General features: G+C 43.8%; 3 protein-coding genes across 4 annotated transcripts; 1 reads left to right on the top strand and 2 right to left on the bottom strand.

The window, feature by feature from the left end:
- The first annotated feature begins 11,342 nt into the window (after positions 1-11,342).
- Positions 11,343-62,501, top strand: LOC136766826 (ELAV-like protein 2). The gene is made up of 8 exons (XM_066720649.1): positions 11,343-11,826; positions 38,790-38,880; positions 41,086-41,329; positions 45,947-46,050; positions 52,507-52,660; positions 53,867-54,092; positions 55,219-55,257; positions 56,733-62,501. Exons 2-8 carry the CDS (start codon positions 38,809-38,811, stop codon positions 57,061-57,063), a joined length of 1,170 nt encoding a protein of 389 aa, XP_066576746.1. The 5' UTR covers positions 11,343-11,826; positions 38,790-38,808; the 3' UTR covers positions 57,064-62,501.
- A 32,361-nt stretch (positions 62,502-94,862) lies between these two features.
- Positions 94,863-238,397, bottom strand: LOC136766825 (glucosidase 2 subunit beta). 2 transcript variants are annotated; one of them, XM_066720647.1, is made up of 15 exons: positions 238,206-238,397; positions 236,977-237,093; positions 235,617-235,712; positions 234,782-234,839; positions 231,617-231,734; positions 228,439-228,571; positions 215,289-215,364; positions 205,368-205,446; positions 186,962-187,051; positions 176,325-176,394; positions 139,135-139,204; positions 135,571-135,660; positions 121,539-121,613; positions 98,819-98,918; positions 94,863-95,961 (listed from the first exon to the last, which is right to left on the bottom strand). In XM_066720647.1, exons 1-15 carry the CDS (start codon positions 238,288-238,290, stop codon positions 95,824-95,826), a joined length of 1,395 nt encoding a protein of 464 aa, XP_066576744.1. In that variant the 5' UTR covers positions 238,291-238,397; the 3' UTR covers positions 94,863-95,823. The 2 variants fall into 2 exon arrangements, with proteins under 2 accessions (XP_066576744.1, XP_066576745.1); XM_066720648.1 differs by having other exon boundaries at positions 139,135-139,198.
- A 5,431-nt stretch (positions 238,398-243,828) lies between these two features.
- Positions 243,829-246,321, bottom strand: LOC136766824 (doublesex- and mab-3-related transcription factor A1). Its single transcript, XM_066720646.1, has 2 exons — positions 245,662-246,321; positions 243,829-245,130 (listed from the first exon to the last, which is right to left on the bottom strand). The coding sequence occupies exons 1-2, from the start codon at positions 246,131-246,133 to the stop codon at positions 244,313-244,315; spliced, it is 1,290 nt and encodes a 429-aa protein (XP_066576743.1). The 5' UTR covers positions 246,134-246,321; the 3' UTR covers positions 243,829-244,312.
- Between the last annotated feature and the right edge of the window lie 42,037 nt (positions 246,322-288,358).

Below are 288,358 nucleotides of genomic sequence, written 5' to 3'. Positions count from 1 at the left end.
GCAGACAACACTGCGTGGCTGCTGTGTGTGTTAAAAGCAATTCATGTCTCAATCCCCTCAACAGAAACTACCAGTCTGTATGAGAAACACACATAATTGGGTCCTTTGATCTCCGTGTCACCTCTGCACAGTCAGAATCTGATCCACATTAGCACCTCAAACTATGAAACTGTCCGGACACCGTTCTCAGGTTATAATATCAATTTACCAGCAAAAAAGAAAGGAAGAAAGGAATTGAACACCTTTTTCTCCCTGCCATTGTCTGCATTCATCACCGGTAGCCAAGTAACAGGAGTATGAGTCGCCGAATGGTAAAAAAAAACTGTATTTTACAACAATTATCCTTATTATCTCTATCAGCCCTGGCCTTACAGAGAGAGTGTGCTTACATACTTCACGTTATTGCATCTGGGTAGCATTCTAATCACTTGTGTGCGATTCAGGGGCCGTTGACATGGAAGACTCTCGAGCACGGAGCATGCCAATGTCTCAAAATAGCCCCTGTTGACATCTGAACCCCTTCTGCACAAATGATGGCAAACAGCGTACTGCGAGGTCTGAATTCTCTTAGCTGTAGCCGTGACTAACAAGTATCAGAAGAGAGATTTTAACAAATGTTCACACGTCGAGTGTTTCTTTTTTAAAGCATATCTGAGGTGCAGTGTGAGGAATCTAAGTTACAAATAAATAATTGTGTTGCTTCTGTTGGGCAGGGATGGTAGACAGAGCTCGATTGTTCGCTTAATCACCAGAGACCTTTTCCTAAAAGGCACTTGATTTGTTCACACATAATTATATGTTACTGTATGCTTATATCATATTCAAATGGCTTTTTGTGGCTCGATACAGAAAACAAAACTGAAGACGGGATTCCTGCAGCTAAGACAGATATTCACAATCAACTGGAATCGGAGGTGATAAAATATTACTTTTTTTGTCACCATTGCTACAATCCTTACCATTTCAGATATATGCAAATATATTGTAAATGCTATTTTTGCCCCCAAGGGTACTTATGTGATTGTAATTGTTGCTCTCGAAAAGCCAAGCATTTTGTGCTTTCAGCTTTATGCATATTGTCTATATCTAAATAAGACTGGCTTTGATTAGAGCTTCTCTATACTTATAATTACCCGCCTTATAGGAGCAAGAAGGACGTTTGTAGTGAGATGCTTCCAGGTTGCAGAAGGCTTCATTCGCGATTGGAAGTGGGAGAAATCATAAAGCTTATTGTTTTGTTATTCCAGAAAATAAACCAAATATTTCTAAATGCATGAGTCTAAATCATGAACGTTAATTCTACAAATGCAGTACTTAAATGCTTAAAAGCATGGGTGCATAACTCTGGCCCTGGAGGGAAAGTTTTATAGGTGTTAATAACTGGGGAAAGTCGTTAAATTGGTTGAATTAAGGCAATAATGAATTGAATTGGGTATTTAAGCGTTCAGGTGGGATGGAAACTTAGACACTGCAGCTCCCCAGCTTCTTTCGCAGAGAGAGGCCAGTTATAAATCTCAGGCAGCCGTTACTTTAGGGAACTGAGCCAGACTTACTTACCAAACACTGATCGTAGCAATAATCTGACTTTGCAATATTGTTTAGAGCAGAGCTGTGAATCTGTGTAGAATCAGCAGCTGTGCTTCAAACCCACCTGTAGTGCAGCCTGCACCTCCAAGACTTTAATCTGATATGGTATTAGATCAGAGCCATCAAATGCAGCCGTTCATTGCCCATCCAGTTTCACATTGGGGTTTTAAATGTTTAAAGGAGTTTAACCTCTAAAATAGAATGAGTTTGTAACAGTGAGCAATATTTAGCTCATTTCCAGAGGGGAAAATCTAATTAAGATTGGAAATAGGGGATAGTGTGATCAATATAAATATGTAGGGCAATAACATAATTATAAAGACTTAGATTTATTATTAAATTCACTGATGTGTTCCTACCTGTAAATATGTTGGAAATAATGACTGTAATCCTGCAGTTTTTTGGGCTTCTGGCAATTTCAAACATGACTAGTAGGTGCAGCTCCTGTTGAGTTGAACATCTATGAAGCCCGGAGGCTGATCTGTTTCTCTGCCGGCTGTTTTTGCTGCCTGTTAATCTAGTGCTTCACTAGGATTTGAGCAAGGATAGGTTTCAAAGCATACCTGGATATTTTAGACAAAACAGGAATTGAACTGGATAAGTGTTTGACAAGTAGATTCTGACATTAGATTTTTTTCCTCCTCTGCTTCATAGGAAAATCAAAGATAGTTTTAGCACTAATTGTAGCAACATCGTACTGCTTTATTTCGTTGAAAACATGCCTGAAGACTGGGAAGTTGAAGAAGAAACTGCCTGCTTACCTATTGTACCACAGTACTTGTTCGTAAAGCCCCAGTGTTTTTAAATGCATGATTGATAAAAACAATTAAGGAAAAATGAATAAATCAGATGTTAATTTAAGAGTTCACAAGCATCGTGTTATGCAATCTAAGATAAATTATTATAGTTTTCTTTTACAGATGAAAATCTCTCTTCTAATTTTCCACTTCAGCCATTTTCACAGTTTAGTACTAATATTTATTTTTTCATTTAGCTGTCCAATCTGACTAAAGAAGAAAACTTACTTGGGATTGAAAATGTAACCTTAGTATTTAGTTATACATAGTTATATATCAGAATATTAACAACATTCATGCAAAAAACAAAACATCACATTTTTGTGATTTGTTTGTTTCTTTGTACTTTACTCTTGTAGTTTTGTGTGGTGAAATTTACAGAATGTACTGGCATTTTATCATAAGATTATCTTAATACTATTATAGAAGATCCTATTGGAATTAATGTGCAATACAGGTTGATTTATAGCAACCCGAGTGCTAGCAATGTCCTTCTGTGAGACGCCAGTAAACTTTCATCATATGAGTGGAAGTTCAGCACAACCCTTTACACACCAATGTGAAAAGAAACTACTAAACTGCTGCAAGTGTCTGACATTTACAAATACAAATGTGTTGCTGGATTTTACCAACTGATCTGTATTTGGAAGTGGACCATGTGAGATTACGCAACTGGGGAAGCAATCAAAAAGTCTAACAGAGTGTTAGGGTATATTGTCAAAAGTGTAGAATTGAGAACAAGGGCAGTGATGTTCAGACTGTACAATGCACTAGTCAGAGCTCATCTGGATACTGTGGACAGTTCTGGGCTCCACACTTCAAGAAAGATATCGCTGCTCTAGAGGCAGTTCAGAGGAGAGCAACCAGACTTATTCCAGGTCTGAAGGGAACGTCCTACTGAGAGACTGAGGAACTGAACCTTTTCACCCTGGAACAGAGGAGACTACGTGGGGACTTGATCCAAGTCTTCAAAATCATGAAAGGCATCGACCACATCAAACCAGAGGAGCTTTTCCAGATCAGCAGGGACACACGCACCCGGGGACACAAATGGAAATTGGGCTTCAAGGCATTCAAGACAGAAAACAGGAGACACTTCTTCACACAGAGAGTCACAATCTGTACAAACTCCCCAGCGATGTGGCTGAAGAGACAATTTGGGAACATTCAAAAACAGACTGGATAGGATCCTTGATCACTTAGTTATTAATGGACACCAAACGAGCACGATGGGGCAAATGGCCTCCTCTCGATTGGACACTTCCTTATGTTCTTATGTTCCCTATGAACAGAATATTCATGGCAGACTTGTTTCTATCATTTGACATTATTTGTGGCCTTCAGTTTTAGGCTTGGTAATGTATTAAGCATTTGTTACTATGTTGTCATATGGTCAGACCTGGGATGCTGCTGCTGCTGCTGATTTGTAGTAGTGCCAGCAACAGTACCAATAGCAGTAGTAGTAGGAGCAGCAGGAGTAGGAGTAATAGTAGTTCTAGTGAAGATCTTGTTGAAGTAAAACCATATTTGAGCTATTTCTGCTTTAGTTAATTTTCCCTTTAGGGTGTTGTGTGATCCTGAGCCATATATCTCTGTCTGGGGAAGGATAAATGCACATCAACAGCCGCCCTGGTGAAACACATTGCAGGTGACAGTGTGGCGATTCATCACCCTGCTTGTGGAAATGATGCCCCGTTGGGTCTTGGCAGTAATTACAGCAGATAGAGGTCACAGACAACATTAACACATCTTTTCCTCTGTGCACAATATCCACAATAACATTTCCATTTATTCATATTCACACTATTCACTTTCCAGGGGAAAAAAGGCTCAACTAATACTCTAATATTCATGCCAAAGGATATATGTGTGTATAAATGTCTATACTTTGATAGGGATGTCTGCTTGATCAGCACTCCACAACGCAGGGCGATTTCCAGTGACTCACGCAAGCTGCCTGAGCCTTTCTCTCTGTTTAATCAAACAGACGTACAGGTTTTTCATTTTATTACCAAGGATAGGAAGCCTGATATGGAGTTTACTCACTGCAGCCGGTGCCCAGGTGGGATCAGATAAAGGTCATAAAAGAGGACTTGCTTTCTATTACCAAGCAGGAGATTGGCATGCGAACGAGGACACACAGGGGCTGGAGTTTCCCATAATCCCCACATCCTGGAGACGTCAGGGGGCCCAGATGCATAGGAGCCACTGCGGTTCAGAGACGACAGGAAGAAAAGAGTGAAACCCCTCCATTGCAGCCCCAACATTACTGGACTCATTTGGAGAATGTGGTTTGAAAGACTCTGAGTCCGTCCAAGGATTAGATTCAAGATTTTCTTCTTTGCAAAAACGCAACAAAGCACAATGGAATTCTGACTCTCCATGCATTCCCACAGAAGCATGAAGTGCAAAACAACATATAGTGCAATTAAAACACCATATAGTGCATTAATAATAGTGCTGGTGTGTCTATATTCCCATTGGCTGAGGTGGGGACTGTGTGTGAGTCTTTGCAATTGAAAGAAATGTTTAATTAACACAATATCTACCCACTTAGTAATTTACAGATATGAATACGTGTGGTTGTGTGTGTGTGTGTGTGTGTGTGAGAGAGAGAGAGAGAGAGAGAGAGAGAGAGAGAGAGAATGTGTGTGTGTATGAGAAAAACATGCAGGCACAGTCAGTTATCCAAAAGAGGGATGATCCGGTCAGAAGAGTTTTCTCGGGAGACTTCTTCCCCCTCAGGCCCAGTCCCACCGACCTGACACAGAAATAACACTTTTAACAACGGCATTAAAAAAAAACTGAAATGACGATGCAGTATCTCAAATCCCTTTCAATATGTAGCTCTATATCCAGGAAAGACAATATATATGCACAGCCCACCCACATCTTCATTAAAGCAGGACCTGCTCTCTCAGAGTCTGCCTCCGATATCTTAGAAGATTTCCAGCTGTATTTGCGTTGTCTGCCTGGACCCGAGGCTCCTTGGCCGAACACTTACTTGTCAATCCCCATCACTGGGCTGAGTGTGACAGCTGCATGAACCAATATCACACAAAGAGCACCGTCTCCCAGTTTAGCGGGGGTGAGTCCGCTGTGAGTCAGCCTGCCGTGGCTGATTTAAGTTGTTAACTACATTACAGGTCTCATTCACTAAAAATACCTTCCCCTGGCGAACACTAAACTATTTATTCAACGGCCTTTTGTCTGAGATTCCCATTATCCACAAAACCCAGCATGTTGAAAGTATCCGAATTGGCAAATGAGTTGAATGTATTTGAATTTAAATATAAATGAGGTGAAGTATGAATCATATAATTCCCTGATTGTGTTGTTATGTGAAAAACTGGACAAACACGGGCAGCTACCGGGGAAGGGGTAATTGGTGACATTTCCCTTTAATGTGTCCTTAAGTGGTTCTAAAATATATCAACTGAGATAACTGGATTGTCAGATACTGGCAACGTTTTATTGCACAAATACTCACTACAGCATTTCATATCACCTTAGTTGTATAATAGAAACATTATGGTATGAATCATAGGGAAGTATTACATTTTATAGTTGATATATCATATTTGTGTGGAGATTTTCAAGGTTTGTTTGTTTGTTTTTGCGCTGAAATCTTGCCTCAGCCAGACTACTTCACACACTGAGGACATCGAGCACATCTACACAAGGCAAACCCTTTAAATATACATTATTTCTGAGACTCGACAAGCTCCCAACACATGAACACAAAGTGGAGCCGGTGATCCGATTCTGTCCGATGGCTGAACTGAATCAAAATGGAATTGTTCTTTAGATCTGATGTGTATCTAATCATCGATCTGAATCTATGATAAGAAGGGAAAGTCCTACTGAGAGACTGAGGACCTGAACCTTTTCACCCTGGAACAGAGGAGACTACGAGGGGACTTGATTCAAGTCTTCAAAATCATGAAAGGCATCGACCACATCAAACCAGAGGAGCTTTTCCAGATCAGCAGGGACACACGCACCCGGGGACACAAATGGAAATTGGGCTTCAAGGCATTCAAGACGGAAAACAGGAGACACTTCTTCACACAGAGAGGCGTCACAATCTGAACAAACTCCCCAGCGATGTGGCTGAAGAGACAATTTGGGAACATTCAAAAACAGACTGGATAGGATCCTTGATCACTTAGTTATTAATGGACACCAAACGAGCACGATGGGGAGAATGGCCTCCTCTCGATTGGACACTTTCTCATGTTCTTATGTTCTACATCTGTGCGTCCGATTGTTGATTTTCCACAGAAATCATTGTTTGCCCTCCTCGACGGTTCCCCGAATATGTTTGGGTGTTAAAGGTACATGGATAACAGTGATCCACTGGACATTAAACCAGTCTCCTAAAGGCATTTACACGTCGTCTAGACAGATTCCAGTTGCTTTAACATTGTGTAGGATGTTAATTGGGTTAACAGGCACCTAAAGATGTCTTGATTTCATTATGATGATCTTCCCAAGCTGTGGCTCTGCAGTGCATGCAGGTTTGTTTGCCATTGATTTTGCCTCCAATCTGATATGGATTCAATACGTAAGAGAAAACATTTGGGGCCACATTCAGTACTGTGGTCACATGAAATTGAGTCATCCCATTTACAAGTACCACGAGGCCGTTTGCATTTCTAATTATATTCAAGCATTTGGATTGTCTCTGAGCTGTAACACTTAAAGGTAAGATGTTTTACGCAAGAATTGCGTTACAGGACATTTTATAGGAATTCCAATCTGCTTCAATATTTAAAACACAGGCCATGATATTTAAAACCCAAGCCCGCACATATACTTCAGTACAATACATAGGATTCGCGCTGACAAATAATAAATGAGAGTCAATATGAGTAAAACAATCAATTACAATTGATCTAATTCATTCATATTACAATTCTTTATATTCATGTAATTTGCACCTTTGGTCCATTTCCTGCTTTCACTGTTTCTTGTGTGGCTTCGAAATTCTATTTGAATTACAAACTACAACAAAATTAACGGTTCCTTCTTTTTTTCAGGTCGTATCTCCCGTGAGACTTGGTTCCATTATAATGACAAATCCCTTTTCACAAGGGACACTAGTCAGGCTTACTGTAAAGAACACCAACATTACTACTACTGATAGTAATAATAATAATAATCTTAATAATAATTCACAGAGCACATGCTGTCCTACAGCAGCACTTGAAGCTGCAGGTAAACTGAGCAGCAAACTCTCCCCTGGCTGATTGACTCTGGTTTGAAGAACATTACTGCACTGTTTCAATAGACATCCATGTTGCAAAAGCCTGCTCAGTTTTGTTAACCGACATTGTAGATGCTGGGGAATTTAATGTGAGCTAGTTTGTTGATAATTTACAAATTACAGAGCTTATTGGGGAATCTATATATGTTCATACACACACACACACACACATATATATATATATATATATATATATATAAGCATATCAATAACGCATGCAAAGGTTAACCATTCCCTTTCAAGTAAGGCATACGTTGTGTAAATTGAATCCTATCCATTCTGATGGAATTATAACGATTTTCCCTCTTCATTGCAGCCTGAACCGGGCTCTGTGGTTGCCTGCGCCTCCTGAATTTCAATTTCTTAATTTACAGCCCAGATAGAGTAGGAGCTGGAGCTGGATGTGTGCTGCGCTCGCCAATGGGTTGCTTCTTATCAAGCGTGAAGTTTGATGCATTGCAAACATGTTCAAGTGATTATCTGTGGAGGACCTCTTGAGCCATCACCATCTCTGCAGCCTGCTGATAAGACAGCTGTTCCTCTGGCGGCCGAGTCCCGGCGGACCGCATCCCGCTGCCGAGACAACCCGGCCTGCGCTGCTCGCACTGCCACTGCCCAACGTTTCCAAAACGTTTGATCTCACACAAAAAAAGGTTGATGTGATTGATTGACTGCTCGGTGTTGGGAAAATAAATGTGCACATTTGTATCTGCGATGAAGTTCAGTGAAAGTAGAATGCATGTTTGAAATAAATCGCTCGCCTCACATGCCTGCTGTTACATTAATCCACCTGAATAAAGTTGTGTCCTTTAAAAACTGTCTGACGTCAGGGGTGCTGCAAATGCGGATGTGTGTGTGTGTGTGTGTGTGTGTTGTGAACGTCTATTATGAGAAAGAATATACATATAGTCGTTTTTTCTAATGTGCTAATTTTATAATATAGCAAAAAATAAAAATCATTAACACCTGGTAAAGAAAAGAGTGGAGCCCTTAATGATTTGGAAAATCCAGCAGATATTGTCAAATCAGTTCGAAAATCAATCAAGCTGTCAGTCCATCTCTCTGTCTGTCTATCTGTCTCTGTATTGATCAGTCTATTGAAGTATTTTAACAAGGTGCGGCACATACAGCCTGCGTCGCAAATCCCAAATCGCACCCTCGCTACAGGCTTGTGACGTAGTGCCGACGTCAGTCTGTCTAAAAGCGTTACATTGGGACACACTTTAGCGTCATGAAAGAATGTAGACTTTCATAATCTCCTAGTTTTATACTATTTCAGTAATTCATTGATTACTGTAGTTTCGAATTATATATCTAAATTATTATATATGAATCATATATTATCATTGCGACTACAACATAAATATTACAAATACTTTCTGTGATCAATAACTACAGCTGTCTATCTATCTATCTATATTTACATCACATGTATATGCACCGACGTTAACATATTTCCCCAATTTTCCCATATTGACTTGTCTCCGCCTTTAACGCAGGGACTTCAGCGTGGTGTTTGTACACTCCGTGGAAGGGGGACGAGGAGGCCACAGGAGCCCGATTACACTCCTCCACTCTTCCCTGCGGTATTGGGACAGCCCTTAGGATGGCGAGCACATACTCGGAGGGATGGGATGGGATGGGATGGGATGGGAAGGAGGGATGGAGGGATGGGATGCGATGGGAAGGAGGGATGGAGGGATGGAGGGATGGGATGGGAAGGAGGGATGGGATGCGATGGGAAGGAGGGATGGAGGGATGGGATGGGAAGGAGGGATGGAGGGAGCAGCACGTTGCTCTGAAACTCCACGTGTTGAGATGTCAGGAAGCGCCATGTCTGTCGCTGTCCTCGGTGCTGAATTGTGATATAAACTCATTCTGCACAGAACACATCGGCGACGAAACCAGGCTGTTACATGTAGTCAAATAAGGTTCAATACTTTAACTCTGGCTCATCAATAACCACATACATACATACACACCCACACATACACATATTTTAAAGTCCAGCACTCACAACCTGGGCACCCAAAACATATCCAGAAGTCTCCTTCAAATGTATTGTATGTCACATTTTGAATTTCACCATTTGAGGAGTAATTACAATAATTGCAATAATATCTCACTGGGAAAACTACATGATTGAGGCACTGGCCTTTTTAATTAAAATGTTTAGACTTAGCATGATGCTTCAAATTAACCTGGCTGCTAAAATGCAAACTAGCGAATTTATTGTCGAGTGTGTTGCTTTGGGATTGACGCCAGCAGACCTGGTGTGGCTTGCTGTGCATTGTGTTTTTTATAGCGTGTATTTCTCCATCCTGATTGTGTGATGTGGCTGATTATCATTCGCCATGAAATTGAAAATATATTCCAATCTGGTTTGGGGAATAGGTGGCATATTTAAATTAACGTCATAATAATACCCTGTATTCATAATCTCTGTCAATGGTGTGTTGTCCTTATTATTATAATAATAATGATTATTATTATATACTCTCTGTAATTGTAAAGATGGTATTTGTTCGGCTTCCGAGCTGTAGAAAACAGTTCTGTGTTAAATCTGCAGCCTTTGAATCATTTATAGACATCAGCTTTCAAGGACACTTTCAAGGTACAGCGCTTTGATTCCTGTATCTGTTTTTTAAACGTGTATCTTTAGGCGTCAGATCCGGCGAACACGTTTGGGTTGGACTGGATCAGCTGACCGTGAGAGCTTTGAACGTCAGAGCCAGCGGACACCCAATTAACCTGCGCCAATTAACCGCTTTGGCTATAAGCAAACGCACACATGTAAAGAAGTGAGCAAATAAATACATCGAAATACATACATACATAAAGAAGTGTGTTAGTTTCGTTCAGAAAAAAATGTGCTTAGAATTAATAAAGCTTTACACACACACATGCGACGTTTTCAGTAACCTTCAATTTGAGCACGTCGCAATGGTCTAACGTTACCAAAAAGCACCTTCAGATGTGCAATGCACAGTTATAATCTTGTACAATGTGCCACAAGTTCAGTCCCATTGCCCACACGTGTGCTAAGCGTGGCGTGCAGCCGAGCAGGACCTATCGCTGTCCGCACAGACACGGGGCGCAGCTCTGGCACCGGCGCAGGCTCGCCCCTCCTAGTGCAGACGGGTCCCGGCAGCATCCCCGCACATCGCCCTCACACAACCAAACCTGCCCTGCACACAATCCTGCTCTGCGTGCAGAAGAAAGAAAGAAAGAAAGAAAGAAAAGGACAAGTGCACCGACTCCCTGTCTGCTCCCCGGCTCACACACAGCCCTCAGCTCTGTCTGACACCCTCGCCTGGTGCGGGGATCTCCCGTGATTGAAGGGCACGTCTGGCCAATGGTGTGGCGCTGCTGCTGCCAGGGACCAGTCCAGGAGTCCACGCACGCCCAATGGCACCGGCCCCGCCACGCAGCCTGAGAGAGACCTGGCGGTGCGCTTCCGCCGGCGTGCGTGCGTGCGTGCGTGTCCGTGCGGGGCGGGATGGCACGGCGGGGATGCGGCGCTATATCGGTGCACCCAGCTAGTGCGGAGGGATACGGCGTCGCTTGTGCTGCGGCGCTACACTGGTGCCCTGCTATCGCGCAGGGATTCGGCGTCGCGGTGCTGCGGCTCTATATATGGACCGGCAGGGCCACCTTCCATTTAAAGTCAACCTCCTCATCACTTTGGCTCTCACTCAGTGATGCCGCTTATTTTTGGGGTGAACCTGTAAAGAGGGAGGCAGCAGCGGGCTCCTTTTTTTTAATCCTTTGATTCCTTCTTTTGTTTCTTCTGTTCTTTTCTTTCTTTTCCGTATATATATTTTTTTATTCTTCCTTTATTAGCGTGGCTCATCACCTTAATCTATTTGTGTTCTTGTTCTTGTTTTTTTTTTAATTTTGTCATTTGTTTTTTTGTTGTTGTTGTTGTTGTTGTTTTTTAAATAAATATATATATTTTCCCATTTCATCTTAATTATTGATTGCTTGATTGCCTGGTCGGTTTATTTATGTGTTTGTGGTGTCTATTCATTTTGTGTTGGCAAGGTTAATGACAGAGTTCAGGGGATTTATGTTGCAGAGCCTTGCTTAGCAGATCGCTGTAAAAGAGAGGGCAATATTGGGCTGTTTCCCTTCTGACACTAAGGACGTCTATAACTTTCGCTTATAGAGACGGTAAGACAATTTCAAGTTTATTTTCATTATATTTAGTGTGATGCTGACGGAGGAATAGCTGATTGTGCTTAATGTCTATTGAAATGTATGCATGCTTCAGTGAGAAATGCATATTGCGTTATTCTCCTTAGTATTATTGGTGATTATATTTCATATGAAGGTGCTAACATGGATTGCATGCATAAGAACCGACGCAAGAAATGCACTCCTGCGATGGTGAGGAAGTTAGTTACTCTGGAGCACTGGCTAGGGTTGGTAGTATCCCTATAGTACGCATATCTCACCCTCACTGTTCATTTTCCACAGGGTTTTGGAGGCTAGTTAGTAAGTGTTGGTGCACATTATACAGGCTATGGAAGATGGATCAAGCAGCTTCATTAAATCCGAGCTTAACATCCAGGCACAGTGTGGACGCTTTATAGGGATGGCTTTCAAACCCCTGACCCTACACCGTTATTACACCGGATTAGGCGATATAATACGACTCGCACTAATTGCATTAGCTAGGTAATATTCTTAGTGACTGGCTACTTTTCCGGCAGTAGATTGCATTGAATAATAACATGGACGTGTGCCGGCGGTGTGTGCAGGGGAAGGGAAGTCCTGTTGATCTGAGCAGGACAATGGGTAGCAGCGGTGTGTGGATCAGTGGTGCTCACGGATAACCGGCACCTGGAGGCACAGATTCATTTTTCTCACAACTAGTGAGGCTCCTCCACGTATGTATTTGTGTTGCATCATGTCGGCTCTAGTGCATTCAGTGGGCTGGTGTGTGTGTATAAGTATGTATATATTCACATGCATACACAGATGTGTGGCTGTACTGTGTGCTAGGTGTGTGTATGTATGTATGCATGCATTGCAACATACAGGCACACGTGTGTGTATGTAACCATGTATGCATACACAGACACACATATATCTATAAGTTGCCATTTGTGTCACCCTCTCCTGCACCGGGAGCCGGTCTCTGTGCTTGTCAGGCTCCTGCACTGTCGTAGATCGCAGACCACCTACCGCAGGATCATAAATCAGAGTTGCGCACATCTGCTTAAGGCGCCTCTTTTCTCTCTCTTTCTCTCTCTCTCTCTCTCTCTCTCTCTCTCTCTCTCTCTCTCTCTCTCTCTCTCCATGCATTTGAATGTGACATTTTCCATCCCTGGCTCATACGGTCAAACGATGCTTTTGCCATGGTGTGCTGCATAGATTTATAAGGGATGCTTCTCTTTACTTTTCACTTGCAGATGATTTTAATAGTAAAGGAATAATAATAATTTAGAAAAGCAATCGCTCGGCGTGTTTATCGGAGACTCCAGGGAAAGTGAGCAAAGTAAAGCACATCTGTCGTGACCCTGGGTTTTTAATGGTTTTTAAGTACTGCTGGCGATTACTTCCCAGGGGGTGGACAATTAATAATTTAAGCACATTGCATTTCCCGATGTTTAAAACCATACCGGCTTGTGTAATAATAGCTTTCGAAAATGTATTTTTATGTCGAGAGCCATAATGTGCCTGTATGTGTTTGTGTGTGCGTGTACATGTATACATATGTATGTGTGTGTGTATATACTATGTGTGTGTGTGTTTGTTATGAATGTACATATATATGATAGATAATTGTGTTTCTTGGAGGAGTCCTATGAATCGACAGTATTTCGTTTGATTGAATCAATATTCCAGCTCCTATAGATTGCAGTTTTCCGATCATAATTTAAAGCCTTCAAAATGTAACTCCGATGTAAAGCTCTATACTTTAAATAAATGCAAAAATGCAATAGTTCGAAGGTCTAACGAGATTCCAACTGAAACCTATTAAAATTATGATTATTATCGACACCTGGGACTAATTAATAAAAAGACTCGTCGACCCGGACTCCGCCCATAATCCCTTCCAGCCCTCCTATTGGTGCGTACCCCTCTGACTCCACCCACAATCCCGTCCGACGCGCTGATTGGAGCTGATTGGCCGCGCCAGATGTCAGTTTATAGGGGTGCATTTCCCGCCACCGCCCCCCCTTGCAAGCCTCCAGAGCGCAGCCGCTGCCGTCGCGCCGGTCGGAGACGCCGCTGAGGGCCGCTTTATGGACCGACACTTATTTACAGACTTCAGCCAGCGCTACTCAAAGGTACGGGCGCTGCTGGTGTAAAGCGTGGTGTAAAATGGGTGCAAACAGCGCAGTGCGCAGGCGCATTGTGGTCACCGGCCCACCGGCTCAGTGGTATGTTGGTGTTCGTGGTGAATGTGTGGGACCGGGGTGGACCGGGTGCATGTTGTCGCTCCCCTGCATTGCGGGTTTAATTGCCCCCTTCCCCCCACGATACACACGATATACACCCGGGCCGGTGCGCGGTGTCTGTGCTGTGCATTGCGATATACAACCGGGGAGCGGTGTATTGCGATATACAGTCAGGGCTCAGGAGCTCGTTTCCCACTCCTGGCTTTTTCCGCGTAGCAGCCGCCATTGTTAGTCAGTCCTGGCCGTTTTTTGCACGGAAAGCGACGGGTGCGTCGGGACTGATTGAGCTCCGGTGCGGCGTGTCTGTGCGAGTTGCGCCTGCGCACCTGAGACCGACTTCAGCGGCGGGAGGTAATTGCTTGATTGGATTTGGCACGTTTTGTGTAGCGTCACTTATTTAAACGGCTCTGAGTTGGTTTGAAGTTTGGATTGCAAAACGTTTTACGAAACATGAGCGTTTATGCAAAGGCAGGCGGAGGTGCGTGTTTGTAAAAGGCTTTCGTTTTGCAGACGCATGTTGCTAATATGTGAAACGGGCCGGAAGGAAACGGTAGACCACGCTTTTTAAACGCCATGTTGTGGCGGATTTAAACTCGTATGAATATTTACCCCTGGCCCATGTATTATCTGGAGTATATAATGTTCGCACTACTTGTGCATTTTATCTGCAGTGTAAGACCACTTTATTGCAGCAAATAAGTTGATATACTGGAGCAAACGTACCACGATCATAATATGAATTACCATTTAAAGTATGACATGTACAGCATTAAATTACCACGAATGAGTTTAGTGTATTTGTATTAAGTTACATCCCATTTCAAGTGAACTGCACCTATGCAAACCGGGGTAATACCAACAGTGAGTCGTACATGATTTCTAACCGCATTTCAGATTGAACTTTTTTTTTTTTTTTTAGATAAAAATACGTTAAATACTAATTTCATCACTTATGTATTCCTGTGTGTGTACATATGTATGCATGTATGTATATATGTGTGTGTGTATAATATATGTATATGTATGTGTATATGTATATATATATATGTATGTGTAAGTGTGTGTGTGTATGTGTATATATATATATATGTATTTATGTGTGTGTATATATATATATATATATATATATGTATGTGTAAGTGTGTGTGTGTATGTGTGTATATATATATATATATATATATATATATATATACACACATACACACACACACTTACACATACATATATATATATATATATATATATATATATATATATACACACACACACACACAATACAGTATTAGTATAATTTAGGAAGAATATATTTAAGACTTGTGAAGTATTTAATTTCCCCACATTTGTAGTCCATTCTGCTGTCTTCTGCAGCACAGGTGTCGCTCTGCCATCGTACAGATCCAATGCCTGTGCAGATGTCAGATTAAACTTGAATTCCTTCCACACAGTTGTAATTATGCACACTGTATAATAGCCATTTCTGACACCAGTGACCGTCTGCTGGTCCTGGAGTGGAAGTGTCACAGATCCAGCATCACTCCAGCACAGGGCTTTATTTACCTCTTGCTTTGTTTAAAAAAATATATATATACTGTATTCAAATATACGTAGAACTTGAGGAGCTTACAAAGATCTGCATACATTTAAATTAAACATCCCCTGCTCCTGGGATCTGTAAAACTGACAGCTCACCAAAGGAGAGGAAACACCCCCCCCCCCCCCCAAAGCAGTCCAATTGAATTGTTATTTTTCCTCTATTTGTGTCTATTCTTCATAGTTTGTGCCTTATTTATTTCTTTGTATGAAATGAAAGATGAGGAATAGTTTGGATTGTGTACCTTTGATTTAATTGAAGTGTATCATGTGACTTGGCTTTTGCACACGACATGAAGCGTGTCAGAGCTGTGGGCTTCAGACTGATCCCGTGCTTTATGGGGTTGTTCTGCGGAGGTTTAGTTTTGCTACGGGTTTGAGGCGGCTGCAGTCTCATTTGATTCCCTGTGCAGTTGTCTCCTGTTGTCTTGAGTGATGCTGGAAGCTCCATTTTGGACGGAGGAGTGTGTGTGTGAGAAGGGAGGGAGGCAGGTGGCTGATTTGTTTTTGGTCTCGCTAGAACAGTCAGCCACTGGCTCCCTTTTGATCCCCTGGCCACTAATGCTTCAGGACTCCCGAGCAGCGGTTTGTCGTGGAAAAGCACCGCACATGAGGGTGCAGATCCTGTTTATTCATGTCCTGTAGCGGGAGAATCGGTGCCTGAAATGGCATGATGTCCGTGATAGTGAAGATGGTTAAATGTTGCCCACTGGACTCTGCCGGGGTTGTTCCCCTCTTTCTGTAAATAGGGATGAATTGAAATGAGAAGCCGTCCTTTTATTCTTTTAGGAAGGTATTTTTTGGGAGTACTTTTCCCCAGGTTTTCAGCCTTGCCTGCAGCAGGACAGCGTGTGTGTGGCCTGTGACACGTGTGTGTGTGTGTGTGTCGTGGGAGGATTGTCTCATCAGTTTCTGGTGCAGGCTGGGTTTCTGGTGTGTGGTGTTAGGGTGAAGGTGCACACAGCAACTGATTTCCCATGTCTTCTGCACAAGCGGTAGTGACTAGGTCCCCTCTAGTGTGACGCGTTAAATTGTAGCATGTTCACTAACGTGTAAGGACGAGAGTGACTGGTGAATTGTGTGTTGGTTTTAAAGTTAAAACGAGAGATGCCTGGTATCTTTACAAATGTAAAAGCTGGGCCTGCATGCGTGTGTGGAGCTCGTGGGGATCGCACTCAGATGTTTTGCCTGAAAGCCGTGTGGCATTTGGCGCTTCTCCTATAGGCCTCTCTAGAGCTGGACGTTACGAGCCGCAGCTGCCTGTGAAAAACACTTTGATTCGGCCATTTAATCGGGTTGCAGTGAAAATGGCTTTTGAGATGCATGCAGCGCTTTCATGAATGAGGGGTTTTAAACCTCTTGTATTCGGCCTCCCTCTTGCATATCGTCAGGTTTGTTTTCTGGTTTTGATGTGGCTGAGGTGCGTCACTAATTGCTCCGCTGGGAGAAGGACTTCACAGCAGCTCTTGACTAGAGGAGCAGCTTTCTCATTGATTACTTTCTGCTTATTCTGTCTTATTGGGCTCCTGTATGTGAAGTGGTTAGATGATTCGTGTCCTGGATAGCATAGTGATGCTTCATGCCAGGGTGGAGTGTTGGAGCCACATCCTGCACGTGGAGGGCAGCGCAGTTTACCTCAAACAAGAGCAGGAAGTGGTAAATTACACTGGAGTGAGAAGTGAAGGTTGAAGTAACGATAGTGAATCATTTGGTGATGGGAACCAGTCAGGTGGTGTAGGGATTGACTCTACAGGGACTGTACGCGATGCAGCTGCATTAGGATCAGGTAATACACAATTTAAATTGAATTAAACCATCTTTAGAATTTGGTTTCTATTTTGCTTTCAGAACTTTAGTAGTTTTGATTTGCTTTTATAACTTGACACCCTAACTGCGTTCTGAAAACTATGGCATTGATTTCATTCTCGATATTCACATCCTGACGAGGCTTTAAGACTCACTTTCAAGGTGCTGTCTAAAGTTGGGCGAGTCCTGTTCCCTGGGTCCGTCTGTCCCACAGCGCCGCTGTGGATTGCACACTGCAGGTATTTCTCACAGGTGTGTAGAGAGGCGTCAAGTTTTGATTCAGGAATTGAGGAGTGTTTGATTTGACTAGATTTAGTTGATCCTGTTCACATCTGCAGTTCTAGGCCTAACCTTGGCCAGTAATGTTTTTTGTATGTATTATTCAGTCAGAATAATGTACTCTTGTGGCAACACTGCTTTAAAACTCACGCATTAGTGCACGTTCTCTGAATCGTGTTCTATAGGACAGTTTTAATGGCTTTAATTTGAGTAGTTTTACTCAAGCTGCTCACCCTTTTCTCCCCCAAAAATGGATGCATGTTGCCATTGTGAGCTGGGAGGGACGGAAGGAAAAGTCATTTTCCAAATTTCAGTCGGGAATGCGCCCTGACAGGGGATGAGAGTGGCTGTCGTTGTGCATTACCGTGCAGAGCGATGTGCCGTCTAAATAAAGCCCGCTGACACAATGTGTAAGAGCGAACTCTGAAGGCCACTTCGGTGCGCTGTGGACCGGCCTGTCGGAGGTCAGGGTCACGCCAGGGCGCTGTGACGGTGCCTCGCCAGTCCGTTCTGCATTTGTTCCCCTCATTTGCCCCCAGGTGTCAGTTTTCTGCAGTCCTGCGTCTGTGTTAGCTGGTTAAAGGGGGAAACTTGGGATGTTTATAATTGGAAAAGTGTATCCTATGCCACTCCACAATCTTTCAATAGGTCTTGTGAAAAAGGTCCGTCTATCCATCATAGTTCATGCCTTATTTATTTATTTGTATCAAATGAAAGATGAGGGATAGTTTGGATTGTGTACCTTCGATTGATGGAAGTGTATCATGTGATTTGGCTTTGGCACCAGACATTAAGTATGTCAGAGAGCTGATCTCTTTATTTTACTTAATTTTGCTGTGCGCTTTTAACATCGATCGCTGTCTGTGTGGAGTAACCCAGAGGCCGGTATGAGGTTTGGCACATAGTTGGGTTTTATTGAAGCTCTCGGCGTTGAAATTTGTTGCAATAACCCAATATGAAGCACTTTCTCAAGTTATGGTGCGAAGCATTAAATGGTCAGAGGGCTGAGCCAGCATTAAAGCGGGATAGCTCCTCATGGTGGTCTGTGTGGGACTGAACTGGGAGAGTGTCCTGCTGCGAGGGGAGGATTAGAAATGCCAGGCTGTGCCCCGGGGTTTGTACTGTGCCATTCAAGGTCCTGTCGGGACGCGGCCTTCACTCGCTGAATGGAGTGTGGTCTTCAGGACCCTCGGAGCCGAATGCATTAGAAAATTTAGTTTTTTTTTTTTTTTTAATAGGGTGATGTATGGGATGCCAGCGTGTATGTAATGCGTACATTCAGGAACACATTCGATAAGCGCTGGAGAATCAAATGGAAAGAAACAGTGGTTTTAAGTATTGACAGGCGTGCGCAGAAGTACATTACTCTGTCGGCTGAGTTTCCTCGCTGTCGGCTTCCTGTCGGAAAGCTGCTCTTTTTTCCTCATTCGTCTGTAGCAACAAATGAGTGGAAGTGGATCAAACACTAAGCAGTGGCAAACCAAAGATGATCCCTCAAGACCTTTTGATCTATTTTTTAATTGTTGGTTTCTTCAGCATGAAATGAATTTTGTTAAATGCTTCATAAAAGCTGTTGAACCTTCTAAATATCGGAGTTCCAGGATATTTTTCCATTTGAATCGTGGCAGCGAGCGGGTCAGTGTCGGGCTGCGGGGGGAGGTTTGGGGTTTTTCTGAGGGCAATGTCTGGTCTTGTATATTTAAAACTGTTGTCCCCCTGAAACAACTGTTTAGTTTGCTGTCATTTCTCTCCCTGTGCAATGGGGGGAGGATGATGGAAGATATTTAGGAAAAGGTTTGTCCGTAGTGTTGGCTCGTTCAAGTGGGCAGGGCTCTGAGAGTGGACTTCTCTGTGGATCTCCAGAGATTTAATGTGAGGTTCAGGAAAGGGTTAAATTGGCACCCTTTTGAGAACTGGTAAACTATGCAATGGAAATGCAGCTCTAGAAACGCCACTGTAGTCTAACGAGCTCTGCATTCTAATGGACGCTTTATCCCACACTTGTGCCGAGTGGAGGCTCCTGCTTTTAAGTGTTGTAGAGCAGGGAAATTATGCTCCAAGCGTGACTGTAGAGATCCATAATGAGGGTCTGTCTTCTCCAGTGAGTCACAGCTGCGAAATCGGTTGTCACAAGAACAAAACTTTGAATTATTTTGTTCAAGCAGTTGGGTTTAGTACAGTGTCTTTTTGCACACCTGGGTTTTCAGCTGCTCACTCATCTAGTGCTAAAGCTGTGGTTGCTAAGTTTAACCATTTCAAGCAAGAAATCTGGGTTCATGGCCAAGTCTCAGATTTCCACTTAAAAAAAAGCCTTCAGTCTCCTGCAAAGGCCGCCGGTCTGATGCCAAGCGCGGTCAGCAACTCTGGTGTGTGCTTCTGAGCACTAAGGACTTCCTCAAGCTGTCGGTCATAATGTAGTACTATACATGCTTACATTAGCATGAGATTGAGTGGAACAGGATCTGAATCAAGGGTGACCGAACGGCTTATTTCTGTACAGTATTGCACTGCGTTTTCATCTTTAACCCCCAACACTCATTCCAGAAACATTCTTGTGAAAGACCTGTGCCGTCTAGAGCGACCCGGTTTCCCATCTCTGGCACCCGGAACGCTGACCTCTGGTTTGACCACACGCTGACCCGTCTGCTGGTGCCGCGCAGCGCTGGGTTTTGCCCTTTCGGTGACGTCTGTGGTGCCGCGTGGCTTCAGTGCGAGCTGGCTTTGGTTCCCACAGTTCTGCCGTGTCTTTGGCATTGGCCGGTGCTTCCCCGCGGCTGGAGGCTGCATTGAAACCTGTATAGACATCTGCTCTGTGGGGGAATAAGACTAATCTCTCTGCTGGAGTGTGAAAAAGTTCAGTGAAAAGATCCGCTTTACGATGTGCGTGAGGGAGCAGATGAAAATCTGTTCGAATACCCTCTCCTCTCCTCTCCTCCCTCCCTCGCTCCCTCCCTCCCTCCGCTACGTTATAGAGGGAGCTCCTGGCTGAAACCGTATTCTAAAAAGGCCCAGTAGTGTTCAGTCCGATGCACATCCCGGCGTTTTGGGATACTCGGATACAATAGCCTCAGTGTCTTCAGTGTTTTAACAGCCGATTGTCTGACTTAATTGCCATTCTGCCTCGGCTCTTGAAATTATTTGTTTTCTCCAAATTGCTTACCTGATGATAAAAGATTCTTCTGTAATTAAATCGGCCCATCACTTAAAATTGATTTAATGGTGTCCCTAGGTTTAGTGTTGCTTTTAGCCAGTTGCCTTTCAAGTTTGCTTCCCCCTGCCGGTTTTCATCTGGAGAACCCAGTCTGTGAGAACAGTCAGAGCAGGTCAAAAATAAATGTAGACGGACAGAAGTCGCCAAGGAAGAATGGCCTGCAGTTTTATTTGAACTCCTTCACCTGAAATACAAAATGCCGTTATAGATTATGCTGTGAAAACACTAATGGGCAGTGTATGTAAAATAGGATTACATTTTGACCCACACTGGTGCAGTTTTAATAGATGAATGCAAGGCTTCGTAGGTTTAAATCTCTGTGCTGGGCTGTGCGCTTTCAGGAAGCTGTTTTGCATCTTTCTAATGTCAGACTGTTCTTGTCTGTTACAGAGCCAAATTGCTTTTATATTGAAGTGTAAACCACCGAGTGACCCGGTTCACCCGCCCTCATTGCTCGGCCATAGTTCGCTGCTGAGCCACAGTTCTCGTTGCCTGCCTAGAGACGCCAGGCGCTTGAGTGTTCCTCGCTTTACGGTTTTCATTAAAAGTTTAATTCCTGCACTCCCCCCTCTGGTTCACGGGATGGATAAATTGTCTTGGGGAGGTGACCTGTGAACCTAGTGTGTTAAGGCTGCGGCCGGGTGTTTGTCGAGGTTGATAGCGTAGGCGTGGAGCTGGATGTGTTTCCAGCCAAGTCGCGGGGCCGAGTCCGAGAACTGCAGGCTGCAGGTGAAGAGGAGAGGCGGGGAGGCAAATGACCTGCAGGACGCTGACAAACGCGGCGGGCTGCAGTGCAGGAAGACCTTTTATTTTCATACAGTACCTGTGAAATCTGCACTTGCTGTATTAGTATTCATGGTTTAATTTATCATTGAGCCTGCTTTTGTACTCAGTGGTAATAAAGCTTTATATTTCGGTTTTCAGTTTAAGTTGGGTCTGGATTTCTTTTAATGAATTGTGGGTCACGTTGAACCTTGCTTTGAATTTAATCTTAAGTCGGTATTGCATCCCAGTTTTCATCTGTGTTGAGCTTTACCTGCTGCCTCATGCGTGTGCGTTGTTCTCCAGTCTGCTGACAGCGGTTAAGTGGCACCACGTGACTCGTGTGCTGATGTGTGCAGGCCTGTCCTGCAGAATAGTTGTAAACATCACTGGAATCCATATGGTCACGGCTGTTACAAGCCAGTAACCCCACACAAGCTTCCATTTTTTTTTTTTTTTTTTTTTTTTTTTTTGTGTGGATGGGTGTGATTTTGAAATGCAACATTCATGTAATGTGATTAAAGATGGAAGGTTATGCAAGATGTTAACATCTCTCAAATATATTATCTGCAGCTGTTATACTGAAGCAGGGCTGACACCTTCAAATATTGATTCGGGGGGAATGAAGTCATGACTTTGAAAAAGGCATCTTGCATGTCCAGCGCTCTTTGCATACATTGTTAATGGATTTGCACTTGCCTTGCCTTCTGTTAGCTGCTACTAATCAGTTCCTTGATTTATTTCTATTACTTTGACTAAATGTCTGCATGTGCACGTTAATCGTATTTTGCTTATTTGCATTATGACTTTTTTAATTTAAGAATTGCAAACCATTTACTTTATGGGGAGAGTGGTGAGGGTGGTTAACAACTCCTTAATTAAATGCATAGGTGAATAAAGCAAGGGAGGACTGGGTTGCATGCTCTGTTCAGCCTTCCAGTACACCCAGCGAGCTTATACTGGTTTCATTTTACATCTGTTTATGCCGTGTTGTGACCTGCACGTTTTACTCCATTTGTTCATAATGTGTGTGTAGTCTGTGGCAGTCAGTCAGGAGGACTGAAGAAAACATCCTCAGTCATTGTCCTTATTAAAGGATTTAGGACACCCTACGATCGCAACCAATGTGCCTTTAACAATCAAATTGTAATCAATGTGGTGTTCCCCTATGGACTCAACCCCCACCTCTGAGCCAACTGGTGCTGAGCCATCCAGCCGAGCAGGCGCTGCAGCTGACGGGTAGAAGCAGGAAATGGAGTGCGTTGCCCTGCGGTGCCCATGCTTGGTGGCTGGCGTCTTCCTCCTCCTCCTTGGCACGAGGGCAGCCTGTGGCATGGCACGCCTCGGCGGCTCTGTTCCTGCTCTGCTGCAGCTTGGCTGTGGTGCGGCTCAACGTACGCCCCTTCACCGGTCTCTGGCAGGGCCGCCTCCGACACGCCGCCGAGATCAGCGCCGCCTGTGGGCTCACACTGGCGCTGAGCTGAGTCCCCACATCCTATTTAAGGTGCTTTTAAAAGTGTTGTTTCTGAAGATGTAATATTTCCAGGACTACCTTTAGCACAATCTAATATTGCCTCGCAGTAAAAGCCTTTCTGCTGAAATTAAGCAAAACACTCTGGGGTCTGTTTTTGAAGAGTCATGTTTGCTTCCTCTAGTAAAGCACGGTTTGCGTTAACGTCTCTAAGGCAGCTGCTGCTCTGATGGGCCGCCCTGCCCTCTGTGCCGAGGAAGAAGCTCAGTAATGCCAGTGAATTGTGGTTCTTGGTTTGGTGGGTTAGTGATTTATTTTGGTTTTGACGCCCCTCTCCACCAGAGTGGCCTTGGCAGAGCTGGCTTGTGTGAAAACCAGTGTCCAACACTGAAGCTGAAGACCTGTAGTGCCTTTATCTTCCTCTTTTGCTTCCATTTTTGATTTAATTTAATCTATTTGGCAAAGTTAATCAAATAACACTGCATGTTTTAGTGGCCCAGAGACCCTAGAGATGCTTTCTCTAGGAACAGGGTTGGTCACCACTTGATACACAGTGCCCACAAATAAACCTCCTAAAGGAAGTGTTAATAGCCAGTGTGTTGCACAGTGCCCTTATTGTTTCTTAACCAGCTGACGAGTCCCTCCCGGTTTGGGTCACTTGATGTCCTTTTGCACTTCCTTTTGCTCTTCTTAATGCTTCCCTTTGAATTTACGATGCTGCTGTGTTGACGAATCGGTCGCTTTTTGATTAAAATTAGTTGGATAATTCTCGGATTTCGCTCTTAATGAGTGCTCTGCTTTCTCGCACATCAATGGCTCCTCAGCCCACGCCGGGCCATTAACTTGATTACTGCGGCTCTCGATCCGAGAATAAATCCCCTCGGTCGGCCTTTATCGCAGGCGCCGGGAACCGGAGGCCGGTCGTGTTGTCCGCCCTGCTTCTCGGGTAGAGACGCATAAAGATCTGCTCCTTCTAAAGTGACTGACTGTGGAGAGCAATTGTTACCAGACAGCTTAATACTTTGCTTTACATATTAATTCAACACCCCCTTTACTTCCTTAAAGATTCCTGTGAAGAATCCAAGTTAATCTTTTTGAATTACGTTACCCAAATTCCTTTGAGTCTGGCTGAATGAATTCCAGGAGAGCATTTCTGCTAATTGCTGCTAGTCCCCATAATGTCTTGATCTGTGGCTTAGTCCTTTATTGTTGGACAGGAAGTAATTGTATAGCTTTTTTGTCCATAATATATCTGAAATCTTAATGTACAGCTTTCTGTTGGTTTTCTCCCCTTTCTAACTGTAGCTTTTCTATTGGTCCACTTTATAAAATAAAAACATACTTCAATATAAAAGCTTTTCACAGTTGATCTGCTTAAATCATTGTGACTTTCAAGACTCGAGTTCTCCCACTTTAATTTGCATCTCTGCCTCGAGCCGCGTTTTAAGTGAGCCAGTATATTGATGTGTATCGTGGTGTTCAGGGACCTTCAGGTTCCTCACGACTGCAACGTTCGCGGCTTTCAAAAGGTGTGGGATCTCGGCGTGCCGGTGACTTAACCAAACCCACAGCGTTGTAATGAATTCGAGGGAATCTGTGAAATCGGGTGAAACTGTGTAGGTTGGTGGTTTCAGCAGCTGATGGAAGCAGATGACCTTTAACCAGATTTTTTTAAGTGCGCTGCGGGGGAAACGAGCCGCAGAAATGCCAACAGAAGCCGGCTGCGGGCGGGGGATATCCAAATCATTTACCAAGCGAGAGATTCAGTGCGGCTTGCCAAGTTCCCTTTTCAAGTGTTTATCTGCTCTAATAAAATGCTTGTGCCTTGTAGCAGTGTTGGAAGCAGAGCACTACAATTGTTGTGAAGGGGGAGGGAACCAGCGCACCGGGCACGGTTAAAACAGGCGTGTGCAGCGCCCTGTGCGGTCCCGTGTCCGGGGGTTTGGTCTCGGTCTGCAGCGCGTGTTAATCTAGTGCTGAGGATTTTGCGGTGTGCGTTGCAAACTCAAGTTTTGTCCGACTCTGAAATGCGTTGATGCTTGAATTTAAATAGTCAATTTCTTTAAGGTCTGCAGTTTGTAGTTCCCACACTTCCAGTACAACCTGATAACAAATCTCAGATTACCTAGGACTTTATTGAGATCATAAAATAGACGTTTCAGTGGATATAATTGATGCATAATACGAACGGTAGAAAACAAAAACGGGCTTTACGATTGTGCCCTGGGTGTTCCCCCGCCAGCTTTGGCACGATCCTATAATGGTGTAAACATTGTGGAAGCGTTTAACAATGCATGGGAATTAGTACTGGCGCTTCATGGTGAGTTAGGGTTGTGGGGGTTGTGTGGTGCTGCGTGGGAATTTGGGGATTCCTGAAGCGCGTGTCAAATGCCAGGAATTAATTATGGAATAAACATGTTGATTAGTTCATCTCCATCAGATGTTACCAGAGTAGCGACGTGATGCATTGTGGGATGGCTGAGCCAGGACTCATGGATGTGTATTGAACTTAAAATTCAGTTATCTGTCATTAGGTCACAGTTGGGGGAACTCAACCAGCACGCTCTGATCCTCGGTGCTCAGCGGGACACATCAGAGGCGGAAACGTTGCTTAAAAATTGAAGGGCTGCCTTCCTAGCTAATATGAATGTTTCACAATCGCGCCTGTGAGTAGAAGTACCAGCACTGTAGTCTAAATTACACACGCGTGTTTTGTCCTGCACTGTGTTGGGCTGTCGCTGTTGGCACCAGTTGTACTCGTGTCCCTGTCGTTATGTAATGTAGGAGAGGGTTTGAAGCCTGTTTGGTAAGGGGAGGTATTGCGTACAGACTTGAGTCACCGCTTGCTGTGTTGCTGTAATTTCTCGGAAAATGCACTGGAAATTACTTTTGAACATAATGCACACGCCCGCTGTTTCAGTTTAAAATGAAACTTGTGCGTTTAGTATGAATTGCATGGAGCCGTTTGAGATCACGGTGTTTCTGCGATTTAATTTCTGAATGTCGGAAGTCTAAGTACGCTAAAATTATCACAGGCAGCCCGGAGACGTGGTTTCGAGGTGCTTTTTTAAGTCATGCCGTTTCTCACATACTTTATTCATGCAGAGAAGTTTTTAAACTGGAAAAGTCCAATGTGCTCGGCTGAAAACATCCTCCCCACTGGGAAATTCACGCAGGATGTAGTTAAGTCTTCTTTAACATGTTTAGACGGAGCTGAATTATGAATTGTCTTCTTTGAGGAGCAGTGTATTGAAGGATCTCACACTCAGTAGTGTGTGATCCGATTGCTTTCTGAAAGAGGAGACGATGGCCCGGGATATCGCAGCTCCTTACCTCGGTCTCCCAGAGTTAGACGTCCGTTAGCAAGCCGGGCCAGTGTAGATCTGTGCTGCTCCCTCCTGGACGTGGTCATGCTTTCAGATTGTGCTGGTTTGTCCTTATCTCTCCTGTGGGTTCATGAAGGGTAGCAGTTCAGGGACAGGTCCTTAATATCCCTGAAGGTCCATTTGTTTGAGGTCCACGTTGAAGCCATTGTGCAGAGCGGAGCAGATCAAGAGAAGTCTCGTTAGTTTCTCAGTCGTTGAATGTAAACTTCTGCACCCCTTGGGGGGGGGGTTGTGTGTGTGAAATTAGTCCCTCTGTGAATGCCCGCTCCTTTGAAATGCTTTGAAAATCAGTCCAGGTGTGATGTAAATATAAATCCACCTCGGGCCCCGCCTGCATCCTCCCAGTCGACTAACTTTCCCTGAAGTGATGCGATTCCTTAAGTTAATTATACAATTTTATACTTAAAAGCCCTATTTCAAATTAAAAGGCGTTTGTGTGACTCTCAGAAGAGGACGGGACATTCCCCCACAAGAGGGCAGAGTTCGACTCGTGGTCTGAGCAGTGGCTTTAACAGTCTGTGGGTTTTATTTAATTGGGGTTTATTCTGTGAATCGCTCATTTGTACTTGTCCCAAAAGTTTGTCCGTTTATTTAAAAGGGTCGGTTCAGTCTTGCAGGCCGAGGGCGTCTGTGTTCAGGTGCGAAGGCAGTCTTCCTGGTTCCCCTACGTGTTTCATGACGTCAGTCTTGTGAAAACCTCTGATGTTTTGGGGTATTTTTATCTGCTGCCACCAGCCACAGAAAAGGAAAAGTGATGCATTTACCCCCGAGAATGGATTTAGTTCATGGCTTTAATAATTCACAGTCTTATTTTAGATTTACAGCGATCGCATGAATAAATCGGCCACGTCTCGGCACATTGTTTGCGCTGCGCTCCGAGCGCTCCGGCTCTCGGGCTCGGCTGGGGAAGATCTCGGCAGGAGAATCTGATGCATTTAAACAGCAGTGTTATACGTTTTGGTGAATCGTGAGTTGCGTGATTTGTAAAGCCCCCTTTTCTATCCGTCCTCCTGTTTTATGAGATGAGAATCAATTTTCTCTCCTCAAACAGCAGCTTAATTGATACAGCAGTAGCATTTGTACCGAATATCTTTCCTGCTGGAGAGACTGTCTCCCCTGTGGCTCTGGGATCTGACTGCATAAGGGATGTTTTTAGCTTCGAGGGTATTTACTTCTGCTGCACCGCTGTGGCCTTCAAACACGCACACATGTAGACACTCGCCCCGGAATCTCTGCCCCTGGCACCTCGGTCTTCTGAGGAATAGGTGCTTTATCTACCTCGTTAATTGCTTGAACAAGTGTTCCTCTTTGAACAGCAATTAACATTTCTGCAGTCCAGCACGTTTCTGTGGGACTGAAGTCTGCATGTACCCTCACCAGGATAAGCGGTTTCGAAGATGAATGGATGGATGAAGACCTGAGACCTGCTTTTGTTTGGTTTTGGGGCAGCTTCGATTTCCCTCCACTTCTCCAAAAGTTGATTCACTTGCATTACATTTGTAATTTTTTTTTTTTTGCTTAGCCAGTTTTGTGTTCATATTACACGGGCCTAATTTTCCAATAACTTTACACTCAGCCCCATTTTCACCTGGTTGGAACTTCATAGATGCACAAGTGTTTAAAATGGACATAATAAGTACAGGTGTGTGACACCTCTGAAATGAAACTTAACAATTTGGTCTATAATATTCTGCGTAGTAGAACCGGATTAGACTCACTATATTACAGTACTACCAAGTTTTTCACAAACAAATGTTTTTACCTTTTCCTCCATTAAAGTCTGAGAAATCTTGATCTGAAAGTGGTTGAAATACCACTCAAATTTAAACTAGGAGAAGTTGTTGGCTGAAAATAGCATGAAATTAAGGGATAATGTGCACCTAGCCTATGTGGGGAAAAGTTGAGAATTTGTACCACAAAATGCCTGCAAAAGTGGCCATTTCACCACTATAAGGGCCACCAGCATGTGACACTTGGATGAAAGCATGAAAACTGCAGAATCAGTTTCTGCATTGTCGATCATGATTATACTTTCAACACTACTACCTAAAAATAGTACTAGTCAAACTACAACCTAAGACAAACTGGGTGGACATCTGATAAAAATTGAAGGAGTTATGATTTATTAAATAGCAATGCTCAGACCAGAGTGAATGTATTCCCTGCTTTGCACAGTTAATCTCAATATTGGATCTAGTCAAGCTTAGCCTCATTTGAAAGCCCTGATTGTCCAGCTCCTGGATATTATAATGCCTCTGGTGGGATTGTGTAAAGCGTTAATGGTGGCTATTGGCAAGACTTTGAGTTTGTCACAGTTTGAGATAAACCCCCTGCACACAGGCTCAGACTCCTGGAGAAGTCAAGCACATTTTATATTCTTCTGTTCTCCCTCCTTCAGCTTCTCCCTTCGCAGTTTTTAAAACCACGTTTGGTGCAGAAATGCCGTTCTGCTGCCCTGAAGTCTTCACACGCCTGAAGACCCTGCAAGCTGGGGGAAAGTCTGTACGACCTATAACCAATAACCTCCGCAGGAATGGACCCCAGTTAGTGTCAGAGCTATGAATGTACAAGTGTAAACTGTTGTACACAATTGTTTATGGGTATTTTCTAGTTTTCACTATTGTGCGCAGGATCGCAGTTTACAGCTCGCTTAGTTTCCTTCTTCCATTTTGGTGAATGAAAACCAAACCCAAGAGGATCTTTAAAGCGTGTTGACCCTGTACATGTTAGAAGCGTGTGCTAGGTGGTGGTTAGAGGTCTAAGCAAGGATATTGTGCAAGTGAAATGGAGTAAACATCAATGGGTTAATTTTAAGTACTATACCAGTTTTTGTAAGTAATAGAAATGTTAATCTTAGTGTCACAGCGAGAAATCTTTTAATGTACAGTATTGCATCTATAATTAGGTTGCCTTCTGAGAAATTGTGGAAAACTCAGTGTGTTCCAGCAAAGCACAAAGCCCGTTTCATTTCTGATTTGATCTACTTGGCTTTGAAACTGCGGTTGACATTGTGAAATTGTCTGGCTTTCTTTAATTAAAGTGCAGAGTCTCTCTGTAAGTGAAATGGGGGCCCAGGTATTTCAGGAGCCGTGTTGCTGTAACGAGATTGATTTATTGCTTCGCTCTTGGTGCGCAGAGGTTGCAGCGCATGGGCGACGGAGAGAGCTGCAGCTACCTGTATTAAATCAATAGAGAAGCAGTGCTTACAGTGAAATCGTGCTAATCTGTGAGCTCAATGTCCCGGCCTCGCGGTTTGCCGTGTAGAATCGGAGTCTTGCGCGGAGAATCGGACAGTGAATGGTCTTAGTTCCTCGAGTGCTTGCTTTCGAAGGGGGGGGGGGATACGGTTTAAAGGCTTATGGGAATGGTGTCTTGTATATGAGGAGGAGTGGTCTCCCTCCCTGGTGCTGAGAGACCCTATCCAGCAGGTTTTGGAGGTCACCCTTCGATCAACTTACAAAAACCTGAATATTTAATTTGCAACAAGCTGGTGATTTGATAAATTCAGTCATTAAGAAACCATTGGAGCATACCTGCAGCCCCTCGAGTCAAGAATGCCCTCTTTTGAGTTGCTTGGTTGACTTTTCCCAGTATTTAGAATTTGATTTAAGGTGACCTATAAGATGGCTTGGGGGTAGCTGGCTCTGTGACTTCCTTCAGTTAGACGTCCGGGTCAAATACTGCCATGAGAACCAAGCGTGCAAGATGGGTGTGCGGGCCTGGGCTTCTGCGATGCATGCTCTTGGTAAAGGACTTACTAAAAGGATGTATGACTGATGTAGTTAAAATAAATAGTGGAAGCTAAAATCGGATTTCCTAGCATATTGTTTGTGCATCAGTGCTGCTGCTAATGACCGTCGCCAAAGCGAGTGAAACCCCGGCCTGGTGTTTTCAACAGGGCGCCCTGCTGCGTGTTTCAGCTCACCGGTCCTCTCATTATCGGTTTGATTTCAGCGGCGAACTCCAGACCCCCTAGTCTCTGCAGCCTCATGCAGCCCCTGTGATGGTTACAAGCATTTTTTATTACCCAAGAGCTTTGAGCAAGAAAGCAGACATTGACCGGTCTCAATTGTGTAGTAAAATGATCAGAAAGAAGGTAAAAATCTATCCCCCGCCCCATTTTCTATTTTAGGTCTTCTCCGTGTGGGCAAACTGTCAATCTGATCTACTGTGATGTGAGTGGGCAGTTTGCCTGACGGCAGAGAAGCTTGTAATGTGTTGCATAAGGGAATTGTGCAGGATCGTTCAATATTAGCCAAGCAATCTTGTAGTAGTTTGTACAACTTCTATGGCTTTAAGCAATTAGTTTTTTGTGACCGTATGCTTAATTTCCTCCTGTGTGCAGGGGTTTGAGCTTTTCACTGTCATCTGGGTGGTTTGAATAGTTTTCAGGATGTTAGGAAGCAATCTTTATGAAGCAAATGTTTACCAAAACTGGTGGCCCTGGCGCTGGTATAAACGACTCATTAATAGTGTAGCTTTGATCTCCGATACATTTATTATCAGTGGAAAAAAAGTCGTGCATTTAGTAATTTGGATGCGTAGTATCTGAATGTATTAATCATGGAAAGACATGTTTAAAGATGAATGCGTTTAAATGCTTGTGCGGTGTTACTGCTGACTGCGACATGCGATCGGACATCCACGAGTCTGTTTTCAGGGTATCTGTAATGGAAGTCACCCCACAATCCTGTTGCCCCAAATCTGTTTCCCTCAAAACATTGGAGGCAAACTGTGGCGAGATAGTGAGAGCATCGCCTTCTGAGAGGGGGAGTGATCTGAGGCAAGGACTTAAACCTGTCGATCTTGCATGAATAGATTTGTACCTTTTCAAACGTGTTGCTCGGGCTTTAGCCAACAAGACAAAGATGGAGCGTCTTATTGGCAGCAGGGTCCCGGGTCCCAACTCCCGAGCCCCGTGCTCCGGCTCGGCCTCCCAGCCGCCTCCGGAAACGAGCTTTCAACGCAGCGCATCTCGTTAACGGTACATTTGCGTCCGGGTCTTTAATCAGCATCAATTACCTGCAATGAGGAGGCTGGAGATGTTTACACGTGGGAGCCGGCCGACCCCGCGGCAGGGTGAAGCTTTCTGAATGAACGCGGCCTTTAGTAAACACTCACAGGTAGCGCAGCGTTGATTAATTTTAAGAGCCCTGTGATTTACACGGGTAACCCCTACATTCAGCGGTCTACGTTACTTAGACTAATGAGTGTGAAGTACTCGAGTTTTAAATCAAGAGGCACAGCGGATGCACTTGTTTAAACCGCACGGATGATGGAGAAAGTGTTCTGCATATCGGCGCTGTTTTAAGGATCAAAGCCCGGTGTCTCGCAGGCACCTTCAGACTCCGGTCCTGTGGGGCTGCGCCGTCTCCTGGTATTCGTTCCAGCCCGGCTCCGGCTCCTTAATTGGTCCGATCGAGTGGCTGGCTGGATCGATGGGCCAGTTCTCTCCAGACTCCCAGATGTTTCGTGGGTTCAAAAATCTAGTTATCAGCGGTTAAAAATAAAATGTGCGAATCCTGTCGGCCCTCGGAGGATATTTTAAATTGTAACAGAACTAGTTTGAACTAGAACCAGAAGTGTGGTCCCCCCAGGACTGCAGTCTGACACCCCTGCTCTCGCTTGAATTTATATACAGCTTACCCTGAACTTGCTACCCATGTGTAGTTTTAATATATTGTTTTTATAATGGTGCCTTCAGGCGAAATCTGCACAAAATCAGTTGCTCAAAGCCACGTCTCTGTGGGGAAACGTTACGGCACTTAGTTTAAAATGAATGGAACGCAGATGGCCTACTTTGTGACGGGACCCTTGCAAATCAGCAGTTTTCCCCCTTCAGTGATTTTTGCACAGTTCTGCATTTCTCCGCAGCGGTCTTCTCCAGTGCTGTCCGACGCTCATTGCCATGTTTTAGGCTGTGGTACTGAATTTGAACCGGGGCCTAAACAGAGCTGACGAACGTGAATTGTGGTGCTTGATCAATAAATGCGACTGTAAGGATGTTATCACAATAGTTGCATTAGTTGTAGTTTTCTACACCAGCTGTGCTATGGCAGTAGGTAAGGATCAATAAAACAGAAGTGATGGTGTCAGCCAGTAGGGATGGGCGTTTGTTTGAGGAGGCGATGAAACGTTTTCGGTGCAAGAGCGGGCGGGGGACGGAAGGACCAGATTTTCAAATGTAAATGCGGAGACATATTTAAGAACAAATTGCATCACTTAAAAATATGGTATTTAAGTGTTAATTTTGAGATCTGCTGCAGTGTCCTCTAGTTCCCTTTCTTTCTTGAGCAGTGTGTTTACAAGCATTGTAATTACCTCGTCCTGTCACAGCTGTCAATGGACCAGGTTGTGGTGGCGATTTTATTCATTTTGAAAATATTCAAAAGTTGGAATATATGGGGAATAAAATGGGAATTTTGGAGATGTGCATAGGCTGTATTTACCATGTCCTATGCAGACAAACCTAAACCTTTTATCTTCTCATAGCAGACAATTGCAAAACCAAAAAATACAAAATCAACAGTTTAAATATGAACCCCTTCAAAAAAATCATACATTTTGTATTTTATAGTAGCCTAAAGCAAAGTGTATATAAAGCTGATTTTAACAATTGACATTTGAGACTGGCCAAGTTTTACCTGAAATGAAAACTGATAACTAGAAGTTGCATGTAACTATTAAGGCTTTCAAGCTACATCTCCAAACCTGGTCCTGGGCCCCGACACACTGTGATACAGGTTACCCTAAATCACTTTCACAATACTGTGAACTGCTATTTGCCAGTTAACTGAATCAAGGGGGATCTTAAAAAAAGGCACATTTAAAAAATTGAGACGAGACAATTGTCCGGGCAGCGGGACGTTTAATTAAATCCCGCGACTGTTCCACTTAAATCCGGGACGGCTGGTCACCCTTGTGCCTTTGGTGCCATGTGATAACTTTTTTTTTTTTTTTTTTTATATATTTAAAAGTTTTTAATACGCCTACACTCCACAGAATTCAGCTCCTCCGAAGTAATCTAAGACTGTCGTCCCTTCCGATATTTGAAGACTCGTGCCAATATTAGCTGCTCGGTGTCCCGACACGGATTCCTGGGCTTTAATAATTTGCATTAATGCATTTATTCACAGACTTCAAATAAAAAGGTGGAAAAGTTGCTACTTCTGACTACTGCCTTTCCAGGGATAAAGACTCGAGTAATGAACGCTCCTCTCGCTCTTGGGCCTGGGGAGCGGCACCTGTACTCCTGGTTCCTCCCCGTGGGTCGCTGCCGCAGTCCTCATCAGTTCTGGTTTCGACGCGCGCGGCCAGCTCCTGCTTGGGCACAGCGAGGCACTCAGACCGAGCTTAGCACCGTGGAGGGGTCGCCTGCTCTTTGTTGGTACCGTGTAAATGCGCGCTTTTCAACAGTCATCAAATGGTTGATCACATTGTGCTTTCTCATGCGGGAGAAACTGAGCCAGAGCAGGTGCCTTTGTTCTTTTTCCTGAGAGCCACAGAAGTGCCACAGAAGTGCCACCGGGGTTCCCCAGGACTTGGGTTTCTGCACTGCTTTAACAGTCGACCTGCACTTCATATTTGGACTAAAGTAGCTTTGCATGCTTTGGGTTTTTATTGTATTATACAGCTGTGTGCTTTTTAGGGGAAGTACATCACTACAAGGTCACTTAGTCAGACTCGGGAGGACTAAATGTTTTCTTTTGTGCGACTGTGTTCATCAGTATTAAAATGTTGCTTTCAGTGAAGAGCAGTAACAAGGCTCTTGGGGAAACCTGTGCAGCTTTTAAATTCAATTACAGGGTGATCCCAGAGGTCCACAGGTTCCCCACCTTCTGATCTGTGTCCTTAGCCTGGTTTGAGCCAGCAGGCATCCTCTTCCAGAACCTCCCCCAGCCCTTACAGATCTACATCTGGATTACAGGGATTTAGAGACGGTATAGAGATGCACTACCCATCGGAGGGTCTTTAGGGTCAAGTGTACGATGCGATCACAGGTCCTGCAGTTCTCCAGTATCAGTTTAAAAGCTGATGGATGCAGCCACGATGCCCTTCAGTGCGCTGCACCCTGTGATTTATTCCGGCAGGGAGGACTGGGTGGTATTGATTTCTGCTGCAGTTCAGTGTGCACTTGAGTCTGAAATGCTTTAATATGGGTATTTTGTCAGCTAGACTGTATACCTTCCACTTGTGACTTACCTAGAATTTTATATTAACTTGCAAAGGTTGAGCATAAATTAATCCACAACATTTTGTAGGTAGACCATTTCTTTGACTTCATATGAATGAAGGAACAAAATCCATTTCAAAGGCTGCATGTGCCTCAGATGCACAGAGGTCATACCTGGGCACAGCCATGCCTTCCTGTGTGGGGATGGTTTTATCACTGGCGATGCTCATTTTACAGCCTTTCGGGGCTCGTGAGCCTTGGTGGCCAAAATGTCAAACGCAGGGGGTGTTGACATGGGACAGTGCCAGACCGTCTGAGGACGTGCGCACTTTGGAATCAGTCTTTGTTCCAGTTCATTGGACATCTTTCTTGTTACGTCACACTGGCTGGATCGGCGGTTCTCCACATCAGTGCTGCTCTCGTGAGGAACACTTTCATGAGTAGAAGAAGCAGAGACTCATGAGGCTTGCGATTGCCAAGTACTTATTTATCCCCCCAACCCCCCCGAGAATGGCCGGCCGTGCATTTCCACGCTGGGTGCACAATAACTCCACGCCTGCATGCACCGCAATGCGCACACCAGCCCCTCTGCGCTTCCCGGTGGGTTTCCCGCGCCCGTGGCCAGCTCTTCCAATCGTGTGCATGAGTGCCCAGGCCTGCTGAGCCACTGAGTGTGACCACCCCCCGCAGCAGTCCGTCTGTTCGCAGCGCCACCGGAGTGCAAACGCACAACCCTCTCCCCGATGCTCACTTGAGTCCCGGCTCACCGAGCAAGGGCACGACTGCGCTGCCCGTCTCGTGGACAGGACAGTGAGGGGGATCGGTCACCGCTGAAGGTTTATACCCTGTCCCTGTTCTGTCCTTTGGGGACAATGAAATACACCAGCCCTCATTGACCAGCCTGTCATTCTCTATACACACACTTCTGTGATTTTCACTTGGGATTGTAAACATTGAGGGCCTTGTCTTGCGCTTCTCAGTGCTACCTGTGGCAGGACTGCTACCCATTGTGTCGCACTTTAAAATAAGCTCATGAATTAATGAGTACACGACATTAAAACGTCAATATCTCGTGCACATCTGAGTTCTAATGAGTATGTGAACGCTAACCCTGTCTCGCACGTGATTTAACATCGAGTAGTGCTCGACACGCGTGTCAATCCGGTCGGCAGCAGTGTGGAGGAGCGGTCGGGGGTCTGGATTCGTGGGTTCAGTCCCAGGTGGGCATCACTGCTGTGCGCTTGAGCAACATGCTTTACCCAGAATGCTCCAGTACAAATCCAGCTATAGATGGGTAATTGTGTGTAGAAATGTGATGCAAGACACCCTGGATAGGAGTCTAAGTATCATTCCTGAGGAATCCCACCACCTTATTTTAAAGTGATCAGTTTTGTTCATTTCACACAACCATTACCTAATTAAAAGGCAATTTTTGTGAGTTTTGCACCAGCTTCCTCTCATATCTGTTGTGTGGATTGAGCTCTCGAGTGCTTTTACAGCTATGGGCTCTTGACTGGGGTTGCAAAGTGCTCTCATTACAGATCCCTGCTGTTGCTCTTTTGAGCTTAACCGTATTTTTAATATCCAGTTTTAATTGGAACATTGACTGCAACCTTTTTTAAAAGCGGTGTAGGAACAGTTTAATGACTCTGTGCACTTTATATTTTTTGATTGGCTGTGTTTTATATTGTATAGAACTGTACATTTGTAATTAACTGGTTAATGGCGCGCTGTTGGGCAGGGATGGTCTGCGTCTGTGATTAGAAAGCTTAAAATGAGGGCTGGAAGTCTCGTCTCCAGACCTGCAGAAAGGTTTAAATTTGCCTTTTCACACATCAGACGTTTGTTTTATAGACAACACTTTTGATCGTGCAATCTGTACCACATTTGTTACATTGTGTACAGGGAAAATGGCCGACCGTTGCCGATGACCACATTCACATGCCCGTTGACCACTGTGGAAAGATCATAATGGCTATTATAGTTACTTCTCTAGCAGGCACTGCCGCTGTAGGACTTTAGCAGTTGTGATCAGGGTCACGTAAGATGTTAATTTCCTGCATAATATTACTCTGAGAAACGAACATGCATTTATGCAGGTGGTTGGTTTGATTTTAATTTCAATGCACAGCAGGTATCTTCTGCCACTGTGAGAAATGCATAGAAAGGTTATTCCTCTCACCAGAGCTGTACCTGTCATGAAACCATTCCCACTCATCTGTGACTTTCAATCACCTTTTTTGGGGGGGGGGGGGGTGTTTCTCCAGGTACTAATGTTTAAATCAGATGGATGGATCAGGTGGCAGCTTTTAAATAAAGCGTGAGGAGTCAGACAAGGTTTGTCCATTAAGAGTACTGGCTCTTGTTTGTTATATTTAGATGGACAGTACCCCTGTTTGGGGGGAGGGTCTGGGTATTATAGCCAAGAGCTGAAGCCACCGTTCACACTTGTACTACCAGACCGTTATCCTTTGTGGGTTGGGGGTTGTAATTGTACACACATGCTTTTAAAAGGTCATCTAAAAAGCAATAAAGGCGCATTGTGTATTGCTGTCAACATCCTTCCTGTGGAATCTTAATTGGTGTAATTGCACTAATTGATATATGGTAATTGATTTTCTAATTGATGGAAAGTAATTGACTAATTTCACAATTCTAATTGACCCAAGGTCATCATACTAGACTGACTGTTGCAGCTACAATTTTGCTATAGCACACCGTAACAATTTTAGTAATTTTTCTTTTTAATTAAGTAAAATGACTTTTTAATTGCATTTTTGTTTTCATTATTCATATTGGTCAAATGCTGGTAATTTATTTTGTTAAATATCTCTCTGCGAATACTCATCTTTGTAATGGCTCGAGCTGATTGATTATGCAATATGCGCTAAATGCAGCATTAATGAAATCGCATTCTTTAATCATGTCTGAATGGAAATCTGATTATGTGCATATATAATATATAATTTATTATATATATATATATATATATATACACACACACAAAACCTTTATGGTCATTTCGGTCGTTCTGACTTATTCAAGGAGGAGGACAATCCCAGTCTTGCGCCTAACAAGCATGACTATCCAGCAACAGTTCCCCAGCATGCATCGCTTTGCATCCCTCCACCCCCCCCCACACCATCCTTATAGCAGCTCCTCAACTCATTCCATCTAGTGGGGGTCCCTGTCCTCACCCCCACAGCCAGGTCATCGTTCCCTTAGTCAAGCGAGTGTAGGCCCAAAAACTATTTACTACATAAATCTAGTTTGAACTCCTGAAACAGTTCAGCAGGTTTAACATTCTAATATTATACATGACTAACTGAGTGTCCGTGTGTATCACTATCCAGACTAAACGCTGTGTTTAAATCAACATGTGAAATGTGCCTTTGGGTTATAGACGTTTAAGATCTGTTGTGCAATTGTCTATTTGGTTGTTTTGCTTGTTTAGTTGGTAGGCAGTGCTCATGCTTTATAGTTCTGGTCCTGTGGGCTTTTATTATAATGAATGGCGCTTCATAAATCAAACAAACCTTTAGATTATTTGCGATTTGAAACAATTTACTTACTGGCTTGTTCTCCTGTGCAATCAGTGATTAGAGCAAATGTACCACAGCAATTGTTCCAGTTGTCTATCCCTCGGCACACATCTAATATAAAAGTGACTGTGCATTATAGGGTAGGATTATTATCCACATGTTTATAAAGGCTGGCTCTTTGATGCATTTCCATACAAGCATTTTTATGAACTATTTTGACCTGTTCTCAAGGTATGAGAGATTGACAGCATGCAAGTTTCCCCCTCCCCCGATTTCTCCTCCCTTGTCTTGGGGTGTCTGATCCTGCACTGATTTGTTTATACGTGTGTGTGTGCTTTACAAACAAATGCGTCTGATTGCTGTCAGGAGTGGGATTGGCCTGGGTTCGCCTCGCTGCATGGACCTGCGATGAATGGAAGGAATGAAAACGTTTGCTGAATCTTGACTGTTGCTTCATTTATTTTTGTCCAATCTAACATACCGTACTTTTTGTGTCCACATTGCAGACGGCAACTCCAAACTAACATGGCAGTCAGACTGTGTGATGTGGCTTCTCTGCTCAGAAGTGGTTCGTGGGCAGCAGAGCCGTGGAATGGGGTCTGTGGGACTTTTCTTAAACTCTGTAGGCTGATTTCAATCACTCCATGCTCAGGCCATACCAAACACCAGCTTTGTAGCCTCACCCGGAAACAAGCAATTTGATGGAGCCCATTTTTTTTTTTTTTTTTTTAAGCATGTTTGCATGCATTAATAACTGCATTTCCTATGAAGTATATTCTAATTGATAAACATTCAAAATCTTAGGGTTTGTACACTAGTGTTAATTTGTTTTGGTATGGTCTAATAAACTGTAGAATATCACTAATCATAGCTCATGTTTTGTTACCCTCCTCTCAATGTAGCGTAGTTCTTGAACAGTAGACATTATCCTATGCAGAGACTGCACACTCAGAGTGGTGGGTGGGGGTTGTCTCCATCTCAGTGCAGCTGCTTCTAAGCTTTCTCTAGATAGAGGAGGAACGATCAGTGATGTGTTCAGTTAAAAAAGGATGCTTCCCTGCTATATACAGACAAATGTCACCGCAGCATCTCGGCTGTTTCGGTGTTGAGGCCCGACACAGCACCCCGTTCAGAGACCTCTCTTTCAGGAGAGAATTGTCTAGGCCTTGCCTCTTACATGCTTAGGCTGTATCTCCATCTCAACAATTTTTGTTCCTTCTGTGCTCTAACCTTTTGGAGGGGAGAGATCTTCTGCAGCTTTTGACTACTTTACAACTTTCACCCAACCCCCCATTCCCCCTTCGTAGTATTGTTACCAATGCGCTGATTAATTGAAGTCGTGCGTCTTGGCATTGAGACTCTTTCAGAGCAGATGGTTTCATGGATGGGAAGTGCTGTAATTTACCCACACACACACTCCTGCAGCTGTTCACTTCAGTGTTGGCTGAGGATATCACTTCTGCCACCTGGACATGAAAGTAAATGTGCAATTAAGTGTGATTGTTTGTTGTCTTTGCCTGATCTTGCTAATTCCCCCCCCCCACAAAAAGAGCAGTTTGTTAGTCAGTTTCTGCTGTCAGCTTAACTGTGGTAGCGAAGATGCCAGCTTTTGAAATCCGGTCCCACTCCGTCCCTGCACTGACAGAAATCGCTCCGCACATTTTGTATGTCTGCATCGCCGTCTTCGTAGCGATTTATTAATTGCCACTGTGGAATACGAACCCTCTGCTAGTGAGGATCTGGATTCACTCTTCAATATTAACAGCTTGCGGGACCCGGGGTGAATTTTACAGATAGGGATTGGGATTGGGATTTGGGTCTAAATTAACCAATTTCTTGCATTTTTAAGAGCAGCGTTCATTTGATTTGCCCCTATCATAAAGCAGTAGGTGTACAAATCAACACAATTGCATGAAAGCCCTACCGGTCTCCTGTCTAGATCTTTGTATGAAAGATCTCTGCGCCCCCGTCAGGTGAGGCAGGTTAATGAGTCTGCCATGACTAATTAGCGTCATGGTCGTTGGCGACCGCTGTCTGGTTTAATCGACTGTTGTAGACGACGAGTGGAAGGCAGGGAGTCGTGTCTGGGAGCTAGGGGGTCTGATCCACGGATTTGATACTGTAATGAACTGCGATTGGCCTTTCACCCAGTCACCTGTGGGTTTCCGTCAGTGTGCATTGCTGCTTAAACACGCTGCACCTGTGGTACTTGTGAAGATAGTCTATTGTAATACAACCGCCCCCTGCCCCTGCACTGCCGCTACAAAATCGTCCATCACTGGTGGTCAAGTTTCTTAATCCTGTCGGATGCGATCTTTCAGGTGGTAGATATCTTCGATTTGGGTTTATCAACGAGGAAGAGGGAGCAACAGACCTTGGTAGAATCTTTTTCGGTCCTATTCCAGCTTTCGGAAATGGGATTGGGGGGATATTTCGGGTTTGGCTGATGGAGAGCGTCTCCCTGTACTGGGAAACATGCTGATAATCTCAGGATTTGCTTCCTGAACATCTACAAAGGCGTTTCTGAATTTCAATTGAAATAATGCAAAGGCTCTTCTTTGGTCCCTTTTAAGTTGCTAAATCTAAATTGTTTTCCTGAAAGAATACCAAATTATAACCTTGTCAGTGTGATTTAAAAAGCTGGTTTAATTAGCATAACGGACACTTAAACCCCTCAAAGTGCTCGGCTTCTTCAGTGGCTTTCCAGCATCCTTATTTAACTGTCCAGCTTAGCGTCACTGCTGTGTGGAGCGGCGCCGGCCTCGGGTCCTGACTCTCCTCTTCTCTCGTCCGTCTCTTTAGCAGGTCATCGCCGCCATGGAGGCCCAGCTCTCGAACGGACCCGCCTGTAACAGCACCTCCAACGGCCCCACCACGATCTCGAACAACTGCTCCTCGCCGGTCGAGTCGGGGAGCATAGAGGACAGTAAAACTAACTTGATAGTCAACTACCTGCCTCAGAACATGACCCAGGAGGAGCTCAAGAGCCTGTTCGGCAGCATTGGCGAGATCGAATCCTGTAAATTAGTGCGAGACAAAATCACAGGTAATGTCTGCTTGACCTCGACACACTACACACTTTTCCCCACGCATCACTTTGCAATGATAACTTGTATAGGAAACAAACGCATTAGCCATATTTATAGTATGTCATACGTTTTGCAAGGTTGTTTACCTTAAATACTCGTAATCCACTTCCAAAATGGTACGAGACATCCAGCGACTAATCTTGGTGAGGGGGAGGGTGATCCCTCGATGTCGGCACATTCCCACCCTCTCCCACACCGCGCGGATCGGAAACCTTGACCGCGTTAAATGAATCTGTGCCTTCATTTCACAGTGGTAAATGAAATGGTGTGAAGTGCAACCTCCCCGTGTTTAAAAACCCTTAATGAGGCGCATGGTCAGTTGACAGAAGGAGCCATATTCCTCTGCTTTGGGGCAGGAGAAGAAAGTCAATCGGCCACAGTGGTCGAACGGTCAGGGGGCAGATGTGGCCAGAATCGGAGGAGACGCTTGGGAGGATATGCAGCCAGGAGATCAGATGCAGTGGTCCAGAGCAGTACGATAGCCAGATGTCCGTCTCCTCAGGTTTCGCCCGGTCCCTTGATTCTATGACTGAATCCCTCCGGCGTTGTGGCTTTTGAAGTTGAAATCTTTGTCGAGGCTCTGGGTTGCTGTGTCCCCGTGTCGTTCACTGCTCTCATTGTTGAGCTTCACGCTTTTTGAATGGCATTCTTGTTTATGTATTTGTATTTTAACCGGATGACACTGAGCATAACGCAAAGGCAAGCGCAGGCTGTCAGGCTTGGTGGGAAAAGCCTCGCCTGAGCATTTGTTGTATTTTATAGATTTTTCTTCCCGTGCGCCTGCATGTCTTTGATCTCTGGTGTCATGAATTATGGAACTTTTCTTTTTTACCCCCAATTAAAGCACAAGCCTTGCATTTTAAGATGATGGTTAGTGAGGCAAAAGCAGGCTTTATTGGAGCAAAATGCTCTAATTATCTGCCATTTCTAAGTGAGCCATTATAGAACATACCCAGAAGCGAGCCGGCTTTGACTTACTCCATTAAAGACTCATTTAATTGTTAAATATCACTGCTTTCATTTGTAGTTTTAAAACTGCTTGTTCGGTTTCTTTGCCGCGCCACGGGCGAAACCGCACTGTAAAGAAATTGCCACCTTGAGGCATCTGTTGGACAGCATATTGGAGAAAATGCAGGCCTCGTGGCTTATTGCGGTGTGTAATAAAGGTTTCCAATGGCACAGTGAGATGCAGGGCAGTTTGAAATTTAGGATTTTATAGAAATTACCTGGCAGTTGCATTGCTCTTGGTTCCGGTAGATGTTAGATGGGTTCCATCAGTTTTAATGCTTGACATTCATAGATAGAGCTGCATACAGTCACAAATGCTAACATTAATTTCAAAGTTTACTGTGGTAGGTTTAAACACCTATGTGGACATTTGAAGTATTTATTTCATGATTATAGAAAACCCTCAACCAGGTTTGTTAAAAATTAATGTTCCCCTCTGCGGTATGTTTAGTTATAAAGAGAATTGAGGAATCTGTAATTGTTTACCTGTCATTCATTGTGTGAGCAGATCGTATCAAATTTGTCAAATTTGAGTATATAGTAGTTTCTCTACGGTCTTAATGGTCTTTTTTCCAAAGATATTTAGGAGGAGAGAATGCAACCAGAAAAGATTTAGTCTTTTCCATATGTATTGTAAAAGATGACAAATGCCGGGACACCCTTTGGCAGTTTGTATATAAATGCCCTTAAGGTCCATATTGGGGTTTTACAGACCAGTCTCCCAGTGTGCATGCAGTGGGATCTGCCTCTTCATGAATATAACAACATAATGAATCTGTTTTTGCGTTGTGCACATCTGTTTTCAGTAGGCTTCTCTAGATTGGCACTGAATTATTCATCTAGGTTTTCTGTCATGGCTCTTTTTGCTCTGGCATCCCTGTCCTTTTTGTGCTAAGTAAACTTATTTCCCACTGTAGTCAACTGAGCACAAGTCTGTCCTAATACTGCACATTTGACTTAATGTCCCCCTTCAGACAGTGAAAGTGCACCAGGTATTTGCTCTCGGTTGGCGGAGGGCAGAAGGTGGGAAACCTACAAAGACCTGACCTCTAAAAACGCCCTTCTAGGTTAAAGGATGGGACAAAAACGTTAGTCTTGTGTGATTTTAGTATTTTTAGCTTTAACTGCTTTCTAGATTTCTTAAGCTATGTACTGACCAGTTTAATAAGGGAAAGACTTTGGTCTCCATCCAACTCGTGGTGAAGTCTAGTCCCGGGGTAGATTTTGTAATACAATATAGGCGAGGTCAGTGGTTTATGGCACAGCGAGAGTAATTCAATCGTAAGGAATACAATGACCCATACTTGCTCTGCTGTACATCGTTTTTTGCTGGATGTGCAGGTATCTGGACTTAGGATTGATGCCATCAGTCTCGCGGCTAAAAGCAGTGAAAGCACTGGAGAAATAGTCCTTTGATTGTTAATTGGTTAACGAGTATACTTTTCAAGGCCTCGTGCTAAACCAGGCTGGGATCCGGGTTTCAGTTCTGAGTCGTGCAATGTGGCCTGTAACCCATCCTCATTAATCCTTCTCATGAAACTACATCCCCCACAAAAAACAGGCTGCAGTTGTTTTTCGGAAACACGATATCGACACAGCCGTGTTGTGGTGGGTTTTGCACGTGGGCTTTGATCTGCGGAGTCTCTCCTGATGGGCGGCGGTAATGGATTAGCGGTTATCTTTAGAGACGCGCTTCCCTCCTGGTTCCACACGGCCGATATTGCTTACTGGCGCTTTTCGCTTCACGGTTTCCTGAGGCTGCTGTTCAGCCGCGCCGCACCGCGTCAGCGCTTTGCGGAGTCATCTGTTCTGTAAAACTGCGCCACCTGATCGCATTCGGCTCCTCGTGCTGGCGGACCAATTACTGCGCCACCAGATGCGCTGGGGAACGCGTTCCTCAAACGGCAGCGAAGAGGTGTCTGTGGGGAAAAACTTTAATTGCTGGTTTGCATGCCATTGAGCATGTGTTGCCTTCGACTGTTTAAGTACAAGTGACACTTTCACAAAGGGTTTTGTTTCCTCCTCGATCTAGGCATAGTGAGTGTGTTGATGCCCTTATTTTGTTGCTTGAGTAAAGCTGTGACCCTGTCTTTGCAGTCTTCCTTCTACCGGTCCTTGCGGAGGACGCCAGGATCTACATTAGCTAGTGGGGTCAAGCCTGAGCTCGTATACCTCCATATGTAGTCGATCCAGCAGTGTCTCTTCCACCCCCCGCTGTTCTCCTCAACGGAAGCATTGGGCGTTGATCTGTCACATTTAAGCATGGTCTTCCTCTGCCATGTGATCTCTTCTGTCATGGTTGTTGACCTTCCTTAAGCCTGTGTTGGGTAGTCCGGTAGTCTTCACGGTTTGAAGCTGCGTGTAGGTTAGAGACTCGTGCTGCGGTGAGCTGGGCTTGCAGTCTCAACGTCCCCAAATTGTACACAGACTGCATTCTAGGCGATGTGTCCCACGCATTCGGCTACTGACGCTTATTAACCATCTCCTATCAGTCTGATGCTTTAAGAGCACAGAGACCTGGAGCCACAGATGCTTTGGTTCTTGATACTGTGGAGAGATTGCCAACTCTAAACCACCGGATTGCACAAAGATTCGGTTACTTTCACGTGACCGCTAGATCTAGACTTTGAACCGAAAGGCACAATTCTGCTTTATCACTCCTAAAAAGAGCCTCACAATTAATCCCCATCCCGTTCACCTTCAAATGTCTTCTGCACCTTCGCTAGAACTGCATTATTTTTCCCTAGTCTTTGTGGGAACGTCTCTTCCGACTGGATCTCATTCCTTTTGTCCCCCGTCATTGAGAATTACAGTCCCTGATGCCGCTTGTCCTTGTTTGCCACTCTGGTGATATAATAAATTCTCCTTAGTGCGCCTCTCACAGACCCTGCGGATGTTAGAGCTGGTGCGTTAGGCCTCGGGTAGCGAATTAGATTCGCCATGCCTGACCCCCGCAGCCTCGTGTGTGACGGGGGTAGATCGCTAATGAAAGACGGTGCTGGTTTACCAGATCTTTCCCCAGTGGGTCTGTCTGTTTAGGATGCTGTTTCAGTGCTCCTCGGAACATAGGAGCTACTGCAAGACAATCTGTTCATCTAGTGGTGCCTTCTCAAGCTGCCCTGGCATCATATAGGTTGTTTATATTGTGCTGCCTGTATTGAATATGATTCTGAAATATTACTCGCACTTTGGGCTGTTAAATACAAGCGTCTCATTTCTTAGTTTTTGTTCCCGCTTGTCTTCAGAGTTCGTTGTCGCAGAAGCACCGTCAGATCACTCACATCTGTACGCTGCTGGTGCCCGTGAATGAGTTCGGCATTTTTTTATACAGATACCAAGTGCCGTAGGGCTGAAGATGAGGGGTATAGGGGTCCCACAGTGCACGTTCGCCCCCAGTCAGACGATTGGGAATTAAAATTTCTCTCCAGAAATCGCACCTCTGTTTTGTGCACATCTGCATTCTTCCTCCGTCAGTGAATGGGAGTGAGGAATCCAAAGAGTAACACTTTAATTCATTTGTGGTTCTAGGGTGGGGTAAAGTCTAAACCCGTCTGTTCTGTTTACAGGGCAGAGCCTAGGCTACGGCTTCGTGAACTACGTGGACCCTAAAGACGCCGAGAAAGCCATCAATACTTTAAACGGGCTGAGACTGCAGACCAAAACAATAAAGGTAAGCAGAGGACTTAGTCGCAACACACTCATGTAAGACACAGTCGCTCATAGATGTTGCTGACCAGGTGCGGGGATGAGATCGTGCCACAATCGGTGAGTCCCCCCCACTTCACGCCTGTGTGAGAGATGGATAGATGCTGCACAACTCCTTTAACCCTTTACACTTTGCCCTTTTTTTCCCCTGTTTGTGTAGCTCCTTGATAGTTTGTGCCAGATGCATGTATTGTATAGCAAGTGGAAGAAATGTGGCCTTTTGTATTATAAAGGGTTAATAGGCAGACCAGGTAAACCAAACGTGAACATTTGTAGTTTTGATAGTTTATTTTGTGGATTAATTGAAAATAAGGGGGCGCAGTGTCGAGGGTTATTGATGGGAATAACACAAACCGCAACACGACCTCTGAGCTATCACGTATCTGATCCCCCCCACCCCCAAGATTGAGTAACATCAGGACTTGCGAGGGGTTCTGTTTTTATTTCCTGTGAGTTTGCATCACTAGCAGTTGGATCCCTTCGCCGTCCTGTGGCGCCAAATGCTCGCCTCCATGTCTGGAAAGTGTGGCGTGCTGGCTTTCTAACCATTCCACTAAGAGCACAGTTTCAATAATTGATTCGGTTTTCCATTTCTGAGCTGAAGTTAATTAAAACTCTGCAAATACTCCCATTTCCAGATCTCCAGTCTCCCCCGCCCTCCGTCTGCCGAAAAGTGCTTGAATTGCTTTGTAAGGCAATCGTGAATTAATCTTCACAAATTAAATATTAGTTTCATTCATCGCTGTTAGCTTTTTTTTTTTTTTTTTTTTATAGGTTAAGAAATTATCCTTTACGAATGTTCTGTAGACACTTGTAAGGTTTTAAATCAGTTGCATTAAACTTATTTTGATTTTCCTAGTAGTTGAATTTATTCGGTCATTTTTGCATTTAATGGAGATTTCTCAGTTGTATCCTAGACTTTTGTGATTTTATTCTTTGGTTTGTTTCCAATAAACATGCAGCTATTTAATGCAAAATGTATGATTATAAAATCCAGAACGACAGGCCATTTTTAAGCAATTCAGCTCCCAGACGGCTCTCAATGCCACAGTCCAACCCCTGCAAGTTTATCGCCGGCACTTCACAAGTATTAGCATCAAATGAAGTGTGAAGGTTGAGGAGGATGAAAAACGAAAAAACGATTTCACCTTGGCTACCTTCCCTCCGGTCCAGGAGAGAGGGGGTGTCTATCGATCGGAGCGCGGCAAACGGGATCCTATTTGGAAGTTTAATTAAAGCAAGTGAATTTTATTGATACTATCAATCAGAGGAGATTGTTGAGAAGAGCATCGCGCAGAACCATTTAGCAGACTTGACACTGTAATTAAATCGCCCCGCGCTGCGTTCGCCAGATAAAATGAGACGCCGTCGCAGAGCCGAGGAGCGGGGGGACGAGAGGAGCTTTTCAAGCTACAGTCGTGTAATGAGCAGAAACCAGCTGCTGGAATAACCCCCCCACACTCCTCTGTCCCCCCTCTCTCCCTCTGTTTTAATTTAAGGGTGCTTTATTGGCATGACAAATAGTTCTGTAGTGTTGCCAAAGTGGTTAATATTGCATACATTGAGAAATAAGAAAATAAAAATAAGTCAGTGTTTTTCATAAAATGTGGTTAAAAAAAAAAAAAAAAAAAGGGGGAAGTAAGATACATGTATATTAAGATTTATAAATTATATATTTACTTTTATTTAGAACAAGTTTATAGCCTGTGCTCGTGTGTTTTCACGGTGAGCCTGTGGCAGGTGGCTACATATTGGGTGGTCAGGGGGGCTGTGTGTCCCTCCCCCAGAAAGATAGCTATTTTTTCATTTATCAATTCCGAAAAATTGTATAATTTATTAATGAATATTTCCCTAATTTGGCTATATTTACTGCAGTGGAGGAGGACATGCATCTGTCTCACTGTGACCACAGTGCCTGTCCTCTCTGTGTCCACCTCTCCTGTCTCGCAATGACCACAGTGCCGCTCCTCTCTGGGCAGCCAGCTCTGCCTGTCTCTCTGTGGCCAGGCTGTGGTCACTGAGCCTGTACTTGGTCTGGATCCGTCTCTGCCTCATATCTCTGACGGTGAAGAGACTCTGCCAGGGTGTATTCTGTGTTTAGGGCCCGATAGCAATCCAGTTTACTTTGGGATTTAGTTTCATTGTTCCAATGTTCCAGATAGGAGGTTTTAGTTTGTTCAGTAAGTTGTTTGGCTGGTGAGCAGTGCTGGTCTGAGGCTGGGTGGTGTTAGTGGGGTGTGGGGCAGTGAGCCTCAGGGCCAGCTGACTGAGGGGCTCTTTCTTGGGCTCTCAAGGCCTTGTGTTGCAGTGACTCTGGGGGACTTGTCTGGAGATGCATCCAGAATTTCAGTGCTCTCTTCTGGATGGGGATGAGCAGTGGGGGTAGTGGCCCAGTTCGGCCCTGCATGCAAGATTGGGGGCGTTTCTCTGCACCTGTAGGATGCAGTGTTTGTCGTGTTGGTCTCACTGAGCGTGCTCCCGCCCTGCAAGGGGACCCACACCTCACTGCCATACAGAGTAATGGGCTTGATTACAGACTCAAATATTTTTAGCCAGATTTGTACAGGTATTTTTATGCTAATGTCACTTTATGGCATAGAAGGCCCTGCGTGCTTTCTCTCGGCTTTTCATAGCCACGTTGAAGCTTCCTGTTGAGCTGAGTGGGAGGCCTAGCAAGGTGTAGTGGGTGCAGTGTTCGATGGTGCCGCTTCCTAAAGTGAAGTGGTGTCTACTTCCTTGAGCCCTGGCCTTTTTTCTGGAATATAATTTGTTGTCTTCATGTTTACTGCCAGGGCCCAGGTCTGACAGTGCTGCTCCAGCAGGGCCCGGTTCTGCTGCAGCCCCTGCTCTGTGGGTGACGGCAGCACCAGGTCCTCTGTAGAGCAGGAACTTGACTTCAGTGTCATGTAGGGTGAGGCTGGGGGCTCCAGATTGCTCCAGCATTGTGGCCAATTTGTTGATGTAAACACTAAGTAGCGTTGGGCTCAGACTGCAGCCCTGCCTCACTCCACACCCCTGACTGAAGAACTGTTATTGCCAGTTTTTACTGCACATTTGTGTACATTGATTTTATACTAGACTTTACCCCCAACACCGCTTTGAAGAATTCTGTAATAAAATCCCTTGTGCCAAATGGAATCGAATGCCTGTCTGAAATCAATGAAACACTTTTATAAATTGGGGAGATCAGCCCCTGGTTCCAGATGTCAGGGAAGTAGCCAGTACCGAGGACCATATTGAACCATTTCAGCACCGTGTCCTGCAGTTGTGCGATGCTGTGTTTAAGCAACTCGGTGCTGACACTGTCTGGGCAGCGGCTCTTCTGCGTTTAAGTGCCTGGAGTTTTTTGGTAATTCCTATAGGGTGTCTTTTTAATTGAGTAATTTCAGTTTTTCCCTAGTTTTAATTTGTTCATGTGTCAGATCATTTTGTTGGACATCTTTATAAAGGTTTTCAATTTTTTTCCAGATGGTTCCATTTTGGATTGTCAATTGTTTTTGCTGAATTTAATTTGTTCCGTATTTCCCAGAACTGGGTTTGGTCGACCAATTTTTTTTTTTTTTAGGGTGCGTTTGTAGTGTTTCATGGTCTCGGTACCGCTGGCGTAGATCTGTCTTGTGGTTGATGGTGTTTTTGATTGGATAGTTGTCTTACATTTGTTTGTATTGATTTACACGTCTGTGTTTTTGATTTCTGGTTTATCATTGTCTTTTTAAGATTTGCCATTGTGGCTGCGATTTTAAATATTTGATATCATTTACGCCCACTTAGTATCATTTAGTGTAGTAGACTTCACTAGTCCCAAGAGCTGATCGATGCATGAACTTCCCTAAAGAGTCCCCTCTGATCCTGCCATTAAGGATGTACAGGCCCAGGGCTTGGCAGGGATGCACTAACTCTGTCCCGTTCTTGTTCACCTCCCCGTCGGGGTTGTTCCTCGGGGCTGTGGTGGGGGTGAGGCACAGCGGGGCCTGGCCGAACACGTGGCTGTGTCCCTGTGTGTCGGTGCAGTCGGGCATTAATCCCCACAGAGCAGCACGTTCCCCTGCGCCTGGAAATGGCTGATATGTGCAGAGTGTAAAAAAAAAATACATTATGATAGGGGGATTCAGAGGGGGGGTGTGCGCTTCACACATGGTTCTCACACTGGGGTATTCCCTTAATTTGAAACTGTGTGTTGCACCCTGTTTGACTGGGCTGAGGTAGTTGGCCAGCTCCTTATCTGGATAGATAAGGAAGCTGCATGTTGTACAGGAAATGCGTCAAGCTAAATTCCCCGCACTGTCATGTGACATTTACTAAATGCAGAGATGAAGGTTGAAGAATATCCTTGTTGTGCGAGTCTATATTGCTTAATTTCTCTCCCAAAAACCATGATCGGTCGTTATGGTAGGTTTGTCAAACGGTTTAAGCCGATAGACGCAGATCAGGTCTCATTATGCAAAGGAAAAGATTTTAGTTCCTCATAGAAAGCAGAGGCAGTTTGCTGATACTGTTGGCAGCAGAAACCCTTGCGTGTATAAAACATTTAGATTTACTGCATTGTAATTAAATTTGGAGCTGCTTTAAAGTGCATTTATACGGAAGTCTGATTGCAGGTTCCTGAGACTAACAAGATCATTGTGGATGTTTTCCTGTGTGTGTGATAAATACACAAACTGACAAAAACTAACTGGTAATTGAACAGTTATGATGCATCAGAATTAATTGAATATTTTGCTAATGCACGGAAGTGTTGGCACAGTTTTTCCAGATGGGTTTTTGCCCGATCTCTCCTGCTGTGTGTGTAGTGAGGCTTAATCTGCACATTGTTACAAGCTTCACTGAAAGCACAAGAGCGTCTACCTGCAGAATGGGCCGTTTCCATTGTCGCTTCATCCGGGCAGGGAACCGAAGCGTTAAAGGCTGACCATGCGTGCCGATATGGCAGGAATGCAAAGTCAGGTCAACAGTAAATGGATATTAAGTGCAATTAATTTCAGACGGGGGAGAAGTGGCACTTTATTGAAGGGCTTGTGGGAGTCGGGAAGCAAAAACGGCCGAGTCGCTCTGTGGACGTGGAGTTGCCAGGGAACTTGGGGCCGACGGCGGCTTGTGCATGATTAATCTCCTGAAAGTGGATTAAACAAAAGGCACCGGATAGCATCTGCTCACCTGTAACCTCCCCGTTCATGATCCTCACCCTGGTGAGGTCCTACTGGTTGTGTTTCCCAAGAACTAAACTGCACTGTTTGTCCAGTGTTTATCCGCACTGTAACAAATTAATCTCTTAAAACATCTAAATTAAAAGACACAACCTGCAGCACAGCTTCTGCTTTTGAGCAAAGAATGTTAATAGTGAGGGTGGCCTGCTTTCCTTTCAGTCCTGCCGTCACTCCATGCTTTTAAAGTTGTAAAAATAACCTCCATAGTCAAACAAGCATTTTACTCTACGGTATAGCAGACCTATAGAGAATTAGGTTGATTTTTATACTGTGATGGTCCGTGATTGCTTACAGTATCATACTGTGAAAATTGTGTAGCGTCCTATCCCTACTGGCAGCTATAAGTATAAGCAACCGATCTGTGACCCATTTATATAGTTTCCCAGCAAATGTGGGATCTATGATCACCCTTTTAGGCACAAATATCCAGTTTAATTAAATGGAGGAGCAAAATGCTTGTTCAAACTATCACATTTAAGTTTTACTTTCCACTACACCTCTGTCCTTCCCAGCTGTAGGCAACAGTGCCACAGTTTAATGCATGAGAAGATGTTAGTCTTGTGTGTAACTCCGCTCAGTCCACTAAGGTATTAATTCAAGCTGCAGTGGTTGGTTTCATTTGAGGCATTCCCAATCTCCTGGAGCTGCCGGCCTCTCCCGTGTCGGTCAAAGCCAGCAGAGTTCGTGTCGCTCAGGGACGAGGCCTTCACACCATTACGGTATTGTGGGGGGCTTGGTGTGGAAGTCCACATTGCCCTGCATTTTGTGTGAACAGGTATTGGTTGAGCTACGCAAATGCCTCCCTGCTCCCCTGAATACTGCGGACCGAGCGTGTGATGAGTTTCAGGGCAAGGGGATTTCAATCCCATTAAATATTTTCCTCCTAGTAATTTTCATATTTAGTTGTGTGTGTATATAGGTGTGTGGGGTGGGATATGTGTATAATACTGTGTGCATCCAATTAGCCTGGCTTTTTCCTGTCTGCCAGTGTTAATCTTGTGCTCCTTTAGTCCTGGAGTCCTCCTGCCCTGCTGGTCTCAATTAATTTAATTAGTTCAATTAAGCACTAACTTGAACACTGGAAATGATTTTCTTTGTTAAATGTAATAGAACACTTTATTTCTCCGCTTCATGTGGATTTCCTCCATCAGATGCCATCGTGCCTTTCCAGGCTGCTGCACAGGAATAACCCCCCCCCGCTTTTGCTCTCGCTCCAGGTCTCCTACGCTCGGCCCAGCTCGGCCTCTATCCGAGACGCCAACCTGTATGTCAGCGGCCTGCCGAAGACCATGACGCAGAAGGAACTGGAGCAGCTCTTCTCACAGTACGGGCGCATCATCACTTCTCGCATCCTGGTGGACCAGGTGACGGGTGAGTCCTGTGCTCACTCCGATCGGAAACAAAGCCCTTCCTTGAGAGCACGCCGCGCTCTCTTCCGGAATGCATCAAAAGTGGTGATATGTGGTCCTGAAAATGCAATTTTCTGCTGGGGCTGTTCATAAATATGCATGGACAGAAATAGATTGCGCAGCGTAGAGAGCCAGACTTGGTAATTTCCCCCCCGAAGGTGCCGGTTTAATGCCTGTTTCACGGCTAGTAATAAAATAAATTTACAGCTGCTATAATCTCCATTTCCAAGCTGCTGTGTGGAAATAGTCCCGGCGCTCCTTATAAAATGCTAATAAACAATCTTTTTATAGGGAAAGAATGATTTTTTTTTTTTATTCCCCCCTTTTTTGTGGAAAATGTACAGTGCGTTCTCTCAGGCGAGGATTATGCACAGGGCCACGCTGGTAATTGCTGCTAAGGCAATTTTCAGGGTGTTTTATATGAGGCATGCCTGTAGGCTGCGTTACTCACAGCGAATTGTGTTGCTGGAGAAAAAGGACGGGGGAAAAGAAAACTGATTCCTATTTTATAACGATTCCTTGGGTTTGCGGAGTGTAAATGCGTTAAAGACGTCGGATTCACTGCTGTACGGTTGTATTCTTTAGGTTATATTGGTTAAAGATCTTTATTTTACAGTTAGTGGAGCACAGCCTGGTTAGAACCCCATTGTGACTCATCCCTGTTTAAATTAAAATTTTAGATGTACGGACAAGACTCGAGAATGTACCCTCTGCAGTGTCACTGCGTAAGTTTCACTGTAAGCACTTAAATGCACCCTTTCTTTTCCTCCTCAGATCTGTAAACTAAAACCTGCCTGTTTGAGCTGAAAGCAGTGGGTGCTGAACTGAGTCGGACATTATATAAGGCACCTCAATTAGCATTAAAACGGTTTCAAAGGCCGGTCACTCCATTAGCCGAATCGCTCGCCGAAACTCCCCGTCTGAGATGGAGAGGTGCTGGTGGCTGTGAAGTTGCCAGAAATAAAATAACGACTGGCGTTCTTCAGACGCTGTGCATTTAACCCTCCATCTGGCCGTGTTCATGTGTTTTTGCCCGTGTGGCAGGTTTTCGGGCTTTGCGACCTTGCTATAAAACCAGCTTGTTTAATCCGTGCAGGATAATTCTTCATGGGCCCTCGCGGTTCGCTGTCAGGGCGCTCTTAAACCCCGTCCCCTCGTTGCTCTCCAGGCGTCTCCAGGGGGGTCGGCTTCATCCGGTTCGACCGAAGAATCGAGGCCGAGGAAGCCATCAAGGGCCTGAATGGCCAGAAGCCGCCCGGTGCCACAGAACCCATCACGGTGAAGTTTGCAAACAACCCCAGCCAGAAGACCAGCCAGGCCCTGCTCTCCCAGCTGTACCAGTCCCCCAACAGGCGGTACCCGGGACCCCTCGCCCAGCAGGCGCAGCGTTTCAGGTAAACCGAGCCCCCCCCCCCCCCCATGCCTGGACTGATGTCTCCACTAGCGTCTGGTAACAGCGTGGTTTTACCGAAGCTGCTCATGGCTTTGTCCCATGTTGACGTCTGTTCGAAGATCTGTAGTGATATTTAGTCAAACTGTAGCCTGTTTGTGTAACAGTTGCCACCGCCTGGTGAGGTGTGTGCTGTATAAGTATCGAACCCCCAAAAGCCCTGTACGGCAGAGCCAGTTCTTCAAAACCCACCCGCCCGCCCTCTGACTGGGTCTCACAGGACGTCAGGTTTCAATCCTCCTGTCGGAGACCTTTCCACTCTGCGGGGGGGGAACCACGACACGTTTGAACAAGGCGTCGAGTTACTCGGTCACGGTGGGCGTTGCTGGTGGGAAGAGCTGGCTTTGCTTTTTATCTTTAACACACAGAATAAACTATATATAATAGTAACGGCTGCAAGAGTCCCTCCTGCAGGGCTGGCATTGCATTGGACGGTCAATGAGGTGAATATGCCAACAACTCTCCCCACATCGGTCTGGGTGATGCTGCACAGTGGCGCTGCACCTCGATGCCTAGTGCAAGTAGTTCTGAGGATTTTTGTTGACCATCGCTTATGTGAGGGTTTAGTGTTAGGGGAGTTACAGGAGTAGCTGTTTTGCATTCTCTCTGTAGAGCTTTTGTGTCCCTCTTTTGGGGTCTCAACCCAGTGACGAGATTAATATATTCAGCTTTAACCGCTGCTGAAATGTTTGTCTTGTGTGAGAGCTGCATCCCCCCACGCCCAATTAAAGCAATTACACATCCCATCAAAACGCTGCTCTCCACAAGTGTGTGAATGCGGTGTTTCTAAAATTGAGCACTTCCTTAAGACTGCACTTGTGATGGTTCATTGTCTTTCAGGAGAAACGGTCTTCTCTAGAATGGAGTCACAGGTCCTGAAGCGTCTGCTTGAGGCTGACCTGATCCAGGGATGGGTTTTGATATTGAAACATTAACTATGGCAGCGGTGAACTCTGTAGATGTTCACCTCCTTCGAGGATGGTCGTGTGTGAATCGGCCTCGATGCGTCGACACCCTCGTGTTAAACCTGCTGGTGGATTCTGCTGACCTCGGTTTTGTTTGATTTGCAGGTTGGACAATCTCCTCAACATGGCTTATGGAGTCAAGAGGTAACTATCACCATCGTCTCGCACCTTTTCACCTTGTGTGTGCTCATCCTGGGAGTACGTTCCTCTAGCTATAGTGCAGTCTTCAACCTCTGAGGGACACTGGGGGGATTTTTGTGTTGTTGGTCCCCTGCCATCTTTGTTTACGTACAGTAGTATCCAAATGTTTTCCCTTTTATTGCTCCGTTGGTATAGTTTAGACCTCAGAGTGCTACGTCAGGGCGAACGCCTCCACGGCACCTTCTTTAAATACGATATTTACAATTACTCCAGACTCGTTGCCTCAAAGTCCTCGCTCAAAATCTATACCTTCCATAAGAAACGTATGCCATGTGTGCTTCAGTCACTGCTGTATACATTTACATGTGACCCATATTGAAAGACTTGCATGTTACCCCAAAACCTACGAGTATCATTTCACACTTTGAAAAGATTCAGCTTGAAGAAAAAAAAAAAATGGAAAGACTGCCGTTTGTAAAACGCTTTTCCTGAACTGTTCATGCCAAGGAAAACCAGGAGTTGGAATATTAGTTGGTAAAACATCGGGTAGATTTCCCTTGTGCTTTAGGAGTCGGTGGTCACTTTGGGAAATGTTACACCTGCACCATTTGACAGAAGGCCCCGCCTTACTAGTGTTTTTCCATAAAGAAAAGTGAGCAGTGCCTACTAATAGTCATTCATTTGAATATCTAAAAGCAGATCTTGCGTCTGAGATCTTTAGCCCCCTTGAAGCGAGCAGTCAGACGTGATCATGCATATATTTTTCCCCTTAAATTAGATGTATATATTCATGGTAATGATCCATTTAACACCAGCAGCGCTGCATTCTCTTAATTAGACCCATACTTAATTACTTTTCCGAGGAATGGGAGCACCGCTTCCTCGTGCAGATCAGTCTTTGGATTTGGCCAGAGGCCGAGCGAAGGCAGTTTTGATCTCGATAGAAACCGTGGTTGAGGATATCGGGGTTTGGACTCCTGTAAAAAATGGTTCAGTGTCCTTTATTTGTATTTGTGGTGGAACGGGAGGCCGACTTTTCCCTGAGAAGATCTGCACCGCCTTGATGTCTCTACCGGGTTTCCCTCCGCCCTGGACAGTGTTGTCAGTGTGTAGATCCCTCCTCTCAGCGTGCGCAGAGCGGGCCACACCTTTTGTTGTTGGTCTTTGGGCTTCACCTTTTGGGATGCTAGAGTTTAGTGGCTTTCAGTGGTTTGTCCAGGAGCCATTTTGGATTTTACATACAGGTGTCTTAAGTAAACAAAACTCTTCATATGCACCTTTAAAGAAGTGGCTAAAGACTGTAGCACCTAAAAGGCCAAACAAATTTAAATAAAAGACTTCATGCAGCAGTTGGATACAGTGAGTCACTCCGATCATCTCCCCTCTGCATGCCCACTGTCCTTGGGTCCACTTCAGTGCCTCGTAACATCCGCAGCCTCAGTGACTGCAGCGGCGCCCCGCTCTCTCCCGTCTCCCAGCAGGTTCTCTCCGATGACCATCGACGGGGTGACCAGCCTGGCGGGCATCAACATCCCGGGCCACGCGGGGACCGGCTGGTGCATCTTCGTGTACAACCTGGCCCCGGACGCGGACGAGAGCATCCTGTGGCAGATGTTCGGGCCCTTCGGCGCCGTGACCAACGTCAAGGTCATCCGCGACTTCAACACCAACAAGTGCAAGGGCTTCGGGTTCGTGACCATGACAAACTATGACGAGGCGGCTATGGCCATCGCCAGCCTGAACGGATACAGACTTGGGGACAGAGTGCTGCAGGTGTCCTTCAAGACCAACAAGACGCACAAAGCCTAACGTCTCCTCAGTTCGTTCGTTTATTTATATATATATATATGTGTGTGTGTATATATATATATATATATATATATATTAAAAAAAAAAAGGAAAGTTAACGTAAACTTTATACATTAGTAAGAAGTCTTTGTAAGTCAGTGTTATGAAGGGAAACGAATTAATATTTAGCGTCCAACAAATGTGATTTTTTTTTTTTTTTTAATTATTATTATTGCTAGTCTTGGACTTGAATCTTCTTAAATATCTTTTATGTTTAACTATAGGAGAGACAGCAGGTTTTTTTTTGCCTGTCGTGTTGCATTCAAACGCCTTCTTTAACGGAGGAGGACCTTTTAAAATGTTTCCGCTACGGTATTTTTTTGTTTCATATCTGCTTTGAAAGAGTAAGTCTTGTGAGGCTCTGTGTAGTGACTTTTTTTTTTTTTTTTTCTCCGTAAGTCTTGATTATTTATTTTTAATTTTTTTGGGGCTTTGGTGCATTTCAGTGAGTTAATGGAAGCTTTTCCTTTTTGGCGTTTGAGCTCATTTTTGTTAACATGTGTTTCTTCCGTTAGTTCTTTTTGTGAAATGGTTTATTTTTGGTCGTTGTATTTGAGTTGGGTTATGGGTGGGCTGCGTATATTGCTTAATGTAAGATTACTGGAAAACACTTTTCTTAAAGCAGTACCTTGCCAAAGAGCTAAGAACCTCTTTGATGTGGGTTTAAAAAAAGCATCTATTTTTATAAAAAAGAAATTTGGAGAAACTTTTTACTGGACCTGGAACAAATATTTTGACTTGGATACTTTGAGAAATATCTTCATATGACACCTTGTGAGCTTTTGAACCTTACCAGGAAGTTTGCAATGATTGGGATTTCTGGAGAGATTTATGACGAAAAAAAGATTTACCTTTTGAGATCTTTGTATTACCGTGCGATTCTTGAGCCCGTGGCGACGTCGGTTTCATTTGTATAATCACCACCGGAATGTCTGATCACCCTGGGTACTCTGTGACGATCCGCTCACGATCCGATATGATTTTGAAATATTAAGAGCAAAAACACTCGGTTAACTCCGCGAAAAAAAGAGCATGCAAATGACACGTGACAAGTGAAGAGGTCAGGGGGGGGGGGGAATAAATCAGTTCTTCCTAAAGATTTCCCTTCGGATGGCGCTCATGGTGTTTAGTGATGTACTTGCTATCTTGTCAGTTAAAAGACCTGTTTTGTCTTTGTAATAAAGGAGTAAACGGGGTTTATACCTGCTTTGTACAAAAAATAAAACAATGGGGTGGGAGGGGGAGGGCGCGGGAATCTGCCGCAGCAAAAATGTAGGTTTAATGAATGAAGTGTTGGGAGGGTTACACCTGAGCTTAGAGCTTTGTAAATAAGGATTGTTAATTTGGGTTTACGAATATATGCTTATCTTTTTGTTTTGGACTTGCTTGCCAAGTGCTATTTTTCTTTTATACAAGTATATATGGCTTTCCTTTGGGTCTTTATTCCCGTCTGTTTACTTTTGATTTCCTGTAGTTTGCGTTTACATTGTCAGTTGAAGTATACTTGATTTTGTTTATTTTGTTGTTGTCCCATGGACCAGATATACAGTGCATCGGATTTGTTGGTTGTCTGGTCTGTAGATAGTCTTGCTTCAGCTATTAAAACAAAACTATAGTGACATTTGCTTTTTTTTTTTTGTTTTATATATAAATATATATATATATATATATATACTTATGTGGTAAAGAATGGAGATAAACCACCGTTTTGAACAAATTTGCTTACGTTTTTTCATACCAACTTAATACGTGTATGCTGTTAAAATAAACTTTAAAAAAAGTGTATACTGCGCTTAAACCACTTTGGGGGAATAATTAAGCAGTTTCTTGACCTATATTAAAAGTGGGTTTCAAGTAATCTGAGTAACATCTTGCTTATCTTATTATTGAACAAATGAAGGCCGTCCAGGCCTTCGATGCACTGATTCCTGTACCTACATCCTGCTTTGTATAAACGTAATACTCATGCTTCCCCTTATAACAAGCACTGTGTTATGCATTCTGTATCTATCTTTTGTTCGTTGGGTTTTGAGTGTGTAGAGATCGAACCTTCGGTGTCGTGTCCGCTGTCACACGCGCTGCTGGGTGCGTTCGTCCTGCCGAGACCACTCAATGCTGTTTAGGCCACAAGCTGCTGGGATGGGGGGTTTGGGTGTGGGGAGGGGGGTCTAATTTCTCTGCAGTCTTCAGATTGTCAATAACGTTACATGCCTTAGCTTGTCTGAGAGGTTCTGCTTGATTCTCTCCCCAGTTTTGTTGAGACCAGGTCCAGGAACGCACGGTCGGGTGCAATTTTAGGCGCTGGTTGGCAAAGTGTGGGTCCTGATGTCGATTTGGTGGCACAGTGGACCGTTGACTATACACCCCGTCAGTTTGTCGGTGACGCCCACTGATCACTATTTTATAGAAGTGTTCCTCTTTCTACTTCTAAACTATGCATTGGGCCATTTTCATTCATTCCTCTCTTTGTTATTGAAATCGCATGCAATGAAGCTACACCCCGAGCTCTCAGTGTTTGTGTTTTTATGAATCTTTCCTACGCATTGAACAGGCGGCACCAAAGAGCCAGTCAGGGCCAATTTAACTGTCAGGGATGGGCCACTCGGCTGCTAATGAGGGGTAGACCCAGCACTTTAATATCCCTGTGTGTGAGTACATCTCCGTAGGTTAAATTGCTGTGGGGAGGTGGCTATGACTTCTCTGAAGCCTCCTGTTGTCCCACTTTCTTAATTAGTGTAAAACACAACAGGCTGATTGGCTTTGAAAAAGTGTGGCGACTAAATCAGGAAGGAAAATGATAAACTGGTCTCTCCATGATGCAAGGGGAGAGCGGACTTGTCGCTTTCTGTGTGGTCTGTTGCAGGTATTTTGTCTGAGAACATCCCAAAATCCTCCCGAGGAAAGTGATCTCGGCATTGCAGAAGAGCCACCTGTTCTCCTGCTGGGAAAGATGGACACCTGAGGGCAGAATGAGTCAGTAAATGTTGGGTGATTTTGCCTTTAGCGTCTTGGTTTCTCTGAACAGAACAGTCCCATTTCAGATTGTCAAATACACTGATTCTCTGAATGCAATGCATCAATTTTGCATAAATAAAACTGGCTAGTCTGGCAGAAAGTGCCTGTTTTAAAACTATAGTGGCAACATTTTTGGCAGGAAATGCGAGTGGTGGGAAGGTTAATGCAGCAGAAGTTTCTTAATGCCACTGCTTTGGCAGGAATGGGATCGTATTTGAGGCACAGTTTCCATTATGTGAGGGTTTGTCTTCCAAAAATGTATGTTAAAAAAGTTTTCTTTTCAGAGAAACCACGTTGTCCGTCGCGACCGCTAGGGGACGGCAGGGTTTGCGATGAATTAAATCGCAGGAGTCGCCCCTCTGCCTACGAAGCGTGGGCTCGTTGGATTGTCTGCAGAATTGACTCGTCCTGTGAATGAACACAAGCCTCACGCTTTACACACATCAGGCCTCTATGTAGCTAATGACAGGTGTGACCCTTCCTGACTAGCCTTTGTCATTTTTAACACATCTAACGAGTTACACCGTGTATTTATAACCTACCGTCACTGTATATGAAGTCTGATATGGATTATTTTAACAATGGCTGCTTGGTAGGAAATAGTAATAGTAGTAAACCATGTTAATTGAGTTAACTTCTGCATCATATGTAAGTGGAACAGGTACGCATCGGCTCACACCCATCGATGCTAAATCAGGGCTCCATTACAGGTGAATAATGCATTTATAAAATCAACACAAACATTAAATGAAGGAGACTAAAACACAACATTCAGGAAAAGAGACTTTAAAAACTGTTAATTGTCTTGAGGAAAATCTGCCCTCCTTTTAGTGTCGCTCTGTAGTTGTTTGGGGATGCGATTGTCATCCAGTTAGGAGCGGATTCATATTAAGGTTTCTATCGGTCAAAACCGCACTTCCCTTGTTTAACCTACACCCCCACTCCACAGTCCCCGTCTACTCCACTGTTTGGGTTTAACTTTAGCTTTATTTTAAAATCAATATCTAAAGCAACTTGGTTATAATGTATATAAATGAGCCTTTTCAAAACACATCTATATACACCACATACAGTGGCTTAACCAGGGAGAGGCAAATGCCACCCCCACCCATAGAAAGCTTTGTCGCCCAACGGTCGGCACCATTTTATACAGCTCTCTAGTTTCAATTCACCCCTATAAAATCAGTCTACCGGCCCAGAACTGATCTCATCTGCTGGTGGAACAAACCATTCGACAATATGCAAACTAATTTTTAATAGAATTTGTGTGGGCAGTGTTTATCTTGTGAGGAATGCATGTATTGTGCGAACACTTTCCTGTGCGATGCACACCTGAAGCAAGACAATTGCAGTGAGGGGTCCAACTAGGGGACATGTGGACACTCTGCCACTGGGGGGCCCAAGTCAGCAGCTTACAAGTGAAACCTTCAGAGAAACTTACTGGTAATTCGCAGTAGCCATGTCCAGCATAAAAATGATAAATGGTAATATAACGAGGATTTGAATGTTAATGAATCGATTCTCCCCACTTGAAAAGTGCCCTGAACATCTTTCCACCCCCCACTTCAGTCTACTTCCCCAACTCCACACACATTTACACACTTGTCATATAACGGTCTTGAATAGCTTTGTGATATAGATATATATTGTGTAAAAATAGACTATTACGCTGTATAAAAGTCACTTCCTCACTGACCGCACAGTTTTGGCTTCAATAGACGCACTTTGGTATTTTATTGGTTTGTATTACAACAAATCTAACAGTTTGCCACGTGGGCTGGGTGACCCGTCGAGATACAGAGCTGGTAAGTGTAACGGCTTGACCTCCACAGTCTAAACCGAGCTGTTGCGTCCGCATGTGCTCTGTGCTGCTTATCCTTCGGGTGGGACGGGTGGTCTTTTGAGGGGGTGGTAGTAATGCCTCCGACATAGTGAATGTATTGATCTCTCAGATTAACCGTGACACTTCCTGGTTTATACAGTACCAGTCGCTGCTGGCTTGACATGTAATTTCTTGAATCTATATATATGTCAGACTGCACGTCTTCACGAACACTGTAGGGAAGATGGACGAACCACAAGGACGTAGGGGACGAAACAAACCATGAATGTAAGGCCTAAACGCAGCTCACGAAAGCATTGGTGGTCTGGCAAGACGGCGGCACAGGAAGCGGCTTCGCTGCGGCGCGTTTCCGAGGACGATTCAGATGTAAGCTTGGTATATTTATTTGAAGTTGTACATTTATGACTTGGTTCACATCTGTTGGTATCTAATCTATCTTCTGTTGAGTATTTAAAAGGATGTACCTGTTACTTTATTTGTGTTTGGATTTTTGTATTTTTTTTTCATGTTCAGTACATCAATAAACAAGTTGAAGGGAAAAGGAGGTTGTCATTTGATTCTCGATATCGGGGCTGTTTTACTCCACAAGGGAAGACGCAGAGACGCTCTATTGGTGACGAAGGGCATTGTTATTGATGACAAAAATAAAGGTTTAAAGCCTTTGCCTGATGGGATAATGGTTTATCAGAGGCATATCTGACATAAAAACACATTAAATATGTAGGAAACTCAACCAGTTTTACATTATAGTCCTTTTTCTGGTGGGGTATTTGTTAAATTTAGATCAGAGTTAATTTCTTCAGTGTGAACTTCAGAGTCCTGTATCAGTTTTGACTTGGAACACTAAAGGTTCTATATTTTACTGCAACAAAATACCTAATACATATACATCTGTGTTTATAGTTTGTAACTGCATTGTATGGATGTCTATATCGTACATATCGGTGGCGACTGGTTTTGTCTCCAGCCGGGTGTCCCTGCACTGTCCCCTGCGGTGCTGGCACGGGGACAGCTGGTCCTGCTGCAGGGACCAAAGCCGAGACGCATCCAAACGGGCAGCACAGTGACCCAAATAACCTCTTATGAAACACAGCCCTACAGCCAGAGTTCATCAGAAGATTTTGTTTGAGTTGCTAAATGTGGGCCGAGTGTTTGCACTATCTTGCTGAGCCCACGGCAGAAGGGACTCATCCACAGGCCCTTGACTGTGAACTGAATGTGTGTGTATGGCAAGCGAATGGTACAAAATTGTAATAGTGATGTATTTATTTGTTGACTAGTCGATTGATCTTCGCTTTTTTGCTACCATGCACATATTGTGTGTTTCCTTTTGAACGGCTTGATTCAGGAGTAGAGAAATCGTTGAGCCCTGTGTCTCCAAGTCTGATACTGGAAGTTTATTCCTGGATGCAAATCCACCAGAGAATTTTTCAATTGCACTAAATTGCCCAGTCAAAGCTTTGAAGGTCTTCGTCTCACACAAGGGACTCGTGCAGTTGACTCACCTGCTGGTCACACATTCACATTTTGTACGTCTAGTTCACCAATGACTGAGCAGCTGAGCACTTAAACACTACACGAGTGTTTTTAAACATGCTTTTCTTATCCGTGTCATTCCCAACATGGAGAGACCATGTTTAGGATTAAAAAAAAAAAAAAAAAAATTCGAGAGAGGTGTTAGGAATGATCCTGCCATTTGTGTCCGATATGACACACACGGGATCACAATACCAAGAACAATGACATCCACCAGAGATCCCTTCCTTTTATTTCCACATTGTGATTTTCTGTGGATTGAAATGTGTTTTCAATCTCCCCAGTCATTTAACTCCACTTCATCTCACCTGCTAGCTAGAAACTTTAGGAAACGGTGGCAAGATGATGTCCGTCGAGGAACAGGATAGGCCGGTTTTGTGGTACCGTCCCCAGCACTGTGGAGAAAAGTACGTCCCTGTGGAAAGTTAAGAAATCATTAATAATTAATAATCATAACTAATGCAGTGTGTGTGACAGATTTACGGGCTGCCGCACCAACCACAGTACCATTTTCAGCTTTGCTAGTATTCGAGATTGCGATGGGTCTCGACACACTACAGTATCCCAAAATACACACACACACACACACGGATACCAGAGGGAGTTCTTTGTTGCAGAAGCTCCTGCCGTGAATACAGGTTAAAATTGTGTTTTGCAGGAAACTAATAACGGTTACATAACTCCGGCAGCTCTAAGGGACTTGTTTCTGAGGGGTTTGTGCATCTGTCATATGATATGTGATGGAAAGCTGGGGGAAAAATGAAACTGAACACCACTGGGATTGTGCTTGTTGGAAGTGGACAAAAAGTTTAGATTACTTTTTATACTATACATTTATTTATATATATATATCCGTAAATGAACACAGTTGTGTAACAGCTGTTTACTTGTGCGCTGCAAACTGTTAAACTTGGCCGCTCAGTCTGAGAGTAATGGTTGTGGTGTGTGAGGCGCTATGCCTTTTAATCTTTATCCTCCTCAAAATAAAAGGCTGTAGTTTTTTAATTGTCTCCAGCAGCCTGAACTCTCGAGACGAGTTGTTTTGTTTACCGTTAACAGTCGGGGCATTCATTACTTTCCTGGAGAACAAAGCCGAACCTGCAGTAAGGAAAGTGTACCCTGTTATTGGAGGCAATTCGCCAGAGTGGGTACAGCTGGGTGATGCAGGCTCCTGCCGAGATTATAAAAGGTCTGTCGGCTTTGTTTAGGCAAGGGAACTTGTTTTAAAGGCCACTCGGGAGAACACATACCCACCCCCACATAAAAAAACAAACGGAAAGGGATGTTGGAGCCCAGCCTGTGTGTTCTTGTCAGCTGGTGAATCCTGTGGAAATAAACAGGTTGTTTTCCATCTCCGACAAGCCGTGCCGTCACCCGGGCCCCCTGTCTCTGCGTGTCATCTCCCGTGGACCCCAAGTTGCATGTCTAAACCAGGGGTTTCCCACCCTGCTCCCGAGGGACCCCCGATCACACCGACAATCAGCACTTTATGCTGACCATCAAAGTGAAGAAACTGAAAGTCGCAGATCATTTAGGACACATGCCCGAATACTCTTTGGCCCTCAAGGACCAGAGGTGATAGTGTCCAGAGAGACGTGGCTTAGGGCAACTGGAGAAGACCTCTCCAGGACCGGGGCTGCAGATGCCTGGTGTTCTCGGCCCTATGCCAAACAGTCCTGTGCCTGTGGGTGCTGGAGGCACTGTGAGGAGCCATGCAGCACCACAGAGTTCAGGTCCTTCCTGCCTGGTGTTTCTGATGGAGGCTGGCTCCTCCTGAGAAACACACCAGTCAGCTTGCTTTATACAACTTCAATCATCCGGGGGTGTTCGTTTGCTCCCAGGACCGCAGTTCTCTGAGGGCATGGGGTGCAATGGGCATTTTCTTCACCAGTCACTGCGTCCAGCTGTGCAGCAGTGTCTTGAGGTTTGAGTGAAGTGTCTGTGATGAGGGTTATGGAGTCCTCTCTCAGGGGTGCCACATCACTCCCCCCCACACATAAACTGAGCTCCTGAGTTGATTCACTTGAGGTCAGTGTATAGGAAATCCCATCCTATATAAGAACAAAGTGTCCAAATGAGAGGAGGCCATTAATAACTAAGTGATCAAGGATCCTATCCAGTCTGTTTTTGAATGTTCCCAAATTGTCTCTTCAGCCACATCGCTGGGGAGTTTGTTCAGATGGTGACGCCTCTCTGTGTGAAGGAGTGTCTCCTGTTTTCTGTCTTGAATGCCTTGAAGCCCAATTTCCATTTGTGTCCCCGGGTGCGTGTGTCCCTGCTGATCTGGAAAAGCTCCTCTGGATTGATGTGGTCCATGCCTTTCATGATTTTGAAGACTTGGATCAAGTCCCCACGCAGTCTCCTCTGTTCCAGGGTGAAAAGGTTCAGGTCCTCAGTCTCTCAGTAGGACGTTCCCTTCAGACCTGGAATAAGTCTGGTTGCTCTCCTCTGAACTGCCTCTAGAGCAGCGATATCTTTCTTGAAGTGTGGAGCCCAGAACTGTCCACAGTATCCAGATGAGCTCTAACTAGTGCATTGTACAGTCTGAACATCACTGCCCTTGTTTTAAATAACTTGTTATATAACTTATCATATTAATAAAACAGTTTGTACAGTCTTAATATTACTGCCCTTGTTCTATATTCTAAAATTTTGACAATATACGTTAACATAGTGTTTGCCTTTTTATTGCTTCCCTTGTTCCCCCTGAGGAAACCAAGTCTGTTGTGCTTTTTGCCCGTGTACAGATCGCACGTTGGTTGACAATGCTGTCCATGTGTGATGGGCCTGGATTGCTCAGTTCTCTTCTTGAAAGTTCGACTCGCACAAACCACAGTAATTTTTCCGTTAAGAAATCGCTTTAATGTAAAACATGCAGCTGGAGAGAATATTTGAGAACTGATTTAATTTGACTCGTCTCTCTAGTGTGAAATTTTGAGATTGAAAACGCTAAAATCGCTGAGGGTTTTCTCTGTCATGCTTAAAATCGAATCTGGGTATTGATTATGAGCAGATCATCATGTTTTTGAAAAAACAAGGGCTTACAAATGAACAAGATCTTCCTCACATTGTTGTCTCTTAAATCTCTTAAATTACTCTTCTGTCTTGTGCGCTTGACCAGTTTACCAAGAAGAGAAACACGAACGCAGGTTTCTAACAAAAGGAGTGCACTGAAAACGACTTACTTGTCATTAAGAGTGGCTTGCAATTTATATTTTACTGTCAGGCTTTATAAAGCAACACAATTTCATTCTTCTTCATTTCTGGTAACCTTCAGCGTAGACGCAGGAGGTTGTGCAGCTCCATGGGGAGTGTTCTGCGTATCTTCAGTCTGTCTGCAGTGTTTAGTTGTGTAGTTGTCGTACGAGAGCCGCCTCTCGGCTGCGCGGCTGCTTTAAAGCGCGGGACGATCCAGTCCTTCCGTCCCAATAACGCTCAACGGTGGGATCAATCCAATCAGGCCGTGCACACATGGGTGACAGGGAACAGGGCTGTTGAGATCAATCTCCAAGTCCTCTGATCATCTCACACAGTCGCCTCGTCTGACACGGCATCGGGGGAAATCCTCTGATTGTTAAGAGGGGAAAATCCTCAGTACATAGTTTGAAACCGCCTTCCATCAGAGCTGAGGACTTGGACTGAGTCCATAGGGATCCCCCCCCGTCCTGTTAGATCTCTGTGCTTGACCTTGATAAGAGAAGGAAGTACTGAGCCTACAGGACAGACCTAAATATGTTCGTTTCTTGTTTTGTACGTCGACTATGTTTGCCGTTGCCGATTAATGTCATCTCGGAGAGACGCGGAAGAACAGACGGGGTCTAATCTCTGTCAGATTGTTTCATCCCTACGTCTCGTAGTGTTGTGTGTTTCTGGGCTGTGACTTCTGGAAAAGGTTCAGATCCTCCCATCTTGGCACCTCCTGCAGAAACGCACGGTGCCAATAGTTATTGGAGCCACTGCCTATAAACAACACGCACCTCGTCTCGATGTCGGTAAACACCGCGGCCACTGTGTTGCGTAGCCTGTCCTTCGCTGAACTCCAGAAGTAATTGAACAGCTTGTGTAAGTACCCAAAAGTGGAATAAGATTATGTGGGTTTGTGTTTCCTCTGTGGGGAGAGAGCGCTGATTTAACCCAATTAGACACGGACTCGGCGCTCTTTCTGAATCGCGGTCTTGTTCGGATTATGCCGGCGCTGCGTGAGTCTGTTCTTCCCGATGTTTCACACCGGGTTCGCATGGGCCTGTTAATCAGCCGCGGAGCAGATGAAGGCTTGCGTCTGTGTTTTCCAAAGGGTTTGTGCCTGGATTGTGTATCTTTTGTTAACTTCCAAGGAATCCGTGCTGTGTATCTTTTTCGCAAATGTCTCATTTTTTCGTATTTCGTAACTTCCTGTGGCATCAATCTGTCATTAATGTGTCGTTTCATTGGTGGTGCGTACACAAAAACAACAACAAACAGACACTTCTACATAATTGACTTATTGTGTTGGCAGTTTTCAATAATTTGGTCCTGCTGTCTTTACAAGGATGCTGGAAGGAGGAGAAACACATTGTCGTGACCAGAGCTACACAATTCCCAGCCTGCTTTACATGTGCACAGCCCTTGTACATACACAGCTGTATCCCCAAAGGTGATGATATTTGATCTTGGCAGAATGGGGGGGGTACACGAAAGATAATGGACGGAAATGAGATCTCTAGATTCAGCACAGTTAGTATAAGCGTTATTTAGTTTCTAGCTGGTTGTTTAAATAGCCCTAGATTTTATTTATTTTTGTTTGGGTACTGCAGAGATCTTAATTGCTTAATTGGATCCTTAATTGAACTAACAATGCAATATAAGGCTTGATTATATAATTAAAAGCTTGGTTGGAATCAAAACCAGCAGGGAAGGGGGTCCTCCAGGGTGGGTTTGGATATCCCTGTCCTAAAGAGTTTTCTCTTGGTCGTGGTTGTCATCCTGTGTGATCAAACTATACACAACTATTGCAGATTTCATTTCCTTTATGTTCGTCGAGCATTGTGCCACCCCAGTGAGTGTGTGTGAGTTGTGTTATGTGATCGATGGGGACACTGTCACCCTGACCAGCAGAGGGTGGATCAGGTAAGGCGCTGCCCGCCCACGTTTCCCTGGTACACGTCACGGTGAACATCATACACATGTCAAAGCGTCATTTGACAGTGTGCGTTAATCTCATTGTGTTGGAGGGATGGGGGAAAAAGGGTCCGATTAATTGCTACTGCTTTTGTTAGCCAGTAACAGATTCACAGTTTCAGCAGCGACGCCGTTAGACGACGGGTTTCTGAATAGACGCGTGACAAACTGCAAACTGACGCTGACGCCCCATATTCGGCACGACCAAGAAGGTGGCCTCTGATGCCGGGGACAGGAAGAGGAGCCCGAACGCAGTGGCTGCTGTCCGGTGGTCTTCTGCGCGGAGGACTCCTCAGCAGCTGAGTCGGCCCATGACTCTGCAAGGCCGACGTTGCGACACCTAACTTGACATCTTCACTGACGGGACAGTTTCTCACCGGTACGGGATAATGACAGCACAGCATGCAAACCGGTCCCCGAGTTGTGGTGTGCCGTGCGGAGGAGAGCAGGAGTGTCGAGGCACTGTGTTTTGAGTGTCAGCGCCGTCTTCTCTCCAGGCCTGTCGCTGGGTTTCACAGCCCCTCCGCTCACCGACTTCAAAGCGCGCCACGATCTGAGACGAGGCTTCCGCACGGTGCCCTGTTCATCCTGAGCCCGTTCACAGACTGACAGCTGGGTAGAGCGTCAGATCGCAGGCGCCCCCAAAGCCACCAGGTCTTACACGCATATGCTTTTCTCCTTCTCTTTCCTGTCGCAAACCTGATGCTCTCGGGCAGCCGGTGTTTCCGTTAGATTGCCGGGACTTGTACTGTGACACGGCGCTGTCAACATGAACTAGAGTCGCAACGTGTGAACACCTGAGACACAAGCGGGTGATCTAAAGGATGTGTCGATGTCTGTGTATAAGCAATTGGCAGTCTTTATGTGTGTGTTCACAATGTTTACCTCCTCTCTGGTAGCAGAATTATGCATATTATTTATATGTAACTGACTTCAATGAGTACATCTTTATGAATTGCCTTCTGGGTGTTGATGCCTAAATATTTACCTAAATATAAAGTGAAGCAAGCATATTTTACACATTTTGTACAGCATATTTAATAAACAGGATTAAAGAGCATTTTCAGCTGCTGTCCAAGTGAACACAGGTCTCAAGATGTACAGCGGCCTTACATCATAAACAAGAGCGTGAATTCGATTTTAATCCCTTTTTGGCCCCAGGCAAGATTAGTTAAAGGTGAGGGGGATTGCTCTTGACAGTGTGTGTGTGTGTGTTACAGTCCCTTCCCCAGCCCACAACCCCGGGCTCGTGTTGCTGTGTCAATTAATAAAACGTGTGTGTACATCTTCACAAGATCTGCTGAGCTCCGCAAACGCTCATGGGCTCATTGGATGCGCTGGCTTACCACTGTTACTCACGGAGAAGCTGATTTTCCTCGACGCCACAGCCCCGTCTCTCCCTGTCGGAGGACGTCAGGGTGCCGCTCTGCACATGGGGGGAATAAAAGCACAATCTAACCAAGACAATTACTGCAGCCGAACGCACCAGCCTCGGCAACGGCACAATAAATAAGGCTGTGTGTGTTGGTGGCCTTGAAGCGGCCGTTGTCGTTAGATGGATTTCCAAAATGCTTTTTAAAAACCAATTTAAATGATTGATCTCACGCCTCGCTCACTGGGTTTGTAACCATTTCACTACACAACTAGTAACAGCGTGAGACGTTTGGCATTTTTCCTGTGTGGGACTGAAGTTTAGACGCCCGGTACTGTTATATTGAGGTTTGTCATCTGTCATTTCCACGCTTGCCATAGTCCACTCTGACCAGCAGGTGTCAACTGTTAACACATTAAAATGCGTCGTCGAGCCTTTTGCTGTTAATCGACCACAGAGCGTAAAGGCAGAGCGGGGAAGCTGGCCAGCAGGGGCTCGACATTTACCTGAACGTTTCTATTACTGGATTAACAAAACAGCCATAATTAAAACAGCTGAGAGTTACTTATCTATCGGTTCTCAACCGCTGGGCTTCTGTGGCTTTGGGGATTCTGGGCAAACAAATACATCTGACCTTGGATTAGCACCGCTCTATTGGATTACAATGAACTGAATGTATGTGAACACACACCCACAACCAACACGCTCACTCTCTCACACACACACACAAAGAACATGTCTGACCATCCCTGTTTGTGTGTAAAATCATTTAAATATGCATGTGTTAGTATACAACAAACAAACAAAAGAAAGCAATGCTAATTAGTGCTGCTTTGTAAAGGAAAGAAGTATAAAATGCTATTGACACTGTCTGTCCTGAAGTCCAAGTATTGCAAGGTTCTGCCGTCACACTGACTCAAACCGTGTTTAAACCAATCCTTCCACGGGTCTTTGTAGGACTTTTCGAGGTGTTTATCATATTGAATTCACTGGAGGTTTGTAGGAACAACCGTTTGTCATTGAGCTTGTCATTGAATCAAGACACTTTTATTGTCATATTGCATTTATCACACCTAAATATGCAAACATAAAATGCAAACATCCAGTGCTACACGTGTGTGGTTCCCCAGACCCAGTAGCACTAGTCGACTACAATGACGGGTCCAAGTGCTGATCTGGGTCTGTGGAACCAGCCCTTATTGGCCACTTGTTTGTGTATTTTCTTTATTTAATAGGAAACGTTTCTTAACTCAGCACTACGGTACATTACCTATCCTTTACACTTCATTTACACACATCTCGGCACCGGGGGGGCATCGGTGTTTAGAAACAAAGCCTGGCCACCTATGGAAATCAAAGGGTGTAGTGTTTTTATTTTAAAGCCCGATGTGAAGTATCATCGATCTTGTTTCGGGCGTCTTCCCTATTCCACTGTGGTGTGAGATTGTGATGTCAGCACCCCTTGATTATTTATGACTTACAGGTTAAATTAAACATTTAAGAGCACACTGTCAGCTGAGCTGTAGAAAAAGAGAGGAAAAGATAATGACTCGTCCCAGTGTAGCAGTGCTTGTTGTTTTTCGTACAGCAGTGTGGGGAAATGTCATGGAACGAACTGCTCTCAAACTTGTGAATCTTAAAATACGGCCTCAATGCATTATTTATTTTATTTACCGGTATATGGACTTGCACTGTTGTTGAAATTCAGCGTGAAGGACCCGAACACCAGTGTAGTCGTCCGATTGCTCGCCCTTCCCGAGATCAGTGCTGTTCGTTATTGTGATGTTTGAATAGGCCTGTAGCACAACCCCAATTAAGCGGGGATAAACAACCAGGATAAAAGGAATTGATCTTTATATTAAAATATATAAAAGACACATACAGTTAAAACCAGGTTATCACAAATCAAATTCTTCCAGACAAAATGAACTAATTATAACAATCTATTACCACAATTCAATACATTAATAAACACCCCACCCTCCCTTATTTCACATTTAACTAATATAGACTATATAACTATTTAGCAGCCTAAATATATAACCCCATATGCATAACTTAATTCACACAGTACAAAACTCCCATATGTAACTCCATAGGAGACGCACAACAGAAAGTGATAATTCGAAATATAACAGGAACATAAAATGTAAAATACAAATCAAACTAGACCGCTATATAGGTTATATACTCATCAGGGCACTGTCTTAATTGCTAGATAACAGCTTTGGAAAATCATTCACAGATCTCTTTAGAATAATAGTGTATAGTATAATATATAATAAAGGGGGAGGAGTTGATCTAAAGAATGGGGTTTATCGGAAGGAAGAAAGACTAAAACAATGTAACCCATACAACATCGAAACAGCAGGGATAAGAGGGAGGGCACTGCACAGACAGGAGGCGCTCTTACGGTTGTTATTCAATGCAGAATCTTTCAAGTCATTTTCTCCACATCAAAGCCCTCCGTTTTCTACAGTCCAGTCATCCGTTGACCTCGTTCTCGGTGCCCGTGTTTAACTCATCTCTCTCTCTCTCAGAGCTCCACATCTGTGCCGTCTCTCCCTCTTTATTCCCCACTTGCCTTCTGGCAAACCTCACCCCGATTACATACCAATTATCACCCATACATTTTCACAAAGACATATCAGTTAATTTGGACAGATTTAACATTTGACGCTTAACATTTGTCAAATCCTTTGCAAAACAAATATTAATATTACGTAATACAGGGAGATGCTTTATATACTGATATCTATGGACCCATGTCTACATAGAGGATCTGTAATGCGTCTTCAGGTGTGTGTCAAGGTTTTATATATTCGCTTGGCCGGGTGCAGCTCTACCTACCCTTGGAATACATGGGGGGGTATCCGTGGCAAAACCCATGCATCTATTAAATACAAAACTGACATCAAACCCTACACGTCCACTGTAACCAATGGTGACATCATAACAGGAGAGGAATCGAACCAGTGGTGCTTTACTGTTTGTTGCTTCAGGAGATTAGGAATCGGGGATTGACTTTGCAATGACAGAGACCGAATATGTGCCTGAATTCAACATCCCAACACTGGGGTAGTGCAGCCTCAAATCTGTGTACAATGACACTCACATCAATCACATAAAGACAGCGTATGTTTCACCACGTGTGATGTCTCATCCAAACTGGAATCTGTTGGGGTTGTTTTAAGACACACACTGCATCACTTCTGTGCAGGTTGTATAGTGTGGGACACACACTCGGACATACGTGGCACATCGTAGTATACACATCGGTATAGAGCGTGTTTCTGCCTTTTGCAATATTAGTATTTCTTTTGCAGAGGATTTGACCTCGATTTAACACACGTTCAAATGCAACGGAAGTGAGAAACGCCTTTATTCCTGGAAGAGAGGGCAATTAGACCTTTTACTTGAAGCACATTTGTGAATTGAAATGCATTCTGGTAGTTGTGGAAATGTAATGTCTCAAATACTGGTGGCATTATTTAGTAACTTTTATTTAAGCCCCTCCTAGGACTGATGAATAAATTAGATGCCACATTTGTACCAGCGATCCGTATGAAAGAAAAGCAAGCCTCTTTGATTGTCATTTTTCAATTATATTATTATGTTTATTCGGTGTGGTTTTCCGCTGAGACTCTTTTTCCAACATATGAAAGACTTTTTCAATTATAGTTTTAAATTTAACACAAAATCCCCCACATCTTATTTGCTAAGATTGTCTCTGTTGGCTCAGGTAGGGGTTACTGTCACTGTCTGCATAAAATAAGAGACAGCCCTTGAATTTAACACCTACAGAATGTACATTTCCCACCAACCTGCTAGAATTCATACATTTCAAATGTCATGTTATGATGACCCTTGTACCTTACTATAAAAGCACATCTAATATCTCTCCTGCTTCTTCTCTTTATGGTCTTTTCCTCTTTCTCAATCTGTGCTGATGCTGTTTCAAAGCTATCGGCTACAAACTCGAGATCTTAAGCATAGCCCTGGCTTTGTGGATCTGCGGTTTGAAATCACAACGTGTTGCACCCAGGAGACTTTCATTTCTGGTACCAACTTAAACACAGGCAAACAAACAAATTAAAATAACAGGAAAATCACCTTTTGATAAGACATTTCATTTTAATTTGCACCTCGGCTATATTTGCATACCCTGATGGATGCGTTTGGCACTTCCATTTCATCCCCACCTCCTCTCTCTCTCTCTCTCTGTACTGATTTAACTCACAGCATTACTTTTACTGTTGCCTTCGATAATTGGGAGAAGGTGTTGTGAATGTATTTTTCCCCCGCAACTTTTGTTAGGAACAGAAATGTGTGAGAATTAGACGTTTCTTGAGTGCGGAGGGTGAAATCATCCGTTGCTGTCAGCGTTATCTGGTAACGATGCGGTTTAATGATCCTTTATTTCTCGTAGATGTTTATCAGCCAGACCTGGTACAAACGGTTGGTCCTCTGCAAGACCCCCGTTAATTCGTACGCCGTCAAACAGACTCAACACCTTCCCTGGGGTGAACACTCAGGACCCCATTAAGCTTCTGCAATCTTGCCTTGACTTCCTCTTCCCATCCTGAGAAGGACGAACACAAACACTTTCTAATCCATCTAAAGGGACGTTTCTTCAGGCCAGCACGCACTTGGTCAAAGATGGATTGCTGTGGGATAATGTGCATTTGTCCAAATCTAAGGAGAAGAAAAAAGACACTCCACTGAATGTTAGTAAAGACATCTAGTATCTATCAAAATAGTAGTTACACAAATAAGAGCTATTTATAATAATAATTATGAGGTCACGGACACGATAACATACTTACAATACGATACATAATATCCTGAATTGGAGAGCGGGGAAACACAGCCCTGCGTGAATCACAAGTCCTCACCGACCCTGGAATGGTTCAGGCATTTCCCATAAAAGCATAATCTTCATTTGTTGTCCGAGTTCAATTCAATAAAAAGCCCGTTTTGAATTCCTGGGCAGTGTGCCAGAAGGCCGGAGGGATCGAGGGAATCACGGAGCCGGAGCCTCGTCTCACAAAAGCAGCGATATTTCTCACAGACGGCTGATGCCAATGCAATCCCGACACAACAACACGAAGCAGATGAATGGAGTCAAACACACACTGATATATTCCTAAATAATAAGGCTGAATTCATCCTGTCCAGATTTTCCCTAAGACTCCTTAAACCATCTCAGAAATACAGAATGATTTATTGTGAAATTGATTGTTGGAGATGTCTAGCCCTCTGTTGATGATAGTCGTAGTATTCTGACTTAATTATGATTTTGTCAATTAATTATCGGTGAGAAAACGCTTCTCCACAATCTCACGGTCGGATAGTAAACCGATCCTGTCTCATCAGAGGCCAGACGGACCCAAGCGATGTGTGCACAGCTTGTGCTTGGATGTTGTCTCTGTTTTATGCATTTCCATCTATATGTTTGCTTTTGAAATTTGGAGAAACAGTATTAATGTGTCTGTGATATTTGACAGCATGAAGATGTAGGTCAGTAAGTGCCGAGTGTGGTTTACACCTCCTTTAAATCCATCCTTTCAGTGACGTTTCGTATCAACACAATCCTGTCGCTTTAAGGCCAGATCTTCTGTTAAACATAGAGACTGTCCCTCTGTGGGTTTTATTCTCCACTGCAATGGGCATGTGGGTTTATTCAGGTGAAGAACAGGACGGCAGTGTGGGGTCATGGTCAGGCCTCTGGACTCTGCAGTGGAGGGTTGTGAGTTCAGTCCCAGGTGGGGGTGCTGCTGTTGTACCCTTGAGTGAGGTACTTTACCCAGAATGCTCCAGTAATTGCCCAACTGTATAAATGGGTACAAATGTTAAAATAATGTCATATGTTGTAACAATTGTATGTCACCCTGGATAAGGGTGTCCATCTAAAAAGTACATCAACCGGTGAGGGGATTAAATCACAGTCTGGTGAATAAACATGGCAGTACGTTCCAGACAAACACAATACCCTCCACTCTTCGACAACATGATTTCGTTCAATTCTCCTTAAATCTACTATTTTTGCTTCTGAAATTTGACATGTAATTATTGTTTTTAATATCCGCTTTCTACTGCCTTTTCCTGATTTAAATATATACTTGAAATTACTTTTAAAATAGCGTTATATCATAACTAAATTATATATATTTCTATTTTGAATCATTATACAATCAGCAGAGTTTCTTTACCATTTCACATGCGATTTTGCGCTTTCCGAGTCCCTGATATGTGGAATTTGTTCTCCTCACAGCCCACCTGAACGTGTCCAAATTGGCAGCCATGTTGTCAATGTTATGGTGAGTCTCACCGTGTTTAACTACAGTTCGCTGAACGCCGCCTGGTGAATTTAACTACAGTTATAGAGGTGAAAATAACCTGGCGCCCATATATATTTAAATAGGAAGGAAAGCCCAAGAAAACCTGCTGTCAGAGACTGTGAGGAAAAATCTCCTTTTCTAGTCGGCATCCACCGCTGTCACTTAGCATTATATTTCCAGACAGGTAATATATATATGTTTATCCATTTTTTTAAAAACCTCTTTCTCTGAGATGAATCTGCGTGTCACGGCACAATTAATACTCTGACGATTACAGTGATACAGAGAGCCGTGTTTGCCTGTGAATTGACAGAAACTCTCTCTCACCCATTATGTCTGCGCGGTAATGTCGTATTTGTTCAATATTGTATGAACGGTGTCAGGTAAATTAAATGATTTGCACTCCTTTTTCCCTTTCACTGCAGAGATCTCGGCAGAACACGTGATACCCATCACAGACGCAACACAATCCGCTGTTAAAAAAGCACGGACTAACCGCGGGTAAAACCGACACCTGCTGAGATTTTTTTCCCAATGCTTTGTCATTTTTAATGACATTTTCTGATTTATGTTTCACTAAACTTATTTTTTTAAGCTCACAGCAATAGTAACACCTACTCAGTCGTGTCTTAGTCTCCCAAATGGAGTTTAGACTCCTTTTTTTATTTTCTTCAACAATATAGTTTTTTATTCCTATTTTGCACACGGTGAAAAAATACAGTTATTGAAGAAAAGCGGTTTCTTTAATGGTGTCTGCAGAATGATAAAATAAGTGACATCTGCGCTGGTTAGCGTGTGTTTGTGAGAGTTGTGTGATGTTTAAATAACCGGGCATCAATTACAATTACTGTCACTGTGTTGTGTTGCTGTTCTTCATTGTTGTGTGTCAGACCTTTGGAAAATGCTTGAGGTTTGAGATGCTGGAGCTCATTAGAGAGAGTTCACTCCTGCTCGTGGGTCCCAAAGACACGCGTATAGAAGAACATCCCAGAACGACCAGCCCTCCCTCTGATGCTCAGTTACATTTCCTGTTTGGACAGTCAGGAATTGTAACACAAAGCAAAGTAATACCTACTCGACTCACCCGCCAAAGACCAATGACTGACACAGTGTCAAGACTTTGCTTTTGTTAACTTGCATCCTTAATCACTGGACGGCCCGTGAACCATTTCACATATATATATAAAACTGATACTATTATACAGCAACATTGTGTCAGGACCATTTCTTTCTGGTGACATGATCTTTTATTTATTCTCTTGGCACATCAGCAACGTCAAACCTGCAGAAAGGGTTTGATTGTAATGAAACGGGTCTGTGGATTGGTCATGAATTCGTCAGTAAATACAGTAAAGTGACAGAAGAGACAGAACATGGACATTGGACTTCGTCGAGCGCAGTAACCCTTCCACTGCAGCCTCGTCTTCCAGGGTATTAATTGGAGAGGGGATGTGTAGGAGGAGTGTGGAAGATGGGCTATTTATGCCACAAGATCCAACGCTCATTAAACAGCACCTTGATTTAAGCTGTACTACAGTCACCCTGTGGTGCTTGTTCTGAGTCTTTCTTTGTGTGGATAATTAGTGACAATGCAGTGTAAGCCGTGCGGGGGGATAATAAATCAATGGCGCTTCATGTCTAATGATCGGATTTTACCTTTCAGGTGCTTTAACTGCAGGTTTGCAATCCAGACCTCTTAGAAAGCCGTCCTGCCTGTTCACAAGCGTCTGCTCCAGATTGAGCAGCAGATTCTGGTGGTGGGATTGGTAATGTGCTCTGTGCAGTGTTTTTTAATGCTGTTTGTTTAAACACCCAATTGCAGTGAAATTGTCAAAAAGTCAGTCCAGCTGGCTTCGCTGTCTGCAGTCTCAGCCGCGTTACGCCAGAATATAATGTTCTCTGTACTGCTCTAGACTGTGATGAACTTTAGTGTGTTATTAGAAGCAGTAGTATATAATATAACTACCACTACTATCACTGATAATAATAATAACAACCCTGTAGCGTCGAGAGCTGCGTGTTTGTATCTTATTGTCCATAGCCAGACTCTGCAGTCAATGCAAAAACACATGCGGGGCTCCCCGTGAACATAACTGAACCCCAGGCCGAGTCTCACGTGTCCTAGCGCAGAAAGGCCGGTCGGTTTAGATCGCCTGAGCTGGGCGTTGCTCCCTCTCTGGGTATTGATACGCATCCCGGGGAGCATCGCAGGAGAGGCGCGATGGCAGAGACGCGTGGTGGGCGGCAGCTGCCGGGAGCTGGATGCTCTGGGTTCAGCTTTCATCTTTAATAAGGCTTGATTTAAGTGCAGGCGAAGAACACGAGGGCTTTTTATAACTCTGAGAACTGAGACGATCTCTCCTCCACTTTAAAAGCCTTTGTGTGGAACATTTTAGGGATATAGATATAGACTGATAGATAGAAACAAACACATTGTTATTGTGGCTGCTACTTCCACTACAGATATGAAAGTCAGCAGCTTTGACACGGAAATAACACGTATGAGACTCAAAGCTGTGCACTGATAGAGGAACACACACAGTCGCATGTGCGTGACTGTCAGCAACCCCCTCCGACGTAGGCTGTCTTTGTGCAGCTGATTAGTGAATCGGTGTGAGTTTGCAATTAATCAACATGGTTACTCCAAACATTCTTCATTAGAAAAAAACTAAATCAGCCTTCAGAGACAGGTTAATTGTGTCCCATCAGTTAGCCAGGATGAGATTCGGCAAAAGAAATTGAAATCAGATTGTGTTTAGTTTAGTTATATGAAGCGGCAACGTGAATTTGTTGATGACACACAACAGAAATTGACCTTTTTGTGGTGCTTTTCTGCGCCCGTCTCACTTCGGAGATGCAGCGCAAAATAATTAAAAACAACTCAATGTTTTCTGCTCCAAACCTCATCCGTTTCCCTGTTTATTTCAGCCGCGGCGTAGAAGCGTACAGCAGCCTTTTCCGCTGTTGCCAATTGTCTCTCTATTGAACAATCAGAAGTGATTAAACTCGGGTGGGCACCATCTCTCGTGGGAGCACAAAAAAATGTGATTTGTTTCCTAATTTTAATTAGTTTGCACTGGCTGGCAACACACTTTATTAAAATTTTAGATCTCACTTTAGTTTATTACAGCTAATCAAAGTTAAAACCAGACTTCCCTGAGGGGACAAGCTATATTTACCTAGTTGTAATGTCTCAGCCACCTACTTCCAATTAATTTGACATCCTGGAAGCACAACATAGTGTTCAGGGTTTTTTATTATTATTTTCCCTGATGGAAGAAATGCAGTAACACATTACTCCTATACATATTGACTAAGTACTAATTGCTGGAAAGTTGTAGTTTTTTTTACGACAGAAACAGTTACGGAGCAAGAAAATTTAACTTTTGAATGTTTGGTGCTTTGTGTTTCAAACGGAGACACAGAGAGATGGATGGACGGATGTGATTGTTTCTCTGTGAAGGAGATGTCTGGCAGGGATCAGGGATGATTCTGACACAAGTGGGGTTTTTTGTGGTAGTTTTATCAAACCTCCTGTTAGTCTCTCTTTTACAGCCGGCTGACGTACTTCACACTTCTGATTCTCAGCGTAGCCCGAGCCTGGGGTTGCTGTTATAATTAGCTCACTTCGGTGCACTGTCATCGAGTCGCCTCCGGATGGCTGCCCTCCGAGTCTCCCGGAGTGAACGCGTGCAGTAACTGCAGTGTGAGCTCAGTAAACTGCATTGCGTTGATAACTGCGCAGTGGAAATACGCGCCACATGGTGTTCGGCGCTCTCCTTTGACAGGAAGCACCCATTTGAAAGCCGCCCCCCATCAGACACATCCTCATCAGTGTGGCGGGAGCTTTTGGTTTAGTTTTTGTTACTAGAAATGTATTTGTTCGTCTCACATTTGCTCCCTCCAGTGAGATGTTTCAATGCAGATGTTTAAATCCATTTTATATACTTCTCAATGTCTCTCCTTGTCTGACCTCCACCAGAGGGAATATTTTATTCCAGTGGAAACTGTTGGGCCAACTTCCCTCGCTCCGTGCCGTCCCTTCCCAAGTTTGACTGGCCGTCCATCTCATGAACACAGAAAGCGAATGCAGGCGCAAATACGGCCAGACATTGATTTGAGACTTTGATCGAGACCACCAAGAGCTTTATGTGGCTTCATCGTTTTGTGTCTCCGTATTCAACATATATGACTGTTATTTGTTCCGACTTTTTGGATGTGTTCAATTAACCACATTTTCTCCCACTATTGGCTGAGATCTGTGCTCAGACTTATGCTGTATGTAAAGCTCTGAATCTACTGAACTCCATCAAACTAGAGAAGACTTGCCTGGAGACAAGGGGGTCCATATCTTGCTGGAGGAAAGGGATCGAGTCACGGCCAGGAGTCACGCTTCCTGCAGCGAAGGGAAGGAGGTATCCGTGCGGATGGCGTGTTTCATGTTTAAGAAGTACTTTTAGTCTGTGATCACGCTTGCTCTCGTGCCGTGCTATATTTATGAACAGTAATCCTATCTTTGGTACATAATTTAATAATTGTCTTGTTGGCAAAACATTACAGCCCCCTGTTCAGAGTAACTCACACTAATAGAGGAAGAGGAGGAGGAGGAAGACAGTGTTTTTTAGTATGTATTACCTACACAGTGTTACTGCTGAACATATCTGCCTTAGCAATAGGAAATATTTGGAAAATCGATTATAGAAACCTAGTGTGCTTTAATACGGCCTCCCCCCACATCCATTTCGACAAGGAAGGCATAGCTGGTGTAACTGAGATTGAAATCTCCTTTCAATTAATCCACTTAATGAAAATAATAACAATAATCATAATAATAATAATAATAATAACCCATTAGACAATGTGACTCACAGACAGATTAATAGGGGGGTTGGGATTCATGCGGAATAGAAAATACGCAGAGAGGAACGCGCTGTATAAACACATTCCCATCGCCGTGAAGAAGACATCCAGAATAGCATGTAATTACTGTATAAATTCGGCCGATACTGAAAACAGATAACGGTTTCCATTAAATTTAGTAACAAGTGTTTCTGGTACAGCGTTCAGCATTCATTCTATAATTACCATATTAATAATGTACGTAGGCAGCACTGTGGTCGTGAGGGAGAGATAAGACTCTCTTAAAGAGGGTCTGAATGCTATCAGTCCACGCCGAACGACTCTATAATTACAGAGTTACACACACATCGTGTCTTATAAAATAATGCAAACTTTCACTTCTGTTTCTCCCTCCAGAAAGCAAATAGGTGGGGGGGGATATTTTAAATGTGCGTGTCTTGAGCTTTTAATTGTCAAGAAATACTGTTTTGCTCAAGTAAGTGTCTGACGTTCGCCCCCATTTCAGTTGTCTGTGCAGAATCTGCCGGGTCAGGGGCTCGGCCAAATTCGGGCCCACAGCGTCCCACATCTGGACGGATGTGCAGGGCGCCAGACAACAGCACTTGGGTTCAGCTTGTGGATATCAATTTTAGTGGTTCTGGTGTTTGTTTTCTTATAAAACTTGGTGCGAAGAAGGAACGTGGATCGGTAGAACAGTTACAAAGAAGACTGCTGTGTATTTGTAGTTGCTAGTACAGTGTGTATGTATGAACCCCTCAGTGCGTTATTGTCCCCCTCACCCCTCATTGTGACTTCCACAATGGGCCAGAGAACCACAACTCCTTGTGTTACCAAGCGCCTGAAATTCTCGTCTCTGAAGGCACTTAATCTGTTTCTATTCTTGTCCTTCGGGCCATGGTTACCGTGTTCAGTCTGAAGCAGTTGGTTGGATTGGCTGGATTGGTTGGTTGGTTGGATATCCCTGAAGCCAAAGAGTCTCTTCTCTTAACCTGCCATTGTAAAACTGACAGCACCTTTCAGATGAAGGTCTATTCTGGTGGCTGTTTGAAGTAATTCCAAAGCAGCATTTCCATTTTTTAATATATTTATTGTCAAAGTGTGCTAACCCAAATTCGATACGGGACAATCTGGGCAGTATTCTCGGCAAGGTGGTTTGGCCGCGTAGACAACTGAAGACTACCTCTCTGTACACAAGACTGACTCTGTCATCCTGTCCTGATCAAACACAAACCTGCCCAACAATTCAGAGAGAAAGAAAAAGATTGAATATCACAAAAAACAACTCTCGTACTTCCACAGAAACTGTTTTTTGTGGTTTTCCTGTCTCTCGCTCTTCCGGCTGAGATATTATCTGTCTGGGCGGCATCTCCTCTCATCCATCACCCTAATGGGCAGTAGGAGAAAAACTCCTCGATTTACAGCCGAGAGACTCCTCTGGAAGGCCAAGAGAAGCGCTTGAACCGCAGAGCCGCCCGCGTCGGCAGCGTTATTTACACGGCAGCAGCGCAACAAGGCCACTCCCCTGTCAGCACACAAAGGCGAGGGAATTGATGTCGGCCTCTGACAGAATTGTTATTCGTTTCAGCCCTATGTGTGATCTTAACCACTCTGCTCAGCCCAGAAGACACTTTTTAATGTGTTTATCATCAATTAATACACACAAGAATTATCACTGTCAAAAAAATATGCAGGCTGTATCATCTGCAAACAAACTAGAATGATTAAAGTAACAATACAGGGAATCGCATTAAAACAGACCCAAAAGAAAGAAGAATTGTGAAACTGTATTGACCTTCTCGAAAAGGGATTGTTCTGTTCTTTCTCTTCCTCTCCTCGTTAGAAATCACTGCTGTTCTCACTGGAAGCGTTCTGTCACGCGATGTCAACGCCGTGTCACGGGCTATTTTGTCCCAGATAAATATCAGAGCATATTTACACCAATTGACTCCACTCACCCGTCACCCTCACTTAATAACGTGCCGTGCAGGGGAACCTTCACAACCCATCGCCGGGATGCTGATGCCGTCTGGTTGCGTGTTTCGGGTCTTTATCATGTTTAAAAATTAGTCCTTAACACCTTGTCTTTCCGGATTGCATGAGGCTGAGTGACGAGATGATGGCGTGTCTTTACTGTCTCCTGTTAGTAACTTAATAAAACAGCCCCAGCCCTTCACTGTGGGCAACTAAAACATATCGACTTTCTGCTCAAATATCACTTCCTCTCGGAGCAGAGAAGTTAAAACAGAAAACATTCTCCGGTGCTGTTTTTACCAGTGTTTATAGATTAGTTCCCCAGCTCAATATAGGTAAATATAGATGCATCACCAGACATTCACAGCAATCCAACCCAGCATCGCTGTCACCTACACAGACCCGAGGAAACATCACGAGTGGGAAATCACTAAATTTGAATAAACACAGATACTAAACATCTGAAATCTGAGTCAAATGATTTCTAGCTTCATGTCGTTTTTAATTTCACAACACATTACCGGGGAGAGGGTGAAATAATCGATAGATGGAGCCAAGTTTATGTAAACGACAATGTGAAACAATCTGTTTATATTAATGAACAGATGGCAGGAACAGAGCATGTTGGCTCTTTTCAGGTTTATAGCTGGGATATTGAGAAGCAGTCACTGGAAGCTACCAGGAAAAGAGGTCCACCCTCAAGAGGGTTTTCCCCTCCTTTCTGTCACAAGTTTTCATTGGCATAAGAACATAAGAACATAAGACAGTGTCCAATCGAGAGGAGCCCATTCGCCCCATCGTGCTCGTTTGGTGTCCATTAATAACTAAGTGATCCAAGGATCCTATCCAGTCTGTTTTTGAATGTTCCCAAATTGTCTCTTCAGCCACATCGCTGGGAAGTTTGTTCAGATTGTGACGCCTCTCTGTGTGAAGAAGTGTCTCCTGTTTTCTGTCTTGAATGCCTTGAAGCCCAATTTCCATTTGTGTCCCCGGGTGCATGTGTCCCTGCTGATCTGGAAAAGCTCCTCTGGTTTGATGTGGTCGATGTCTTTCATGATTTTAAAGACTTGGATCAAGTCCCCACGTAGTCTCCTCTGTTCCAGGGTGAAAAGGTTCAGGTCCTCAGTCTCTCAGTAGGACATTCCCTTCAGACCTGGAATAAGTCTGGTTGCTCTCCTCTGAACTGCCACTAGAGCAGCGATATCTTTCTTGAAGTGTGGAGCCCAGAACTGTCCACAGTATCCAGATGAGCTCTAACTAGTGCATTGTACAGTCTGAACATCACTGCCCTTGTTCTCAATTCTACACTTTTGACAATATACCCTAACATCCTGTTTGCCTTTTTTATTGCTTCCCCACATTGCTTGGATGGAGAAAGTGAGGAGTCCACGTAGACTCCTAGGTCTTTCTCATGCGTTACTTCATCCAGTTCTGTTCCTCCCATAGTGTAATTATAGTGGACATTTTTGTTGCCTGCATGTAATACCTTGCACTTGTCCACATTGAATTTCATCTGCCAGGTGTCGGCCCACAACTGAATATTATCTGAGTCCCTTTGAATAACCTGTGCTGCCGAGATTGTATCTGCTGAGCCACCTATTTTAGTATCATCTGCACATTTGACAAGTTTGCTAACTATCCCAGAGTCCAGATCATTAATATAGATTAGAAAAAGCACAGGCCCTAGTACTGATCCCTGTGGAACTCCACTAAAATCCTCACTCCAGTGAGAAGCAACTCCTCTAATCGACACCCTGTTTCCTATACATCAACCAGTTCATAATCCATCTACTTACATTACCCTGAATGCCTACAGCTTCCAATTTGAGGATCAGTCTTTGGTGTGGAACCTTATCAAAAGCTTTCTGAAAATCTAAGTATATCATATCATATGTTTTCACGTGATCTACAGCTGCAGTTGCATGTTCAGAAAACGAATAAATTACTAAGACATGATCTGCCTCGTCTAAACCCATGTTGACTATCTCCAAGAATATGGTTTTCATTGAGATGCTCCTCTATTTTCTGTCTAATCATTTTTTCCAGCATTTTACAGGTGATGCAGGTGAGACTGATTGGTCTGTAATTTCCTGGCTCAGTTTTGTCCCCTTTCTTGTGGATTGGTATGACATTTGCTGTCTTCCAGTCAGTTGGCACATCCCCTGTTCTAAGTGTCATTTGGAATAATCGAGTTAGTGGCCTATAAATAATTTCCCTCATTTCTTTAAGTACTGTTGGAAATATACCATCTGGCCCAGGTGATTTGTTTGTTTTTAATTCTGCTAGTCGCTTTAGTACCTCCTCCTCATTTATCCTGATCTCTCTTAGGATTTGACTGGACTGATTGTTAACCTGTGGCATGTCATGTCTTTTCTTTTGTGAAAACCTCTGTGAAATACTCATTTAGAACATTTGCCACATCTTGTTTGTTTTCCAGGACACTTCCATTTTTGCCCTTTATCTGTTTCACTTCCTCCTTTATTGACCGCTTGCTGTTGTAGTATTGAAAAAAGCTCTTTGCATTAGTTTTAGCTCCAAGAGCTATGTTTCTTTCTATTTCCCTCTTTGCTTTCCTGATCCCTTTCTTAACATCTCTTTGCAGTTCAACATATTCTTTGTATTTTGTTTTGTCTCCATCCCTTTTGTATGCACTATACAGCATTTTCTTTCTCTTGATATTTTTTGGCATACTTAGATTAAACCATTTTGGCCAACGTTTTTTGGTCCTCAATATATATTTGTATATTGAATATACAAATATATATTGAGGACCAAAAAGTATATTGTTTACTCAGTATATTCTTAAAATATACCCATCCGTGTTCAACTGACTCTGTATCCAGTGTGCTCCAGTCTACCTCTTCTAAGTGCTGCTTCATACCTTCAAGGTTTGCTTTTCTAAAATTGTAGACCATTGTTTTAGACTTGATCCTTGGTCTTTGGAAGAATGCCTCAAAACTGTGATCACAGTTTGCCATTGGTTCTCTAACTAGTGTCCCTCTGACTCTATCTTGGTCATTTGAAAAGATCAAGTCAATGCATGTACTGTCCCTGGTTGGTTCCCTGACAAATTGCCAGAGGCAAAAACAAAAGTTAAGGTTACCAAAAACTGAAAAATAATGTACATTTTAGAGGTATATACTGTGTTACTACACCCTCTTAAGCATTATTGTGCAGTGTTACACGCCACTTCTGTGCATAGAAGTTACACTGTATTCCTACAATATGCAAATCATTTGAAAGCTTATTCTCTGGGCTACCAGTGTGTTTCACTCTCACACACAACAGATTTACTGTGTCCGTGTCGCCCGCCGTCATACAGAGCCCAGTCACAGATCATTCAGTTTCAATTGGATTTCTTTGCAAATAGGCTTGTTTTGTTCAGAACAACCTAATGATTAATCCAGTCAATATTATTTGATGTTCTATCAAACACAGAGAAGTTCAGATCCAATTATTTAAAATGGTTGTGTATTAGTCACTGTAAACAAGGTTTTCACTCGACATTTTTAATGTGTTGCTTCTATCAAAACGTGGATGGTCTTGTTTTGATCAGTAGACTGTCTGGTTCCAGAGTATGTCATAATTGAGATTTTGTATTCCCCCACCCCCCCATTTCAGAATGCGGAGGGTGGGGGGAGGGGGTATAAAAAAACAAAATTCTCGCATCAGAGAGCGAAATTTCAATACAAACTGGAAAAATGAAGGTGTTCTAAAACTTTTGACCGGTTGTGCATATATCACAGAATACTGCAGTGTGTGTGTTTGTGTTGTTTTGTTCTGGCCTCCACCTCTACACAGAATTGACAAATTGTGTTCGCACATTTGATTGGAGTGTAGTGGTAGTTTTACAGATTGTTCCTGGCAGCAGATTTACGGTTTCGGGGTCAGAAGCTGTGACTCGCAGCTCACTGTGTTGCTTTGCAGTTTGCACAGAGAGTGCTGTTGCTGCTTATTATTTATTCTTTGTTGCTTTTCCTCCACAGAATGGTCTTTTATGACCTAGAAGCATCGAACAGGCATATGAGCCAAATCGGACCAAAATAAACCCCAAACAAAACCAACAACAAGACGCATACTTATGAGCTTAATTTGACTGTGTTTTCTGTCCTCTTGACACGATGAACACTGCGGGAATCACAGAATTAGGCCTGGTGTGTTTACAGTTAAAGGAAAATGCCTGCAGTTTCTTTATTGTTGAACAAATAAGTGACAGACAAGACAGAGAAATAATTCACTGTGTCTGTTCACCTTAATCAGCCCTGGGTCGGGGTCAGCGCATTGTGAGCTACAGAGATAACAGCCGAGGCAGTGGACTCTTAATTAATTTGGCCATTAAGCATTGCGGTTCCCACCCTGTACTCGCCAGCACTACCACATACGAGGCTGCTGTGTATTCTGTGTATAACTTCTCTACGGAAATGAGAGAGTGGGGGAGAGCATCGGGGCAGTTTGATTTATATATAGACATACAGGAAGGTGTAAGAAAGATTAACAACATCTTATTTCAAGAAATGATCAGAAGAAATAATGAGAACATCAACAATGCAAATCAACGCCTGCAAGTAGGAAAGAATTCAATCATTGCCCTGAAGAATGATGAAGGAACAACCATCAAGAACAGAGATGCGATTATCAGAAGAGTGGATGAACTCTACAATAGCATATATCAAGAGGAGGCACCAATGAACACAAGTGAGATACCAGATGTGATTCCAGAAGAAGTTAAAAAATGGAAAAGCCCCTGGAGACGATGGAGTCACAGTGCAGATCCTGAAACAAGCTGGAGAAGAAATGGAGATGATTCTGGCAAAACGTTTCACAAAGTGTCTCACAAATAAACAAATCCCAGATAAAGGGAACAACGCAACTGTCATTGTCCTTCACCAGAAGAAACAAAGAGGATCTGAAGAACTATGGGCCCATTAGTCTCCTTCCCATCATATACACAGTATTTACAGAGATATTAACACATCGCCTTCAAGTCACACTGGACTTCCCCCGACCAAGAGAACAGCAGGATTCAGAAGAGGATAAAATACCATGGACCATAGGCAAGCTGTACCAGAAGTACTGGAAAGATGAGGAGAGTATGAGCGTCCTCTATGGCGGCTTCCAAGCGTCACGATCGCAAGCTTCTGAACACTTTAGCGAGGCTCTGTACAAATAAATATATAAATCCATTAGTAATCCAACAATATTTACATATTGTTTATTTGTTTTCCCAAACATCCAGCCATGCAATTTGTCACAGGCCTCCCCAGAGAGGAAGGAAGTGACAGACGGTGCTTCTGTGGAGCCGCCGTGAGAGGAACGGAGCCAGAGCTTGTATAGACCTGCCTCGGTGTCCATATGAGGCGAGAAGGGAACAATTGTCAGGGTCACAGTCGCAAAATCCCACTAATGGCCTATGAGGCACACAGCCGGGGACCCCTTTGTCCTGCCATCAAAACAGCATGAAATACACACAGACGAGATGTATGGGGACACTAAAGAGGCGGCGAGGTGAGCAAAGATAACTCCTCCAGCATAGATTGTGAAATAGTGAAATAAATACAAATAAAACAAAAACATGTGCCGTCTAATTAAAAACAAGTAGTCTATCTACAGGTTGCAGAAGCCCACCAAGGAAAGAATGGATACATACATTGATCAGCCATAACATTATGACCACTGACAGGTGAAGTGAGTAACACTGATAATCTCGTTATCATGGCACCTGTCAGTGGGTGGGATATATTAGGCAGCAAGTGAACATTTTGTCCTCAAAGTTGATGTGTTAGAAGCAGGAAAAATGGGCAGTGTAAGGATCTGAGCGACTTTGACAAGGGCCAGATTGTGATGGCTAGACGACTGGGTCAGAGCATCTCCAAAACTGCAGCTCTTGTGGGGTGTTCCCGGTCTGCAGTGGTCAGTACCTATCAAAAGTGGTCCAAGGAAGGAAAAGGTGAACCGGCAACAGGGTCATGGGCGGCCAAGGCTCACTGATGCACGTGGGGAGCGAAGGCTGGCCCGTGTGGTCCGATCCAACAGACGAGCTACTGTAGCTCAAATTGCTGAAAAAGTGAATGCTGGTTCTGATAGAAAGGTGTCAGAACACACAGGGCATCGCAGTTTGTTGCGTATGGGGCTGCGTAGCCGCAGACCAGTCAGGGTGCCCATGCTGACCCCTGTCCACTGCCGAAAGCGCCTACAATGGGCACGTGAGCATCAGAACTGGACCACGGAGCAATGGAGGAAGGTGGCCTGGTCTGATGAATCACGAGTTCAAGGTGTTGACTTGGCCTCCAAATTCCCCAGATCTCAATCCAATCGAGCATCTGTGGGATGTGCTAGACAAACAAGTCCGATCCATGGAGGCCCCACCTCGCAACTTACAGGACTTAAAGGATCTGCTGCTAATGTCTTGGTGCCAGATACCACAGCACACCTTCAGAGGTCTAGTGGAGTCCATGCCTCGACGGGTCAGGGCTGTTTTGGGACCTACATAATATTAGGCAGGTGGTCATAATGTTATGGCTGATCGGTGTATAGGAACAGTGCATGTTGAAGCACCAGGGCTCCATCAGGGATGAAATGACACAAAAGAGGACAACTAAAAATCAGAAGCAACCACTTTGGGGTCGAGTTTTCTAGCAGCTGTGCTTTGAACATATTGGCAAAGCCTCCAAGGTTTTAGATGTACGATCCACTGCTTACGGAAAGGGTCTCCAGCATTTCCAAATGAACCCTTTAACTGCTTTTATAAAGACAGCAGGAGGGGAACTGAATACGTTTAAGGCTCACACTGGATTCCCTGATAAACACAGACGCCCATTCATGTTGGGCTTGTGTTTCCACTGGGAAATGTTAAACACGTTGGGTAACGAGTTGAGTTGTGTATTCGCTATGATTGGGTTATGAACCTCAAACTGCATTTTTAATGGATAGATTAGCGAGGGGGGGGGTATTCGGGACAGGTAGCGCTGATAACGTAGCTTTCCATTTCTGTCAGGATTGATAGATTTCTCCTAGCTAAACTAAGGGCTAGACCAAACCAAATCCTTGACCTTCCCATGAATCGCAAAGTGCAAATCTGTACTGTCTATGGTTAGTTTATTGTTAGAATCCACTACAAATCAAAACGAGAGTTGGGTACCATTTTGTAATTTGCAATCGGCGGGTGGGTCAGAGATGCGATTTGCTCCAGCCCTGAGACGGGATGAGTTTGGCGTCTGGGTGTAGCATTGCTTTTTTGCTAAGGTTGCAGTTATTGTTACAGTTATTGCTATTGTTAGGGGCAATAAACTACTAAGAGTCAGAAGCCCAACCCTCGCCGACAGCAAAACCTGAAACTCTGCTCAATTTGCCACTGTATTGAGGCAGTACATAAAATTACTGTTCCTGACAAAAGCTCTTCTTTCCCGCAGACCCTTAAGGCAGCTCTGGATTTCCTAAAATGACGACAATGTGCCTCAAACAGGCGAGCGATGAGGGTGACAGCAGGATTGTGCTCTCTTTACTCTGAGAATGGGTCCTATGAAGTATTTTAAACTCTGCTGAGTCTGGAATTTAATGGAAATCCTCGGGGCCCTGCCAGCGCTTCTGAATCAACGTAGAGACACAGTCGTGCCCACACACAGCTTTGTAACGCTGGCAGATACAACTCTTGAAGGCTTCCACAAATTAGAATCAATATGTACACCAAGCTGTCAGACGGCAGCACTTTTATACATGCAAATCCCTGAGGAATTAAAGTAGGGATTCCTGTGTGTGCTCAGCTCCGGGGGGGAGGAAGCTGTGAGTCAGTTTACTTTCTGCATTAAAGAGGCATTGATGAGGACTGGTGTTTTCTCTCTGTCTCTCTCTCCCTCTCTTTCTTTATATATACATATATACACACACACACACACATCTCTCCCTATCTATATATCCGTCTGTATCATCACAATCAGCCCATATGGATTCACTGCTGGATGAAGGCTCCCCAAGATGTCTCCACTCCACAGTCAATCCACAGCTTGTCTTTTCCACGTCACGCCTGCAAAGTCTATTATTTAATCTTCCCATCTTCCATGTGTTCATCTTCTAGGTCTCTTTTCATCTCTTGGGATTCATGTTGTCGCTTATTCTGTCCATCTGTTGTCTGTTCTTCTCGCACTGTGCCTGGTACATATGAGACAATCAGGTAAGAGATGCTCAGTATATAACGCCGTCCCCTGATCCCTGGAAGTGTATTTGTTTTTCCAGTCAACTTGATTCAATGATTGAGTTTGTCTGCCTTACTGTTTAATTCCCTATTATTATGGATGTATTTATTTATTTCAAAGTGGACACCCCTACCCTCGGAGACTTACAGTGGTCTAAAAAATATAACGCAACACCACCTATTACACTAACAGCGGTAAAGTGCTGTATGCAGCATCAGAATTATTGAACGGATGAGCTTCATGAAAATGTTAAAGCGGCGCTGAGGAGACGAGTCAGGGATTATTACAAAGGTTTATGGTAGATACCAAAATATCAATGTGTCCTTGTCCTGCGATGAACAGGCAGGAGACGCAGGAGACTGGGCAGCCCTGCAATCTCCCGTCTGTTTAGTGATGAGGCGCTCAGTGGGTTTCACAGCCCCGGGTTCAGCTCAGCTTCGACCGCACGCAGGTCTGTTGGTTTTGGGCCGACCTTGTCGCCTGCCTTCAGGTGTCCATCTCACTGCTATTCCAGCGATGGTTCAGTTTCTGTAAGAGGCATGAGGCCAGTCTGTCCTCAGCTCCTCCTGGTGTTCTTATGTTGGCTGTGCAAGTAGGTCCTGGTCTGATGGGCCCAAACATACTGTGGATTTTAAACAGGAGTCTAGTGCTGAAAGTTGGGTTTAGTTTCGGTGTTCAGTAAAAATGCACAAATAACTGGAAATCTGTCTGCGAAAAAGACTGGTATGATTTTGTGTTTTAAGGCTGCCTGTGAGAAATTAAACCATCAAACCCCGGCCGTGCTTCTTCCTCGTGTACGTTCACTGCCTCCAGCTTCATCTTACTCTTCCAAACCTCCCTGTCTGAACGCCTCTCAGGATGGCAGGGCCAGATGGCAGCGCGGCTCCCTCCTGCGTCTTCCCCCGCCACACGTTTATAGATGGAGTTTGAACGCGCTGTGCGAAGCTCGCTGGCGTGTAACATGTGACTCTGAAACGCACCATGCGAGTCGCTCAGCTGCTTCTCTGCGGGTCATCTATTTGTCTATAAAGTTTAATTTGATCAGAAGGTACCATTACCCTTCCTAAAAACCTACTATCATGTAGTTTCTTCAGTGCACAATTCCACACTGGACTCCTTGCACGGACGTCTGGTCTCCATTTCAGTACTGAAGTTAATATATGATCATATCTTTGTCCTCATATTCAAATACTGTCCATTTTCACGCCACACTTGTAACCCAGGCAGTCAGAGACTACACTGCAACATGTTCTGCAATCTCCATTTTAAATATTTCAGCAGGAGCCACTGAGAAGCTGCGTGAACACGATAATCAATGATAATCAATGAACTATAACTAACAAACAAGCTGTTCGGGGACACCCGCTGTATCACGTATGAACGGTTCAATTTGCCATGTATTGTCCCCCCCCTCCCCCCCAATCCAATTACAGTAGGTAAACCTGCAGTGGATTGATTTCTATACTTACTCTAGATACACTCTGGCTTTGGTCTCCGCTATTCAAAGGATTTAATTCTGTTTCCCGCTGCGAGGAAAACCTCAAAGAGGGAGACAGTGGGTCTTGCCAGTGAACGAGCCGACAGGACACAGAAACCCATGGCCGGACACATCCTCCACTTTCAGGGCTGCTTGCTGGTGAAGCAGGGACTTTATAACAACAAATCACTTGCCTGTTTAAAAACAATCTTACTACTCAGACCGATAACAACTCACCGTCGTCGCCTCACAGCTCAAAACGCACCATCTGTAACGCCTTGAATGTATTTTAAACATCGTTCACGCTCTCGCCAGAAAGTTTTTTTCTTTCTTTCTCTCTTTCTTTTCTTTCGGCAGATGTTTCTTGTAGAAAGTGTCCATCCAGGCAGTCGTGCCAGAACACCTTCCACATAATTGGGCAACTGTTGCACAATTATGAACAATCCTTCGCGAGCCGCGGCTGAAATCTGGGAGCTTGTTTTGCGCAGAGCGTCTCCTTTGTCTCGATGTTTCTGAAGTGACGGCGCTTCTGCAGAAATCCCCCCCGCAGCCACAAGAAACCGCCGGACCTGCGGCGCGTGATCCAGAGACGCTCGGGTCCGAGGAGCGCGGTCTGCGTTTGTTCATGACGAGGACATTAAACAGTCGCTCCTGAGAGACGCTTCAGTGACAACCAACCGTGCAGTGGCGTTACACAAGTTCACGACAGCCGGCCATTTTGAGGATTGCATTTCTCCTGGGCTTAGATCAGGGCTGTCAGACTCCAGTCCTGGGGGGCCGCAGTGTCGGCTGGTTTTGGTTTCCAACAGGGGATCCCAATTACTTAATTACTGTCAGTATTTATTCAGGTAGGCTATCTAAAACTTTCATATTTGAATTTTATATCCGATCCCTTACAATTTGTTGAGGACACAAAACACCGAAGCCACAGAGCATGTCAGTCTGTGGAGAAGGATTCAAATCATCCAGTTAATTGTTTAATTAGACCAGCGCTGGACCGGTCTCAGGAGATACTGCGCCCCCCCAGGACTGGAGCTGACACCCCTACCTTAGAGGTCCCCATGCTTATTCCTCCCCCGTGTCCAGATGCACACATGATACTGATACGAGGATGGCGCCTCATGCTTCATGCGAGAAGGTGTGTGTTGAGTTTATCGGCAACCATTCTTTTTTATTGTCTTATTAGTTTTATATATATAGTAGTATATTCCAGAATTGAACATAAGAAACTACAGGGTTATCACTGAGAAACTCAGACAAAGAACAAGTGTCCCTAAACGGGCGTGAACAAGAACAGTATTCCAGGCATGTACTCGAAACTAAATGGAGCCTGGAGAGCGAGCGCCACTGCCTGCAACACCACTGAGAAGTTGGAATCATACGAAGTAGAAAACAAATCAATAAATGTACGAACAGAAAACAGAACCCTGACGCACTGTTGGAGACGCGTCTCACTGGAGACGGGCTCTGAAATGAATCGAATCCCCCGCGGCTCGGCGAGGGCCGAACGTCCCTCGGTGGACTGTGTCCCCCCGGCTGAACCCCAGCACATGTGTGGACAAACACCCTGTCTGATTGGTGGACTAGGGAGTGAGCAGTTTACTCCACAAGTGTTCACTCACTGAATGGGTTTTCAGTCGTGTTTATCAGACCCAGGACTGCCTCTCCGAGCTTTTGCTCCAAACAAGCTTTTAATTGGACCCTAAATTAGACAGACCTGCATATCAAAATTAATTTAATGATTTTAAGCTCTTAAAAATTATTGATAATTTTATACGGGAAGCTTGGCATCTAGAAAGGTCTAACAGCTAAAAACAATACAATAGGTCCAACTGAGCAAGTTATTAATTAAATCAAGTCATTTGTAGTGCAGTGGGTACAAAATCCAATTGAGGTGTGTCCTGATTATGTGTCCAGATTTAGTCTGAAGAACTATTTGCAGACTCTATTTACACGATATCAGATCCCTGAGCAGAATTTACAAGACAGGAAATGCATGAAAAGGTCGATCACCCAAACTTTATTCATAATTCAGTCTATATCCACGACAATCACTCAGAATTATGGTTTGCAATTCACATTCGTTGAGTGGAATCTGTCGATGCTTTATCCAGTAGGATGAAATACTATCATACAGAGCTCAACACCTGAGGGAGATAAATCGAATTTGGTTTATTTAAAGTGTTTTATACTGCTGTGAAAAGTGTTCTGGCCCGAAGGCAGAGGATACTGGTTGGTAGGAACAGTCAGATGAGACAAAAGCAAATACGAGTGAAAGCAAAACTACAGGCCCTCGTCAACTTCAGCTCAGGTCCGGTCCAGGCGAGGCCCTGCAGATCACAGATGGCTGTTTGTCTTCAGTGGACGGTGACTGTGATGACAGTGTCTGGAGCCTCTCGGCAGTGGGAGGTGGGGGGTGGAAGTCAGGACGCGTCTCCGGTGACTCTGGTGATTCTCAGCCGGCAGTGTGACCAGATTGAGCCGCACCAGTCCTCCGTCGGGCGCTGTTTGCGCGGTGGATTTGCAGAAGGAAAAGCAGCCGATGGCACAGTCCTGCTTCAGAGAGACCCTGCGCTGTCTCCACCTCCTGGGCGCCGGTGCCAGGCTGCTAAAGGTCCGCTGACATGACTGACAACAGCTGTCATTCGGGTGAGATGAAAAATAATGTTCGATACCGACGTTTAACTAGAAAGAACAGGACCAGAGGAACGCGGTTGAGTTAAGGCACCTCCACAGCTCTATAAAGACAGATGCTCCAATGAACGTAGGTCTGACAAGAACAACAAAGACAGAATATATCCGAAGAAGTTCTAAACATCATGGCGGTTGAACGGCACGGCCGCTGAGACACAGGGATGTGAACGAAATGGTTGGATTATTGCTCGGCCGGGACTATGTGAATAAACAGTCAGAATCAAAGCTCTCCCCCCTGACAGCGGGCGGCGGACCCCTCTCTGGGGTCACAACTCGCTGTGCACGCTCCTCCTGGGCGTCAGCGGCTGGCAGGCGGCCGGGGTCTGCAGCTCCATCACGTACTGGCACTTACTCGGCTCCTTCACGGACCTCAGGACCGTCTCTGTGCCGCACGTCAGCGTGACCTAGAGATAGGAGGGAGATATCATATAATTCCCATTTTCTGGGCAAGAATGGCTGACTTTAGATCACCTCTTCCACACACATCTTTATAAGACTGGGATCTGTGTTTTGGACATAATAAAGTGGAAAGACAACTGGGTTAAAATGGATGACCGTTAATTGCTTCCCAATTTAAATACCGGACAACAACAAAAAATTGTGTTTATTATTATTTTTACTCAATATTTCCTTCAGGAATTAAAACACCAAGTTTAAATGAAGAAGAAAGAGTAATAACGCTGGGAAGATTTAATGAACACTTCACCAGCAAAAGAAAGCGCTAAAAGGGAATCAGATGACCCCATCACGGAAATATATTACAATAATACAGCAGCGTCTTCCTGCGCGGAGCTAATGTAATTCATTACCATCTGCAGGAGAACGGTGGACTGGTAACGAGGCAGTCATTAAAGGGATGTGTTACACTGAATACTTATGAAGCGGCTTCCACACAATCCACAGTCCGTCCACTCGCGTCCCCCTATGAAGGTCCGTGTATAAACACAGGCATCGGCGCTCAGGACAGGAAATCAAAACAAGAACAGTAATAGGAATGTGGTTGTTACTATTGTTCTCATTATTCCAGCAAATGCACTGTCTTCAAACTGGAGAAGATCTTTATTTTCTCCTTATTCTGTCTCTTAATGAATCCTGCAGGAAACCACGTGCGATTGAGGAATCTGTTCAGTGCAGCAACGTGTTCAGCTGCGTTGATGATCTATACATTGTACCTGCCTTTGGGTTGAAATACATCCGTTTAAATCCTGAGAAACTGTGACTTCTGTGAGCGCTAAGATCAGAAACGACCCTGTAAAAAATGATGCTGAAGCTATTTTCAGTTTAATTATGAACTCAAAATGATCAACACCAGCCCGTTCCAGCTTTTAAAATCAGCCAAATGCCTGGCGCCCTAATAACAACTCACTGACACGATTATTTATGTTAACTTGCTAAGAAGAGTTAACATCAAACCGTAAACACACCCAGACAATGTTTTCTGTGCTTTTTAAAACTTTTTAATTGTATGCAAAGAAGGAGACGACGCACGATCCTGATTTTGTAGCCGTTTCTCCATAAAGCAGCTGTTCGCTTCAAAATACCTTTTAAATTTAAATGCAAGCCGCTTTCTTCTGTTTCCTTTGTAAAGCGTTTTCACTCATGTGTTCCTCTATTACAACAACACCTGGGGCTGCTCTTCTCCAGACTGGAGTGTCGGCTCCTCCGCGTCTCCGTCGCTGTCATGAGTCTCATCTTCCAACACCCGGGCGGTACGGGCCGGCCGCGGTACCGAGGCTCAGGTGTAGTAGAAGTGGAAACGTTATCTCCGCCTTCAGTGCACGTGCGTTTCTCCTCAGCCCTGGGCATCGGGTTTCCGCCGGGTGGGAGACGCACAAACCCACAGGGCTCGGCCAGCTGTCATCTTTAAGGACCGCGTCTGCGAGCGTGCGTCTGTCTGCTTGTCAGGTCGTTGTACTGCATGTGTGTGAGACTGGCGCAGTGGAGGCACAGAGGCTCATAGGACGGTCCCCCTCTGAGCGGTATATGACCACCATTTGTACGTTTCTGCGATTATTGTTATTATTATGATCCGGTGCTGGTGAGCTTCGCAGGTGGTTTCCATGGAAACCCCTCTCCGCGGCCCCCCTCCGAGGGGCAGCGACTCCGAGCGCGACGGCCTGGATCTGGAGACGGGGGTTATTGTGCTCTTTTTTATGTAACTTAAAAAGGCCATTTCAGTCACATAGCCCGGTGTCGCCGCTGAAGTGAACAGGAGAATACTGAGTGAAACCAACACCGGACACGGCCTGGACTGGTTCTGTAGCCGATCCCGACAGCAGTGAAACAGCCCTAATTGACCACGTCTCGGTCCAGGGGACTGACCTCAGCCCCGGCTGGGGAACCGACCACAGCTCGGATCGGGGGACTGAACACAAACCTGGACAAGGTGACTGACCAATCCAGTACAGAACTGTCTCTCGGCCCAGTGGCCAGATACCAGAGGTACATAATGCTTTCAAGAAGTAGCCCGAGAGAAGAGGCAACAGCAAGGAAAAGAAAAGACAGAGGCCTGTTCCTGGAGAGAAAAAACAAACAAACAAAAAAAGCGGTAGTGTCTGATCAGCTGAATTTCCAAGCCCAAAGTTTATACACAATTATTGAAATGATGAGTCTCCCGTCAATCCAGGTACCGTTGACTCCTCGGCCATTCGGATCGCTCTGTCCATAGTCAACACCCAGAGCTGGGCCTCTGAATCGTTCGCTCAGAGCTTTATTTATGCCGTCTGTACTTTATTACAACAAAAAGAACAACATGAAAGGAATTCAATTGAGGCGTCTGACGGCCTGAAGATGGAATCCGGTGTCGCTATTAGATTTCAGATTACAGATACTTTAATCCACCTGAAAGTGCCATGGAAAAATGCGATTTGATTAAATGTGATGCATTATTTAATTGAAACTATTCAACACGGGAAAAAAAAAAAAAGAATTCTCCAGCTTTAAACAAAACCTGGCAGATAAAACAGAAAGAGTCCCCTGAGTTCATGAATAAAGCAGTGAAAGCATCACTATGACTTAATGCTGTATTGCAAAAATACGCTGGTGATACACCGACTGGTCGGCACTGCAGTCGAGGTACTGCGATGCCAAGCTTGGGGCCCCCAGTAGGGTGTCCCGGGACGCCCTACTGGGGGTCCCAAGCTCAGCATCTCGGGGCCCACGACTGCAGCACTGGTCAGCCTGCCATTGAAGAAAAACCCAGAGACACACATCTATAGGAGCACCTGGAACGACTGTGAGAATGAACAGAGGGACTCTTACCAGCGTCGACCGGGTCGGTCCTTGCCAGCAGGGCTCCCCCCTGTCAAATTTCATCTTGCTGTGCTCGTTCCCCGGGGGGCCGTCCCAGGACCGCCACTTCCTTTAGGGAACAGAGAAAAATACAGTTAAACATAAGAACATAAGAAAGTGTCCAATCGAGAGGAGGCCATTCGCCCCATCGTGCTCGTTTGGTGTCCATTAATAACTAAGTGATCAAGGATCCTATCCAGTCTGTTTTTGAATGTTCCCAAATTGTCTCTTCAGCCACATCGCTGGGGAGTTTGTTCAGATTGTGATGCCTCTCTGTGTGAAGAAGTGTCTCCTGTTTTCTGTCTTGAATGCCTTGAAGCCCAATTTCCATTTGTGTCCCGGGTGCGTGTGTCCCTGCTGATCTGGAAAAGCTCCTCTGGTTTGATGTGGTCGATGCCTTTCATGATTTTGAAGACTTGGATCAAGTCCCCACGTAGGCTCCTCTGTTCCAGGGTGAAAAGGTTCAGTTCCTCAGTCTCTCAGTAGGACTTTCCCTTCAGACCTGGAATAAGTCTGGTTGCTCTCCTCTGAACTGCCTCTAGAGCAGCGATATCTTTCTTGAAGTGTGGAGCCCAGAACTGTCCACAGTATCCAGATGAGCTCTAACTAGTGCATTGTACAGTCTGAACATCACTGCCCTTGTTTTAAATAACTTGTTATATAACTTATTATCATCATTATCACATTAATAAAACACAGCAGACAAACAACAGCAATTGTTCTCCTGGCAAACATGAGAAACTCTCCTTGTTAAACTGTGCCAAAGTTGTATAATTTTTCTTTCAAAGTCTATTTTGTTTCTTTAGAATCTAACAAGCCTCTAACAAACTCCTGCCACTTTAAGTAGGTCACTGTTGTGCGTCGAGCTTCAGAAACAGACACAATAGTTGCCCAAAAGATAATGTCGTATCTACTGTTGACGGCTGTCTCCAAACCTGTCCTGGAGGACCTCCTAACCCTGCTGGTTCCAATTGAGCTCTTAATTGCGTAATTGAATCCTTAATTGATCTAACAATGCAATATGGGATTCAATTAAGTAATTAAGTGCTTGGTTGGAATAAAAACCAGCAGGGTAGGGGGAGACCCCTGGACCGGTTTGGGGAATCCCTGGCCTGGTGTATCATTTGTATTTGGGCCAATGAGGAAGTTGTTTTGCAAGTTAGTTAAGCTTGATTATCAATTACTGCTCTCCCGGGAACGTGGAGGATTAGCAGTGAAAACAGTTGCAGAACGACAGAGGCGCTTTATTGACGAGCGCAGCCCTAAAGGAGCTCGGGTGATGCCAAAAGATCTAATTAAATTCATAAGCCCCATGGAGATGAGGCCCAGAGCAAAAGCTTTTATTTGAGCATTGAATTATGGATATTAATCAATAGATGCCAACAAGGTCTACAGAAGTTAAAAGGCACATATTTTAAAGGGAGACCTACAACGTGAACGGAGCACTGAGGAAACAGCTGGGTCTCAGGGGAGGTTTGAAAGAGGTTGTCAAAATCAGAAACGAAAAGAAAAGGAGAACAAAACAACGAGGTGGAGGATAAACAGTTGAACAAAGCAGTGAGCTGTTCCGGTTTAAGGCGGTATGTTCTAGAATATGCATGTGAACCTACATAGTCAATCCAAAACAATCAAGACAAACTCAACACAATCAGCACGTTCGTTGTCCAGGAAAGTACACAATACAAGGCATACAGACCAGGTGTTTCAATGTTTCAATGAAAAAGTGTTTCAATGTTCCTTTTGTTTATGAGTACATCAGAAAGGACAGCCCAGCTCTATATAAGCAAATAAACAACAAGGAATATAGACCAGGAAGTGTTTTGTCAGCAAAATCACGCTCACAAACCGTTGTTAATATTAACAACGCTCACGCTAAACACTTATAAATATTAAACACAGAATGAAAGCCTTGTGTGCATTTTCCCACAAATCATGAATTCATGTAACACATCAGTACAACACGATGCCATGTTCCTCGCAAACAAAGGAACTTATATTCTCGCCTGAAAAGATCACATGATGCAAAAATAGAACCGGTTTGTTCTGAACGGATCCCGGAGGATCAGGAACAAAGTTTATGTGGGTCTTTTCAAATATCACTGCTGCCATACAAACAAACAAACAAAACAAACAAACCAAAAATATAACCGATTCCTAAAAAGACAACAACCGAAAACATTGGCGGCGGCGGCGTACGCGTGCTGGAAAGTGAGTCACTTCCACCTCAGGGGCGTACAGTACAGTTTGAAACAGTTTTGGTTTGTGTTGGAGTACAACCTAAACAGAAATCAGCACAACAAAACAGAATAACTGTCATCTCACCCTTGAAATATTGCCTAAAATGCCTGCTATAGTGCTTCGCTGCGTTACACACTTATTTGTAATAACTACCCACCACAGAGTGGTAGAAAGGCCCCCCATGGAGCGGTTGCATGTCGGAGTGGAGGAACGAGTCGCACGTGAAGGGAAACCATCGCCCGGTGGTCACGCTTCCTTGCGAGGTCATTCGGAGGCAAGGGGTGTTTTTACGATTGCTCACGTTTTCTTTTTTTCTCTTTTACTATCATTGATTACCTTTTAACACTCCTTTAGGGCCCGGGCCCGTCTAGAGGGACTGCTGGCGAGATTTACCCGGGCGGAAGATGTGACAGACGTCTCTTTTATCGCTGATGAATCAAACTGTGAATCTGTGGCCCAATCTGCGCCGTGCAAATACCTGCTCAGTGAGGATGCAGTTATCGGCAAGATGTGGATATGTTTTGTGGGATTTTTTTCTCTCCAACAGACCAAAATGTTTCACAAGCATCAGCTGCTTTTTAACCAAACTACATCTCTATGGAGGTCATTATATTTGTTGGATAGCTGGGAGGAGCTTTACTTAAGTGAATCTAAAGAACATGGACACACACCTTGGATAAAATCAATTAAACATGATCGCCTTCATGAAAATACTGGTATGTGTAGCATCGTAAAAGTAAAACAGCAAAACAACAGCAGCAGGATAACAACCAATAAATCCAACTGTATTTTATACACACATTTGGTTTTCCAAACCTACAACGGAGGAGAAAAAACTATCCACTCAGAACACACCAACTCACACGTCTCCACAAATGATGACATCATGGATAGGCAATCATGGAGCCAAACCACCGCCTATTCATTTAATTGTCAAGAAACAATAACACATAATGATATAGAGATGCGGGCGAGTAGCAGGCCAGTGGTTTCACAATGGGCAAGAGTGTGAGACACAAAGACAAAACAAATCCAGTTACAGAATGAAGTTAAGAGGAGCAGGTGGCAGGAATGTTTCTCATCCCAGAAGAGAAGAACCCAATCAATTATTGACGAGGACAAGCGAACAGGTACCGTCACGACAGCAGCTGATTGACAGATACACAAATACGGGTGCTCTCCAACAGATGCCAGGAGGGCAGACCAGGTGGGCTCTGACTTGGAGAGCGAAAACTCACTCGCTTATGTATGGCACACATTTATACCTTATGTGTTTTTTACAATTAAAAGACTTAAATAAAATTTATGTTACTATTTTATCACTTAATTAGTCTTTAATTTCTATTTAATAATGAGATTCTGATTCAGTATATCCCTTTATAGGTTATAGAGAAAGGCACATACATTCAACTCTCTGTAATTAACACCAGTTTATCGCGCAGTTGTTTTTTATCATCCTGGGTTACGGAAGAACTCATATTTTGCAAACTGACTGCATAGCAACCAGTACACCCAATCACACGGAGCTGCTGAATATTAAAACGCTTTTTCATACAAGACACGTTTTGGCAGGAATTACCCTGTGAGCGCTAGGCAACTGCGCAAAACCCAATAAACTGATTTAGATAATCGGAGGAGAGACAGAGCAACGCTTATGGTATAGTTGAGTGGATTGTGTTTGGTTGGCATCAGAAGGATGAATAAAACAAAACGGTACGAACCACGAACCCGGCGCTGAGAATCCACCGCCACACTCACGCCTCAGCGGCCGGCTATAGATTTCCGAATGCACAGCGTGGCGTCACTTTTTTAATGCATGTTTAATGAGCGTGGAGGTGCGGAGGAATTAGCATGCCAGACACTTCTGAATTCAAACAACAGTCAGGATGGGCAGGCAGGGGAGCCCACCGAGGGCCGGGCGATGGAGATGGATGATATTTTATCAGCGGAGGAGTCAACCAACACGGGCTGCCGCCGTCCATGGACTCTGCGCCGCTGACAGGAAACAATCGGCCTGACGCACCGACTGGAGAGACCGATATTATTCAAAGGCAACTGTTTCTCACCACACCTCCATTCTCCGATTCAACAATCTCACCACACGATGCGACTGCGGCTGCGTGTGTAAACAGGGACCTGAGCGGAGCCCCCAGGGACCGGCGATCTTGGGACTTTCTGGGACCATCACAGACTCAGAGAGGAGAGAAACCCAGGGGCTGTCCTTTTTGGCAGGGCTGTTGAAGTCCCCAGTGCTGTCATATTCAAGAGCTGTGAAAGATCTAATATGTCATCAATGGTGATGTGCCTGTGTGAGCATCCAGAGAGAAGTATTTCATCATTTCATCCCCTCTCCAAAGCTCAATCTGATCTCCTCTGCAGTATCAATATAGACATAAATAAATATCACAATCCTGTCCTTGTGTTTCCTTATGTTTCATTCATCTCCAGCCATTCTGTATATTAATAATAATAATTATCGACCACATCAAACCAGAGGAGCTTTTCCAGATCAGCAGGGACACACGCACCCGGGGACACAAATGGAAATTGGGCTTCAAGGCATTCAAGACAGAAAACAGGAGACACTTCTTCACACAGAGAGGCGTCACAATCTGAACAAACTCCCCAGCGATGTGGCTGAAGAGACAATTTGGGAACATTCAAAAACAGACTGGATAGGATCCTTGATCACTCAGTTATTAATGGACACCAAACGAGCACGATGGGGCGAATGGGCTCCTCTCGACTGGACACTGTCTTATGTTCTTATTATAATGATGATAACTCTGCCAGCTCTACACAAGTGCATAACAAGAAGCTGCAGCACTTTTTAAAGCCTAAATATAGAAGGAAGATTCATTTTCAGAGAGCCAGTCGGACACACAACTCTTGACCACAGAAGTTGTGCTGATAACTGGTGCCTGCTGTGGCTGTGTGGGAAACCAGACTCCTGAAAATGGATCACTGTTGATCCACAAGTGTTGCGTCACTAATTATACAAACAATTTGTGGCTTAATTACAATCATTTGCAGCAGTGCGTGATACATTAGTACGGCTTTGTCTCCCCCAGTGTGATCTGGTGCCTCCTTAAAGACAGCCATGACTCCGATGTATCATTTAAATGGGGGTCGAACACCTGAAACTAAAACGGGACACAAAATGACAAAATAAAAACATTTCTGCCGCAACACAAAGAGTTTACCTCACCGATGCCAACCATATCAGTAAATCATATTAAAACACTGAAAATAAGGCAGAATCGCAATAAAAATAAGTTGTTTTTCTCTCTCTTTCAAAGAATTGACCTAACAGCTTATAAAACACAGCTGTAATCCTGTAATAAAGAGGCAGTAGCCACACGCTGTTCAGGAAGGTAATGATACAGTCAAAAAAACATAAAAACACCAGTGAGCCCCATTAAAGCCGGCGCAGTGGGGATTAATTTGTTCGTTAGCAGACAATGCCTCGCGATTCATCATTAAACACAATTCAGAGAAGCATGCCGACTCCAAATCGGGCTTCTGTTAGCCGCGTTAGCGCCGTACACTCACCGTCGCTTTCCATTATATATATATATATATATATATATATATATATATAGTGTGTGTGTGTGTACATCCAGTGGTGCACAAATTGCCTAATCATATTCTCTTATGAATACATAACTAATTGACGCCGCGCAGCTGTTTGATTCCTCTGCGATGCTTTGTCTGGCATTTAACCACAGTCATACCTCAGTTTACTGTATTGACATTCATTATGTGACTTTCAGCTGCGGAAAAAATAGACACGCTGATTGATAGGCAATTTAATATCATGACTTATTTAAAGACAGCCAGGTTGCTCATCTCGGTTTTAAATCCTCTTCATATCTTGCAAATTGATTAAACTCCGTTCGGCGGTGATTGAAGCCTAGCGGCAGGGAGGGAAAGGCCGATGGTGGGAGAAACGTCCACAGAAGGAAGGCCTACTTTTGTTCCCTCGCTCTCTTGTCAAGGTGACCTGATTAGCTTTGAAAATCAGAGAACAAGTTGTTTTTGTTGTCTTTTCTGTACATTTGTAATAAAGAAAGGCGTGTGTAGGTATAGGATGTGTTTTTGTGTCATAAAGCAGTTGTACGGCACTGAAAATAATTACTGCTTTTCATTCAGTTGACCTAAACAAATGTAAAACAAAGAAAAGTCAATTACGCACATTAATTACTTCTTAATTAGTTTTCTGCTCTGTACTATAAACACACACACACACACAAGTGATGCACTTAGACAATTCTTTTAACCAAAGCAACTAAAACAAAATGTTTAAAAGCCATTGTTTCAATGTGGAACTGATTTTTTATGTTTTAAAATTATGAAATGATTTATCAGAAAATGTTTTTAACAAAATGATATTTGCTCCTAGGCAAACACAATGATTTATCTAGGTTTATTATTTTTTTGGTAAAAGGAAATGAGAAAATTCTTTGAGGAATTCACCTTGTGGCACAGTTCATTATAGCGCACTATCATTTAATGCCTTTGATTAATTTTCCCTATATTTAATATATGTTGGTGCTCAAGAAATGCATGTAGCTGAGGGTCTGGGGCGCAAACATCAACTCTGGCTGAAAATAAATAATACTGTCAAGTTAAAAAGCTGAGAAAATAAACAAAAAACAATGCAACAAAACAAGAAACAACAAGTCACAGGAATTGAAAAAAGGAGATCAGACACACCTTACAATATTGCATCATTGTATTACACTATTATAACTTTTTATTACTCTCCTAAATTAGTCACTCATTCCTCTCCTCCTCTTCTTTCTTCACTGGAAATATTTGAATGCCTACATTAACCAAAGAAGAAAATACACACCGATGGAGAGGATGAGATTCTGTACTTTATATAGCGTTATCTGTCACCCCGGATGAAAGCCAGGCAGGAACCCAGCGCAGGGGGACATTTTTAAGGGAACACAGAGAACAGTGATTGCCAACGACCCCCACGGCCTGTTGGGCCACGATCGATGTGATTAAAAACACGCGTGTTTGTGCCTGATCTGGTCTGAGTAGCAGCATTTTATTTCACCTGACATGCCTTTTAACCCGATCACACCCGATCAGTGCCACAACGCCTCACTCCTGCACTGATGCTGAACGCGTACATTATTTACACCAGCCCGCTTCACCTCCTTTCACTTACAGACTTTGAGTCCCGGTGCCTTCAGGACAGAGCGATGAATCTTAGATGACTGTTTTCCTTGTACTGAAGTCTGCCAGGATGAGACCAGGAGGTTTGTGGGCCTCAGAAGATGAAACAATGACTTTAAAACATGGGTTTAATCAAAATATATACAGGTTCCTCACCCGACTCACTCTCGAACTAAGACTCGACTTCAGAAGGACTTCACTTATCTCCTCAAACTGGGAGTCTACTTTTTGTCAAGCATCACAGGTTTTTACTCTGGAGTTCAGTTTCTACACCTTACAACTTCAAGTGTGCGATTCACCTGTCACCTGTCTCCGGCACACGGAGGGGGTTTCTGACAGCTACACAATATGAAAGACTTCAGGTGAAATACACACAGCTGAGGAATGACAACACAATATACGAGCAAGACTATTAACCCTGCAAGAGAAGCCGTAAACCGCTGTATATATCTGAGTCTGCCAGCACACAAGTGTAGTTTCACATCACAGAATATACATCCCTTTATACGCAAAAAAAAGTGTTGTGTGTGTGTGAGGAGCCATCCTATGATATTGTTATTGAAACACAATAGTTTTAAGAAGACTGAATTAAATCCAGGAGGCTGAGGCGGTCCGGATAGTTTTGAACACACTGTGACGCAATAAAACTTATTTATAAAACAGGTTTGCCAGAAACTTTGTCGCAATCTTGGGCACTGAGTCTCACAGTCGGTTTAGGTTAATTAAAATTACTCTCTACTCTGAAGTTCACTGACAAACTAGGTGGCCGAACTCACCCTCCAAAAACACAGCCCTTCAATCACGAAAACCAACGGCCATGCTGCCATGTGGAATTTACGCAGGGTTATTAGAATTTACTTTATTAATATTGCCAAGAACCGCGCTCGGAATGCCCACATTGTTTAATTAATGTCTGAATTTAATCCTTATTAAGAATAATTAGCTTTCTAAAAAGCTGATTAGCATTAATGTTATTATGATAATGACTTGAGCTGATATAAGCACTTCTTATTTTTAAAATATGTAGTACCCAGTAATTCAGTTTAACTTCCTCGCGTTGTTAATCCGGCGTGCTTCTGGCGATAAACCTCGAAAATCCAAACTAATCCCGTATAGCATTGAAAATGAGTTCGCCCCAGATACTGCCACATATCGAGCTGTCAGAAGCAATTATCATTTAGACAACTCTACTCGGGATTTAAATACGGCGCCGTTCTAGTGCAGAATCGGGGGCTGCGGTGAAATCATGCGGATCCGTCTCTCCGCAGACCACCGTGAGAGACAACCTCCCGTACCATGTGTGGCTCCTAACTTTCTGTTTCGCTATTGCATGATGGAGGCATGAGAGGAGACGGCGGGATCCCTTAAACAGCAGATCTTCTTTTGTATTAAGAGGAAAATCTAGGGAAAGTTTGTGGCTGAGAAAGGGATGGATCTGAGTGTGTGTGTGGCTGTGTGTTTGTGTGGATCTGCATGTGTGCATGTCTGTGCGTGTCTGTGTCTCTGTGTGTGTGTGTGTATCTGCATGTGTGCATCTCTGTGCATGTCTGTGTGTGTCTGTGTGTGACTCTGTGTGTATCTGCATGTGTGCGTATCTCTGTGCATGTCTGTGTGTGTCTGTGTGTGACTCTGTGTGTATCTGCATGTGTGCGTATCTCTGTGCAGCAGGCGTTCAGTACAGCGAACACTGTAAAAGAGCAGCAATTCTCCTCGTGCAAAGTGTTTCCTGACGAGACAATTATCAACTCGGCAGCAACGCATCCAAAAGAGCAGTGAAGCACAGAAGCAGGTTTTATTAAAGATGATAATATTAATAGCGCTTCGATCACATCATTGTGACAGAGCCCAGGTGCTGTCAGACTGTCGGTATATACTGTCCCAATAATGTCCATCTCTGCATCCGATAAAATACACAATAATACCATAGTAACTGTGGATGGAGGCTGTACCCACGATGCATCACTGTGGAGCCCCTTTATCCTGGCACTCTTCAGGAGAACTGAATATTAGATGAATCATTCAAAGGCAGCACTGCCTCCCAGAGCATTCGAAGCACAGATTAAGTGTTTTTGTTTGTTCGTTTACTTGTTAGCCGGCGAATGGACGGTGGCGTGCCTTTAAATTTCCCTGCAAAGCCATGGCACAGGCAATAAAAGACTTGAACATGTTGAGAAGAAGAGTGTTTTGATGTAAATGCAACCCCATGCCACATAATTGGCTTGAAATTTCCCCACGCTGTATATGCGCCTCCTCAGTCTCTCACGGTCTCGCACTATTGGCGCCGTGTCCTCGTGTAAGAGGTCCACTCAAACGGTACTTCAGCAGAGACCCTTGGCTGGTTGAAAACGAGCCCATTAAGTAAAACACTTTGTGATATAATTATGCACTCGTTTCGGCACAGTGTCGCTCCTCGGCAGATTAAATCATTACCGCTCAATGAAGAATAAAGCCCGTTCAAATCTACATAAAAACAGGGACGTTTGATCGCCGTCGATGCGGACATGTGAAAGGAGAGACTGCATTCGGGAGAGACAGATTAAGACCAGGACTTTATCCGCTCTGAAGTAACCGTCTAGCCGGGTCTCCACAGATATCCGCCGCGACGCTGCCAGTTAAGTGAATGTCACCTCGAGTCAGCAGTCTGTCCCGGCACTGAGACGCATCCGAGGGAAAAAGTTGAAGACACGGCTGTGAGTGGGGACAGCGAGATGCGTCCCGTTCCTCTTTCATGAGGTCAGACTCATCCCCATTAGGACTTCGCAGGTGTCCACCCAAGAACAAAGGCAGTGGCAGCGATCGCGAAGCTCACACGGACGGCTAAAAAGACCATTAAACGTGTGGATGATATTTATTGCAGATCATTCCCAGTTCTGCTTCATTTGTCCACCAATAACATCCAAAGACAGAGGCCCTGTTGGAGGCTAATGGCCGCTGTGGGTGCACTTATGTTGACGTGGCCAAGGACTTCGGGGGTGGACACCTCGGTCAGCAGCTGACGACAATGGCTGCTTCTATGTAAGTTGACATTATGTTACATTGACTGAGCCTGGCAGTCGAGTTAATGTAGTAATCAGTTCAAAATGATAATGATGACCAAATACAGAGCAGCTGTCATACATAAGGGTCTGAAGTCCAACAGAGGGACGTCTTTAATCCCGACATGAAAATACTGAGAACAATCATCTTCAGCACAAAGATGGTAAAGCATCGAATCCTCTTTCTTCATAATGTTTCATAATTACAGGAGAAAAACAATTTAATCCCCACAAGGTGACCGTGAGAAAGTTCATGGGAACACATTTCTCATCCTTACAGAGGCAACTGCAGATTTTTAATTACAAATAAATACACAGCGAAACAATAACACTGAAACAGCAGCTTTAAAGCATTCGAGTGGCAGCAGTCAAGGTCTGGCCAAAGAGTGAGAGAACGCTGGGTTTTGGCTCAAATATTCCACGATCAGGTGTGATTGAATTGTCTTGGCTTTGAGGGGAAACCAGAATAAAAAATACAGGATTAAAAACATCAAAAGCGCCCGTCTAAATGATTGTATTGACCCTGCCTATGATTTTACACACAAAAGAGTTGTGGAATACTTTGAACAAAAGCTTTGAAGATTAAAAATCTGTCAACATTTTCTAATCGTATCCATAGGATGATTCACATAATGCAGGGTCATCTCTTTCTTTCCGATTTGCTTTTTAAATTATTTATTACAACTTAAAACCGGTAATTTCTGCAAGTTTGCACATTCGGATTTTATTTTCCCAATTAAATAAGTTACAAGTAAACCATTTGTACATTCTAGAACATGACTCATGTAGATAAGTGGCAGTTTCTACACCGTGCAAGACATCAGCTCTGACAAGAGGACTGACCATGTTTTCTAGGCCAAATCTACGCCAGGGAAACACATTTTGTGTAGGTCCACAAATTCTGTGAATCTTTAGAGTTTCTGTCATAGATTTTAACATAGAGCCATTTTGATGACTTTGTGTGGATCTTCATCACATACAATGAATCCATGACTCCGCAGAATGGGGTTGGAGGGAAACAGGAGTCAGGGAGCCATTTGAGATCACCCGACAACTGCACTGTGTTCAACGGTCAGATGAGTGCGTCTCTAAGTCCCCATGAACAGAGATGTCAATAAAGACATACATCTTCTCAAACTGCTTGTTATTAACTACACTCTGTGACCTCCGACGGCTGTATGAGTTTATTCACCTCCAGGCGGTTCTTTTTATCGTTCTATATTCAGAATGCCAAAATCAATTTCTATCAGGGCACCGCGGCTCAAGATCGGATAAATTATGATTAATAAGTTCTGATTGGCCTTATTGCGTAAGTAAGTCCTATCTTTTCACACAATGAAACCAGCTTCCAGAGCCCTGACAGAATAATAAGACATTAACATCGCTGGGCGGGGGGTTTGTGTCTTAGAAGTCTTAGACCAAAACTAATCCCTGCGTACATATAGAGATGTATATATATTTTCTTCTGTATAAAATATACAATCCACAATTTGGCTGGTTGTGTATTGTTCGTTTGCTCTTTTTAAATAATAATAACAATTCCCGGAACTATTATCTGCTTTTCAATCCAGACGTTCTTTACAACCATGGATGCGTTTCTCCGGGACAAAACAAGCAATATCTGGCACAATGAAAAACAGTTGCTTCTCATACAGTGTCTATACAATGCTTGTGCACCAATCCCTCATGGCTTTAGTAAATCATAAACGTGGAGCACACACATTTGCAGACTTGCATTTTCCTACATGGCAAGGGCGTGTTTTGAAAATGTAATGGAACTGTTCTTTCATGGTGGCATAATTAAAATTACAAATGGCCGTGCTAATGAATTTGAATGGTAATCAGCTATGGGATGAAGCCGACAGTTTTGAGCTGCCCGCTGCGGCCGAGTCACATGACGGAGAGAGGAGACCAATCACAGCCCGGCTGCTGTCTGCTCATCAGCAGGGCTTTTCCACAGCGTGCGAATATGCAAATGACCAGTAATTAATCTTAAAGTAGAATAAAAGAAAATAATCACCATCAGAAGTGTCCCTTATTAATTATTAAAACGTCACAGGGGCTTTACAGATCTCCAGTGGCCAATACTATTATTGATCAAATAACCACATTTCCATCCCAGCGTCGGCACTAACCGGGCATCAGCCCATTTCGCCGCGGGATCAGGAGAGTTCACTGACCCGAGGCGATTAATATTTCACTGCTCCTGCAGAGACGGTGCTTCTTTACGGTGGTAATTATCTCCGGAGATACAGAGGAGTTTGCTGAAACAGGTGAGAGTGAAACAGAGTCGGACCCAGAGCAGCGCCGCTGTGGCACAGAGCCCACGGGGGTACGAGTCACGAGCAGACGGACGGACCATCGGGGTGATGGCGGTGGCCTCTGATCCCGAGTGCCAATTGGACTGTGCCTCGACATGCGCTGCTAGGCTACATTATTGTACTCTGCCACTTTCGAAATCTATTATTCAACAAAATGGTGTGCGGCAAACCTGTGGGTCTGAATACTAAGTTCCGAAAGCTTGAGAATAAAATGAAAAATGCCAAATACGGACAAATTGCACATTTATTACATGCAGATAATAAAAATGTCCACTATAATTACACTATGGGACGAATGGAACTAGATGAAGTAACGCATGAGATAGACCTAGGAGTCTATGTGGACTCCTCACTTTCTCCAACCAAACAATGTGGGGAAGCAATAAAAAAAAAAAGGCAAAAACGATGCAGAGGAGGGAATGTCTTACTGAGAGACTGAGGACCTGAACCTTTTCACCCTGGAACAGAGGAGACTACGTGCGGACTTGATCCAAGTCTTCAAAATCATGAAGGGCATCGACCACATCAAACCAGAGGAGCTTTTCCAGATCAGCAGGGACACACGCACCCGGGGACACAAATGGAAATTGGGCTTCAAGGCATTCAAGACAGAAAACAGGAGACACTTCTTCACACAGAGAGGCGTCACAATCTGAACAAACTCCCCAGCGATGTGGCTGAAGAGACAATTTGGGAACTTTCAAAAACAGACTGGATAGGATCCTTGATCACTTAGTTATTAATGGACACCAAACGAGCACGATGGGGCGAATGGGCTCCTCTCGATTGGACACTTTCTTATGTTTTTAAATCAAATACTGGTTGAGAGTCAGTGTCGGTGCACTACTATGCAATGAAAGGTGGTGTAGGAACCTGGGGGGCTTGAACTCTGGCAGCAATGCTTCTGTCTGTGTTAGGACCCCCCCACACAAAAATACTTTTTAGGTCGATCTCTGAAGATCAATAAAAAGGTAATTGCTGTTGCAACTGACAAGATTCCACCACGGGATCCGTGCTGGCACTAATTCAATATTCAGACTGTTTAGTTTAACGATTGCCAGTATTATTTTCAACATCTTAGCAATATAATTTTTTTGGATGGCACACAGAAACGACCCAGTATGAATAATTAATCAGGCATGCTTTACCACGTTCACCGCTGTTTACTCGCGGTCCAGTGTAGTAAAGCACGGGAAAATAAACACGATGGTAAAACCCGTTACAATGTTTATTCCTGTACTTCATGAATACGGCCCTGCTCTTCGGCGTGAACCCAGCTGGGTCTCGGTGGGCCGCCCTCCTGAAGACCTCATGCTAATTCTACAGCAACATGAAAAGCAAACTCCCATTGTAACAAATCAGAAAAGGAAAGAGCAGAAAACGCCTGCAGGACTTTAAAATTAGCATTCCGCGAGATTCCTCCGACACCTTTCATCTTCAATGCATTATTTACATGCTTATGAAAAGAAACAAGGTGTAAACTTAATGTGGTGGTAAACGTTTCACGAATATGGCTTAAAGCTGGATTGTCAGGAATGGGAAGATGTCTCATTTGGATTTAGTCCATTCAGAACGGATACTGGCTGCATGCATACATATTGTGACCCTCTGTCCAGTTCCTAAAATAAGTTTGTTACCGTTGTTCTTTTCTCTCTCAACCTCGGTCTCTGCCTCTCTCTCTCTCTCTCTCTTTCTCTCTCTGTCCCTCCAGAAAGTCGGACACTTCCTGCTTTAGAGAGACAGGGCTCCATCTGTGGAGAAGCAGCACGTCAAGTGTTTCCCCTTGTTAATTCACCTCCCCAGGGGGTCCAGGGAGGTAGATGGCAATTCGGGGTGGTATCTTACCACGCCACCCGGCACAGCATCACAATATATATATTCTTTTAGCTCATTCATGTCATTAACATGCCTCTCTCACACTGGTCAAAATCTCCTTGTTAGGGGACTATACCTTTACTCCTGCAACATTACATTCACTCAGTAGCAGCCGGTCTCTGAAACCCCTTCCACACAGAGAAGAGAGCGAGGAGGTTTTTATCCTGCACCCAAGACTCAAACCTCGACCTTATGCCTCGGACGAAGCCCACATAATCTTTCGGTCAACCCAGAATTCACTCTGCGTAGACAGACTGTGCCGCCCACTTTTAGAGATGGCCAAAAAGATGACCATGCAAGAACCAATCTGCACCATGATGAGCAGTGCGATCGTAGGGGCTAATCCCTGGACCAATACCGAGAGCCTCTGAGGTCCATTTATCGGGACCTTCAACAACTGATGAGATTGGTAAGGTAAACTGATTTGGTAAGCAATACCTAGTGTTGCCCTTCGACCATTTCTGTGTCAACTGCCGCATCAGTGAGGAGTTTCAGTCTATTCCACTGTAGTAAAAAAAATCACACATCACTATGTATTTAATTAGATTACTGTTATTATTATCATTACTAGCAAACCCTCTTTAGCTCTTTATTTGAGGATAGAAAGGATATGGGAGAATTCACATTTCTGTTGACTCGAGTGATGTTGTTTTTTCTTCCCAGGCAAATACACAAGTACACAAAGTGACAGTTTAATAACATCAATTCGCAGTCTGAGTCTTAAAACCTTGAATATGCCGTCTGTGAGCCCACGACTCCCATACCAAAATAGATGCCTTTCTCTGCCTTCTTCTGCTGTCACAACCGTGAGACTAGGAACAGAGAGAGTCTCGGCGCTGATGGGAAACTCTCACGCGATGCCGCGGAGGCGAGGTAACAGGGCTCCATATTCATCACTCAGAGACGCGGCTCCCTTCCTTTCTCCTTTGCAGACGCACGTCAAGCTGAGACTCGGCTGCAGTCGTCAGTCAAACTCGACCGGTGCGGTAACAGCTCCCTGACAGCAATCCGTAAATAAATTCACAAATAAATAAATAAACAAAGGGGATTTAAAGGTTATATAAAACAATGCAGAGTGCTTTTCTGTAACACAATCCCACTCTCCCTGCCCCACGTTTCTATTTTTAAACCTGATGCCGTCTCGCCGGGCTGCGGAGCCACGGGGTGGCATCCGAGAGGCTGGAGCCGGAGGGGTTTCAAGGTCGGGTGACGGACGGGCAGGGGACGATGTGGGCCTCTCACCAGTCCAAACACGACGCCTGCAGTCAGACTCCCTGCTTGGGGCGCAGGCGGCCGCTGGAGAGGGCTTCGCTCAGAGCGAGGGATCATCTGAGCTCTCTCTCCCACGCGCCACCAGAAAGCCATCTCGGCGTTTCTGAAAGCCGCTGACGCCGGCATTGTGTGCACTTTGCTAATGGGTTCTTAGAAAACCACAGAGCCACAGTTTAATGATGTAGCAAAAGAAAGTAAGCATAATATTTATAGTAAGCTAAACTACACCCAGCAGGTAGAGAAAAAATGAGAAATTACTTCAGCCCAGTGTCTACCTGGTTCCCCCCAAGGGCTGGACTTCTAGGTGCTTCTGTGGCTGGTTGGCTTGGTTTGGTTTTCATATATCGGGTCACCCTGAATACAGCTGACACAACTTACAAGCAGACGGCCAACATGGGTGAACCAGACACGCTGCTCAGGACAGGACCACAGTGTGCCACAGCACTTGGGTGCTTCTGTCCAGAAAAATACCAACACCAACACGCATCCTCTAAACGAACACTGGCCAGGAGAAAGCTGAGGCCCCTGGCGGACAGGGGTGACAGGATGTGCAACTCAGCAATCCATCTTTCAGACATGGCGGCCAAATGCTGTTCTCATGGAGGATGGTATCGCGACAGTTCGGGTGACCGGGATCGGAGGAGGGCTACGGCAGGCACCAGCCGTCGAAGTGCAATTATATAACTGTGATCAAAAACATACAAACACCTCCACCACCACCGAAACACACCTCAGGTAAAACGAACGTCGCATTATCATCTTATTATGTTTCTCACTCGCAGGAATTTCATTTGCAGCCGTGAGAATCACCACGTGAGTAAAGGTGCTTGTTCATGCAATCATATTCACTTTTTTTCCCTCTTTTCTTTGGTCCTGATACAGGATTCCTCGGTGACTGCTTAGCTGGGGCTTTTGTGAACCACACTTTATCAACAAGACAGATCGTTTAGTTGGCTGCCAGGTCTGCTCTATTCTCTGGAGTTGGATGCAGCTGCAGGGACACAGTTCCTCTCCGATTTCTTTTTTTATTTCATTTCAAAGGAAGTGCATTTACTTTACGCCTGCCTTGTGCATAAACATCCCCATTGTGCTTTCGATTAAGATAGAATATGCAATGCAGGCAGTACCTTTTTCCCCGTCTTTCCTTTCTCTAACGGTTATTATTGTTTTAAGTGTTTGTACAATCCTTTATCAGATTTAATTACTCAAGACTGTACTCGGCGATGACAACAAAGAGGCCGCCGCTCAGAGCTGCGAAGCACACGGTGCGCCGGAAGAGGAGAAAGTCTCTCAAAATAGCAGGAGAGTAATTAGAGTTTTTCACACGCTGACTCGGTGCTCGACTGCCACTCGCACATTCCTGTCCACAGAAATTAGCACAAATAAACAAACGCTCATAAGCCCTGGAAGCAGATGTAATTGCAAGGTTCGCCCTGGGAACACAGAACAGCGCAGTATTGTTATTAAAAAAGCGCTCTCTGGAGAAGGTCGAAGAGGATCTTGTTACTCTCAGAAATCACCTTCGCTCTTATTCGTGTGGTCAGAATAAAACTTCTCACCCCGTTATGTAATTAAACGCGTTTTATTTTTGCTCCCCCTTCTGCATATGTATTTTTATTATTTCATCGTATTTTTAACTCGGCTTTCCTCCCACATATTAGTGATAAATGTTGCAATTTATTTCCAAGCAGTCTATTCTTAGCGTTCGCCACCAAACCTCCTCCTCGAGGGAGCAGGAACTTATCTTCCGCTCAGATTAATATTGGTGCCCGGCGATACTGTGTGCAGCTGAGTGAGTGATGGTCTGTCTCGATAAAAAATACACTTATTCCCCTGGCTGTGCGATGATTCATCTTTCTCCTCTGCACTTGTTAAATGTGTGGGCTCTGCCATAAATGTTACACTTCTTGTCTGCTCACAAATTATATTACTCCTATGAGTTATAGTCCATGGCATCCAAAGTGACCATTTAGTTTCCATTAAACCATCCAGGAGAAAATTAAATATTAAATAACCCTGTAGCAGTGAGGGGCTTGTGGAAAGACACGGATGAAATCCACATCGCCTCGCGGTTGTGAAGTATCGGGGAAGACGCAGAGGATATCAGCCCCCTTCAGATCCCTCTTCATTTGAACCGTCCCGGCCTGTGATCCAACACGGGCTCCCGGCGCCGCTGTGTTCACTTCATGCCTCTCAGTCCTGCAGCCCACGGCCGGCTGATCTCTGCGGCTCTTTCACACGTTTCTCCCTCGGTTGTTTTTCTATCCTCGAGGTGGAAACTGATACGGAACGTTTCTGACAACCTTCAAATCACCCTGCAGTAGCAACATCTGTGGAGGAAAGGAAACACACACGCACACGCACACGCACAAAATGCACACGACCGCAAAGTTATTAAATTTCATGTTTTAACTGCTGTGTGTGTGTCTGTGTGTGCACGTATGTGTGGGTGTGTGTTACTGTGTGTGATTGTGTGTCAGTGTGGCTGTTTGTCTGTATCCGTGTTTGTCTGTATCCGTGTGTGTCTGTGTGCGTGTGTGTGTCTGTGTGCGTGTATGCGTCTGTCCGTGTCTGTGTGTGTCCGTGTGTGTGTATGCGCCTGTCCATGTCTGTGTGTGTGTGTCTTTGTCCGTGTCTGTGTGTGTGTCTGTGCGTGTCCATGTTCGTGTATGCTTGTGTCCGTGTCCATGTGTGTGTCCATCCGTCCATTCGTGTGTGTGTGTGTGTGTGTGTGTGTCTGTCTGTAGCAGAGGTAGTGACAGTGAAAGGGCAGCACAGAGAGCCCCTGCTCTTATGCTTTGCAGTCTAATTAGGCCCGTTCTAAAGAAGTACTCGTTGTTCATAGTGGGAAAATGTATCCCTATGAAACCTTCCAAGGTAGGATGTGTGAAGTGATATGTAAACATACGTGATATGTGAGGCCGAAGAATGTTTAACTGTCTGCGTGAGAGTCAGAGATGTGGGATACTGCTCAGAGAAGGAAGCTTGATCTGTCAGCTGAGTGAGGAACAGGTCACCATTCGAAGGCATGTCCGTGTGTCCGTGTGTGGAGACTCGGGCTGGACGTGTGTGTTGTTTTAAATGCTCCTGACCTGAGCAACACAACTCCTGCCACAGATTCACACTCCCATCACTTCCATCCAGATGTGTTAAAAGATTTTTCCATAAAGAAAAAAAAACAACAACAAACAAACAAAAAAAAAACAGATCAACAATAACATACTGAGCACGGCGGAGTCTGACTCTGTATGATTGATGTTTCCCCGTCACTTCCTAACCTCTCTAAACGTCCGAGTGAATCCTGTTTGCAGGGCCCGCGTATCGCAGCTGCTCAATCTACTGACCTTTTAAGAGCACAGAGGTCTTGAACGGACAGGAAATGGGTTAAACAGTGCAGGTTAGAATCAAGTGAAATATGCAGGATTGCAACCATAAATAAACACATACATTCACAATATTTAAAACAGATTAATCTTTTTCTATAATTCTAGAATGTAATTAATCCAGAATAAATCTCATTTCAAATCACACTTCAGAGATGGAATGATTTGGGGCTCGACCGCAGTGTCAGAATTTCTAGTATTGATCAGCAACTGTATTGAACTTATCCAAATTAATTCCTTCCATCTCATACAGGGCCTGCGTGTCTCTGTCTGTCTCTCTGTGTCTGGGAAAATCTAATCTGGACACTTTCAGGGGATGAGGTAAACATGGCTGTATTGACAATGAACCATCCTGTTGTGTCTGAGAGTAGTCCACAAGGTCACAGAAGTGGAATTAATGTGGATAAGTTCAATATAGTTGCTGATCAATACTACAAATTCCTACAACAGCCAACCTTTGACCCACCCACGATTCACAAAGTACAAACACATCTTTTCACGTTTAAATTTACTGTCAGAAGCCATTTTTTACTACTAGGGTATGAGTTTTTAATTTACGTTGTAGATCACAGTTCTGATTTGGTCGGGCACTCAATAATATTAGTGCGATTCCTAATTAATCAGTTCGTTATTGATGGTGTCGAAACCAAACCAACTATAATAATCGTTTGGCTTCACAAAAAACATAGAGGCAATAGAAACTTCCTTAATTTCAGCTTGAAATCATTCCTCACACAAACACAGCCACAAACACAGTGTCTTTTACCCGTCGTGTTGGATACTCTTGGTTCACTTTCAATTAATTTTGCAGAGCAGGTTTACGCTACGCCTCTGTGTGCAATATATCATATCGCTGACGTGTCAGGAGTGACATGATCGATGGCGTCCGGGAAAACGGCAGCACAGCTTATGAAAACAATATTAAAAGTTTATTAAAGAAACGCAGAATGCCAATGAAATACTGTTAACATAATTACACGTTATAAACTGTCTGATAAATGACGGCAGCTGGAGCTGTGACAGGAAAGAGTGACGAGAGATTGACAACCTTTAATAAAGAAATAAAGCTCTAATGGCTTGCAAAGTATAACAATTTTTGTATGCAGTTACAATACACACACACACACATATATATATATATATATATATATATATATATGGAGGGCGGGAGAGAGAGAGTGAGAGAGTGAGAGAGAACAAGAGAGAGTTTTTATATCTTGCATATAAGGGATAGGGATAAAACACATTTGTGAGTCTAAGCTAAGCTGCACAACGGTGTGTTGTGTACACCAGAGCAGCCTCTGCACACGGCACGGCACAGCGGTCTGGTAATGGAGCAGCTCTGAATCGATACGAGACTCACACTGAGCAGGAGTTCAGAAAAGGCGTAGGAGCAGGTTTTTGCTGAGCAGATTGCAACAGTATTTACAATTTAAAGATAAGAAGTAAATAATATTCTTCAGTATGTGTTAGAAATATATTGTGTGTGTGTGTCTTTGCATGTGTATCTATTTGTGACTGTGTGTGTGTGTTTGGATTATAGAAAAAATATAAATCATTGGAATCTAAGCACCCTTAGATTCCAACACATTCTACTGTGATAGCATTCTAAACACTCTAATCCATGTTCCACGTGTTGGAAGTTTGAGTTGTAACAGTAATAATAATAAAGTTTGCTACCTTTATCTCCTCCGTAGTGTTATATATATATATATAAACAAGACAGCAACAGCAACAACAACAACCAAAAACTCAAGAGACAACCTTAACAACTCAGCTTCAATTTACTTCCTCATCAGCTCATGAAAGTGTAGCCGCACAAACTCCCTGTTCTGCACAACACAACACGGTAGCTCCTTCTGACGGCAATGGATTCAGGGATGGGAGGAAATCTAATCGAGACTGACTGGCATAAAAATAAACGCACAGGTATCAGAGCGCGAGTTCACCTGCGTCGCACCTCGAGGAACATCGTGACAGGATCAGAGGGCTTTGCTGCGGAGACAGCCAGGAGAGAAATAGCCGGCGAATTGCCCACGCTCACACATCTCAGCATCGGGAAAGAGAAGAGGCCCAGCACTGCTCTGAGGTCACACCGGGTTGGGCGTCCACACACAACCTTCACTGTTGTGTTTCACAGGTGTGTGAATTCCCAGTTTCAATGGATTTAATCAAGACTGCACACCAGCAGGCTACTGCTGATGCAAACCCATGGTGCCTCTCTTTTTGCCTGAGGCGAGCGGTGAAATGAAAACCCATCCTGAGTGTGAGGAGATACTCTGGGACTGGTGGGCCGGTCGGTGCATCTCTACACTAAGCCGGGCCGTTGTTTACTTTGGTGAACTCAATTCAGATCATTAACGCTCTCTCCACTGTGGTGACTGGGACACTGAGTAGTGCCTTCTTTCAGAGAACGATCTCTCCCTCACCGTAACCAATTCAACAATTCAGCAAAAGTGTAGAATTGGGAACAAGGGCAGTGATGTTCAGACTGTACAATGCACTAGTTAGAGCTCATCTGGATACTGTGGACAGTTCTGGGCTCCACACTTCAAGAAAGATATCGCTGCTCTAGAGGCAGTTCAGAGGAGAGCAACCAGACTTATTCCAGGTCTGAAGGGAAAGTCCTACTGAGAGACTGAGGACCTGAACCTTCTCACCCTGGAACAGAGGAGACTACGTGGGGACTTGATCTAAGTCTTCAAAATCATGAAAGGCATCGACCACATCAAACCAGAGGAGCTTTTCCAGATCAGCAGGGACTCATACTGTGTAAAAAGAATGTATGACATCCTTCCCTGTAGACCAGCTGCAGTTTCCATACTCCCCAGGTCAGCGCACTGGTGATTGACACAGCGGGTACAGGCTACAGAAACATACTGATATACCGAGTTCAGATAGGCTGGGGCAACACAGACATATTACACTGGCATTTGTTGTCCAGCTCCATGCCCTGAGCAGGAAGCACCAGTCCAGAACTTGTGTGACACCTGCTTGTGTGTTTTCCTATGCATTGTGCTCTCAATTGTGTATAAGGCACTAACAACATGAGACACTTCTTCACACAGAGAGGCGTCACAATCTGAACAAACTCCCCAGCGATGTGGCTGAAGAGACAATTTGGGAACATTCAAAAACAGACTGGATAGGATCCTTGATCATGTAGTTATTAATGGACACCAAACGAGCACGATGGGGCGAATGGCCTCCTCTCCATTGGACACTTTATGTTCTTATATCTGTATTCATTTAGACTTAGCCATGCTTTATTTGCAGATAGTACTCCCAGTTAAATGGTTCTGGATGCATCCAAGACCTGGTTGCATTGGGAAACCCTGTTCAAAAAACAAATTTTTGTCTCAAGCGATGTACTTACCCTAAAACAATCGTCTGCTCTCCCTGGGAGTTCCTCTGCGTGACTTGATTGAAGGGACACAACGTGTAAGTATATCTACAAAACGAAGCAAGCAAAACATTTATTTTTTTGTCATAACAGGAGTATTATAATGATAAACAACAGCTGATGTAATGAATACACTGAATGGTTACATTTAATTCAAATGCGATTTAGGCAAATGAAAAAGAAATCCTATTACGGCCCCCGCAAACGCACTGTTTCATTTACCGCATGTGTGGAAACGGATTATTTAACCGCAGTAATTCCACTGACATTGTCTTGTGATTTCTTAAAAAAAAAAAGGCTCAAAGATAGGATTATGTTCCGGCAAGTGAAAAGGAGGTGGGGGGGGGGGCAGATGATATCACCAACAACAAACCTGGTGAATCAAAAATGTAATTACAGAATAATTTTAAAATGTCACATCGTGACGAGCGCTGTTCAAGCCATCAGGTTGTTCTGGCACCATCGGCGTCTCGGCGCGAAGCTCGTCTCTTACTGAAAGCGAAAACACAGCGTCGGGGAAAGATGCGTACAGAGGCGTGTTCAGCTAGAACAGTTTCCCAACTGAAAAATAACAGGAAAAGGCAACTCAGTGGAACGCAAACTGGGTTGTCTATCGGTGACAAGAGGAGTGACAGAGATGTGGACGTGTGCAAGGGAAGGAATGGCTGAGAGGAATGGGTGGCTCCCACGGAGGGAAAAGTGCTCGGGCTCACTGACCACACGGATGAGAGAGGCACCCGTCACAAAAAAAACCATCAAACTCTTGTAGAAAAAGAAAAAAGAGCTGATACACCTCAGAGAGGAAGGTATCTCTCCTGGTCTTGGGTTCCTGCTCTGTGGGATCTCATTGTGGGCAAAACTAATGCTTTCACACCACTTTTGTGTTGAGTCTCTCTCATGGGCCTGGGCTCGTTATACCTGCATTGCTTTAGTTTATGCGTTTTTGAAAGATCTGCTTTGCTCGATCTGCCCGTACGTGTCCATCACACGTGCCTTCCCCCGTCTGAGTGTAAAAACACCTTCCTTTTGCTAAAAATACCCCTCCTGCCATGCCTGCGCTCAGACGCTAAACTGGTGAATTTAGGTTCGCTTTAACAAACAGCTGAACACGGGGAGGAACCATCGCATAAAGACATGTCTCTCGTTTCTTCGTCCGAAATGTCTTCAAACCACTCAGGTTCCCAAGCCCTTTGTGTCAGTGTTGATTGTGTTGACTTGATAATCGTATTCATTGTCTAATTAAAGCCTGTATCGCTGTATCTTTATTACACAACTCAGTGAAGACTGTATTCAGTTCCAGGGATCAATCGAACAGCTGGGTTGTTCTGCGGGGGCTCAATTCTCACGCTGGAGTCTGGCGGGGTGGGGGGGGGACTCGCTGCGAGCGGTTAATCTTGGCACAACCAAGACACGCGAGAATGACAGACTGCCACACAGACGCCGAGTGAGAGGAGCGCGAAGACATGAGCAAGACAGTATAGACAGACACTGTGATCGAGGCTTTGACACCCAGAACAAGTGTGAGAGAGAGCTCTGCGGATTGAGAAGTGTACTCGTGAATAAGAGTTGTTTTTCTTCAGTAGAGGTTTGTTTAGTATTCCTTTCTCTATTGTAGCTTTTCTTATTGTCTGTTCATTAGAATCATAGATTCAAATAAAAGGTCAGTCATAGGGTGCAATTACATGACAGAAATAAATAGCAAACAGAAATCTCAGTCACATACGCTGTTAGAGGGGGAGCTGGAGAGGACAGCGGTTCATGATAACGAGAAGAGAGTTCAGTGCAGTCGTGGCTGAAGACAGGATGCGTCTAGATTTATAGACTGTGTGGTAACTTATACAGACAGCATGAATAATCTTTCAAAATGCCGATCGTGCTTATAGGAAGTTGAGTCTGTGTCCCATTCAAAAACAGAGAGCACAATCTCTCTTCCAGGTGTCAATCGGTATCGATTCTGCATTTCTGTGCCTTGGAGACACCTTCGTTGTCTTCCTCACACACAAACAGGTGTCAAAGTCTTGAACTCCTCTTTATAGTAACGGTTAACTTTGATTTATTTATTGGAAAAAGGAGTGCTGGTTACAGCTTCCAAAACTGGGCGACTCCAGTCCTCGAAGGCCTGATTCCTGCAGGTGACCGATGTACCTTATTAACCAAATAATTATTTAAATTAAGCTAAGATCAGTCAATCAATTTATTTTAATTGGGGATCGCACCCTTCTCAACAAGTTGTCCCAGTGCATCTTCAAATACTGAAGATGAACAAGGACAGTGTGTGCTTTTATTTTGGCCTTATACATGGTGAATTGTGTTTTCCATCTCATCCTTCTTGACTACACCATCTTCTCTACCTGGGTCCCTCCAGTCTCCTCTCCTGTGCCCACAAAAGCAGGGCAGGAAAAAGGAGAGGGAGGGAGAGCGAGAGAACAATCTGGGAAATCAATTACTTCAGGGAATCGGTCCTATAGACGGCTCAATTACGTCTCCACTTAGGTAGGACTCACGTCAGAGGCATCCCGGCGCTGTGGTGTGAAACTCATTTCGATGATGAGAACAGAAGCCTCAACTCATTAGTTTTAACCCAATCTGCCTCAGTGTGGGGAGTTACTTCACAGCTCAACAAATTAAAGCATCTGCAGCACTAATTTTCTCTTTTACAAAATTCCTGATGTTATTATTGGCTCCGAAATAGTTTTCTGAGAACTCCGAAAACAAAACTCAAAAAGACGGGTGATTAATTAGTAAAGTCAGCGAGGTGTGCATAGGTATACCACAGTTGCGCCTACAGTGGGAAAATTGCAGGTTCTCCACTTAAAAAAACACGTCTTGATCTTCGGCGCTTACGGGAAGAGAGACGATGCCAATTAAGTCGACTGTCTGTAGCTTAGAAACGAGTGGGTGGGGTTATGAAAGGTGAGGCTGGAAACTCGAGAGTAACTTTCGCTTTGCCTAATTGGTTTACAGGTAGCCGGATTTCCCAGCATCCTCAGAGAGGTCAGAAGCACCGTGTTGCTTCATAAACTATTGTAGTCACTCTGCTCTCTGCGCTTTTATGCCGAACCCCGCTGTGATGTCTGAGGAGAAAGCGCTTTGTCCACACAGAGTGGGGCAACTGATCAAACGCACACTCCGCATTTTGCAAATTAAGTGTCCTTAATTATTGAGACGGTATTCTCCTAAACGAAGACTGAAACATCTGCAAAAAGTACTGAGAGCTCGGGCTCGGTCTTGTAAGTAGTTGCTTATGTTAAACAAACAATACAAATATATATATTGTTTCCGCACCTGGAATGATTAGGGGATGGGTATAAATAATACCAAAGGCCTTTATATCCGTTGGAGCCGGTCAAGACGATTATTAAGAAGTGGAAAGTGGAGGGCACCACCAAGACCCTGCCTAGATCAAAACTGGATGACTGAGCAAGAAGGACACTGATCAGAGAGGCTAACAGAGAGAGAGGGAGAGACAGAGAGAGACGGAGACAGAGACAGAGACAGACAGAGAGAGAGAGAGAGAGAGAGAGAGAGAGAGAGAGAGTGAGAATGTGACCTGGACAAGAGATGCTGTGAATTCAAGCGAGTGGAGACATCTTGGGGAGGCCTTCATCCAGCAGTGGATCAACACAGCTGCTGTCATTGTTTACTGAATTAGGTCAAGAGCCCGTCGCTGATCTGCCACTTTCTGGCCATTTCACTCGAGTTGGCTGCCACTGGAGTCTCTCGGCATGATTGTTCAGCAAGAGTGGAAAGTCCTTAAGCATCTCACAAAAGCCCCACAGTGGCACATCCTGCAAACTAGGGCATCCTATGGTTAAAGGCTTAAATTTTAATTTCCATTTGAGGGGAAGACGAACGTAATGTTTGATAAAACGGGATTTCATTTCCATTTTCACGGTCCGACAATCATTCCCCCGCGCGTTTGGAAAACAAGGCATTTGCTCTGATGGCGAACGTCTGCCTGTGTTTTAATACGGGAGCGCGGGGAAGCAGGCATTTCTAATTTCCGCAGAGGAGGCCTTCCGAACGAGACAAAGATGGACAGGAAGCGCACGCCTGCGTTGTGTTTTCCGTACAAATGACCTGGGCTGTCCTATTATGAACTGAAAGGCACACGATACCCAGCGAAACAGAAAACAACTGTCTTTCATGTAGAAGTAACAATTTACATTACAAAAAGGAACTTTTCGCTATTTACATTGAAAGCTATCAGAAAGAAGCAGTGAAGCAAACAGCTTTTGACAGATCGCTCAAAGAGATGCTCTTAATGCCAGGTTTTCTACATTCATTGCCAGGGAATTATTTTATTTTATGTCATAAACTAAAACGATGTGAGATTAAAGTTCTTTAACAATATACACACATCGTTGTGTCTCTGTGTTCGAGTACAGGGGCATGAGAGGACATAGCTGACCTGGCCGTAGAAATCACTGAATTGTAAAGCCCACCGTGACATCATTTGTCCATTTGTCTTGTTCAAACCGAGCCCTGTGCACTGTTTACCAGACATCCTCTGTTGTCTGGAGATCATTTGGGCAGCTACTGGTGCTGCATGTCTTTGTCTTGTAAGTCAGACCAAGATCGACATTGAAATGGAGGAGACGCTGCACAATATTACATATAACAGCCTACAACACATCCTAGACTCTCCAGATGTTGCAAATAGTAAAAAACACATTAAATAAATGTGTATTTGTAGTTGTTTTCCCTCCACCTATATGCTAACCATAATTTGCCAAAACCAAAAGCTCATATCACAGAATTCACAGCATGGCACTGAGATATTTTCCCAGAAGCATGAAGAAAAACTGTAAGTAGGACTATTGCCATATTCCAGATTGATTCTTAGATCATGTATATATGGTCGAAATGACAATATACCCAATTAAAACAAGGCACTACCCAGAATTAGGAATCAAAAGCAGCATGTTGGCACGGTGAAGCGGGGAACGGCAGCCCTCGCCTTTTTTCCCACTAAACACACGTTTCTGAATGTTACCCGCCCCGCGCGAGAGGAAACTGTATGAAACACGTGTGTCACAAAAGCCAGTGGTGTTAAATTAGGAGAGAAATGGAAGCTAATGATTGTGTCCATTCACCGTTTGGCTTTTCAAAAACAAAAACAGGGGCCTCTCAATGCTGCCATTTTCAACTGGCTTCACCAGCTGCTTATTTTAAACAGAGAGGTGATAATTAGTCTTCTCACATCACCAGAGTGTGTTGAAGGCGTTTGAAATGAAGATGAGACGCACCCAATGGAAACAGCCCCCCACTGAAGAACTCACAGACCATACGCTGCATACATTAAGCGCAGGAGTTATAATCCGTGTCCGTGGTGTTGGTGGCAGTACGCACTGCCGCTGTGTGTGTGATGACAAGGTAACGCACACAGGCACGGGGACACCAGGAGACTGTCAGCGCCACACAACACAGACTCACAGCTTTCGTTTCCTTACGATTTCATCATCATAATGTTGAAACTGGAACAGCTAGTCTTAATATTGTGGATTTTCAGGTGTTTATTTCTTCTACACTCTACCATTAAGAGCCACTGAATACTAACTTCACGAGTTTTTCTTTTTGTTTCTTTCCTTCCTTCCCTCTCTATCTTTTTTCATTTTGTGTGTTTATATTTAATATCCTGTAGAGCCACTGATAGGATCATTTCTGTCTTCTTGTGTGTGTGTGTAACAGGCCTCACTGTACACGTCAGTTATGAAGTCTTTTGATCTCTCCTCGCGGAGGTCTGCGTGGATCAGGATTGTTCCTGACATGAAAGTTTGTAACGGACTGCAGTTGGACTGGACCAACATAAGATCAAATCAGACACATGAATGCTCGTTAAAACAATAATGAAGGCACGTCATGCAGCTTATAAGAACATAAGAAAGCGTCCAATTGAGAGGAGCCCATTCGCCCCATCATGCTCATTTGGTGTCCATTAATAACTAAGTGATCAAGGATCCTATCCAGTCTGTTTTTGAATGTTCCCAAATTGTCTCTTCAGCCACATCGCTGGGGAGTTTGTTCAGATTGTGATGCCTCTCTGTGTGAAGAAGTGTCTCCTGTTTTCTGTCTTGAATGCCTTGAAGCCCAATTTCCATTTGTGTCCCGGGTGCGTGTGTCCCTGCTGATCTGGAAAAGCTCCTCTGGTTTGATGTAATCGATGCCCTTCATGATTTTGAAGACTTGGATCAAGTCCCCACATAGTCTCCTCTGTTCCAGGGTGAAAAGGTTCAGGTCCTCAGTCTCTCAGTAGGACTTTCCCTTCAGACCTGGAATTATGTTGGGTGTCACTTCCAGGTTCCATCCATGACCAAAGGCAAACCAATAAAAAATTCACTGTAGCGGCTGTGTTTGTCCGTCTTCTTTATGTCTGCTCTGGCTCAGAGGGGACTATCAGAGATCCAGCAACAGAGCACATAATACGTCCCTTCAAAGAAACTTCTACCAGCAAAAGCAGTCCCACAACACGGCTGCTCCCACAGACAAGATAAGCTTCTCGGCTCTGAATAGTATCAACATAAAATAAAGCCAGAGGCGCCGACCAACTGCTTACAAAGCAAATTACTGAAATTTCAGCAGAGCATAAATATCACAGTCCTTCACTGAAGAAGAATCAGCTAGCCTGGTGCAAACAGCTAATTCAATTAAGGGGAACTTCTACTCATGTTTACTTGTTTACTTCTCTTTCATATTCATCTCACGGACAAATTATTTCGACAACATGTTATATTAAGGTGTTTCTTTATTGATGTTTTATAAATCTATAACAGGTGCTTAATAACCTCGTTGTAGAGTATTACTAATAATGTAATAACACCCTGAAACTTTTTAAATTTCAGGGGTATAAAATGTGTTTTTTCACTTGTGGTAAAGCTTTATTAGTACTCCATTAAGTATTAATTAAGCATCCCTTGCACATGTATAATAACATAAATTAGCAGCACAAAAATATCAAATATTATTTTATTTCAAAGAGCCACCGTGACTTGAGAAACAAAAATAATGACAGAGAATAAAATAACCATCCATTTGTGATGAAAAAGATAATTACCTGCTAATTACTGACTCAGTGAGTTGGGCATTAAGACATTGTGTTCTTTCCGTCACTAGGTTTGACGCACTAACAATCAGACGCGTTTGGGCTGGAGGAGAAGAAAACAAAAAGAAAGACGTCTGATTGATTCGTCAAATGTCTCTTCTGTGTCAAACAGATCTCGACTAGATGTCCCGAGTCTGGGCGCCGTTTGGATCGAGGCCGAGGTGGATCCAATAACACAACCCCGAGAAGCACGCGTCGGTGGCACTCCGTGTCGTGTTGTAGGTCCAGGCTCTCTCCTCTTTCCACCAGCGTTGCATAACAGATGACGTCAGGCCGGATTGTTGTGACTCCGTCGTTAGGAGCGGAGAGACTGATTATTATGTAAGGGAGGAGCGGCGTGATCCCGTCTCCGAGTTTCCAGCTGATGTGGCAAAGGAGCTCGACTACTGCTTAAGTGCTCTTAATAAAACGGTTACTGCGAGGCTCCGTCATACCTAATTGGTACTTATCCTGTTAAAACATCTAAGTGCTACTTCATTTGAATTCTGTAATGAGATTGGATAGAGTTATACATTCTCCTGAAAGTGTGACCATAACAAAGGGTATTAATCCATTCAATTCAATTCCCACTTTTTGTATGTATGTATTTATTTAATTCACTGTGCTTGAATCTGGCATCATATTTTCTCATATAAAAACTGGGCATAAGTTGAGTTTTAGAATGCAGAAGACAGCTTAAAACTCAAATAAATGCATATCTATAATCTATATATATATATATTTTCACCATCATTAGCAGCCTATATGGATTCACTGCTGGACGATGCCTCCCCAAGATGTCTCCACTCGCTTTGATCTACAGCTTCTCTTTTCCACGTCAAGTGTAACTTGGTTGCTTTCTCTTCCCAGTTCAAAGTCTTGAACGCGTCTTCCAGAGTTGCCGTGAAGAGATTGTGTCTCCTGGACGAAGACTTCTGCAGATGTTGATCTGGTCAGAGATTGGTGGAGTCTGATTCTAGATGTAGCATTGTTTTGATTTCTTAAAACTTAAGAGTTTGTATTTATTGAATCAAATGCTTTCTCAAAAAAGCCCAGCTACAGAGGACACTCATAATCTCCACATCTTTCCAGTACTTCTGGTACAGCTTGCCTATGGTCCATGGTGTTTTATCCTCTTCTGAATCCTGCCGTTTTCTTGGTCGGGTGAAGTCCAGTGCGTCTTGAAGGCGATGTGTCAATATCTCTGTAAACAATGTACGATGGGAAGGAGACTAATGCGCCTGTAGGTCTTCAGATCTTCACTGTCTCCTTTCTTGTGAAGGAGGATGACAGTTGCGTTGTTCCCTTTATCTGGGATTTATGTATTTCTGAGACAAGTGAAAAGTTTTGCCAGAATCCTCTTCATGTCTCCTCCAGCTTGTCTCCAGGTGCTTTTCCATTTTTCATCTTCTTCATAGCAAAGCCTACTTCTTCTGGAATCACATCTGCTATTGCACTTGTGTTGGGACCTCTTCTTCTTCTCCACTGCCGTCATCTCTGCTATACAGGCTTTTATATAATTCTTCCACTCTTCTGATCATCGCATTTCAGTTTCTAATTGCTGTTCCAACCTTTTCTTTACTATGCATATATCTTCTGGTCCATTTCCATGATTATTTAATGAATCACATTAAAAGAGAGATCAATGTTTTGTCTTCTTGTATTATATAACCACACCACAATCTTACTAAAGAGAGGGGGAATAAACAAACAAACTGGCCGCTAACCGGGAAGATTTTCAGTAAGAGGCCTCTAATTACCCCCGACACCTTTTATCTTGCTGTGGATTTTACTGGAACAACTGGCCTTGACTGAAATTTATCTTTATCTGTGGTTTGCTGCCTGGCAATGCATGTTCCTCTCCGTCTGTCTGTCAAATACCACTAACGTGTGTGAACTTTCTCAACTTTATATGCAAGAATAAATTAGCACCATGCTCTTTAAATATTCAAGTCGTTCTTCAGTTTTATTTTAAAATTTTAAATATCTATATATCTCGACACACAACATAAACAGCGCTGACTATTCCCGGCAAGCATACATAATCAGTTATTTGTGCCAAAACAATCTACACTGCATATTGTCCTCCATAATTACTCTCCACTTCCTATACATTAATCCTGTTAAGCGCACAGACTAGTCTTACTGTTACTTTAGACAATATAGTGAAATCCCAGGGAGAGAGACAGGCAGCGAGCAGATGTTCACTTTGAAGATGTGTCATAAAATAGTAATGTGTCGATGAGTCAGTGGATTGGCACCAACATGACTGTTTATAACAGGTTTTTCTCTATGGGAATGTGAATCGGATGCAGACAGAAGATACTCGTGCAAAGAAAATAATGTGCAGCTTTCTGATCGGCTTCCCAATGCATGCTGATCACAAACCTGAAGTGAGGGAAACTCACAGACATTGACAGTTTACTCATAATGCCTTTTGTCACAAACATTTTCACAATGTGTGTGTATATATTGCCCCTACATGTTTCAACACGGCTGGGTTCACTGGTTTTCCACAGAACAATACAGAAAATACTAATTAACGAACGCAAATTGTATCGGTTAATAGTGACTATAACTAGAAAATAGTGCATCATGATTACGAGAAAACAAAAAAAGTCCAACATTTCGTTATCGCTACGCCTGTTTAAATGTCACATTGATTTTGAATCCCATAGAAGGCGTACGAACATCTAGCACAATAAGGAAATCTGCCAAGAAACAAACAATAAAATAATGATAGTTTGGTTATATTAGAGATAAGTATAGCTTTTGTAAATTTGAGAAAGTGAAAATCAGTGTTTAGCTGCATATAGAAAGTAATTGACTATCTAAGTGGGAAGCTGGACTAAGAGACCTGGTCAGAAATGTTAATGTTGATCACACTGTTGTGTGGACAGCGTTTCAAGGTTATCACCACCAACTGTAATAATAACTCCATTATATTTAGTTAACCGTAAACTTAAACTAAAATAACGCCAATGACTAATCCATAACTAAAAACACTGGTATCGCCAGTAGAAAAGAAAATGAGAGAGAGAGAAGTGTAGAGATGAAACAGATGGTTCAATCTCCATCCTTCTCTCATGTTCCCCCAAGGAGTTCAATCAACTACAATCCTTACAGTATCAGGAATGAAGTATAAATCGTGGGATATTGTGTGTTAATCTAGATGAATAATTTCTGATCCTGCAAGGTTATCAGTGAGAGCTGCACTGGTCTCCTTTGCAAGGCTATGTCTTTGATTTCACGATTTGCTTTGATCAATCGATTCAATGGAGGACAGAAGCATCTTCACACAGGAAGAGACTGGACATCCTGCCGACCACAAAGTAAGGGACTCCATCGTACGCTGCAAACTGGAATATAAATATGTTTATGCCGAGTGTGAAGGTTAAAGACTTGATTTTACAATGGACTAATTACTTTGTGCTGCACTTATTCCCCTGTGCCTCATGCGGACAGAAACATCCATCCTTTATTCCTCCCTCTCTTCTCTAATGACCACAGTGTCATTTTTTCCTCTTTCTGTGTCGAGAGTGATGTCCCTGCGCTGCCACTGAGAGCGGCGCAAATTGGCTTCATAGAGTCCTTTACCAACAACCCAACCATAACTTTGCCCGGGAAGGAAAAGGGAAAGAAAGAAAAAAGAGAGAGATAGTAAATGTCTGCCTCTCTAATCTCTTTGCGTGACTAATGCCTTCTGGTCTTGTGTGCCTGGAGCCAAAGAACAAGAAGAAGAGAATAACATAAGCAGGTGCTCTTCCCAGGCTCTTCCCCCATGGGACTCCCTTCACTGCTGAGCCACCGCTGGCTAATTCCTGCACAAATAAACCACACTCTGCTCTTAATATCACTGCCAGGACACGGGACACTAAGCATTGTGGGTAAGGGACAAGATGGGCAGTTTCCTCCAGCACAACTTCCCACTCCGAAGTGTGGCTGGGAAGCTGAGCTGCAGGTCGAGCCTAATTAGTGGCATTGTTAATTAGTGGCTCAGTAATGAGCTAACAGCCCGGTCGTGCCAGTTTAAAGAGGCACTAATAGCTGGTTTTATTTGGCAGTGTTGCTGAAGGGAAATGGGAACAAGATACCACATCCGCAGCACTTTCTGCATCCTGGAAGCTGTCAGATTTTCAATTTTTAGTTTTCTGCTTTCTGACTAGCTTTGAAATTTACCTGTTAAAGATGTTACAGTCACAGAGGCACTCCTGTCCACCTATAGTCCATAATCGGTGACCTTAAAAGACTTTACTTTGTTTTAAAAGCTCAGTTTTAGATGAATTATCAAATGCAAATGTATGTTTCCCAACTGGAGGGCTTCAATGCTGCTGATAAGATGAGCCGGACTCTGACTCCAATCCGAATTTCTGGATATCGATGTCCAACCTGGGGACTCCCGAAGGTGATCACTACTAATTAAGTTTGTGTTTCAGTGTTTTGGATGGATTCTGTATTTCTGTGGACTTTATGTATAACTGTAGTTTGACTGTATCTTTGATTTAAGAGAAAAATACATCTTTATCGTAGGTCACTGCCTGTGAAGTTTCCGCCTCCCTGGTTTCACCCTCAGTAATTAACTCTGCTTTTCTGCATCTCGTCAAATCACATTATGTAAAAAAAGCCCTATAAATACACAAGTGCACTGTAAAATAGACGCATACAAATGTGTGAATTAACAAACGCACCGTGCGTCTGTGCCGAAGGTCATCTCAAACCCTCGCTTTGATACGAATGTCTTCAAAACGCTCCACTCCGAGGTGTCTCTCTGAACCAGCTCCCGAATTAATGTGAAATATGAGATCGGGCCATTTAAAACATCGATTTTGATAATTGGAAGTGGGATTAAAGTCATACGCAGCACCCACAATGCACTGCTCCATCGCTGGAGGCCACCTTTCTTGGCACACATCTATTGCATTGGCCGCTCATTCAGGGAGATTTAATACACATCTTAAACACTGGACAAGACCACGTTTGTCCCGCTCTCAGCGGACAACCTGAATCCCACGACAGGGTGAGGAAGACATTTTCAGAATAGTTTCACACAGATTCTTGAAGCTCTTTCACTGGGAATCCTCAAAGCCACCTCTTCATGTTTTAACGCACCTGTGAGGTTGTGTCTTTCGTAGCTCACAGTGCTGTTTGAGCTGTTCGCCCGTCTGTCTGCCAGCACTTTGATCGGAGACGCCGAGGAGGATGACTGACGAAACGGCAGGGAGCCGCGGCGTTCTCCGAGAGGCCCGTATCGCACTTCAGTCTCCTCAGCCGTAATGGCCTGAAATGCGGCAGCCCACTGGCGCAGACGAGGGGAGCGGCGCTGTGAAGCGGGGGGGATGATGGGCAGGCAGAAAGCAGAGCCCTGACAGTCTAACAAACAAAAACACGAACGCTGCGTGTGGCACTTAACCGGCTCCGACGCAGAGAGAGGGAGAATGGTGTTTGTTTGAATACATAACGTCAAATCAAAGCACCGCAATGAGTCAGAAATCACACAGCATCTCGACTACATGAGCAATTGTGTGTATATACTGAGAGAGAGACAGAGAGATATATGAAGCCATCATCACTGACTCTAAAAGACAAGATAAATGATCTGCTACAAATCGTGCAAATACAATTCTTTTGATATGCATTCGCAGCCACAATTACACAGCCACATGGCCGATTGTACTCGTAAAAACCACACACACACCCCCCCCCCACACACACACACACACACACAACAGACACGGGCACATATGTTGAGCAATTGATTGCCTTCAGCTGTTGTGTATTAGACACTAATCGTCTCATGCTTCTGTAGGTTGCAATCTGCTTTGCACGAGATCCTCCCGCTTGTTCGTTTCAATCCCGCTTGTTGTCCATCTCATCGGTCATTTCTCTCTAGTCTGGCGATGTGTTTGGTGTCCCTATTGACTCTCCGCGCTGTCGGACAGTGACGCCTTATAGTGTCTTTAATTTGTGTGCACAGAAATAAAACTCAACACCAATCTTCAGATACCACTATAGCGTCTCACTGGAGCGATTCAACCGCATGTTGAGAACTCTCTCTCCTCCCAGGCTGCTACTTTAGGGAACTGAACACTTCAAAACAGTTTCATGTATTTTTCTAGTCTCTGCAAAGGTTTTTACGCTCCACAAATCTCTCCAATGTAATATCTTATCAAAAATGCTTCTCTTTGATAAGGGGAGAGATGACACAGAGTTGAATCAGCACTGAGTGCCGGTGAGGACAGGATGTCCTGCCTGGGCCTTGTTTGCATAGCTACTAGGTTTTCTGTATCTGTCGCCTGTGCTTCAATAACTAGAACACTAACTTTAATTGCGGCTTCCCCTGTGAAATACCCGTCCTCTTACTTGGAGCCAATGTAGCCAATCAAACAAGACTGCTATTGAGGAGCAGCAAAAAGCAAGACATGACGATTCTTTAAACCTTCAATGAAGAAGGGCTAGGACTGACTTGCAAGAGGACTACAAATAACTGGCGCTGTGTGTGAGGTAAAACCACCAGACTTATCAAACGATTCGTCCCCAACAAGAAATAATCCAGTCTCTCTGAAAATGCCCGTTCTAGTGAGTCTTTTAAAACATTCAAATTCAGTTCAAATTACACCGAGTTTGTTTTAAAAACCTCGAAGGATTAAAAAAAAAAAGCCGCAGAGGCCCCGTCTGTCTTAAGAAAACTCACAGACAGCTTTCTGACTTGAGATTTGATCTACATTCACTCCAGGCAGGCACTCTCGCTAGCTCTTCTGCCTGACAATCACGGGGATCTGCTAATTACGCCCCACGCTGACAACTGGCAGACACAGGGCTGACGTCTCCAACACCACGGGCCCCCCGGCCTCGGCACGCGAGCCACCATGCGGATATTGATCGAGAGATGAGCACTAGCAGGGGAAGCGAAGCAGGCTTACTCACTCATAGACTGTCAGCTCCAAACACTGGCTCTGCAAGTACATGAATTCTTTATCGGCGCCGTAGTCCGCGGACAACGCCTCCTCCAGGTCCCTGCAAGGCAAAAGAAAGCGTCAGATGGGGGCGAGGGTTTCAGACTTTTAGGATCCTTGGATCACTTAGTTATTAACGGACACCAAACGAGCACGACGGGGTGAATGGCCTCCTCTCGATTGGACACTTCTTTTTTTTTTTCCTGCCTTTTTTCTTTTCCCTCAACTCTCTGTATCTCTCTTTCTCTCTCTCTCTCCCGCGTTTTCATTGTGAGGTTCAGCGCACACTTCAAAGGGAGATGTTAAATAAACGAGAACCTCGAACGATAGGGATTCGACCTGTGCAACAACAGAGAAGAGGAAGAAATGCTTTCATTTTTCACGCACGGCACATCGGGACAGAAGGGAGGCGCGGATCCCTGTGAGGGAGATCGGGGGGGAGAGACGCTCACAGACACGCTGCCATGTAAACGCGGAAACTAGAGGTTTAAGACGGACATTCAGTGCAGCTTAAAGGTGTGTCTGTCAATATTATGCAAGGCACACTTCTTATGTTATGGCTGAACTGTTTATCCCGGCTGCACAGCTCTCACTGATTTGGGGGAATGGCTGAATCGGCTTTCAGTTTGGGTGGCCGAGTGGTTAATCAGAGAGATGTCTCTCTTTCAAAGCTGCCGGCTTCTCACACAATTTGTGTTTGGGATCATCGTTGTGTGGCACGTGAGCTACTGGAGCCTAGTTGGTTGTTGGGCTGTTTTCCTTTAACGGAGAAACTCGCAAACCAAGAATCACGTTTCAAAAGACCTGCAACGCATTTCAGGTCAAGAGATGAGACAGATATTCAACTGCTATCATTGGACAGCTGCTGGCTGGGGGGGGAACCACGGCACAGAGTCCGTGCCCTCGCCATCTTGTTCCCCTGGCGTCCCCCCCACTCCCCGAACGCCAGACCATTGTTCTAGACCGTCGCCGAGGCTTTGTATTCAACATGTGAGCAATTTATGACACCCTCCCCCACACACCTACATGCCAAGACATCTGTGACAGCTCCACTAGGCTGCGAAAGCAATTAAACACAATAAAGCAAATAATAATTAGAATTACAAAAGTCAAAACTAAAAGAAAAAGAAAAAGGCTGAGAAAGAAAAATCACTACATCCGTTACCGGTAAAAAAGAAAATCAATAAGGAAGTAATTAAAGTTGAAGACGCAACACTACGACACACAGAGCATCGATCTGACGCGGTTCAGCTCAGCGGCGGCTCTTTTTGCACGAGGAGCCGATTTCGAACGTTTTATATTTCGTTTTATATTTAAAAAAGAAGGCCCTTTAATAAGTTATCAGCTCCATTATGGGGTCAGTTAAAATTCTAACTCGTTTTTGTTGAAACCATCAAAACCCTAACCGCCCTGCCTCCTTTAATTTGGCTCGGCGTGGCCGTGGCGCAGGGAATGGCCTGATCGGTATGCAGTGTCACCAATTATCTGACAGAGCCAGAGCACATTTCCCACTAATCAGAAATAAGAGAACAGAAATAAATCTCCTGTGTGAGACGCGCCATTTACATATTTATGATGCAGAAATGCTAATGAAGCTAATGAGAAACTCACATAGCAATTTAGAAGTCAGGCAGATCTCCTCGGTTAACCGTGAGCCGACACGGGTGGCTGTCTGGGCGCGGGGGGCCGGGGGGCGGAAGGCAGGTTGACTTAAATTAAACATAACAAGCGATTTGTGGGATGCTCTGCCTTCTGGGCACCGCAGCGTCCCCCTCACATAGACCGGTGTCCGAGACCCCCATCTGTCTCCACATCCCCCCCCCCGGCCGTGATAGACAGACACACAGACAGACGGACAGAGAGACACAGCATCTGACAAAACACATGATGATCTATTCATCAAATGGGAAGGTAAGGAACATGGTGCTTGTGCTTTAGCACCAGTACCCATCGATCCACATTTACAGGCACTCTTTCTGTGGAATATATTCCTATAGGCCAGACCAGTCCCTTTATTAATCTCCAGCCGGGTTAAGACGCAGGAAGGAGAGTCTCTGGGGACGGGTCTGGCCATTCAACATCCCGCACTGCCTTTACAATGGAGAGAGAAAGTTGGGCTCCCGACAGAGACAGAGACTCGCGACTAAAAAACACCCAGCACATGCGCACACGGACTGGGAACACAACAAACAAACAATACATGGAATAAACCAACAAAAAAACAAATAAAACACCTCCAACATCTCCGGTGACCTTCGCACCAAATTAAACCTGTATTAGCTACTGCTTCCCAGCTTTCTACTCAACGTGGTTAAATTGGCAACGGTAAGGAAGCGCCCCCCCCCCAGCCACCGTGCTGCCCCATACCTGGGCCAATGAGAACAATCGTCTGGTGTCAACCTTGTCCTCGTCAAAAGTGCTCTTTCAATTCTACTGGCCCCAGAGAAGTCGAGTTGTCCCCCAGCACCCGACTGGACCTCTCGAAGTGACCCCCCCCACCCACACTGCCCGGGAAATCGGTCTCAGTCCTGTCCCTCGGTCGAGAGCGACCCGCACTGTGGATTAAAGACACATCCATAACTTCAGCAGAGGGGCAGCCAGTCTGAGGTCTCCTGTCTTGCCACCGTGTCCCCCCTATGATTAATTTAAGGAAAAACATTCTCGTGGCTCTTTTCAGCGTCCCCCCCCCCCACCCTGATCATGAGCTGTAATGAACAGTTCATTAGCCTTCCGGCTATAACGCCATTGTCATAACTTCCAATATAAAAGTCACACAAGGGGACGGATTTGTTATGACAATCTCTTACAGTTTTCATGGCAAATCTCTTCTTGCTCAAAATGGTGAATTGACTCCCTTTTCTTTAAGTTCTTATTCACATGTTTTGGGTCATTAATCAACCGAGACATTCTTCCCAAAGTAATTTCACTACCCAATTACGGCCGGTGCTGAGAACACGTCTGCTCTGCCCGTCGCATGTCATATCACAGCTCTATCTGTGTGAATTAACCCCCCGACTCGCCCAGCCACGGCGCGGTGCGGGAGGAAAACACGCCGAGCCCACGAGGGCCGTTTCATTACTGAAGCTGTGTGCTTTTAACAGAACAGGAAAGAGAGGGAAAGCGTGACCTTCACATTCAAGCGTTTCCATCAAAACAAAGCGACAAGCGGAAAAACACACACAGTATCTGTATATGCCAGGTCACGACCCACAGAAACTAAAGCGACTCGCAGGCCTGGCACTCAGCTCTGGGCGGCTTAGAAACAATATTAATAATCTGAAACTTGTCATTTACTCAAGGAGTGAGAGTCACGGATCACTGTCGGATCTGTGTTTGAAAGTCACGCCCCGGTTTTGCCAGACTCTCGGTGACGGAGGGCACACGGAAGCTAACACACGCCTCAGCTCTGGTCACGGGACGGCGTAGCGCACGGGACACTGGTCACCGGTCCTAAGAGCTGGACTGCACGGGTCTGGTGTCCCAAGGCTGGTACAACATGAACGACTCGGCAAGACCGATTTGGAGTAAACCTCACCTGATTTCCAGTTTCATCATTTCCAACGCGTCCTCCACTTTCTTCAGATCGGCAGTGGCGTCTTCTGCAGCTTGAGGAGGAGGAGGAGGAGGAGGAAGAAGGAGAAGAAGCCATTAGGCAACCGTAAGAGTCTTTACATTGTTAGGAGGCCCGTTTGTTGTCATGACCTTCACATGCTCTCGGGAGGTCAGCTGGCCGATTAGAGATCTGATGCAGGAAAAAAAAGCTCAGCAATCAATGGAGGAATGATGGAGCGCAGAGCGACATGACATCTGACACCGAGGACGAACACCGGGCAGGAAACACGGCCGTGCCTGTCAGGGTTTCTCATTACATACGAGAGTGTCCTATTATTTACTTTCTTTCTAGTTTGAAGAAATACAGAACGCCTCCGGTGCCTCTAATCTGAGAGACAAACGAGAAAGGCACACCCGTCTCCAGTTCAGTGGCGTCTGGGCTTCTGTCATTAAGGGACAGGACAACAACGATAACCAGGCTGAGGGGAATGTCAATGCGCTGGTTTAGTTCGAATGGAAACTGTGGACAAAGGGCAAAGATGACCATGCCGCGATGGGGGGGTGCGATACCAAATAATAACACAAAACAGGAATAGGAGACATTCTGATAATATCCAGCACATTTATATTATTATTCAGCTTTATACTGAGATGAAATTGGATTACACTAAATTAAAATACACTCATAAAAAAATACACTGAATATAATGTACTGATTACACAAAAATGTACAAGAATCGGAGTCTGTAGAGGAATGTGCTTGGAAGTGAAAATAGGGTTAAAACTGGATGGACTATTACACTAGACTTTAATTGACTTCAATCAGGACTTCTGTCATACAATGTACTTTTTGTTCTTTTATAAAATGTTTTTGTGTAAGTAGTATATTTGTGTCACGCTGGGTAAGGACATCAGCCTATGAATTTTGAAATATCATATTGTGAATATCATGAAATATAAAAGCTGGAGAGATATTTTATGTTTATTTTGAAGTGATTTAATAATTCTGTATGCATAAACACACGCCCACGTACATAACAGCCATAAATGTCCTTTGGCTGTAAAAACTGTTCAGCAAAATATAGATCAGCTGTCTATATTCCAGGTGTCGGTGGCAGCGAAACAGACCCGCAAGGCTTAATTAGCTGTGAGCGAGGGGATGCTCAGATGAAAGACAGCGGCTTGATGCTAAAGCGGAGAAGGAGGGAGGAAGAAATATATGAATTTAATGCTCTCCCCCAGGTATCCCGTCCGGCACAACAAAGATGGAAGGAAACGCATTTCTGTTTCTGCAGAAATATAATTATGTTAACGCTCCTGAAGATGGACACGGTCTGGTGTTGATAATATCAGCTCTCACTGGAGGCGTCGGTTTTGATGTGAATTATTAGTTGATATTTGTATCCTGTCCTAAGAAGATGCTTTGTAGAACTACTGCTGTTCAATACTGAGTGAAGTCAGGTGTTTCTATGTGATGTGAAAGCATCCCACTTATTCTATCTCTATGCAGTATCACAAAGCAATAGATGGATTAATAGAAAACACATCAGCTGTGAATGTTCAGGATTTCAGTGCAGGAACTAATTAGCATGATGGTCGGACACAGGATGAAAATTATTTTTTTCCCATATGCATCTCTAAAGGGGATGTGTCAATTGCTTCCTGGACTTCTGTTTGACAGCTTTAATGTGTGTGTGTGTTGACCGGTGATTGAGAGTGAATTGGACAACACAGACCATTGATCGTCTCATACCAGTCCCTGATTGGTTCGAATTGGTTACTTAACTCAATAAAAAGAGGTCCATACTGTACAAGAACGGATCTCAGGAACAATGTACCCGTTTTTCATTTTCAAAGACACCTTCTTGAGCAAAGAAAACCCACGTTCCGGTCCGCTGGTATGTATTATTAAAGGCCTCTGTGATTCACTGACACTTATCGATATCGTGCATTCTGTGGCTCATCTCAAGTCAAAGACACGCTGTCGTGACACACGGGCTGCAGTGAGCACATCTCCGCCTTTCGTCCGATCCATGAGGGCCCAGCCACGGCACTGCGACCCGGAGGACAGGGTTTTTGGTGGGGGGCCAACCGAAATCAGACCCCCGGATTATCAGGGATGTTTCGCTTTCACTTTTTTAAAACCCAAGGACTCTGCATTTCCTCAGTCGTTATTTTAAACCTCAGTATTGCCTGCAGCCGGTTATAAGTGCGGGGGAAGGAACTAGAAGCACACTGAGCAGCGCACAGCCAAGCGCATCTCAGTCCCTGCGATTTAATTGCCTGCGCTCATGCGATCTGTAGGATTACAGCCTCCCGTCAGAGGTTACTGATGGCAGGTTCTGTTGCACAACATCCACCAGCGCTGAGACCGTAGCCCGGCTGTGTGGGAGTCTGCAGCCGCCTGGCTCCGCTGCATACCAATTAGCATGTTCCTCGCATGTGGGCTCAGCTGGTCGCTGGCCTGCCATAAAGAGACATCCCTCACAGATGCATGCGGCACCGAGCTGCACCCACGGCTGCGATTTCTCACAGATAATAGTTATTTCTAATGGTGTGCCGCCCCCCCCCCTCGCCTGACTGCCATGAACACAAGCAGATGCTTCACACCAGACTGACCCGACAGCACCGCCTCCATCAGTGATGTCACGGTATCGTTTTAAAAGCCCGGAACACGCTGATGGAGCTGCTCAATTCTGGATCACCTCCACATCTCCACCACGCTGCTGTGGCGATTTATAGCACACGTGTGAATGTTAAAACAGCGTGTTTATATTATTGACGAGACAGAGACCTTCACCCGGAGGGAGACGTGAAGCCAGAGGACGCTGGCCCTGGTGTTCAAGATCGGCTCTGATGACCGGCAGGCAACTCAACACATGTGACTGTTAACCTGAGTGAAGAGGTTGTGCGTCTCTTTACAGATTCGAGAAAAATCCAACCCCCTTGCCCAACCCTTATTATACAGTGTTTTCCAGTTTCTTTTCCCCACAAAGCTATGAATTACCATTATTTTAAATCCTCAAATGGACTAATTACATGTTCGGTTAAACCATTTGTAGCTGTTTTCAACTCATAAAACTATGGCAGGTAGGTAACATGAAATTTCTGAATATTGAAAAGCTCAAAACATTTGAAAAAGGAATAACTACATACATAAATACATTAAAGTACATACATACACACACAATTAGGTCAATATGATCTCGCGGCAGCTAAAAGCAGAAGACGAAGCGTGCACCGAGCGCTGACTGTTGTTGTCAGTTTCAATGATCGACCCGTGTTGTGCCGTCAAATGCTTCCACACGCTTATGACTTGCATGTCGCGTGTTTTAGACCAGGACGAGCTCGGTCACTCGTCCACGGGCATCGTGGCCTGATAACAGACACTTGCGAACACACAGGCCGTGGCGGTGGGGCGGGGGGACCGTCTGCCTGCTTCCTGTAGGCGTTTGTTATGCTGATGGCATCTCAAAATCTCTCTGAACTCTTTTCCGTTTTGAATATCTGCGACACACTCTCTAACATGGAGACGTAGGGGAAAACGCGCCGTGAGTGACGCGATAATGAGGCGGTTAAGGCAAGCGGTTTAACAGACAATACCGGCACCCCGGTGCTGTTGTATGTTGCTTTAGGATCATGTGCAGAGCTGAGACTTGTATTCTCAAATTAAATAGCAAATCATAGAGGATCAACGGTAAACACACAGCTTCAATGAGGGAGATAAAAATAAAAATAAAATAACAACTTGGATTGGTAAGATGTATGTTCTCCAGATTCAGAAAACTCAGACTCTTTATTATAGTGCTTAATGTACTCAGGGTAGGACTTTGAAAAGCGGACGATGAAAACGCAGCCAAAAGGTCAATACGATCATTTTTTATATGGTAGTTTGCAGGAGAAATATATCAAACCGGAGGAATGCACTTATCTGGGCCCTGGCAGGCTTCACGGCGCTGGACTCTGTCTGTGAAACTAAATAAATCAACCGATTACTGATAGATGGGATTTGTTCAACTGATACCAGCCAAATGGATGAAAACGGATGTGCTTAAATTACACTGTATAGGGATAGCAGACATTCACATCTGAATCAATATCTAAATGATCCTATATTTATAATGCCTTAAAGAAAATAAATAATAAACGGCAGCAACGTTACTAGCGAAGGTCAAGGTAAAGCTAGAAACAGCCCATAAATTATGCCCACCGGTGTCTACTTAAGCCAGCAGCTCAGAAGGGTCTGCCTCGTATGGTTTAAGAGACATAAGCTATGGGGAAAAGTGCTGACTGCGGAGGTGGTCCACGGACTAAATCACCCTTTATGGCTCTCCTTCGAGGAGGGTTTAATTATGTTCAAGGACATTCACATTTCAGCAGGTCGCAGGCGAGCAAAGCAGCTGTTTGCCACGCGGAGCACATTCAACAATGCCGCTCGTGGCAAACTGCCTGGCACTTAAAACTTCCAGGCATGGATACGATTGACTTCATAGCTGCCCAACGCCGGGTTTTGACCCGAAACTTCAAGACGAAGGTATTATTCTTTGTTTTTGTCCCCGGCTCTGAGAGGAAACCTGGCGTTGTCTGACGGATAAATGATAATAAATTATAATAATGATAATAAATGATCTGGTGACACACAGGGAAGGCAGAAACAAAGGAAAAGAAAAAAAGGCAACACTCATTGAGCCATTCTGTTCCTTAGCCGAAGGTCAAGTGAACTGTATTTTTGAAAAAATAATTAACAAAAAAACAAAACTTCCATTTTTCACATTATGATTATGTCGCTTTTGTTTGCTGTCTTGTGCATTTAATGATTTACAAATAAGAGATACTCAATGCTGCTGAAGTCCCCGTCTCTCTGCCAAACGGGGCTCTCATCGCGTTTTGGTAATTCATTAATTTACTATTTATTATTTATTAGACATCTTGCTCTCTTGACCTTTACCTTAATTGACAATAAACACAGATCGAGATCTGCAAATGTAATTTTGCACCCTCTGATACTAGAACTGTGTACTGTGTAAGGAGTGGAAAGATGAAAGTCAGTGATGGACGGGTACTAGTCTGCAGCCTGGCATCCTACCCCCCACACGCCTCCACAGACTGCGTATCTGACCAAAGGCTCCACCGCTGAGGACAAAATACACGTGCAGGTGGGTCAGAGCTTTGATTTGGTTGATACAGACAGCTCCACACTCTCCAACTCCGTCATACTCCATTACTGGACCGTGACGGATCGCGTGCGGTCAGTGTGGCCATCTTAACCGTGGTGTGTCAAAAGGTTGCAGGGGAACACTTATAAGTGTGGTAATTGGCTTCAACCTGTGACGTTGAGCCCCTCAAGCGTGGCTCTGTTTTTGATCTCCCTGACATGCGGGGAGAGGACTTTGTCAAAATAAAAATAAAACCACAGAGACCTGCACCACCGGGCATAATCCAGCACTTCCGACTGAAGTGCCAAGGATTCTTTGTGAGAATGCTAAAACATTGCGCTGATGTTTATTAGTCTTCATAAAAACAGATGAGGAATGAAGCCGGTTTAGCAGACAAACTGCCGGAGTTTCAGCTACAATACTGCATATGAAACGTAATTAGGAATCGGCAATGTGATGCAAGACAACTAGCAATGTTTGTGTTTTCTATGTTTTAATCTGTTTGTTTGTTCTCTTTTAATAAAACGTTACACTTTGCAGTATTCAGGAGGGAGTGCTACTGGCAACGCTGGGAGCTGTGTGTGAAACGTACAGCTCAGTGCGGGCCGCTTTTCAGCCATAGTTAAGTTATCACGTGTGAGGTAAAACAACAAGGAAGTTCCCACTAATTGGGGCCAGGTTTGAGCATTTGTAATGAGGAACAAACACGGAAGTTCTAATGATCCCTTTATGTTCCTTCCAGGTTCAGATCTATTATTACTATTTTTCATTTGTTTAAGTGTAAGAGTTTTTTTTAATCTATTTTTTATTCTATGTTTATGCAGACTCGATCGACTTCAAAATCATGACATAAACTGTACGTCCACAACTTAAAAGAGAAAGAATTCACCACACACAAATGGGGGAAGGAATAGGAATCTCACACACACACACATGAAGGATTTGGCCCTTGTTTGAGGTTTAAATCTCATGGGGAAGGCTTTGACACAAACACAGGGAGATTCAGTGTGGTGGTTAATGTGCAACAATTTTAGTATTATCTGCAAATTTGTCAAGTTTGCTAACTATCCCGGAGTCCAGATAATTAATATAGATTACAAAAAGCAAAGGCCCTAGTACTGATCCCTGTGGAACTCCACTAATTGGAGGGAGGTTGTTAGGGAATTCCTACTGAGAGACTGAGGACCTGAACCTTTTCACCCTGGAACAGAGGAGACTACATGGGGACTTGATTCAAGTCTTCAAAATCATGAAAGGCATCGACCACATCAAACCAGAGGAGCTTTTCCAGATCAGCAGGGACACACGCACCCGGGGACACAAATGGAAATTGGGCTGCAAGGCATTCTAGACAGAAAACAGAAAACATCGTTTTATTTTCTTTTAACATAAAATAAAAAACTTCAACTGAACACACCACCTCCTGAGGGAATGAGAAATGAGGAAAGTGCTGCCAGACCAATTCTGGCCCAAACTATCTTGCACGTCAAATCAAAACAAACAGAAAACTCTATTCAAAATCCAGCTGTTTTGCACTTATTTAGAAGCCGTGGAAATCTCAAAAGTTTAGCAATTAACTCGTACACCAGGCACAGCAAGGTGAAACAGCCTTGCAGCGAAACCCCAGCTCAAGTGGTTAGATAATTAGCCGCCGGGTTTGAGGAGAATGGCTTCAGTCCCTCTCGTGCGCTCTGCGGGAGGGCGGGCTTTTGCTGTGGTGGCCCTAAACTCTGGCACAACATCCAGCTTGCAATCAGCGACTCGACTACCTTCAGAGCATTTAATGTGGTTTGAAGACTCATTTTGTAAAAAGGCACTTTCTTAATTGGTTCCTTGTTGTTTTAACTGCGCTCTGTATGCGCTGTTAAGTGTGTTGCTGCTGGTTTTGTACTTGTCAAACTCTTTGACATGATTTTGCTTGTAAAGGTGCTATATATATAATAAGTGTATTATTTTTATTACTGTTCTCTCATTAGGAAAACTAGTCGTTAACTCGTCATCAAGGTAAAAGTTCCCTGAAAGATGCTACGGTTTGTCGGACAGTTTAAGCAATTCTGTGGGAAGGATGGTTTTAAGCGACGCCTCGCACTATGCGGAACGATCACGAGTTTGCTTCCACTCCGCATCGTCACATCAGGGTTTTCCATTTCCTCAGTAAGAAACCCTTTTCCGACAAGATGGAAAGATTCTTTATTCTCATAGAAAGCCGCAGAGAATCGAAGCCGGGGAAGGGGAACTATTACACCACGAAATTTGAATCCAGTATTTTCTCAGGCAGATAAGACTTTTATCTTCTGCTCTCTAACAAAAGCAATCACCGGTAAAGCATTGCTATGGGCCAGGCTTCTGTTATATCACATTGCTCTTGCAGAATGATAGAGGGAGAGGGAGAGAAAGAGAGAGAGAGAGAGAGGGAGAGGGAGAGGGAGAGAGATTTCTAATGGACTTAAAGCTTTGTGCTTTCCACCCACCCAATACTTCTTCAGGATTCACACCTTTGAATTCTCCAAAGAGCAGCTTTCCAGATTAAATCTTTAGCAGGCCGAGCATGCTCTTTTCATCTCGCAGCTCCCTGATTGCAGCTCACAGGCTCCATTAAACTAAAATCAAACACGAAAGAGGCTAAACAACACACACACACACACACACACACACACACACACACACACACACACACACACACGGCAAAATAAAAAGGCGAAGGGGAAAATCTGACTTTCTCCGGGGGGAACGGAGCTACGCAAGAATCAATCACACAAATCAAGGCTTTTGACAAATAAATTATTCATGGGGATTTAATTAACCTATTCCCCAGCCCTGCTAAGTACAGTCCCTCTGAAAACAAAAAATATGTATCGTGTTGTTGGTTATAGTAATAGGAAACTAATGCTGATCATGCAGGGCTTATTTAGACGTTGGAAAACCTGCCACCGCTCCGGCACCGTCGGAAAACCGTGATTCCTCACGTCTCCTGTTGGTATTCGGCCAGGGTAGCGAGGGAGGAGAAGAAGGAGGGATGTGACAGAGGGATGAGGAGCGGGGGTCACATCTGTGTGGGAAACAGAGCCGACATGCCTCTGGGACGCACAGAGATGGGAGCCAGATAAATAAGACGAGAACAAAAAAAGGAATTCAACTGTAATGTCTATTATTTTTATTTCTTGGCAGACGCCCTTATCTAAAGCCTGATGGGACAAATTATTATTCATAAAGGTGGAGGGGAGCCAGATTGTCAGGAAGATGATGATGGGGGGAAAGTGTGCATCGATCAATTAAAGGAGAGAATCACAGACCCGCCTGGTGCCCCAAACGTACCCGTCTCAGAAAGCTCCTCTATAGAGATCTAATGTCAGTGACTGAATTACAGGGAGGACAAGAAAAGCAACGTAGGAGGCATCTGCATTAAGATAATAATAATAATAATAATAATAATAATAATAATAATACAAATGGACTGAAATTAATTAGTTCACATTATTACCGTCAGGCTAATAAAAATTGAATTTCTCCGCTGCACGATTAAGGTAAAACGAGATACGGCTCATAGGACCACAATGCACTGCTCCCACTGCCTACGTGGAAGCTGTTGTGTTTGTGTGCGTTATTGTGATGCGAGCGCTTCTCAAAATCTGGGCACAGACTCGGGCCTTCTGGCAGATCTCAGATATTTGAGTCATGCTTTTGGAAGTGCGGCCTAATTGACTGACATTGTTTTCATGAAGCGCCGAAAGCTCTGATCCGGCCCCTTGGCGCGGCGCGGCTCGACCAGGCCCCCCCCCGCGGGACACCGGGTCGGCCGAGGGAGGAGGCGAACACACGCTCCGTCTGAGTGATGTGAGTGCTGGCACCGCGGCTCCTAATTTATCTACAGGAAACAAATTTGTTGCCGTCAAAAGTGCTGCAAACAATTAAATTCAGCATAAATTAGCGTGACAAACTCTTTTGATATTCCAGTGACATATCTGCGTGCAGAGCAAACGCGTGATTTGTTTAAATGTCATTTTTTTATGTTTTATTTAACAGATAGGGATGTAAAACCGAGGCTCTCTAAAACATGAGCTGACATTTATAATTGTTAAAGATGCTCATGACTGTCGAGGTTAATGTGGTTTATCTCCCCCCTCCCCACAAACACACACACACACTTAAGAACTATTGCTAGTGTAGTTGCTCTAGTCTTGAGCTTAGAAAATTATAAAGAAGGAGAAGAAGAAGTGGAAGAGTTGTTTGGCAGTGTAATCTCAAGCCCATGCAATAGCACTTGTTTGCTTACCTGGGAGTGACGTTTTAGTTGATATTCCTTACCGTCTCTTTGGGCAAACTAACTAACTAACTAACAGTCAATTAACTACACGGTCTGTGGACAGGGACCTGTGTAGTACATTACACTACATCCTGTTAGACATTACTAAGTTTAAAGTAAAGTGACCATCTTACGTATTGTCATTCAGATTCTTATACCTTCAAATTGAGACGCATTGAAAATCTGACTGATCAGGTCTTCTCTGTCCTTAAGTTTTAAAAACGTCTGATGCACTTGGCAGCCCGTGCCTATAAATCTATCAAGGAACTGTACATTAAAAGCACTCGTACTGAGCAAGTGTTTTTCTTGCTTTCGTGATGTTCTCTCTCAATGTAATGATGGTGCAGTAAACGTGTGATGTGTATAGCAACTGCGTGTGATTGTAAGAGCTCCCAGCAATGAGCTACACACAGAAGATAATGTCAGTATCAATACATAAAACATGCAATTTCACCCCAATTGCAGGACTGTTACAGTGTGAATGAACTGCAATGAAATCCACGGGGCAGAGGTGTATTCTGACAGGCTCCAGCCCTTATTAGCGTACTTTCACCCACACAGAAAACATATATTTATATTGTATCATAAATATTACAAATACATGTTATCCTACATTTATATGATATAGCAAAGAAATGTCTCTTTAAATGTCTTTCAAAATGTAAACACAGACCTGTTCTCCGTAAATACCTTCTCACACAAACTACGATGACATCATACACCTATATAGCGCCTTTCAGAACCATAAAAATCCCCCCCAGGGCTTCTCAGTAGACCTACCAGCCGAAACAACCACAGTGGAGTGAAGCCCACCATCTCTCTAATTAATACTGGTGGGGGGGGACCAGTGCACTGTCTACCAGCATGACCACGAGGCACTAGAGAGATGACAGAGAGACACTCGAGTCTCTAATTAAGATTTAAACAGACAGCTCGACGTAAGAACGGTCCATTAGGGTTGACTTTAAAGCCATGAAAATAAGCCCCCAACAGGCACGTCTGATTTAACCCCCACAGCGCCACGCGGGTCGCATCAGGAGAGCGTCTCCGGACTGGTTCACACGGCGGCGGCCGGGAGAGCAGCGATTGTGCTGAAGTGTCAGAAGGGGGGGCAGAGAACTGAGCCAGGGCCTGGGGCTCTGATTTCTCGAAGAAGAGAAGAGAGACGCAGCAGAACAATCACAGTAACGAGGCTGCCTGTTCAATGGGAAATAATTGAAGAGAAAAGAACTGATGGGAAACAAACGCAGCGCACATTGTGTGTTAACGAACACAAGCGCCCGACCTTGAGAGCCGACATCAAACAGAGGAGTCACAGAGCGGGGTGTAAAATTAACACAAAGTACGGTGGACAGCACGAGTGGGTGTAGCTATCGCCATTTCTCCAACAGCCACAGCAACAGTGTGCGTGTATATATATATATATATATATATATATATATAGACACATACATATTCAATTACACACACTGTACCCCTTTTTTTCCTATTCAGTCCATACACAATGGTATACTTATAAAAATAATAACTAACTAACTAACTAAAGTGGACTGAGCATAAGAGTGATAGTAATTAAACACATGTCAAGAAATAAAGTGAACCGTTATACAAGAACATCACACAAGAGCGTAACACACCACAGATTAACACAACAACGGAAATGACAACACAGCCGCCCTACATTGGATCCCAAAAATGTATTCTTTCTGCACGTATTAAGCTTTTAAATTAAATGTCAAATAAGAATAATTCACAGCACATACAGTGGGATTCAACGATATACAGAAGTGTGTGGAATAAGAACATCCCTGGGGAACGTATTTATTGCATGTGCTACTTTAACACTTTAACCCTTCGCTCTCTGATACCAGAGAACGTTTAACTGTAAACACCGATATAAACCCATCTGATCGGGAGTAATGAAGTATATTCCCTAAGCATGTCAAACAGTGCCTGGAATCAATCGAAACCTAATATAGTATCATTTTTTGGACGTGAAAGTAGTGTAAATGTTTCTTTCAGTAGAAGAACACACAGATTTCTGTACCAGGTCACCTATATAATATCATTCATCCTTAAGGGTGTGTGCCTTCTTATCTGGGTCAGAACATCTGGAAAATAAAGTTTTGCCCCAAAGAGAGTTAAGTCTGGACACCAGAGAAGTCAGGAATGTGCAAAGTTTGAAACTGCTGATTGCACAATATTAAAACGAGGAACAACAATAATCACCAACGCATCACTAGTATTATGAGTAACAATAACCACCACGACACAAATAACGCCGTGACAAAACCCTATTGGTGATGTATGTATTTAATAGTGTTGACATTTACAGAAATTGATTTTTTTTTCCGAAGTGCATTTGTTTGAACATACACTGCGATGGCTCTGTAATCCCATTTTAATTAGATAGATGTAGCGAGCGCACCGAAATCACAAGCCCCGCTCCCCGTGGCGATGCCACACTGGCAACGAATCCATCACGAGGAGGCGGTTGCCATGGAGACTGCATCGCTCCCCCCAGCACCTCGGAGGAGAGCGAGGGCTGGTGCTGCTCCTCGCACGGCGAGCTTTATCTCCCTTCCAGTGGCGGTGCCAGAGAGTTAATTAAAAGCAGCGAACATGAAATAAATCTAAATCTGCAAAGAAATGAAACGTACAGAACAAATTGAATTCCCATGTTGTGGGGGAGAGAGAAAAGAAAAAAAAAAAGTGGAAAAATGAATATGCAGAGTGAATCAGGGGGCCGGCGCGGGGAGTGCGGGCCCCGGGGCCTGCGTCAGGCGTGATCCGGACCACGGCATGGATGTTATCTACCCCTCCAGCTCTGGCACCCGGCGTCCCCCCCACCAGCGGCAGCTCCGCAACACACACGGGCTGGAGGCACGCCAGGTGGTTTGAATATCCACAGCGATCGTCCCCACGTCACTCTCACCGCTGTGGCGGCTGCGTGCGGCACTGAGATGTGCTGTGAAAGACGCCGCTGCCCCGGACAGTAATATACTGAGGGAGACGCATCTGTTCTTTAGAAGGAGATGTTTTGAGCTGATTTAGACACTGAATTCAACGGCAGGAAAAACACAGGAAACTTCTCAATTGATGAATATGGCCAGAGTACGTCACCTCACTGTATTAAACATGCAGTTCATTAGTCAAAAATACACACTGACTGACACAGTGACTGACACACTGACTGACTTTATTTTATCCTTTAAAACAAAATGTACTGTTTACATACAATCACGCATGTGTGTAATAAAGCTGTATAAAAGCCCGGCTCTTGGCTTCCCGGCGCTCAGTCGAGCTCCAATCTATTCTTGGTTTTACCTTCCAGCAGTACTGAGTGACAGGAAGACATTTTTTCCAGCCGGTGGACATGAACATGTTTTAAGCCTCTCTGCGTTTCCACTCTCTAATCCCTATACATCAGTGCCATTCAGACAAATTCATTTTCCGATGTCCCACAACTTCATCTGCTGCTGTCCATGAGCGACCACGACCTGCCGCACCAGGCCCAGCCCAGGTTTCATCTGCTGCAGTTATAATAACGCTGCTCTCAGTCAATGCTTCAGTCATCGCAGGAGTTTTTACGTCTTTTTTTTTTTACAGCTTTTGTAATATTGTACAGAAGAACAGATCAAAAATGGACAATGGAAGCTTCTGAATGGACACCAAGAGAAGACATAGAAGACGAACGCATGGAAGTGGGGAGGATGAAATCACGCACTCTGCAGGCGTGATGTGGAAAAGAGACGCTGTATATTGAAGCCAGAGGAGACATCTTGGGGAGCCTCATACAGCAGGGGATCGATAGGGGCTGATGATGGTGATAGATAAATATTTTTCTTTACCCATAAACTCTCTGGTTGAGGCCTTTTTTTAGTCACCACAGATATTTTCTTCCTTCACAATAATGCTACCTGATATACGACTGAATATCTACTATAAATTGAATAGAGTCTTACATTTGCTTTCCATTTGCTTGGTCTTTCTTTGCCTGTATCACCTTGAAATACATACATATAAATAATTACTCGTTCAAAAATACACTCACTGCCATACACATTAGGTCACAAAACCACTGATTTGGCACGACTGAACGCCACTCATTGCATTTCAAGTCTCTGCATCCCTCTGAGGCGGCTTTGTGCTCCAACTGGTTAATTCACATCATAACGCCGTCATTTGGTTACGGGTCAAGGCAGACCAAGCTATCGTTAATGGAATCAGAGACAGACAAAATTGAGTTTAAAGATATCTAGAATGGAGTTTAAGATATCTTCGTCCTAATCCGAGGCTCACTAATGATTAAATTAGAAACGATATTCACAGAGGATTTAATGCCACAGCGTCCGGGGGGCGAGAGGGGGTGGGGGGTGCGAAGGGAGATAATCAAACCCTCCGCAGCCTCCTTTAAGAGGTGTCGGTTTTCCTCCACTCCTCTGTGTCATGTGGAACAGCGACTAATTATTTCAAATTTGGGTTCAATAACAGCATCATTGAGGGAAAGCTGTCGACCTCAAGCGCGGGTTCGCAATGTCGGCCCCTCGATACTCAGAGAAAGTGACATCATATTAGACTAACCCAATGAGCCGTAACAGGAACCACTCAGCACAACAGAGAGACTTTCTCCAGGGATCCTAAATCCACATTTCAGGGCCACTGTCTTAATGCACAGCTCGATCAGTCCTCGACTCACTTAAGAACATAAGAACATAAAGTGTCCAATCGAGAGGAGGCCATTCGCCCCATCGTGCTCGTTTGGTGTCCATTAATAACTAAGTGATCAAGGATCCTATCCAGTCTGTTTTTGAATGTTCCCAAATTGTCTCTTCAGCCACATCGCTGGGGAGTTTGTTCAGATTGTGACGCCTCTCTGTGTGAAGAAGTGTCTCCTGTTTTCTATCTTGAATGCCTTGAAGCCCAATTTCCATTTGTGTCCCCGGGTGCGTGTGTCCCTGCTGATCTGGAAAAGCTCCTCTGACTGCACTTGGGCAGGTCCCCGATGTTTATACACAGTTTATACACATGTAAACAGCACCACACGCAACCATGTAACGCACATCAGATGACTGACTACAGGAGGAATGTATTTAAATTATATATACTGCACTGCACCATACAAGCAGGATCTTTCAATTCCTGCTCTGTGCGTCCAGCTCAGAGACGGAAAACAGGCTGAACACTGAACACATGACTTTATCGTTGTTTTTCTTGTTGGGTTTGGAACAATGATTAGTACCTTATATTCTATATTCTGTGGCCCTAAGCACAGGGATCCTTCCAAGCAGCTGAACATCAGTGCAGGCTTTTGAAACAACCATCCCTTGTGCACCTGACCAGTTACCTGCCCCTCCGACACGTCTCTCTCCACTTGGACACACCTGGCCGCGTCTGGCTGCCCATCCCGGCCCCGGCACACATTCTCCGTCATTCACGGCACGCTCCCCTCACGCATCCCTAGGTTCATGAACGAGCCCCACTGACCGTCTCTCGTTAAACTCAATTAAATGTAAAGAGGGGGAGAAAGTCTCCAGTCCCAGAAATGAGCCGCCGCAGAGAGCGACCTATCTGTGCCAGCCGTGAGCAATGACAACCTGCCGCAACAGGCATGGAGCCGAGATCTGACTGCAGAGACACCAGCTTCAGGGAGACGGGGATACGACCAGGCTGTTTGAGCAAGGGCGTGTGCCTGGACTGCACAATGAGCCCCGCAGCCTTTGGCACGGATGTCCGGAGAACAGGAAGTTCACGCCACACGCTTCTCAAAAGAAATCCAGGGTCACAAGTCGACACAATGAATGAGAATAATCTGAATCAAGCATATTCTCAAGATTGAAACGTTTGAAAAATTAAGATTTTAAAAGCAAAAGCTCAACAACGCCTGTCTTTTCAGCCTCCCCGCAGTGATGTAGATGTGTTTTAATGGTTGACGGAGTTTCAAAGTGGGATTCCTAAGCAATTAGTACAAGAATAGCCGAGTTACGAAGAGCGATTCATTTTTATATTCAAACTGCATTGCTGAAGGAAGGCCTCCCTGATGGAAAATTCCAACAGCATCTAATGGAAAAACACTTTAAGACTATTGCACAATTCTTACAGAATACCAAGTCCTACAATAGCACCTCATTATAACTCTAAAGATTATAAATGCAATTTAAACACTGTTAATGTTTCTGCTTTATTCAAAAGGTGTAAAACTTTTGTGCGAGGTAGGGGCACATTCATCTGAAACTTCAGCGCCTTTTGTGTTGTTAAATGCACTCGAGGGATTAGCACTCCAGCCCTGAGCTCTGAGCGCAGCGTGGCAGTGAGATGTAACGGCTGCTGACATGAGGTTAGGACCCATACAGAGCCGATCCGCCGTGCTCTGACCCCACGTCTGATCTCTGGCTCTCAATGTCGAGTTCTGCCTGCGATACGGGAGTACGTCCGCCGGGGTAGACTGTCCATCTGCCGGGGAACAAAGTGCTGGCTTTTTTGGCGAGCATCTCAGCTGACCTCACACCAGACGGGGGCAAGGGAACAATAGGTTCTTTACAACGACACGGCAGTGCGTTTAACTGTTAAACCGATTCTCGGGAGACTCGGGAGATCTGGGTTCGAGTTCCCCCACCTACTAAACTGACCCAAACTACTTCAGCCTGGAACAACGGGTTGGCAGAACTATCCCGAGACTCAAAAACATCTGAAAAGGGCCGCGACTCCTGTGTCTGGAGATAAACCGCCGCCGTACGCCTCTGATAACGAGTCGGCTTGGCTACCGGAGCCGTGGCGGTTCCCAGAACGGTGGCCCTGTTGTCTGCCGGCTTAATTTCCGATAAGCAAGACGAATCCGTTCCAAGTTTAAATGGTAAGCTCACATAAACACGTCTAATGAGCGCCGGCGTTGCCAAAAACTGCCTTTTAATTTAATTAGGGATTTGCATCGCTATTTCTGAGGGAAGATATCCAACTGCTAGAGGCACTTCTTCAGTGAGACGGGAACAGAAGAGGAGAGGAGAAACAGAGACAAACAAACACAAACCTCTCCAATTAAATGGCCCGTGCACACGTTTGGGGCAGACTGGGTTTGTGGTTTGACTACAATACCCTGTAGGTGATACGTTCTCCTAAGTCTGTTGCTCGTGAAACCCCAACGTAGACTGAGAGGGATCTGTCCCTCGGGTAGCAGTGAGAGGTAAGAGAGCTGTGGCCACAGGGGATGAACAGACCACACTCCTCTGGCTGGCAGACGAATAAACGTTTCTTCACACCTCAGTTCCCTTGCACACTTTCAAACGAGTTGTGCATCAAGACCATTAAAAGTTAGTGTAAACTAAGCAGACTCACAGGTCAAATAAAGGGAGAACACAAGGCCCTGATTATTTAATTATACGATTCATTAACAGCCAGGTTTACTTGGCAAGGAAGTTAATATTTATGATCGAGGAAGAAGCATAACAAACCGTCCCGACATGAAACACCCAGGAATAAACAGAAAGCAAATGTTTAATGCACTGCCTAATATATTTGCTGTTCAATTAAGGTCTCTTTGTCAGTGTTTCCTGCAAACGTAGATCACAACGCATCTCTCAGCCTCAAATACTTTGCAAGATGTTGATTTGTGTCACTTTAATCTGTAAATGCATAACTATTGGATGAGAAGGCGAGAGAGAGGAAGTCCCAGCAACTCGAGCACCGAAAGCTGCCTCTTATTGTGTTGAAGAACAGTATGTAACAGAGCTGGTTCTGACATCAGGAAGGTTTGCTAGCGTGCCGTCGCCTGCCAGAAAATCTGCAGCATCTCTCTGTGCCGTACCCTATTGAAGGCACCGCCAGAGGAGGCGATACAGAACTCAGCCTCTGGCATGTTGTCGAGAAGTGGCAGGAACCCAAGCTTTCAACCGTCCTCAAAGGAGAGCGTCCTCTCACACTGGGACAGGTGGCGATCGCGGTCAGCACAGAGTTGTGACCAGAGGTGTCCAAAGATGTTCTGCTCAGAGAGACGTGAGGAAACTGGGGTCAGGTTCCTCTGCTGGCACGACAGTTACACACGGCTTCTATTCACTCCTAAGCGTTTGTCTTCAGTGTCCCCGAAGGGTTAACCGTTCAAAGAAGGAATATTATTTAAAGAACATTTAGAAAAAACACTACACTTAAGAAGAGAGTCTTTTTTCTTTTTTCCCCATTTCAAACATTTTTAGTGACGGAAACGACACGCTTGGAGAAATCAAGTCGCATCCATTTATATAACAAACCTTTTCAGCATGATTGCACGCATCCGCAGGAACCAAATTAAATGTATTCTGTGTATTTGCGTTATCTTTTATTATGCAGTTTGACTACAAAGTGAATGGAGCCCTCTTCTGCAAACCCTGCTGTTTTGTGTGCCGCATAACTGGCACAGGGAAGAAGCCCACTGAGCGAGGAGCCGCGCTGAACACTTTCTTGCTGTCCCCCCCTCATTTACACACAGCTCTGCCGACTATTTCTGAGGCTCTGAAAGCACAGAATTGGAGGGCACTTTTCAACATGCCCCCTCCCAAAAGCAGAAAAAGAAAGATATATATATATACACGAGGAGCTTCATTGTGACAGATTCAATAGCCTCACAATCTCCAGGATCTCAATTTTCTCCAGTTTGATACTGAACTGATAAAAATAGCTCGAGTCCCCTGTAAAGGAAATCTGCGCAGTCAGACTGACCTGCTGAACGCCTTCAGGAGGGGGCGGCAGAATCGCTGAACCGAACCTGACACACGTGCGGACCACCTGGCTCCGGGGGGCCGCCAGTTTCGCTGCTTTAGGCCCCTGAATGATGCTGCAGTCGTGCTGGTTCCGCTGTCGACTTACAAGGCGATAACAAAGGGAGGGTTTGTCATGATTTGGAGCCAACTGCTACTGCAAACATCTCTCCTGCGTTGGTGCTGAATCAGTTGAGCTGATGAACAAATCGGTGATTCAAAGTAGTGTGTGATTGTGGGGAGCTGTTGGGGGTAAAAAAAAGAAGGATAGAGGTCAAACAAGACCTACAGAGGCCCCTAAACCCCCAACGCTGGAGATAGACCCCGTAAAAAAGAAGAAAATACATCACGTTTCCTCACGATTTATGATCCTTAACCCAATGAGGAACATGAAACATTAATTACGTTTTCTATTAATCAAAAACCTCAACCCAGACCATTGAAAAGACATCCCTGCTTGAGATCAGTTCCATGGGAAGATCTGCAAAAGACAGGAGGTGTTTTTCTCCAGGCGCACGTTCCTCTGAGCCCGTTATTTCACAGACCGATGCGAACAGCGCAGGAAAGCGCCCCCCCGCCCCCACGCACCCCTGGTCCCTGTATAACCCGAGGAGTTTGACAATCTTCATCTATTCCGAGACAATTAAATGTGCTAATGCAGAAAATGTCGTTCTCAAAATTGACAGCTCTATATAAATTCCCTAACCGACGTGAGGGATTAGTACATTTTATATTACATTTTTTCTTTTCCCCTTTAACTAGATAGAGTGGTTATTCCGCACAGCCCAAAGAAGCTGCATTTATAATTTTTATGAAAACCCCTGTTCAGCTGGCCAAGTGCCGCGATAATGACCTTGCAGACTGCATTTCCATGAAAACGCGATTTAGTCGTGCTAATGGTGCCTCTGCCGTTTGGGAGAGAAGTGCTCAGGAGTCGCCCGCGCGCTGGCTGCTTTTTGGAAGCCACAAATGTAAATTTAAACACATTTTAATTAACAAGGTTGATCACATCTATTAAGAATGCAGATGCTGTGGACGGAAAACGCGCAAAAGAGATTAAATTGTACACAGTGACGAGGCACAGCGCAAGCATAATGAGGTGGCAGGATGTGATGTGTGAAGGCAATATGGAGTTTATCTCTTCCTTCTGCACACAGGAGTGACAGGGAACAGGACAAACAGTGGGTCTGTAACGGTCCGCTTGCCAGCTGCTAGATAATCCTGCACTGGAGTAGGCCTCCCCGCGCCTCCTGCGTTCTCCCTCCCAGGCATGGGTTCAGCAGGTTCAGGTGAGAGTCGGTGAAAACCGGAACAATAAATCTATTCGCTGCGGCCACTGATGCATCGGCCTGTGCGGAGTGTGGGGGGGTGAGACTGGAAACAAACATTTGCAAGAAAAAAATAAATAATAATAAAAATTTGACGCATTAGCGGGGGAAGCAGGAAGCGTCTGACTTCCGGGCGTAGAGAGGCAGGAGGCGGAGCAAGTGAGAACCAATAGTATTGATCGACAGTTGATTTGAGAGCTCAGCTTTGATTACGGACTGCAAATTTGATTGGTCTCTGTTTGTTTCGTGTTATTTTATATTATTAATATGTGTTTAGCGATGGATCAGTTCTGTTTAAGTGCTGGGTCGTCTCCAATAACAGCTGGTTTTGAATGTCTCTATTTTTATTCACCAACACCGTATATAAATAAAGCACCCCACCATTTTTGTGAACGCCATCGACACTGTGGGAAAACCCTCACTGTCAGTATATATATATCTATATATATATAGATATATATATATAGATATATATATATATATATACACTCACCTAAAGGATTATTAGGAACACCTGTTCAATTTCTCATTAATGCAATTATCTAACCAACCAATCACATGGCAGTTGCTTCAATGCAATTAGGGGTGTGGTCCTGGTCAAGACAATCTCCTGAACTCCAAACTGAATGTCTGAATGGGAAAGAAAGGTGATTTAAGCAATTTTGAGCGTGGCATGGTTGTTGGTGCCAGACGGGCCGGTCTGAGTATTTCACAATCTGCTCAGTTACTGGGATTTTCACGCACAACCATTTCTAGGGTTTACAAAGAATAGTGTGAAAAGGGAAAAACATCCAGTATGCGGCAGTCCTGTGGGCGAAAATGCCTTGTTGATGCTAGAGGTCAGAGGAGAATGGGCCGACTGATTCAAGCTGATAGAAGAGCAACTTTGACTGAAATAACCACTCGTTACAACCGAGGTATGCAGCAAAGCATTTGTGAAGCCACAACACGTACAACCTTGAGGCGGATGGGCTACAACAGCAGAAGACCCCACCGGGAACCACTCATCTCCACTACAAATAGGAAAAAGAGGCTACAATTTGCACAAGCTCACCAAAATTGGACAGTTGAAGACTGGAAAAATGTTGCCTGGTCTGATGAGTCTCGATTTCTGTTGAGACATTCAGATGGTAGAGTCAGAATTTGGCGTAAACAGAATGAGAACATGGATCCATCATGCCTTGTTACCACTGTGAAGGCTGGTGGTGGTGGTGTAATGGTGTGGGGGATGTTTTCTTGGCACACTTTAGGCCCCTTAGTGCCAATTGGGCATCGTTTAAATGCCACGGCCTACCTGAGCATTGTTTCTGACCATGTCCATCCCTTTATGACCACCATGTACCCATCCTCTGATGGCTACTTCCAGCAGGATAATGCACCATGTCACAAAGGTCGAATCATTTCAAATTGGTTTCTTGAACATGACAATGAGTTCACTGTACTAAACTGGCCCCCACAGTCACCAGATCTCAACCCAATAGAGCATCTTTGGGATGTGGTGGAACGGGAGCTTCGTGCCCTGGATGTGCATCCCACAAATCTCCATCAACTGCAAGATGCTATCCTATCAATATGGGCCAACATTTCTAAAGAATGCTTTCAGCACCTTGTTGAATCAATGCCACGTAGAATTAAGGCAGTTCTGAAGGCGAAAGGGGGTCAAACACAGTATTAGTATGGTGTTCCTAATAATCCTTTAGGTGAGTGTATATATATATATATGAGAGAGATGTGTTTAATATTTAATGCAATGTTTATGTTTCTGAATAATTAACTGCCTTCATTAGATCCAACATAACTTATTGGCATTCACAACTGAAAACTATCCGGCTTTCTTTGCATGGGTTTTACTCAGACTTCATGGACACAAGATATAGAGCCACATAAAAAGCTGCCGCAGTCTTGCCAGGAACTGCAGAGGGATCATAACTCACACTGTGTGCTTTGCTGGAAGCCTTGATTGTCAAGATGGCCATAAGAAAGTAAACCAATCTGGAAACATACTTTGTGTGTGTGCGTGTGCGTGTGTGTGTGTGTGTGTGTGTTTGTGCTTTCAAAGTTCAAGGCTGGAGCCAAACAGAACCTGGGAGTGCGAAAAAAAAGTTTTTATAGCCAGCAGAAGTATTCCTTTCACGTCACAAAATGGACTGGGAGAAAATAAATGGCACCGAGGCAAATGACTTTGGAGGCAGAGGAGCGACACACACGGTTTACTAGCCAGAGCAACGGCTGACCTGCAGCCCCTTGAATTACAGCCCAGAACAATGTGACCCGGAGACGTCCCTCACTGAGGTGAAATTTAATCTCAGAGCTGCTGGTCCACAAGATTTACTAGCTGTGAAAGAGCCACCGGTCTGGGCGGTAAATAAAGTTAAGAAGAACACAATACTATGGACTCAACAAATTGTGTATGGAGGGACTAAGGGGAGGCAGCAAACCTAGTTTGTTGTTCTTCACTCTGATCTTTGTATGCCTGAACAAGTATCTCCATTTTGAAAACGTTCTGAAGAAGTGATGTTCAGACTGTACAATGCACTAGTTAGAGCTCATCTGGATACTGTGGACAGTTCTGGGCTCCACACTTCAAGAAAGATATCGCTGCTCTAGAGGCAGTTCAGAGGAGAGCAACCAGACTTATTCCAGGTCTGAAGGGAACGTCCTACTGAGAGACTGAGGACCTGAACCTTTTCACCCTGGAACAGAGGAGACTGCCTGGGGACTTGATCCAAGTCTTCAAAATCATGAAAGGCATCGAGCACATCAAACCAGAGGAGCTTTTCCAGATCAGCAGGGACACACGCACCCGGGGACACAAATGGAAATTGGGCTTCAAGGCATTCAAGACAGAAAACAGGAGACACTTCTTCACACAGAGAGGCGTCACAATCTGAACAAACTCCCCAGCGATGTGGCTGAAGAGACAATTTGGGAACATTCAAAAATAGACTGGATAGGATCCTTGATCACTTAGTTATTAATGGACACCAAACGAGCACGATGGGGAGAATGGACACTTTCTTATCAAGACACAACTGACGCTGAAGTATCAAAGACGCTGCAGTGTAATGGCAGCCCAAAGTGTGTAAACGTGAAAAACTGGAGAGACAAAACATATGATCCTGGCAAGTCTGTGTATGAGACTTTAATAGTAAATATGTGGACAGCTTTTGTAAGAAATGGTCTCCAAACATGAGTGATAGTCAAGATCATCAGAGATTCATAGCCCAATCCAACACTAACCTCAAAGGCTTTGCACCAAGGGACAGGGTTGTGGGTCACTCTTGAGCCAACCCAAGAGATACAAAAACTAGAATCATCATAATATATGTATATCTATCTATCCATCTATCTACATCTAGGTATGTATGTGGGTATGTATGTAAATGCATAAAAAATGAAGAAATAAAACAGGCAAATGAAACATGAACATAAAAGGTATAGTATCTTTCTTTCTGTGTTTGTTTGTTCTGTGTTTTGCCGAGCACTGACAGCGCAGCAGCGTCTTTAAACCGAAAAGGAGTTCAAAGTGAGATGCTATCTGCGGCACACGGCACAGATATCACAAAACCGCTGAAGAAAATAAAAATCCAGGCAACGCAATTTAATACATTACCCAACAAACAAAGCAACCACATCAGAACATCGATAAAAGGCAGACACGGAGGAAGCGGGGAGCTTTTATCTCAGATGTAATCTACTGTTCTCACACAACACAACGTGCTGATAAAGTACCATTTATCTACCTTCAAGAAAACACTCCACACATTATTATAAAGCCCTTTTATGCCCGAGCAGACGTCAGCAGAACATCAACAAATGTGCGCTAATCGCGATTATGAAATCTGATTAATTTGCCTGTGTGTGGAATCACTGTAAAGGTATGAGTGTCTGTTCACTTCTGTTTGAAAAGGAAGTTGATTTACTGACCAGTGAATTCTAACAATAAAAAGACTGTTTAACAATGCTTGGTTTTCATTTACCTTCACCCGTTCTGCCCCTGACGCACCCCTAACCACCACTAGTGTCACTAAAAGATGTGAATTACTGTAAAAAGGACAGAAACGGTCTGTAAAAATCCAAGCAAGGAGGTTAAAATATGAAACCAGTGAGGCTCAAGTATTCAACAGTACAGAATTATATATAACTATGACTTTATATCTGGAAGACAATTAACAACACCATCTTTGGTGCACCAGGCTGTGGGAAACAGAAACTCTTCCGTTGTGCAAATAAATGTGCAGATAATTGGGCACACAGCCTCGCGCATCGTTCCCACACGGGTCTCGGTGATTCCCTGATTAATTGCGATGCGTTTAGTAGGGAACAGGCCGTCTGCCCGCAGGGAAGACGGGGACCTGTGAGTCTGTGACATGAATGTAATGATGTGCCAAGATCATCCACGCCTTTCGGGAGCATGGGCACAGCTGGTGCGACACCTACAGCATCACGCTCTCAATCTGATATTTAAAGGTGTATTACTATATACTGTGGTGTGAAAATGATCCATTATTATTATTACTTAGATTAAGACTCTCAATGATGATTCTTAGATTGATCTGGTCAGTTGCTCACCGCATTAAGTGTGAGTATAGTTCTTATTCCAGGTACATAAGCGTCCATCACATGTAAACAATGCATATTTAATCTTCTCAACCACACAGTAAACACTTGACCCAGAACACAACAATAATCCACAAATGGCCCCCAGTACTCCAGTCCTCCGGTTAAGTGCTGAGCGCATCACAGCAGCTCACAGTTATAGGGGAGGCAGTTATTCAGACTGAACACGGCATCCCATCAACTCAGAAAAACAGTGGTAGAGACATAACTTTTATTGTAAATACTGAAAACAATCGCTGCTCTAGAGGCAGTTCAGAGGAGAGCAACCAGACGATGTGGCTGAAGAGACAATTTGGGAATATTCAAAAACAGACTGGATAGGATCCTTGGATCACTTAGTTATTAATGGACACCAAACGAGCACGATGGGGCGAATGGCCTCCTCTCAAAACTATCTTGTGTTCTTATGTTCTTATGAGTGTCCGGCAGATAGTGAAACTGGATGAGGGCATCTGCAAAGAAATAAATTGATCAATTGGGGATCCAACTTTCCAAACACCAACGCCGGAGAGAGGGCGACTGACAGGGACTCAAAATAACAGTTGGACAGAGTAATCGATATCTTTTGAGAATTATTCAAGAGGAAATGTGTGTCTCGATTTTGTGTTCTCTGCGATTCAGGAAAGAATTAATAAAACAAAGGTAACAGGGATCAGTCAGATAACGATTTGAGGTGTTCAAGGATCCCAGGCCCATTAAAACTAGCACAATGAATGTATCCTTTCTGATGTGTAGACTGAGGGACATTGGATCCATGATTTATCCCCTGAAATGACAAAGTCTCAGCTAAACTGAGGTTTCAGAGCGAGCTGACGCACTCACCCTGCCGTCTAAATATAACAGTAAATGAACTGTTACTGGTTGTGGAAGATGCTCCTAAAACAACAGACACGCTGGCATGTATTATACATTTCCTCCCATCTGCTGAGGGATCTTTGCACATTTATGTTTTTAAATGTTCCAAAAAGCACAACTTAGTGATGCTGCTGCTTTACAATCAGGGCAGCAACTCCACCATTGTGTAGATAAGCATATTAAACATTTTTTAATTAATTTCTGTTCCGGCTGACTGCGAAGAAGACAAATAGTTTAATTTATAAACACGGAAATACAGAGCTGCTTTAATTCCATCCAAATAACTGCAGCTGCAGCTAAACATGGCACATATTCACTCCAACTCATGGGATAAACAATATTTATTTCTGCCCAGTTAAGGGTTTAAGTCAGGGCCAGAGATCGGTAAATAAGAGACATGTGGTTTGAATAGCGAACTCTACAATATAATTTGTTCAGCGCGCTGAGTTAATCCCAGAACACTTGGACGCCACAATATGGCAAAAATCTGGTTCCCAGTCCTGGCACTGCCGCAATGACATCACACAGATTGCTCTCCGTCTTCTTTGCTAGCCTAGTTTACTATCAGAAGGTAAAACAAAGCAAGCCAGATATGAAGCAGAAATAATCAGACACATTATAACTCTCTCTTATACATGTACATCATCATCATCAGCCCAACTCGATCCCCTGCTGGACGAAGGCCTCCCCTCGCTTCGATCTACAGCGTCTCTTTTCCAGGCCACGTCTGTCCAGTTTATAACTTATATATAAGGATTGAAAGCTCGTCAATCTGTTAATATTCCTTCATCAGAGCTAACAAACAGCTTCCACACATTTCAGCATCAAGCTTGAACCACTGACCAAGACATGGAAGAGCATAAAATTATCAGTGAGGATTATGAATCTCACCCCATTCTCTGTGTATCCTTACACAAGCACTAACTGAATTGGAGGAGGAGGAGGAAGAGGAGGAAGAGGAAGGAGGTCTATTCCAGTCGACTACAGAAAGCTCTGGGATGTGCAGACAGACCACAGAGGATGTGTGACAGCTTCCCATGCCAAGCAGTTGTTTATTCATATATTTGTATTATTTTATGCATCTTTTTTTTTAATATTATCGTCACGTTCTGCACGTGTTTCCCTTGGGCGGCCTGTCCTTTAACCCAGACGGTGTGAGCGGCATAGAAAGGCATGCTGTCGGAGACCTGGCCCGCTCCCCGTTTCCGGGGCCACAGGGTGCCGTGTGTTTCACAGCCAATTAACTGTTTGTCACAACAGAGCACGGCACGGCTCTAACGAAGCGCCTGGCCTCTGAGGAGAGCGGGCGGAGAGGCACGACTGTCTCCTGTAACGCAGACAGCATTTAACCAGGCCAGCTGGCAGTTATATTACAGAAAAAGCAAATAGTGAAGGTAACTGTTACTTGTTTATTATTTAAATCCCTCCCTTATTTGTGTTCATATGTCTGTCTATCTATCTATGTGGAAAAAAGTATAAAAGTCAAACTAGGGGCACTACAAACAAAATACTAATACAATCTTACACCTGCTTCACCTCTCCTGCGTCTGCCTTTGCTGGCACTATTGAAATTATATCTCCTTATATACTGCCTTCTACAGTGGGGGAAAAAAGTATTTGATCCCCTGCTGATTTTGTACGTTTGCCCACTGACAAAGAAATGATCAGTCTATAATTTTAATGGTAGGTGTATTTTAACAGTGAGAGACAGAATAACAACAAAAAAAAACAGAAAAACGCATTTCAAAAAAGTTATTAATTGATTTGCATGTTAATGAGGGAAATAAGTATTTGATCCCCTATCAATCAGTGAGATTTCTGGCTCCCAGCTCTTTTATACAGGTAATGAGCTGAGATTAGGAGCACTCTCTTAAAGACACCTGTCCACAGAAGCAATCAATCAATCAGATTCCAAACTCTCCACCATGGCCAAGACCAAAGAGCTGTCCAAGGATGTCAGGGACAAGATTGTAGACCTACACAAGGCTGGAATGGGCTACAAGACCATCGCCAAGCAGCTTGGTGAGAAGGTGACAACAGTTGGTGTGATTATTCGCAAATGGAAGAAACACAAAATAACTGTCCGTCTCCCTCGGTCTGGGGCTCCATGCAAGATCTCACCTCGTGGAGTTTCAATGATCATGAGAACGGTGAGGAATCAGCCCAGAACTACACGGGAGGATCTTGTTAATGATCTCAAGGCAGCTGGGACCATAGTCACCAAGAAAACAATTGGTAACACACTACGCCGTGAAGGACTGAAATCCTGCAGCGCCCGCAAGGTCCCCCTGCTCAAGAAAGCACATGTACAGGCCCGTCTGAAGTTTGCCAATGAACATCTGAATGATTCAGAGGAGAACTGGGTGTTGTGGTCAGATGAGACCAAAATCGAGCTCTTTGGCATCAACTCAACTCGCCATGTTTGGAGGAGGAGGAATGACCCCAAGAACACCATCCCCACCGTCAAACATGGAGGTGGAGACATTATGCTTTGGGGGTGTTTTTCTGCTAAGGGGACAGGACAACTGCACCGCATCAAAGGGATGATGGACGGGGCCATGTACCGTCAAATCTTGGGTGAGAACCTCCTTCCCTCAGCCAGGGCATTGAAAATGGGTCGTGGATGGGTATTCCAGCATGACAATGACCCAAAACACACAGCCAAGGCAACAAAGGAGTGGCTCAAGAAAAAGCACATTAAGGTCCTGGAGTGGCCTAGCCAGTCTCCAGACCTTAATCCCATAGAAAATCTGTGGAGGGAGCTGAAGGTTCGAGTTGCCAAACATCAGCCTCGAAACCTTAATGACTTGGAGAGGATCTGCAAAGAGGAGTGGGACAAAATCCCTCCTGAGATGTGTGCAAACCTGGTGGCCAACTACAAGAAACGTCTGACCTCTGTGATTGCCAACAAGGGTTTTGCCACCAAGTACTAAGTCGAAGGGGTCAAATACTTATTTCCCTCATTAACATGCAAATCAATTGATAACTTTTTTGAAATGCGTTTTTCTGGATATTTTTGTTGTTATTCTGTCTCTCACTGTTAAAATACACCTACCATTAAAATTATAGACTGATCATTTCTTTGTCAGTGGGCAAACGTACAAAATCAGCAGGGGATCAAATACTTTTTTCCCTCACTGTATGTTTGCTTGTCTGTTGGTGTGTATGTTAAACCACTCAATTGTACTTAATAAACACATTATGTTTATTAAAAGAAAAGCAAAGAAAAATTCAACGAAATGCCAAACAATGTGAATAAAAGCACAATACTGCCGTCTATAGTGTAACTGTTGGATAGTCTGGTTAGATCAATACTGTTGTATTAGGGATGTGGACAGGAATGTCCACGTCCACCCAGCTGACATCTTCACAACCACCAGACACATGGACAAGAGGACACGAGCCAATATCGAGAGGAGATGCTTTTGAGACCCAGAAACAGACTTTTACAAGAGGGTTATTGGAATCAGGAAACAGTCGCCAAGCAGACAGACGCACAGGGATCAGTCAGTCATTCCCAAGCAGTGCCAAATGTCTCTCTGCCACGTGTAACCTTTCCATTGTTCTCCACATGGCCTGTGTGTGGGACAGACGGGGCACCCCAGTAACCCAGCGTCTCGCTCAAACTGACCGGCTGATACAGTGAGACCACGTGTGAGACCATTGCTGCCTGACACAACACAGAGAGAAGCACACACAAGCGTTCACAGATAAAAGGCCACAGAGGACGCAAATAAGAAACGCCATAATCCATGTGTCAGCTTCCCAGTCTCCATTTTAAAACCAGCCATCGCAGGGTGGACGATTGTGGACGACGGAATGTCTATCATACATGTTTCATTACAAGGTTCCTGGAAGACAAACCTACACTCTCCACAAATCAACAAATCGAGAGTCTGGGATGGCCAGAAGGGGACCAGCACAGAAGATAAGGTGGGTGAGGTTCACAGCTCAGAGCCGAGGTGAGACTTCTGCATGGGCATTTATCCTCATCTGTAAAGTCTTCATCATGGGGCGATAATTTGCAGCGTCATTAAGGATTACGGAGACAAACGTCAAGACCGTAATTGACACTAATTGCATCAGCTATTTTGTTTCTACACTACAGAGCTTGAACCCCCAGTTTTGATGGTCCGCACAAACCCCAGAAACAGGAGCTCTCTCCACATCTCCTTAGCCGTGGCAGCCCTCTGTATACGTGTCCCGATAAACAAGGCACTCGCCGCCATGCCCTCAGACGCAATCAGAAGGTGCAGCATGAATAATTCACATTGCGATGCATCCCTCCTTCATACCATCTCTGGCTGATTCAGAGGCACGTTTTCCTAGTTCATTGCCTAAATTACAGATTCGCCGCCTTTGTCTGGCTCATTGTTTCGCCAGCTGTCACTGTGATTCCATGCAAAAGACAGTAATCAACGCACACAATGGTTTTCTTTAATAAAACACACTGTGGAGTCTGGGTGGAGGAGCTGTCACCACACACAAGCAGCCACCGCGCCGCTGAGGCGGTCTCTGCCGGCTAGAGGGAAGCCTTGGCCACCTGCACTGCCTCACTTGACTACTACAGACATGATGTGATATTTCACGATACAAACAGCCATATATGAAAGTATTCACACCCTTCATCCAAATATCAAGCTGTGGCAGTGAAAAACGTACACAAGTGGAAGCTGTACAGTCTTCTCTAGACCGGATCGGCGCTCAGGAAACTCTGAAAAGGTTTAGTCGTGCAAGAGAGAGAGCGGGGAAAATGACCTCAGAATCTCTGCAGAAAGTTACGCCATCGTTTACTTACCAGGAAGCATCCATTATTTACAATAAAGGAACTAAAAATGGCTCTCCTGCGAACGACTTCTTTCTGGTACACTGCGGAGCGGGGGTGCAGGGACCGGATACAGAGGGATCTGTCACGGAAGGGTCTGAAAAAAAACATCCTGCCAGGGTTCCTGTGACTCTCGTTTCATATCACATGAAGTTTCTCTTTGTCAAAGGCAGACGGAGGACAGGGAAGGAGGAGGAGAGGCCGGAGAAGAAAGTGTCAGATCACCTTACAAAAATCTACAAACAAAACAAAAGTGCATTCTGGGAGTGAGTCATATATAAACTTTAAACTCGGACAGATCGATATGCTTTGTGGTGCCACCGTAAGTTACAAGGTCTCCCTGACCCCTCCAATCGCCCCTCTCTCTCTCTTTATAGCGCCCGTCAACGCGCCGCACACAGAGGCAGAGTTACTGCTTTGCTCTCCTCACACTTTTTTCCCCTCTCCCTTTCCTTTTTTCATTCTGAGCAGGTCGTATATTCTCCTCTAAGCACTCCCGGACTCTGGCCCAATCGATCACAGATCTCCGTGCTTTATTATGTGGCCGATGAGATCCTTGTGGACGGTATAATTGGTAACCTTCGCAAAACGTTCGCCAGCTATTAAACCTCCCCGCAATGAACGCAACGTTGGGAGATGAAGGACAACAACCACATAGAGAAACAAATACACAGACAATACACAGACAGACAGCATTGAGCAAGAAGTAGGAAAAACAAAAGGCGCATTCACAACACGACACAAGTGAATAAATTAATAAATAGGTGTTCAAGTCTAGCAAGGTTTAAGACCAGGCACGTTAAACACACACCTGCAACATCGCACTGGTGTGTCTTGATTGCACATTAAAGGCAAACTATTAGTGTGAGATACATAAATAAACAGAAGAGATACAAGTGGTATGTTGGAAGCAGATAGAGAAGACATCCTGCCACATGTAAGCTCACTCGAATGGGCAGAGAGATCCTCAGGCAGCAGATCAGGGAGAAGGGGAGATGACTGTTACTGCACTGGACAGGTACACTTCACCGCAATGCACCGGGCCCCGTAGCTCACGCACACAGGGTCCGTTGATTTGCGATGACTTTCTGCTTTGGGAGTAAGTCCATTCTGATTGGTTCAGCATGGGAGAACAGCGGAGCTCTGCTGCAACGGCTGATTAATTAAAAGTGGACAGGCGGGTGGAGCTACGTGTGAAATGTGAATTCTCTATGAAATATACATTTACTTGTATAACCAGCACACCAGGAAGAATAAGAAAGCAGCCTGGCCTTTAGAAAAAGAGAACAAAGGGAATTTGTGTGCATCTCCTGTAATTCCAACCAAATCGCAACATTACCCATATGTTACATTCCAGTTGTGGTATTGATATCAGGTGTTATTATGATGTTATTATTATATATAGTTTAGGACGAGTGCATGCAGACATAAGTCCCTTGGAAGTCCAAGTGAAAACCATTTTGACCTCTTCCTGCAGTTTACAGCCTTCGTGATGAAAAGCCCGACTGCGTTCCGTCCCACGAAAGCAACACATTTTTACAATCCTCAGAGGGGCACTGCTGTAATAAGGGGTGCATTATAATGGGTTTGTGGCAGCAGGAAGGTATTACTCGGCCGTGTGTTTGGGGGATTTTTAAATTATGAATTCCAGCCATAAGCGATGCAGGGAATTTTCCTAGCCTTCAGTTTCCACGTTTCATCTCAGAAGCTAGTGCTTTCAGGGTTTTTTTACTTTTTAAATTACACGTCGCTGATTCTATTATAAAAGCGCCTTGAATAAAGCCTTTTATTTGTCTCTTATGTTGACTAACCTGGCTTACTCCACTTCACGAACACAAAGCCTGAAACGAGCATTGAAGTTGCCAACACAATATCTGCTTTTTCCTGCTGCTTCACTGACAACAAAGCCCCTGCTTTCCGTTGATCTTCATTCACAGTCTTGTCTGCCGAAACCGCATCCCGAAGCGTCAGCCAAGAAAAGGTCAAACACGGAGAGATTTAAAGACCCACACCCCGGTGAAACGCCGTGTTCAGCAGCGTGTTTATATTCCATCTGTGAGAGAAGTGAGACACCTTCCCGACGTCGACGCCGTGAAACCAAAAGTGCGCCCTGTTATCTTGGCACTATTCATTCGCTCTTTTATTTCCATCCATTGTGAGAGAAAGCATTTGCTAATCTCATATTCAGGTGCTCTGGTTAACCTTCAGCTTGTTCTGCTGGGCCACCTGAATTAATAGTAAAAAATATGGCTTTGCTCAGAGCCAGCTGCAGAGCCGATTCCCAAATTGGCCCAAGAGAAAGGAGTCAGGTGGTGATTGTGTTTGTTAGGGACCACTAACTGTCAGCCCGGCGAACGCTGAACACCACAACTGAATCAAACCCAGGAGCGGAGGCAGAAGTCACTTAAATAGTTTAATCAATCAGGAAAACCATCATTACAAGGCCAGTGATTTAGTGAACGCACTAAACTGCAAGTACACGTTTAGAAAATATACCAAAAAAAGCCATGCGAAAGAGAGAAATTACTAAATATTTAAATGGCAACTAAAACAAATAACGCAATCTTTTTTTCTCCCCCAGAGTATTATAATGGCAAAAGATCAATAAAGGAAGAAGAGATACCCATCGTTTGACTGTAGAGAGGATGGAAAAGAATTGGCAAATGAGTCTGACTCGGGACGGTGCAGCGCCAAACAAAACCGGCAAAACAGAGACGGAGGACCGGGGACGAGGATTTAAAACACGCAACATGATTGAGTCTTATTAGAGGAAGATAATTTGTATTGTAACGCAGTCTCACAGGGAATAGTCAGCGAGATAGGTGAGATTCATTTGAAGCAGCAGTCAGTTTGCGGTGCGCCACGCTCGGCTGTTCAAAAGGCTTTTCCAGCCCCAAATTAACTGGCCCCAAATTAACTGGCAGCACCAGTTTTGTTCTGTTGCCGAATTTAATTCCCTCCAATTCGACTCCACCGCCCGTGCTGTCCAAACAGCCAGGCAACGATCGCCGAGTCCTTGTGTTTGTGTGTTCCCCGTGTTCGTTTCCCCCTATTTATTTATTACTCTGAATCACCAGGCCCCTCAGTCAACACGACCAGGCGTCCAGATTTGCATTCCCGGTGAATAAACCACAGCGCGGCTCCGAGATCAGCAGCGCCGATGCTCCGTTTGTATCATTCATCTGCTCTGCCGTGCATTAACCCTAATCATAGGGGACCGGCAGAGTGAGAGATGGTATTCAGAAATCATGTTTTATAAAACCCGAGGCCCTCTGGGGCGCCCACAGTGAACTGTGCGGATGGCTAATTTGGGTCTGATAATGATGCGCACTCATGCCTGCCAAGGACGGGGATGAGAGGCGCGCCAGTGAGACGGGCACAGCGGCCACGCTCTAACGGCGTTCGAGGGTGAAAGGTGCGTCTCCACCGCAGACCTCCCTTTTTAATTCCTCGCATGCATGCTGAATAAAACGTACCAATTAAGCCGCGGAGGACCGGCCTGTGCGTCTGCCCGGGCGCAGGAAAGGGGCGGACGGCGGAGCGTGAATATTCTGCATGAGTAATGTTGCACATGCCTGTTTCTGACACATCCAGCTTCCGCGGGGAAATATCGCACTCACGATGCGAGGGAACCATCTGTTCTCCGAGGCTGGTGTTACAGAAACAGTCTATTCCAGTTCGCCGTGAAGAACAGACACGAGCCGAATGGCTACACAGGCAGGCCTATTTAAATCCCCTCTGAAGAACTTTTGTCACGTTCGTATCGGTGCGTTTTGGCTCTTTGTGGCTCTCTGCTCGTTTATTTATTTATCGCTGGCACACTATTTATAAGGCTGTTAAAAGACAGAGCCTGGTTGCCGGGCAGAACCAGGCTGTGAGAGAGGTTAGACAGTGAGGACAGAAGGACTTTTAAAACAAGTAAAAGCAAGTTGACAACGATGCAGCTGCGTTATTCCTGAATTAAAGCAGACGTGAATAGACGCGTGTGTGTGGCTGAGCATTGTGTGAGGAACATCGAGTCTTTCCTTCAATCCTTGATTCAGGGCACTTGTCTCAGGACCACCGACACCAAAACAGCCAACTTTATCTGCCACATTATTAGAGCCGCTTCACATTTCAATCACAACAAGCTGCTGTCAACTTAAACCGCTACAACACTAAATAAAGCATGTTCAGAGTGCAGTTTGCCGAATTTTTAATGAATTAAAATAAGCATCCTTTAGTGTATCAGTAATCGGGTCACATAATAGTTAATGCTCAACACACAACTTGGATACAACATAGATGTGTATGAGATAATTGCAAACAGAGCTAATTATTTATTCACCTTGGTGGGTTTGACTCGCAATTAAACTCTCGAGCCGGTGAGAGTGTCTGTAGGTGCCTTTCTCCAAAACCTTGCAGGAGACTCCGTCGCCTCTTAATAGATTTAAACCCAGTTTGTCATCTGAATGAATACAAAGCCCTTCATACATAATTAAACCTTCTTTTCCCCACCGGTGTCATTATTCGCAGCAACACATGACCAAAAATAAGCCTGCAGATGAGGGTAGTACTGAGTGTGTACAGGCATCGCTCAACTAATGTGAAGAAAAGAAAAATATGACAGGTTTAAGGAACTGAAAATGCTGTTTTATAATAGTAAAGGAGTAGAGGACTGAGAATAAAATGTTTACTCTGAGAGGGGCTCGATTACTGTAGTGTATTTAACAGGAGTTGATGGATTACGTGTGTTTTATAGCTCGCACAGGTCAAGTTCAAAAGCAGAGCAAAGGCACAAAAATTATCCAAGTTTTTCCCTCAAGAGCTGTAATTGAATATGATTATAAAGGCAATAAATGGAGAAAACAGTCACTTCAGCTCACAGTGAGTTGGACTAGTATTTATCTTCTTTCGGTTAACAAACATTCTTAAATAAGCAGTCCTCTATGATTAGCAGGTAAATAAAGATACTTGCTTCTTATTTTTAGCTTCCCTGTTTCTGCGAGTCTGAAAGAAACACACAAAAACATGCAAGAGCAAATAAAGAAACATTAAAGTTGACAGACCGGGGTACTCGGGCCAGGTTACCATTACTGTAGGCGACAGATCTATTACCCGAATGATGCTATGAGGAAATCCCACTACTACAAATTGTTCTCATCGTCAGCGAAAGGACTGTTGAGATGCAGGGTTTATGCTTGTTCTTGGAATGGAGTTTCTTGTCCCTTTTTCAACGAACCACAGCCGACACCCTTCTGCTCTGGTCCATTCAGAGGAGCAAAGATCGAGTCAAAGTTCCCAGAGGAGTCGCTCTCAGCAGGAGTGACACCCTCTGCCAAGGGAAGGGAATCCAGGAAAAGACTGACATGGATCGCGGAGGAGTACAGGAGAAACTCCTAAGGGAATAATGAATGTGAAGTTTGGGGGTGGGGGTTATCCAACAGGCCACGGTCCCTTTCAATATCAATCCCTAGTCCGCTCATCTGTGTAAATTACTTCTCTGAACACGAATAAATCCAACAACATGTCTCTGCTCCATCCCTGGCCCTCACCGGAGACCTGGCGCTGAAACACACCAGCGTCTCTCTAATTGATTCACTGCTGTCTATGAGTCTCTCTTAAGCCATTGCTCTATTCCTCCTCTGGCAGAGAAGCTCTTGGAAATCTGCCGTCGGACGGGTATATGTTCCCGTCCGCTACCCACCCGATATCTGGCAGAGTCCCCCGCGGGCCGAGCTGGAAACAGCCGAGAGATCCTCTCACAGCTCAATATACTCGCCAGGGGAGAGACTTATTTGTACCGACCGAGGGTTTGTTGCCGTCTTTGAGGTTGTTGTTTCTTGTTTTTTTTTTTTTACTTTCTTTAATTAAATATGTGGGGGGAAAAAAGACCACATGGACACAAATGGAAATTGGGCTTCAAGGCATTCAAGACAGAAAACAGGAGACACTTCTTCACACACAGAGGCGTCACAATCTGAACAAACTCCCCAGCGATGTGGCTGAAGAGACAATTTGGGAACATTCAAAAACAGGCTGGATAGGATCCTTGATCACTTAGTTATTAATGGACACCAAACGAGCACGATGGGGCGAATGGGCTCCTCTCGATTGGACACTTTCTCATGTTCTTATGTTTCTTATCCAAGAGTTTCTTCCTGTGTTTGTCCTCTGTCTTGAGAAACGTATTCACTTATAATGTTTTCAAGGCACACAAACAAAAGCAATCCTGTTCAGTTCAAGATTGCATTTGAAGACCTTCTGCCTTCATTTGAATACAGTCTATAGATTCACAAGGTCATTGATTTGACCACAAAGAGAGGATAAACATGCAAACATACTTACATACATACATACCTACAAACATACTGTATTATAAACTCCAGCCGTTAAGTGTCTATTTCTAATGACACAATATACATGTCCATTGAGCTGCAAAGTGAAACATTTCAAAACAGACAGTTGGTCAACACAGCAGACCAGGTGGCTCTGTGTGTGACTTTCCACTACATTGAGCAGGACGTGTTCAGACTGACAACTCTAGTAATCATCCGTGATTTGGACTGTAAACCAGTTCACACATCTGTTTGTCTTCTGCCAAGTTAAATGTCGGTTTGAGAATCACTGGGAGAACCCGCTGGTTTGTCCACAGAAGGTGGGATTGACCAACGGAAATGAAGATGAAAACCAGATTATCTGCGAGTGTCAGTGCAGGGGTCTCCTGACTTGGGCTTTGAGAAATACATAAACAACAACAGGAGCCTAAAACAAGAGCAAAGCGCGACCCGCACAGTCATTAGCTCTCGCTGTATCCGTGGGTTTGATTTGGTATTCAAGGCAACAAACACGGAGACCGACGCTTAGTCAAAAGTAATTTTCTCTGTTTAATGAACAATTAGTGTCCTCTTGATCTTGTCACAGCACTCAAAAATAGATGCAGAAAATCAGCTAACTGGAATTTAATTACCCGGCCGTAAGTCCATTAAGACGTATTCAAAGCAAACGCAGACTGATTCGATGCGACTCCTGACTGACTTGTTCAAAATACAGACCAGTGCCAGTTGAGCTCTTTTAGGACACACTATTAAGGTACTATCTTATTCACAAAAAGCCTTCAAAAGCAAACGCAAAACATTAAAAATAAGTTTGAATCCAGACGCCCATAAAGCTACTTCCTGTGACTTCTGTCTGCCGATCCGACACCATGAACACCTACAGAACCAATCTGGGATCAATTAAATAAAACAATTAACCAGTCTGACACAGAATTGGGCGGCTCAGCGCTAAACCACAGAAGTCATACAGTATTGAACAGATTCAATTTCGGATGAGAAAAAAATGAATCCCAATCTCATAAGATGTAAAGCACAGGACATACCCTGAACCGCTGCCTCGACCGCTGCCTCCGAATCTGGCTCATGCGGCTTCATCTTCGGCCCGTCTTTGACCTGGAACCACAAAAACAAAGCACCATCACGCCTCTGTGTGTTTAACAGCCCTTTGCGTTTCCTTTCCAAGATGCGCTGCTTCTCCAAACAGACACAGGGTGAGACATAGGAATAGCTGCCGTGTGATGAAGAACGTGTCGACACACACAGCTGGTTGCGTGTAATACTCGTGTTTTGAGGTAGTAAAAATGTTCCGTCCCCCCTTTTTAGGGATAAAGGGAGACATAACGTATTGGAACAAGTGGGGCAGCAATATGGATCTCCCTAATATAGACAGTTGCAGACAAAAGCTTAATAATATTAATGATGATAATATTAATAATAGTCATTCTTTACAATAATGGACACCAAATTTTAATTAACTGATGTAGGAATCCCTCAGGAGTATCACAAAAATACCTCAGATGCACTTCATTAGAGTTTTGCTGTTAACTGGGTCAGGAACAGGGTCACAGACTAGGTCTGGGGGTCAGGGCATTATTAAACCTGCGAGTTCGTATGAGAATCCTGTGGGAGTTGTTCATTCATTCATTATAAACTGGTGTTCATTATAGTTGTGTGTTAACATAATAAGCACACACTACATTGTTGTACATTGTTGTTCCTTTGCGGTAAACAGGGCTATTTAAAACACAGGGAAAGTGTCTTCTGCTCAGTTGCATTGTATTAATCTGCTGCTGCATTCCATCCAGTGTTTGGTAAGGAGTTCTACATTCCGGCCGGTAGGTGGCAGTATAAGTTATTCTGTATTCATTCCTAGATATGGTGCTCTCCAGGTTCAGACATACGATACAGTAAAGTACAGTGCTGCCATACTGAATTAGTTCTTGACATTAAAGTAAGTTAAATGCTATCCAATCTCTCTCGTTTACTTTAAACCATTGGCCATTACACGTTGTGGAAATGGCCAGCTGTTTGACAGGCAGCAGGGAAAAGCTGGATGTTGGATTCAAACTCTTTCAAACACATATGGAACGATTTCTTTCTGTACTGGAGGAAGAGAAATGGTTGAAGCCAATACTCCCTGATCAGCAGCTCCGTTGGGAACGGAGGCCCCACTGAAGCTCCTCTGTCATTGTAGAGACTGCAGTCTGATATCTTTACTTGGGATTTCAAATCATAACCTCTTCAGTGAGATTAAAACTGTATGAAGCACATTAGTTTCATCTCAATAACGCATCACAGGCATGAAAAGGCAGTAAACCCAGACTTTGGACAATCCCGACTCTTATACAGTGCATCCGGAAAGTATTCACAGCGCTTCACTTTGTTCACATTTTGTTATGTTACAGCCTTATTCCAAAATGGATTAAATTCATTATTTTCCTCACAATTCTACAAACAGTACCCCATAATGACAACATCAAAGAAGTTTGTTTGAAATCTTTGCAAATGTATTAAAAATAAAAAACAAAAAAAGCACATGTACATAAGTATTCACAGCCTTTGCTCAATACTTTGTTGAAGCACCTTTGGCACCAATTACAGCCTCAAGTCTTTTTGAGTGTGATGCTACAAGCTTGGCACACCTATTTTTGGGCAGTTTCTCCGATTCTTCTTTGAAGGACCTCTCAAGCTCCATCAGGTTGGATGGGAAGCGTTGGTACACAGCCATTTTCAGACCATCCAGAGATGTTCAATCGGGTTCAAGTCTGGGCTCTGGCTGGGCCACTCAAGGACAGTCACAGAGTTGTCCTGTAGCCACTCCTTTGTTATCTTGGCTGTGTGCTTAAGGTCGTTGTCCTGTTGGAAGATGAACCTTCGCCCCAGTCTGAGGTCCAGAGCACTCTGGAACAGGTTTTCATCAAGGATGTCTCTGTACATTGCTGCATTCATCTTTCCCTCGATCCTGACTAGTCTCCCAGTTCCTGCCGCTGAAAAACATCCCCACAGCATGATGCTGCCACCACCATGCTTCACTGTAGGGATGATATTGGCCAGGTGATGAGCGGTGCCTGGTTTCCTCCAGACATGACGCTTGCCATTCAAGCCAAAGAGTTCAATCTTTGTTTCATCAGACCTGAGAGTCCTTCAGGTGCCTTTTGGCAAACTCCAGACGGGCTGTCATGTGCCTTTTACTGAGGAGTGGCTTCCGTCTGGCCACTCTACCATACAGGCCTGATTGGTGGAGTGCTGCAGAGATGGTTGTTGTTCTGGAAGGTTGTCCTCTCTCCACAGAGACACGCTGGAGCTCTGTCAGAGTGACCATCGGGTTCTTGGTCACCTACCTGACTAAGGCCCTTTTCCCCCGATCGCTCAGTTTGGCCGGGCGGCCAGCTCTAGGAAGAGTCCTGGTGGTTCCAAACTTCTTCCATTTACGGATGATGGAGGCCACTGTGCTCATTGGGACCTTCAATGCTGCATAATTTTTTCTGTACCCTTCCCCAGATCTGTGCCTCCATACAATCCTGTCTCGGAGGTCTATAGACAATTCCTTGGACTTCATGGCTTGATTTGTGCTCTGACATGCACTGTTAACTGTGGGACCTTATATAGACAGGTGTGTGCCTTTCCAAATCATGTCCAATCAACTGAATTTACCACAGGTGGACTCCAATCAAGCTGTAGAAACATCTCAAGGATGATCAGTGGAAACAGGATGCACCTGAGCTCAATTTTGAGTGTCATGACAAAGGCTGTGAATACTTATGTACATGTGCTTTTTTTGTTCTTTATTTTTAATACATTTGCAAAGATTTCAAACAATCTTCTTTCACGTTGTCATTATGGGGTATTGTTTGTAGAATTCTGAGGAAAATAATTAATTTAATCCATTTTGGAATAAGGCTGTAACATAACAAAATGTGGAAAAACTGAAGCGCTGTGAATACTTTCCGGATGCACTGTATTTCTCAGGCAGTGTAAAGTGACAAACACAGAGCCAATGCTTTTAAAAGTCCTAGAGAAACAGAGAGTGAAAACAAACAAACAGAAAAACAAAGCCAGGGGGTCAGTTCTCTCAAAGCATCGCATCTGCAGGTCCCAGCAGCCTGGCACGGACCCCAGCTTAAACGCAAGTGAGACACGAATATAGAAAGCCACTCTTTGAAACTCCTTTTCCCCGCCGGCGAGCTCCGCTGCTCGGGTATACAATAGCGCACCAGTGTATTCGCCCACCGAGAGCCCGGCGCAGTAAATGAAAACCGAACATAAACTCAGAAGCATTAATTAATTGACAAGCAGATATTTTCTAGTTTATAATTATCATCAAACAGACTTCATTTTGCTCCTACCCAGAGCCGTTACTAGAGGGATTTATCTTTTAAATACAGGCCTAATCAAAATAAATGGCAAAACGTCTCTGGGATTTAAAAGCTACAAACTTATATATGCGAGGCTGCGGCAATTTAAATATCTCCAGTGAACTGTGGTCACTGTGTGGGGAAGCGGCAGGAGGAGGAGGAGGTCTTAAATGCTTTTTTCCAATTAGCATATACATACATATGGACAGTTTAAGAGCATTAAATGTACTTTAGCACTACTTGATAAGCTGACAGGGAAAAAAGGGAAGTACAGCAACCAATACAGAAAAGTTTGACACCACGATGTGTTTCCACCGGTTTGGGTTGGTCGTCACCACACCTGTGTCGGGGAACCCTGGCGATTGGTCTGCAGGTCGAAGCCCATTGAGCAAAGCATCGCAACTGTACAACATCAGGGCTGCTCAAAAAGTAAATCGGGGGAAGTGGACTTGCTGCAAATATTTAGGGGACTTAATGTGAAAGATACTTGTCCATGCAATTCAAAAGCAACGTAATTATAAAAATCACTGATCAAAACAAAAACAAATCGCCTAGAAATGATTTCATTAAAATGTGACGCTGTATGCAGCACACGAATATGAACACGATTAAGACAAAAGCATGTGGATTGTACACAGCTGTAGATCTGCAATCCAGTTTCATAGACTATCCCCAATCAACACTTTCTAAAGACTGAGAACTTATTATGAATCGATCAGTTTAAGAAGCCACTGAAATGAATGAATTCCTGAAGACTGGAGGATGCTGGGAATCACAGGAAACGTCCGCACACATACAATCAAAGGTAAACAAGCACCGTCAGCAATGGGATATAACACCAAAGACCAGGACTGATGATCGCACCAGTAGTGTGTTTAAACCAGGTTATCAAGCCCCATAATCCTCTCTCAGCTCTGATCGTTTCCACAGGTGTGCTCAGCAAACTCAAGTGACTGATGACTACGATACCCCACCCCCCTTTTCAGTGGCATCCTCGATTCGAACGGTGACGCGGGATTATTGATTATTAGTGCTCTGCTCGAGAATTTGCATTGGGAGACGGACACACACTCAGACTGGGGAAAACGTCATCTATTCTCAGTACAACGGTCAAGTACTGTAAATCCAAACTCAGATCGCCTAGAAGAGGTTCTCTAACCGAAGAAGCCGATATACTGCGTGAGTCTGTGAAACAAGGGCAGTGATGTTCAGACTGTACAATGCACTAGTTAGAGCTCATCTGGATACTGTGGACAGTTCTGGGCTCCACACTTCAAGAAAGATATCGCTGCTCTAGAGGCAGTTCAGAGGAGAGCAACCAGACTTATCCCAGGTCTGAAGGGAATGTCCTACTGAGAGACTGAGGAACTGAACCTTTTCACCCTGGAACAGAGGAGACTACGTGGGGACTTGATCCAAGTCTTCAAAATCATGAAAGGCATCGACCACATCAAACCAGAGTAGCTTTTCCAGATCAGCAGGGACACACGCACCCGGGGACACACATGGAAATTGGGCTACAAGGCATTCAAGACAAAAAACAGGAGACACTTCTTCACACAGAGAGGCGTCACAATCTGAACAAACTCCCCAGCGATGTGGCTGTAGAGACAATTTGGGAACATTCAAAAACAGACTGGATAGGATCCTTGATCACTTAGTTATTAATGGACACCAAACTAGCACGATGGGGCGAATGGGCTCCTCTCCATTGGACACTTTCTTATCAAGACATAACTGATGTTCTTAAAACAGCTAAACGCTGTCTCAGTACTTTTAACCACGTTGTCGAGTCAGCACATCTGCCTGTGCATGAAGCCACATTTAAACATGCCTCTGTTTCTTTTCATCTCATATAAGAATCTGATTTCAAGCTTTAAAATATTGCACACTCTTGAATTTGCATGTCTTTGGCAGGAGGGCTAACCGCTGGTTGTCTACCCCAGCTTTCAACACCCCGGGTTGCGTCAAGAGCTTTCCCATGTAGTGTGACATCGTCCCGACACGGCCGCTTCCTTACGCAGCTAAAATGTCTCCAGACGATGTCAGAAATGTTTGTGTTCGCAAACAGAGAGCGAAAGGCTTCATATATATTTAATTTCACCATTGCACCTTGTACTGCGCGAGTGGAAAAAATAAAAATAAAACACAAGAGGTCTAAAGATAGAGATCTCCGCCGCTGTATTCTGCATCTCCTCCTGTCATTTGTAGCGTAATTGGGATGTTTTCTGTACAATTCAAGAAGAAAAGGCAGCACAGAAGAAAGCAGACATTATTTATTTACACAGAAACCTGTAAACACAACTCATATCAAGAAAGGAAAGCTGTCACCACACCAGGCGCTTCAGGATCCCACAATGTGTGTACAAGAAACACAAAAACCAGCGCTGTCTTACACGCAACACATTTACAAGAAAGGGTCCCTTCCATTTCAACTTCAAACAAACTGTCACAACGCGGTGATGAAAAGGCTCTGTCTTGGCACAGCGCACGTGCCTGGACGACAGACAGGTGCGCTGCAATCACAGGCCGAGCGCGGGGATGCCATCGAGAGGAGGAAGCGCAGAGGAAATGCGAGCCAGAACATGAGCAAGATGAAAGTGAAGGAACACAGCGAATCACAGCACTGCTGCAACGCGGCTTCACGTCCCGCTTTTAAATCGCGCGTCACCAAAGACACGGCCGTACCTTCTGAGATCATCACACACACTCTACTACACAAATGTACCGTCTATCAATGTATTACTGGAAACACAGTTCCATGTCTGAGAATCGAGAGAGAGAGATTCGACATTATTGAGCCCAATTGCAAACACTGATGACTCGAGTCTTCTTCAATACTGACACAGACTGTGACATCAGAGTGACACGACGGAGAGGCTCTGGCCAGACGGACTCTGACGAGGACTCGGACTTCAGACAACTAGGAAAATACTTTGATAACAAACTGCAGGATGTTAATCAGTGACGTCACACGAAATGCTGCTTGTTGCGTTCCGCGTGTGTGTGTGTGTGAAAGAGAGTGATTGTGTGTGAGAGAGTGAGTGTGAGAAAGTGTGTGTGCCTGCGTGTGTTTGTGTGTATGAGAGTGTTTGTGTGTGTGTGTGTGTGTGTGTGTGTTTGTGTGTATGAGAGAGTGCATGTGTGTGTGTGTGTCGGTGTGTGTGTGCGTGTGCATGTGTGTGTGAGAGAGAGAGTGCATGTGTGTGTGAGAGAGAGAGTGCATGTGTGTGTGTGTGTCGGTGTGTGTGAGAGAGAGAGTGCATGTGTTTGTCTGTGTGAGAGAGTGTGTGTGTTTGAGTGTGTGAAAGAGAGTGTGAGTTGTGTGTGTGTGTGTGTGTGTGTGTGTGTGTGTGCGCGTGTGTGCGTGTGTTTGTATGTGTGTGAGAGAGAGAGAGTGCATGTGTTTGAGTGTGTGAGAGAGAGTGTGAGTTGTGTGTGTGTGCGAGTGTGGTTCTGGGGAACCATCTCCTATAATAAAGGGCCAGAAAGCAGGATCCTGCCTCTAACGACTCCAGCACTCATGAGCACAGATCTGGAATCTGCTCTTAATACAATCGCAATTAACACACAACAGCGTGTCGCACACAAATAAAAGGAGCCAGCAACACAATCTCGCTGCTGTAAAACCTTCCCACTCGTCCCTGGATCCCACACTGATCTCTGAGCGGAAGCCTCATCGCCGCGCTGGTCTCTCAGGGGCGGGCGCTTAATGCCGAATCCCACGGTCGGTACAGACGTGTGCGTGTGTCATGGACATCGCGTGCTTCGGCTCAGCCGGGGCAGTGAAAGCGAGTCGATACGCGCCATGCATTATTGAGGAGACGCGTGTGGAGTGTGTTTCTCTGCTGAATAATTAAAAGGCTGCAACTTATTATTATTATTATTATTATTTTAATGTGTGTGTTTTCAGAGGACAAGTGAAAGGCTTTTGCAGGCGGATCATTTAACTTTCGTTTTTAAAAAGCGTTTGTCTTCAAGAGAGGACTTTCTTTCAAACCATATTATTTTGCACATGGATGTAGCTAATGTGGTGAGTTAAGCTTTACATATGTATCAATGATGCCTAAATATCCCACCTGACTGAACTGAGTGAGAAGGCGGGATTTTGTGGATGGTTGACACACTGTCACTTCAACGTAATCGACTGGACTCCTAATCACTTAGTTATTAATGGACACCAAACGAACACGATGGGGCGAATGGCCTCCTCTCATTTGGACACTTTATGTTCTTACACACACTGTGACATTAGCGGGGATAAACACACTCTGCTTTACTAGCCCAGAGGCGTTAAACAACTTGTTTCACATCATCAGACGTTCTCTCACTAAATCAGATGATCATGTTGTTCATCTGTTTCTTGTGTGTGTTGGTCCTGCACCGGTGATGCTATACAAGTTTGCAGTGCTGAACAATGGAGATCCAGCCCACAGTGAGACAAACACAACTGGGATTTGAACCTGAGGCAACACAACTTACCAAGATTGTGTTTCACTGAAGTGTTTTTCTCCATAAACTCTGATTTTAATGGTATTGTTCATTCAAAGAAACGTAACACAACGAAATAAACACCAGTACGATACAGGAGGGGAGGAAAGCTGCTATATTTATAATTTTAGCTGTTCAATAATGAATGAGTTTTCGTTGTTCTTAAGAGCCACATTATTTATTTCAGAGGATCACAGAAGAGATCTTTGCCGCACTTTTCCAGCGCACAGGCGTCTCTCCGACTCAGGACTCAACGAAGCTGAAAATCAACCTGACACAGAACTGTGATTCAAATTATCGAGTCACTACAACCTCTGCCTTCGAAGGGAAAAGGTTTGGGTTACAGCCATCTGTGGGGGTGGCGTTTCTGTCCTCTCCTCTGGGCTGACCTCCGTTTCATTGTGAACTGTTTCCCTCTGCAGTAGATTTCCTAGTGGAAGTATGACTTAATTGGGGTTTATTTTGAATCTGATGTCGTTGTTGTTTGTTTGTCTGTGCAGTGTGGTCCCCCATTAGAGAGATACAGGCCTGTCTCTCCACAGAACAGACAAATAAATACGCGTTTATCAAACAAACCATCCAAAGCAGAGTAATTGGGGCCAGTGAGTTACACAATGAGGCAGTGAGGGTTGTGTAGGAGGCTGTGTTGTTGTTCAATAGTGCGATTGCTGAACTGGGCAAGGTCAGACGCAGGAGGAGCGGGTGATAATGTGTGTGTCAGGGTCACGTGAGCCCGGTGAGCTATGTGCGAGTGTGTGCTGTGAGAGCGGCGCGGCCGGGAGGACAGTGTGTATTGTGTTGGGCGCGCCGCGGGGGGGAGCGGGTCATTACGGTTGCTGGCAACACAATTAAAAGCGGCCCACACAGTTCTTTAGACGCTCGGCTGAAAGGTCAGCACCGCCGTCGGCTTTTCGCGGCTTCTTCGGCTTCTTCAGCTCCTTCACTCCGGGAGCAGAGAGAAATAAAACACACAAAAAACACATACACCGCCAATGACTCCAACGTCAAGTGAATCACCAAGCGGGACCTTCAGGAGCAGTTTAAACGTCCGTGCAAAACACAGACACACACACCCGACACCCTCTCTCTCACTCACACACGCGCACACACACAATTACACACCTGACACACTCTCACACACACACACACCTGACACACTCTCTCACTCACACAACGGACACTCACTCACACACAAACACACACACACACACACCTGACACAATCTCACACACACGAACAAACACTCAAGCACAAAATTACAGTCACACACAATTACACAATCGCACACATGCACACACACAGCTGACACTCTCACACACACACACACACCGGACACAATCTCACACAAACAATTACACACGCACAAAATTAAAAACCTGACACTCACACACACACACACACACACAATTACACAATCACATGCAATTACACACATGCTGGGAATAGGAACACAGTTACTAATTTTTGTATTCTTTATCAAGACTAATTTAATTAATATCGAATCAATTATTCATACACTATCAGAGGCAATTGCTCCCCCACTCAGACCCACCTGACCATTGCAAACAACAACCCCGACAAGTTATTAATGGACCCCAGGCGAGCATGACGGGGCGAACGGCCTCCTCTCGACTGGACTCTCTCACGTTTCTTACGTTTGAAACCCAGAAGCAAGAGAATTTAAAAACAGTTTTTCTCATGCAGCTGCCGAGCGCCGGTCCGATTTACTTCGTTCTCCATCTGTCCTTGTGTCTGGACAGGAGACCACACGCGTGAGTCGCAATCAAGATGGACGACGACACCGGGGCCTGTGGGGGGCCTGTGGGGGACCGAGAGGGACCGAGAGGAGACATTTGGGAGCTTTTGCTGGTTGTGCAGGGAATGGGAGACCCCTCTCACTATGGGTTGGTGAGATTCCTGAACCATTTTATTTGAATATCTTCTTCCTGAACGTTCAATTTCTATGTGCGTTTATTAGTCAACACACAGAGAGAGCGTCTAGTGGGGCCCCTTCCCGTGCACTCAATGCTGATTAGAAACCTGCAGGACGGGCCGCCCATTCACAACAACACCACAAGATGAATCAGACTCTAGGTAAGTGAGCAGATCTTTCGCTGGCACGGCGCCCGTGTTTTCTCTGCGAGGAAACAGGAGAGATAAAAATAAACGCTTTCATTATTGCGTTGCGGAGATGACACATGCACCGAGAACTGATAAATGACTGGAGAGCATCGAGAAGAAAACAAACAAACACAGAAACACACACACAAACAAACAAAGCCCTCTGTGAGCTGGGATACGCAGGCCCGTGCACATTGATTAAAAGTGCCTAATTGCCGCTCTGGTGGTGTGATTTGTTGGGCCTGTCATATCGCACCAGCAGAAACAGCGTCTGCTAAGAAATAAACATAAAGTCCTGCTGCACAACTGCTAGACTTCGCACTTTATGGATCGTCTGATTTCACTGATGGCTTTTAATAGGCCATGCAGGCGCTTCGTTCAGAGCAGCCAGACAGGAGGTGCTCGGAGCGACTACAGGAGACATTCTCGCGGTTTTAAAGGCGTTGGGGTTTGGGGTTTTTCACACAATCTTGGCTTGGTAGGACCAACACAACGGATCAGAGGACAAAGTCTCTCCAGGACCGGAGGAAGCTGATCTGGCAGAAGGTACCAGACCCAGAGGAGATGATCTCAGAGACCACAACTGTTCTGAGCTCTGCATATGAGTTTGCAGACATGGGAAATCGAGTATTGTGTTTCTCTTTGTGTGTGTGTTTAATGAAGCTGCACAATGACATGTCTGTCGACGGGTATGAAAGCCGCCCCAGGCTCACCTCCAGCCCGTCCCCCGTCCTCAGTCTGTCCCACAGCAGCGTCTCCTGGAAGCCGGAGAAGCCCACCTGGCCGAAGCCCCCCAGCAGGTCCTGAGAGGGAGAGTCTTGGTGTCAGAGGATTCAAAACAGCACATCTAGAATACATTCACACGATTGGTTCAGAAATCTTTATTGCTGCGGCTCTGTGTTATTATATAACATCATCACCGGTCTGATTAAATTCATTTCAACACCAAACCAAACACACAACACACACAGTCACCGACAAACAATGGTGTCGGAGCAAACAGTTTCCGAGAAATAACTGTGTAGAAATAGAAGAGGGAAACAAATTCACATCCCAAACTCTGAAGCCGCCTGGAGCTGCATTGAGCACCGACACACTTTCTGAGCAGCAAAGCACAAAGAGTGTCACAGTGTGTGTTTGTGTGTAGGTGTGTGTCAGTCTGTGTGTAGGTGTGTGTGTGTGTGTGCAAGTGTGTCAGTCAGTGCGAAACAAAGTCACACCCCAATCAGCTCAACATCAGGATCGATTCACATAAAAACAGACCCCGACAACCCGAGTGCAAGAAGAGGGGGAACAAAAATGACCGGCAACGAGTGACGCATTGGTATTAAAACTCTAAACACTGCTGCGGCTGCGTATTTACCAAGACATGCATCGCCCGTGTTTTTAATCAGGTTATAATTAACTGCTCGAGAGGTTGTGCCTGAATTCGTGACGCTTAATTAACTCTCAAAACCCGAGGCTGTGAGATAAGCTCTTACAGATCTGCGTTGCTTATCTCCGCCGGGTTGGAACGAGAGACACGAGATCCCGTCGCAGATGCGGGTGCGGGGGAGCGTGGGATACCACCCCGCGTGGCTCGGGATCACCGACCGCAAACTTCAATTACTTCTCCTAATCGAAGCGCGTTACTCTATAATCTTCAGGATTGACTCATTTTGGGACTGGAGAACGCCCTTCTCTGTTTTTCCCCATTTTCGACGACGTAGTCAGGGGGGGCGTTACACGTGACACCCTTAGCACATCCGCACACACTGCACTGCATTCATTTTATTACCGTCTTTAATTAAGGCCGGGAGTCTTCCAGTGGTGGAGATAAGAGACGCACCAAATTGGCTCCAGCGCTTTCAATTTAATTTGCAACCCGGTTGCAAATGTGATCGTTTCCACACACACAGAGCAAGTTTTACTATGTTCACCGCGGTATAAGGTACCATCAATCGTTTTCCTTTCCTATTTATTCACCTTTACCGTGAGGGATGGTTCTCTGCGGTTCATAATTAAGCAGTTTCAATTCTGTGATGCTCTAATAGAAGCAGGTTTAACGAGACATGCCTGCGTTTATGGAGGGGGTTCATATCTTCCTTGTTGTGCTTTTACACAAATACCCCAGTGACATATTCCAGCTCCAGATATTGTTCGTCTTGAAGTTGCTCTCTCTCTCTCTCTCTCGTCAAAGCGCTCCAGTTCGATCATTATTCCTATCTTTCCACCGTTCATAATAATGAGACAGGTATTCTAAACATGTTTGTCACTTCTTCACACAGAGAGGCGTCACAATCTGAACAAACTCCCCAGCGATGTGGCTGAAGAGACAATTTGGGAACATTCACAAACAGACTGGATAGGATCCTTGGATCGAGAGCGTGCATGTGACCTGTTGCTAATTTGCGGTTCGAGGGCATCCCAGAGGTGTTCTACAGGACTGGGCTCTGAGCCGACCCTGGTGCCACGCTCTGGTGTCTGTGTATGTCCATGTGCATGTCAGTCTGTGTGCATGTGTCTGTGGGTCAGTGGGTGTCAACCTGTGTGTGTGTGTGTGTGTGTGTGTGTGTGTGTGTGTGATTGTGTGTCTGTGTATGCGTGTGTGCGTGTTTGTGTAGCAGACAAGCATTTGGCTGAGCACAAGAAAAATCACATTTGATCTAAACAGATGGGTCTGGAAGGCGGAATATCGCTGCTACAAGACTAGCAGTAAAACTAAAGTAAATAGCTGTTGCTTTGCACCAACAACAACATCACCTGCACTCAATCACTTCCACAGTAATGGCATGTTGTGTACAAACAGCAACACTGAGACTGAGGTAGACACTGAGGCTAGACCTGCAGGGTTTGGGGGCTTCCTCTCAGCTCAACTACTGCCTCCACTGTTCATAAGAACATAAGAAACATAAGAAAGTTGAGAGGAGGCCATTTGCCCCATTGTGCTCGTTTGGTGTCCATTAATAACTATTGCCCCGTTTCCACTAGCCACGTTTAGCTGCAGCTCAGCGTGGCCGTGCCGTGCCGGGGGGTTTCCACTAGGGCTCAGCTGCACCTCCGCCTGTGCCCGAACTAGTTTCAGGAGCACAATTTCGTACATCATACCGGCTGAGTCCCACACTGGTCCGGGGCTCGTACTGATGCAGCACCTCTGAAATTGTAACTACAGTAATGGCGGCCGCTCTCGATGCGAAGACGGAATGTGTGTGTTCACCTTTCAGCGGATATTAATGTATGATGGAAAGTGCCACACAGGATCAATCGCTTGGAGCAGTGAGACATTTAAAAGTGTTTGAAAAGATTGCAAAAATCCCGCTGGATAGACTGCAATACAGTGTGCCGTGACACAATATTCACTTTTGTTGGTATAAATACACACAAACATGAAAGAGTATGATGACCATATGTCGTGGCATTAAATTAAATCTCCCGATGTCTTGTAAATTATTTCAAAACAGTTTAAATGTCCCGGTGTTTAGCTTTCCCCTGTTTACACTTACACTGTTTAAACGAATCCCAGGCAAAATAAAAGTTGATGCCGTGCATGATATTGAAGTTTGATTAATTTATTTTGCGACATTGATTAAGCGTAGGTTATACATGGAAAAAAGCTAATACTGAATTTGTGAAAAACTGTTATGGATCATATTTATATATTTATGAGTTGTTCTTAAGAAACTACATATACTACATCAGTGGTTCTCAAACCTGTCCTGGAGTACCGCCTGCCCTGTTGGTTTTTGTTCCAACCAGCTCTCAATTACTTAATTGAACCCTTAATTGAACTAATAATTTCCTAAATCAGAGCCTTTTAATTATTTTTAACAGTAGGGGTTTTAAGTTAAGTATAAAATTGTATAAGGAAATTAAAATTATTAATGAGCCAACTTTTTATCAGTTACACAATTTAAAGAGTCAAATGTAATCAAATTACTTCAATTAAGGGTTCAATTAAGTAATTGAGAGCTCGGTTGGAACAAAAACCAGCAGCAAGTGGTCCTCCAGAACAGGTTTGAGAACCACTGTACTACATGAAATGTTCAGATGGTGACGCCTCTCTGTATGAAGAAGTGTCTCCTGTTCTCTGTCTTGAATGCCTTGATGCCCAATTTCCATTTGTGTCCCCGGGTGCGTGTGTCCCTGCTGATCTGGAAAAGCTCCTCTGGTTTGATGTGGTCGATGCCTTTCACGTAGTAATAAACACTCCCAGGAGACCGGAGCTGCCAAACAAGAGGGCGCGAAAGACAGGCCGAGAAGTTGCCCATCTCTTGTGGGCTCTGTTTACGCATCATATGATCACTTGACCAGTCTGTACACTAGACTATAACCCACAGGTCAAAAAACAACAGCATCCTTCTGAAGCAGGGATGTGGGCCCTTGGATTTCAACACAGGCAGCGCCAACTGGTACCGACTTCATAGCAAGTTGATCTCTATCAGATTCCACCCTTATAAGACCGGCCCGTTTAATTAAGGAGAGGAAGGGGCTCCAACGGGGGTCCGTTAGGGGGTCCGCACGTGAGCTCGGTTAGTTGGTTGATCACGGCAGGCCGACGCACAGGCATTTAAATGGCTGTTTGCTCCACTTTATTGTGTCATTAATAAGCATCTCCGGCCCAGGGAAGGATGATGGATTTTGCAGGAGAAATTACTGCGGAAGATTGAATTGCTGTCATTAAAACAGCAAGAAGTATAATTACTTTTGTTTAAACGCTCGTGGGCTGTCAGCGCGAGGAGGGGAGAGAATGAAGGCGTCCTCGGGGACCAACAAACAGAAAACATCAATCGCCTGCGCGCAACAACCACGAGACAAAGAGAGAGGGACCCGCGGGTGGGAGCGCATCGTTTAATACAGTCAGCTGACCTCACGGCACCAACCGACTGACTGATTGATTGATTGATTGATTGATTTACCTACTTACTTACGTATCCATTTTAATGCCAGTGGCTCAGAGATCATTGAGGAAGTGATTATTCAGTGTTTGTTATAATTATGCCTTGCAGTGAAATTAGCAAAGATATAACACACAGTAAAGCATTCCTCAGATGTACGCCTGAATGATGTCGTCGTTATTAATGTTATTATTGTTGATATTGTTATTTCTTCTGAACGGATTGATTCTGGTAAATAATATAATTATTGCAGAGGTCTCCTTCTGGAGTCTTGGGAAGCCTATACAAAATTACCTACATACACGGGTCCAAGATCTTTAACATGACACACTGCTGGTGTCTTTGATTATGTAGTCTGTAGTTTGTTTGTCTGTTTCTTTAGAAGAGTCTTCCTTGTTACTGTTGCTCTCAGCACTGTGGAAATATCACTCTTGGACATTAAATCGTTGAATGGTGTGTGGCGCGCTCTCGGAGACACAGCAGGAACCGGATTATTTCTGCGCAAAATATATTGAGATTCTAAACAGGGGTTTAAAGCGCTGGGATATTAAAGGGCCGGCCTCCCTCAATATACCAGCGAGACCCGGAGAGGTATTGAAGGGAGGGAGGGATGAAGAGGGATAGAGGGATGGAGAGACAGAAGTAGAGAGTGGGAGGGAAGGAGAGGGAGAAAGAGAGAGAGGAAGAGAGAAAGGGAGAGGGAGAGAGGGACGAAGAGGGAGAGAGAGAGTGATGGGGAGAGATGGGGAAGAGGAAGAGAGAAAAAGGGACAGTAGACGGGTGCAAAAGAGGGGAAACTGTCGAAATCCAAGGGAGGCATTATGGGGGGAGTGGTTATAAGAGGAACAGCTTTATTAGACTGATAAGAAAATAGGTTCTTTGCTCCTAATCTGTCCATCTTTCATAAAGTCTATCGGACAGGGGTATCTGGAGAGTGATGTGATTGATAAGGGGACAGATTCACTGCCTTCTCCCCGCCGGCTTCCGGTGCTTGAAAGTAATTTTGTCAGGGCTGAGAAAGCCTTTATTGCGAGGCTAAATGCCAACCTAATTATTAGTGTCCAGAGATGGCGGGAGAGAAATGGCATCCCGATGCTCCACTCGTTATTTAATTAATAAATGTTGTGGAGCTCCGAGGGAGACAGGGCTCAGATCTGTCTCTGTCTCTTCTCCCAATGTCATTCTAACACCACCAACGGTAACACAGTCAAGTGAGTTTTTAAAGAGCAGCCATCACGCACATTCAGACTCCAACAGGGGACAGCGTCGATAAAGCGGGCGTCCCTCCCAGACTCTCCGAGGACAGGACAGACGGACAGAGCCAGGACGCATCACAAGAGAAAGCACAGAGCCTCCTTCTGTCTGACAGATTGAGCACTGGTGTTGCGATAACCCTCGACTTCCCTGTCTCCGATCCCACTTTGATGTGTGCATATATTTCAGGACGTTAAATCAGGGGACAGTGGGACCAGAGGCGACAATATAACACATCCTAGAGTCTGCATTGCGTGTCTCTTCTTTGTCACCAGATTATGACACAGAAACATAAACGATCAGTCTGTGAAACAAAGGAAAACGACCCCAGTGACTTATTGTCATTTATTTGAACCTATTTTTCTTTCCGCAGTCCACGTCGGAACAGATATGTCCACGGGAGATGCTCGCAATTTGACGAAAGCGGCTCAGCCGGGTTGCCATGGAAGGCGATATTCCCACAAGCTCTCGTCTCTAGTCCTGCCGGTTTTGCTAATAAAATAGCCGCGGCACGGCGGTGTTCAGCTGCACATTCAGTACTGCTGTAATAAAGATCTCGGGTGGGGCTCCCAGCTCCCAGACGGATCGCTGGAGAAGTCGGGATTCAAAACCCGTCCATTTTGTTGAGCAAAACCGTCTCCACAGCCTCTCGAATCCCAGACGGGCTCTTTTTGCAGAGAACGAACGGGAAAAAGTCATTAAATTACGCGCTAAAATTCCACTCCATAACATTCTGTTTTAAGAATATTGACATTCCTATTAATATCGATTTCAATTAAGCTTTTGAATATTTTAGAGTCCTTGCTCTTTGATTTGCTTCAGCCCTTTCATCGCATCTCACAGACGACGATTAGATTAATATTCTGTTATTGTGTCTTCATCAGAGTTGGTGATTTGTATTCCAGTTAGAGCCTAAATGTGATAAAGTCTTTAAAACGTCGAGCACTTGGCGTCTTGCCAGTGTTTTGTTGGTAATGAATATTTACCAATAATTCTCTTTTATGTTGTAATGTCACTCGCTGTCTTGTTCCGAACAGGCGAGACAAGAATCGTAATTAACGCGTCTGAAGCTAACAATCATCTCAATGGCCGCTCGTTGGCACCGCGTCCTGACACATAAATACAGGTTGGCAATGTTCACTGGTGTCTCAGAAAGACCCACACCGCCATCGCAAACCTCGAGATGTCAAACCGTAATCAAAAGAAAAGAGGCAAGAGAAAAAGGAGTCTGTAATAAGAGTCATTTTCAATGCGAAGGGAACATCTATGTTGATATCCTTAATTATATATAAAGTGAATTGGTACGATACATTTATATTCTTTAGATTGGTTTTGGGAGTTATACGGGTGTAAACAGAAGCTTCCACTCAATTACACGGAAAGAATACACACACACACACGCAATAGGTCACACGTTTAGAAGCAACACGTGACATGCGAAGGGATGGTGGCCGAGGAAAGCACCAGCTCGTCTTCTTGCCTCTAATCCTGGACAACCTACATTGAGGAATCCCAGAAGAATCCCAGTCTCCTACTTGTCAACTCACAAACAACAGCGACAAAGGACAACAGCGGCTCAATACAGCCATGCAGGTGGGGACTGTATGTCTTACGAATCCACAGGAAACATTTTACAACATCACTCTTGGCAGATAAGGGATAAACCCACATCCACACACTTCCAAATGCAGAAGAAACATAAGAACATAAGAAAGTGTCCAATCGAGAGGAGGCCATTTTACCCATCGTGCTTGTTTGGTGTCCATTAATAACTAAGTGATCAAGGATCCTATCCAGTCTGTTTTTGAATGTTCCCAAATTGTCTCTTCAGCCACATCGCTGGGGAGTTTGTTCAGATTGTGACGCCTCTCTGTGTGAAGAAGTGTCTCCTGTTTTCTGTCTTGAATGCCTTGAAGCCCAATTTCCATTTGTGTCCCCGGGTGCGTGTGTCCCTGCTGATCTGGAAAAGCTCCTCTGGTTTGATGTGGTCGATGCCTTTCATGATTTTGAAGACTTGAATCAAGTCCCCACGTAGTCTCATGTTCCAGGGTGAAAAGGTTCAGTCCCTCAGTCTCTCAGTAGGACGTTCCCTTCAATTCATATTCATGTCATTAATCCTCAGATATTCAGAAAACATGTAGATAAGTGTCAGAGAATGGAGCTATTCAATTAAATAAGTCACTAGTCATCTAGTCTATATATATGACTTGGGGGGGGGGGGGGTGCAGATATAATAGGACCTCACAAAGCGACTGTCTGGTGTCCATGGTGATCTTCATCCTAAACAAAGGAGACCCCCCCACCCCCTGCAGGATGTGAAGGTACTCCACAGCACTTACCCTGACATCTGCGGCGGAAACTCACATCAAAGTCTGTGCACCTGCAGCACTAATGTAGCTTTAAACAAATTCCACATGAAATGCGTCTTTTTTTTTTTTCCTTCTTCGATACACTTTATATCTCCATACGTATCTGGGGGGCAGATATCAGTGCATTTTAGCCGAACAGAATGAAAGCACCAATATCGTAGGGCGCCACACATTTCAAAAGGCATTTAGCTGAATTTCCGACAGTAAACTAAAGTAGGTCTCCTGTTCTTATTCAAATAAGACGTGTAATTTACAAAACAAGTAAAAGCCAGGATTCAAAGTCTTGGGGGAAGAAACGCGCAGAAGTTCGTTCGCTAAATTCAAACGGATCTTGATTCAATAGAGGACTGGGAGAGGGAGGCTGGAAATTAAATTAAATATTACAAATGAAACATATTTTTGGGAGACATTACATTAAAGAGAAACAATACCCCCAGTGTAATATTGAAATGGAGCAGCCACGGCACGGCACTCAAATTTAACTTGATCGGGGGCCGAGATAATAAAATAGACGCGTTTTATTTATTTACGGTTGTCAAAAACCGAAGAGAAACTTTATATCACCCTAAGTTGTATACCCCTCCGAGGGCCTGCCGTGTTAATCGCAGAGACAAATTAAAATGAAGCACAAACAGCGGGCCGAGGGGAGAGATCTGGGAGAATAATGCAGACAGATTGCGAAAAGAACAGTGTGTGCGAAGCCGTATTGCTGCTGTCCACAAGGAGTGCGATTACTCCGCAAGAAACTGAATAATAAATAAACGAACATGATCTCATTATTAACTTATTATTACCACTCAGATCTCTCTCATCATCGGGGGGAAAGAGTCTTTTCAGAGCAAAACTGCGAGAGTCCCCCATGTTGTCTTCTCTGGACACTTAGTCAACACACGTCTACAAGAGCCCTGGACACGGGCTTGCTCTGTGTAGATATTAGCAGTGAAGGACAGCCTCCGAAAGGTAGGTCAACATCATCACATCACTCATACATAATTGAGCACGCCTGAGATCACGCCTGCACAATCGCACCGCTGTGACCACACAACCTCAGGTCTCAAAGAGGATCTGAAGAACTACAGGCCCTTTAGTCTACTTCCCCTTGTATACAAAGTAATTACAGAGATATTAACAAATTGCCTGCAAGTCAAACTGGACTTCACTCGACCAAGAGAACAGCAGGATTCAGAAGAGGATAAAACACCATGAACCATAGGCAAGCTGTACCAGAAGTACTGGAAAGATGCGGAGAGTATGAGCGTCCTCTGTGGCTGGGCTATGCAGACTATGAGAAAGCATTTGATTCAATACAAACTCAGTCATCTGAGCTCAAAGAAATCAAAACATCGAGTAAACCTATATAACGCTGATGAAACTGATCTACAACAATGCTGCATCAAGAATCGGACTCCACCAATCACTGACAAGATTAAGATTAGTAAAGGAGTATGTCAGAGAGACACAATCTCTCCAAAACTCATTATGGCAACTCTTGAAGAAGTGTTCAAGACATGTATATATATACATACGAACTGAGGGTCATGTTTGAACATTGAGAGACATACACTGCAGAAATAAATCCCTCTCTTGGATGGAACAACTGGAATATGGCAAACACACACACACACACCAAAACAATCTCTTTACATTCAAATCTTGCTTTGCAAACATCAGTTACTGGGACATTTAGCACAGACTGCAAGTGAAAATGAACTCAAATCATCCAGGTTAGGTTAGAAACTCTGAGCAATAAGCTACTAGCAACCAAACAAGCAAGACCAGCAGAATGGACTCCTATTAGTTATTTTTGTTTCTTTTTTTGTATAGGAGAATGTCTCGCCTATTTCCAAAAGCAGCGGACTTGGTTCCAACACCTGCGAAACGCCCCTCGAGCTCTTGAGGGGAGATGCTCTGCTCTCCACCGTCATCAAGGCGAGATCTCCTCATCGCGGCTCCGACAATTACCACCCATTTGACTCGGAACAAGAGTCACCACCTCAAGATGCATCTCAACCTCCTTCAAACTGAGAAGGTCAGGCACAGGTGAGTTGCTGGAGTTTACTGGAGTTGTTCAGGACATGGTTCAGGGCTCGGCCTGGCTGAGACGGAGCCGAACGGTCTCTGCCGCTGCATTTCAACACAGGTTTGAACGGCACCATGGGGGGGTGCATACGTGGACTTTGCAAGCTTTCAATATTAGAAAGTTCTAGAAGTGAGTAGAGAGATGAGTAGTGTGGTCTTGTGATCATAGAAAGCTGTGGTTTTAAATGTTTTAAAACATTGTTCTAGTTTGTTCTGGAATCTTTTTTCGCTATGGGTTTCATAGTATTCTATTACTTTTGACAATAGGAGCTTCGTGAGCTGTTACATGCTCAACAAGTGGGTTTGGCTTTAGCTCTATGAACCTATATATAGAAAAAAAGTTATATTTATATGGACATATGGGCGGGACTTAGTTGAGGGTAGTTTTCTCAACCTAGTTCAAAATATAGTGGAGATTCAGCCCTGTGTAGAGAGCAGCTGAAGTTAAGTGAATTGGAGACACGTAGGACGGCACTGTGTGAAGGAAATTGGGAACTGCCAACACAGTGACTGACAGAAGCAGCACAGACAGCGATGCTAGCGGAGAAGTTGAGTATTTCTACAGCCACTATTTATGCCATTGGAGTTATTTTAATTTTGGGGGCGACTGAGACCATTTTTATTGACTTGGTTTATCACTCATGAATAAAAGTTCCTCGTTAACTTTCCTGGCAAGTTCTCTGCCAAATTCACCCGCCTGTCTCACTCCAATCCGTATCAAGCCTGCAGTCTTGACATGACAATATATACATGTTTTAGCTTTTAAATATCCAGAGGCTTAAAATCCATCAATTCTATAATGAGCATCAGAGTGGTATTTACCAGCATGGAGCCAAGGGCCATAACAAAAAACACCGGGGATTTCTCCTTGGAGACTAGAATAACATCTTCAAATTGCAACCAAATCCAGGACACTGCAGAGAAAACCCGCCTCGACACAGCTTTCCCCAGCAGTGTGGCAACTTGCAAAGAGGGTGTTACATAAAACACAAAGAGTTAAAGCAACAACCACAAACAAGTGTGTGTGTGCGTGTGCTTGTGTGCGTGTGTGGGTGCGTGTGTGCGCGTGTGGGTGCGTGTACCAACCTTTCATATGTGTACACAATTATTTATAAACCATTTAATTTAAGTTCTGTTCCTGCCCTTTATTGGCACAGTGATGGTAAACCCATCCACTTTATTTCTGGTCTGTCTGCATAACTCCAAACCAAATACAGCCCAACCGTTTTTAATAAACCGCTTCCTATCCCCTGTCAAACATGAGGAGGAAGAATGATTATAACGACCACACAGCAGGTTAACAGACTCTGAGGTTTTGTTTTATAAGTTATTCTGAAACAATAAATGCATTTTTCAAAGGTAAATGATGGTTGATTACGTGTGTGTTTGCAAGCGGACAGAGAGGGATTCCTCAAGTGAATGAAAGGAGGCAGATTTACAATCCAAAAACTGTAAAAAAAATTAAAATGAAAACAAAAACACTACTTATATGCATATCATTGTATCATGTCACATATCATGTATAAACAGAAGAACTGAGCCTGGAGAACTGTTCGCTTGTGCAGTTTTAGTTCCTTGCCATAGTTTTCCTTTGTCCTGTAGGCACGACAGTTTCCAAAATCATTTCAAATGCGGGAAAAAAAATCTGTGAAATTATATTGTGCTTTGAAAACAGCTTTGTCAGTTATAGTCAACTAGACAATAACTAAATGCGGAAATGCGAAAGACTAAAAGGCAACCCCTTAGTGTACTACAATCATTTATGCAAAATATTTTAATTGCCTTTGTGTTGTATAGCATTCCTAGCATGGTAATTTTAATCAAGAATTCCACTATCACTTCAAATTAAGCACTGGAGAGAGAGAGAGAGTGAAAACAGTTTCATTTCTAATTTTAACGCTTCTTTTGGGCGCGGAGAGAAGTATCCATAAATCCAGGTTACGGATCCTTAATGAGAGATAAATGATCCTCACATAGACCTCCTCCTGATCAATTTAATTATCAGTCACTTCAAATTATATTTTTATTGTGTGAATAGATACACATTTAAGATAGCAATCTGCCTCCTAAATGAAATCGATGCATTACATTAAATATAAATATAATGAATACCATCTTTCCCAAGCGATGTGAAAATCTGTCAAGAAAAACAATTTAACTGCGTCGCCCTCCGCGAGTCAAACTGTGATAAATCCTCTCGACTGCGTCAACATTTTTGGAGAGAAAATCACTATCAAAACAATTCTGAAGTCATTACTGAAGTAAGTTTGGTTTGTCTGAACAGATTTGTCCACAATTACCCCCTCCCACCCCCAACACACAACACAATGAAAATGTTTAATTAAAAAAGTCGCACTATATATATCCGAGCATTGATTTTGCCCTGCCGCGCATCAGAAGCGCGTCCTGCGGCCCACGTAGCTCCCGGCGTCTCCCGGCTGCAGATTGGATTCGTACTTCTGTGTCTGACTCTGAACATCGCATGACTTATAGATCGCACCTGCGAGATCAATGAGGACCCGGAGACGGCGACGCGTTATTGATGGCTGCTATCTGTCTGCCTCACTCCCACGCACACGCCAGCCTGGGATTTTTCATTTCCAGCAAATCACTTTCTCCGCAGGTGGGTGTGGGATGAAACGTGGGAGCGTGGGGCAACAGACGGCGACGGATGCGAGGGGTACCGGGACGCGGAACGCACCCGTCCGTGTTCGTCTCCTCTGTGGCCAGAACATGTATGCACCCCAGGGACGTGTCTGGAGACAGTTGCCACACGCATGTCGGAGAGAACCTGCTCGCTGAGGGCCCAGTCCACTATAGAGAGACTGTTTTGTTTTTTGGTTGTTGCTTCCACTTCCAACTGCCATCAATGGCCTCAGGAGTCTCCCATGCCATGACTTCTATGTATATAATCACATACAAGTCCACTAACGTACACATGTAAAATTCTCCACCCTCTGCAGTCTCTCACACTTGTCAGGTTCTGGCACAAAGCAAATGTTCCTGTCTATGTACATCACAGACATACTACTTCACAACACTGCCACAGTTTTGTTTGTATGTTTGTTTGTTTACCCGCTCTGTGTCTTGAATTGCAGGTCACAAGGCTGAACTCATCTGGACGAAGGCAGCAGCCAATATCTTACACAGAACTAATCTGTTCATCCAAATGCCAAAGAGAGAGAAAAACGCAATTAAATAAACAAATGAATAACAAACAGTGGCGATGCCATCATGCATATACAATCAGAAGCTTCTCTAAATTCAGATTAGCGTCTCTGTCAATTCCCACAGTCGCCCAGCGTGATGCTGCCCTGGCATTTTGACAGTGATTGTATCTTTACATTAGAAAGCACAGATATTACGCTTCAGCTGTTTACAAATAAGCGCCGATGACACGCCGCGCTGAAACGGCAGGTGGATGGGAAGGGCTCCCGGTTAAACCCGCCTGGCAGCCGCTCGGAGGGGAGGAGGGCACCCGACTCCGACACTGACACGATGGTCGCTCCGTCTCCGCTCTGGAGCACCGCCTCGGCCTCTCACACAGAGAAGTAAAACGGCTCTGTCGGTGGCTGGATGTCTTGCCTTCGGCCAGCCCTCCGGGGAGCTGAGTGTCAGCCTCGACACGCCCCGAGCCGCAGCACTGGGCAGCACTCTTGTCCCGGACACACCTGGACATCCCTGGACGCTGCTGGGTTTGTTTCTGCTACATTATATCCTGTGATACTGCTTGGAAAGGCAGCAAGAAAGAAAACAAAGGAAAACAGCCAAGAATCCCTTCTGTGTGCAGGAAATCAGTCTTCCCAATGTGTCAGACACACACAAGAGATTTGACAAGATATCAGTAGTAATAGTAGTAGTAGTAGTATTTGTGCACTTTCTGCTTCTCCAGGTTTGCACCGGGAATCTCACAGGGTTTTGTAGCATTCAGCAAGACTTTTGAAAGCACTCCATTAACAGCAAATAGTATTAATGTATTTTTAAGCTCACAAAAAGTTAAGTACCGAATACTTAACGTCAAAAAACTATGTAATGTTTCATCGTTGACACTCAAATTGTGTGCCGCTGATTCAGGACTGCTGCGAGAGCCACAATACTTCAGTATATCTCTAGTCAAACAAATCAACTTGACTTATGATTCGGCATTGCAGAAATTTCTCAATATGAAAACCACTCAGCACTGTCCTCTGAGGCACAAGGCTGAGGCTGTGGGAGAAGTCTGCTCCGTCAGGACGGTGTTCGGCTGGAAGTTGGGTGATGTTTTTTTTTTTTTATTGTGTTACCTAATTCGACCTTGATTCATTTGCCGGCAGAAAACAGGCGTTCAGAGGAGACGCTGAAGTTGAGTTTCAGTGACAGACCAGGAGCAGAGAGAGAATAAAACAAGTCAAACACACCCCCTGCTAAAAGTCACCTCCATTGCTACTACTGTGCTGCTCATACTAGCTGAGGCAACACTGCGCTGAGCATCTGTGCGTTTTATTTCATTAGATGTCTTTCACTGGTCAAAAATGCTCGGAGGGAATTTTGAGTGCTGAGGACTAATGCTGATGATATTTCTGCAGAAAACAAACTATAATTTATATAACTGGAGATTTTGCCAAAAGATAAACATTAACAATGCCTTTTTAAAAAGGGGGAAGATAGAAAGCTAGTCAGGAAGTGATAAATTGTATATAAAATTATTTTATGAAGTGGCCAGAAAGAGATTTCCTCAATAAATAACTCTGCAATTAGCTTTTTATCTTTTTTTATTGTATTAGCCATATTGTTTTGTCTTCTAGGTCAGATGAAACATTTACAGAATGCCTGACATACCGATCGTCACTTCCTAAACAAAGATTGAACGGAGCAACTCCGAGGCAGAGCGGAGGCACAGTAACGCAGAGTCGAGCCGCTTTGTGAGGGAGACTTGACTCGAGTCCAGCTGTGCTTAGAGATTGCTACCATCTTCTGTTCAGAGCTGGAACTGTTACTGTGAATAACTCTGGAGGAGCGAAAAGGACAGTCTTGGTTGTTTGACACGTAAGACACAAGCTGTATGAGCCGGTCCTGGGTTCTCCAAGGTATATATTTTTATAAGAATAACAATCACCGTCGTGGTGTAACACTGGAACGGTGCCCCGGGGAGGAGACGACCAAGGAACTGTATTAACAGGTGGAAGAAAGCAGCTGCCGGGAAGATGGGGTTTAAAATTAGGTCAGAAAGGGGACAGAATCATCTCCATTTCCTCAAACTCTGCCCTTTACAGTCACATCATTTTGCATCGATCGCCTCCCTGATCCCACTGAAAGATGCCTGGCGTCAACATCTGAAACACCTGGTTACTAAAACAACCACAAACGCATGTTAGTGTTGAAATGAGCAAAGGGAGCACCGGACGTTTCACGCTGTCTTCTGAGGCTACGTTCGTGGATTTACAATGTAAACAAATAGTTATAAACTAAAGGAGAGAGTCCTCTGAGGAATCATACGATTGAGCTAAATGTCAGTTAAATTAACCAGATGGCAGTGGGGCCTCGTCCTTAAACGAAAGCAGGAAGGCAGAGACGGTGCCAGGGACACGAGGAGGATTTGACAGATGCCGGCCCGTCTTTATTTACATCTGAGCAGCGCCGGCATTTCAGTCTGCACAAACGCTGTCACCACACGGGCGGGAGCCGCTATTAGGAAGTGACAAAACAGGAAAGAAAAAGACGAGACTTGCCTTTGAGGGGGGCTGGGGCTGTCAGGTGTCTTCCTCGACGCACTTCACAATACGAAGCCCTGGCGATTTCAATTATTTTACAAACTTAATCTGTCAGAGGCCCCTTTCAGACCCTGCTCTTGCTATTTTAGGGACAACGAATCCAGTCTGTTTGATAAGTCCCCCTCTGCTAGTGTATCTGGAAATAAACGGTCGGGCTCATATTCTCTGTTTTCCCACAGGGCGGACAGCTGGGGTCGCTTTCCTTTTGTTTTACACAGGAAGTGCAAGAGATTTATCAGGGAAAGGAGCCAGTCCGTGCGGAGGAGAGGTCCGAGATCCCGTCCCATGTGTTCTTCAATCTCATAAACACTCAGCGCCGCGATCCTCGCAAGGAGTTAAAATGAGGACAAGGGCGCCAATCAACGTGACACTTAATTTATTGGGAAATAAATAAATAATTTGAGAAATGTGTAATTTGGGCTGATTCCCTTGAATGTTGAACTACAATATAGCTCATTACCTGTGTATTTTACTTCACACAGCCTTTTCTGCTCATCTGCATCAAGGCTGCCAATCATTTCGGAGGTATGTAGCGATATGTCTTAGAAAACAGAAGATGCATAATTTAACGAGTGCAGGCCTGTAAAACGGAGCAGTTATTTTTAATGCTTAGGTAGAGACAAGCGCGATCGCGCCTGGCGGATGAAAGAGAGTCAACATCATTCGACTGCAAGCAAAGGGACGACAATAACGAAGGGGTAACAATGATGCCGATGTTTCCAAACTGTTAAAATATACATTACAGGGACCAAACAGGGGAAGCGCTGGTACGCTGTGTTTCAAATGCATGGGAATGTTCTGCTCGATGAATCTCACACATTAGAAGACTTTTAAAAGTGAGTGAACTTGAACCAAGCCACAGAGGGAATTTGGTGAAGAAAATCTGGCAGTTTTTGAGGACCTTTCATTGACAATATGCCTCTAAACACCTGTCTAGGTCGAAAGAAAAGTGCAGGGGGCAGGGCATCTGTTCAGGGAGCGGGGCATCAGATGTTATACAACGTACTATTCTTCAATGCACAGATGTTGTGGAAACATGGTTAAGAAAAAGTACTTATTTTATATAGAAGATGTCTTTTTTTCACATTTTCCATGTTGTACGTAATTAACAGCATTAAAATATACGTTTTGGTGTTGGTCTTGGTTTGCAGATGCCACTAAAATTAGACAGTTCGTGCTCTTGTATTTATAACTTGTGAAAAACCTCCAGATAACAGGCTAATTATGCGGGAGAGAACTTGTGTGGCTCTTAGTTCTTAATTTTGTCCGAGCTGGGTAGGAAGAAGGGGGGGAGTCACAGATCCAGATTTAATAACTGCGGCTCGGTTTGATTTTACTGGCAGCAACTCCTGTGGTCATGAATGTGTTTTATCGAGGCACTTCCAGGCGGCTGTATCTTCTCACCCACCGGAGTGGAAACTAACTTCTCTGCGGCGGCCAGAGCTGCTTCTGGGGACGACTAATGAAAAGGCGTAAAAATCGCGCTGAGGAATGACAATAAAAAAAAGAGCAGAACAAACTCGAAGAACAGGTATAAAATAATATGGACACAAATAGTAAAGGGTGACTTATAAATATATACACAACTTATATAGATATAAAGTAGCATCTCATCCTGGGAAAACTACAGTACTTCTCTCCTCTCTCAGTCCTCAGATTCACTGCCCTCCCAAGAATACACCCAGATAAATTTCCTTTGTTTCCTCCATCTACTTCACTTTAATTACTTAATGATGTACTTGTGTGTTCACTTGACTCATTTATTGTTTAATTAGTTGCTTAATCACTTTTTTAATTACTGAGTCACTTCCTACTATCCCCTGCTCGTGTTTCTCTATCCCTCATAAGAACATAAGAAAGTGTCCAATCGAGAGGAGGCCATTTGCCCCATCGTGCTCGCTTGGTGTTCATTAATAACTAAGTGATGCAAGGATCCTAACATACAACTAAACATTAACATCACTGCCCTTGTTCTCAATTCTACACTTTTGACAATATACCCGAGCATTATGTTTGCCTTTTTATTGCTTCCCCACATTGTTTGGATGGAGAAAGTGAGGAGTCCACATAGACTCCTAGGTCTTTCTCATGCGTTACTTCATCCAGTTCTGTTCCTCCCATAGTGTAATTATAGTGGACATTTTTGTTACCTGCGTGTAATATCTTGCACTTGTCCACATTGAATTTCATCTGCCAGGTGTCGCCCACAACTGAATATTATTTGAATAGCCTGTGCTGCCGAGATTGTATCTGCTGAGCCACCTATTTTAGTATCATCTGCAAATTTGACAAGTTTGCTAACTATCCCAGAGTCCAGATCACTAATATAGATTAGAAAAAGCAAAGGCCCTAGTACTGATCCCTGTGGAACTCCACTAACAACCTCACTCCAGTGAGAAGCAACTCCTCTAATCGACACCCTCTGTTTCCTATACATCAACCAGTTCATAATCCATCTACTTACATTACCCTGAATGCCTACAGCTTCCAATTTGAGAATAAGTCTTTGGTGTGGAACTGGATGTGTGCGGTATCGGTCTGTGGGACTGAGAGCTGTGCGGTAAAGCCACGCCAAAACCTTTGGACACCGACACAGAGACCCGAAACGACTCTTCTGAGCACATCGACCGGGCAGAGACAACGTCGTAGGGCTTGGTTTGTGTGATGAAGCCATGGGGGTGCCGAGACCTCTGACCTGAGCAGAGCCCCCAAGGGTAGCAGACCGAGACGGTTCAAGTCAAGCTATCTCCTCCCCGGCTTCAATTCATCCCATTCAAGACAGATTTCACTTACTATGGCCTCTGCGTGTGTTAAACTCCGTGTCTTGTCTTCTAGGATGGCGACGCCAGCCTGGACCTCTTCAGCGGTTAGACTACAGGAAATAAATACAATGACACTTTGTTAGCCTTTTCATGGAGTCAGGTAACAGTAATAGTCGATGGAAACCTTGTGCATGGATACAAATGGATACACATCCCACCAACAGAGCAACAATCCTCCGACACTGGAGAATGAAAAGTCTTTGGGCTGACATCACCACAACAGGCACTTTTTATACACAATGGAGCCCTGATACACACGGACACGGACACAATCACGCACAGATGCCAAGACAAAACAGACACACACACGGACACACAAACACAATCACGTACAGACGCACACACACACACTTTCTACACTTTTATATACACACAGATGCAAAGACACATACACACACACACACACACACACACCTACACCCCCACACAAATACAAACATGCACAGATGCAAAGACCCACATAAAAACACATAGAATCACGCACAGACGCAATGACATAAACAGACACGGACACAATCATGCACAGACACAAAGAGAAACACACACACATGTACACACTCTCAATCACGCACAGACGTGCACACACACACACACAGACACACAACCTGGCACAGATGCAAAGACACACCCACACAGACAGAGCCGCCTCAAAGCAGCCAGAGATCTCGTCATGTTCTCCTGACAACTGGCCCCGCTAACAAAAAATCCATATCAATATCAATCTGGGGAAAATGCAATATTCCTGTCAGTGCAGCTGCAACAGTAGGCCGTAGACTGAACCGCTGCCTGGAGCGATCTTCTGATGAACAGAGGAGCGAGATCTCAATCTGAGGAGGAGGCTCGCCTCATAATTGCACTCAATCAAAGGGCCAAATGTGTTTATGCAGAGTGGAAAGTCCCAAGGGTGGCGCGGTGAGACGCGTGTCATCCAGCCGTACTTCCCATAGGTGTGGTGCAGAATCTACACTCTCACAAGTGAGTGAGTGAGTGAATGAGTGAATAAATCTGCTATTCCGTGTGAATACTGTATTTATGAATGCATTAAACCCAACCAGATAACCTCTCCTCACCCCCCCCGCAGAACAGAATGCAAATAAAACATTGTCGCCATAAAATATTCACTTCTCTTAATTTTAGATGCATATTTAAACAGAGCATGTATTTTTTATTTTTCTCATGCTATTACCCTCGTGCACCTAAACAAACCCTCAGAAAGTCAGTTTCCCTCTTATTGGGCCTTATCTTCCGCAAACAGCATCGAGAGATAATAAATATTTAAATTGAGTGCAAACGAGGTGTCGTCAGCGGGAGGCACCGCGGATTCGCCGAGGCAGACCCGGCGTTTACCGGCAGAAGCAATAAAACCGGCTCTGAAATGTCAAGGGAAGTGTTAACGACCTTCGCAGGGAGAAATGCCAGCGTTCAAGGGCTTTTCAAAGCAGAAAAGTCCTGGAAACTTTAAAGACACACACTCGCTGCTCATTAGCTACAAAATGGCTCTGCTCAGCCAGGCTGCGAGGGAAAGTGTGGAAGACGAGATACATCTGTTTCAATTAAAAGTCTCTCTACGGCTGTGGCAGCCGTTATTATCGCAACATCGGTGGCACTTATTAAACTTTTTATGTCGTCCGTCGACAAAAAATGTGTCTTGGTCAGAGAGAAGATCGCACCGACCTAAATAACCAACTGTTTGTGGACAAGATCAACAAACAGAAAAAAGAGCAAATGGCCCTTAAATTACGCAGCTCAACTGTTGTTGTTTTTATTGTTTCCCATAAGAATGACAGCAGACTACCAAGGGGGATCAGGGGGGCGGGGGGCATCGCAGAACAGAGTGGGAGCTGTGTCGAAGTCGGTACGCAGGCAAGGACCATGCAAAACACGACCACACAACCTGTACACTTCCCTGGATCGAGACATAGCAAAGAAAGACAGTTAGAGAGCTTCAGCCCTTGACTACCGGGATCTAACACGACCTCCTCGAGGTCTCTCTCCAGATCAGGATGATGCCAGCAAGGACAAATGGCAACAACACACACTGCAGACAGACGGCAAACACACACAGAGTGCAGATGTAAAAATGCCAAGGCTGCCAGTCTCTATCCCTGCTACTCTCCCATCTCTACGCTTCACTCCTGCACTGCTCAGGAAACTCCGGCCATTTAAAAACACATTTACTCTGAAGTATCAGCTACTCGGTCCTCATTTAGAAACTGTCCCAGTGTCTTATTTGCAAACTCACAGCCCTGTGAGAAGAGACTTAACTCCTGCTCACACTACAAGCAGTGCCGACCGTTGTGTAGCCCTGGCCTGCAAAAGCATACAGCTAAGCAAATACCCCTTGACAAATAATTTGCCTCCACTTCACTCTCCATAATCGGATGCTAATGGCCTTCCCACACCAGCTCCAGGCCCGGTAAACAATGCAGCCTCACTAAAGCCACAGCATCCTCCCTCAGAGCACAGAGCGGAGCCCACGGCCAACACAAAACCTCCAAAATCCTGACCGGTTCCTTCAGCGCAAGTGACTCAAAGTGCAAAGGGAACCAGGCTGACAGAGTCCAAAGTAAAGCACAATTACAGTCCCTGCAGGGCCACACACCCACCCAGGGTATGATATTGGTTTCTGTGAAGGGAAGTGAGTGCAGGCCTCGTCGATATGAGAGTCTCCCACACAGTTATTGTGCGGCGCTTTATTACCCCTCTGTGCTGTGATCGAGATCCTTAAGTGACCTCATAAACGACTGTAGCAAAGTATATTAAACTGATGCCGGGCCCAAGGAATGTTTGGAGCAACCGAGAAACCGAAACTGAAAAGTGTGCATCGATAAATACACAAATAAATAATCAATATATCCTGTACAGCAGGCCCATGAAGTCACGTGACCGACTCCCTGGGCTGGAGCAGGGACTGATGGGAGACCTCAGAGGAAGACAGTGGCTGGAGGCAAATCTGCAGGGACACACAGACGGGGGAACAGAAAACAGGAGACACTTCTTCACACAGAGAGTCACAATCTGAACAAACTCCCCAGCGATGTGGCTGAAGAGACAATTTGGGAACATTCAAAAACAGACTGGATAGGATCCTTGATCACTTAGTTATTAATGGACACCAAACGAGCACGATGGGGCGAATGGCCTCCTCTCGATTGGACACTTTCTTATGTTCTTATGCTGGTCCACCACTAGGGGTCTCTATTCCCTCTGGACCAGTAATTTCAAAGTAGTGCAGCGATATGGGGACAGGATGGGACATTTACAATGTTTAAACATGTTTTTGGTAAATGCTTCTATTACAGCTAATAATACTGTCTGGGGGTGTGAAGTGTTGCATGGATATTACCTTTGTTCTGCATTGATTAAGGGTCTTGGTTTTAAAGATAAATGCTCTTTCCTAAAATAAAAATTGCTTTAAGTATTTTCAGGGTAACTTTATCCAGTTTGTTCTTAATGAGAGGATATATCATTTTACTAAACAATGATCTTGTGTGCAACGTGAGAAGCTTCGGCACGGTTCTGATCTCTCTCGATTGAAATGGACGCAAGCTCAAGTGAGGTATGGTGCCGATAACCCGGCCGCGTCGTGGTGTAGACCCAGCAGAGAGAAGGAGACTCGCGTGCCCCGTGTCTGTGGGAGAACAGTGTGGATTCGGGCTCTGGAACACATTAATGGTGCTGCTCCACAAACGCTGCTGCAGCACTTTCCCTCAATAGGCACATATGTTTTATAGCACATTAAGTTTACAGGCGGCTCCGGGAATGTGCCAAGTTCGCTCGAACGCTATCGATTCCTTGCAGGGAGAAGAGGCTCGCTGGTGGTGCGGCGCTGGGATTTCTGCAAGTGTCAAGGAAATGTAAATAACCGTTTAGGAGCTGAATGGCGCTATTCAACACGAGATGCACAGAGCTGAAGCGCCACGCGTGGAATTTGCGATATGTCTGGCGTCTGCTGGACGAGGAGGTATATATATCTGGTGGTATGTGATCTTCGTGGGGATAAAGAACACATTTGAGAAAAGGCTTTTCTTGAGAACAAACTGGCATTATTTATTAGCCAAACAAACAAACGCACACAATTGTACACACTGTGTCCAGTAAAACAGGAAACATATCATCCAAAGCACATGTGTCCAAGACTAATATCACCGTATCACAATGGTTCGCTAACCCTGGTCTTGGAGGAGCCCCAACCCTGCTGGTTTTTGTTCCAACCAATTACTTAGTTGAACCCTTAATTGAACTAATAATTTCCTAAATCAGTCTTTTAACTATTTTAAACAGTAGGGGGTTTAAGTAAACTATATAATTGTATACAGAACCAACTCTTTTACACAATTAAATCTAAGTAGATTGTTACTTCAATTAAGGTTCAATTAAGTAACTGAGAGCTCGGTTGGAAAAAAAAACAGCATGACAGGGGGTCCCCCAGGACTAGGGTTGAACCACTGCCGTTATCGTTAGTGAGATCCCTGATGAACACAGCCCTTGAAGGGATTTGAAAGCCATCAGACTTGTTGTCACGAGTTAGTCTCCTCTGGCACATGATATCCCGGAGAAAACTGGAATTCAAACAACAAAACGTCACATCAAGTAACAAGGAAAGCAGGCAGTGGTTTGATGTATCATATATTAAGAAACAACGTGTCCATTCATAAAGCTATAAACAGTATTTGTTCAATGTGTTTACTGTGAAAGGGGAGACGATCGGCTGACATTTACCTTGAAATCTTAGATCCTCCACTCTGCGTGATGTACCCACAATTAAACTGTACAGATATGAACCACATTGTCTACACCCAATACAAACATATGGCAATCACAGGGAAACCAATGCTGCTCAACTCAGCTCAACTCAATTCTGCATAGACAGACCCTTGGAAGACATACTGGATATTGTTTTCAAGGAAAGAGGTCGACACAGCACGATCAGAACGATATTTCCTCACACTGTGTCTCAGTGAAATACTGTACTAATTCACATCTGTAAATGTTTAGTGTAATCAAAGCAGGTAAACTATAATGTCAGCCTGAGAAACGCTTTGTTCATTTCTAACCTACCCTCGACACAGAATGTATTTATACAATCATATCATCGAAAAAGGAAGACAATAAAAAAAACTGGAGAGGTTTTGATTTCCTGTTTTAAAAGAGAAGAACTGGTAATAGTGTGATGGATAAAGTCTGCTCTATTGTCCACCTCCTGAGCTTTGAAAGCACCTGCGGTACCATTTGCATGCAAGAGCACAGTCCTTTATATAACCTGCATTAACATGCCGAGAGCAGAACCAAGGATACATAAAATAAATGCATTCTCCCGCCAGGAGGAGAACAAATGTCGAGGAGAGCGGCGAAGCCACGGCTCCTGACAACAGATAACCCCCCCGCAGAGCTCTCATACATGTTAAAGTCATATCACGCCATTTCAACCACTCCACATGGCCGGCACAGCTTATAAGTCGCACACAACACGCCCTCAGAAACCGCCAGATGCACCAGAGGTATACAGACATTTATTGACTTAATCCTTCCCCAAATGTTGTTCTTCAAGTTTGTGTGTTTGCATTTCTTATTTTTGTTTGTTTTATTTAATTGTTAAGCAGGTAGCATATGCCAAAATGAACACAATACACAGACAAGAAAATACAGTGAGGGGAAAAAAGTATTTGATCCCCTGCTGATTTTGTACGTTTGTCCACTGACAAAGAAATGATCAGCCTATAATTTTAATGGTAGGTGTATTTTAACAGTGAGAGACAGAATAACAACAAAAAAATCCAGAAAAACGCATTTCAAAAAAGTTATAAATTGATTTGCATGTTAATGAGGGAAATAAGTATTTGATCCCCTATCAATCAGCAAGATTTCTGGCTCCCAGGTGTCTTTTATACAGGTAATGAGCTGAGATTAGGAGCACTCTCTTAAAGGGACTGCTCCTAATCTCAGCTCGTTATCTGTATAAAAGACACCTGTCCACAGAAGCAATCAATCAATCAGATTCCAAACTCTCCACCATGGCCAAGACCAAAGAGCTGTCCAAGGATGTCAGGGACAAGATTGTAGACCTACACAAGGCTGGAATGGGCTACAAGACCATCGCCAAGCAGCTTGGTGAGAAGGTGACAACAGTTGGTGTGATTATTCGCAAATGGAAGAAACACAAAATAACTGTCCGTCTCCCTCGGTCTGGGGCTCCATGCAAGATCTCACCTCGTGGAGTTTCAATGATCATGAGAACGGTGAGGAATCAGCCCAGAACTACACGGGAGGATCTTGTTAATGATCTCAAGGCAGCTGGGACCATAGTCACCAAGAAAACAATTGGTAACACACTACGCCGTGAAGGACTGAAATCCTGCAGCGCCCGCAAGGTCCCCCTGCTCAAGAAAGCACATGTACAGGCCCGTCTGAAGTTTGCCAATGAACATCTGAATGATTCAGAGGAGAACTGGGTGTTGTGGTCAGATGAGACCAAAATCGAGCTCTTTGGCATCAACTCAACTCGCCATGTTTGGAGGAGGAGGAATGACCCCAAGAACACCATCCCCACCGTCAAACATGGAGGTGGAAACATTATGCTTTGGGGGTGTTTTTCTGCTAAGGGGACAGGACAACTGCACCGCATCAAAGGGATGATGGACGGGGCCATGTACCGTCAAATCTTGGGTGAGAACCTCCTTCCCTCAGCCAGGGCATTGAAAATGGGTCGTGGATGGGTATTCCAGCATGACAATGACCCAAAACACACAGCCAAGGCAACAAAGGAGTGGCTCAAGAAAAAGCACATTAAGGTCCTGGAGTGGCCTAGCCAGTCTCCAGACCTTAATCCCATAGAAAATCTGTGGAGGGAGCTGAAGGTTCGAGTTGCCAAACATCAGCCTCGAAACCTTAATGACTTGGAGAGGATCTGCAAAGAGGAGTGGGACAAAATCCCTCCTGAGATGTGTGCAAACCTGGTGGCCAACTACAAGAAACGTCTGACCTCTGTGATTGCCAACAAGGGTTTTGCCACCAAGTACTAAGTCGAAGGGGTCAAATACTTATTTCCCTCATTAACATGCAAATCAATGTATTACTTTTTTGAAATGCGTTTTTCTGGATTTTGTTGTTGTTATTCTGTCTCTCACTGTTAAAATACACCTACCATTAAAATTATAGACTGATCATTTCTTTGTCAGTGGGCAAACGCACAAAATCAGCAGGGGATCAAATACTTTTTTCCCTCACTATAAATTATCAGCTAATGAAGCTTGTGTTCTCAGATCACTCATCCACACAAGCCTGGTCTCTCACACACCGAAATAAGAGACGATTACTGGTTCATTTAGGGGACTGAAAAGGTCGCCTACAAATTTCCATGAAGGACCTCGCACCAAAGCCAATGCCCACATTTACCATGAACAACAACCACACCGACAACAACAACTACGTCAAACACAGTAAGTAGCTGGAAAGAGTAAAGACTGCAGCCACCTAATGGTCTAATAGCAGGTCCAGGCCTGACACCAAAGATCCATATATCGCTTTCCAATCATTTAGTCTAATGTTTAATTGCCGAATCCATGCAGAATGCCGACAGGTCGGAATCGGGTCATCGCTGAAAAGGTCTACATTATTTCAGATCCGGCTTCAAAGGTCTTGGACTTCTGTAACATTGTTCAGGAGCGTGAAAAGTCTCACACGTCAGCAAGAGACGCCCAGCCTCTCCCCAGGGACAACGCACATATGGGGGAATCGGGTCAACGAGGGTTTCAAACCTGCAAACATTATTAGAATCGGCAATTATTGATCATGTGGACGAACATGTCGTTTCACACAATACTTGTGGACCAAACCTACAGTTGCAAAAGTACAGAGTTCACTTTCAGATGAACCAAGACCACCCCTTTCTAGGGGTCACAGTCCATTTGGTTTGATCCGCTTCCTGGTGCGATCTGTCAGTCTCCGAGGTCTCGCACATAGATTCAAACGAAGTGAAACGCATTTCAATCCGGATCAAACCGTAGGTGTCAAAGGCCCCCTACAATCACATTCAAAGAAATTCAAGTTGGACAAAATGTTCCTGGTGTGAAACAAACCTAAACCTAAACTGAAAGAAAAACTAGATTGTTTGTGAATCACAGTTTGAATTACAGTATTTACAAATGCCCCGATTCGCACACGCTACTCCACTGCTCCGCTCCCTCCACAGACTCTATTTTTAATTTAGTCATTTACTCTCCTGTAAGATTGCACTTTACAATGTTATCATACTTCTTGCCTTGTGTTACTAGTACTCATTGTTATTTTGATTTCCCCTATGGCCTTTGACTGTGACCTAACATCTTGTCTGCACTCATCAGCTTTTACAATCCAGGATGTAAGACCTCATATATTGTATTCACTTGTGTAAATTGTAACTTGTAAAATGTATTTGAATTGCACTGTATTATGTAAATTGGAATTTATAATGTTTTATGTCTTGAACTGCACTGTATTTTTGCACTTTGTATTGCACTTATATTTTGTAAGTCGACCCTGGCTAAGGGCGTCTGCCAAGAAATAAATAATAATAATAATAATAACAATAATAATAATAATAATAACAGGGTGTGAAAATGCCGGAGGTCCAGTCCACCCAAAGAGCACCGCAATGTCGACATTGCGTGATTCAGACACGTTTGGATGCTTACAGTGAGCCGGGTCGGACTGGACACCTGAAACAGGCAGAGGAAAATCCAAGTCTTGTTAATAACTATAATCATGATAAAAACAGCCACTAGAAGAGCTGGTGGCCAATCAAAACAAGCTTCCATGCAATTCTCTATTTCTCCGTGCTCCAGGTTTATTCTCCCATTTTTATTCAGTCTAGTTTTAAAACCAATTATGACATCCGAGTCCCTTTTTCATTGCAAGTAAGAAGGCGCTCAGCTGAGATATGATATTTAAGTCACTGATATTAGAGGGGGCAATCACAGGGAAGAATGAAGATGTTTTTATTTCGAAGATGGCCGCTTCTGGTTTACTGAAGGAAATAAAATCCAGATCTCTCTGCTTAAACTGAAACTCAAGGGAAAATAACAGTATTAATTACACGATACTCAGTCCTTTATCTCCTGCCTGGCACATCGCCCACAATGACAGAGACGTCGGTTCATCAGCTGTAATTTGGCGACTCTGCGCTGTTTTCTTGTTTTGCTTTTGCACTCTCAGTGCACAGTGCACTTAATAAGCCCGGCCACACAAGAGCGACCCTGCTGTGAGCCAAACCCGCAATCACACAACATCCCACCCATCAATCACCCACAGAGGAGCCAAGAAAACAAAAATCACACAGAAGTGTGTTTGTGGTTGTTTGGTTAGGAGAACGTATAACGCAAAGCCAAGCAGGGAGGCCTTTTCCTGTGTCTGTGAGAGGTTTTTTTTATGGAACAGATTAATTGTACGAATTGAAAAGGGCACAAGCACACACGTGAGTATGGAATAAGACATGCCATGTGTGTAGATTGAGACAAACAGATAAATAGACAGACAGACACAGAGAGAGAAGGATAGGCAGACAGTCAGTAAGAGAGAGAGAGAGAGAGAGACAGAGAGACAGACAAACACAAAGATAGACAGACAGATAGAGAGAGATGGATAGACAGACACTGACTGACAGAGACAGATAGACACAAAGAGATAGATAGACAGGCAGTCAGTCAGACAGACATACATACATACAACCCAGAAATTAGATAGACAGAGACATACAGTCTGTAAGAGACAAACTTAGAAAGCCTAGAAACTAGACAGACAGACAGATATACAGTGAGACAGAGACAGTGAAGCACATCACTGGAATATGAAGGCTACTGTGCCGAACGAAGCGAACCGAATCCACGGCTCAATGGGAACCACGTCAGTCTCTCACCTGCCGTCCCCGTTGGCGTCAAGGGCCTGGAAAACACTGAGTGGAGACGTGGCCGCAGCTTGCGGGTTCCTGGGAACTGGAGAGAAAGGTGCACAATAAAATAAACATTAGTTTGCTGTGAATTACAGGTTTCACGTAGGAAGACACTCGTTGGCAGGAGAAACCCCACAACACCCACGAGGAACATCCCTGACCAAACACAGACGCTATCCCGACGAATCCGAGCATGTCTCTCCGTTGAGGTTCACAGACACATTTCACTGGTACTGCATTGTTCACGTATTTTGATGTTTTAACCTTCATCATCGACACTTATGTTTGTTTAATAAACATGTAAGTCACTTTGGATACAACGAGAAGAAGGGAAGGTAAACACAGGAACGATGAACACATTTACACCAATATATAATGATATTTATGTGTTCACCAGAGACGGGTCATTCACCTTCCTGCTCCTTTCACATCGTCGCCGTTCTCTTGGACTTTCCTTTGGTAAACAGCTGAAGTGCACTGCATTTGTCTACATAATTAGCACATTATTGAACCCTCCCTTTATTATCTGGCAAATTCGAAATCTAAAGGACAAAATCATTGCGCTGAAGAAAAGGAGGAAAAAAATGAGCATCTTACATAATGCTAATTACACATCTGTGCTAATTACTTTTCCGTACAGGAGTTAATTACAGTAATTTCTGGCAGAGCTCATTTCGAAATTAACCCTTTGTTGCAGGGACTCAGATCACAGCGTTGCTCCTGCCAGACACAAGCGGATGCCAAACAACGTGTTTTTGGTGCCACTGCGGTCCACGTCCTCCCGAAGGGTAGCTATGGATACACCATCAGCGCCGCTCCTCCTCCCGGGGAGCCATGGCAACTCGCCTCGGGATGCTATGGGGGATGATAGTTTTATGGAGGAATCGAGGTAAAAGGCCAGTGTAATATCACCCTTTCAAATACACAAACTTTGAATCGAGCCGCTTGTTTACGAACCCTCGTCTGCACCTGGAGGGATGGCAGTCGTTTTCCCGGTGAAGCCCCCGCAGTTTTAACCGCAGCAGTTACACGTATAAAACCCACGAAAAAGACTGAAGAACCCATGAGAGTAGAGCTAATTTATCCTCCGTGAAACTCAGACTAAAATTGAGTCTTGATTGCGTCTTACTGTACAAGTCACAGATCCTGGACTCGAATCAATCGCTTATCTCTGAAGAAGAAAGAAACGTTCAGAGCCGCACATCTCCTGCACTGGGCAGACGAGAACAGGCAGTAATAAGGGTGCCATCACCTTCTGTGCCGCCACTAATTAAGCCAGTCACAACCTGCTCACTTCAGCCTCGGCACTTCTGATATCTCCATCTTTGTCAGCTCTCTTAAACTTGAGGATTTTAATGACAAAGTTTAAATCCTTTCCAAAAAGCTCCAACTATATCTTACATTCTCTACGCCTGTTGCCTGTAATCTGCCGAACACCACAGCACACCTATTATAAGCGTGATGGCAAAGACATCTCGATCAGGATGGCAGTTGTCGGCACACATACACACGCACCTCTCTCTCTAGCGACACAAAACCGTACACAAGCACATAACCTCGGCCTTCTCCAGTTTAGATCCACAACAGCTATAAGTCACCTTGGGAAACGGCGTCTGCTAAGAAATATAAAAAATTAGCAAGGGCTACAATGAATTGCCGATCTAGCAGGGTTTTGGGCAGGGACATGTTTTTATCGCATGCTGCCCTGAGGAGTCTCATCCACAACCCTTGCATGTCTCATCAAAATGATTATAATCAAAGATTCACAGTCATCTGGGAGCAATCTCCATTTACTACTACTTGTCACTGGTGCTTTGTTAAAGGAAGAGAAAATGTTTTAGATATAATTATTTTGAACACCGCAGGTTCTTCTATAGAAGCATCCTGTGCTTCCACCAAACACAAGGCTTTCATATCAGTATTATTTATGTCTTATTCCAATAAAGACCCTGCTTGGTCCGGCTCGAATAACACACGTTACACCAAATATAAACATTGTCTTGTGTGTGTACAAATGTATTGCTAAATCGGGGACCGCACAGCTCTTATCGCACACACTGAACACCAGAAGCCCCGACGACTAACTGTGAAGCGCAATCGAAGATATTACAAACCCATAATTGCGAAATTGCCACTGCCTGATAATAATGAAATGAACTGCGTTATCATTTCCATTCCGACTTCGCCGCGATTCAGGAAACAAACACGGCACAGCACATTTAAATATAGGAGATGACTGTACGTGTTCAACATGTAAATAGGGGGGCATAGCTACAGAAAAACCCTCTGCATGAGCCCCTATTCAACAAACCTCGAGACGCACAGTGGCCTGCCAGCACAACTGTCCATTTAATAGGCCTTTGGTGTAATGGCAAGAATTAGCATCGGCTGAAACCTTCATTTTAAAGAGGAAATGCTTGTAAAGGTACAGATCTGAACAAAGCATCTCTGTAAGCCGTGTTTCCCAACCCTGTGCAGGCATCACGTCTTTATTGTAAAAAGTGGCGTTGCACAACAGTCCCTCCTACACACCTGCGCCCTCGACCCTTCACTGGCTACGTTTACACAGAGCCCAATACTCCGTTAATAATCCGAGTAATCGCTCAATCAGAGTGCAATCCCCCCATATAAACACCGGACCAATCAGATTGAGCTCATACCGAATAAAAGGGATGGTGTGGACTTTAGATAATCCGCTGCATGGAGAATATTAGTGTCTAATATCTATCTTAACACTTTCATCTGACTACTTTCTTAATTGGAGACGACGGGTTATTTCGGCGTATGTCCGTTAAATTTGCATCACGCATTTAAATCAAGAAATGGTCAACTCCAGACGTACAACTCTCTCTCTCATCAACCTTTGCTCCGTAGCGATCTTTTGTCACGGGGGGAGGTTTGGGCATCAAGCGAATCATTTGAATCACGTTGGCACGTTGGGACTGTGGTACTAATTCTTGTTCTCATCCTCCAATGGGTGAGGACAAGTCAGTAAGTCTGTCGAAGCGATACACATCACCGCTGCCACTGGCAAGAATGGCAGGAGCTTTTTGTTGTCTTAGTACATCATTGTGCATATAAACGAATGCCACCCGATAGCACCCCAAAGTCCCCTCGGCACCCTGGCTGAAAACCACTGTATTAGAAAACAGAGAATAAGAGAATAAGGGGAAGGTCTGGCGGTGAACTAATTTGCCTGAGAACGCCGTGAATATCGCACGTATGAATCGCCTCGCGCCGCCAGGACCCCGTTACATTAAACCAAAATCAGGTTTCAGCAAAGACCAAGTTCAATTAGAACCAATTTAAGCCCTCGTCCTATTTTTCCTGAAATTAGTGACCTGCATGTCCTGCATTAATCTGCGTCTTTTATTACCGTGACTTATTATTTCAGTTTAAATTGGTTTCGCAGCCAAGGTGATCTAACAGAATGATGTCAAAAGTACACTTTAAGGATATTAGGAGTTCTTTTCCAGTGTAAAAACTTCACATATTAGGGATTTGGCCATAGGCATGAATTAACTATTTATCTAAGGAAGCAGCCTCGCCAGCTAGTGTTTTATAACTCCAATTTCACCTTCAAGTGTTTAGTTACCTTTAAAAATTACTGAATTATTGCAGAAAGGAAGGGAAGAGAAAAAGACAAACTTAGAACCCACCATTTTTAAATGTGTACAACTCGGAAGAGAACAAGAAAAAAAAAGGAAAAAGGTTAGTTATCCGCTTCATCCTAAATATGCACATTCAATTATAATGTTCTCAAAATGAATGTAATTTGGTTGGAGAAATTAAGTTCTCTCTCCTAAAGGTTAACTCAATTTCGTTCTCCCGAGGGCAAACATGAAGCAACAGCACTGAAAGGTTAATCCTCAGACGGAGAGAACAATTAGCTGATGAGAGAATGGAAGACTAAATGTCATCAAATAACGAAAGGTATATTGAGCAGCAACATCCCGCATTCATACACCTGGCATAAGACTGAGGCCCGGTCGTTATTAGGCACTGGAACAGAGGAAATTAATCAAACAGAATCAGAGACCACTGCAACCAGCAGCCGTTCTCCGTCAGCTCAGTGTTCAATCACAGTGTGTGTCACCCACTCAGTGGCGTTAACCCAAGTTTCCATGTGGCGGTTAACCCAAGTTTCCGTGTGGCGGTTAACCCAAGTTTCCGTGTTTGGAGTCCGTGTGGCGTTTAACCCTAGTTTCTGTGTTTGGAGTCCGTGTGACATATTATGCCTCGATTGTACAAACGTTGATCTGTCTCTGGTTTAATGAAAACATATACATACATGTTCTTCCAATGCCAGTTCCTCTGGCTCCTCTGAACCTCACATCGCTTTTAAGTTAATAACACTGTAATGTGTCACTGCACACTTAATGTATAAGGGAACAAATTACCTGTGAAGGCTGTGTAACCATTTACCAATGTTATCCATCCATCACTGCGTTTCCTTCATCACTCCCGTCTCCTTTTCCCCTTTGGCAGAACAGGTCTCTATACTTTTACTGCTTTTTTATTTACACATTTCTTTTCATGCTACACAGGTTTTATAATTAACACATGCTGTCAGTTTTATTTATCAGTGTGCAGCGCTCAGTTTAAATCCCTCTCATGCGCTCTCTCTACACACTGCACTTAGTCTAACTATGTCCTATGCTCTATGGGACACACCCATGCCTTATTAAAATGAGCACACAACTTCAACACTGAGCAGAATGGTCTGTTTTTAAATATCATTCAATTATTTTATGTTTTGTGATATAACCCTGCTGTGGCACCATGGCGTCTCTGTGACCCCACCCCAATGGCACTGTCAATGTAACTTTTTTCACGGTACTGGAGCAGGTTTATATATATATATATATATATATATATATATATATATATATATTCCCCTCAATAGGGTTTGAGTCAGGCCTTGTATGATGCTGTGCTGCATTTTGATCATTAATATCAGTTTGGTCTTAAATTTAAGTAATTATTTAAGCCTACCCTACACCAGGCTTAAATGGCAAAAAGGTATCTCTTGCTGTAGAAAATGACATAATTTAACTGAGGTAATTTAGATTTTTTATAGTAAAGGGCATACTTACAAAGTAATGGAAGTTTAACTAATAATAGTTGCAACTAATTTGACACTGAAATGTTTAATTTAATGAATTAAAAAACTGTATTAATACTTTAGGTGAACTATTACAATATAAGTTAAAATCTATTATCTAGTATCTATTATAAAGAATGAAAGCTGTATTAACAACCAACAACTCTTAATAAATTACAATAATACTTTTCTCCTTCCCCTTTTAACTTGAATTTTCAAATTTTTAACTTTAACATTTTGATTTCTAGATCAAGTTTTCCCTTCTGTAGTTCCAACACTTCAATGTAAAGGTCCTCTCTTTGAACCTATTTTTTCTTTTTTTAATATAACAAGTGTTTCAACTATTATATCAGATGATGCACAGTGAGGTGTGTCTCTGTGTGTAGGTTTGCAGAAGCTGTCCGGTAACTAGAGGGTTAGAAATGTAATGAGCGACAGCAGGAAGTGTCCCCCCTCAATGTGCTTATTAAATGTAATGTCAACGAGTTGTATGTTTAAAAACTACTCGTTGAACTCGTAAAAACGTAGTATACACTTTGTATTATTGATTGTACTGTATTTAAACATAAAATTAACAGTGAAGTAAAACAAAGTACTTTAAAAAAACGAATTTAAAAATACATTTAGAGTGCGCACTACGGCGGGGTTGATGGCTTTTGCGTTTTGTGTTATTTCATTCCAGGCTTTATTTTTGTCAGCATTTCCTCCCAAATGTACCCGTTTTCTTATGATTAGTTGCTCAACTATCGCAAGTTTTTCATCTTTGGTGAAATTTATATTGTTTACTTTACAAGCAGCCATTTTTTTTCCGTTCTTAACAAAAATAATAAGACCAGACTTTGCTGCTTAGCAACATCAGTTAAGCCAGAGCTAACGTAGGACCCACGAAGTTTTGTTTCGTGCAGCGGTCTTATAGTGAGGTCCTATGCAAGTCCAATTTAACAGGACTGAGACTAAGACTTAAAATAAGACCTTTTTAGTGCAACCGGCCCCTTGTCTATCTTGGTGCACACAGGACTTTAATGTAATGAATACCGTGTGAAATCCACATCTCGTTTCTGCACAATGTAACAATAACGGCGGTTCTGTCAAGTTGGCAAGGAAAGATGGCAACATTGGTTTGCTCAATGGCGTCTACATCTGCTGTGTTGGGCCGAGTGTGGCACTGGAATAAAAGTCAGGTGCAAGAACCTGCAATCATGAAGGCCGGAGCCATGACGGATAATGCCAGAACGTTTACATCCAATCACTTCCACCGCGAATCAGTAACAAGCTTGCTCTCCTCGATGTTTTAATTATACAGATAGGTGGGTGAAAGCATGTGTGAATTAAACTAAATTAAATGATTACGGTGACTGGCAGGGCATATTCCACACAGCCGTTCCTCAATGAATTCAAATGTAAAATGTACTTTAATCAATGGTTGCCACACACAATTAGAAAGTATAGAGAATTTTTGGAGGCCTGTTTACGAATAGGCATGCTTAAAAATGCCTAAAAAACAATGTGTGTATCTGAAGAATAAGTGGCAGCTTTCAGAAAAACAGTAATAATCTATATTATCACTGTATAAAAACATGGTTCTGTATCAATTTAGAACTGTGACCCACCCACCAATCTGAACTGAACCTTTTCACCCTGGAACAGAGGAGACTATGTGGGGACTTGATCCAAGTCTTCAAAATCATGAAAGGCATCGACCACATCAAACCAGAGGAGCTTTTCCAGATCAGCAGGGACACACGCACCCGGGGACACAAATGGAAATTGGGCTTCAAGGCATTCAAGACAGAAAACAGGAGACACTTCTTCACACAGAGAGGCATCACAATCTGAACAAACTCCCCAGCGATGTGGCTGAAGAGACAATTTGGGAACATTCAAAAACAGACTGGATAGGATCCTTGATCACTTAGTTATTAATGGACACCAAACGAGCACGATGGGGTGAATGGGCTCCTCTCGATTGGACACTGTCTTATGTTCTTACTCAAACATGACATGATCGATGCTTGTTGGGCCATTTTGCTGGAGAGGATTCTTCCTTGCAAACCTGCCATCAAATTTCAAACCTTTACTGACAAATGGGCCAAAGTTGTGTTCACATTATGTGAATGTTGTAAGTAACTTATTTTGACGCCATCTTTGTTCGAAGTGAAAGGTAATCTCTGTAAGCTAACCACGGATATTGCACAGCAGCAAACTGCCATCCCCACATGGAAGGAGTACTTAATTATAACAGCCCAAATGATGGTCTCACTGCATCAAAGAAAAGAGCAGAGCAGGTATTTCAATTTCCCTGTTAATAATGATCAATTTAGGCCTTAATCAGCAGTAAAAGATGGAATTATTCCTGGTTAAAGACCATGCTTTCGCAGTAATGAGGCCTCACCAAGGAAGATTTGTAACATCATAAAATTCTGCATTTTCCGTTTTATTCAATATTTTCTACTTAATGTCGAGCAAAGGCTTATAGGAGAAACGCAGCTCCCTTCATACAGCCAGAGTAAATAATGACATACACGAACAGACTTAACTCTGTGCAAAAAGGCTGTCGGGCTCATAGCATGGCATGAGTGTCACAGCTTAGTCACTAAATATCGACTGTGCGCTGATCCTGATTAGACTTTCACCTTTTAATTTAAATCTAAGTTTAGGTTCCATTTTAAGCACCAAGTCAAACCACAACATTCTGGCTTCACGCACACACAGTCTCACACGCATGCACACGCAATCACACAAACAGTCACATACACACACACACGTACTCACGCACACACACGCAATCACACACTCATGCACTCACACATGCATGCACTCTCACACACGCAATCACTCACTCACTCAATCACTTAGACTAGTCTAGTTTTACACTATACATCTTGCTACTACACATACACAAACTATCTCTCTCTCTCTCTCTCTCTCTCTCTCACACACACACACACACACACACACATACAATCACGCACTCACTCATGTAAGCTCTCACACTCACGCAAGAACACGCACGTTGTTATTAGTTCAAAGATGGTGGAAAGCTGCCCATGCCAGTCCTTGACCAGAAACCCATCAAACACTGCCCCATCGCAGACCAACAACGTCATCCCTGCCACGTGCATCTCTCCACTATTTCTGAGCGTAAAACAACTGATTGCTGCACTTTGTGTCTTGACGCACATTGTGCTGCTTCTCCGGCACTTAATTTCTGCACCCGGTGCGCAATTAACTCACGTCAGTCATTGGGGCGCGAGTCGAACATGACAGTTAATTTACCAGGAACAGGACAGAGAAGGACTCGGTGTTGCTCTCTGCCATGAACTGCCCCCGTGGGGCGTGGCTGTTCCCTCTCGTTTACAAACGCCTGCAGGATCGGCTCCGGGACACGTGTTGGTTTCTGATTTCCCAGGAGCCTCTGCAACATGGAATCTTAACATCTTTAATAAGAGGCAAACAGACCGAGGGTGGGTGGGCTGATTTGATTTCACCGCAGCACATGTCACTGTGGCATTTGCCCTTCCGCAGCGGCTTCATTGGCTATTCGTAAGGTCGTAGTATTTTTCTTTTTAAATTACATTCAGCATAATTGATATCATCCACATCAGTTAACAATGGTCTTTAATAGACAGATTAAATAGATAGACAGACAGACAAATGGAGTGGCTTGACCCCATTTAAATCCATTTAAGTGACGGCTTTTTATCAGAGATCTGCTAGTTCTTGACCTACTTCCCCTAATTGACCTACTGTGGTTTTACACAGAGAATATGATGCATCGTTGCTGTTGATGAAACTCACATCGGGATAAAGATTTCTACAGCACGTGGAGTCGGTGGGCTTGGAGCCGATCACATGACCCAACTGATCGGTACGTAAAGGGCTTTCAATGTGTTTCAAAAGATCACATTTAATCTCTTATTTTGATGCAACATGGAGTGAAAAGGCTCTGGGTAAAGAGGAGGTGACAGATCACTGAATTCAAAACCACTTCAAGAACATCTGCAGACGCACTGGGTTTGTGTGAAGAGCAGTCATTTGCTTTCATGCTGCAATATAGACAAACTAAAAGGTACATGAGGAATGATCATGTCCTTCTGAGACACAAGAGCCATTTTTGTGAATGTACGAAACATTGCATGATGCTAGACATACAAAAGCATTTTCCACTGGCAGCTTCCAACACTGAGTTATAAGAAATGAGGTTTATTTTAAAAACTACTGGAGGGAAAGAAAGAAAGAATAAACTAAATCTTCTTTATATGTCCCAGAGCTCAAGGAAAATCAAACAAGATTTGACTCAGGATCTTGGGAGACTTTGTTTGACCTTTGTTTGTTTTGTGTTGGGTCTTTAAATGGCAAAACTTAAAATGGGTTTTCTTTTCAGCAGAGCATGTTGTGTAGAAATTAATCGTTAACACTTCGGCCCAAAATATCCACTCTGCCCAGCGTAGCTCTGTTTCATGTCATGATGTACAGAAACATGAATCCCATATACAACAGATCCAATAAAGACTTACTGAGGAACTGGTACGATGACTAACAATGTTCTGGAGTGACCTCAGCTGGTCCTGGTAAGATATTAGCTTTAACCACTACTCCACACTGCTGTCGAAACGTCAGAGCAGAAGACAAGGCAATCTAACTTAAGGTCAACAACCTCATGAGGTTTTTCCTGCCAGATATGGTTGAGATCCCACGGTCTCTCTCAATCCTGCGTTTGAAATTCTGGACCATTTTTAGCAACCTTATTGTTACTCGAGTTGGTAAATGGTCCTCTGTCAAACCTAGTCAATCTCCTTGTAATCCAAGAATGCAAATCAAAAGCTTTTGAATCCTCCCAGGATGAGGGTCAGAGCACAAATGCAGGCAGAAAAATAAAAATGAACAGGGAATAATGACTTTATTCTGATGATGTTTTACTTCCTCCTAACAGTTTAGTATAATTTGGAATGAAATTGATGTTGTGGCTTAAAGGCAAAGATAGGGAATTATACATGTTGTTTGCAGAAATTAATGTTTATATTTAAGAAATGGGTTGGGAAGATAACCACAGTTTCAGGAGCTTTACACCCTCAGTCTACAACAGTTCAATTCAACGTGTCTTCTGGGTGTGTGGTTTCTCTTTTCTCTCTTACCACACACACTGTTTGGTTGCACTGTGTATTTCACATTTGCTTTTATCGTGCCCTTGAGAATAATTGCCACCTTTGGTAAAGATGAGCAAATAAGACCATGAAAAAATGTCAGTTGTTGTTTATCAAATTGATCTCACTCTAAATGTGAGGTCAAATTCTTGACCTATGGTGTTTGTGGCCAAAAAGCTCTATTTGTGTCTCATCTGACCATAGAACCCGGTCCCAACAAAGTAGGATGTTTAACTGAACTAACTCTAGGCATTTGTATTTAGATGAGAGGAGAGGCTTTCTTCTGGCAAGTCCAAATAGCTTGTTTGTCTGGAGGTGGCGTCTGATTGTGGGATTCAACCAACTTCTGCAATTCTCCAACTGTGATCCATTGAAACTTTTTTGCCTCTAGACCCATCATCCTCACTATGTGTCAGGGCAAGATACACTTCTTCCAGCTTCATCATGCTACAATTGAATAAACTCCTTAATTATTGCCCTAATAGTGGAAATCTCTGACCTTCCCCATGTTGATAGATGATTAGGGGAGCTGGGCATGTGTGTCACCTCATATTTATACCCCAGGAAGTCATGGATGACAACTTAAGCGTTCCCAATGCTCAGATGAACTTTAAAGTAAAATATCAGTGGAAGAGACTTCTGTTAGATTTGCAGGAGTGCCAATAATTGTGACACTCGTTCTAAGAATATGTATTTCTTGATTAATTGTTTTTTGTTTTCTAACAATTTTAACTCAATTAAAGTTTAGATGTCTGATAAACAACAACAACATTTTTCATAGCCTTTTTTGCTCATCTTCACCAAAGGTGCCAATAATTCTGGAGGGCGCTATATGTTATAGACGTAGCTTTTCTCAATTGCATTTGACCCTGGTGTTGTCGAATCATGTTCTCAAAGTGAACACAATGAATCCAAAACCTCTCGCTTTGCACAAGACCACAGAATCTATGGACTTTGTTTCCTTAGATTACCATTTCGGTTATGGGTGAATACAAATGAAGCCAAGAAGAACATGTAAAAATTATATCAAGATATGAAGTAGGGCAGTCAACTGTTTCGATGATGGAAAGCTGCCCATGCCAGTCCTTGACCAGGAACCCATCAAACACTGACCCATCGCGGATCAAGGACTGCATCCCTGCCACGTATTGCTCTACACTATCTCTGAGCGTGAAACAACTCATTGCCGCAGTTTGTGTTTTGACACAATTTGTGCTGCTTCTTCTGCGCTTCATTTCTGCACCTGGTGCTCAATGAACTCGCATCAGTCATCGGGCGCAAGTCCAACAATTTACCAGGAACAGGACAGAGAAGGTTAATTATGTGTTGCTCTCTTGCCAAGGACTACCCCCCTGGGGCACGTCTGTTCCCTCTCATTTACAAACACCAGCAGGACTCTTTTATGACTTTATTTTGACGATGTGCTGTTTTACTTCCTCCTAACAGTGTGTTTAGTGAAAATTTGTGGTAGAACATCATGGCATACGGGAAGTTGTAAAGCAAACTTTGTGGCGCATCACAATAAGTGGGGCAGATTAGTGAAACACAACAGAAGTTGCCACAATGGAGGAAATGAGGACGGGTGAAGGTTTGGGTGAAGGTACTTAGTCAACTGATAGCAGCCAACTACTGCAGAGCTGAAAACACAGCGCTGGCTCCCTTTACACAGCAGGGCAACGGAGGGACGTCAGTTAAACAGTAATGTCACAACAGAAAACACCAGAGAGGGACATGGTCCTTCAGCAAGGTCTATGTTCTCAGTCCCTTTCACGTGGAGCACAGTGATACAACCTGTGATTCAACAGTAACAGCAGTGGACTTGGCTAATCGAAGGGGTAGAGGGAAATAAAATATATTTAATCCAAGCGTATTCTGAACCACATACGTCAAAATGCCAGAAGGAATGGGAAGAGGGACGAAACTTTGGGGGGAAATGCAGACAAATGTGCCGAGATGTCCCAGGTCTTGGGAGAAGCGAGAGGAATCTTAAATCAAGGTGTTTAATGCAACTGAATCTTAGCTGCTAACAAGCAATATATGATGTAAAACAAAGATACATCATTCAGCGGGAGTAACTGTCATAGTCTACCAGTTAAAACAGGAGAAGACTCCCACGTCATACTGTTGATATTATTTGTCTGCACTTCCCGAAGAAACATCAAGCGTTTTAGAAGAGAGAAAGGGGTTCAGGTGGTGTGTCCCTGTTTTGCATTTTCATGTTCTGCGGCTCAGCTCTGACTGAGTGGGTTTTGCATGAGAAACATCAATCACTGGCCAGTGTCGGCAGGCCGGCACCAGAGGCAGCGAGGTGCAAAAATCAACAAGGAAATAGAATCTTCAGTCTCCGGTGAGCCGAGCTGCCAGTGGACATATATTCAGTCACTCGGAAAATATGCCAAAAGAGCTTTCACTATCCAAATGATATAAACAAAGAGTTTATACTGCAGAGATATGCATTCGAACGTAAGGAACTTGTCAATAGCAGCATGTGAATTGTAGGCCTATTGAATTGATCCAAGACTCTATATCACACCTGGAATAGCAGCATTCATTAATCAATTCGGCTAATCAATCAATTAATGCATTTTCATTCACTGAGAAGTAGGTTTTATAAATTACTGTAAAGACCTGATACGTACAGAGAGAGGTGGATAGGTGGATAGATGGATAGGTAGATAGCTAAAACAAAAACCCACCTCCCTTTATTATTGCAGTGGCTAATATAAATGGAGTAGTACGGAGAATTGACAATCGCTTTGTCTCTACCGGACTGAGAGGACATTTGACCTCAGACTAGACAGTGCAGAAGATCAATAAAGTTCACTAAGTATTCAGCATCTCTGAAGTCTTACTCTGAGGCATCACTCACCTGCCAGGGCCTTCAGTCTCTGGAGCCCCGTCAGAGTGTCTTTGTCTGTGTCTGCTTTCTGTTTCGCCTTCCTCTGTGTTTCCAACTTCCTCTGCAGGCGCTCAGAGGCCATTTTTAAATCTTTTAACTGGTTCTGTGGAATAAGAGGAATACAGTGAGTCGCATTATCTCTAAGTGTACTGCGTATATGAAATACGCTGGCAATATTGATTCTGCCGCAGCTTAAGAACTGTGTGTGCACTGTGTAATGCAATAGCAATGTTATTGAATAGTTTAGACACGTGACGGAAAGACAGAGTGTGATATGCGAGATTAAAAACAAGACCAGGCCACCAGCACAACCTGATGTTGCATTAAAGCACATGTGGAGTAGATTGTGAATAAAACTAATAACACACTGAGTTTAGTCGTTGTGAAATGCATGGTTTGTGTTGTGTTATGTTGGTGTACATCTTCCATCCAAGGTTAAGAAACCCATCAATGTTGTGCTGCACTTCTAATTTTCACAACTATTACTATTGTAATAGTACAGGCGTGTTTAACTGACCTATATAACGTGAAGAGAGATGCCAGTTATATCTTAATGGTAATTCATATGTTATACACAATGTTATAAATGAACAAAGTTGTCCAGACCGACACTGACATCACACGGGTGAGTTTTAAGGGTGTGTAAACAGAGCAGCCAGTGGGGGAATTAGCAGCAGGTTCTTGAAATAAAAGGCTAATGAACTACAGTCGTCTCATCGCAGCGAGAGGATTGTCATCATGGCTGACCGTACAATTCAAATTGCTAGCTTTCAGTCCTGGAAACTCTGGCTTTCTCAGTGACAATGCTGGGGAATGGAAATAGCCATTATAGAATAAAAGGCAAATAAATACAGAGCACAGTAATGGCATCCGATTGAAACCCAGTGTGTCAAGCTGAGATACTGCAGAGGGATGAGACAAAACAACTAAACACAATATTTATCTTAAAATATATATATATATATATATATATATATATATATATATATATATATATATATATATATATATACACACACACATTTTAGAAAGCCATTTTCTGTAATGTAATGAGAGATTGTGTAAAATGAAGTTTCGCCAAGGATGACTACCTTTCTGGGACACGGCGTTTGATATATTCTGTGTTTACCCGGCCCATGTTCAGTGGTTAAAATGATTAATTGAGCCTATTTTGTGTTAGCCACACTGGCTCTAATGTTTGAAAGGAATTATTTTCTGTTTGCACAGTTCTGTACGATGTCGAGAAAGGAAGACGAAATGTGCTTTCTGAGCTTCCTTATTCACAAATCACTCTAATTGCACCAGTTTGCCCCACATTCTCCCTTTTCACAGCTACGAAAGCTTTGAGGATAATCTCATTATAATTACCTTCAGATTTTTCCTCAACTAGGAAAATAATTGTGTGTAATTTCCCTCAATGTAAAAGGCAAGAAAGTAATATTTAAGAAGTATTTAATACAAAAATAGAAAAACAGTTAAATTGTGTAATGTAACTGATTTACAGTATTTGCCTGTAATGATTCACTTATCTATTTATTTTATATGTGTTTTGGGGTAGGTCTGTATTAGGTATGCACATCTGGATTGTATAATATTCACCCATTCTTCATCACATGTGTTCAAGGAAAGGGGGTGAATACTTCTCTAAGATTTTATAGGTTTTTATTTTGAATTGTTTTGTCAACTACCCTCTATTGTTTTAGTGGGTTGTGTAAATCAAAGAGGTAAAATCACATTTAAAAGTTTGGGTTGTAACATTTTTTAAGTCCAAGGGGGGTGAATGCTTCCTTTAGCTACTATATGTAAGAATGCATGTATGTATGTACTGTAGGGCAGTGCTTGGAGGGGCATGAATTGTCCGGATGCCCCTGGAGATGAATCACGCAGAGGAAGCACCTGACCCTGAATGAAAGCAGGAAGTTGGCACCCTTTGTTGTGGGTGTAGAAAAAAACAGAGCAACAGAACAAACACTGGCAAGAACATTAGCTAATGGACCATGACACTTCTTGGATTCGCAGTCGGGGCTGTTTGTGTGGTTTGAGTTGCTGTTTGTGTAGAGGGACCTGTTCTCACTCTGCAGTTGGCTCAGCGAGGAGCTGGGGGTTTGTTTTCAGTTTACTTTTGAATTCACACTCCTGTTCAAATAAATCTTCAATGTTATATCATACGCCCGTGTTCCCGTGTCTGTTCCCTGAGGCCCCACGTAAGTCAAGAAGCCACCCCCCCGTAGCCACATTGTGTATCCTGCATGGAGTGGGAGCAACGAGGAGCCACAGAGCCCATACGAGGAGGGGAAGGAAGGACTTTACGACAGTGCAGCCTGAAGTCCCACAGACAGAGACAATCCAGTCCTACCACTGCCAACTCCCAGATCCATTGCAGATTTATTCCACAGACCAGGAGTGTGAAAACAAAAGAAAAATGGAAAAAAAAACAGCTCCTTGTTGAGCCCAACTACACAGTGAAAACAGGTCCCTCTACACAAACAGCTCCTCAGACCACACAAAGTGCAAATCCAAAGAAGCGTCACAGCCCACCAGCTAAAATGTTCTTCAGCAGGGTTTCTTCTTCTGCGCTCTTTTTGCTCTCCTCCACTTTCCAGGTCCTTCTCCTACACCGCACAGGAGTCTGCCAATCGGGGCATCCGGTGGGTCCTGTTTTGATTAATCTCCCGGTGCATTCTAGGAGATTGACCCCTGGCCAATCCTTGCCCCACCTACCACTATATTACAGTATCTATGTATCTATCTATTTGTCTTCTTATTTTTAAACAGGCAACCTTACCCAGGGTGTCTTACTGTTGCCAAGCCATCTGTCCACTAACTGTAGACCTAATCTGTCCTCCTGCTGCCGAAGGAACCGCAATAATAGAGCCTAATGCCTCGATGTTCACCAGGTAGCTACTTATTCACTCAATATCAGCTCTTCACTTCCCAGAGACTCACTAACTATCCCTATGACACTCTCCGCAAACAGCCAAATGGGGGACACGAGACAGGGAGGCACATCGATTTCAAAGCCCCAAGTGCCTAATGCTTTACCGGGAGGAGTCGCTCAAGAGGGGAAGCAGGAAAGGGGGCCGTTCTCTAAAAGGGGAGCAGCACAGAAAGGGTTGAGAAGGAAGAGAAAGCGGTCGCCATTGTCTACCTGTTTCTCCTGCCACATGTTAATCCCATCCTTGATTAGCTGCCGCTTCAAGTGCAGCCCTTCATTCATACTTCTTATCTGATTTTCTACTTCAGCTCTTTCCTTCTGACCCAGTTTTCTGAAAGATACAATCTGTCATTACTGCGCCGTACATGAAATTGCAGGCAATCTTTCTCTTAGCAGGAGGTTGCATTTCATTTAGGAGCCAAACTCGCAGGCAGCGGCAAAGTAAATAAATAAATAAATAAATAAGGGGGAAGGGAAGAGGGAGCATGAGCAATTTCTGCCACTGTCAGAGAGTGAGTTTTTTGTGTGAACACGTATGACAGCAATCAGGTGCATTGTCTTTGCGGTAAAAGGTACAGGAACACAGCTGAATAGCTGAATAGAATATGTCAGGAGGTTAAGCCGACTTCGGCGCTCGTAAGAGAGCAAAAGCACCCGAGATGTGTAATGGGCTTCCATTTTCTTTCTCTGTGCTCTTTTCACAGATTCTAAAAACCACATCTGAATAAAGAATCATTCATATGATTTTATGCACCGAATGAACTGAAGGGAAACAGATAAAAGGCAAAATCTACTACTTTATAGATGCATCAACAGTTAAGCCTGTACAAGCCATACAAGATTAACTTCAGAAAAATGAAAAATAAACACACTTTCAAGTTCTGCATCCGTCTGCTTATTACTGAAGTTTGTGTTAATAAGCAGGAAGGTCGATATGATTTTTACTCAGTTGTGGGATAAAAATAAATGCAGACAAATAGAAATGTTGACATCGAAGGCCACAGAAGAACTAATGCAGAGATATGTATTAAAATCATGATTGTATTTAATGAACTTGCTGTTGTTTATTAAAGCCCCTCTGATGTCAGTCTGTTTGTGGGACGGTGAAGCCCCACTCTGCTTTGCTCAGTAAAGTTTCTCAGTGTATATGCAGTTTATCCTTCACGGTGTCTCGAAGCCTTCTCTGCAACTCTCAGTTAATGAGTACTGCCGAGTGTGGATCAGACTCTGGCGCCGGTCCCTCGGGTCTTTTAAATGTTTCAAGAGAGTTTCCTCTTCAAAGAACAATGTCTTCACCTCAGCACTCCTGATCGCATTTGCCTTTGCTTTTCCATTATCTAATGACTCGAGGAGGTGCATCGCTCTTCCAGATCCAAACAAGTAAGACTCGAAACTGTCGTAAAATGTAGATTCCACCTGTGCGTCCTGCATCCCCCTACACACTCACACAGACACACTTCGAGAGTCAGGACGTCGATGTGCTACAATGTAAACAGACATTGATCTGAAAGCAGATCTGTGCCAAGTCAGCATCTGTGCTGCGGTTTCCCCGACTCACTGCAGCAGCTTTCCACACATCTCTGTCCATTGGCGCGGCCTTCTGACTGTTTGGGTACACCCAGGCCTAAAGCGAGCCAAGACTTTCACCCTCCTGTTCATCACGAATTACCGTCCGATCCGGGTGTCTATTACAGTTAAAATTAGCATACAGGCAGTTTCTACCGAGTCAGGATTCCAGTTACACTGATATTTTGATCAATTGCAATGATATCCGAAAATGTAAGAGACTTAAAACGGTTATAAACAAAGCAACACAAACAGGCGTGTTGTATATTGCATTTTCTGGAAGGCAGAATTCAGAAGCTGATCCAATTCTTAAATCGGCGTAATTGGACTACAATTGATCAGTGGTGCAAATTACAAATTACACAAACGACCCCCGAGTTCATTTACAATCCAATACAACACCATTTTTCCTTTCTTATTTGTAGAGTAAGCAGTCGTTGACACTAAAACCACAAAGAAGTTTGTAATTCGCGATGAGCTGGTGGGTGGGTCTTGACGTGATGCCTGGGGTTTGTAAACTCTCTCTTACAACGATCAGTGAAATACCCCAAAACTGTGCCATTTTCCTCCATACATCCTCTCTGCTATCAATCGCTTGCAGGGGCTTTGATGTGTCCGCTGGAAATTCCCCTTTCGAGCCCGGCCACCGCACGCTTCACTGGAATAAGACCAAGCATTCATTTTCATAACGGAAAACCTACTGTGCAATTGTGGAGAAGTTGCTAAATAATTTTCTGTTCTTGTGTAACATCTTCCTAGTCACCTCTGCACTGACCAACTGCTTTTTGTTCTTGTTTTAATGACTCTATGACTCAAGATGGTGGCTATTGATCGCACCGAACGCCGAACGCCTCCTGAATCAACTCGGATGTGCGTCCAGCAGGCAGAGCAGGGGAGCACCTGCCAGTGGCTGCCGAAAGGTGTAAAAACGTCTAAATATTTCACAGGTGGCCAAATGCTTCACCGAGCCACTGCACTGAAAACAAAAGTGGTTTTGAACCAGATTAGCTGACAGATGAGCCAATCCCCAAGCTTGTGCAAAACCCATTTCTTTCTTTAAGATGGATATAAATTCAATAAATATGTTGTGGGATTTTTGAATACATCTCACAATGTATTACAGTATCTGGACTCCGTGTCTCGCTTTCCTGTTTTTTTCCAATAAAGGATTAATGGTGCATTTATAAGCAATTTCGCATAATTGCATTTTTATTGTAAATAGAATATCGTGTATGTGAAATGGGCAATGAAGCCACTGGTGATGTGCATTTGTATAAAACAAAGATGGGGGGGGGGGATGAAACACAACCACGGAAGAGGATTATTTCAGGCGCAGTGAAAAAGTGCCCCCTAGTGGAAAAGTATCTTGTGTTCGAGCTGTTTAACTCCTCGTCTCTGTGAGTAATTAAACACCTTAAACCAGTGGTCTCAATCTCAATCCCTGGAGGGCCGTGTGTATGACGCTGGTTTTCATTCCAACAGACTTGTCAATGTCTTAATTGGTCTAATTGTTTAATTAGCTAGATACATTTAAACACCTATCCAGGCCCTGAGATATTTTATAAGCAACTGTACCTCGAATCAAATCCACTTTTAGATCATCAACTCTAAGTTTGAGACTGCCTTAAACGCTGGGCTCAGAAACCCTTGATTTAAATCTCTCAGAGGCGCCAGCTTCAACGCATTAAAAAATCCAAACAAAAAAAGCAATGATTATCAACCGACAAATCATAATTAATGCCTTTGAAACGGGAACATATATAATACCCTGCTCACAGTGGGCTGCATTCACAAGACGACACCACTACTGACCTGCATGTGTTGTTGCAGCGCGTCTGGCTGTTATATTCATCAGAGGTGTCACAGCAATCTGGAATTAAGAAGAGGAACAGGATGTGTACCGAACAGACAGACAGTATCCTTGAATAGACGGCACACAAAAAATAACAAGAATTACTGAGAGGGACACGGATTCATGTTAGATCGTTCTGAGAGTACCGAAACATCTGTCTGTTTATTTTGGATCTTTGATGGCTTTTATATTAGAGTAAAATGGTCGCACTTTACAATAATGGCTAGCGCTTGGTTAGGAATGAATGTATGAACACAAAAGGAATGGCAGGAATGATGCTCTTTCACGTGTGCAAGAAGATCGGGGTCGGGGATGGGGGGACACACTGGGGTTGGCGGTCCGGGGCTGACACACGTGACCAACAGCACAACTCAGTGACACTCATTCATATGTTAATCTTGTGGGATCTGTGCATGGATTCAGGAAGGACTGGTGTCCATTATTGTGAAGGGTTACAGAAAAAATATCTGCCACCCTGTCACGTTCAATTAACATCTCTTTAACCACAGGAGTGGGATTTGGCCGTTATCAATGCACTCCTTCCTTGTCCTCCACAGTTTACGCAGGGGACCGACAAAGACAAATAAAATTCCCGCTTCCCAATCACGGTGATCTCTCTGTGCTGGAGAGCTGTGCAGGGGGGAGACCGTAACGCCACATCTCTCTCTCTAACCCCGTTCACATTTCGACCCGCACAAGGATTGCTCCTGGGTTTTATTCTCTGCGCCTGGTCAATGATTTGGGACTGCAAACGCTACCCTTCTGTTACAACAACACGCATATGCATCTCCTTACCGCAGACTCCGTCGTTGACTCGGGACGAGGCAATGTAGTAGGGCCGGAAACCCAGGTTGGTGCAGTAAAAGCGCCCATTCGAACAGGCGGCCGTACCTGCAGGAGAGAGCAGCATCCCAGGGAACTTAAAAAAAATAAATAATCATCCTTCCCATACCAGAGTGCAACCCAAGGTGGCAGTATTGTTCCAGAACTGGATTTCCAGGTAACAGGTAAGAGCAGAAGATAAACAGAGGCGACAAAGCACTTCATTTCACTCACCAAGAGTAAACGCCTGGAGGACCAGATCAGCAGGTGAAATACGTTGACAAAAACAATCGATTACAACCCAGGGAAAGTGCTATTGGTCCTCAAACAGTAGTTTACAAAGAGGAGTCACGGTAAGGATGGGACGGCTGTAGTAAGGAAGGGACCAATGTCTTTTAAGACCAACATGGGCCACTGAACTCTGCTCTTACAAACAAACTAGAGATGAAACTGTCTGTGCTGCCTAAATCCCTCAGTGGAACTCAATTGTGGATAACTGGGTGAAAATAAACATTTAATAAGACACGGTGCTACTGCTGGACTCCACAAACGACTGGGGTGAATTCCTCTGGGTTAATCCATCCACTCATCCAGGATTAGTTACTTCCTGGATTAGTTACAAGTATAAATATTAACAGTTTTAACATACAGCACGCTGTTGGACCTGCAGGAAGAATGAAACATGTGAACAAGTGCGTGTGATGTGTGTACTTGTGAAAAGCTGTGGTGTTCATCTATAAGTTCAAAGTCAGGCAACCAGACTTATTCCAGGTCTGAAGGGAATGTCCTACTGAGAGACTGAGGAACTGAACCTTCTCACCCTGGAACAGAGGAGACTACGTGGGGACTTGATTCAAGACTTCAAAATCATTAAAGGCATCGACCACATCAAACCAGAGGAGCTTTTCCAGATCAGCAGGGACACACGCACCCGGGGACACAAATGGAAATTGGGCTTCAAGGCATTCAAGACAGAAAACAGGAGACACTTCTTCACACAGAGAGGCGTCACAATCTGAACAAACTCCCCAGCGATGAGGCTGAAGAGACAATTTGGGAACATTCAAAAACAGACTGGATAGGATCCTTGATCACTTAGTTATTAATGGACAGCAAACAAGCACGATGGGGCGAATGGCCTCCTCTCGACTGGACACTTTCTCATGTTCTTAAATTATCTGTAAGTAGTGCAAGTGCTAATCCAGGTCATGTACCAGGACAATTTACAGTATTACTGTCTGCAAATGTGAAGGACTAAAATAACAAAATTGTGAAAGTTAGAGTAGATCCAGCAAATAAACAAGAAAGAGCGAACACAATGTGATAACTGTACCTGGCTCATCAGAGCCATCGAGGCAGTCACAGTAGTCATCGTTCACTTGCGTAAAAGGAATGAGTTTTGACCCGTCGATGCACAGAAAGGACGGCTTCTCCTTGTAGAACCTCCGATCTGCAAAGCAAGACAGACATATTGAACTGCAGTGTGGGGCTCCGGCCACGGCGAGACTCGAATCCCAGTCCCCCGCACAGCAAAGTTTCCTCATCAACAAAAGGCCCCTTAAGGCTTGAAAATCATTACACTAACGTAGTTACTACACATCCTGGCACTACTCCTTCACCTTCTACCCCGAGATGGGCCGACGCAGACTCGTAAAACCCACTGCTGACACCAATGTGAAGCCAAGAAGGAGAATAGTGTCCGAGCTCTGAAAGTCACTGCGATCTCTAACTGGCACAGCTGTTGGTGACAACGAACTTACTTTATTCAGAGTGCAGCGTTTTACAATGCGACTCCAAATCCAATATTCAGTGAACAGAAGGCCTTCTACAGAGACTTGTCTTTTAAGTAAAGTTACGTTATCACACAACAGCATCAAAACTGCAGAGCTGCAAAGCGCACCTGAGCCCGTCACCCAAAGCGGTAGCTGCAAAATCTACAAATCTGATTTTAAACTCTAAATTGAGGTTAAAAAGCTAGTTTTCGTCTGGAAAAACGACTCATTTTTTAAAGTGTAAAAAGCTTCTTGCAGTGTGTCAATGCCTTACCTGTAACAACATATACTTAAATCAATGTGAAATGGGATCAAGAGTGAAGTGCATGCTAGCACTTTTCTTTTTGATAAATAGGTTTGATGCAGAATAAAATATGAATTTCCTAAATGCATTCAAGCTAAAACTGCAGGAATGCTGTGCAACCTAAGGAAGACCATACTTTACAGATAAGCAGTTTAGTAGTAGTAGTGGTAGTGGTGGTGGTGAAGTATCTGTGAACACAAGAGCTGCTCATTACGTTATAATGTATCAAACTGAACTGCTTGTGATTCACAGTGGATACTAATGACAGATAGCTGTATCTCTTCGGGTAGCATGTGTCAGCTGTGTCACAGTGCATGGCGTGTATGCCAGGGATGGTATGATGCAGGCAAGGTGCTGGTATGAAACCGCAGCTGTGTGGCATGGCATGGCATGACAGGCACCGGATTTAAACCGTGCTTTACTCTTCGCATTGGTGGGGGCGGGGAAATGCACCGTTAAAGCGGCCCGTTGACTGTAGTCACTTACATGCCAGGGAAATGCCTCGTATTTTCCTCGAGTCCACATATCCCGAGAGCCACACGGTCACCGCAATGACAATGGGGTACTGCATGGTGTCGTGTCGTGGCTGTTGTGGCGGTTTTCTCACGGCACTTGCAGACGCATCGCCACCGCCGGCTGCGCTCCTCGGCTGCCCGTGAAGTCCCCGCACTTCCTGGAAGCGTCCGCTGTGGCCTATAGGGAGATGGTGATTGGTCGGCTGGTGCCCGGTGTGAGATGCTGATTGGTCGTCTGCCGCCTAGAGGGAGATGCTGATTGGCCGTCTGTTGCCTAGAGGGAGATGCTGATTGGTTCAGGCCCCGGATCGGGTCCCGTTTCTTAAAGGTACAGGATTGTGGTTGCGAATTCATTGCCAGGTAGTTTCCTCTGAATTATTTTGCATATTTTGTGTGTAACGCCCCTGGTTTAACTGCCTCTCCGCAGTCTGTGAATTGTTAATGTGTATGCTAATGATTTTGTTACCGTTTAGTGACCAGATCCGGGTGATGTGTCACAGTTAACAGTCAATGGCAAATACAAAACATGCAACCTGTGCATGTGCATGTGCAAACTAAGCATGTTTACCTTGACACGTTCATATTTACCTTAATTTCCCTTTGATGTAATGCATGACTGACTTAAAAGGGGATGTAAAGTAAAACTAGAATGTAGAGTTTCTGAAGTCAGATCCTGGCAATACTTTTTACACAATCCATGCATTTGTGTGAGAGCATCCAGGGAGAGCTGAGGTTCAGGTAAGCAGCAGGACATGAGGTGAGGGGTGCTGTGCAGGGGTCAGACTGGGTGACAGTAAGGCGCTAAGCAGGGGTCGTATAAAAAGCTAGTGTCTGCAATACTGTAGTATAGTGTGGTGCCTATAGAAAGTCTACACCACCTTTCAAAAGTTCCACCTTTTCCTGGAAGGTGGACCCTGGAATTAAAATGCATTCAATGTTGTTTTGTTTTTCACATGTAACTTACCCCACAACGTCCAAGTGGAGAAAAACTATCTAGAAATGTGTAGAAAATGTATTAAAAATAAAAACTGAAATAGCCTGGTTAAATAAGTGTTCACCCCCCATGTAATAGCAATCCTATAATAAATCGCCCCATGCCCATCCCTGCCAACCATCTGTCTCTGTGCTACATCCAGCTATAAAGGCATACCATATCATTTATATTACTGAGAATAAAATCTCTTAGATCTGCTTATTAATGAACACAAAATTAATATTGATTACTTTAACCCATCATATACCACATATATATATATATATATATATATATATATATATATATATATATATATATATATATATATATATATATATATACACTCACCTAAAGGATTATTAGGAACACCTGTTCAATTTCTCATTAATGCAATTATCTAACCAACCAATCACATGGCAGTTGCTTCAATGCATTTAGGGGTGTGGTCCTGGTCAAGACAATCTCCTGAACTCCAAACTGAATGTCTGAATGGGAAAGAAAGGTGATTTAAGCAATTTTGAGCGTGACATGGTTGTTGGTGCCAGACGGGCCGGTCTGAGTATTTCACAATCTGCTCAGTTACTGGGATTTTCACGCACAACCATTTCTAGGGTTTACAAAGAATGGTGTGAAAAGGGAAAAACATCCAGTATGCGGCAGTCCTGTGGGCGAAAATGCCTTGTTGATGCTAGAGGTCAGAGGAGAATGGGCCGACTGATTCAAGCTGATAGAAGAGCAACTTTGACTGAAATAACCACTCGTTACAACCGAGGTATGCAGCAAAGCATTTGTGAAGCCACAACACGTACAGCCTTGAGGCGGATGGGCTACAACAGCAGAAGACCCCACCGGGTACCACTCATCTCCACTACAAATAGGAAAAAGAGGCTACAATTTGCACAAGCTCACCAAAATTGGACAGTTGAAGACTGGAAAAATGTTGCCTGGTATGATGAGTCTTGATTTCTGTTGAGACATTCAGATGGTAGAGTCAGAATTTGGCGTAAACAGAATGAGAACATGGATCCATCATGCCTTGTTACCACTGTGCAGGCTGGTGGTGGTGTAATGGTGTGGGGGATGTTTTCTTGGCACACTTTAGGCCCCTTAGTGCCAATTGGGCATCGTTTAAATGCCACGGCCTACCTGAGCATTGTTTCTGACCATGTCCATCCCTTTATGACCACCATGTTCCCATCCTCTGATGGCTACTTCCAGCAGGATAATGCACCATGTCACAAAGGTCGAATCATTTCAAATTGGTTTCTTGAACATGACAATGAGTTCACTGTACTAAACTGGCCCCCACAGTCACCAGATCTCAACCCAATAGAGCATCTTTGGGATGTGGTGGAACGGGAGCTTCGTGCCCTGGATGTGCATCCCACAAATCTCCACCAACTGCAAGATGCTATCCTATCAATGTGGGCCAACATTTCTAAAGAATGCTTTCAGCACTTTGTTGAATCAATGCCACGTAGAATTAAGGCAGTTCTGAAGGCGAAAGGGGGTCAAACACAGTATTAGTATGGTGTTCCTAATAATCCTTTAGGTGAGTGTAGTATGTACTTAATAAAATACTATATTAAATTGACAAATATATTAGACCTTGTATAGGATGTTCAGTGTGCTGTCTAAATATTTCAACCTATAAATGTCTACATGTTTTTAAATTACTTGAGGTGCAGAAACTCATGTTGTGGATCTTTGTCAGCTGTTGCTCTATATACGTTTACTCCTGAATAAACATCTGATTGATTAATTGTGTCCTGTGGATTTCCTACACTAGAAAGATGAAGTCCCCCCCCTTAGTGTAGTCCAAACTGCATTGAAGGGAAGAGCAGCTGCCCTAATAGAAGCCAGGCTTGTGCATGTGTTGAAGACCCATGGGCGATCCAGAGGAAAGTGAAACACCTGGACCTGAGCTGTGGCGGATCACAGCTCCCACCTCCTGAGGAACACGGCCATCAACCCAAGACAAGACACTCGGAGTGGAAGATGCTGCAGCTGGTCTCTGATGTGTTCCCTATCGCTGAGACCTCCAGATGTGGACAGCTGGGACCCTGCTGGGGAAAAGCACACAGCATCAGGACTTGAGATTCTTTCCCAAGTCGTCCAATAGCCAATATTCCCCCAAACTGTCTTTTGATAATGAATGAGGTCTGAATCTAAGGATTTTAAATGTAGTTCCAGTTGAAAAGGTAATGCAGTCAGTATTTTCAAAAACTCCATTTCAGTTCCTCTGATGAGGTTTTCATTAATGAACCACCATGTCCTCATATCCAATCACAAAGGGAGCATTCAAACCATGACAGTTAGAAGTCGTCAGCTTCTGCTATAAACTAAATAAATGTTACACTCCCCGTTAAAATGCTTTCAGATATCTGTTCAAACAGCACTAGATAATAAATGGGCTTTGCAGGGCGCTCTGTATGTAGACTCACATCAATCCATCAACTCTTAACATCATCACTTCAGTGGCCAGCGCTTTTACTCAGTCGCTACATTCAGGGCAGACTGTTTTTATCAGGTATTTGCTATTCAGGAGAGAAGTGGCAAACTGTGGCGGTGATGTATTAGTTGTATTTGGTCGTTTCTGTATAAGCCTCCTACTACAACAAGCGTTTAAAACTAGGAGAAAAAAATACATTTTGATTTTGGTTTGTTATTTTTTTCTTCTTTTTTCTGAAGCGTTTACAATATGAATTAATTAATGAATTACTGTATTTATGTAGGCTATTTGTTTTCAGTTCGTGTGCATTGCCATTTGCGTTATAGAGGAATATACATGAAGCTGGGCCTATTGCCGTTTAATTAATTAGGAGACAATTGAATCTTCTGAAATTAATCACCTACCGTGTGACCTGTCCATCCTGTCAAATTAAGCAAGGCCCTGTGATTGAATTAATGTGAATAATGAGAATATGATGCCAATGTGCCCCGACTCCTCTGAAGGATCCGCACTGCAGCACCCCTCGAAACCCAAGGACTATTATAATGTTAGTCTTAAAACAGCAGCATGTATTTGAATATAAGTATTTTTTTCCTGAAATGACTTGTGTTGATTTCACTACTAATTAGGAATATTGACTTATTGTATCTGTGCTGAACACTGCTGTATCAGAGAGAGTTTTAAACACTGGCCTGACACATTCGTGTGAAATGCCCTTTGGTATGAAACAGAAATAAACTACAGAAGACACACACTGGGATGAAAACAGTTGTGAAGACCGGACTGAAAAGACCTGCGTCCAGTCGCTTACTGCTCTACAGTGCGGACACTTACATTTTCAAACGGCTATTCACACATAATAGAAAATAATAATTATAATAATACAAAATCTAAAGTTATTAACTTTAAATATACTTTGACAATCAAATAATTAAATGGAATATATACAACCTATATGTGTGTGTGTGTGTAATTGATTTTTACATACATTAAAATCTACGTCTTTGGGCATCATATTTTAATTTATGTAAACATAAATTACACAAACACACATAAATTGGTCGTGTATATTCCATTTCATTATTTGATATAGCTTTATGGTGTTTTTTTTATTATTAATCCTTGTAAGAGGGTCGCTAAATGGCCCATGACTCCAGATTATTTTTATATGCTTTTAACGTAATACAAGCGCCTTTTGAAAATACACATTTTGTTATGGGATAATAATAATAATAATAATAATAATAATAATAATAATAATAATAATAATAATAATAATGAGCTGCACCACCGCACTTCATTACAATCGCGATCAAAAACGTAAACTTGTTTGTAAACGTCTATTGAAAACATTATTTTAATATCATACATGATAACATAGTTGTACTGTGTATAACGGGAATTTACAAGACCCTACATATTTATTTTTAACTTCCATGCCGAGTGTCTATGAATTCCTCCTCACTAAATAATGTCCCGTCGACAAATGCAGATTTAAGCACAGACGTGTTGTTTTTTTACAGTTCAAACTCAAATTAGTCAAGTTTGTGTAATTTAGTTAATGTTACTACAATTTATAACAATTAAGTATATTTTACACGTTGTTTGGTGAATCAGTAGATATCGAAGGAGTCAAGTGCAAACAATGATCTTTTAAAAATTAGGTGAACAAAAAAATCGAGTTATTTGTTAACTTTATGTTCCCAGTATTTACTTGAATTTGTTAAGTACCTTTACATCCGCCATTTATTATTATTATTATTATTATTATTATTATTATTATTATTATTATTATTATCAATCATGATGCTGTTACATCCTTTGACACTAATGCACACTATGCTGACTATTTGCATTGCAAGGAAACATCAATCCAGCTGAATAATTGCGGACACAGAACAGACTCTTTTTTGCGTGTCAGAGCTGGTGTAACTAACGCATCGAAACAATAAGACACATTCAAAACAGATACAACCCTCTTACACACGTCAACATCGCTGTGTTACCTGTGATGTTTAAATGAACTCACATCATAACTGTAATCAGATGTCCGTCTAATCCTCATGGAAGGCCGAACTGATTTATTTAATTTCATTTTTAATGTTCACCTTACGCCCCCACCCACTAAAAGGATCAATTATGCCACCGAGAGAAATGTAGTTGGATTGGCTTTTTTTATTATTAAAAGAGGTATAAATTCCACACACACAAAAATATATATACACAGCATTAAAAATACAATTTGAACTAGGAATGACAAAATCCAACACCCAGATCTCACCACAGTAAATGTCTGTTTAATGAAGCGATTGTCTATGACTCTGTAAGGCTTTGGGTCCCTGTGACAAAGTGCAGACGCGCTGGTTTCCTCACACCTTGCAGCTCTGCGTGTTTAAACTGCACAATACAGCCTGCTGGAGCTGAAGAGCACCGAGGGGTCCATCACCCACCACACAGTCCACCCACAGTGCACCCACAGTCCACCCACAGTCCACCACAGTCCACCCACAGTCCACCCACAGTCCACCCACAGTGCACCCACAGTCCACCCCACACAGAGCCAGCCAGGGACACTGACCCAGCAACGCTGAGACATTGGGTCCAGATGCATTGCCACTGCAGGTCACAACCGCACGGTGCACCGGCGTCCTCACGGTTTTTCGGGGTTGAGTCGCGAATACAGTCCCGTGTTGCACAGGGGGTCCTTGCTCTGGAGGTAGGAGAAATCTCGGATCATGCCCGGGAACGAGTAGTCCATGGGCGGGCGCAGGGGGAAGCCGTGCATCAGCCCGGGAGTCACGTACGGAGACATGAAGCCGGGCAGCCCTGCCCCGGAGGTGGAATAGGCGAACCGCAGCGGACTGATGCCCAGCCGGGGGCTCACACCGTACACACTGTCCCCGGGGGCGCCGCCTGGGGGGCTCTGCAGAGGGGAGAAAGCCGACTTGGCGCTGAGGGGACCCAGTCCGACACCGGGGGACACTCTCTGTGGCCCCGCAGGCTCGGGAGAGGGGAGTCCGCTGTCCTGGGAGCGGGAGTTCAGCACCAGCTCGATGGCCTTCACAATGTCGCCCTGGCAGGTCTTCACCACCGACTCCAGGGTGTCCCGCTTGTGGTGCGGGAAGATCTTCACCAGGATGGCGGTGGGGTCCCGGGGTCTGGGAGTGGAGCCGGACAGGGTCCGCTCGGGCGAGGGGAAGTCCCCCGGCCTCTCACACTCGCCCCCCGACTCCAGGTCCGAGGAGGACAGCGAGCCCGGGCTGCCCACCGGTCCGGAGAGGTGGTCCGAGCCCGGCGACTGAATGCCGGTGTCTTTGTCCGGCGACTCCCGGGCGGAGAGGGGCTTGTCTCGGGGTGTCTGGGTCGGGCAGGTCTTCTCTACTGGACACGACAGCTGACCAGCGGGAGCCGAGAATAAAGGACGACCCATGAAGCTGTTGTACAAGTTGTATTTGGGCATCTTGTCACCTGGAAAAGGAGAGGTCATGTTAATTGAAATAGAGCTATTATACAGATCATGCCAGTACCAGCTAGCCATTAATCTCACGCATGCCAGGTCCAGATTGCTCCCCCAGCCTACTGTCACACGAATCATAGCTTCAGTATTACTGATCTCAAATCGGACAGATGTCAACCCCCTGATTCCGAAACTGTCCGAGCTTTAAAGTGTCCATTCCTGTCCAGCCTATTGCAATTCACACAGGCCAGTATGAACGACAGTGTCTGCTTATCATCATGTTGTATCATTTATAATAATGGATTCAAATATGAGTCACTCTTTCGTTAATTTTAAATGGTCCTGTATTGTTTAATTTTAAATATTAAAGCCACAGTCGAACAATCATATAATTTGCCTTTTTGTTCAATTAAAATGCGATGGGTTGCTATTGTGCCAAATTAAAGACACCTTATTATATTTTAAATCAATTTATTCCATGTATATACTATTTCACCTCTACTTCACACAAGCCAGTCTGTGCAATAAACAGGTACACGCACCCTCTCTGTGCTCCTCCAGCCCGAACAGCTCGTAGCCCGGTTTGGGGGTCCCTCCGGGCACCACCCCTGACGCCGCCATGCCGAGCCCGGTGTCGGAGGCCCCTGCCCCGGCGTACAGGAGCCGCAGCTCCCGGGCCTCGCTCTCCTCCTGCGCCTGCTGCCGCCTCAGGGCCACCTGCGCCGCCATGACCCGCTGGCGCTCGGCGATCAGGGCGCACTTGGCGCACACACAGTCCCGCCAGCGGCAGAAGCGCTTGTGGCCCTTCAGGGCGGACACCACGCCGTGGTTGCGGCAGCGGGCGCACTTCGGGGTCCGAGGGTAGCCTCTCTCCAGAGCCGGGCTGCAGGCGCGCAGGAACAGGGCCGGGGGGCGCAGCAGGGACGCAGACACCTGCAGCCCCCCGACCGAGAGAGAGGACTGCGGGTGTCCGGGCACGGCGCCCTGCATGAGGGGTCTGCTGCTGGCGTCCATCGCGGCTGGGTGCCTTCTGGTCCTGGGTGTCAGACAGCTGGTGAAGATGCGCTCACCTACGGCTGCCCAAAAAAGTCTAGCTGTCCTTCCCTGCGCTGTACAGTCTTTATGTTGCTTCTCCTATAGGTGGGCATCCTACCCGAGTGTGGAGAGGTCCCGACTGAGTTGGGACGCCAAGACACACCCCTCCGTCTCTCCTCTGCGCAAACACACGTCTCTCCTCTCTCTCCGGCGAGGGGAAGGATGGGCCGCACGGTGGCCAATGCGCGCACTGTGCGCAGACTGTGCTGTGGATCAGCCCGCACAGCCCGCCCGGGACGCAGCCTCACCTGCAGACGCAGTCGGCCGAAGACGCCAACTTTCTCTGATGTTTTGTCGATTACCGTCTGTAGACTCTTTTGCAGACCTTAATTAATTCATTTTTAGAGATTTCAGAAAGATTGAGATAGAAAAACCAGAAGTTAAATTGGGATGTATGCGGACATGCCCTCTGGCAGGTTCATCCCATTGAATCCTCCCTGGTACCGCTCAGAAACGACTCCCCAATTAAACTAATTTTCCTGCAAAATACAGTGACAGGCCTTCATCCAGATATCTCTATTTCTCTATTAATTTGCAGAGCCTGTTTTGCCCCTTGGACACCTATAACAACAGTAACTGTACTGTTTATTTTATGATGTTGTCAAAATTGCCTTGTTCTCTTGCTTGCCATGCAGCCCAGTTAAGCTGTACTTTCTTCTATATTGGCTGGAGGACTAATTGTCTTTCTAGATGAAAGTCTGAATTAATACATAATGTTAGGGTATGGTAATAATATGGTATGCACCGGGCCAACGCTGTGGAATAGAGTTCCTGGTGAAATCAGAGACGAGGGGTTTAAATCTCGTTTCATTCATTACTAAGCTGAGTTTTTGTCTTGTTTTGTTTTTTAATCTGTGATCTGTCGTTTATCATACAGAGCTTTAAGATCTTGCTGTAAAGGTTCTTTATAAAATACAGTTATTATTATAGTTATGACGTGCAGGGTCAGAATTAAAGAGGCTACATCAGTACAGAGATTGGTTGTGAAATGTCACCTGAGTTAGTGTTCAATAAACTCTGACAATATATAATTGTTAAATAAGTGTAGCAGGATTGTGTGAACAGACTAAATTCATCTCTGAATAGCAGGGTTTCAAATGACAGGTGGGAGTCTTTTCGACTACAATTGAAAGTGACCTACTTTCCGCTCTGCATGATGTCATACAGAAATACTCTCTTTATAAGACAATAATATGTTCTTACTGGTATCAGTGCCCCTTCAGGAATGGGGATAACCTGGTTGTGTTGAATTGTGCCAATTAACAGTACAATTACCAGTTATGGCCCCTTTGTCAACAAACACTAATTATATCACTCTGGACACAATGGCTGTTTCAGTCATGCGTGTCTTTTCTTCGGTGTAGACTAGGCTTCACAGAACAGATTCATTTTTCCATTAATGCCTGCAAACACAGAAAGAGAATCAAATAATCCCCACTGCCGACACACAGGTGACGCGTGTGTAAACTACACTTTGTGCCCCCAGTAACATTGTGCTTTTGATTCCTGATTTCACTGGACAGCTGTTTAAAGCACAGCCCAGGTTTGGACTGTTCAGAACTACCTTTCTAAAATAATCCCGGATAATCAGAGTACAAGGAACATAACTAAACACAAAGAATCAGGGCTAGGTTCACTAAATGTGGCTTTTGTATCCACGAACCTATGAAATTGAAGGTCATTACATATAAAACCTGTGGATAGTAAACTCTACTGTAACTTCTCTAATGCCTACCCCACCCTGTAGCACATACCTGGGATTTAAGTGTATTACATCTGCACTTGTGACCTTATTGCACTAGGATGTGTGCTTATTGTATTGTGTACTGACTTTATTACTGCACTTTGTTATGCTCTGAAAGTGTTTCTTGTGAGAACTGTAAGTCGCCCTGGGTAAGGGTGTCTGCTAATAATCTTATAATAATCATTATAATGATATGTATGCATGTCTGTTCTACAATGCACCCAGTAAAGGCTGTTTCCAGAAAACCCAAACAACAGAGCCACCTCTCTCTGATTTAATACATCCTAATGAAACCGCATTCGTTTGCCTTTTCAGGATCTTTGTCTTCGCAGAGCGGCTGGGCTCCACAGAGGAGGGATATCGAGAGGGAGGAAGACTCCCCAGACAGGGACGATCTTTTTACAGCATCATCTCTAGTTACCAATTAGTCACAACACAATATTGTCCCTTACAGCCAATTTAACCTTGCATTTCCTTCTCGGCTAATTGTGATTTCATCTCTCTCTCTCTGTCCCTGTGCTTCCTCTCTGCTGAAGGAAGGTGCGACAGGCTGTCTGTTCAGTAAGGAAATAAAACCCGTCAGCTTGTCAAGAGGTGTTTCATCGTTGTTTTTAAAAGAGCTATTGCAGGAATTACTGTAATTGTGCAACTTGATGTACACATTATTCCTTAACATGTTTTCCTATATTAGTTTCATGTATTGTACAGCAATTATATATCACCATACGATACATCTACCACAATTAAAGGACTTACATGTCTCAGTGTGTAACTCACCTGCAGTATTCAAATGCATACAATTAAATAGTCACGCCTTCAAATGAGTTCAACTGTGCCTGGAAAGGCCTGTGGATAAAACACATATAAGTCAAACTCATCTATAATATATAAACCAGTATAAATTACTCCCTGATATTACAGAACCAGTAGATGACACCAAAGTTATTAGTAATTTAATTTAACCCCAAATGACCAAAGAACACTTTGCTTGTAAATAATTGGACACAATAGTTCACAAGCAAATCCGTTTAATATTCCATAGCAGTCATGTCTCCTATTGATTAAAGTTTAATGCCAGCAAAGTGAATGAATAAATTATTAATACGTGCTCTCAAAATGAGTTTATGCCAGTGTGTCAAATGAAAGTGTTAGAATTAGGACACTTAGTTTATTTTAAGTTGATACATTATCAATACACAAAAGTATTTCAGAATTTTGCCTCCAATTTTAGCCATATTTTTCCTTTTTCTTTTATACTTTCAGCTCCTCCACACTGGGGGAATCTGTAAGGACCGACAACAGAGCCCGGGGTTCGAATGTTTTCTCCTGTTCTGGCATATAAACTAATGAGCACATAGAAAAAAATGAACTGGCATTATAAACAAAGTACATGTCCTTGGATGGGCTCCTATAAAAATATTACACTTGTGCATTAGTAGTTGAGAGCGATACCAATTATCAAGGATGAACAAGTATACATATTTAACCACCACAAAGACACACGCTAAACTAAACACACAAACACTTATGATAATTACGCATATAGGTTGTCAGTCATTCGTTTATATTTTCAGAAGCACAGCTGTCACACTTGGGCCACTTTTCCTGATACCTGCAGTCCCTAATTATATACTATTTAAAGAGCACCTCAGACTTTGGCAACCACAAATTACAGCTGAAATGTATGCCTTTGCCAGATATGTCATTTGTGTAATTTTGTATTGCTTTATTCATTTATTTTTACATGACACATTATACGTGCAGAATTCTCCTGTTTTCTTCATCCATGATGTATTGAATGGATGTGTTTTTCCACTAGGACCTGACTGCTGAAGTCATGAATGGGAAGAGAAAGCGATAAAATGACAAGCCAAGTCAACCAGCCAAGTCCGAACAACCTGAACTGCATTCCCAGAGCATCATGGGAAATAAGCAGGACAATGACAACCGTCCTCAATATTGCAATGCAAGAGAGCAGTGAATCAAAATCAAAGGATTTGATTGAATGTGTTCAGTATGATCAAATAGATATTGACATCAGAGACTGTCCCAGCCTCAAATAATAGTCATAATAATACCACAACACCTTAAGACATCAACAATAATATTAATGATAATATTAAACGTTCGCAGTTGTCCTCCATGTCTAACGAGCCCCAGCCCCCGGTCCTCAGACTCCCCAGGGACGACTCTCGCCTTGCACTCCTGAATAATTGATGAAGTTTAAATTAAGACCTATTTGTACCTGACGATCCCTCATGTTTTTCTACTGTTCCTAATGACTGCAGCGTCTCTAGGGGGGAGAGCAGAGCCGGGGGGCACCCTCTCTTGCAGTCAGAAAGGCTGCTGCACCCACTGGGGCGAATTAGCCGGGAGAAAGCCATGTGTGTCAACTTTGTTAGCATAAAACGTGCAGCAAACTGGTGAGGGGTTATTTTGTTCACTTAAAATAAAATTGTCACAGCTGAGGGGGTTCAGTGTGAAACGTGTCACCACTACGCCACCTCAACCGATGAGCTAGAGAGGAACTCGCAACCCCCTTCGAATTCTCTCCCCGGGCAGGCTCGATCGGACCCCAAGACAACAGCAGGAGGTAAGTAATAATTTTATTTAAACAGGTTTGGTTTGACATGCACAGGGCACAAAGGCTGTGCAAAACAAATAACAAAATAAACACAATCAGGGAAGATCACACAGGCAATAAATACACTAGATAAAACCCGCCTTTAATATTCGTGGTGCATAAAAGACTGAAATACCCTAACATAAAGAACATAAAGAAATGATGGATCTAATAAAACACACTATCAATATAAAACTAAAAAGCTCGGACCGGCTCTGCACCGATTCCCCAGATTCTAGGAGAGATACGGGTCAGTTGTGTTCATACAAAAACAGTCTGTGCAAAATAAGCAAATACGAATGTCTCTTCCCTTTTCTATTTCAGATTGTAAATCCCGGGACAGTCACCAGAGGAGAGCGAGGGAAGACAGCAGCGGTTAAGCAGTGCAATTGGAATTCCAGTCCTGGTTCCAGAAGGACTCCGACCGTCCCTTACCACTTTCCCTGTTATTTGAAATAAAGTGCACTAAGGGCCGTGTTTAAATCTATTGTCTTAATCACTTTTCCACAGAAATAAATACACTTATTTCAAGACCCCTGTGTCAATTGAAAACCTATTTAACTGTCAATAAAGTGAAAGATCTTGTTGATTTAAGTCACTCATGAAAGCATGCACAAGCACGACATGAGTGCAGGCAACAAAAAATTATTTGTGTCTGGATTTGCCAGCTTTTAACTGACTCATATCTGTAATTATTTATTTATCACAAAATCAATACGAGAGTAGTAGACAAGAAAGAAAATTTGACAAGAAGAAGTGACAAAAGAAACCAAAAGAGAATCGAGTCAATACACTGGATTTACATTTTGGTATCAGTAGAACATAAGAAAGTGTCCAATCGAGAGGCGGTCATTCGCCCCATCGTGCTCGTTTGGTGTCCATTAATAACTCAGTGATCAAGGATCCTATCCAGTCTGTTTTTGAATGTTCCCAAATTGTCTCTTCAGCCACATCGCTGGGGAGTTTGTTCAGATCGTGACGCCTCTCTGTGTGAAGAAGTGTCTCCTGTTTTCTGTCTTGAATGCCTTGAAGCCCAATTTCCATTTGTGTCCCCGGGTGCGTGTGTCCCTGCTGATCTGGAAAAGCTCAGCCTGAAGAAAATCACAACGTTCATCCTTACGCCAGTAGCAAATTACAAACCCAACGCTTACTCGTTCTTATTTTAGCAGATTCATCCTTCTACCTGATACAAACCGTGCTGTCAACAATGACTCCTTTTAATTTGCAGTTTCTGTGTGGAAACCAGAGCAATGAATCAGGTGAGTTTCAAAGATGGACATTTCTACACTGTCTTAATTAACCCTTCTTTCCCCCGTGAACAGTATTTGTAAAGTAAACGAACATACATCTAATATTGTTCACTAAACAAAAACAGAGCATCTCACACGTTAAAGCAGCAAATTAATATATCTCCAGTTTGCATTTTTTCTACTTTAGTTCAAGTTCATTGCCTTTGTTCCAGATGTCAAATATGTTTATATCTTTGCCGGTTCTCCTGCATCACAAGCATCGATAGTAATCTGCCTTTTTTAGTAAACAATTTTAAGGAAAAATAATGTTTTCAATGCTGGTGCTTTGCTCCACAGCGTGAAAGGTTATACCTCTTGAAATTGAACAAAAGGCTTAGGATCTTGACTAAATGTGTCTTGATAAAGTGCCCAGTGCAGATGCAAACCTGAATTCCCCTTCACAATGGATGAAATGATAAACTTTTCTTCCCAGTCTCTCCTTCATTTCAGCGTGTTGATGTTTTCATCTCACATAAGCCTTTAAGTCGGAATAATGGTCATTGTCCTACGCTGACTGCCTTTCTTTTTCTCTCCATTTTGTTTTATTTAAGATCTAACACTTTTTGTGTGTGTTCTTTAATTTGGGTAAACTAAGACTGTTGAAAGTCTCGGGCCCTGAGAGAGAATCATCTCTCTGATAGATCAGATTAATCACAAAGCCCTGACTGAGTGACAGATAGAGCAGTTTAGCAGAAATGAGATGTAGAGATGAGGGGAGAAACGTGTAAGAATCCCACATGATATGATGACTTGGCACAAAACTGGAGTGGCGTATGTCCAGAGAGGGACAGGTTACAACTAATTAGGTATTACATGCAGGTAACAAAAATGTCCAATATAATTACACTATGGGAGGAACAGATCTAGATGAAGTAACGCATGAGAAAGACCTAGGAGTCTATGTGGACTCCTCACTTTCTCCATCCAAGCAATGTGGGGAAGCAATAAAAAAGGCAAACATAATGTTAGGGTATATTGTCAAAAGTGTCGAATTGAGAACAAGGGCAGTGATGTTCAGACTGTACAATGCACTAGTTAGAGCTCATCTGGATACTGTGGACAGTTCTGGGCTCCACACTTCAAGAAAGATATCGCTGCTCTAGAGGCAGTTCAGAGGAGAGCAACCAGACTTATTCCAGGTCTGAAGGGAACGTCCTACTGAGAGACTGAGGACCTGAACCTTTTCACCCTGGAACAGAGGAGACTACATGGGGACTTGATCCAAGTCTTCAACATCATGAAAGGCATCGACCACATCAAACCAGAGGAGCTTTTCCAGATCAGCAGGGACACACGCACCCGGGGACACAGATGGAAATTGGGCTTCAAGGCATTCAAGACAGAAAACAGGAGACACTTCTTCACACAGAGAGGCGTCACAATCTGAACAAACTCCCCAGCGATGTGGCTGAAGAGACAATTTGGGAACATTCACAAACAGACTGGACAGGATCCTTGGATCACTCATTCTGCAAAAAATACTTAAAAAGCAACCAGAACCTCCCTCAGTCTGTGTAACTGGAAATGTAGGGAAAATCTTTGGCAGTTGTAAAAATTGGGAAGAAGAACCCTGCAGCCTCAGTAGCCGCATTAGTACGGAGACACTTTACACCGAGGTAGACCGCAGTCCTGATTAAGCAATCAGAGGTGAGGATGCCAGCCTTGTGTGCTTTTCTCAACCTCTCCACATTGTCTTGGCTCTTAGCCCTGCCCTGTAAGTGTATCGTTAAACAGAAAGCCTCCTTCACTGACAAGGCAGAGACGGGGTCGGCACTGAGGAGCCAGCGAACCTTTAACTCTGAGTGTCACAGCCGGCATTGCGCTGCAGTTACCCGTGACGTCTCAGGAACCCTAATGCCCCCCAGTGGTGCAACTACACTCCTCTCACCCCCCCGGGGCACCACGGACCGACTGTGCTGTGTTTGCTTTTGGCTGCTATTGTCTGCTGTCGCTCAGGCATTGGCAGAGTAAGTACGGGACCCTGATGGATGAGGAGAAGAGACCACCAATATAGCAGTGTGTGTGTGTGTGTGTGTGTGTGTGAGAGAGAGAGAGAGTATGGGACTCTTGGCTTTTTGGTTCTGTCTCTTCCAAGTGTCAACTGTCCCTAGGGAATGGAAGACCAGCTAATAAAGTCAGACAACTTTCTCCTATTATAGACGGGATCGGTTCTGTCAGCGCAAATGGGCAACATTTGAAGGCGTGTCCCTCTCTGTTGACATGCATATTGACCAGAACTAGGCAACACAATTGACCAAACTTCCAGCACCTTTCCTCCAGACCAGAGGGTCTTTGATATAGTTCCCTGAGCCTTTACCTCTTGGACAACAGAAACAAAAGATGAAACTGGGAAAAGCAGATGCTTGCAAATCATCTTGTGGGCTTCAATTAAGTGCGAGAGTGGTGTGCGACAGATAATAATCTTCCACGTTCCACAGGCGGCTCCTTACATTTCCCCCATTGTCTGCATGTTGGGAATGACAGCAATCTCAACAAGAAAACAAACACACAAGTTAATGTATCAATAGGAATTCCCACAAACACAAAAAATGAAATCAAAAGTACAATTTGACCACTGACTTTTGCATCCAGGACATTGCAATTCAGAGAAGGAACTAAAGAATCCCTCAGTGCAGCCGCCCACATCTGTACTTCATATTGTACAAGGAGGAATATGTAAATGACCTCCAGATAGACGGGTTTTCCGTTTTTCCTGGACAGTACTTGGTGATGTTTACTCATCAGTAAAACGTCCTGACCTCGAACACTCCCTGTATGTCATCCCTAACCTCTCAAGGAAGCCGAAGCGCATTGTCTTAGAACAGGTTTGCCAAGATATACGAGGCACAAGACATTCAGTTTGACAAAACATCTCCTGGATAAAAATGAGTTCCTCAGGCGAACAAGTTGTGTTACAAGTCTGAAATATTTCTCTGGAGACAAAGTCCTCTGAGTGGAGATGCCCCAACGGGTTTTGAGGGAATCCACATATTGCGGTTCTGGTGCGGCCCTCAGAAAGAAGGTGGGATTAAAGGAAACATAAATTAAGTGACAAGGTTGATCTGATTTGATCCTTCGTGTAATCAGCACTTGACTGGTACTTCTTGTTAATTAAAAGTGGACTCAAAGCTGCTTTGGTCACATTTCCAGTTCTATAAGTCCAATCATTAAACCATGTCACTCTCCCTCTCTCTTTATTTATTTAGTTTTTTTTTATGATAGTAAAGATAATTCTGATTAATACCTGTCCCATAACACCACTACATGCACTAATACCACATGTATTAATCCGCACCAAACTGTAAAGCATGCCCGTGTGTTATTTGCAGCCCCTGGTCTGACGCTGCTGCCTGCGATTGTCCTCTGTAGCACCAACAGACAACGTGCCAGATCAGGAGACAACGGTTATGCTTCCTCCCACGTAGTTGATGTGCTGCCAAATGATCTGCTGACATTTTCTCAGTGACCTTTGAACGCACTGCTCTGCTGATGACACGCACTCCCACGCACCCGCAGCAAGACATGGAGAAGTGCATCTGTCTTCTTGGTAGTAGCAGTAGTAGTTTAAGGCAATTTAGCGGATGCCTTATACTTTCACCATATCTTTATAGAGCTCTTATTATTATTATTATTATTATTATTATTATTATTATTATTATTATTATTATATGATAACATTGAAATACATTCACTATTGATGTTTCTCTTTCAAACCCAGTGGTGTCTGACTTCCCAGTCCTGCAACAGGAAGGTGATCTGGGAAATGAATGGGTCTCTTGAGTCTCCATCCTCGCTGCCCTGTGCTTTTCAAGGAGTTGAAATGGACAATGCAAGAGAGGCACTCATTAGTTTGTGTGGTAATGGTTATTGTATGCTAATATTTACAGAATTTAATGTCCCTTTCTTTTGTCTGGATAAGAAAGGATGGCAGACTAATTATATTTTCTTAATTGTAAATATTGTGTTGCTAGATCATTCTTATTGTCCCTTTTGCAGCTTAGTTTTGTATTTTCCAATAAAAGATCATTGGATGTGAGTTTCTTTGTTTTTCTTTACGAATACTTTTGTTACTGTTGCAGTCCTCGATTTGCAACATGCTCTGGTTTCCGCTGACCGCTGGCATTGCATGCTCCCGCCACGTCAGTCTCTCACTTCCACTCCGTAAGCCATCTTTCAAGGTATTTCTCCACGTCACTTCCAATTAGACATTGATACATAGAAGGTAAACTTTCCTCCGACACCGTTTAATTAGTAAGAGTTGCCTGAAGACACATTTCGAGAGGTGAGTTGTTCTTTGTGTTCTGGGAAACAGTTCCTCTCATCGTGTCTCTTGTGCACACAGAGTGAGAGGCGCCACGGTTATTTGCTTAGCTTTTAGCAATGGGCTCCTTTTTCTTTCTGGAAAAGATTGATTTGTCATTTTAGATTGTGTACACAAGGGATCTCTGCATTTATACAAAGCCTTCGGGGAGCTTTTCCAGGCTCTGACTCTCACACAAAGACACAGATGAGTATATTTGAAAAGTGCATCAAACTGTAAATTCCATAACTCAGTATAGAGTCACCAAATATTATTTTAGTGTTACTCACACCATGTTTCTACTAATGTTATATCTTCATAAACAAACCTTTGACCAGAAACTCATTCACTGAGGTTACATGCATATAGAAAGTATCTATAAAAAGTCCACACCCCCTTTAAATGTTTTCACATTTTGTTGTGTCAGTGTCTCAGAGTTTCATGGATTTAAATTAGGATATCTATCCACTTATTTACACACCAAACTCCACACTGTTAAGGGGAACAAAGTTTTTAATGCAAAGTAATATTGGCAGTAATTACAGCTGTGAGTCTGTTGGGATCAGTCTCTACCACCTTTGCACACCTAGATTTGACAATAATGGACCTTTCTTCTTTACAAAACTGGTTCCTTGGGGAGCGTTGATGGACAGCAATCTTCAAGTCATGCCACACAGTTTCGATTGGATTTAGGTCAGGGCTCTGACTGGACCACTCAAGGACATTTGGCTTTTTATTCCTTGGCCACTCCACCAGTGTAGCTTTGGCTGTGTGCTTTATGTCATTGTCCTGCTGAAAAGTCCCAAGTTTAATCTGTCTTGTAGAGGGCAGCAGGTTTTCCTCAAGGACTTGTCTGTACTTTGCTCCATTCATTTTCCCTTCTATCCTGACAAGTGTCCTAGTCTGAAGAGAAACATCACCATAACATGATGCTGCACTGCCATGCTTCACGGTAGGGATAATGTCCTTGGGGCGCTGTGTTAGGTTTACGCAAATGAAACGCTTTGCATTTTGGCCAAAAAGTTCCATTTTAGTTTCTTCAGACCACAAAATGTTTTGCCCCATGGCTACAAAATCTCCTGAGTGTTTTCTTGCAGACTTCAAATGTGATTCAAGGGTTTTTTCTTGAGTAATGGCTTCCTTCTTGCCACCCTACCTTAGAGGGCAGGTGTCAGAGTGCTTGGGTTATATTTGTCAAATGCACACAAATCCCCTTCCTCCAGTAAATACTTTTTCATATCTCTACTTGTTAAAAAGTAAATAAAAAGGGAAGTTAAGCATTATCTCATCACACTTGTGTTTGTAAGTGTAAGTGTGTGAGCCAAAGAAAATGGCTGAACAAACCTGGGTTCGTGCCAGAAACAAGGATCTGTGAGATTGCCATCAGCATCACGTTTTCAATCTCTGCAGAGCGGCGATCCAGTGCGTATCGGGCCCCCGGTCCCAGGGCGGTGTGCTGACAGCTCTGGAGCCCGAGGCCCACAGCTCTGAGGGAAGCGTTCACACAGAGCACATCATGCGCGGTGACATCGGTGGTCCATGGCCTCCTCTTAGTGGGAGCTCCTATTTAGGAGACATTCCTGTCATGCTCACAAGCCAAGGCACTCCGTGTTTCCAGAAGGAGAAGGCGCTGAAGATCGCTGATAATTATTTAAGGAAAAAAAAACACATTGGATGGAATAGTTTGAAACATTTCTAGATTGCAACAACCATGTAGGAGGCTTAGGAGTCTAACAACAACAAGAAGAAAAGTCAATCAATAAAACCATCTCCTGGGCTTGATCAGATAAACCCATTATGACAGAGACATCAGTGAGCTTCATCTCTGTGGTGAGGTTATGGGTATAAAAAAACAAGTTCTTCCTTAGTAAGTGTTAAGCAGTGTTCTCTTTTATCACAACGTTAGATAGTATTGCATCTTTTCCAAAATGCAGCGGTTAGGAGACATGTTGGTTAGATCACTAACTCGGACCTGACACTTATACACCCCCCTCTTCTTCTACTTTGTGGCCATTTACCTTCAGATATGATATTGTGTATCAGTCTTTTGAGTGTCTCTTTAGGTTGCTCCAGACTGATATATAGTGCATTGTTCCCAAGTGGCTCAGAGTGGTTCTGTATGGAGAGCCACAGTGGGCCATGCGTGGACTCAAAGGTCCACCAAAGTGGTTCCAGATTTGCTGCACCAGCAGTGGGTGGCAATGCCATTCTGAGGCCAGGGGACCTTCATTGGACAGGAGGTCCAGGTCTGTGTTGGACAGGCCAGCGAGGTGGACTGCTCTGGTGGAGCTAAGGTTACGCTCAGAGGAGAAGGTGATCGGCCAGACGACTGAGTGTGGACAACCGCAGACTTCCCTGTCTGTTGATATGGGCCACTACTGCAGTGTTGTCCTTATGGATCAGCACATATTTTTCCTGAGGGACCGACAGGAAGTTGCACAAGTTTAGGAATCGGCCCGGAGTTCCTGAATGTTGATGTGGGCAGCTCTGTGAGGCTCCCTCAACGCCCCATGGACTCCACTAAGCACTGGGGGACAAACTGGCACTAGGGCCACGGTGATGGTTAGATCGGAGGGGCTCTGCCGCCATCAGAGTGCTTTCCAACACACTGGAGTGATGTACACGCATTGCGGGAGCATCTGAAGAACACAAAACCACATCTGCAGTGGCCTCAATCACAGGGGGCTGAAGCTCAGGGTTTGCGACTCAGTTTCCAGGAAGCCCAGCAGTCTGACGAAGGGACATCGTCATGCTGTCTCTCAACCAGAAGATCGATGCTCTAATGGTAATAATGATCTGGACTGAGGGCTAGACCAAATTAAAACTTCGACCCACCCGGGGAACGCAAATTAGGAATAGCAAATCGTGTTTTTATTTATAAATAGTAATAAGTAGCTTCTAAGAATAAAATAAACCACAATGAGGTACAGATTTGTAATTTCCAATTGACGGGACAGTCAACGTTTTTATTTGATGTAGCCCTTAGATCAGTGGTTCACAATCCTAGTCCTGGAGGGCCCCCTACCCCTCCTTAGACTAGTCTAGTTTTACACTATACATCTTGCTACTACACATACACAAACTCTCTGTCTCACACACACACACACACACACACACACACACACACACACACACACATATACATATGTTATAAGGTGAAAACAAAATTGGAAGTGGTTTATATATATATAAACCACTTCCTATTTTGTTTTCACCTTATAACATTACAGGTAGGACAACATTCTTTGCTTTTGAAAACACTGGACTCTAAATGCACTAACAAACCCCCCCCCCACCCCCATTAATCCTCTCAAACAAACTAAAGTGTACAATCATCGCAATACAACTCAACAAACAGCTATATTACATCGCCTCAGCTTTTCCACAATCAGCTCGTGTTACACGCCCATTGTGCGCCGTCGGCCTGTCCCTGCGGAGCCGCGTAACCCTATTTCTCTCTTTCAGTGAATTGCCGACGCATTCCCTCGCTGTCAGTTTTCGGTTCCCCAGTGAGTGACAACCCCATTAAACCTGTCCATGTGCCCTGCAATCCCCCTCCCACTGTGTCAGACTCTTCTGCATCTCGGAGAAGGAAGCAACCAGCACCAGGACCAGAAACCTTGCGCAGAATATGAGCCTTGAAAGAGTGTAGCACTATTTGTCTGTTTGTTTATGTATTACAAATGTAACCTTTGTTTCTTATCACAAGGCACTGAAGGTTACAATAGTGACCATTATCTGGGTCATTGTCTTCTGGTTAAAAAGCTTCCCCATTTGCAGATTACCTCTTAACACTCACAGAGGCTGTTGTGTTTCAGAGTAAACCTATAGTAGAGGTAGGAAACAGCTTTACACCTGGACTATGAGTGATTGTCTCCCTTCACCGTGAATTAACTGTTAATCCGAAAAAGCCTCGGATCCAAAGAGCAAACTTTATTTGCTGAAGTGTATCCTTGTTACAAGACCTTTAACAAAAGATATATTTAACAGTTGGCTTTTAAAAGTGTTTGCTCTTGTTATTTAAGATGAGAGGGGTTTGTAACACACACACACACACACACACACACACACACCAAATATATATATATATATATATATATAATATTTTGGCCACAGCTGTCATTCACAATTTTAACTAACTTTTAATCAACAAATTGGAGAGCAAAGCCTAGTAAAAATTGTGAATGACAGCTGTGGCCAAAATATGATTTTCTGCCTTTCATTTATATCATATTCATATCCTTAAGAAAGAATTTTTTTTTTAATGTTTCATCTCCCCATGACTGTTTTTTGTGCATTCAGTAATAGGAGATATGCTGCAAATATAGACACATGCTAATAAGGTTCACCAGAATCCTACCATTAGGGCATTGTGTATTCAGCACATTGTGTATTCAAGTGTTCAATACAAAAGCGTCTTCCGTGACCTGTTCACTCCAGCGCATCGAGGTTATTTGTGAAATAGACTTAAACGCAACAGACACTTACAGAGGTAAACTAAAGAGACACATCACTGAAAGTGTTTTATGCCACAGTGCTCAAACTGGGAAGGACTGCCTGTAGCTTGTCAGGTAAAAACATCAGTAAAGAGAGAAACAAAGTAGAAGAAAAGGTTGAGGAAGAAGTAATGTAAGCAACAGTACATTTTAAATGTGTCAACAGAGTCATTTGAATTTAGTCTTGGTCAGAGAGACATTATTTATGTATTTATGTATGTCTTTAATAATAAAAACAATACAAATGCTTAAGTATCCGAGGACATGTCACCACAACAAACCTCTGCCGCTGAGTTGCATTTTAAGGAAAGTTAATTTAAAATAATTGAATGTCTGTAAACTCTAACTGCTGATTGGCTATTGAACATATGGCTCAATGCTGATTGGCTATCAAATACAACGTGGTTGGCTGCAAGCAACTAAAATACATTTTATTGTCACCAAATCAAATAAATGGTCGCCATAGTCGAAATTGTGATCCCTGGCGGTAATGCTTGTTGGGGTTGACTGAAACACGACTAGCTGTCAACAGTTAATGCTCGATTGACACTTAATACCAAGCCCCAGTCGGAGGAAACAACACGGAGGAGTTCAGCTGAACATCTGCGCTCCCACAGCAGGTGGGCTCGTTTGCCGAAGCCCCCTTTCCGCTCTCCATTCACAAAACCGAAAGCTGGCATTTCAGAGTAGTGTCGTCTGTCCTGATGGATTCTCCTCAGTGTTTAGTTAAGTGTGGAAGCCGACTTTCCTCTCCTCCCTGGTGTGTATCAGGAGCAAATAACTCACAGAAGATTGATATCAGAGCACGAAGCCCATGGACAAACAGAGATCCGCCGAGTGACACAGGAGAAGAAGCCAGAAGATTCCCACAGACTGTTCTCAATTCATTAATGAATGTGTAATACTTCACCGTTTAAAAGCAAAAGGGCACTTTACATCAAGTAACACCCTTAATAGTTGGCTTGTTACTCTTAATATAAGAACAACTGTGACAGGATTGGCGATGATCCTTTCAAGGTTAATACCTCTCTCTGTCGGAACGAAGTATTAATAACAAATATTACGGAAGATGCGTTGAAAGATTTCTTCCATAGTTCAGGGAAGATGAAAAGGTAACCAGTCTCGAGTTGGAAACAGTAGTTTCCACTCATTAAGAGACGTTAATAAAACCTAATAATAAAAAGGTGGGAATGCATTATTTAAACCAATGTGTGTGTTTAAAACGATAAAACTGTTTATAAACCAGGAACCAAATCCACACAGATAAAGTACAGGAATTTTGTGTTGATTCTCACAGTCAACGCCAGTGAACTGCGACCAAACTGCTACAGTACAAACAAGAAACAATTCACCACTTCTTGATTTCCACCGTCCCAGAGAAGACACTTTGTGCCGGTGTGTTTTGTTTTTGTTCTGCCTGTTCCTCGTCGTGTCGATGCGGTTACACGCGGTGCCCTGAAGTCTGTGGCTCGGTGGCGGCTGCCTGTTCAAGAAACTGCACCACCACCATGCCAGTCACACTTAACTTGTTGTAATGTAAACATTCATATAGCTTGTGTTAAAGGAAAGAAAAGTGGGTTAGCACTGGGCTGATAGATCTATGATTGATAAACTTAAAGTAACTCAGTTTTAAGGAATATGAAGGCATTGTGTATCCGTGGGAAGGTATCAACGCATACAAATGGTAATTTCCCTCAGATAGATTAGAAAGCTTATGCAGACCTGTACTGGGTTTAATGACTCTGGGTCTCCTGGAGTCGCTCACATGCGTGTGTGTGTTCTTCTGTGTCCTTGGACGTGATGTGGGGTGGATATATCTCATGTTAGACAGCAAGACGGTTCATTTTTCCAGTAGCTGCTACACTGGTTCACTGTTCACTGTTTATCAAATATCAGATCTATGGCAGACCCACCACCACGTTTAGAGTAAAAAAAAAAATTGGTGTGAAAATTGGAGTTAATGCAATATTATAGTGTAACCGTGAAATGCAGGTATCTTTTCTGGTTGGAAATTAGAGCTGATAGTTGCTTTTAATTGAGACAGTGGCAGTGAACCTTCAAACTGATGTTTTCTGTCATTCTCATCCCTGCTTCCCTCAATTGTGCTTTAGGATTGCATTTAAGCCGTAGGGTGGGTCAGGGTTTGTGCTGGCCTCGGTTCAGGGTTAAATCACCCAGTAAACTTAGACTTAGTCTCCCATCCATGTCTCCAGTGAGTAGATTAAGATTCAGTGCCCACAGGGGCTGTGGGGAATAATGTTTGATGGCCATTTGTATTATTATTTTGAGATGTGTTGGAAGTGAGGTGTGAAAGCGAACACTAGCCAGATTCTACACCTGGGCGATTATCAAAGTTGGCTCAAATGAGCAAATAAGAAAGACAGAAGTCTTCTCAGAAGTATAAATGCTGGTCCTGTGTAGATTATTTACAGATAAAAGAAAAAACAGACAACAGGGAAGACCACAGGTGTGAAGAAAGCACAGGGATAAAAGCAGCAGAAGTGTTTAAAGTCTCCTCCAAAAACAGATCAAAAATCCCTAGTTTTCCAGATCTGATTTATGTAACTGTAATATCAGACTTTTCATTTCTTTTCTTTATGACTACAAGCCAGAGGGTGGTTGTGTGTAATGTTATGTTACAACTTTACTATCATACCTTCCTGTTAAACTCAATCACAGCAACAAAACTATGCCACATATGTACGCACTTGAATAGCTGAATTAGTACTTCATGTACGTATTACATGTATAAACATTGTATTCTTATTATACTTATTACATGTCCTGAAACATGCCTTTTTTTTATTCCTTTTTTAATCACATAGTAGCTAGTGAACTTCCCAACTGTGTATGCAATCACAACAATGAATAGTAAGGAATTAGATAAATCCCATCCAGTTAGAAAACACCTTTGTTTACATTTCAAAGCTTAGAACGGCCGTAGGGCATTGTTAAGACTATATTATCACAAAGTTTTTTGTATTGCTTTAAACTGTTTGAAAATCAATGCTTTAACCTATACACGCACAAGCATATATTATACAGTACTGTGCATAAGTTTTAGGCAGGTCTGAAAAAATGCTGTAAAGTAAGCATTTTTTCAAAAATAGACATGTTAATGGATTATATTTCAATTATATTCCAAACATGTTGGAGAACTAACCACAGCTCTTCTGTGGATTTAGGCAGCGTCAGTTGCTTCTCCCTCTTCATGTGATCCCAGACAGACTCGATGTTGAGATCAGGGCTCTGTGGGGGCCATATCATCACTTCCAGGACTCCTTGTTCTTCTTTACGCTGAAGATAGTTCTTAATGATGTCCGCTGTCTTTGGGGTCGTTGTCATGCTGCAGAATAAATTTGGGGCCAATCAAATACCTTGCTGTTTTGCATGATGGATAAGTATCTGCCTGTACTTCTCAGCATTGAGAAGACCATAAATTCTGACCAAATCCCCAACTCCATTTGCAGAAGTGAACCTCCACCATGCTTCACTGTTGCCTGCAGACACTCATTCGTGTACCGCTCTCCAGCCCTTCAGCGAACAAACTGCCTTCTGCTACAGACAAATATTTCATATTTTGACTCATGAGTCCAGAGCACCTGCTGCCATTTGTCTGCTCCCCAGTTCCTGTGTTTTCATGCATAGTTGAGTCGCTTGGCCTTGTTGCCTCATTGGAGGTATGGCTTTTTGGCTGCAAATCTTCCATGAAGGCCACTTCTGATCAGACTTCTCTGGACAGTAGAAGGGTGTACCAGGGTCCCACTGTTTTCTGCCAATTCTGAGCTGATGGCATTGCTGGACATCTTCCGATTGCAAAGGGAAGTAAGCATGATGTGTCTTTCATCTGCTGCAGTAAGTTTCCTTGGCCGACCACTGTGTCTACGGTCCTCAACGTTGCCTGTTTCTTTGTCCTTCTTCAAAAGAGCTTGGACAGCACATCTGGAAACACCTGTCTGCCTTGAAATGTCTGCCTGGGAGAGACCTTGCTGATGCAGTATAACTACCTTGTGTCTTGTTGCTGTGCTCAGTCTTGCCATGGTGTAGGACTTTTGACAGTAAACTGTCTTCACCTTGTTAGCTGAGTTTGGCTGTTCCTCACCCAGTTTTATTCACCCTACACAGCTGTGTCTGTTTCAGTTCATGATTGTGTTTCAACCTACATATTGAATTGATGATCATTAGCACCTGTTTGGTATAATTCAATCATACTCCTGATTATATGCCTACAAAATTCCCTGACTGTGTGCAAGTGAACCTAGAAGAATTTATGCTATTTTGAAGGTAAAGGGTGACCACACCAAATATGGATTTGATTTTTCTTCTGTTCACTCACTTTGCATTTAGTTCATTGATAAATATAATCTATTAACATGTCTATTTTTGAATGCATTCTTACTTTACAGCATTTTTTCACACCTGCCTTAAACCTGCACAGTACTGTATATTTATGAATTATCAAATAAAGTATGCTAAAAAACCTACATATGTTTGTTTCCTATGTTTATTGGGAAAAAAACAACTTGATGCCAGATGTGCTCACACAATTGTTCAGGCAGTTTTTATGTGTGCATGAAACCTCTTCTTGGAAAATAAGCTTTTTAAAGATCTGAAATCCTATGATACATCCCGAAAATTTAGTGTTGTCATTAAAAAGAAACCATGTATTTTTAAAATACTATCAAAAAATAAAAAATGCACAGCCATAGTTGTTCTACTGAAACTTTGGCTGGTTTTGGATGAGACATGTGGTGTAGGAGCTGTGTTTTTCAGTTTTCTTTCCTACAAGTATACAGGTTTACAGATGCTTGCGTTCATTTTATTGTATGTTTCAAAATCTTGGAAACTGCCTTGATTCCCTGGATTTTCTGCACCCATCGCTCAGTCTAAAATCCCCTTGGTCACAGCCAGAGCTATTCCACTCAATAACAGCAGCCCAGACTCTTGAAACGGCAGCTAATGTCAAATACTTCTCCTGAAGGCTACCAGAATTACAAGAATTTGTTAAGCCATCAGCTGCATAAGTCTTTAAAACAACAAGACCTGTCCAATTGATTAAATAAGTAGATTAGGTAAGAATCTGAGAGAGCTCCAGTTGGAATGAAAACTAGAAAAGTCTGTGGGTCTCCAGTATCTGATTTTGAATCCACTAGATGGGACAGAGGACTGGGAAAGGTGTCTCAACCCCCAGAGTCTGTCCTGATTAAACTTTGTATCTGTGCCATGTTTTGTCATTTACAGTTGGACTCAGAGGAACAGCCCCCTCCGCACAGATGCACCCTGATGTGGTCACCCTTAAATATATAAAAATAAATTGAGAGTAAACAGTTTCTGACCGACTGCTGCTCTAGAGGCAGTTCAGAGGAGAGCAACCAGACTTATTCCAGGTCTGAAGGGAATGTCCTACTGAGAGACTGAGGACCTGAACCTTTTCACCCTGGAACAGAGGAGACTATGTGGGGACTTGATGCAAATCTTAAAAATCATGAAAGACATCGACCACATCAAACCAGAGGAGCTTTTCCAGATCAGCAGGGACACACGCACCCGGGGACACAAATGGAAATTGGGCTTCAAGGCATTCAAGACAGAAAACAGGAGACACTTCTTCACACAGAGAGGCGTCACAATCTGAACAAACTCCCCAGCGATGTGGCTGAATAGACAATTTGGGAACATTCACAAACAGACTGGATAGGATCCTTGATCACTTAGTTATTAATGGACACCAAACGAGCACGATGGGGCAAATGGCCTCCTCTCGACTGGACACTTTCTTATGTTTCCTACGTGACTGCCCGAAAAGTGTTCATTCATCCCTTCACAAGCGTGGCACTCTACTTGACCTATGACATCAGCACCCTAAAAACACGGCCACATTTATCAGAAAGGCTCGACATACACAAAAGCAGCGCAGAGAGCTTACACAACAATGTCTCACCTTTGTGAGGGCTGAATAGATGAAAAGATAACTTCTTACCATTCTTTGTAACAAAGGTAATTACACTGTGGAAGAAAAAAAGGGAAATGTTTCGGCAAATGTCGACACAATGAGTAGCAGGTTAACCAGAACAGCCTCAAGCAGTTGCTAAATTCCTTTCCAGGCGGTTTTATTGTACTACTCAAAAGAATATACGTCTTAAAAGGTCCTCCACGCCAAATAACATTGCTGGTGCATTGATGCATTTCAATAGGGCTCTTAGACATAAAAGGATGGAGGGTATTAACGGCATTAAAATTGAAACAAAACTTATAGAAATATTTAGAGAAGCGACTTGGCGAACTCACATACGGTTCCCAGGCCTGTAACAGGACACCACGTTTTTGTAACGAATTAAACTGTGTGGGAGTGGAGTTAGCAAATGTATACAATTAGACAACATCAGTTACTAAAAAAGCATCACACGGCACAGTCTATAGAAAGGAAATAAAGGAGGAGCAATGCGAGAGATGCCTGGTATTGAAGGCTCCAAGACGAGATTTAAGATATAAAGAGAATAAACCAGCCCCCCAACTTACAAAAGACCGGGACAATAAATAACCTCCCCACCACTCCCCTTAAACCAACAGGAAGTGAATAGTGATGTTTCTTCAAGCACATTGAACCCCAGTAATTCAGCCACATATTGGTTTATAAAACAACAAGTTCATGACACAGACAAAGCAGAGACTGCGTTTAAAGAGCAGGACAGGAAAACGCAGCTGTAAACTGAAACACGCGGGCGGGGGGGCTGGCGATCAGAGACACTAGCAGTACAAATGCCAGGCAGGGTGGGATTCGGCTGCGTTGTCTCTTTAAAGTACAATGAGTTTGTTGTATTCTTTCCTTTCCCAGAACCAGACCCTCTTTTATCACAATTCAAAAATAAATCAGTGATAATACCTAATCCAAAAGCGGTGATAAAAAGAAAGAAAAACCTTCTTGGGCCAGATTAGATCAAAACATAATCCCCACCTGCCAAGACTACAAAATTATAAATATACAATGCTCAAATTTGTTGGTAACCCTCTGCAAAAAACGAAGAATGCACAATTTCCTCTGAAATAACTTGAAACTGACAAAAGTAATTTGCATCCACCATTGTCTATTCCATATTGAACAGAAATGAGACATTGCTTTTGATTTTTCAGCATTATATTGTAAATAATAAAACAAATGAAAATGGCATGGACAGAAATGATGGGACCCTCAAACTAATATTTTGTTGCACAACCTTTAGAGGCAATCACTGCAATCAAACGTTTTCTGTAGCTCTCAGTGAGACATCTGCACCTGTTAACAGATGGTTTGGCCCACTCTTCCTGAGCAAACTGCTCCAATGGTCTCAGGTTTGATGGGTGCTTCTCCAGACTGCAAGTTTAATCTCTTTCCATAGATGTTCGATAGGATTCAGATCAGGACTCATAGTAGGCCACTTCAGAACAGTCCAATGTTTTGTTCTTATCCATTCTTGGGTGCTTTTAGCTCTGTGTTTTGAGTCATTATCCTGTTGGAGGACCCATGACCTGCGACTGAGACAGAGCTTTCTGACACTGGGCAGTACGTTTCACTCGCGAACGCCTTGATAGTCTTGAGATTTCATTGTGCCCTGCACAGATTCAAGGCACCCTGTGCCAGGCGCAGCAAAGCAGCCCCAAAACATAACCGAGCCTCCTCCATGTTTCACTGTAGGTATGGTGCTCTTTTCTTTGAAAGCTTCATTTTTTCGTCTGCAAACATAGAACTGATGTGACTTGCCAAAAAGCTCCAGTTTTGACTCATCTGTCCAAAGGAAATTCTCCCAGAAGGAGAGTGCTTGAAGGTCTTCTTCCATGGTGGCCACTTTCATTCAAAAGCGACGGATAGTGCGATCAGAAACTGACGTACCTTCACCTTGGAGTTCAGCTTGTATCTCTTTGGCAGTTATCCTTATTTTATTCTGCCATTCGCACTGTCCTTCTGTTCAATCTGGGGGCGATTTTCCTCTTGCGGCCGCCCAGGGAGGTTGGCTACAGTTCCATGGACCTTGAACTTCTTAATAATATTTAATAACATCAAGCTGCTTGGAGATGGTCCTGTAGCCTTTACCTTCACCATGCTTGTCTATCATTTTCTTTCTGATCTCCTCAGACAACTCTCTCATTTTCTTTCTCTTGTCCATGTTAAGTGTGGTGCACACAATGATACCAAATGACACAGTGACTACTGTCCTCCATTTAAAGAGGCTGAATGACTGATTACAAGATTGGAGACATGTGAGATACTAATTAAATAAATTAATTAGTAAGGAATATCACTATAATCCAATTATTTATTATCTTTTCTAAGGGGTACCAACAAATGTGTCCAGGCCATTTTAGAATATCTTTGTAGAATGAGCAATAATTAATCTCTTTTCACAGCTTCTTTGCTTTATTCTATGACATACCAAAGCCATGCAAGTATACATGATGCGATAGCTTTTAATTTCATCACTTTTCTGGAGGAATGAAGCATCATTTCAATGAGCTGTAAGAATACCAACAAATGTGACCATGTCTGTAGTACCTGATGGAAATTATCTGTTTGTGAGAGGCTTTGAGCTTCTTGGTAATGAATACCTAATTATTGGGATTGTAATTTGCAATTAATGAGTATTAAGACACACTTTCCACATGTCTCTGCTGTTGAAAAGGTCCTCAGTTGGTATTCAAAGACAGACAGAGGTTTCTGGTTGAAGCCCTAATGAACGACCTGTGAAAAACTAATTAAAAAAAAAATAATACAGTGGACAGTATTTACACTGAAACATCAGTTGGATAAGAGATCGCGTACGGAAATGAAATCTATCACAATATGAAAAATGTATTGGTCAACTGTATATTTTGTTAAATACATTTACATCAATTACATTTATATTAAAACATGTATCTAAGCACTTTAAGATTTGGATAAGCACGAAGTTGAAGCCATAATCAATAAGTTTAAGAACTGTTACTCTTCCTCTCTACAAATATAAATATATATAATCATACAGATACATAGTGTCTGTGAAAAATGTTTTGTCCCCTTTGTTTACTGGTATACAATTGTATTAAGACAGAGCTGACGAGTTCAGTATTGCTTACAAGCATTTTCTCAAATGTTGCAACATATTACTTTGAATGTTGCATGATGAAGTTATCAATATTGTCAAAAGTTTCAAAGGCAAATGGCTACAGTTACTTTGTTCATTTGATGTAGTTTATTTAAATGTCCTTGCAGAAATACAGATTGTGCAGAACTCTTATGTGCTGCCCCTGAGAAGTGTTTGAGTGAAAATGACCATATTTACTCCCTCCTAATGTAGTCTAATTGTGTATTTTTCTGGTCCATGTCATTATGTTTGTAGTATTGGATTGACACACTACCTAGTTAGTGTAATATTGAATAAATGTTTTCTGATATTAACTGTGACTTGTTATTATGCTTATAAACATATAACGAATACAGCAAATGTACGTTTTGATTATATAGATAATATAGCATGAATATTCTAAAAACATATTCTTCTAATATACAATATTTAGGTAATATAAGTAAAATATATTTAGATATGCATTTGAAATATAACAAAAATCAAAATATATTTTACAAAATATGTTAACAATATATATTTTGTCTGTACAGGGAGTCATGACTTCAATGGGATTTCACACAGACAGGAAGTGCTTGTGATGTCATCCCTTCAGCCCCAAAGACCCCCGATGGGCTTTTATTCCTACGATGTTACCCTTAACGCTGAAACAAAGTGTGCCACCATGCAGGGATAGCTGCGAACACAGAACTAATATTTATAGTCTGTAATCCATAAATCTATTTTATATATTGAAAATATATTGCAGAAACCTCACCATATATTTCCAACCTACGAAATAAATACATGGATCACAGATTAAAATATATTTAAATATAATATATAAAATCTAAGCATCACCCATTTCTACCATACAGTAAAAGTGTGTGTCTGTTCAGTACGGGTGCAACAGCAACACCGCAGAGCTGAAGAGGCGGGTTTGTTCAAATACACAATTCTCTCAGGGTTGCATCATCAATAGTACTGCACAGCCCAGCTGGGTGCTTTTGTGGCCCTTTTCAATTTCGAGGACCAACGCTGAGATCGAGACTGAGACACGTGGCCCTCAGGGACAGAGGACAGGTCACTAAGAATCAGGAGAATCTCGATGGTTGATCTCTGGACAGATCTCAGAGCCAGGGTGGGGCAGGGCAGGGCTCGGACGGGAGACCTCTAAGAGAAGAGACGGTGGCTGTCAGAAGCTGTTATCTGTAGACTATACGTCTCCACCAAGGCCTGTGTGTGAGGAGAGGAGACCCTGTCTTGTCCTTCGGCCCCAGCTTCTGCTCTTCATCCCAGCTATGCCCTCGATTAAACACCTGAGCTCATTATTAGTTTAAAACAATCCTGACTGCTATTGTTTTTAAAGGGAGCTAAACGAACCAAAGTACTGGGGCTCTACAGCACCACGATCTGAGATTAAGGTATAAATCTGAGGACTACTAGTCGTTATTAATAATCTCGGGGCATTTATTTTATTTCATTTTAAATGTATAATTTGTTGTGAGAACCATATCAAGTGTGAACAATGTACCTTTTTGTTCAAATAAACTGGAGGTGATTATTCAAAACCTAAACTAAACATTGAACACAATAAGCAATAGTTTGCATCCTTCAGGAGACTCCCATGCTGCAGTTGCAAACACAATTAAAATCTGTAAGATTATGGATCAGAGGCAAGGCATACACCCAGAATAAAGCACAGAGAATTAAGCACAAACAGAATCAATGTAAGGGCATAAAGAGTGGGAATGGCTCCGGGGGAAGCACACACGATTACCAGATCTGCAGGCCCTCAGGGGAAGATTAGTGTGAGGAGGCCTTCTAATTCACACAGGTTTTTCTTGTCAATTAAGCTTTTGAAAACACTCCCGTCAATGTATACTTGTACTACAACAAGTTACATGTTTATGTGAGTGGAATCTCTGTGTGTTTCCTTGTGGAATATTTATCTTCTTCTGACAAGGTCAACAACAAAGAGATGCAGCGGGAAGTTCTTCGAAAAATCGCCTGATAAGAAAAATCGTTAACCGAAACCTTCCGGTGACTTGCTTGGTTCACTCACCTCTACCTCGGTTTCCAAAACAGATCTTTTACTCCAAACCTAGAAACCGCCACCACACCACAGGGTTGGCAGAGGACAACACTGGACTTTGCGGATTATAAACTCTGTGCTTAAAACCAGACAATGCACAGCTTTCATTGTCACAAGCCACTAGAAAACATACTTCCCATCAGCACGGGTGAAAATAAGCACAACAGTAACAGACACGGGCAAATGTTTTCATGACCTTTGCGAACAACACAAGTTTGTGTCTGGTTTGCAATTTATACAACTTAAAAATCACTTTGCACTTCATAAAAAAAGTGTTAGTGTCTCCCAAGTAGCAGCTGAGGCCTGTAAAACCCTTTGCTGAAGCAGGAAAGTCTTATCAGGCTGCTCTTGTCCTTTTGGCCCGTCTCACACATTCCTCTTGCGTTCATCCTAATCCCTGCAGCAGGAAAAAACGGCCAAGTATTCCTCCCGGCCAGACGGCCTTCTCCCTGACCTATACTTCACATGGGTCAGTCGTCGGCAATGCGGCTAACTCCTGTCATGGTTTAATGACAGGGCAGGGGAACCTGCTGGTGAGAAAGCGCCGAGCACAAGACAATGTTTACAAAGGCCAGATTTAAGGAGCTGTGAAGTCATTACTTCCTCCCTGTGTCCCCGACCCGCACATTCAAGAGCCGCTTGTTAGATTCAAGAGCCGCTGTTGCCGTATTGTCCGCGGCACATTGTGAACTTTCTCCTTTGATTGTTATCAGCTTTTTCACAACCTAATACAGTCATTAAGCTCCTTTTTGTTTGCTTTAATTAATGGGTTTTACACGCGCAGAGCAGGGCTGAGTGACTGAAAATACCTGTGTGCCATCATTTCACTGAAGCATGAAGACTACAGCCATGTGGGGCAGATGGGTTTAAATATAGGCACATATCAGTTTGATATATATATATATATATATATATATATATATATATATATACATACATTTCATATATGAAAGTTTATGTTATGACAGAACCACACAAATATATTCCACAGATCAGCACAGTAAACAAATGACTTAATTAATTAATGTTTTATAAGAAAACTGTAAATCTCAGTGTTGCAACACACAAGTTTCATAATATTTTCCTTAATTTCCTTAATAAAGGCATTCGTATTAGTTCAAGTTCTTATAACTAATATAAACATGTTTTTTCTACATTTATTAGTATATGCTTACTTTCATAGCCTCTATCTCTCCCAGTGAGACACACACACGTTACACTCAGTATATCAAGTTATGATCATTATTACAATATTCAACAGTTATGGTGTCATCCCGGCTACGTAAATCTTCACATTGTTCGCTTTGTGCAGCTTTGTTCAGGTGTTAAAAGGTCTGAATGAGGTCATCCATCAGATCATTGCCTAACTTGGCCACTTGACCCAAGTGTCCTCAGCTGGAGAGAGAGTGAAACTCAAGTATGAAGTTCAGAAAGACTGAAACTCTTCACCACAGCCACTTTTACAGACGTTCAGAAACATGATTTAATTACTTCATTTATTTGCACTTTTCGGCTTTTTGGTTCTCATAATAAACTAACAGAGGATTTGACACAGAACAGGCAGCTTCACAAAAGCAGGGCCTTCGTGTAAAAACAAAACAATATCTGGTTTTAAACCCCCCGGACATCTGATTTGGCTTATTATATACATATAAAAGAACACTATGAAAACAACTGACACAATACATTCTTTCTACCTGTACTTCAGCTTTGCAGGATTTGTTTGAGATAAATATCACAGGCTTAAGAAAACCCAGTTCCCTGTAGCAGTTATCTTTCGAATCGAGAACAGTACCCAAAGAGGGATGGGATAGTGTTGTTAGTGAACACATTAGTCTAAGAAAGCTGCCTATAGGCTGCTGTGTGTGTCACTCAGTTAGACTCCCTTCTGTGTGCTTTATCTAGTGACACAGAGCACTCAGCCTCTTTATCCTCTTTCTCAAATACGGGGGGTTGAATTGGCAACCGACCGATTTTCCTTCTCATCATGTTTTCAGAGAGAGCGGCACTGCTTACATTTTGGAAGGGAGGAGTTTTGCATAATTAGTTAAAAACTCAAAGTAAACAGTAAATAACCACATTACAATTAAGTAAAACAATTAGCCATCTAAAGGCAATCAGAAAACATATTCAACACATTTTAAACAAGTAATATATCAGATGCATATAAAGTGCTTGTTAAAGAAGTGCAAACTGTCCTGACACACGTGTGGAGAGTTCATGGTAAACATTTAGTCACACAGATCAGACGCTTTTCATTTGGCATTATCAGGCAAGTGTGAGTTACACTCGAGTGATACTTGTGATGTATGAAGACTTAAAAGAAAGAACATTTGAGGGCACTGGGCCCCCGTCGGAGCCAGAAAGGGGTTGTTTAAGAAGCAGCCTTTGATTATTTCCTCACAAGAGAAAGACAAGCTGTGCTTTTCTTTTCTGGATGTAAAGTCTCCCAGGCCATTTCCCCGATTCACTGCAAACACGTAGTCCTCAATGGCCGACTCAAGGGCTGGATAATTCAACTCTGTTTCCTTCGGACAGCGGGGAGTCCAGGGCCTCTCGGTACAAGAAGACTAATAAAAGCTTGGAAACGCATCTACACACAATGCCAGGACAGCAGGACAGCTTTCTCCAGGAAACTGGATAAAATCCCAGAGCCTTTATTGGTCACTCCAAGATTCACAGAGCAGATATTTGGGGATATTTACTTGACAACATGTGCGTAAGGCATTATAGTGTAGTTGTCTCCTGATATCCAGAGAGATTATGGCCCTACATTAATTGCACACCTTGATTTTGGGACGTCAAACAGATCCAGTTATTTATTCATGTTTTGTTTAACCATGGACCCCTGTAGTACGAGCAAACATCTGAGTCCATCTTGAAGGAGCTGCATGGCTTCCAGCAGAACTGTCCATCAGTGTTACTCTAGAGAGGACAGGACACTGCGGTTCCCTCTTGCCTAGGAAAGTGTTTTCATCCATTTTCTTTCAGGCTCTGAATTCAACCCCTTTTGCCCGCTGTGAACGGAGAATAAATGACCAACCGGGAGACAAAATGGGAATCAGTTTGGAGAATTAATGAAACATGTAATAGTAAACAGATTAGATTGTAATCCACCAGAACTACTCAAACTGAAAGTCTAGGCACAGCATACTCATATTGTTTTTATCTGTAACATAGGAGGAACAAAACAGTGAATTTTCCAATGCTGACAGAGCATTCGCTTCACCAGCCCTACCAGCAGCTCCACAGAGTGTTTTTCTTTTTGTTTCTTTTATTGAAGGTCTTCTCGTTGGGATCTCCCACCGCGGCTTCACAGCTCATTTGTGCAGCAGCAGTGCAGTCACAACAACCACGGTCTCTGTTTAGCAAACCTTATCAGCAATCCGCAAACAACTGGGCAAGGTGTGATCTCACGCTGGATGTGGGCACGGGTTGAAAAGAGCCCAGCAGGTTGTGTTTGGCAATGAAATGAACAGAGATACTCTCTGGATTTATGACATTTACAGGGACACTGTGTGTGAACGCCCAGTTCCTGATGTACAGTTCCCATCGCGGTGTTACTGGGATAGTTTGTGCTGGGGCTGGAAGAGTCTGAGGGTCCGCAAAAAATGTACAATGAACTTTGCTGGAGATGTTGTGGAGGCTCGGGTTTCATTGCATTGCTGTCACAGGTTCAAATCTAAAGTATGTTTTGAGTGAAGTATTGTACTTCGCTACTTTTAAAAAGGCATTTGTTACAGAGTACACATTTTGTAGGCTGTCATGGAAAAAATAGAAAATGTGGATGACAGACAAATAGGCCAATAAATGAAGGAGCAATACATTCCGCCCACAGCACTCAACAGGCCAATCACAGTGTGTGTGTGATGTTACGGTTGGTCAGTCAATTAAAGATTTGAAGTCAGTCCTCCAGTCCCGCTGCAGTGAGGTGAGTTAACTCGCTATCTAGCCACCAGTATTAGTCAGTAGGGTGAACATTTTTTTATTGAAATTGAAGATTGATCGAAACAAGCATTTCGTTTCCATCATCGAATTTAAAGATGGGGTCGTGATTTATTTATTTATTTGGCGTCGCCAAACCAATATTAATTCAAGTATCAGTAAAACAAAACAACAGCAGACAGTAAATATCTCTTCCACATATCCGTTCTTCTATGTCAATAAATGTTTAAATTAAATACCTATACTGCGTTTCAGCTGTGAACTCCTCAAATGTAATAAGTTATACACACTTTCTTCTCCAACCGCAGAGCCTGCAGTTTATGCGATAGGATACTGAATACAATATAGCCGAATCTGGGATTTGTAATAACAATCGGTCATTGTGAAAGAGTTATAATCATGTTGATTCCAGAAATGTGATTTTCTATAAGTCATATATTCATATATTATTATTATCATTATTGATTTTATTAGCAGATTTGCAACTGCTATAGCTCATCTGCCTGCCCTGTGATCGGCTCAGCAAGTTTCTAACTTTCCTTCAGTTTTGATCTCATTGCAAACCCAGGTCTCTGGATCAATCTTTGATCATTACTGTTTGATGCAAATTATTTTATATTATAGGGCACTGTAGTGTTGGAAAGCGCGTTTACTGCACTGATGTACACAGCTGTAATACAGAGACGGAGCCATTTCAAACGCTTTCACATTGCATAATACTATAGGCTATGTAATATTTCGTGCTAGTTTTATAACTAGTTCTTTGTTTTATAATTGTATATAAAACAATTATTCTAAGATATGTGCATACTGATTTATATAATGTATTGTGTAAAGTTTGTTGTATTATTATTTCTCTTGTGTATGTACACCGATCATCCATAACATTATGACCATCTGCCTAATATTGTGTAGGTCCCCCTTTTGCTGCCAAAACAGCCCTGACCCGTCGAGGCATGGACTCCGCTAGACCTCTGAAGGTGTGCTGTGGTATCTGGCACCAAGACGTTAGCAGCAGATCCTTTAAGTCCTGTAAGTTGCGAGGTGGGGCCTCCATGGATCGGACTTTTGTCCAGCACATCCCACAGATGCTCGATTGGATTGAGATCTTGGGAATTTGGAGGCCAAGTCAACACCTTGAACTCGTGATTCATCAGACCAGGCCACCTTCTTCCATTGCTCTGTGGTCCAGTTCTGATGCTCACGTGCCCATTGTAGGAGCTTTCGGCAGTGGACAGGGGTCAGCATGGGCACCCTGACTGGTCTGCGGCTACGCAGCCCCATACGCAACAAACTGCGATGCACTGTGTGTTCTGACACCTTTCTATCAGAACAAGCATGAACTTTTTCAGCAATTTGAGCTACAGTAGCTCGTCTGTTGGATCGGACCACACGGGCCAGCCTTCGCTCCCCACGTGCATCAATGAGCCTTGGCCGCCCATGACCCTGTTGCCGGTTCACCGCTTTTCCTTCCTTGGACCACTTTTGATAGGTACTGACCACTGCAGACCGGGAACACCCCACAAGAGCTGCAGTTTTGGAGATGCTCTGACCCAGTCGTCTAGTCATCACAATCTGGCCCTTGTCAAAGTCACTCAGATCCTTACGCTGCCCATTTTTCCTGCTTCTAACACATCAACTTTGAGGACAAAATGTCCTTCTGTTTTCCCCATTGTAGTCAATGGTCATTCCACTCCCCATTATTGTCAATGGGCATTCCGTTTTGTCATTCATTCATATTGTCTCTTGTCCTGACCAGTGATGTTCCCCATAATAAACTAACAATTAAATTATATCAACATTTCTTTATGTTCTAGGTAAGTTGATTCACATCATTTTCATACTCCACACCATTCATTGACCCTCATGCCCTGTGGATGGGGCATTGTCATCCTGGAAGAGACCACTCCCATCAGGATAGAAATGTGTCACCATAGGATAAAGGTGATCACTCAGAATAACTCTGTAATGATTTGCAGTGACCCTTCCCTCTAAGGGGACAAGTGGACCCAACCATGTCAGGAAATTGCTCCCCCACAGCATAACAGAGCCTCCAGACCCCCTCACTGTAGGGGTCCAGCAGTCAGGCCTGTCCCGTTCTCTTGGTGTCCCACACTTGCACTCACCCACACGAGCCAGTCGAGCGTCTGTGTGACTGAAGCTCCTGCCATTTGTGCCCCAATAATGACCCCTCTTTCACAGTCACTGAGATCCTTTCCTCTTGAACATCTTGGTCCAAAATCGAGGTCAGCTGGGCTGCTCAGCATTTGTATACATGCCACAGAGCATGATAGGATGTTAATTGCTTAATCGTATCATGAGTACACTTGTTTGGAGGCATCTGCATTCGTTATGTCCCACCACTCATTTATTCAGGTTTTTCCTTTAATTTGTCACCCGTATGTGTATATATATAGATGTGAGGAGGAACGCCAGTTAACCATCATATTTGATTGGCTCTGACAGCTCGGTGTCACTGTAAGAACAGGGCCATTTTGTATTGTTAAATATTTGTGTTTTCTGTTTTGGAAACCCGATCGGACACAGAAGTCCTCTGTACAGAAGGCTTGTTAGTTCAGTCTCTGTGAACCGAGGCATGTACTGTAACACGACTCCGGGCCGATGCATATTTCTCCAACAAATATCATTAGCATTAAAATGATAGAGTTTCACTTTATATGGCAAAGGTGTAATCGTTTAATTTGCCCTATTCAGATACGACAGTAGGGGAAGTACAGGCACTGTCTCTGGGAATATCAATTATCTCCTCGTTTTACAGCACACCTGTGATTTGCCTTTTATTCGTACAAAAGAACACAACTCTTTCAGTTCAGTTAAGACATATTTTGAGTGATGTGAGTCAGTCCTGCTGATACAATTGAGCTGTACACTTTCAAACCTATAATCACTGTGTAAACATGTACTACTTGGATAAGACAAGGATCTGTGTAAAATAAACAATTGACATGAAAACTATCGAAGGACAAATTACGTCAAATGCACTTAATACTGCTTAAGATAAATACACAGGAAAGTATTTATTTACACACAGACACACACATTATATGTGTGTGTGTGTGTGTGTGTGAGTGTGTAACCAGTTTATTAAACAGAAGCAGTTGTTTAAGACCACATTGCATGATGCCACTTAGGTTATTGTTAAGTGAAAAATGCCCTTTCTTGACAGATGCAAAATGACGTGGTTTAAAAATATACAGAACATCACTTCAAAGAAGGCCTGTGTGTACACAGATTTACAAAGCATTAATCCTCCATAAAGTGTGTGCTCAGAGATCCAGAGAGGGGTTACATGGTCTTTGCCCGCCTGAATAACCCCAGTTGTACCTAAAGCTGATCCTATTTAGCAAAATTACACTAAATCCATGTCATTTATTAGCAATGGAAATGTGTGTGTGCTAAGCTGCAATCACAGACTACTACAAGAAAAGCAGGGTCGTATTCCTGCCTTAGCCAGCTTTTATCTCAGTGAACAAGCATTAACTCCCTGATCCTTGTTAACGATGACAAGCTGCACAGACACACACACTCACTCTCACACACACACACACAATCCCGGCCGCTGCAGCCCTCTCTGTCAGGGGGGGGACTGTTCCTAGTCGGGTGTCAGCAGTTATGCTCAGGAGAAACACACCGATCTCCAAAAGTGGCAGCAAAGTTAATCATCTCACTTTGAAGGTCCGCAGCACACTCTGAATGTGTAGTCACAGTTTACAGCCATTTCCCCAAACTGCAGTGTGTGTAGCAAAGTGAACAGACTACTTTAAATCATGCTGAGGTTATCAGTTTCATCCCGGTGTGAATGTAACCCTTTTGCCGTTTCGGTGGTAAGTCAGCTGACCGCACCACTCATGACGTGGATTAGGACCTGAGCAGAATGTCTCTTGATTGACATCGATGACATTTGAAGGGGAATTACCAAAGCCGGTCCTTCAGACAGTGAGGCCAATTGTTGAGTAGTCGGGTAATACAATGTGTTTCTGAAAAAGACGTGTTTACAGAAAACATATAGACGTGTTTGCTGTGGGCAGAGAAGGACAATATCTGAGACACAGAGTTCCACACTGTTAGTAATGTATTCATTTAGATTTAAATTAAAATGTGGGGCGTTAAAGTACATTGAATTTCTATTTTGATATCTAAGGGATCCCTTGACATTACGCTTGTTGTCTGTAGTCAGCGTTTGACTTCCATTACCAGGAGATTCCACAGGGATCTGATTTAGATATTCTAAGAAATAAATAATAATAGTATTCAAAACCACGAAAGGTATCGCGCCAAGGACCGATCTAGAATGGAAACTGAGCTTAAATTCATTTCCAGAAGAGGAGGCGACACTTCTTCTTATAGAGAGTTGTAGCGGTTTAGAAAACACTCCCCAGACATGTTGGTGCGGCCAGATCCTTCGTATCATCTAACAATTAACTGATGTGATTCCATGTTGAGTGGCCTCCATCACCCGTTTGTAATCTCTCTTTTACTCTTACGTGAGAAGAGTTTGTGTTCACAGCTTCTCTACAGTGTGAGGAGAACCAGCCGGGCCCAGCAGGACCGCATTAGGGTTGTCTCTCCCTCCGATTCTCAGACAAACGGATGCTTTGGTGTCTAAACGTGAAGTATACGGACAGGTTCGATGTGCAGGTCCTTCAATGGCCCTTCAGTGATGTCCTCAGGGTGAGTGAGGCTTTTACATACACTGGCACAATGTTGCTTTCTTTTTTGTTTTTTGGTTGTTGTTCTGGTTTGCAGGTGGATTTTAGGTTACTGTACTATATCCACATACATAAATACATTCATCAGCAGAATGTAAATGATTTGGACATGTCAACCTTATTTTTAAAAACGTGATTGGACTTGGGCAGTGTGTTCCTTCCAGACAAGACTTGAGACTTCGTTTCAAAGAGTCTCACCTTCACTTCCTGCCATGCCTGGTCCGTCTGAAAACCAACTTTGAAGCTTTGAAACCAACACACGCACAAGATGGTCCATTCTCCAGTTCACCAGAATACACATGGCGTTTCTAGCTTTAATTGATTGTATTGTTTGCTACTGTGTCACAAATATTTGTTCAGCCCTGTATTGACAGCCTTCTCTCCACACTAACTCATCTGTGTGCCGTTGGTTAATCCTCTAAACCAGCTCACTCTCAGGACAAGCGCATAGGTGGTCTCCATTTCAATCCTTCTGCCAACAACCTTTGATATGGAAGAATTTCATTATCATCGCTGACTCACAGGTGTTGTCCGGTCTGCGGAGTCCAGCTGAAGGCTTTTGACATGAGACACAGGTGTCCTGCGAAAGAACGGGTCCAGAGAGAAGCAAACTTTAGGGTGAAATCACCTGACGTATTAATGCAAGATGACAGGAGATGCTTGGACATCTGTCTCTGTTGTATAAGTGCATGTTGATAAAGAGACAGTAAGCAGGCTCCCCAGTTCAAAAATCTTTAAACATCTTTAAATTGTTTATACTTTTCAACAATTAATGAAAGTGGGTCCTGTATATTCACTTAATGGATTTGATTCCTGATTTTAATCACCTATCTTGTGACATGCATTACTAAATACTTCAGTAAATAAAACAAACCATAGACGTGCACATTTTTAAACCTCACTCTTGATATACGTTCAGATCCGGCCTTTTTAATGGCCAGATCACCGGGGATGTCAATGGGGAATTTAAGCAGAACAAGCTGCTGAACTTAATCCGCTGAGGATTTCGCAGCTTTCCGGAATTCGATCCCTCAATGGAGCAGGTATGACCAATAGCAACAGGCTTAGTGTAATGAGGTGTGAAACAGCACAATGGGCAATTTAAGGACCCATTTCCCAAATACCGATGGACTGACTCCTTCCAATGACATCTCTGCTCTTACAATTTTTCCAAAAAATGCGAAGCCGAGGTCAATGGATGCCAGCAGGTCTTCGCTGCCAGACATGGCTTATGTAGTGTCACTCATGTCATGTTAATTGTGAAGACTGAACTGTGTATTATTCATTTGCAGGTGAAAGACTGGTAAGTCGCACCATCAATTGCTGGCAAAGATTAAAAAGAGGCAAACCTATGTCCTTCTGTCTACATTACCTTTTTTTAGTCTTCAGCTTGATTCCCGTTTGTAAAATGGGTTGCTTTGTGCTGTAAATATAATTGTCATCGTTGTCTTTGTGAGGGAATCAGGAAGCACAGCAAACATGAAATCACAACACGCGTGTGAACAGGCACATGGAAGCCAGGGACAGCCTGGCCGACAGAACGTTTGCTGTCAGTGTTTTATTATTTTACAAGGTTTCTAGTTTTCCATTAGGAGGTCATTCAAAGCCACCATTTAAAGTGAGACCACAATTTACACTTTCTTAAAATCAATGATTTTAATGACTATAAACAACATTCTCCACATTGTAGAGGCTCGCTGCTTTATCTTGTCCTGGTACATTTGGCAGAAAACTAAACCTCCAGATCTCAAGGCCCTTGATTGACAGGTGTCACCTGGATCCTGGGCGTTAGAAGAGATGGGAGTGGAACAGGACATCAGATTAATCCATTGAACTAAAACTGTGGAGTCTTACAAACATCGCGAAGTATAGAAATCTATGTAGAACATTTACCAAACAATATACATAGTTTAACAGCAGTGAATGCTATAATATAACTATATATAAGAAAGCTCGGCACAGTGGTGCAGTGATTAGCATCATCAGAATAATTACACATGTATAGAGAGACGGAAAGAGAGAGAGAGGGAGAGAGATGGACAGAGAGAGAGAGAGCGATGTGACTCATTCGGCGATGTAATCTGTCTGGAGCAGCAAACAAGTTGGAAGTGCTCCGGCAGAGACGCACTTTTGCCTATCCATAACTCTTCCACAAACGAGCTACAGAAGATGTGAAAGCGCAGTGGCTCACAAAACTGCATACATACAAAGACATCCATGTTTGTGATCATGTTTCAAGTTCATAGAAAATGAACAACGTTAAATGTGCGTGAGCTTGCAGAGTCAGATGAAACAAACAAGCGTGACATGAAACCTGTTGTTACCAGACAGCAGAATGAGCGCCACACAAACCTGCCCCTCGCAAGTATGTGTCATTCAGCTTCTCCTATTGTGCTCCACATTTAACACTGTTCACATGAAGGCAGGGCCTCAACAAAGGGAGATATGCAATTGTTGCAGAACAAATCCACCTCTCCAATAATACCCACTCTGCTCTGTGCCTGTACGTCCTTGGTCCTTTATAAAAACATCCGCACAAGAGCAGCCAGACGAGACGCTGCTTCGGGGCCTTATTCTTTAACAGTTAAAAGGTATGAGCGCAATGTTGTTTCAATCTTGTTACCATGAAAGTTCACCTCTCAGACAATTAGAGGGCTAAATCCCCCTCCACTTTCAGCTGAGCAGTTTGAACAGTTACTGGATTAACATCCACACGGAAAAGAGAACACTCCCAGAACTGAAATAAACCCGGGCTTTAACCGTCGCTATCTCTTACCAAAACAAACTCTACTCGGGAGATTACCTCCAGATTCCATTACTGTGCACTGACGGTAATGATCTGGAGATATTATCCTGATTTAATTAGCTTGCCGTGGTTCGAAACCCCATCATAAGGACAGCTTTGATCTTCTGAAAGCCACAATGTATACATCAGCTGTCATATCATGGCATTACACTGTGGCCTTTGATACGTTGAGTGGTTAATTAAAAACTTTGATTTTGTTTTTGTGGCCACCATTTTTGGTGTTGTGTTTTGATTTTCTTGCACGTTCAAAGGTACTATAGTATAATTGACAATGTATGCACCCTGTGAAAAGTCTGGGGGTTTAAACTCCTTCAAGAAGCTACTATACTAGTACATCTACTGGTGAATAGATGCCATGTCATGTGATGTGACTTTTGTACTCACCCCGGTGAAGTGCATGGTTAGTGTGTTTTCGTTTACCTGTGGAACGCCCTTTCCCACATGGCTCGAGTGCCGAAATCTTGCCTCGAACAACGAGCGTCTAATTGCTAACTGCCACTTTGCATTACAGTGGTTTATTAAGCCGCTATCCATCTCACGGTCAATAAAGCCATTGTGCCGGCAACACAACCTGGAAACCCGAGAAACAAATGTCCAATGCCAGTGTTTGCACCTTCGATTCAGGCGGCGATTGTTCTCGCTCAGTTCTCCCATTCCTTCCACCTCGCTGTGCTCTTTGGCTGCCTCGTTATCGGGGCCGTGTCGTTTGTGCTCGCTCTCAATGATCAATTTTCTACTCGGCTGACTCTGAAGAACCGCAGCTTAAAGACTAAATGTTTCCCCGGGTCTGAATAAAGCCCAGGGTACTGAAGGTGTAGAAAACAGAAAGAAGAAAGCACCTTGTTGCAATAATCTCATGCTGAGTTTAAGGGCCCTCAAAGCCACGGCATTAGACGGGTTCACAAACACAGCTCTGCTACCTCTGAGCTGCAGGAGGGTGGCTGGTGGTTCAGGAGACTCTCTGCGCTGGAGAGGCCTTCAACTTCACAGCCAAGGTGCTCCGTGGTTATAACCATAACTGAAGCTACCTCCATATTATGAGCCTTCATTAGACTTCATCAAGAGCACCCAACAAAGCTGCGCAGACGCCGTACAGTGCTACAAAGGGGCTGTTCAGTATTTTCTGCACCAACTGCAACAACAACAAAAGCTGGGAAAGGAAAAAGTGGTCACAGATATAGACAGCAATGGCAAGGTCTGTGTGAATGGGTTTTTGCCGGCAAATTGTCTGGCAAAGGTCCTAATCTAATTTCCGGCAATGTGTCTGTGTGAATGGAGCAGGAAACTGATTGCTGGCAAATTCAGCACCAAGTCCTTGCGTGTCGACAGAGTGCGTCAGCTAACTGCCACAACCAATCAGAATAGGGGCGCATTTTCGAGACAACAACACGACAAGGTTAAGCCACCTTTGAACAAGAACTTGTCACCGTAATGAGAAAATATATCAATACCAATATGTCAAACAAAACATAATATTTCTATACAGGCAAGTGTGTTCGGTTTGTTTGCTTTGAAACAGTGTGCTCGCCATTCACACTTCCCTTGTGTACAAACTGCTCAGTTCGGGTTCGTTGTCGTGATTCACTTCCGTGTTTTCTCAGGACTCACATCATATTGCAATAATCAAGTGAGTTTGTTCCTTTTGTATTAATAAAAAACCAGATATTTACATTTTACATGATTAGTCCATATAAGAAATGGCATAACAAATAACAAATACATGTAACTACATTGTATTGTTTACTGTATATTTCCTATACATGTGTGTAAATTTGAATTTGTAAATTGCATTATGCTTTGAAATGTACTGTATTTTTGCACTTTGTATTGCTCTTATTTGTAAGTCGCCCTGGAGAAGGATGTCTGCCAATAAATAAATACTACATGCAGTAGTCTAAAACATTTGACATTTGACATGGGTGCGTTCACATTGTGCAGAATGTGCGCAGATCTGACCAGCAAAGCAATTCATTTTCATGATCTATGACAACAGTCTGAATAGTGACGCATCCAGCTGTCTATTTAAACACACTGTATGCAGTTATTGAACACAACAATAGGCGACTATATTTGTGAATATTATAATCAGCGCTGCGCTGCCGAATGGCGATTGTTTTGCCTATATAAAAATATACAATAACACAGTGTGACGTCTCCTAAATATCCATCTCGGAATATTTTACTGCTTCTGCCATATCTTTAAACGGGGAAATGATTGCACTTGTACAGACGCGTCCAGAGTTGTGGTCCAGGTCTGCTCTCCGGATCCACAGGCTTCTGTAGCATCTTGGTCCTGTTTCTTCTGTCTCCTTGAGCCTGTGATCAGCTCCCCCAATCACGAAACCATACTCCTGATCTGTAAAACTGATTCTTGACAAAGAGGGCAGGGGAGGGGCGCTGGAACAGACAGCCTCGGACCCTTCGAGACTCAGCTGACTGCAGTGTGTAGATCAGGAGCAATGCAGCCACAGGAGCCCAGTATTCTCTGCTGTCCGCTGTAACCCTTCTCACATTTTCATCTTCTCATCAGTGTCTGAAGTTGACTGTGTACCCGGTCCTCTTACACTGGCACCACTCCACCTCCGGGACAGGCATTGTGCCACGGCGGGCTTGGTGCTTGTGTGGCCGCTGTGAGAACGGAGCGGTCCGAGGTGTGGGGCGAGGTGTGACTGCACAGTGCTGTGAAAGTGCGGTTCTGAGTGTTAAGAACATAAGAACATAAGAAAGTGTCCAATCGAGAGCCCATTCGCCCCATCATGCTCGTTTGGTGTCCATTAATAACTAAGTGATCAAGGATCCTATCCAGTCTGTTTTTGAATGTTCCCACATTCTCTTCAACCACATCGCTGGGGAGTTTGTTCAGATTGTGACGCCTCTGTGTGAAGAACCTGAAGAAGTGTTGGTCGACTGGTACGAAATACTCCATTCCCTGATGCCGTGGAGGAGAAGGTTTATTTTGTGCGTGTTTTCTTTTAAGTCAGTGCCCTTGTTGGGGTGTGTTGTGTTGTGTTGTGACAGGGGGTACGGTGCTATTAGAAAGGCCATCTGTCTGATGAGATGCCAAACGGGGGTAAAGACAGCCTGGATCAAATGAATGATCCTAGTACCCCTAGTAACACCCCTAGTACAGATCTAATAAGCACTCAATAGGGAAGAGCTCTGTCAGATCGTGAACAGGCCACTCTTGAGATGAAATTCTTGGGTTAAGGAACAAAACAATGCCTATGTATCTCTCTCTCTCCCTCTCTCTCTCTCTCTCTCTCTCTATATATATATATATATATATATTGTCTCACAGTTTTGCCGAACACAGTAATCGTTTTCCATTTTTGTGGCCTCAAGTCATTAAAAGGCACTACTTTCATTGCAACTGGAGACAGACAGCTCTCAGTTCCCCCGAAGGAGATAACCCCGGCTGGCTCCAGGTGGTCCCTTTCTCTCCATAACTCTTATTTATTGGCAGAGCCATGCCGGAGGATCACAATGAGCAGTTTGATGCATTTCTGTCAATATGTCAATTACGCTGTTGTGCAACGCCTTCACAGGCCCATATAGCTGCGCAGGAGACATGCGGGGATGATGGCGCGGCCAGCAGCGTGGATTACGCTCCAGGCACTGATGCTTATCTAGGGCTGCTCTGGAGCTCGATAAGAGACACGGCTTTCCTTCAACACCTGCTTCCAGAAATCCAAATAAAAGTACATATTTTTAAACGTGGTGGTACAGATAAAGAAGCTCAACGGGGAACACAGGACCCAGTTTCTCCTCAGAGGATTTAGCATCGCTCAATCCACACCTCGTGATTTTACTCTTTTATTAAATGTTGTTTATCTCTAACGAAAAGCCTGTGTTATCATTTTACAGCAGTTGGGACAGCAAAGTTGCAGGAGGTGCAGAGTAAGTTAGCTCTCTGATGGTCCTGTTCATCTTGAATAAGTCAGGCAGGGAGAGGAAATTATCTCTGTCAGGACCTTCCCAAAATGTATCCTTTTAAAACGAAATATCAGCCATCAGATGGTTCAGGTGAAGTCTTTAAGAAATGCATCAAGCTGAGCAAATGTTCTCAGGCACTGAAGCAAACAGAACCCAAATTCGGACCCACCAATCGGCACATTAAAACCCATCACCTGATGCCGTTAGGTGGCAAGAATCATCCTCTGACAAACAAAACCAGTAAATTATATTTTGACGTTGCTGGGTGTGTCAAAATGTCTTATGTTTCTATGTTTTTCATTGAAGGTAGGCTGTGTCAGAGAAGCATAAAGTTGCCGTCACAAACACAAGCTGCTCAAGATCCTCTGGACACCCAAAGGACAGTTTGTGGTTAATTGTTTACCTGTGGTGTCCATTGTGTGTTAGGGTTGCATCTGTTTCTCATGGTTTATTGTAACACTGTGGGAACAGAAGTGATATCTGTATTGAGACACAGGTTTTGCATCTTTGGTTTTGTTTTTAGTTTACCAAATCTGGATGCGTCTCCACTTGTTTATGTCGGTATACATTTAAATTGTACAGTTAGTATAAATGTTCATCGCCTGACCATGCCTTACAGTTTTCTGTTTCTGTGTACTTTTGCACTCAACGGTGAAATTATTACATCCATTCCAAATTGTCTGCGGAGAGTCAGGTTTTTCTTAATAGCTATCATGGTGACGTTTGGACCCAGGTAATTGTCCGTCTGTGTTTGTGAACAGTCAGTCAGTCAACACAAAATGATCCACAGGTGTTTCATGGGATTAGGGGTGTGATTGGGGTTGTTTTGGCACTCCAAACGGCATATACAGATTTTTTTAGCAGATTGTTTTCATTTGTGCAATTATTTTCTAATAGTACCATGTGTAGATATGTATGCATGTGTGTGTATTTAGGTATGTAGTGATGACTTGTATTTATTGTTATTTGTGTCTGTAATCCAAACTGAAAGGGTTCTCGACAAAGTACACAGTATGATATGAGCCATTGTGCGTCATGTGCTTCTAGCTGCCAAACACTCATCTCTGTGCAATCTGTTGCCTGACTTTCTGCCTGTCTGGACAAGTCAG

This window comes from Amia ocellicauda, chromosome 13 (genome assembly GCF_036373705.1).
Source record: "Amia ocellicauda isolate fAmiCal2 chromosome 13, fAmiCal2.hap1, whole genome shotgun sequence".
Lineage (NCBI taxonomy): Eukaryota > Metazoa > Chordata > Actinopteri > Amiiformes > Amiidae > Amia > Amia ocellicauda.
Note: the sequence above shows the minus strand (reverse complement) of the source record. Positions and strands in the feature narration are given on the sequence as shown.

Coding starts and splice junctions, on each gene's coding strand:
- LOC136766826 (XM_066720649.1), top strand. CDS start 38,809: ATGGCAGTCAGACTGTGTGATGTGGCTTCTCTGCTCAGAAGTGGTTCG. Junction 41,330..45,946: donor AGTGCGAGACAAAATCACAG/GTAATGTCTGCT, acceptor TTCTGTTTACAG/GGCAGAGCCTAGGCTACGGC. Junction 52,661..53,866: donor CCTGGTGGACCAGGTGACGG/GTGAGTCCTGTG, acceptor GTTGCTCTCCAG/GCGTCTCCAGGGGGGTCGGC.
- LOC136766825 (XM_066720647.1), bottom strand. CDS start 238,290: ATGCAGTACCCCATTGTCATTGCGGTGACCGTGTGGCTCTCGGGATAT. Junction 237,094..238,205: donor ACGAGGCATTTCCCTGGCAT/GTAAGTGACTAC, acceptor CTTGCTTTGCAG/ATCGGAGGTTCTACAAGGAG. Junction 235,713..236,976: donor CGATGGCTCTGATGAGCCAG/GTACAGTTATCA, acceptor TCTCTCCTGCAG/GTACGGCCGCCTGTTCGAAT.
- LOC136766824 (XM_066720646.1), bottom strand. CDS start 246,133: ATGGACGCCAGCAGCAGACCCCTCATGCAGGGCGCCGTGCCCGGACAC. Junction 245,131..245,661: donor GCTGGAGGAGCACAGAGAGG/GTGCGTGTACCT, acceptor CTCCTTTTCCAG/GTGACAAGATGCCCAAATAC.